Raw genomic sequence first — 242,993 nt, 5'->3', positions numbered from 1 at the left:
TGGGCATATTTTGCATCAGAATAACTGAAAAAAACAAATTCATTATTGTAAAATATGTTGCATTCCCAGTGTTCCGTTTCAAATAAATAAAATGGGTATGCTAAAAAAAATTTAAAAAAGAAGGGGGACTCCCCCCTCAAATCAAGCACTGCATTCAAATTTAATATATGTGTAACATGTTCATGTGCATATTAATACAAATGTATTAACTTACTATTGCTGTCTGTACAATGATAAGTACTAACTACCAGATTCATGGCCATATCTTTCTAACACTATTCATAATAATTTTTATATTTTTGGAATACCTATAATTCATGCAATTTAATCTGTCAATATTCTAATATTGTCCCAGAATTCGAAAGTCACTAATTGATGTATTTAAATAAATACTATGTTGGTCATAACTCATAAGTTGGGATACTAGTAGTTTTCTAATAAATATCTATTAAACCTACTACCTAGCCATCTATGTTGTTTTTACTTTCTTTAAATATCTAATTACACTTGTATTTTAAAAATCTGTCCTAATTCTATTGTAAATCAAAAAGATTTAAGTACTTCAAATCAAAAACATTTTGTTGTTTTTATCACAATTTTTACAATTACTTATGGTAATATTAAATAGTTGAATACTACTTGACTAGTCAACAGTCAAATTTAATTTCAAATTTATGTCATGTAAACTTTTTAATGACTGATGAATCAATGACATTTATCTAGCTACTAATAGTATTTTATCAAGTTTATTATCCTCAGATTGAGGTATAAAAGACTTTTAATTTTAATATAGGTATTTATGAATTAAGACACTTCTCAAAATTTAAATCAATGTATGCTAGCTTGAATTGTTAGTCATTATTACATGTGCGCAACTAGACCTCTAAAACATGGAGTGCTAAAATTGTTATCCCTTAGAAAAATCAAGTAACTTTTTAATTTCATAATCATATTAAATAGATAATAATATATTATACATTTTAAATCAACATAATTTTTCTGAGTTTCAAGGTATTTCACTAAACCAATAATAGTAGGGTATAAAAAAATAAGAGGTGTTAAATACCCTTTTGCACCCCTCAATTGCGCCATTGCATTACAAATTGTTATTACCACTAAAAAATGTAGATAAAAATTTTAATCCTGATTTATTGGTATAAATGGTTAGGTATTAAGACATTGAAAAATATATCTTGTCTTGACTCTTAGTGACACAATACAGTCTCAGTCAACTATAATTATTAGTCAATGATTATAGTTGAATACATTTAAAATAAAATACATAAAAATTATAATTACAAATCCAAGCAAATCTTTAAACTTAATTTAAATTTATATACATATTCCGTTATAGTTAATCAATACCATACACATTATATGTCTTTAACCAGTGTTTGCAAATAAAATTAATTAATTTAGTTCTAATTTTCTTCACTGAGGCCATATTTCATTTTAACTTTTTCTAATTCTGCTTTCTTCTTATCTGTATCTAATTTCTTAAATGCTTTGGTAGACTAAACAATAAAAAACACAGCATATTAATACAATACTTTTACAAATAATACAAATGGAAATTATACCTGATAGTACAAGACCACTAAGTATCGGTTGCACACATTGAATCCAGACAAGTGATCACAGGCATTCTTTGCATCAAATATATCTTCATATACTACAAATGCTGTTCCTCTTGTATCTGGGGTGTTGCCTCTATAAAATAAAAATAATAATTAACTTAAGTTTAGATAAAAATAAAATTTAATGCATCAATTTAACTTTTCAAATTAATTATTAATGCATTGCATTAAAACATTTAAATAACTGCGTTACAATGTTATATAAACAAAAAATAATATAATAAATGAACATTTTGCAATACATAATAACATAATTCATAGATATTTCTATAAATGTGTTTAATAAACATTTATTGGACATCTTATATTTCATTCAATAAAATGACTATTGTAGCCATAATAATAATAATAATAATAAAATTAAAATTATACAAATCTTATGAATTTTGTGTTAAAAGTGGGATGGCAGTCAGCGTACAAAAACCTTAGTAACAGTAGCATAAGTTGAAATTCAGTTTGATTAGGATTTTTATTTAAAATTATTCAGAATTATCTGAGGGAAGCTTCAATACGCTATTTGAACCAAAACTAACTAAAAAGCATCAACATTAAAATTCAAAAATTATTCTAAACGCTCATTTTAAATATATCTTAAAAATAACATAGTAAAAGTGATAATCCACAAGAAATGTCATAAAATTAAACAGATTATAATTTTGCAATTTCAAACAAAATAATTATTTTAATTATAAAATAATAAATATATTATATTAAAATAATTTTTAACTAAACAGTTTTTAAATAATTTAACCTAGGTTATCTTGAAAGCCGTAATAAATGTAGTAGTAACAAATAAAATAATCATTACAAAAGTTTAACAATATTTTTATTAGTCTAAAACTGAAACTATTTTATAGAAATTTTACAATTTATTCTAGATTTATTAAAAATAATAAACAATTAATCTACTTTGCATATTTAATGATGGTAAATAATAAACATTTCTAGTGGGAGAAAGAACTTTTAGGAAGAAGTGGTAGAATCTTATATCGTGTATGGCTGTATATACTACTGCTAAGTATTACAGAACAAAATAATGTTGGATTATTAAAGTTTTTAATTTTCAAGATGATAACTCACTCCTAACAAACCAATCTAAAATTTTTTATTTTAAGAATTAATAAAATTATAGTTATAGTTGACATACACTCTAATTTGACGAATGGCACCATATTTTCCAAATATATCATACATTTCCTCAGCAGTTATCTTATATGGTAAGTTTCTAATGTAAAGAACCCTATTAATTTCTGGAGGTAATCGTACCTGGAAAAAATAATTTAAAGAAATCATTAAACAAGTTATATAATATAATAATAAACAAACAATATTTCAAAGTTTAAAACCATCATCATGTAATTAATTTTACTCACATTGGTTTTCCTTTGCATGCTAGCGAGAGCCATTGTTGTTTATTAATATATGTCACACAAAATCAAAATATAAAATAATTATCTTATATAAAATAAATTATATTTTATAATTTGATAAATAGAAAAAACAGTGTTAATACTTAATACTATTCTCAGATCAATCCTTCAATCACTTCATTACTAATTTGTACCTACTATCACAAAACACGATACATATTATATTAAATTTTCATAATACAAACATAAAGATAAACAAAATATGGATACAGAAAATAGATAAGATATGATTTAAATTGAATATTAACAGTGTAGCCAACAAACAAAAATTTCGCTAAAGCTGCGTTTCCGCCACGATAAAAGAAATTTTTCCGCAAAAAATCAACCTTATCCTTTTCTTTAAAATTGGCCTGAAATTGCCTAATGGCTAAGCAAAAAAAAATGTTGTTTGACTATTTGAGATATTATTCACTTCACTGTCATCGCTAAATTTATATTTATTGTTTATTTTGAGTGCGTTGGGCATAACGATAGTTCCACTGGATATTAAGTAATAACTAATAACAGTACTCATGGTTTCTACTTGACCGTGTCGTTTGTAAAATGTGTTATTAAATTAAAATATACTCTAGTCAAAAATTAAAATATTTTAAAGGTAATGCGTTACCTTAAATACGTAAGTTTAATATTGTTATGTTCATAAACAACAAAAAAGAGGCCTGGTATGAGTAGGTATGAATAATTACCAATAATTGGTTGATTTTACTAGAAAGTATTATTATTTTATAATGGTATAATGGTACATGGTGGTAAATAAACAGTTTTGTAATAATAAATAGATAATTATCAAGGTGTATTGATACATCTTGGTAATTGGTAAATGGTAATAATATACACTTGAAAACAAACTACAAAGGTTGTAATGATAAGATTGTAAGGCATACAATTTACAATCTATTACTCTTAGTTCTTACTTATAATTAATAATATTATAATAATGTGTTCTTATTACTTATTATTATTATAACAATTATAGTTATAAGTATAACATATGATACAGCATAATAAATAAATAACTTTAAATTAGAAAAAAAAAGATGTTAATCATATGTGAATTTTAGTGAAAATCAATTTGGGCACAAGGCCATTGAAACGTATCAACATCATTTTTTTTATTGAATTTATAAAATTTCAGTTAAAAAATTATTAGTTTGACAAAAAAATGTGGAACGCTTCACGATTTTGCGTGTCATCCTTGCGCAGGGGCCATGCTAATCTTCTCTGTATCGTTCCAATTTTAGTATATGTACTGCCGAAGCAAGTACATTTGATTGAGGGCCAAATACTGTATATATATAATTCAATGTTGTACAAACGTGACATGGGAGAGTTGATACTATTTTTTCGAAAAATAACGATTGAACTGTCGAAGAAAATTTAAACACCAATAGATGGAGCTAGTTCTGTAGCCATTTCCATATTTCCGTTTTGCTGTTTGCTTTAGTAATATATTATTATAACATTAAATATTGATTAAATCAATGTATATAATATTAATTATTGTTTATTATATTTTATAGCCTATTGTATTAAATTAATTAGCATTAAATATTAATATTTAAATTCATTAATTTTAATTAATTAAATATAATATTTGAGGCGTAATTGAATAAAAAAAAAAATAAAAACAATAAAATATATTACTGAAATAATTAATTCATCAAAATCAAAACCATAACCTAATTTTTTATTTTTACATAAATCTTTACCCTTTTTTGGCTTTGAGACGAATCGTAAATAATATCCATTACATTAAATAATATTTTATTCTAACAAAAATAGGTGATGATATAGTGATATACCTAATACCATTGTCAATTGATTTATGATTATAAAGACTATTTTATAATCAATTGTTACCTATATGATTTAAATTCTAAAGAAACAAACGTTACTCTAGATATCTATAGATATGACTGTACGATGTACCAAGTACTTAGTAGGTGCCTACTTAATCTTAACGCTTCAATGGTGTAAGCGGAATTCGTTTATGAGGTAATTTTTATATACACGTCATATTTATATATAAAAAAAATGTTTATACAATAAATATTGTACATTAGTAATTTGACAGTATGGGCGCATGCCGCATGGCTTCTACAGTCCTTAACCGTGTAATAAAATGTTATATGGTTGCAATACTAATTATTTTTCGGGATTATTGGTTATTTTAGAACCTCCCCCAAAAAACCCCGAAAAAATAACCCCAACTTGTAAATTAATTTAAATATTGGTGTTATAAATTAAATTGAAAATAACAAAAAAAAAATTATAAAAACTATAGAAATATATTAAGTATATGATATTATATTATATAAATTAATTTAAAAAATTATATATATATAATTTAAAATTAAATTTTGTTAAGTTTAATATTGCAAATATTTACAGAGTATAACCGTGATAAACCGTACTACCAAAAAGAATCCGGACGTAAAGTCCGGAGAACAAAAAGTCCGAAAATATAATTAATAGGTAATTAATTTCTATATACGCCACTGGCCTATAGTGGTATTCAGTGGCGGAGGGATATAGGACAATTTTAGGCAATTATAGCTTCATATCTAATAAAGATAGGTGGTATAATTGTAATATCTCAAAATTATAACTGGCATGACAAATGATAATCAATATTATAATTAATATTATAATTTATAATATTATATTTTTAACCACGGACTTCTTTACTCGGACTTTTTGGTAGTATATAATATAATATATTATTTTTTACATATTAATATTTACTATTTAGATTAATTTACAAATTGGGGTTATTTTTTCCCAGTACCGAGTAAAATTGAATAATTAAATACAGAGCCCAACTTAGGGGGGGGCTAGGGGGGCTGCAGCCCCGGGCCCCGATATTATTTGGGGCCCCGGGCTCCTGTTAATATTTAATTATTAAAGTGGCATTTTGAAATAATTGTATGATATTACTGGTTAGTGGTTACGTAGTTTCGTTAGTCGCGTATCGTAATGGAATTTATGATTATTCTCTAATCGATAAAATAAGCTATTAAGTTTTAAGATAAAGTTGGTCAAAAGCACTTTATATTGTTATGATTACAATTTATCTTAACATAGGTACATTTTGATGGTCAGTTTCGATTATTAGTACAATCGGTACACGGTACACTAGTAGGTATTCCGTCGACGTCGTGATATTAAATTATTAAATTAGTTTTTAGTCGAGTTCGTGAGTTTAGTTTGTTACTAGTGGTGCCAAAAACTATTGCAATTTAAAAATGTCTGATAAAAAAAGGATTTATCTCAGTGGTTATGCAAAACGAAAATTAAAGAAGGAGGCGAAGATGAGTAAGCAAGTTACCTAAATTAACTAATTTTTTTGAAACTATCAACAGTGCAATAGAGTAGAAACTAAAAAAATAATAAAAATGATTTGGTTCTAAATAATAGTTATATTCATGTGAAAACATGAATAATGATAGTAATAGTGTAATGCCTAATACAATAGTGACTTCAAAATCTGATAGTTTAAATTTTTCTGAAAATAATATTAACAGTTGTTCTAATAGAAACTCAAAATCTGATACTAATAATTTTTCTGAAAATAATGTTGACAATGATTCTACAGCAGAAAATGCAGTGATTGCAATGAATTTTAATTCGAATATTCATACTATTGAACTTGATATTGAATTATATCAAGATCCGGGAATGTGGCCATTAGTGTTAAACAACAATTTTATAGAATTATGCTGCTTAAAAGGACCAGAATTTTTTCAGAATATGGATCCCAAAAAATTTCAATCATCCGAAAAAGAATTAAAAATTTTAATCGCTCATTAAATATATCATTATTCGAATTAAAATTACCCAATGGTGAAATACACTTACGTAAATGGCTCATGTTTTCTGAACACACTGGCAACGTTTATTGTTTTGTTTGTAAACTATTTAATAAGTCAAATAATTCAAGTTTTATAATCCTGGTTTTAACAACTGGAAGAAATCTCACGAAAAAGTTAAAGAACACGAAAATAGTGCAATTCATCGTAAATCAATGTTAATTTGGTTAGATCGTGTAAACACTAAAAATCGTATAGACAAAACTATGGCGGAACAAATTTTGAGTGAAAAAAAGTATTGGGTTGAAGTGTTGCGCCGTGTAGTAGCTGTTGTTAAATTTTTGGCTGTTCGTGGGTTAGCATTTGAGGGTAATGACTCGCGGTTGGGTTCTGCGAGTAATGGAAATTTTCTCGGAATTCTCGAAGTCATTTCCGAATTTTGACTTTGTATACAATGTATATATGATGTATATAAGTAAACATTTGTTTGAATTAAAAACTGTACTAAAACTTCTTTATTTTTATATTTATATTTTTAATTGCATCGTTTTATTTATATTAATAGTCATTAAATAATTTTTTGTAGTTTTATTATGGTGTAATTGATTTTTAATCCTATATAAAATAAATTGAATATAACAAATCTATATATAACATAAAGACTGCATTTATAATTTAAGTTGATAATTTAGAATTTAGATAATAATTAATTTTGGGGCCCCATTAGAAAATTTGACCCGGGCCCCAAAATTCCTAAGTTGGGCTCTGATTAAATAAGTACTTTATATTATTTTCAAATTCTTTTGCACTTTTTACAATAAAATACAAAATACTAAATTAATATTGTACAAAGTCATTTAAATAAATAATAATTTACAATTGTTATCAGATATCCGGTATGGTCTAGTGGCTAGGATACCTGGCTCTCACCCAGGAGGCTCGGGTTCGATTCCCGGTACCGGAATAATTTTTTTCTGCCTGTTTTGAATGAAACAGTAAAATAATATTTTCAATATTTTATTTTTTATATACAATCTATTACTAATTTGGTCACTATATCAGTACATAACACCAATCACAATTTTTATACTAAGATATTGTTTTCCATTAAACGGGAACCTTCTTTTGAATTATATTATTATTAGACTGGTCAATAAATTGTTATCTAAAAAGTTATATTGTAAATTGTAATTTTCGTACCTATTTATTATGTTTATGTACTTTGGATTCTTGGCAGTTAGAATTGGGCGATCAACGTTTTAATCCCATTTTCAGTATTAGAAAAATGTAAAATAAAAAGTAATGCATTCTCCTTCAACATATTTACCAATTTACTATACCTTATTTTCATAATGAATGTCGAGTAATCACATTCATGTTTAATTAAAAAATGGAGAGGAATTACCTATATTGCATTATTTGTATTCTAAGAAAAAAATACATTATACTTTATGCTTTTTATGCAAAATAGCCTAGGTAGTTACTAATAAGAAATATAAAATAAATGTTAAATTATTTATTCAATTATAAATTTTAGTTCTATACATTATTTAATTTTGTTTTAATTTTAACAAGACGTGTTCTAAACATGCTGTCAGCTATTATTGTGGTCACTGACGGTTTTGTTTTGAAATTTATATAAATATACATTATGATAAAAAAAAAAAAAAACAAATTAAATAATTCATTATTCTGATCCGATATCAATCTGTTCACTGTTGCAGCTTGACAATAATTGTGTTTGTGATACATAATATTTACAATTATGCTGTAAATTTTTATATAGGTAGATACACTTGTTTTTATTTTGTATGTTTACGTTTCTTCGAGAAACTTCATTGAAGGGAAATAGGCATAAATAGAAATGCTTTTTAAATAAAAAATAAGTAATTTTTATCCATGTCTAAATATATATAATATATATTTACTATTTAGCCATGTTTTTATCTATCTTCAGTGCTTCGGATACATGAACGTCATGAAAACTACTCTATATTTTATAATAGTATTATAGTAATATAATTGGATAATGGATATTGGATACTACTCCTAGCGCTCCAGGTGTTATTTCTTTTTTCATTCATTGACTGCAAGTATCCAGTTCAGTTTCTCAATGTCGTTACCAACTTTCAACCGGTGACTGGTAAAAGCATTATTCAGTATTTACACCTTTTTTAGAAATAAATTAAAGTAATTTATTGTTATTTCTGTATCTTTTATTATTGTTTGGATTCGACCGGTTGATATATCCTTCATTTTTTCGTCATTGGAATTTTTAAGTAATAATTTCAAATTTGTATTATTTCAGATCTGGATTAGTTGCTCGGTACGTTCCGTTTGTATTTTATTATTATTATTTTGTTTTTAATGTATAATTGTTGCGTAGTAGTAAGTTGTTGTGCACACTTCGTTGGTTAATTTATGACTTGTGTACCTACTCATACGATACAATTGCAAAAATGGTGATTGTAATATATTGTCGAGCATTGGTATTTATGATTTATTTTTTCTATTAAACAGTACCTCAAACAAGGCCTATCTTATAACGTTCACGAGCAAACAACCTACCTGCCAACTGCCACAATGTCAGATTCAGTAGGTTGGTGTTTAATTGAAAGCGATCCCGGCGTGTTTACAGAACTAATTCGTGAACTTGGTAAGCAATCTTTATAATATAGTCTCAACTAATGCTGGATATTGAACGCAAATAGATCCATGTTGGTATTATAACAAACCAAATAGTTTATTTAACTCAGATTATTATTATCAATTAAGGTTAAGATATAAATTCAAATACTTATTCAAACCTGAGAGAAATATTATTAGTTAACTTAATTAGTATGATTAAAAAATGTTAGTTTATTACCTGGGTGCCTAAGTAGATATACACATGATTTATGTTCATAAACATGATTTTTAATTTACCTATTAATTTACTTTTATCAATTGAACCCATTACCCTGATTTATAGATTCAATCCTAATAAAATATTTTAATCTTTAGGATGACTTAGGAAAATAAATGCCCAGTACTAGTCTTAATATCTTGTATTACCAGTTGATTTATTTTTGACCATGTTAACTCATTTGCACGCTATTGGCGTTTCTTCTGTTTCAGGTGTGACAGGTGCTCAAGTCGAAGAATTATGGACATTGGACAACAGCTTGTTTGAAACGATCAAGTGAGCTTATTGATTTTTAAAACCCAATGAAAACATGTCAAAAGTTGATACTGTGTATTTTGTTTCATTACTGTTCTTATCATTATTTAGGCCTGTTCATGGTTTAATATTCCTTTTCCGGTGGATAGGAGAAGATCAACCTGATGGGCAAATTGTCAGGGATTCGAGAGTTGAAAAGTTATTCTTTGCTAAGCAGGTTAGTGGATCACCATAATTTTTATTATTTTGGTAAAATCTGGGCTTACTTGTATACATTTATTTTATATTTTTTTATTTACTTATATATTAATGTGATTGTTTTAGGTTATTAATAATGCTTGTGCTACACAAGCTATATTAAGTGTATTATTAAACTGTCGTCATCCAGATATTGAACTTGGAAAAACTTTAAGTCAATTCAAAGAGTTTTCTCAAAAGTTTGACGCTAATATGAAAGGTTTGGCCTTAAGTAATTCACAACAAATTCGTTCTGTGCATAATTCTTTTGGAAGGTAATATAAAAAAATGTTTTGTTTTATAATAAAATATTTATTGATATTTTGTTTTAGAAGCAATTCTATTTTTGAGTTTGAAGATAGTGCTAAGCCAAAATCTAAAGATGATGAGGCTTATCATTTTGTTGCTTTTGTGCCTATTGATGGTCGTCTTTATGAGTTAGATGGATTGCAAGAAGGTCCAATTGATTTAGGGTTAATAAAACCAAATACATATTGGGTTGAAGCTGCTAAACCATTTATTGAAAAAAGGATAAATAAGTAAGAATATTTTTGATTTGATAAAAATCCGTTTATACTTTTTAATGTTTGTTATCATTTTAGATATAAGATAGGAGAAATTCATTTTAATTTAATGGCAGTAGTATCTGATAGGAAATTAATTTTGGAACAACGGCTATTGAGTCTACAAACAGAAGAATTGGTATGATTAAAAATATATTTATCTATTCAATTAACATTAATGTATGTTTTTAAAACCAAACTAGGATGAAGCAACCAAAATCTCTGAAGAAAGTAACATTCGTATGAAAATTGCTGATGAAGAAGATAAAATGAAACGATACAAAATTGAAAATGCTCGGCGTAAACATAATTATTTGCCATTAATTGTGGAAATATTGAAACTCTTAGCCAAAGATGGAAAGTTGGTACCATTGTACGAAAGAGCTAAAGCAAAAACTTTAGAAAAAGAAAAAGAAAAAATTGGCAAAGCTTAGTCAAAATTATGTATTATGATCCCATGATAACCTCACTAGATTAAAACAAAAAATTCTAAAGTGTATTGTTATGATTAAGACTAATTGATATTAAAAAGTGATACACATACTTGTAACTTTTTTTTGATGTATATATTATAAATATCATAATTTTTAATTATGTACCCACTTGTTCTAATATAAATATGTCACCTGACGTTGCCAAAAATCCAAACCATCAGCACCTTTCTTTAAAAGAATTTAACTTGTAAAATAATAATTTTTTTTTTGTTAAATTAAATTTATTTTTCATGAAACCCCTATCATTAATAAAATATTACAAGTTTTAAAAAGTAAACTGTATAATGATTGGAATATAATATAAAAATATTAAAAAAAAACAGTGTTGTTTACTTTTTAAATTTTTTAGTATTATTTCTATCACTTTGCTTCATAATTCTTTTCTTTCCATCAATTTCATTTCTTGCCTGATCCTGAAGTCTAGAAAAGAAATCTTTAGATGATTTCATACTTTTGTCATCCACAGATTTTAACTGAAATCAATCATCAATGTATAAACACGAGATACTAGTAACTATGAATTAGTACTTTATGCTTACTTCTTTAATTTGATGTCCACTACTAGTTAATCGTTTCAGTTCTTGTTGAGCACTATCTTTATTATGCTTAGGTTTAAACCCGTTTTTTTCCATTTCTTTGAGATTAGATTCTTTTGTAATGCGTTTCTTGTGTTGCAAATGCTTTTTCTTTCGACGTTCACGTTTTTTATCTGTACTAGTACGTTCTTCCTTACCAAGGACTGGTGCTTTGAATTTTCCTAAAATTTGTTTATAAAATCAGAAATATTAACACATCTTATGTCAAGAAACTATTTGTTTTCTTTTATGAATTAAATAAAAAGTAATATACAAACTTTGTATTTCTTCTGGTGCTAATAATGAGGCATCAGTTGTAGCAACAGGTGCTACTTCCTCCATTGATATAGCTGGTAAATTATTGACGATTTTCAAATCAGGAATAGCCTAATTGAAAAATCACATATAATTAAATTGTTATATGTTATTAGACATTTGGTTAAAATTTAGAAATATAATTATTGTACAAGATGGTTATAATATGATAAGAGAACAATAATTGTATGATAATTCAACTATTTCTTGAATAACTTAACATCAAGATTTGTCATCATGGTTTCAAATTGTTATGAAGTTTAATAATTAAAAAAAAAAAATGTTACCTGTTTAGGAGTATAATGATAGTTAGTAAGTGCATCTAATTTTCTAAATAATTCTTTTATCATAAAATCAATTTCTTTGTGTTCTTTAGGTTCTTCCTCAGGTTTGTTTTTATTTTCTGGATCGGCTGCTTCTCTTTGTTTGATAAATTCCTAAAGTTATTTAAACTTTATTTAATAAAGAAATACTAAAATAACATAAATAACAAATTGTACTTTTTCATAAATTTGAGATAAGCTTTCTTTACTCTTCTCTTGGTTTAAAACTAACTGTTTTTTAAATTCATGAGGTGCATTTGTTTGTTTTATTTTTCGCTCTACATCATCCCATGCTTTGTCCTTTATTCTTTGTAGAATGATGTCTTCCAATTTTACTGTTGTTTCTTCAGTAATAATTGGTGCTAAATATTAAATTAATACATTATTTAGATTTAACTTTTCCAAGCAACCAACCCAATCAATTTTATTTTAATATTTATTATATTTTACCTGGACGGGTACAGACATCAAATTCAACAGCCTCTTCTAATAGAGAATTTTGAGGACGGTCTTTAGCAGCGACTTCACCCTTCAAGGCCCAAGGTTTGTTATCAGATATGGCTTCTTCTTCCAATTTTGCAATACGTTTATTAATCCGCTCTGATCTCATTTCTAGTGTTGACAAATGTTCGTTATTGTTTTCAATAAGTTCATTTGTCTCTTCTTCATTATCTTCACTTTTTTCATCATCCATTTCAAACCTTACATTTTTTTTTGATTTGGTTGATTTTTTAGTTACATTTGTTTGTTTCTCAAAAAAATCTTGATACATAGGACCAAAATTATCTTCTTCCTGTTAATTCAATAAATATATATTTATTCCAAAACATCCATAATGGATTATAATACATTAAATAAAAATATAAAATTACAGTTTTAGTTTAACTACATAATTTGATATGAAACATAATAATATTTTCAAAATAAAATAAATATGATATTAATTGATTACTTCATTTTCAGATTGTAGGTCTTGAAACATGTCAACATCATCTTCTAAGGGTTTTGATTTTTCTTTGGAAGTTTCCAATTTTTCCTCTGATAATAAAAAGTTTTCCATTTCTGACAATTTGAAAAATTCATCGTCGACTACTGACTTTTTAAATGCTAATAATTAAAAGAATAAATATAGAATTAAAAAGGTATCTCCATAAAGAAAAAAAGAGAATTATTTTTTATTTTTTTATGGTATTTACATATGTTTTTTAATTATAATTAAACTACATATGATGTCAATTAACCGGAATTATTTTATCTTAATAATATATAATGTAGGATTAAGTTATTATATAATACTATTAACACTGCTTTGTAAAATGCTAAGTGTCTTCATAGGAATATGAACTTTACAGTTTATAAAAGTAACAACAATGATATAATGGTTAAAATAATTATAATTCTAAAACGTAAGAAAACAAAATTCAAAAACACTAAAAACAATATTTTTAGTTTATTTATAGTGTTTATAAAACAATGTTGAATAATTTATTTGAATAACATTATCATATTATTAAACATAAATAATTTACTTTATTTTTATATTTACTTTTTTTATTTGTTGAAGGTTCCGTCTCTTCTAAGTCAGAAATATTATCTTCATCTTCATTTTCTATATCATCTTCGTCTTCATCTTCACTTTCTATATCATCTTCATTATTATCATTGTCTTCATCATCAGTCTCCAAATCTTCAGAGTCTTAAGTAAAACACATTATTATTGAACAATGGTAAAATATACAATACCATGATATCATTATTTATATTAAACGTTTAAAACAATAAAAACTACATATTAAATTATGTTTTTTAATTTTTAACTATGAAATAATATACAAGTATTATATTATATTATAATTTATCACTTACTTTCAAATTCATCTGAGTTTAATTCAGCATTATTTTTATTTAATTCTAAAACAAAAAATTAAATACGATGTAATTTTATGAAATTATATATTAAAAAAAAGCTTCATTTCATTAAAATTAAATCAATTTTTTTTTTGAAATTCAATAATATGTACCCTACATAATTTCATTTTTAAATATAAATTTAAGTTTATTTATTGATTACATAATTACAACAATCATTTTAAAGGAATATGGTAATGAAAACAAGAAATATAAAACCAATATTTCTCCAGAAAATAGGGTTTAAAAATAATAATGTTTATGACAACCAATAATCATAATCAATTGTGTTCATATTTAAATATTAAGCACTGGTGAATACTAAATACTTACTGTTTATTTTAGTTTCATCATTTACTGACTTTGTAATTTTTAAATTTTTTTTTGTATGTGTGCCTGCAATAAAAATTTTGGATTAAGTATAGAAATAATAAAATGATACCTTTGAATATAGTTATATTATATTATTATTACTATTTATACTATTGCTATAAAATAACATATTTATGTATTTAGTACATGTAAATATTTATTTATTTATTTTAAATAATTCACAATAAATATTTCACATTAATTTAACCTGGTGTAAAACAAATTTGTACCTAGACATTTTGTACATTTTATTATTAACTTTTCATACTTAATTTAATAAAGAATATTCAATATTTTGATTAAAACCTAAGATTGATTAAAAATATGTGCTTACTATTAGATTCATCAAGGTAAATCAAATCACTTTCTGTAAATCCCTGAATAGTATTTGCCAATAATTTTAAACGTGCCGAGTTTTGTAGTTCCAGTTCTTGCCATATTTGTTCTTCATCAAAATCTTTGACTATTAATTCAGGCAGAGCGTCATCATTAGCATTGTCAGTAATTGTTTCAATACTCTTAGTAGTATCATACAATTGTTTCAACAAATTTGTTGTCTCTTCGGCCACATTGCTTTGCACACTGTAACAAAATATATAATATACGTATAATACTTATAAAATAATGTGATGAATTAAAAATATAAAATAATTAATTAATCAATCTTACTCTAAATAATCTAATGGATTTACAGTTAATTTTTGGAACGTTGCAATAAAATCTACATTTGTCATTTTGAAAGGATAATTTTAAGTATGATCAGTTAAAATATAAACTAAAAATCATAGAAACGACATAGTAATTAATTGTTTCCGTGCTATATTAAAAATATATATATTAATATAGTAGCAATAATCAAAATTAAAAATAACTAATAATTATAAATTAACACAGCAATGAACTCAAACACTCAACCACGTGATTTTAATAACATTGATAATAGTTATCTCTGTATTATCTATGGAAAACGCAGAATATACCAAGGTGTATTGATACCACTGAGATAGATAAGAATATACTGGAGCGCGGACTTGCCTATGCTCGTATGTTACGAAAAACGGGCCGACGTATTTTTCGTTACCCCCACTCCTGTATGGCAAGAAATTGAACTGCCATACCAATAACATTGAAAAACTACACATTTTAACTTGACACAACTCTGGGATAAATGGTCGTATTACGTTAACTTTGGTATCAAAATTTTTGTTTTTATGTGTACTTCAAACTTGTATTTACAAAAAATAAAAATAAAATCTCTGAACATTTTTATTTATTTTTGTAATAACTCAGGTTTTTTGAGTGGGAATCTAGATATTAAAATTAGGATTTTAAATTTTAATTGGATACTAATTTATATTTTATTACAATAGTTATAGAACCTATTAATTGCAATAAACAGCATGATTTTAAATTAAAAAATTAAAAATATATTTATCAAGACCATCTACATTACATTAAAAATATAATAATTAGATAATATATTATTCACCTATGGAATTGAATAGATTTTAATTTACTTTCCTTGTTCCAACTCTTTGTACATCTAAAGGCCGAACATGACAAAACCATTTTTATATGGAAATTAACTTAAAGTCTCAATTACCTTATATAATTAATAAAATGTAAAACATGTTATTAGTAAATACACAAAACAAAAATAGTGAATACTATGCATGAGATAAGTGTAGGTATTAGATTTTCTAATAGTAGTCTAATATTTCTAATAGTTAGCCACAACATCAGAAAACAATGCCTTTATTATGATAATTATTTTTATTTATTTCTATTATATGAAATTTTTTACCACCCTTAAACATTTTTTAAAACTATATACAAATGACATCTATTTTATTTTATGTTATTTTTATTATGATTAATCTCTTATAGATACTTCAAATGTATATTTTATACCTATAATTTAAAATATTTGGTGTATTATTTTATTAAATATTATTATGATATAAAAGTAGTTACAAATTATTATTAAACGAATATTTTATATAATATATATTATAAATACCTATGTCAAAAAAAGTGTTACATAATTAAGTTGATATAAAGGTACATTATAAAATTTAAAAAAAATGTATTTAGTTGGTACGGGGCTTTTTTTTCCAAGATTCATTATGATAAAATTATTAAAATTGTATTTTTAATATTAATTTCATTAAATAATATAAATTATAATATGGTATCGCGTGATGAGTATTATACTATTTATACTACAGCGTGGGCAATTTTGTTTTTAATAAAAATGTTGTTCAGAGTTTTTATTTTTATATTTTGTAAATATAAGTTTGAAGTACACATAAAAACAAAAATTTTGATACCAAAGTTAACGTAATACGATAATTTATCCCAGAGTTATGTCAAGTTAAAATGTGTAGTCTTTCAATGTTATTGGTATGGAAGTTCAATTTCTTGCCATACAGGAGTGGGGGTAACGAAAAATACGTCGGCCCGTTTTTACATCATAGTCCGCGCTCCAGTATATTCTTATCTATCTCAGTGATTGATACCACAGATTTCTATATAGTATTGTTCTATGATAGTATAGATCAGTGGTTCTCAACTACCGGTCCGCGATAAAAACGGTACCGGTTAGTGATGGGCACAACCGAATAATTTAAATAACCGACTAATAGTTATATTTTACTCCAAAAAACCGACTAATAGTTGGTTACACTTACCATTACCAACTAACAAAAAACCACTTAATGACTAACACTATCAAAAAACGACTAATGACTATTAACTATCGAAAAACGACTAATGACTATTAACTATCGAAAAACGACTAACGACTTATGACTAGTGATGGGCATTACCGAATAATTTGTATAACCGACTAATAGTTATATTATTTTACTCCAAAAAACCGACTAACAGTTGGTTACAAATTTACTATTATCATGGCCAACTAACAACAAACTGCTTAATGTCTAACACTAACAAAAAACAATTGATGACTATTAACTATTGAAAAACGACTAACGACTTACAACTTTTAAAAAAACGACTAGGTAACTAACGAAAACCGACTAAATAACTAAAGAAGAAATTTTTCAACTTATGATATTACCACCAAAAATAAATATTTATCTTAAAGCTAATAAATAAATGTATTTAATGGTTCATTAGCATAATTAGATATTTTACAAGAAAAAAATTGTAAGTACTTTTTATAGTAATGAAATTTTATCTTTTATTTAAATAAAACACAAAAATACAATAGCAATATTATGTCTATGCTAATTCTTTTAAATTTTGTTTAAAAAAATTAAAACATCTAAATTTTTTGGATCTAGCCGATTCCTTTTGGCACTCATTATTTCCCCTGCTTTTGAAAAAACTCTTTCTGAGGGAACCGAAGTCGCTGGAATTATAGAGTATTTCACAGCTATTTTAAATAATGAGTCCAGAAGTGACTGATGTTTGATCCAGAAATCTAGTGGAATACTTGACCGTTTTTCCAGAGGAAGACTTATATATTGATTTATAAGTGTTTGCGCGGTTGTGTTTGACGTTAAAGTTGTCCTTTCTTCTTCTACTTCAGTTGCCAAAAATGCCCATAAGTCAGAGCATTGATTTTCTTGGGGTTCATGATTTACTATGGGTGCTGAATGCTCTCTGTTTTCACCTTAAAAAATAATATTAAGGTTAGCATATATATGAAAATAATAGGTAGTAGGCAGTAGCCAGTGGGTTCTCAAATAATCATTATTCATTACCAATTGATGCAGCTAATTCATTATTTATACTCTGTATAGCTTTATTGGCCAACTCTATATTTGTAAAAGCTACTTTCTTAAACCTTGGGTCAAGAACTGTTGAAATTGTAAAACAAGGTGAAACATCACTATCTTCAATCAGATTAAAACGATCTGACATATTTTTTATCAATTTAGTTTTTAATGCTACACCTAATTCTGTCTCCATTATTTTAGAATTAAGAGCAATATTCACACCTACAAAAAAGTTTGTTAATAATTAGACATAGTATAAAAAATTTAATTTATAATAAATTTTAATACCTCTCACTAAAGGTATAACCATGGCAAGTGTAGGGTATTTTTCTCCTGAAAGTTCTGTTGTCATTAAATTAAATGGTGTTAGCAATGGTATAATATCCTCTATAATTCTCCATTCCATTGGTAGGAGCATTGTTGGACCATCCTTTAGCGACATCATGACACAAGTAAGTGGTTCTTTTAATGTTACCAACCTTTCAAGCATTAAGAGGCTACTGTTCCAACGGGTGGACACATCTTGCTTTAATTTCAAATCGGGTAAACTTAGTTGTTTTAACTTGTCTTGTAAACAGCGATGTCCAATTTCACTTTTTTTAAAAAATGTTACTATTGAACGACATTTTTTTAATAAAATGTTTAAATCGTTAACTCCATCCCAACCAATATTGTTATCTTCATCACTTTCATCTGCACCACACTGAATTTTTAGTGCGTTTGTCACCACTAAGTTCAACTTATGTGCAGTACATGGAATATGAGGTATGCCATTCATTTTTTTTATTGCAGCCTTTATGTTAGCACCAGAATCGGTTACAATAGCTACTACTTTATTAATTATTTTCCATTCTTCAAATATTTCAATCAATGTTTCATATAAGTATTGTGCTGTATGATTTTTATTAAGTTTTTCTGTTGTTAGTACAAATGTTTTCAGTACATAATTTGTATTATATACATGAGCAGTAACTGTCAAAAAAGAATCAGCATTTAAAGATGTCCAAATATCTGATGTAATGGCAACATAATTAGATTCATCTAACATTTGTTGCACTTTTACTTTGGTAGATTGATAAATGTCAGGCATTATTTTCCTAGTAAGGGTACGACGACTAGGAATATGCTCCAAATAACGGGAATCTAAAAAACTGACCATTTTTCGAAAACCACTATTTTCCAAGTATGAAATGGGTTGTAAATCTCCTGCTATCATATCCATTATAATAGATATGAAGTCATTTTTTTGTTTTGTGGATGGTTCGTTAAATCTGTTACATTAAATACAAATAATAATTATTATTTTTAGTCTATGGCCTATGCAGTTAAATGGGTATAAGATTTCTTAACGATTTGTGAAATGCCAACTTCATAGGAAAAAATTTACTTTGCATTAAAAAGCATGTTTTAGGGGTTAGCGAATACTCAATATATTAGAGAATATTTGGAAGTACAATAAAATATTAAAATGCATAAAAATATTTTATGGAGAAAATAATTATATTTATGCACCTCCATGTAAGTTGGAATTTTGGTAATTTAATAACAAAATATACAATATTTACAAGTCAAAATATTTTAAATATTATAATTTATACTAGAATGACTAAATAAAATGGTAGTAATGAATAAACTATATTTTATAATATTGTCAAAGAAAAAATTAAATTTTTATTTGATAGTAATAAATGTTAAAATTAAAAAAAAAAAGCGGGCAAGTGAGTACCGCTCTGCTGTACATTAGGTGCCGTATGGATCATTATTATATATTATAGGAGTGTTAAATTTGAATCCAATGATAGTTATCATTGTATACGAAAAACGATTCTGAACGAAGATGATTTGTCAGCCTAGGATATAATTTCTAGTGGTTGGTGAAAATGGTGGTTTATGTTTTAATGGCCTGAATACAACAAAATTTAAGTTCTTTTATAATAATTGTAAGCTAAACTTATGAAAAACCTTGTATTAAATTTTCAACTCTTAGCTACTTATACAAACATTTTTATGAAATATACCTACAAAATAATTTGCAAGTATTCATAGTTTTGACGAATTTTTGTCAATATTTGAACTTCAAATGCTAATAAAAAAAAATTATGCCTATGTATTCTTATAATTTTTTAATCACTATAATAATAACTTATGAGGAACTTTGCATTAAATTTTCAAGTATTTTGATAGGGCCAAAAAGATTTTATCGACACATAAAAAAACAATTTACAGAAAAAAATTGAAAATTTCAGTTATCTATAAATAGCTCAAAAAAAGTCAAAATATTTTGAAAATTAAATCACGTAAAGAAAACGCGAATCTTAATAACTGGTAAAATTTTCAAGTATCTACGACTTATACTTTTTGAATAATAACAAATATCAAAAATCGTTTGAGGCTAAACTGTTATTTAACGCGGTTTTGTAAAAATTTAAATTTCAAACACTCTTAAAAATTTTTTGTCTGAATCCGGTAGAGTTTTTTTTACAGATATTTGAAGAAAAATTTATGGAGAACCTTGTACCAAATTTTCAAAACTTAGTTTTAAAAGAAAAAAAATTTATGATTTTTCAACTTCAAAATTACTTGCAAATTTTCGCGTTTTCAACAAATTTCGTAAAAATTTGAACTAAAAACGCTTATAAAAAAAAATTGTGACTAACGATTTTTAATTTTTTTTAGCTACATTAAAAACAACTCATAAGGAACCTTGTATTAAATTTTCAAAACTTTTTGGTCATCCAAAAAATTTTTTATCGACACTTTAAAAAAAATTTCTCAAAAAAATCGAAAATTTCAGTGGTCTATAAATAACTCAAAATTTTTTGAAAATTTAACTATATACAGATACCACTGACATTAACATTTGGTGAAAATTTCAAGTATTTTCAGTGATTAGTTTTTGAATTACAACCATAAAAAAAATCGATTTGGTCGAAAACTGGTTTTGCGTAAAAATTGCCGTTTTTCCGTCATTTTTTTTTTGTTTTTCTCGATTTTTTTGAAAACTGTAGGAAAATGTTAACTTTTTACCTCTATAATACACCAAGGATATTCACTTTTACATCGGAAATCACCCCCATAGTTTGAAATTGGAGCATTATTTCGACTAGTTATGCTGTACACAGACACAAAAAAAAACAAAAAAAAAAAAAAAACACATCATTGTAAAATCAATACATTCATCACTTCGTTCAGAATCTAAAAAATTAAAAATATAATGTAAACACTAAATATATAAAATGTTGTATAGTTGTACAATATGTACCTGTGCAATGAAGTGCTATAGTCTATAATATTTAAAGAATTAATTTACTCCACCTCTACTGCTGTGAAGTATTAAAACTTGTCCAAAATTGAATATTAATACATTTTGTATATAATTAAACAAGTGCAATAATTAATTTCTTACCGTTTTGATAACAACAACTGCTTGGTTTTTTTGGTAGGTGGCTGTTCTTGGTCCGGTTCTTGATCTGTTTCATTTATAAATTGGAATATATTAGTAAATCTAATTATACAAATATTTATTTTGTAGTCTATAATAAATATTATAAAAAGTAATGAATAATACATTAATTTTTCCAATTAAATATAATTTTTAACTAACTTATATATTATTATTTACACTAGGTGAATTATAGTTTAAGCATACTACTTAGTACTTACCATAATTTAAGGTTTTTGAACTACTTGGCATATCTAAATCTTTTTCTAATTCTGCATTGCGTTTATCAGCATCTAATTTGGATTGATGAACACGCCTCAAATGTTCGTGCAAATTAGATGTCCCATGGCCATGTTTATAATGGGTTGAACAAATTAAGCAAACTGCTTCATTTGGGGTGTTTGGCAATTTTTTAAAGTATTTCCAAACGTCTGACGTATTTTTTCTGGACATGATTGTTAAAACTTTAAAATATTGCGGACCACGATATACTGAGTAGTCACTAGTCAACTAGTGAATACTGACTGAGCGATTAGTGATTACTGATTACCAAAATAAATAAAAATGACCAAATAAAATAAAGACGGACGGAATTAACTCATTATTTTCTATAAATAGTTTGGTAAATATTAATAGGCTCTGATAATCTAACATCGTTCTATTTATGTGTTATTTCAGCTGGATTTTATTTTTGGTAGCCTGGTAGGTAATAACTAGTGTTTATTTTCATAAGATGATTGATTATTTATTTTATTCATTAGAAAAATGAAAAATGATTCATTAGTTGGTTTATTATTCGTTAGTTGGTTTATTATTCGTTAGTTGGTTTATTATTCATTAGTTGGTTTATTATTTTATTATTCGTTAGTTGGTTTTATTCGGTTAATAACCGACTTATTTTCTTATTGTTTACTACCGACTAAGTCGTTAGTCATTAGTTGGTGCTGCCCATCACTAGACTACCGGTCCGTATAATGTAATAATATTATACTTTCAGTACAGTAGTTAAACGAACCAAAACTCAAAATGGTTCGTAGTCCTACTTAAATCTAGATTTTAGATTCTAGGTGGTCCGCGAAACCAAAAAGGTTGAGAACCATCGGTAAGACTTTAGAAGTTTGTGATTGATACACCTTGACCATGGACTAAGAATATATACTAAGTGAATCGCGGAAACCCCCCCCCCCCAAAAAAAAATACCCACGGAAAAAAACCCAAACTAAAAAACACACCCTGGAAAAAAAGCCCAAAAAAATATATTATACATAATATATTTACATTTATTTATAGATACATATTTTAAATAATATACACAATAGTAAAATATAATACTTTATTAAATTATAGGTACATACATACTTTTTAGCAATGGTGGGCATTAACTTATTGAAAAATTATTTTTTTTTAACTTAACTAGTTAGTTATTTTTGTTTAATCAAACTTATTAATATAATATAACTTACCTATTCAGTTATTCAGTTAAATTTTGTATTGTATTAACTTAGCTTTTTATAGTTAATTATCATTATTATACAGTTAAGTTAATTTTAATTTGTTTATGTATAGATATAGCCTACAAGTTATTATTGAATTTTATTATGATTATGAAAATAATTTTTTTAAATTAACAATTTATTATTATTACATTATTTAATTATTCTGACTATGACCTCTCGTATTATAATTATTAGTTATTATTATGTTACCACAAACGAGAATATTTTATATTTTTAATATTTTGTTCCTATGTTCTATTAAATAATTATATGATAAAATTATTTAAAAAATATTATTATTTATTATTAAAAATAAATTATATGATTGTAAATCCATTGTATAATCAAAAATCAACCACAGTTTATAAAATATTTCATAATACATATAAGATTACAATGATAGCACTTTTATTTTCTTGGGCTTTTTTTCCGGGGTGTATTTTTTTGGGGATTTTTTTTCCGTGGCCATTTTTTCCGCCTCCCATACTAAGTATATCTTAGTCCGTGATCTTGGCAGATACCCATTACCCTTAGACCTCTTACTCTTAGATCATTTACTCTTTTACTTAGTAAAAGGTCTATGCAGACACATATTATATAACACGTTTTTTGCCTAGACCTGGTGGTGGTGATACGCCAGTTCTCCTATAAGCAATTTGTATAAATTATAATTAGAAGTTATAAGTGTGTGGCGTTATTCGTGAAAAGAATCGCGATCAAAATATTATTCAAATTACAAGCTTTTTTGTTAAACTTAATATTTTTAGTTGAATGATAAAAATTGTATTGTCCATGTTTATTGTTACCTAATTTTTATCTTACTATTATTTTTCATTGTTGATGATATCTATAGATTGGTAGTAAATACCTAATTATAATATAATATACAACAATTTTATTCTTTGACCCGTGATCATAGAGCGTGAAACTTACAATATTAAATGATAATATATATTATTTGACAATGGTGGGTGTGTGTCTTAATTGATGTGAACATTAAAATATTTTTTTTATAAAAGCATCTCTTTCTAGATCACGTTATTTGTTCTTCCGTCAAATGCTATAGTGCTATATTACTTAATACCTCCCTATAATGATACCATTAGTTCTGGTATTGAAAAAACACTCTTAATAATGTATTTATCGATCTTCGATGGGATATACTTAGTATCTTCTATCTTATACCGGAACTTAAACAAATAATACCTAGTTAATTAGTTAGAATTGCATCTTAATCACGTTGATTCGAGTGTACAGTTAAAAATGCCAACATTTTAAACATCGGGAAGTTTTTTCTAATTTAAGAATTAGCGACATAGTTATATTCTGTGGGTCGTATCCCATTCGGCTCCCATTTTCCTAAACGGCTCTGGTTTTACGAACAGATAAATTTTCAAAGGGCTCCGATTTTTTACATCACAAGTTCATTTTCATTTCATACAGACTTAAACTGTCTCAATTATGAATTTTTTATTAAAATAATATAAAATTTAAGTGTTAAAAAAAAGCATGTATAAGTAGAAATATAAAAAAAAATCATACATAATTAAGCATTTTTTTTAACATAAAAAAATTGAAAAATATATAATTCCTTCTACTCCACGGAAGTAAGTTATTAATAATAATCTTTGACACATGTTTTTTTTTTTTTTTAATCTGGCTACAAAATCGAGTAACTACAAAACAATAAACAGAATACACAGTATTGGGTATAGCTACCGGTCGTTTGCGAAAATGATCAGTCTCCTTCGACTACTCAAGCCTTCAACATCGAGAAGAAAAAAAACAACCAAAAAGGATCGCAGTGAAGAAACTGATCAGCAGAATGAATTGTTACTACGACGGTCAGACCATTCAGACCAGCGACAAGTATTGGCGCCGCAGATGGACAACTAGCTGCCACCACGTCATTTCCACTGACGACGCATTGTGGGTTGCCTACTTCACTAACAGATGGTACCCACCCGGCGAGCACCTCTCAGGGTTAGTAAATCGACTATCGGTACAATCCTAGCTAGACATCCGTGGTCCGACGAACACCCTCGACGTGCCGTCGAAGAGTGTCGCAGTCGTCGTGAAACAGCTAGCATCCGCGGTGCGTCAAACGTCTCTGCAATGAAGCCGATTTTAGAATATAGTTACTACGACGATCAGACCAACGACAAGTACCCGGCGCTACAGACAAATAATGGATTTCTTTTGTAAATATAAGTGGAATATGGCTCATGGCGATACTACTATAAAAAATGCGCCTATGCTAATACCCTTAGGGTGGTGAGAAATTTAGCAGTCCTGAATCACCTGTTATCAATAATTATTGAATGAGGATTATAATGTGGATCGACAAAAGATAATTAAACAACACAATTAGTTATAATAATAATAATTAATAAGTAATATTTCACTATAACTAAAACTTAGGTAATACTTAAAAATAACTGTCACAAGATACATGGATAAAAAAAGGGGGAAAGAGGTTTTTTTTCCCTCCTTTTTTCATCGGTTCGATGGTATTGTGGGAATTGAACTATTATGGTTACTGCGGTCACTATTATAGTAGATAGTCAATATCTACATATAATTTAACAAAATAACAATTAGGTAGACATTTTCATAGTATAATAAGATTCATATTGGGTCTCTTACGTCCCCTGGACGCTCCTTGGGCCTAGGCCGATCCATAATCTTATAATTTTAACCGGCTCAGCAGATAAATCTCTCCAACTCCTTTGAGTTTTGACCACTCCACCACTGAAGATCGCGATCTGAGAATAATACTGACTGGTGACAATCAAGCTTGAAATTACAGAGACAGGATAGATGAAATTAAATTTATTTTATGAACAAATCAACAAACTGAAGATACTTGGGTAGTATATGGTTCATCGTTCATGAGCCGTGACTAGTTATTATTAGTAAATAGGTACTATTAAATTACTAAATAGTAATAAATAGCATTTTTCACTTTTGTCGTAGTATTGTTACACTGTTCAACAATTGCATAACTGCCTATATAGGTATCTATACAACGCAAATACGCAATGTTTGATACCTAATCTATATCGATATTAGGTAGCGTACTTGAGTTGGAATTCCTATCTTCTAAAACACGATCAATTTGTTGTAAAGTCCGATTTTATATAAGCCAAACTGCCAAAGGATGGAGTTTGAATAATCTGAACACAGTTCGATTAACGTCTTTTAAGTGTTTACGTTTATTGAAATTCGACTAAATCCAAAATAAAATAATCAAGAGTACGAAAATGTATTAATGTAGTCGGATTGATTATAAAATAGACTAATTGACATTAGACAAAGACTATTCTATACTGAATCAATCTCAGTACCTAGTAGTAGGTAGAGATGTAGTTTCAAGGTCTGTGATGCGTGTGACTAAATTATGTTGGTCTGGTCTGGTGATCAGCTCTAATAGTGCTTATCCCTACTATGGCTATCGCAAATGACCGTAATGTCCATATATAGTCTGCAGTCAACATCCCACACTTTTATTTATTTTGCGTATGCATCTGTCGGATGTTCCTTCATGCTTATTCAGCGTGGATATACATTCCAGCTTGTATTAAATAACATAATAAAATATAATAAATATTAAATAACCTCGCAGGTCTTGACTTTTGGGTAGTTTGATCTCTTTATATTTTAATATATCTATGATTAATAATAATTATTGATAATTATGTCAGTGTCATATTGTGTTTATTTAAAATTGGCCTTACCGTGTTCATTGGAATCTAGATGGCGCTCAAACGTAACTTGTTTATAAATCTGGTTAGAACTTTTTGTTGCCACTTTATTTTATAATATAACAATTACCTACAGACTATGATTTATAATTTAAATCACGATTTTAGTTTTCTATTATATTCGTGGGCTTGATGCCCTGATACTACCTACATCAACAGACAACAGTGGTACGAGCTTTCACCAATGAATTACATCGTGCTGCATCAAACCGAAGAGGCGAAGAATAGATTTCTTTTATTATTTATTTACATTTGATAAATGATAAGAATTAAGGACTGTGATAGTGCAGAAGTGGTACTACGATAGACAGTACGATTAGTAATGTAGTTCGGTCGAGGTATATTTATTTTCTATGTTCTTACAATAAAAGTCGTCACTTTTATGACTATTCATACACAATTATTTTTTCAATGATCGTTTGCAAGTGACAACTACACTATACTGTGGTTATTAATTTTATTATCATAAATTTATAACGACTGAAGAGTGTAACGTAATTGAAGTTGTTACGTAGGTGCTATTCTCCGTGTCAAATTTGGTATCGTATATTATTATATACAATATGGTCTCGTCTTTGCCGTAATAAAACCTTTGACATTTAACGTGGCTCGTGATATTGCGACTTCTAACTCGAGTTTGTGAAAATTCATTTAAAGTAATTTGTGTTTTGCATTATTATTAGGTAAGATGTTTTCCAGACTTTTAATTTACAGAATTCGTGATGGACGACGATGGTCAACAAAGATCCAAACAGTATTTGACAACAATGTTGGATCACGCTGAAATGCTCATTGAAAACATACGAAAAGAGGCTTTGAAGATGTCTGAGGATCTTGAAAACGTTTATAACAGCGTAGAAGATGTGAGAAATTCTAAATTGTTAGACCACCTGAGTGAAGGTAAGTATATGATTCCCAAGTATACTGTACAATAGATTTTACTATTATATTTAATATATGGTTACAGTTGACAAAGAAGATATTAATCAGTTTGCAAATCGAATTATTGACAGATGTGAAACAGTTAATATCAATGTGCTTACCACCAGGAGTGATAGCCAACAAAATTGTTTAGAAGAAATCAACACAATGATTGACAGAATAGTGAATACATTGAGGGAGGATCCTGATAATGCTAAGGCTATGTGTCAGGCATATATAGCTTCTTGTAGTCCATTAGAAAATGAGCTTGGTTGTAAGGTGTTTGAAACAGCTGTCTTAGGGTGTACGCTTGACGATCAGAAACGCATTATTAAACGTCTACAAGGGCTGTTGGACTATATAACTGAATTTAAAGACAAATAACTTTACAAATTTGTCTGTCATCTGCAATAATTCCATTTGTTTTAACTATTATTAATTGTTCGTTACTAATTTAATCTTAATGTTAATTGATTTTCCTGACAAACATATAGTGATATCAATTGTTTTTCAATATTGCTATATTGTTTCATATATTATTAATTACACATTAAACATTTTTATACTTGAAAAGTTATTATTTAAAGTTTAAACTACTATGGTATGACACAAGAGTTCTTAAAGATATTTTTTTTCTTTTGTCTTATTTTTCCTGATCTCAATTTTATTGTGGTTGAAGAATTTCTGTTGTGGTATGGAACTGCACCAAATGAACCTTGAAAATAAAAAAAAAATTAGTTAATTTGTAATTATATTATATATATATATATACATAAAAGAATTATGCAGTTTATGGTTAATAATCAAAATTAGTTTTAAGTTACTTGTATCTTTTAAATAATAACATATATTTATCATCCAAGTAAAAATAAAAGTATTTATCCGTGTATACTAATTACTTAATATAAGTGATATTTATAAAATTAATAATTTTTATGGGATGTTATTATTATTTTTTTTTTTTAAATATGAAAATTTATAACAAAACGTGAGTTATTACCTATTATTTTCAGTAACAGTATAATATGATAAGTTAATTGTTGATTAAAAAGGTAAAAAACTAAAAATTGAAAATTTACCTATTGTATATGTTTGATGTAATCCATTTCCTGACATATATTCCTGTTCTTCTTTTTGTATTTCCTTCAAACATCGCGTAGCCAAATACCTGAATACATTATTGACATTGACGTCGTCTTTTACTGATGTACATATTAGCTTGCAACCTAACGACCGGGCAAGAATATCAACTTCTTGTCTGTAAAATATTTAAATTGTAATTCGAATTTAATGTGATGCAGTCTAAAATGTATTAATTGTAATCAAACACAATAAATAACTAAAATACTTGTATAGAAATATTATAATTACTACAATGTGCAAATGTTTTAATTCACTACCTATTTAAGGTTAGATAACATGTTTCAAGTATACATTATGCACTGGGGGTTAAACCAATAATAATACTGATACAATAAATTAATATTATGTGAAATTTAAACTATTTAACACAGTAATGTAAATCCTTATTATAAGTAAGTAATTAAGATCTAAATAAATTATATTACTAACGGATTGACTTGGCTGCGTTCTATCAAATCAACCTTATTTTGAACAATAACTGTTGGTATCTTTCCACATTCATCTTCCACCTGTAGTAAATTTAATTGATACATTTTATTTACAAGTTCTAGTGAATTTATAGTTTATAATTTTTATAGACAATAAGTTTTCATTAAAAATTAATTGATGGTAATTTTGCAATATGTTGAAGCTGTGTAACTTACGTAATTGTTGTAGTACTCGTAATTGAGCTTATTGAAGAGAAGAATCAAGATAAATAGTTACTACCAAGACCAACACCTTTTAAAAATCATAAAAAATTAGTAAATTATGAATTAAAAACATGCATAATATACACTCTGATATTATATTGATATTAGTTGTATCTTTTATTTTATAATTATTTATTGTATTTTTAGAATTAAAATTTATAATTGGCATTAATTATATTGTATACCTATATAATATATAGGTATAACACAGTTAAATAATCATAATTTTTAAATGACATTAAAGAGATTTGAATATTTTAGGAGTTAAAATGATAAAACTATTTACATAAATAAGATGTAAATGTCTAGAATGACTAGGGCATGTCCTGAATGGACCCATTGAGCTATTAAAGAAGAAAAGATTTTTATTTATTTCATAGCTAAAGTTACATAGTATCATAAGTAAATTAACTATATAATAAATCATAAATGTAGTAAAATTATTGAATAAATAAATGCACAAATATTATAAAAATACAAACAAAAAAAAATTATACTGAATATTTTTTATTAGATATGTAATAAACAATGTTGTCTAAAGAAAAACAATACCATACACCAAAATTCATAATACTTATTCCATAGTTCGAGCACAACTGAAGCAGAAAGTTTATTTTCATAACAGAATAGATTGCCATTTTAAAAATAAAATTGAGATTTGAACTGGATACTTAAGATGAATTCATGTGGGACAGCTAGCCTTATCTCATTTATGTTTATAGTCAACATTTAATAGGTAGTTAATAGCTAAGTATTATAAATATTAATCTAACCACCGATAAAATATTATTTTAGTTTTATGAAACCTTGATTTTCCATGAGTGAATCGCTTCAAAAGAATCTCTGTCTGTTGTGGAAAATGCCAACACACAAGCTTGAGCTCCTCTGTAATATGCTTTGGTAATGGCATCAAATTCTTCTTGGCCTGCTGTATCCCATAACATTAATCTCACGTCTTCCCCATTGCATCTAAAGTAAAACATATATAATTATAATTTAAGAAAATTAAAAATATTTTTGTATAATAATTGTAATAATTTTGTTAAATAATGATTCATATTCAATAACAATTTAACAAGATATCAAGACATTTTAGCACAACATCAGTATATACTATAATTATAAAGAATACCCATAATTATTAATTATGAATACAATTCTCAATTATAACAGTTACATGCATTAATGTTAAAACAAGCCTGAGGGTAAAGGTGATGCGAGTGAATTTGTTTTTGTTGATTTGAATATTCCATAAATTGAACCAATCTCGTAGTTGGGTTAGGTGGTCTTGAAAGTTGTTTGTAACAGTAGCTATATCGAAGTTAGTTGAAATTTTGGCAATTATCATCTACAGAGGTAGCTAGGGTAGTGTTAATAGATTGGGGTAGGGCTGCTGTATATATTGTAGAATCAGGGAAAGGATGTTGCCTTAAGCGACGCCTGTTTTTATAGGGTCACAAGTTTTGTCTTCACATCTTACTAGAAATGTATGGTTTGATTTGAGAATGAGAAATAACGAAGTAGGTAAGAATAACAGCTTGAACACTAGCCTTTCATGCTAGACCTGATCAAACGCCTGAGCAAAGTCAAGGCAAGGTTAGGGAAACGAAGTTATGATGTAAATATAATATGGCCTACCAGTCATATTTTTCAAAAGAAGTTAGGCCATCACTCGACCTTAAAATGAACTTTGGCGCCACCATAGGCGAGCACAGATTTCTGAGTCAGGTATGGCTAAATTCAATCTAACCACCCACCTCCTCCTACTATCATGGTCATACAAGAAAAATATTATAGACATTTTCAATACAAACTTCAAAGTGAACCTTTAGTTGGTGACTGGAAAATGTAAACAATCATTATTCATTATTTCACACCTACAATTTATATTTGTTAATATTGATTTAAAATGTTAACCAAATGTAATTTAATAAAACAATTCAAATATATAATATTATAATATTAACACGTCTCGATGGGCAACCAATATATCTTTAATTGTGTAAATATCTATGATTTTGATTTATTTTATTATAAATTTTCTATGGCTAAAATGTTGTATTACTTTCTTAAGTATCAAGTATCCACCCATGTATAAAAAAAAAGGCTCAGTTGGGGCTAAAACCCAATCAGTCCTATTCGTACAAACACCTATGGGCACCACTGTTATAATATATCAATATCTAATATTAGGAACTTATGATAGGTCCATTAAATGTATCATGGTTTTATACAAGCCAGAAGTAAGTTATGTAACATAACTAAATTTATAATTAAGTAGCATACTCTATTTGTCTTTCCAAAAAGTCTACTCCAATTGTTTTTTTATAATCTCGAGTAAATGTTCCTCTGCAGTAACGTTGAATCATACTCGATTTTCCGACTGCGCCATTTCCCACGATCACCACCTTAAAGATGAAAACATTATTTTAGTTATTTCAGATATAAATAGTTATAACTGTTATAAGTTATAAGGTAAACCATTATATACATAATGGGCAATACCTACCTTTAACGCTATTTCTAAATCTTCTTCCCTCATCACTCATAGTTGTGTTCGTCCACTCATTAATTTTCTAAAACCAAAATAAAAATAAAAAATTCAGTACCTATGTCTAATAAATACTTAAAAATATTGTGATATGATAAAATAACAAATTTTCCTAATAAAGTTTTTTCAATGTACCCAATGAATATACAATTTTTTTTATACAGCATTTATACTTAATACTTTAGTTATATATTCGTTGATTTATAAATTACCTAAATCAATGTTTTATTTTGGAAAATGTTTTTATACATACTTAGTTTTTACATTCATTAATGTATACATGTATAAGGTATCATGTAGTTACTAGTAATATTATTAAGTACTGATAATTCATAAATATAAAGAGATTTAAAAAAATTGTTATTATATAAAAATTTAAAATGACATAGTACATGGGAACTGGGAAGTCTATTTATTTTATTCTATAACTTATTTTTTAAATTTAAACTAAAATACCGATTACTTTAGTAATTTAAGGCATAAATAAAAGTTATGGTATTTAAATATTAAATATTTATATTGTAAACTACATTCGAGATTTTGCAAATTTCGGTAAACATACAAATATTGTATGGTCGAACTCGATTCTAACCATGTTATTTTTACACAACTAATTTTTTTTCTAGAATTAATTAAACACGCAAATTCCGACACAATGCCGTGTAAATTTTAAATTATTCTATAATTACTGTAATTATTGCGTTACAACCACGTTGTATTGAATAAAATAACGAGTAGGAAATAGGAATCCAAGTCCCAAGTGTATTTACATACCTGTACAGTGTAGATTGGAGAACACATTATATTAGGTAAGAAATAATTCAATTTTTCAAATGAATGTGTATTTCCACTGATTAAATACGTACATGACCTAACAGTATACCGAACTGGCGAAGTTTAAATAATCACAATAATATTTTGTAATTTTGTATTCAACAAAATATGTATCATAATAATAATATTATATAGATACCTACAAATATCCGTACTTAGTTATTATGTAATATATACACAGATTATGGTATAAACACAATATTGACAATTTATTAATATAAGAGATGATGTTCTAAGTTAAGACATTAATTTTTTCAGCAAACGTTTTCATGTAATTCTTTAATATAGGTACATTTAAAACTAATAAAATGTAGTTATTTTACAAAAATTTCAAGATGTAATAAAATAATATTATTTTGATAGTATTTTAAAATTTGGGAAACAAATTAACCAAAGTACAAAATAAGCAATCATCTTAACGTACACACTGTACTCATTGTCTGCCGACCATTATACTTACTAATAAGACAATAAGACTATGAATTATAATGGTAGGAAGTACAAAAAATCCACCGTTGTGCATAATATTATAACGACAGCGATGATGATGATGATAATGATGAAAAGCCCCATTCCAACACTGCTTTTCTTCATCATCGACGCTAAATCGCAAGTCGTTGACCCCCGATTTTCTCATGCCTCATGTATTATGTGTACACAAGTGTAATAATATTATGATATACCTAAGCGAGTGTCTATGTATATAAATATGTATAAATGATGGAGGAAACAACGATTTATGAAAAAAAAAAATCATTGCTGAATAAAATATATATTATCTAGTAGGTATGTACAATGTACATTATTATTCCACTCGTTTTATACGTGAAATACATGCGTTGTTTGACTTATTGTTTCGGTTTGAATCTGAGTTCCATAAATACGGATATATACATAATAAACACTCAGTACTCCCGAACGCATTTATACGACGGTTAACACGCCTAATTAGTAAATTATAATTATAACGAATATTATTACTTCGATGTTAGATATATACAACATACGATAATGAAAATAAATAATAATAGGTTAAGCATTCTTGCTCGGAAGACTTTAAATTGCAGGTAATATAGATATCTGCAATAAAAAATATAGACTACAATGATATGCCAGAGTACCTATATACATATATACAAGTTAAATGGTCAATTTAGAATTATTCATGATATATGTAATAAAAAGTATTTTATAGGCTTCACTCAAAATTTGGATTATTACTATGAAGCATATTAATGAATATTTCGTCTAGAGTAAGATATATTTTTAAACACATGGCAACATCAAACAATTTCAATTTCCTACCTATGATAATAAATTAATAAATATAAGTAAATACAATGAATATATACGATTACAGGAGCGCAACTTAATTTCTGAGTAGATATAACTGGTTTAAACAAGTTTTTATTGAGTTAAAACGATAAATTTAATATATATATAGGTACTTTCTATGTATGTCCGGGTGACAATTTAGAGCGCATAAATAATACATTTATTATAATTGTGGAAACGACCCAATTAACGCTTTTTTTCCGGTCATGCAGGGGGAAGTAAAACTATTGATACATTTATATTATACTAAAATCAAACTTCTATTAAGTACAAGTAAAAATCTCTGAAAACATATACATATAGATACACGTTTTATTTCCATAATTAAAATACGTGATGATAATTAACAATATCGCGTATCTATAATAGATATATTATAATCATTGATTATAATACATAACGACAACAGGATCTTCGAAAGGGGCTTAAAGATTGGTCGCACGATTGTACTAGATTATAAAGCCAAACGTGCAGTATAACGTGTCGATGAAATCAATACTTGTCGCTTTGAAAATGATGAATTTTTAACAGCATGGGTAAGCATTGTTAAGACTTAAGGAGTTGTGTATAAAACTGTAAATGAGTTGATAATGAGTAATGATACCAACAATAAAACGTAAATAAGCTGGTGGTAAACATTAGTTGCATGTTAATTGTACATTTTAGATTTCTTACCGAGTACGATAAACAATAAAAGATTTCGAAACGCTTTAAGATTTTCTTATACAATTTGGTACATATTTGGCCGTTCGTGCAAATATACACAAATCAAAAATAAAATATATATCACTAAAAATATAATTTTAGTAATTTTATATTTATGCATCCAATATATTAAACTTAAATTATCTTATTTCCTTACTATACTCGATTAATTTTTGTAGATATTAGGTACCTAGATAGAATGATAAACCATAAACGGGTAAACCCATATGGACTAGTAAGTATCAACTACAGATCTTTATGACACGTCATGTTTGTGTCCAAGAACTCGTTTCAAAATAGCCTAGTACACAATATTAGAAAAAGAGATTTTGGTTGAGACTTGGAAAGTCAATAATAGCAATAGCTCGTGATAGGTACCTATATATATATATATTATGATAGGACTTACCTATATCGTTTGTACCAATTGTACCTTACCAACTATCTTAATATAAAGACAATACGAGCGCAGTTCATTTCATTGTAAACTTGATACAATAATAATTGTTATGATATAAACAACTATATAGAAGTTTGCGTGTACAAGATACATTGTCTTGTAAACTATTTATATTCATTGATATATTATTTATATAATATATTGTGTACCTACCTATTAAATATTATTGTAAGTACTGTATTCGTCAAGAAAAATAGTGTAAATTCAATGAGAATATGAATTCGTGTACTCGCGCGCCTTTCTAAAATCCTATTTTGTCGATTACAAAAGATTATTTACGTAGGAACCTACTTTTTTGTCTAAACGACACATATTATAAACGTTTGTTAATCGCGATTTGGGGTAAATTTTGCGCTTATGATTCTATAGTATCCTACCAGGTACTAAATTATAATTAGGTATATTGTTATTAATATTATTCTCACCTGTTGCGCTTTTCGGACGGGGCGAAATCCGTCATAATATTGTTGTCGGCGGATATCTGCAAATTGTTTACTTGCGTTCGACTGAAATTATACGAGACTTACTTTTAAATAAATAAGATGACCGCCCGCGATTGGTTTGTTTATTTACTGTCCGTTTTGATCTCGACGACTATCCGAACAGTGCAATAACACGACTTACGATTTTACCGTGTTTTCGACAATTGACGGGAGGAATAATAATAATAATAAAAAAAAATAAAACGTTACCACCTCCTTTTTACAGATTCACACAGGTTTAGCGTGCGTACTGCGGACAGTGGACGAGCCGTTAACGGTATGACGACAACAACAACTAAGAAGTAAGAATTCGAACAACAACTCGGTTAGTGCGCACTGGCGTACAACTGGTATTGCGTATCTACTCTGTCGGTTGTCCGAGAGTCGGTCGGGACACGACGTCAAGACGACGTTGGGTCGGGCGTACAAGCTTGATAGCAGGTTGCCGGTGGCGAGGCGGCGGCAATGGCGATCCGGTTACGGCTCCGGAGGAATGTAAACACTGCTGGAGATCACGGCAAATCAACCTGCTGCAGGTGTGACGTAAACCGGACAATCTCATGGAAGAACCAAAAGACGAAGGCCGGTTGCCACTCTCCGCCGAATTATTCGAAATAGTACCGTCCAGGATTATAATATAATATTATTGTTGTTATTAACCATCGACCATTGATGGTAAAAAAAATCTTTATTAATCGCGGCGGCGCAATGTTGTTATTATCGTATTCTGTGGTCATACCTTCAACCTTGTGTAATAGCGCCACAGCGGCACATTTATATTTTTGTACAAGGTGTCATCAATACTCTTATGTTCAGAATTAATTGTGGATATTATGTATAATATATTAATATATTAATATTATTTACATTATTGTTATTATAAAATCAAACAAAATTAAATAATATTGTCATTTATGATTTTAATGTAAATATGCGTGTACTATATAGTATATACTGCTATGTATATAAAATAATAGTATCGTTTTTATACATTTTACATTTTAGATAATTAATATTTGAAATTATTTTGATAATTGAGTATACCGGCCTATTAAAGACTTCTATAGATATTTTGATTCTCTCAAGTAGTCAAGTGGTTCAAGTATAGAGTCTAATAAAATTATTAACATTTACAAATTACAATAATATGATATTATTTTGCTAAGAGTTAGATAATACAATATAACGTTCTAGTTATAATTTATATTTTTACATACGATGAAATAATGTGTCGAATTGGACTACCTATACCCTCCGTTATATACCTACACCTAATTAACATCCGTAATCAGTTAGTATTCTATATTTCTTTAAAATTATATAGATAAGCAAAACCAGGGACGTACGCAGAAAAAAATGTTGGGGGGTATTTTTGAAAATAAATTATTGAAAAGTAGAACATTTTTTTTCAAATTCTTTTGTACCCATCTCATTAATATATAATGAATATTATTTTATTTTATTTATAAATTCCATTAAAGTATTTTTATTTTATTCAAATTATATTAATTATTTTAATTTGTTAGAATAACATTTTTATTACAAAAACCAAATACTTTGGGGGGTATTTGAATTTTGAACACCCAAGACACCCCCCTGTATACGTCTCTGAGCAAAAAGAAATAATATAGACGAGAGCCGAGAGGTGTTATATTTATTATATCACAATGTAGCAGTTACTTACACTGGGCCTTTAAAAATAACTGTATAGGTAATAAAAATTATGTATACCTACCTAACACATAAATTATATTAAAAATAAAAAATATTATAAAAATACATATTAATATATTATATTCATGAGATTTCAATATTAGTCTATTGTCTATGTATGGTTTTAAAATAGTCATTTTTTTAGTTATAATAAACATAATAATAAATAATAGATAAATAGGTAATACTAATCTAATATGGGGTAATTTTTTTTTTTTAAACATTTATCCATTTTTTAAACTGTCATAGTAAATAATCGGATATTTTAATGCTATATATTGAAATACGTCACATTTTTAATATTTTCTTTTATAGATTTGTACCTATATCATTACTACTTCAAAATTATCAATTACCTATGTGTTATTATACTATTATAAATGTATAAATGTGTAATAAAAATAAAAATATCAAGCATTTTAATATGCATTGTGTATATTGTAATTATGTTGTATATTATACTTTTATACTTATAATAAAGTATACCTTTTTACTAAACGCGTTAAGTAAATAAAGATTTACGTCATATAATTTAACATACCTATCAAAGCATAATAAATCAAGCACTAGTAAATTTGTTTGTTCGTATAATATTATAATATGACGTATCTATAGATTATAATATTTGCCAAACTATCAACGTAGTTATTATCGTAAACAGTCTAAATAGTGACTTAGCAAACTAAGACTTTCATTTTTTTAAACTAATTACTGATTGGGATTTTACTTTTGAAAATATAAGCAAGGTGTATTATAACAGGTATATATAGAATATAATATGATTATCATCATCATCTCATTTATTGTTACATAACATTCATATTTTGTACATTAAATATTTTAGCGGATGCCTGAGATTCGTCTATTTCTTCTAAATAATATGTTGGTATGGCAATAGAAAGTGAAATAATTTTGAACAAGAACATATGTTATCTACACGACTACACAGCTACATTGAATTATATTAAAATTAAAGTAAGCACCTAGGAATATATTGTTAATGTTTTTAACGTGACTATTAAAAATATCCTTACATTTAAACTAAAATTACGATATTAATTAGTACCTACCTAGGTTAATAATACTTTAAAAACATCTATTATGAACTTTCTTAATAATTACTGATCATAAGGAATAAGAATATTATATATTATTTTACGTTGCTTAGATTCGGATGATAAATAATATTACACACGACTAATGATTGTTGTAGTTAATCATGCTAGGTGTAAGGAAAAGGAATATTGTTTGTGTTTAATATTTTATTGATAAAGAGGATTATAGCCACTTGTTGATTACTTTAATGTGCACCTGTGACTTTCTACAATGTCCGGGAGATTATATAACATACTATACAACCTCCTATAGCAAAGTTATTATCAATATTTTTATCATCAAGACTTGGATCTTTAAAATGTAGATTAGTGATTACTTATCGAGTTGTGTGATGTTTATTGTTTTTGTTTCCTAACATTTTAATATTTAGTTTGTTTTTAGTTGAATTATGATTATGTAAGTAATTTTCAATTTATTACTTAACGATTATCTTTTGGCTTGTTACTTTATTGTATATTTGGTTCATGAATTGTCATTATTCTCTACAAACAATAAGTGGTACGTGTATCACAATTATTGCGTAATACTTAGAATACATCAATATTCAATAATTAAGTTTTTGCACGTATTCTTATGATAAATATGCTTTGTTTTATGATGTGTACCGTGAATAATATTTACAAATAGGTATTAATTATCTTGGCTTTCACTTAAGATTTTGTTTATTGAGAAAGTTGTAATAAATCTGAAAAAATTATATAGATACAGTTAGACAAGTTTTGTTTCATATTATATATTTTATATAGCAGGCATATTACGTTCCTATAACTATACATATAAACTATAAATACATAGTTTAGTTAAATGATAAGTTTATGTGTACCAACTTTATTATTTATGTTAGGTAAAATATTCATATTTTCAACATCTACTTAAAATTATTTTTCTTAAAATGCGTTATGCGAACATTAAATTTTCAAAACATAAACAAATTTAACTATGTGACTATTATTAATTATTATATTAATTATATTTGTTATGGATTTTGTCACTAAATAAATTTACATATATTTCAGCTTATGTTACGGCTTATAGGTCTTGGATCAGTTTAAAATTCAATATTTAAACTCCAACCAATTATAATATACACGTTATAATTTATAAATATTATAAGTTATAGAACGTATAGTAGATATAAGTTAATGCTCTAGTATTACAATACAGTATTTAAGTTTGTATCAATTAAGTATATTATCTATTATACATATATAGGTATTAAGATATATGTAAATATCTTTCCATTTAGATGAAATGTTCGCTTTCTATCAATGTGAATAATCCATGTATTATTGATACAATGATATTTATATAGTTAACTTAATAAAATATTAACTTTATAGTTTTAGATATACTTATTGGTCTAAAGAATCTATAGGTACGAATTTGTACCATCACTACTTTAATGATGTATAGTATTTTTTGTAAATTTACATTTTAATTGTCATTTTTGACAATGTCTGTTGGTTCACTCATTGAGACATAATTTTAGGATTTACGGAGTCGTTTTTTAGTTGATGGATCTTCATAATAACATTTAAGTATTTTGCATTTGGCTTAAAATCGTTTTAATTTAGTAATTAGTCATTGAATGTTTATTGTATAAATGTATAATACTATATGTTATTCAATTACTGTTGTGTTGTATTGTTGGAATTTTTATTAGTATAGGTAATACTATAATCATTTATGTTATCTAAGTTATCTTATATATATTACGCGATATTTAGCCATTTAGAGATAGACATAGGTCATTTAGACATAGGTTGTCAAAGTAGTACGTAGTCCCAAAACCATAGTGGCATTATATTTTATTACTATGTGTTTAGGTACAACGGGATGTACAGTTATCGTCTTTATAATATAAAATTACGTGACCCACATAATATATTATGTAGCCGTCAATTGATTGATCACAGCTTCACTACAGACAATACTACAGCGACGATAGGTTTTTCTTTAAATATATATATATAATATGTATATTGTATATTATGTATGTGCAATAAACAAATGTAATGACCTCGCATATCTCGCAAGTTTTGTATGTACTTATTTACTCCAGGAGTGTTGTATGAATATTATGATTTTGATCTTAACAATTTTTATTTATTTCAGTGAAATCATAAGTAAATATCATCTGTACATAATATATTATATAGTTTATTTTATTTTCAATAAAATATCTATCGATAAACAACATTTGAATACGATTACATGTCTAAATAAAATATGTTTGTATACTTTACTAGTATATATTAATATATTATTATTTGTACATCAAGGTCGTATACAGGTGTAGGGGAAAGTTAAAATTCTTCCTAGATGTATTCAGTAGAATACTTTTAATATAGGTAAAATAATAATATAGGTTTGATAACTTTGAGTCGAATTTTTCTTTAATGTTTTTTTTGTAAGTTTGTTGACTGTTATTTTGATTTTTTTTGACTGTACATGACTACAGGAAGGTAGTGTTTGTCATGTACTACGGGGCATTTTTTATAAGTCTTAAATTAATGGACTGTAAGATTTTTATGTGACATGTTTGTGGTTTGGCAGGGCCCTATATGAGTAATATGACCATACTAATCATATGATAAGAGTTTTATTATTGAAACTTTTAATGTTTGATTTTAAAATGAGGCAAAATAAATGAAGATAGGAGTTAAATAGTTGCTCACATTTTTGTATAGTTTGGGCTGAACAGGTTAATTTTGTCTATACGTATTTTTACAATGTTATTGTAATGGAATCATGTTGTTATTTAGTTTAATAAGTGAAGAACATAAGTTCTTTTTATAGGGTAATGTTTACCTCTGTTAATTTTTCTTCGTTGATTTTGATTTTCAACTTTTTTCTATGACTTAATTTTATTTAAATGCAATTAGATATGATTTGATGCAGTATATTATGATGGTTTGAAGTTGAAATGATTTCAAGTAATGCTGTGTCATCAGCTAATGTAGGAGAGTGTTATTATAAATAATTATTTCAGAAGTGTAGACATTATAGATTTAGGGAGAGAGGACTCCTTGGAGAACTCCAGCCTTATATACATTAACAAATATAATAGACGTGTTTACTACTCTTGTGTATGGAATATGTATTTATTAAAGAGAAGAAAATGAAACATTTTATGTTTATAGTTTTATACATAGATACCTACTAGATACCTATTAAAGATTGTCGAAAATACACATTTCGATTTAAACTCTGGTATTTATTTTATGGAACTCCAAATTAAGTTAGGATTTTGTTATTATATTTTTATGGTCATCAAAATTGCAGAGAGCGAAAGCTCTTTTCACTCTCTGACTTTGTGGTGTAATTACGGTCTATTTATTATTATGACTCATATAATATTATCATCTAATCATTATTAATCAGTATACCTATATGGCTAACATATGTCAGCTAGAATTTCAAACGAACATGTTTGCTTAAAGAGAAGAATACATGTAGTTTAATTGTATTGCTATAATGTATTTTGTTAATAATTGTTGACGAATATATGGTGTATAATATAAATAGGTATGTATTTAATTGTTAGACATACTAAATAATTCTTTATTAGTTATACTTTAACGTTATTTAATAGTTTAACTCCGTGTTGCTGGTTTTAGAATTTTAACTGATCATAGTATATAATTATTATAGTCTTGATTTTTCTGAGATACAAAAGCTGAGTATGTATCTAGAAAAACATTTATTTCTACTTTATTTTGAACATACAATGATAGTTTTTAAAGACGGGTTTATCTTAAGATCTTAAAGTAGTTATTGAAAATACTCTCGTCCAACTCTCGTATTGCACAATTTTATAATAATTTAAAAGTATATATCATTAATTATTTATAATATTATAACAATGATAGTTCTTCTCGGTAGGTATCCTAAATAGTATTTCAAGAACTCGTTAACTTGACTAAATATTGTATATATATATCACTATATATGGGTCGGTGTTTGGCTTAGGTATCTATTGTTCGTAATACATGCAAAGATAAAATATGATATATTTATGCAATATATAATATTATGATATATTTATGTTTATTTTTTCGTTGAAATAATAAAAAAAAATGTAAAAACGTAAAAATGTTTATTTATTACAGTACCATCTTAATTTATAGTATACTTACGTCTATATAAATATGTACAATATGAAGTGTGTAGGGGAAATGAGCTCACCCGTTCCTCTTAGGGCTTGTACGGTCACCGCTGTTGACCGTTATAGTTTCAGCCAAAAGTTTTTGCGTCAAGGGTGCGGAGGGGAGAGAACGATCGCGCGCGCGTGCGTTTTGCGATTGCCGCTCGCTTACGCATGGTTGCTGCGGGCGCGCGCTGTTGCACATGTCCCGACGTTCAGTCCTCCGCACATTGTCGATAATCACACTTTGGTGTACGGTACATCGTCAACAAAACGCACTATTCTTGTCCTCCGTCGCGTTTTTTTTGCGTTTACGTTGAGTCGCGTAATATCTTAACACATAGGTAGATTATTATTATTATTTCTTCATGAAAACTTATTTTTAGTGTTTATAAATTCTCCCGTCCACAGGTCCCTACAACAAAAAATGTCAATTATAAATCTTTCATAGTTTTATAGAACACACATATAATTGACATGATATGATATTAATAAAATTAAACAATATCGTGTAATATAATATTTCGTTACTTATTGGTTTTCATTCCGTGTTTATATTGTTGTTAGCCCGCGGTGAATTAAAGTGTCGTTGTACCTCGGAGAAGAAATTCAAAACCCGACGGCTGACTTTGCTGCCGCCTACGTCATAGAGATGAGCAGCGAGACTAAACTGTTGATTGGTAGCGATATGATCGCGTCAAAAGACATACTCAACCCTTTTGTGCACCATCTGGAGCTGACTTCCACCTACGACAAATTTAAAGTAAAGTTATAAAAGTAAAACTGTTTAGATTTTTAAGATAATGTTTTAAATTTAATTGTTCTTTACCGAAATTTTGGGTTGAATATAGTGATGAGCAATGGCCGTACATCTTAGTTACCATATGTACATCATTATGGTAGTTATAATTGCGCATTGTAGTTGTCTCATTTGTCTCAAATTTCATCAAACAAGGAATAACTTATCCAACTATTAGATAAATATTAATTGGCATATTTATATTGTTAATTTAACTATAGTTATTGATTAAGTCTGCATTTATTTTTTTACCAAATATAGGGTTAGTAATAATTAGTTGGTAAGTGATAAAATTATTAATTATTAGTTATTTTTGATCATTATTCGCTATGGGTGGTGAAATAATTTTACCTAAAGCCTATACATGGATATACCTGTAGTAGGTATGTGATTATATATATAATATTGTATATTATATTATTATCTACTGTAATCAAAATACTTAATATATATGTATAAGTATAATATATTGTACATGAGTAATTTAATTGTATAGTGTATCGCGTGTTATTATTTTCCGTACACACGGTTAATAATTGTGGTAATACTAAAACATTATGTGTTCCTCGTACTTGCACTGGTATTTATTTCTTTGTGCTGATTGTTAAATGTATAATATATTACAACAATTTTGATGTATTTCATACTCATAGAATTTATCTAAGTTGGCTGTTTTGTGGTATTTACAAAGTTCTAATCCAGCAGTTCTCAACCTTTTTTTATTCATGTCACCTTTAGCCACTAGAATCAAACACTGTGTTACCCTAACATAAAAATAATAAACAATCTCATAGTTGTATATTTTATTTATTTTTTATTAAAAAAAAAAAATACAGTACAGAGAATAAAACGTTCTAAACGATGATAATAATATGATTTTTTTCGCAAAAATTATAATTTTTAAATTTTTTTTTCCTTTTCCCATTGATATTTCGTGTCACCTCTAAGTTGGTTCCATGTTACCCTTGAGTGACATGTCATTCTGATTGAGAACCACTATTCTAATCGATTAAAACGCTAATGAGCTAAATTCGTAAAATATATTGTTACTCCGTATTTGATCAGAACAATTTCTTTAAAATTATCGATTTTGGAACCTGTTTATTTTGTCTATCCGAATATTTATACATTTAATAATTTTGTAGAAATATTTTGATCGCTAGGAGATTCGAGAATGAAACCACAAGAGAGTCCTTATGTAATAACATTAATTAATAAAACTCAAGTCGATCGAATCAATCATGCTGTATCACAATATATCCCGACGACTACAAACGGGTTCAGCAATCTGTATTGCATTATTTGCATTCATTTTAATTATACCCAGTCATATATAAACTACTGCTTTAGTGATCAGTGATCACTAATCACTTTACTATTGTAATAATTTAATATTGCACTCAAAATTTAAATGCATCGATTGTCGAATCACCGACATAATAGCTAATTTATAGTACCTAGTAGTAATGATTCATCCATTTAGATTTTGATAGCATAATATTTACTACCTGTTTATTATTCTACGAAATTGAATGTGATTACTGATTACTATAGTTTTTTGTCGTATACAATTTTTTTGCGCGTTCATAGTTCATACTATAAGTAAGTAAATAGATATTCATATTTTTTTGATTTTTATATCACATAATTGTATTATTTATTCGAGGTACATTTCCGTCAATAATCATCGAGTATGAAAAACACTACATATTTCATTATCTATTTGTACCGCGGAAGTAAACATCCGTTATTATACAGTTATTATTACGCGAACATATAATAAGGATTCGGTTAAAAAACTTTCTTTTAAGACTCACACACGTTTTTTATTATAATATACCTACTATATCTAAATAGATACCTATAAAATCGGTCGTAGAGTGATATACGTTGACTATTAGATTGTTACGTTAGTAACGTAATGTTACTGCAGGATTTAAAACAAAAAGCGTTGGTTATGTTGTACGTCAAATAAATATTCTATATATTATATGTACATTTCAGCGTAGTTCTGTTGTAATAATATATAATATCAAAATATGCGTACAAACTGCAAACGTCATGAAAATTTTATTAGATGACCGCCAGGATGATTTTTGTTTGGAGGTGCCATAGGTGTAAGTACACTCTGCAGTTTAGCAAACTGCAGGTAGTTTTTGTGTGCGGTTATCATTTCGTGACGTAACACTGATTTCTACGGAAGTGTGTATATATTATCAAATACATCATGTTGTAACTTGTAATGTATATAAGATATTTAAACGTGAAGAGCGATTTGCTCAAGTACTCATTATTTATTCAGAGCGTAGTGTGTGTGCAATTTCGTATCATAAATATATATTGTTTAGTGTTTAGTTAGTACGATTTCTTCAATGAAGCCAAAATGTATCATGGCGTTGTTTTTTATTATTCGATTATACAAGTTCGCCTTGACAATTATATATTTTTGTGAAGTGTGGACGCAAACGAATCAAAAGTTTGGCACGCGCTACAACATGTATAATTATTATGTTTAGATGATAGAGGGCGGAGACCTGGATTGAAAAAAAATTAACGGAAAAGTTTACAAATTATTATTATAACAATAATTATAACGTCATCAAATCTAAACCTAACTTTTTAATTATTATATAATATGTCTATTATCATTATTATTATTAAAAAATTAAACAATCGATCTTGTTAATACTACCTATTCCTTATCAATTTAGGAATAAGTAATACTAATGTTTATTGAATGGTTTAATTTTAAAGAAACTCATTATGTGTCATATATTTTATATATATTATAATAATTAATAAAGTATATGATTAACCATTTATGACTGTATATCCATACAGTATATAATATATGTACTGAGATAATTATAACTCGAGAATTTTGTTTAATAATATAATGCATTCATTTTTTTAATTATTAGATACGGTCTAAAGACTATAGTACTATACGTTAAGTCATATATATTATATATTTACTGTTTTTTTATATACATATTTTTAAAAAAATATAAAATTTTACTTTAAAATGGTATTTTTTTATAAAAAAGTTGTATTACAAAAATGCAGAAATAAATAATCAGTAATATATAAAGTATCCACATTCACAAATGTACAAATTACATTTTTTTCGTATAAATTAAAAGGTATTTTCCCTTGAAATTCTATACTATGCCATCTATTATAATTATAACAATAAGCTTAAGTGATAAAAATAAATAATGATATTTAAAAAAGATATAGAGAAGAGGCCTCCCAATGAAGATACTTCATCGTGAACATTAATTTAAAATAGCGATATTAATAATTTAATCATAATAATATAATAAATAAATAATAATCATAAATAATAGTAATAATAATTAATATCTAATAGACGTAGCTGAAGGTGATATACATTATTATTATTATTTTTAGATTAAAAGGTAAAAACATAATTTATAATTTAACTCAATTTTTCATAAATAAACGCGCTGAATTTACTAAGATAAGGAATAGGTATATTATGTAAATGCTTAAAGTCATTATCAAAACAAAACTACTAACTTTTTTTCGTTTTTGTCATAATTAAAGGGTATTAAAAATATTACATTTATGAATCATATAATTACTATTTGTTTTTTACTTATACTCAACTACTGAATAGCTTTAATTTTTATCAATATAATATTCAACCATCAAAAATATTTAAAAAATGTAATTAAATTTTAGAATAGAATTATCTAACTCAGTTGCACACTCATTGTATACATGAATTCGTTTTTTTATAAAATTTAATACTTTTAAATTTTAATCAATTTGTCATTATATTTAGTACATACTAGACAATACGTAGGTATTAAAAAATGAATTTTCAATTTGTATGTTTTTATTTTTACCTTTTTCAAATACATAAACGCACTTATGAAACGATCTAATATCTTGTAAAACTGAATGTTATAATGTAAGTGTTTGAACAAACACAAATCTCTAGGACTTAGGTGTTTTACCTATTCAACATTTTAAGTTTATTTACACTACAATATTACATATTACATTATATTATAAAGTATACTTAATGGTTTTGTGTCCGTCGCGACTTTAGTTGTCATGGTTATCTATGCCATTATCGATTTTGAATTGAATTGTATTTTTTGGCCTACACTCCCGTAAAAAGTAGATATATTTAATGGGTATCTAATATGCTAGTAGTTTGATATTAAAATATATTGTTTTATTGACGTCTAATCGATTAAATATTTTAATACATCTATATTCTATATTCTCTTTAATATATAACATATATTATATAACAGTTCGTAATTCAAACACCAATTGTTAATAGTTTTAGTAAAATTAGTTAAATGTTCCGAATTATGTTAATATACTATATAAATACAAAGAATTATGTTGATGTTTATGCATAATAATATATTTTTATATTTATATTATTTAAAACTGTTTATAGGAATCAGTATAGCAGTAAAATATTTAAAAACCTAAGTTATTAAATAAGTATTTACATTTCCTTTAAGTTTTTTCACACAATATGATATATATGTATTATGTATAATACCTATATAATCGATAACTATAGACTGGCATATTTATTTTGTGTATGGTACAACGGTTGAAATATATATACATTATACATATATCATATGGTAACGTTTTCTCGCCTACCAGTTCTATAAATATATACGTTACGTATATATGATATATAACACGGACCTATTTATTATTTAAATTATACATATTAAACACAATATTTATACATGGCATAATATATTTACTACAATCGCGAGGAATGTATATTATTATTGTCAAATTTAAAGTTAATCGATCTCAAACACCGCGGTGTATATAGTATAGAAGTAGATGTATAACATTTGTAAATTATTATTGTGGTGTGTAACCATTTCGAACTTACCAACAATAAGACCTTTTGATTTTATTCAAACGAACTTTAGTCTATAAATCGTTCCATGAAACACATATTAAATACACAATACATCACATTACACATCGAAGACGTGGGTTGTGAGCGAATATTGACACGCAGTTGTATATTTTAATTCTTTAGAATGTCAAATATATATTATTATAAAATAAAAATTAATCGGGACGTATCTTGTAAACTTTAAAATCATGTGTTCTTTATGATAAGTACCTAAGTAGCACATTGTATATTATGATTTTAGTAACTCTATTTTCTGTTTGTGATACAATCTAGGTTAGTAAAAGCTTTTTAAATCGTGGTTTGAGATTATCCAACGAATAGTATATCTGATAAACTTGATGCACATGTTATAAAAAATAAAAATTATTATAAATATTATTATGAGTTCAACATTTTTTTTTAAACTCTTAATGAAAAGTATGAAATATATATAATACATATCACATCTCATAAAAGGGTTCTAGTAACACCACTGGTCTGTTCTTACAAATAGTAGATATTTATGTCGATAGCCTGACTAATACATTTTATTACGCAGTGACTAAATTAAGTACATAGAAATTACAAGCATTGTCGTGTTAAAGTTTAGATAATTGACTGAAGTGGTATATTATCCGACACATGTGTACGTAAGATAATAATAAATAATAACAGCGTATTGTTATTATAGTTGCATAATATTCATGTATGATGTGTGTATATATACATATATAATATGTATTCATTCATACAAGTGTATGTATAAAAGTAGATTTATGTAAAATATTGTCACTTATTCAATACCGGACGTCGTTGTCCCGTGTTTTTGAATTGTTAATTAAATAACTATAAATCGTTCGCTATTTTAAAATTGGTAAAAATTAAATAATGTATGTGAATATTGTCGACGAATACGTTAAACTTACTTGTATTTGTGGTTTGTTATTTGTTATAGTTTGTAGTATGTATGGTTATTGGTTATATGGGCAAATGCCAAGTAGTGTTTGAAATTTGGAAGAGGGGGCTGAACTAAGTCAGAGTATCAAGTATCCAAGAGGGCCAAACATATTGAATAGTTTAGTATGCGTAGCACGCTCATAAACATTTAACGAAAAAAAATATAATATGAAATTAAGTATAATATTTTATACAAAATTGATTTTTATTTTGTCCACTAATATTGGTAGCTGTGGCCCGTGGCCCAATAAAAAATTAGACGCGTGTTTGACATACCTGCTTTACGTCATAATAAAATCCCTAAACAATTTTTAAGGAGTTATAGCAATTCTAGAGGAGGTTAAGCCCACCAGCCCCCTTATTTACGCCTATTTGCATGGTATTATTAAATGTATTATGGAACATTATATGTATGTAATATACATAACTATTGTATTATTTATGAACAATCTTCTCAATGTAAATCCAAATAAATGATACGATAATAATACGATTTAAGTAATTAAATAATAAATATTATACTAAAAAAAAAAAAAAAATAAAATGCACCTTAGCTTCATTGTATAATGTACTAGTACTTGATGTACTTATACACAGCATGTCTCATAAGTTTTGAGATCACTATTCTAAAATTAATACTTTTATCGAGATTATTATGAATTCTAGGAAGTAATTAGGTACTATAACCCTTACTACTTAGCCTTATAATCAATAATTTATTTGAATGTACGAATTAATCATTCATACAAAGTTTCAGCCATTTCAGGTGGATGATACTGTGTATCAACTCATTTTCGGCTCTTCGGCAGTGTAATCGTATCTAACTTATGTTCGTTACTGCGGTTATAATTTAAAGATAGAAAAAAATCTCAAACAATGAATTGCGATAAAATGTTGTTTTAAATTAGAAACAAGTGCTGCAGTAATAGCAATAGTAATATATAATCAGTTATGTCTTGTGCTACTGTATTCGGTGACGTATTCAGTTTTTATCCGACAGTAAGTCAGTTTATGACGAGCAGAGAAGTAGATCATTTTGTTTTTTTTTTTTTTTGATTACATGAAATTGTGTCCAAAGAATTTGTGCCCTAGAAAATACTGTTAATGCTAAATTCTATAAAAATGTTTTGGTTCGTCTCTTTAAAAAAATTCCATGTGTTACGCCAGCTCTGTAGAAAGATTGGTTTTTTTCTTGCTGCATGACAACGTTCTAGCACATACCGCGGCGGTTTTTAATACATTTTTGACAAAAAATGGTTCCAGTACTTATTACCCCCCATATTTGTTAAATTTATATCTTCCAGACGTTGAACACAAAATTTACTTAAAACATTTTAGGTTCTAAACGGAGTGGTGAATGTATTGATTCTACAATGATGTGTGTATGTTTTTGTTTTTGTGTCTGTGTACGCCATCACTTGTTGAAATAATGCTTTAATTTAAAACTTCAGGGATGGTTTCTAGTGGCAAATTGAATATCCTTGATCAGTATAAAGGTCAAAAGTAAGAAGTTATTAGTAGTTTAAAAAAAAATCGAGAAAAGTCCCCCAAAAAATTATGGAAAAATAGGAATTTTTACACAAAACCAGTTTTTGAAAAGATTTTTCACTGTCTGTAGCTCAATAAGATAAAATGGATTGACATTTACTGTTCAGCGTTTTCAAATTAAAAATATTTTCCATAATAACTATACTGGCTCACGTTTGGCATTATTATGTATAGTAGTTTATACACTGTATACCATATTATATTACTTAAAATAAAATATGATGTACTTATTTATTTTAAATTTCATAATTTATTGAAGAATGACACTTAGTTATCGTAGTTATTGAGTAGGTTCACACACAGCTTCAGTTATACTTATTTAAGTTATATTAAGATACGTGTCCATGTTTTGTTATTTACTTAATTTATAATTCTGTTAATTTTTTGTTATGTGATTTCTATATTTTTTAAGCTTTACCAAGAATATCAGCAATATAACATACAAATGTTCCTTAATGATGTTACATGTACTTCCGATATAGACCTTGAATATATTATGCAGGATTATAATACATATAATTTATTGACGTTTGAAACCTTAGAGCATATGAGTTGACACAAATCTAGACAGAAATATGACTTACTATTGTATGTACTTACTTATGTATAGGTATTTAGTATATATATGTAATTTAACATTTAAGTATAATTTGTGTTTTTGTTCACCATAATTGGGCTTAAAATTGTTTAATTGCTATACATAAATTGTATTATTTAAAGTATAAATTGTTATAACTGTAGTGTTATTATTTGCGTATAATATGTATAGCCTACTAAATTTATTATTTTTTTATGTGCACATATTTATAAAACTTTAATAATTGTTGATGATGTAAAATTAAAATTATATTATATTATGTTATGTTGTGTCTCGCGTATACTATTCGTATAGGTAATTTACGTATACATTTATTGGTTGTCACATTTATCATTAATATTTAATACTATTTAATAACAGAGCCTTTTGTTTTATTTCAGACTGCATTTTTCACTATAGTTGTTCTACCCGTAAGGATAATGGCAATTTTGGTGTTGCTGTTTATAGCTTGGCTGTTAGCAACCATTGGTTTGGCCGGCGTTAGTCAGACCGAATTATCAGAGAAACCACTTACCGGATGGAGACGGTAAGTTGCACAAAAATAGACTAAATTTATAACTTATGACTTATGACTGTTATCTCTGTATCACTTCTATAATACAAATACATACTATTTATAATTTATATAGTAATTATGTGTAGGTATACAATATTACAATGTCTATATTTTTCAGTTATTACAATAATTTTTTCAAACCTATTTATATACAATATTATGGATTCTGTAAGCACCTTTTAGGTCACAGCCCACAATCGTATAAATACTGTAAACTAAGGTGGACAGCGATTTTTAATTTGAACTGAGACTCGTCTCCTCATTTTTTTTTTTTAGTTCAACATTTTGATTGGCATATACGTCTATATTATTATATCTAACAGTATAGACTATAGATAATACTTATTCACTTTTTATCATATAGCGTCATATTGAGTTGGCGATTTAGAACGTTTATTATATATGTTGACGTATTAGTACTAGTACAGTGACTCGTCAATAATACATTATTGTAATTTTTAGCTAGGTACTAAAAATTTGACATGTTAGGCTATATAATGAGGAATAGCGTTCATTATTATCTAAATGTAACAAGGTTAATACCAGTTACGTGTATTCTAAGTTCTCAACGAATACTATAATAATCGGAGTTTTAAACAATTAATAGTTACAATTGAATTTCTAAATTAATTACATTTTATCAAAGTAATTTAAAATAATAATAACTAGATCTTAATTCTAAATTTTATACTGTTTGAAAAACCTGAAAATTACAGTAAATAAAGGAGGAAATCGATTTTGAATCTAATACCAATAATATGTCAATATAGTAGTAGTACTTATTAGTTATTACTTACCTACCTATTTTCTTGCGTTCATAAATATAATTCCTCGATTGTTAGAATATAATTTACAAATATATATATATATATATGCATTATGCTTAACAATTTTTGTTAACACTAGTTTTAAATAAAAATTATTATATTTTATAATATAACATTACAGACTATCAGTACTGGATTAAATTATTTTTATTGTTGTACTGTGATTTATAGTAATAATTAAGATGTATAATATATGAACTGCACAAATTCCAGTTAACTATAAAGTATAAATGCATAATCGATAGATCATAGATATTAAATTATTTTAATATTAGGTAAATTTTAAAATTTATGTAGAATTTTTTCATTAAAACATTAATAATCAGTTTGTTACGTGGCGTTACATAATCACAATATTTTATAAATATTTAAGGTAACAGTAATAATTTATTCGTTTATTTGAAATAATTTATGATTATTATTATTGATTAGTTATAGATATAATAGGAACTTAAGTTTTTTGCTAAAAATTTACGTCATTTAAATTATTATAAAATAATAATAGAAAGGTGGATATTTAATTGCATGTTAGAAGTATATATATATACATATATTATAAATGCCGATTGTCAGTGCTTAAAAGCTTTCTGCAATACACTATTTTTGTTTTAATTTGTATCGAATATGTCATGTAACCATGTACGTTTATGTCTATACAACGTATATTCGAGATTTGTATGTTGCGATCTAAATATAATATTATTTGATAATGTTTTGTACTTTTCACACATTATAATTGCCGGCAAAAATGTTTAAAAAATGTTGGTATTACCATGGTAAATCTGTAATAACTTAACTAGGTTTTTGAAAATTAAAAATAATTAATTAACCTATAAATCACGTTGAAAATATCTTCTAATAATTTCTGTTGACCATAAAAAAACCTTATCAATTCTAATTATATCTCATCTTAGACTTACAATTTCAAAATGATTGTGTTCTTTAATTTAACTATATTTATATTTGGGTTTAGTTCAAGGCCGATGTTTGCAATAGATACTTACCAGCAATATTAATAATTTTTTTTATAACTAACTACTGTATCTATGTATGTGGTATTTTGTTGTATTAAAAATAAATTTATTCAAACAAATTAAATACATTATATGCCTACTTGAATATTGTACAAAGATATCACGAGTGATATTTTTAACTTTCCTCTCCCATAAGTTTATGTTCCGTCTACGAATCTAAAAACATAAGGGCTGTTAGTTTAGATTAGCGAAGTCCAAACTGTGTACTGCGGTGCATTAGGGGTACCGTGAGCACTTTTTAAAAGCACCGCGGCCTATGGCTTATAATAAGTAATTTAAAATGTATGGAATTTTTTTGTTCTGTCTTTCATGGTATTCACAGTAGGGCACCGCAGCTAAATTTGGTCCAAAAAAGGGTATCGTGGAAAATAAGTTTGGGAACCGCTGGTTTAGATTGAGGGGTGATAAAGTGAACGATTATGTATGGTACCTAATATCTATATATGATAGGTATCTTAATGACTAATAGTAAATACATTAATATTATTGTAGACAGTTATACTTTAATACTATTATATATGTATATTATGCACGCTTCACGTGTATGCGGTATTGGGCTTTTGATTGCATTTTAGCTGCGTCAGAAGTGCGGTGTACGTGATCGTCCGGCTTATGTTCGGGGCGGTTGGCTTCCACCGGGTCAGAACTGTTGGCGAACAGGCCACGCGACAACAGGCTCCCGTGCTGGCTGTCGCGCCGCACTCATCCTTTTACGATGGACTGGCGGCCGTCGTCACTGGCGGCCCAACCATCGTAGCTAAGGAAGAGAACTCGTTCATACCAATCGTAGGAAGTACGCGATGATCCACATCCTCTTTGTATAAGATATCGTCTGCACCGTGTGATATTGCTGTTGTTGTATAATATAGATAATTGTATGATTGGGGATGGGTGACACCCCGCTGCTGATGCTATTTGTTTAAGTATAAAATTTGAAAAACAAATCGTACCTGTATACGATTTGGTGAAGTTGGACGTATTTGAATTGCATCCTCTGGGGTCACCATTGACTATAAAATACTTGTTTAATTTTTTTGTATTTTTGTGTAATAATAAACACAAAAAAAATAGTAGTATTAAAAGTAATAGGGTTATTGCCGAGTAAGCTTAAGTCTACAAAGATGAAGGGATTAAAAACTATATTTTAATAATATAATTTAAATGTATTTTTTTTGTTTTTTTTTTTTTATAAAATTTGAACCAATATTAATTTTTTATTTAAATTTTTTTTTAGTTTAAGAACATATAGCCATGATGATTAATTACGTTCATAGAATGTAAATCATCGAAAAGACTATTAAAATATGACATGATGGGTATTGGATATTTTGTTTTTGTTGGTTATTAGGATACAATTGAAAATTAAAATCAAAACCCCATGAAATAAGTTTTTTATAATAATTTTTGGTTTAGTTATCTATTTTTAAGATTTTTTTGTAGTTTTGAATTTGCGCCCATCTCCAATCATAACGATGTAATATGTTGCGTTTTATTAGTGTAACCGTTGAGCATGTATTTCTGCATCCATCCTGTGTGACTATAAAGTATGAATGTATATAACATATATTTAGTATTTACTTAATCGCCAAACGTAGTCGGCCGTGTCTTGGGTCTAATGAAAGATCCTAGTAGTTTATTAGTAAACTAATAAACTTTTCAACACGATTTTTGACGTGTTACAACAGACGTAAACCAAACATTTTATTAAATATAAAATATGTATACCCATAAGTATGTAAAGTATGTTACACTTTATATAAATTGAACCTTGGAAGTTATTGTTTCAATAATTAAATTATATGCAAGTACGCGAAGTACGAGATAGATTGTACCTATTGAAATTGATATTTATTAGAGACTTCTAAGTATTATCTGTGGGATTAGACTTTTTGGACCCGAGTCACAGAACTCTACAAATTACATTAATGTATGTGTGTGTGTATGTGTATTAATTTTTGATGTATGAACTGTACTATTAATTGTATATATTATATTATATATGCAATATGTATATAGATATAGTGTAGTTATTGCTGTAGTTAGAATTCATAATAGCGCGCTGCACGGCACGTATATTACGTCCAACTGCTTCTGAGGCAGTTGATTATTTTGGAATATCAGCGAGACGGAGTATAATACACTATTATGTTATATAATTAGTGAACATAACAAACCTATAAAACAAATTTGATTAGAATTCACATATAGGTACTATAATATTATAATATTATGCGTCAATAAGCATTGCCAACAATGATGGGACAGGCAAAGTATCAATGTTTACGGCTAAGACCGTTATTGTATAATATTTTACTGAATTTAGAAGTCTGACGAATACATTAATTTGATAGTAAAATATTATAAAAATAAACGTCGTATAATAAGTGTGCAATGTCACTTCAGTGTACATGAAATGCTAGCGATATTCATTATTCACATTGAGATTTGAAATAAAAATGTAGGTGAGCAAACAAAAGTATAGTTATCAAGCATTTTTTTAGAAGTTTAATTTAACTATGTAGTGGCAGTTATATTATTTTTATATAACTTGAAATAAATTAAAAACATGAAAAAGCAGCCGTAAACATTTAACCTTGAAATGCTCATAAAAAGTTTATTTGGCTTTTCGATAGAATTTTTTTTTCATATATAATCTGAAAACTAATAAAGAAGCTTGTATTACATTTTCAAATCTTTGGTATAAAAACAAAAACTTTTATGAATTTTTAACAACAAAATACTTGTAATTTTTATGAATTTTGACAAAATTCTAAATGTTAACGCTTACAAAAAAATATTGCGAGTATAAATTTTCGATGTTTTTTAATTGAGAAATTAACAACGTATGAGGTGCTTCGTATTAATATTTCAAGCATTTCTACCCAGAAAATAATTTTTAATCGAAATTGTGGTATGGGGGTCGGGGGGAGAATTATATAATATTATATACGTATAAAAAAAATGTATAATTGTAGTATTATCAATATTAAATATTAAATTCCATAAAATAAATCATTATACCTGTTTTACTTATGGAAAGGGCGGGGGTTAAACGCCACTCTTCAAGAACCTACGGTTATTTGTTATTGAGTTACATCAAAAAAACCAAATCGATTTTGTCAACAATTGGATTTGCATAGAAATTTTTGTTTTTCCTTAATTTTTTGTTTATTTAATTCGATTATAAAAATAAATACTGATATTTTTGAAGTTAGACCTATTCAAAGTATAAACTAGATCCAATTTGAAATCCTAAACCACCCCATTTTTGAAAATTGAAGCATTTTATCGTCAGTTTATCATATGCTCTAACATAAAAACACGTAAAATTAATACATTCATCGCTCAGAATCTAACAAATTTAAATTCTCGTTGTTTTTTATTTAGTATAAAAAATTAATTGATTTTAAGAAATAATGAATATCATCCAATAAATTAAAAAACAATAATATTTTCAACGAATATTGTACTCATAATATTGGACATTTTATCATTGTTAAAACTATTTATGTTCGTATATGAACATTAAATTTGTATTTTATGATTGATCTAGGAAATATTTTTATTTTTTGGTTCTCCTTTATAAACTACTTACGACATGAGTTTTAAACGTATGTGTATGTTAGATTAAGAATACGAATCTTTTTCCGCCTTAATCGTTCTCACGATATAATATTATATAATACCTACTATACGTTTATGTACGTTATTATGTTATGCTTCTTCACGATTCGTGATTCAATCAAAATAAGATGCATTGAGATAGGAACATACGCGACGTCATTATCTATAAACTATAGGTTTCCAACACGGATTTTGTGAAGGGTGTCATGTCTGGCCGATTGAATAATATAAATATTTTACCTATTGCGTGCAATTGTTTTATGTCTCGCGAGATCGTCATAGAGGCCATTTGTTTTGCCGGCACCACCGCGGATCGCGTGTTATTCGTTTTTTTGTGCTGTAGTTGATACCTACGCATTATCGGTAAATAATTTTTACTTTGATAGTTTGCAACGCCCAAACTGTGTTTAAATTACGCCCAATAACAGCTTGACTCTCTAGCGTGATAGTTTAACGTGAATAAACAGTATTTATCGTTAAAATTGATAATAAACATTTTCACACTAATAATTTTCACAAAAACTATTATGTCTACGTCGATACATTATGCCTAATAATACGGTTAAATTACAACGCCATTACAGCTGTAATTTTTTCCGGTATAAAATATCGAGTAGAGCGTCGTCGTTAATACACTCAACGTAATATAATATTAATAAATTGATAGAAATCAGTTAATGATTTGGATTTAAAATTTGACACAGCGTGATATCAATTATTATTTTATACCGGTTATCGATAACGAAGCGAAAATCTAGCCACTAAAAGATACAATAATAATGTGCATGCATCAGACAATATTAGTACTTATCAATAACGGATCTTGTCTTATATCGATGGCCTATACTTTTTTTCACGGAGGAGAGAAGGATTATTTTCTTTTACTCTATATTTTAAAATTGGCTTAAAAATGTTTTCTATAGAACTTTTATTTATCAATGAAACAAAATAGTAAGTCCTTGAGTGTACAATACTTCTATTAAAACCTTGTTACATGGTTAGAAAATTGTTTTAAAAAATAATTACAAATTTAATTGTATTTTAGATTCTGAGCGGAGCGATCATTGATATATTTTTTTAAATTTTTATTTGTTTGTATTTGTCAACAGCTGAAAGTGTAATAAAAATGTTTACATTAAAGCAACAAATATTTTTTATGAGTTTGACACTTTAGTTATTCATACTCGTAAAATAATGATTCCTCCTCAAATGATATTTTCAAATTTTTTAGACTTACTATTTATAAGTATTTGAAATTTTTGATATTTTGATATTTTTTTTTTGTTGTTGATTAAAATGTTTAGGCTTAATCAAATTTTAAGAAGCTTAACAATTTTTATAAAATATATTACACAGGTTATTCGTATATCAATTAAAAAATATTTATAACCATTTGCAGTAAATACTTAAACGAAATTTGTCTAAATAACAATAATTTATAATTTTTTTTTAATAAAAATCATTTAATTTAATATTTAAAAAACTTTAACTTATGAATTTGATATAAAATTCTTCATAAGTCTTTCTTACATCAACCTAAAAATATCAAAAATATATAATTTGGTACAGATTTTGTTTATAGTTAAATATTTTGATGAAATTGGATATTTAAATGACAAATAACGTTTTTAGTTTATTTGTTGTATTTATGAAAAATATTTTTGTAGGGAATTAAATGTTTTCGTCACATTTTATTAACTATTTAGTATATATGATAAAATTTTCAAAATATTTATATTAATTTTAAGTTAAGTAGGTACCTATATTATAATTATACTACGGACCTATTCTCATCGTCTGTCGGTGCTAGGTATTGTTTTTTGACTTTTAAGGTAATAAATATTAGTAGCATTTTATATAATAGTATTATATAATATAATAGGTAATAAATTATTACAACTTACCGTATTATAAATAGAAAAATAAATAAATTAGTAATATCAATATAAGTTGAATTTCCTAATTTTACGTAGCATAAGTATAATATAGCGTTTGTGTGGTTACTTACTATGAATGGTGTGTCTATTACTTATTACAAGTAAAATTGTTATTGGTAAAATTACGTTATCGGTTCGAAGACAATTATTTTGGTATTGGAAAACCTGCAGAATAATAAAAATTTACATGATTAATGATTATACATAGTAAATTATTATTGTAATAACTTTCTTTCATTTATAAAAACGCTTATCTAGTTATCTGTATGATATATTATTGTTATGTATTTGATTTCCATTGTGTTGGGAATCTGTATATAATTTACATATCAATGAGTCGATAATTTGATATAAATGAAAATCACTTTAAATTATTCTTAAATCTTTCGGGACTTCAAGATACCAATATTTAATATCTATTATAAGTTTCTTTAAATATAAAATGTTAGCAATAATATTAATTTATACGCACATAAAATTATTAGTGAATACGTTTTTTAACTAAGTTTGCACAAAGTCCTCATTCGTAGTAAGCAGGGCCCGGATTTTTGTACAAAAAATTATAGTTAAATAATATATATGTATAATATTTATGTTCACAAAAAAATCAAAAATATGTAAAAAAATTTTTTATGTTACACCCGTTTTTTTTTAGACACGCGATCGCGTCTATTATGCATTGAAAGTTTTATAGAATTACCAAAAGTTCATTTTTGATAATTAGATAATTGTACGAATATATTAAACTTGAGTGAAATTCAAAATATTTTATTTAGTATTTATAAAATTTGCACATTTTATGTAATTATCCAAAAATATATAATTATTATGTCTTTTGATGCAAATATGCAAAAATATGCAAATAAGGAATTTAATAGCAGAGTATAATAATGTATTACCATTGTTTATATAACAAATGTTATTACGAAACGTCAACATATTTAATCAGAATATTATAAGTTAAATGTAGAAGAATATGCATTTGCATAAAAATCCGGGTCTTAGACTAATAAGTAATAAGTAATAAATAATTTTAGTATTTTAATAGTCTAGTGGAACTAATTATTTAATTTTTGCATGAATTAGACATGAAGAAGTAAAAGTACTATATAATACTCATATAATATTTGATCGTTATTTCTTAATCATTATATAAACACCTACATGGTTAAATACTTTAAATGCTCGTATTTTATATCTTGTGTGTTTCAGAACTATTTAAGTATTCTATCTTTTATAATTTATCGCTTTCAAGATTTTCTTTGTAAAAAATAATGATTAGATAAAACGATTATATTATATTATAGTACATATAGACTATATAGTAGATATATCTATAGAGTATAGGTAGTGTTATATGTAATATTAATTATTTGTTTAGCGTGAGTGTGATTTTTGATTGCTTATTATAATTTTAACATTTTTATTTTTTGTTTTATAGTTATTTCCGTCGTTGGATATGTTTTGTGGGCCGTTCCGCGTACTTAGCCGGTGGCATGAACATTGTTATTAAGGGGGTTAAAGCTTCCCGCAGGGAGGCCCCCTTACTAGTCATAGCTCCTCATTCCACGTTCCTTGACTCTTGTATAAGTTACGTGACCGGTTTCCCTTCTATCATTGCGAGGATCGAGGACGGACTTAACCCTTGGGTCGGAAGTACGTGTCAACGCAATATAATTTATAACACATTAAATTATTCGAAAATTATTTGTTAAAGGCAACATTATAATTTATAACTGTAAAAATAAAATAGATGTGAGAAAGATCTAAAATAATTGTTTTCTTAAGTGATAAAGTTGAAAGAGGTTGATATTAAATGTTGTAAACTATATTATTTATACGTTACCTACAAAGTATTTTATGACAAATACGACGACAATGCATGTGCATAATATATTATGTATTGCAGTAGATTTATAGTACCTAGTCATCCGTAATAGATTATTAATATTTGCGTGCGTTTGAGTGTGTGTGTGTATTTTTTTTAGATAATATAATTTCTATATAATAATATAATATTGTGCACTATATAGCTATATCGCATATATCATAGTGTATATACTTTTAAACGCTTTAATACGTGTAGGCACTATAGACACTATTCTTACAAACGTAATGAGATACCTATTTATTACAAAGTCGGGTGAAAATATATCTGCTTATACCAATAATCTATATAATGAAGTTTTACTCATATTATTTTTTACGGTTGTACAGGAGTAATAAACTTCACACAGCCAGTGTACGTTCGGAGAGACGACCCAGAATCGAGACATAACACAATACAGGAGATAATTCGCCGTGTAAAATCTGACCAAGATTGGCCTCAGGTAAAATACTTTACAACGAAATATTATTATATATATTGTATTCACGTATAAAAATATGAAATTAATTTTGTTGATGTACCACATATGTTGTCATATTATAATATGACGTATATAAGCACATTCAACATATCCTCGATGAAATAATAGTCAACTGTCGCAAACGTTTAAAATATTTTTTTTAATTGTTAGCATTTACTTTATTGTTAGATTATTACCTAATTGGAAAACTATTTTAATCTGATTTTTACCGAGTTAATTTTTACCAGTTTAATTTTGAAAATATTAAAACAATATAATATATATATTTAGGTATATTTAGCTAATATTATAACGTCTATGTTACAAATTTATCATTTATATAATGTGTATGATATATAATTATATATTATACAGGGGCTATAGGGACTACGATGCCTGATAATTTTTTTTTCAGAAAAAATTATCATCGTTAAATTTTGACGCATTTGATTTGATCAAATGGTTTTTAACATTAATGGTTTTTAATATCAAATTAATCATGCATGTATTTGCTTTTAAATAAATTATGTTTAGTGTTTAAGTTGATATTATTTGATGAAATGAATGTGTCTGTATATATTATATGTATGATTTAAATATAATTATATGTAATTGTATGTATCCCAACAATGAATGGTTTGAATCGTTTTTCAGATTTTAATATTTCCGGAAGGCACATGTACGAACCGATCGTGTCTGATAACGTTCAAGCCAGGTGCCTTTTATCCAGCAGTGCCCGTTCAACCAGTATTGTTACGGTACCCAAACAAACTGGACACCGTCACCTGGACATGGGACGGTCCTGGAGCGTAAGGGAGACAATATACATAATATAATACATATATATTTTTTATAAGACTATTAAATTACCTTGTACATGACATGCATGTATTTAATATACGGTATCGTATTTAGATTGAAACTCTTATGGTTGACTATGACGCAGCCGACTACGACGGTGGAAGTGGAATTTCTACCGGTGTACGTGCCCAGCGAATACGAAAAACAGAACCCAAAAGCGTTCGCCGAAGGTGTTCGTAACGTTATGGCCAAGTACGTTATCCTATATTATATTATGATGTATTAATATTAAATAACAAACGTTACACCTTTAATTATAAAATAGGGAAAAATGTGGGATGATGGGGGAGGGGTACAACCTTTCAATAATTTTAAATGCTCCACCAAATAAAATATTTCCGAAAGTAATGAAATTATGTATTAACCAAAGTATAATTAAAACGATTATTGCATGAAGTAGACTTAGGTGTCATAAGCCCCTCCTCCACCACCTTAAAATATAAAATTTATTTTTGGAAAATTTGTTACGGTGAAATATACACCCCGGGGATATAATTTTCTTGGGTTAATAGTATCCCCAGTAAAAATTTCTTAAGATATTGATAATTGTTTTCTAAATTATATAATTACTGTCTACTGGTCATACAAATATGTTAAGAGAATAATTATTTCACGAGGATACGAATGATTTAGGGAATTTATACACCCTGTATTTTATTTTGCAAAAAACTTATACTAATATAAATGATAAAATATTGTAATCCTAATCCGAGCGGGTTGAGGAAATATTTTTCATAATTCTTAAGTTCTATTGTTACTTGTTTAAGATATTATTCAGAACTAAACTCAAGCCTCCCTTTCAAAAATTGAAATGCCATTTGCGACTACAGGTATTTTGCTAGTCGTTAAACGGGATGATTGTATTAAATTTTTACAGACTAATGTATTATATTATACCGTTAAGTATTATACAAATTGATTTTTTGGAGTCGTCTCCTCTGATTGTTTTGTTGATATTGTTACAGGGCATTGGCTGTTCCAACTGCAGATTACACGTACGACGACTGTAGAGTAGCCGTAAAAGCCGGTCAACTGGGTCTGCCGATGACCTCGAATTTAATCACCGTCGAAAGACTTAGAAGTCGACTAGGGTGAGAGTATATTATTATATTAGTGCAGATCGATGGTTGCCATAATACAACATAATTGCATATTACAAATAATATTGTAGTAATATATCACTATTATCTATATGACGTTGGCAGGATGTCACACGGACTATTATCATACGATAATTAATCTTGCCGTGGTGCGAAACTATGTAATAATATTATTAGTCATATTGAAAAGTTTCGTCTTAGTTTGCGTAGTACCTATTATGTAATATTAATAATAACAACAATAATAATAATAACGTAATCTGGCTCATCCCATAGCCATAGCTGCTCTGTCATCTTGCTAATAATAAACAATTCTCTTTACATCATCACGGTAGTGTGATGTCACTTGCCAATAGGTATTTGTCATATCCGTTGTATTTCTACAAATTGACACAAATTTACAGATTGACGCGAATTAAGATCGAGGACTCGGCTCTGGTTAAGAACATGCTGTCGTTTCAAAACCGAGAGTCTCAACCGGTAGATTTGGCAGAGTTCGCAAACAGTTTAAACGTCACCGCTGAGGATGGTTCACTGGTCAGCCTCTTTAAAATGCATCTAGAGGTAACATTTGCAACGGTCTGTTATAGACATAATTAACTTATATTTATATACATATATATGTCGCTATCCTGGAGCTAAATCGAATGATTTTTACAGGTTGGTTAGTTCCAAATTTTAACATTTATAATTATATATTAACAATATAATATGTATGAATTTTATGTCTTCAGAATCGTAAAAATATACTAAATTTAATTTTGTAATAAAATTGCTATTATTATTATTGTTATTTTATTTTAATTTGTTTGTATTATATTTATTCATAAGGCTTAGACCGTAAACTATAAATAAACAAATAATGATTTTTCTCATTAATACCTAATATTATAACAATATAAGCTAACTTAAAATCATACTAAAAAAAAAAATTAAATTTAAAAGTGATTAAATGTGGCCATGCACTTGTTTAGTTATATATATAATTTATTTGATCATAATTGCCAAATATTTCGAAACACAATAAAGTTGATAAAAAAATAAGTTGGTTTTAGCAATTTTTAAACTATATTAGTTGTATATCAATGAAGTATAAAGGCACTAACATTTATTGTTTTATTACGTCACTAAATAATGCATTTATATAGAATATAGATAGATATAATACCTACTTGCTAATCATGTTCTTATACACTTGTTATTTCTCATAACTCTATCACTTTTAGTAAAAAGGCAGACTGGCAGAATAAACAATGACAATGTTGAACGACTTGTTTTTAGTTGTATTTTTCTCGCGTTAATATGCCTAATATAAAAAAAACGTATTTACTTTTTTTTAGAATGAACATTTGTCGACCATAGATTTTAAAAAGTACTTGTTGGCCGAATACATTTTGCAAAAAGCCACATCCAAAGACGATTTAATTATATTGGCTTTTAAGGTATTAATTTATGTTTTTGTTACAAAAATATTATTTGTACAATAATACAAATAAAACAAAATAAGAGTGATTTTCAGCATACATTATACATATTAAATTTTATTTATAATTTTTTCCAGTTGTACGGTGAATATTTTGATAAAGAAATGTTCGAGTACGTGTTGAACCTCGTCTACAATCTTCCAAAATCTGAAGCATCTGTCATTTACAACGAAATGACCGATAAGCCGAATGAAATCAAATTATGTAATTATTATTTATTTTTATTAATTTTTAATACTCCATACGTGCTATGATTATATTCCTACGTCAAATTTAAAACAAAAGTATCATATCATCATGTCGTTAAATTACAGCGGACTATTTAAATTATGGGAAAAAGTATCCTGAAAAAATGGAGTCCTTGCAAAATCATAGTAAGAATTCGGCACACAGAACCGTAACAGATTTTTCTAGTTGTGGGCAATCGTTCCATGGCGCAATGGATGATAATAAGAAGTATCAATGACATACGGAACATCCTACAAGTACAATAGTACCTGTTGCAGACTGATATTAAACATTTATTTTTAAGGTTTTATACATACTATTTGTTGAATATATATAATATATAATATTTTGTTACTTAATGTGTATTTATAAGGATTATTTACATTTAAGAACTTCGATGCACGACTATATATGATATAGATTATAGGCCATAGTTCTCGAATCAAACCTACAGAGGTTTTGATTGTACAAAATATAAATATCATCTATGTGCTTGTATACTAATATATAGTCTAAAATTTTGGTACTTATATTATAATATTATTATCTTATTTAGTATATCAGTATTTAGTGCTGTTACCTATGTTATAAAATGTTTTGTGTATTTTTATAATATATTACATATTATTATGATATCAATACAATGTTCGCTACGGTGCTTTTATCGCGGGTTAGTTATTTGTTTTTAAACCATATTGAGAATATATCGCCGAGTTTGCACCGATCGATATTATATGCCTATTATTATACTATTATATTATACTAGCCAGAATACCTGGCTTCGCCCGAGATTTAATATCTGTTTTTATATCCTTTATGATAAACAGTAATAATATTGTTTATATTGTTTATATATATGTATGTATTACGATAATAGTTAATCAAATATTTGTCAAAATGTGTTTATTTTAAAAATATAAGATGTTAATTCAAAATAAAATTTAGATAATTTCATTTTACCACCTTTATATAAAAATGCAATATGAAAAAGGTGGACAAGTGAGTGCCGCTAATATTTTTGTTTTTCTATTGTTTTTTTAGAATATAAAGAAAATACTTAGAAATTCCTATAGGTTCCCAACTGATAACTAAGATGTGCTAGACAGCCCTAAATATAATTAAAGATTAAAGAGTCTTCTACTCCAAAGGTTTTGCCAGGATTGGTTAAAAGAGGGGAAGGTATATATATCCATTTTCTCGTGATATATTTTTTAAATAGTTTAATTGGCAGTGAACTCTCCTGATTTTTTAAAATAGTAAACTCTGTTGAGCCAACATCGGTAACGTTTAGTTAGCTGAAGAAAAAATATATAAAGTTTTAAAAATTTGTAAGTTTAAATTGTTATAAAAATTAAATTGAAATGTATATTATTCAATTTAACCAGGTTATATTATTTAATTAGATCTATATCGACTATGACAATAACTTGAAGCTCATAAACTTGATTAATACTATTATTTTTTAATTATTTATTATAATTATTATATACTTGACATTTTTAAATTCATATGCTCACATTATTATAAATTTTAAATTATTTTGATTCAATTTAAAATGTACTAAGTGTAAACGAAGTTATTACCTACTGACTTAGAAGAGTTTACACGTATTCTTCAGATAATATAGGCAATGAAGTTGATTTGGAAGACAACAATTGCCATGTTAAATAATGATGTATTATAGGTATTGATATATTTTTTAATTATTATTATTATTTTAGATTGTTTCTTATTTATTTAATAGTTAATTTTAAAAATATGATTAAAATTAAATTTTTTATTGTAAATAATAAATCCAGTAAAATATTGGATGAATTGGCAAAAAAAATTGATTTATTATCAACTTAAGTACAATTGTTATCAATAAATGAACTTTTTAGCTATGTTTAATTAATAATTAATAAACTGATTGATTTATTATTCTTAAATTATGTTTTTAATGATCAGCGTAAGCACTTGAGAGAATTCTAGTTCATATACAACAGCTTAAGCCATATTAAACCAACTCAGAATTGGTCACACGAGACTACAACTTAAAAGTCACGCATGAATACCTAATGGGAAAAACAAAACTTCCCATATATTTTTTTGCAATACAAATATAATTATTCATTGTGGAGTAGTATTCTTAGAGATGTGTTAAGAAGAATGTCGAATTTTAAATAATCTGTACGAAGCAATAGGGCCTTATTCAGACATCAAAAAATATTTACTTTCTAAAAAAAAAAAAAGGAATTGTAAAACCTTATATTATAATGGTAAATCGAATGCAAATATCACTGCATATGTATGATAATCTATAAAGAGATACATCCCTTTAAACAATTGTAAGTTAATAATCATGTAAATGATGCTAAAACAATATTAAAAAAAATGATCAGATTGCACGTTAAAAAGTCGAATTCATGTTGGTAAATTTAAAAATTATAAAATTAAGACATTCGTCTTGTTCAAAATCTGAAAAATCGTATATAGCAGTGCTATCTATCTTCAATTTTTATATTATAGCATGGCCGTCGTAGAAATTTTCAAACGGAAAAAGTGGCAACAATAGATGGCGTTATTGTTAGCATCCGACTAATGAATTCAAATGTATTTAAAAACATATTATGATCGAACTCTGACATGATTACGGAAGTTAATTAACTGATTTGGAAGGGCTGGAGTCCAAGTTCTATCTTTTCAAATGATTTATTATTTAAATGGATAGAATATAACTAAAAAATTTAAATGTGTATGTTGGTAAATACAAATAATTATTAGGTTTTCGATACTGCAGTAAGCCACTGTGGCGCGAAATCCTTTCTTCTAATTATACTAAAACGACAAGATGGCAGTCTTCTCGTCATGGTCGCCCGTTCTTTTGGTCTCTATTTTTCGGGGTTTCCGATTAACCCCGCATCTGCGTCGGTCAAGTGCGTTTTGTCGATGTTGAATTTACAATATATTTTTTTAGGTGCAGTGCGTGATTCGTAAGTGTTTATTATTTGATACGTTGATTGAATTACTTTTAACTCTTTAACGGTGGAAATACCCAGGTACGTGTAAATGAACGCAGTCCAAATAAAAATTCAATATTTCACATAAGATTATAAGAATATTAAAGGCAATCTCATTTTCAACATTTAGAATCACTCAAAATGTTTATCCAAAGTCGTAATAAAATTTTTCGAAACTTATAGTGTACAGTATATAGCCATATGTTTTATATCGTTTTCATAAGAATTGGTCTCTTTTACTGGGTTGTTAGATAAAAAATCCACGGAAAAAAAGATAAATTTCACTTACTTTTTTCTCAGTATTTTTAATTACATGCATGTTATCCCTCATTACATACCTAGTAGGAAATTTTTTTTATTGAAATTAATAATTTTTATTGTAAAATTAACATTTTTTTATTGCACGTATATTCTCAATACAAAATAAATAAATATAAATATTACATGTTACATATTTAAATACCAAAACTGGAGAGTGGATATGAATGTATGGAATGGTTCTACTTCTAATGAAATTTCGGATTTCCTTAGTAAAATATCAAAAATTACATTAAATTATTAAAATGAACATAATATTTTGTAGGTAAACACATTTATCTTGATAACAAATTATTCTTAACTTCCTTCGAATAAGAGATGGACCTAGCCGATAAGCTTTAGTTCGATGTCACTTCTAACCTTTTAAACTACACTAAAATAAAATCCACTTTTTCACGTGCCTGGATAAGACCTACGAATTTTGAAGTTCGATATTGTGAGTTTGATAAGTGCATTTTCGCGTAGTGCGTATGTTACATACAAATGCGGTTACGGGGACCACTGGCCAGTGCTGATATCGTAAGTGACTACAAATGTTTTTCACAAATCACGATATTATATTTTTATTTCTTTAGTAGTGCATTATGCTATAAGCTGTGTAAAATATCATATACAATTAAGTCATCTCCATGATTTAAACATAGTTATATTAGTTAGGTATTCATAACTATGTCTTTACTCAGTTAGTAAATAAGATTACAATATCGAGTTAAAATATTGTAAAATACCTATGTAATTATATTTTATAAATACATAATATATTAAACTAAAACACTATACCAATATACTAATGTAAAATGAATTATTATTATAATATTAATATTATATGATTAGTTCATAAGCATGAAATTAAACCAAGTGGCAAATTTGTTCATATATTTTTCAAAGAAATTAATTTTTAGCTTGTCTTTTTAGTTAAAGTTTATTAATAAACAACTTTTTGTTTATTTTTTTGTTATAAAAATTACTTGATAAGATTATTATCATTATTAATGACTTATACATTTTGTATCAATTATGCATTTTAAAGTTAGTGATATATCATGCATGTTTGACACTACACATTTCAATAGTATGTTAATTCTAAAGCTTTCAATTTTGCGAATGAAAATAAATTATGTGAATGTATAGGTAATATTTATTTATTTAAAACTGTGAATTTAAAAATTCTGGGTACCTACACGAGTAATACATATTGTGTAGGTATTCTCTTATTCACTCATTTATATTATGTTCATGTTTTTTACGTATTAACTGTTAACTTTTTATTTATGATATTTGTTTAAAAATTTAAATTTAACAATGAAATAGTATTAAGTTACAGTAAATTTCATGTTAGCTATGGTTAAATATAAAATGAATAGTACTCAGAAGTCGATGATCAAACAACATAAATAACAACCTAAATAAATAAAAATATGACTTCTATAAGTTATAGAAATAGATTTTCTAATTAATTTGAATGTATTTATAATTTAATGCTTGCATTAAATAATATGTTATGAAAAGGTCCGTTAATTTAGTCATCTGTAAAATCAAAAATATTTAATTAAAATTTTCTCAATAATTAGTATCTTGTTTGTAAGTATTATTATTTATGAAGAATAAATTGACGACTTACACATGATTTTTTCCTTTATATTTATACATAAAAATTTAAACTGTTGCTAATTTCTTTGAAATTGTCTGTTTTATAATATCAAAGTTTTTGACTATACTAAAATGTTGTACATAATTCGTAAATATTTGTATGCACAATTAAAACAATTCTGAGCTTATATTTAATTTATTATCATGTATTTACCCAAAGACGTATTCAGAAATTTGGCACCCGGGTGCTAATGTTTTATCAACCCTCCTTCACCACATAAAAAAAATTATTTGACTTTTTTCACATAACTAGCGCGTCGAAGCCTTACTTTTCGACGACCACTCGTTATCGTTATCCTTTTTAGAACAAACGTAAAAAAAAGTATTATCCAATTTATGTTATTTTTCATTTTCTTAACAGAAGATGAGTTATGTAAAAATCGGATGCCGCCGGGGCGTTCGCCCCCTCTAGCCCCCCTAAATACGTCACTGTATTTACCTATACATCATACTCACTAGAAGGTTGGTTTCATAGAAACTTTATGCTTGACTTTATACCATAATATTATGTTGCGTCTAATTTGTGAGTACAACAGTTTTTTCATACTTCAAATATCCCTAAAGATGAAGTCAACATTGATACAAATAATAAATAATACACGTACAAGTACAAATAATGATTCTAGTACAATCATAAATAGGTTTGTTATTAGGTACCGCTCTGCTATGTATTAAGTGTCGATTAGGTCACTTTTATAGATTTGTTAAAATCTAGGTCTATAATAAATCTACAAATATCTTTATAAAATCTTTGTCTTATTTTCAATAAATCACTGGATTTTAAATTCTAAGCTACAGTTCTAGCTAAAAATCTGCACATTAACTTAATGTTACTCGAGTTTATTTTATTGCAGAGTTAGATGAGTTATTTTTATTATTTGTACTATTATTAATTAATTTTTTCACTTTATTTTTAAAAGTATAAAGAGGGGGGAAGAGGGTCACTGTTATATTTTGGATTAGTGAAGAGAAAAATATTTGAATTTTGAATTTTGAATTCTGATATTTTATTTAAATCCTGATTTAAATACTATAGATGAAATAAAAAATTGTGATTTTTCTTTAAATTAGGAAATAGTGAAAAATTTTTAAAAACTATGTAGAATTTTAATAAAATGTAGTAAGATGCAAAATAAGTTTGGATATAATTAATAAAATTAGTTATTTAGATTCGTATAAAAAAAACTTATTTTCGTATGATCAACTTCCGAGTTATAACAATGATCAAATTCATATTGGATACCTAATTTAAAAAAAGAAATTATATTATATTATTTGACAACTACATAACATATATATAAAAAAAAAAATGATACCTATTAGATATTATAACAATTTATATAAATAGTTAGGTTTGTTGAACAGACTGTACTTTATGAAATCCGAATTAACTTGTTTACGTGTGTTTATTATGTATAATATATATAAATGGTATAAATAATACTTATCTATCTGAGCCATGAGGGCTCATTTTATGAATATTTAAAATTGTATATAAATTTACGACTCATTTTTCTCAAACGAGTTTATTATAACACATCAGTCAAACAAATACAACTTTTTATGTTTTGCTAAACCAATTTTCAAAACTTCAATGTTTGTAGTTTAGTTACGTATAAAGTTTTCAAGAAATTAATAAAGTATTTATTGTAAAAAAATGTAGATAAATGTTAAAATATGAAGAAAAAAAATTTTGAGCTTTTGAAAAAAATTGTATGTAGTAGGTGTGTTAATAGACAAGTTTTGATTGTCCGTGAACGTCGCCTAACGTACCGTCGCGCCACCACTAAGAGATTTGAACCGGTACTCGCCGGGAAAACGCGTCTGGCGAATGGTCAGTTAGTGTTGTGACGACGAAGCGAACGTTCGCGAAGTGATCATGCGCAACGGTTGTTACGTGTTTGGGGGTTTTTTTTTTATAGTTAACATCCTACAATTTAAGGGTTAAATATTAATTTGTTAATTTAATTATTGTAATTATTGTTTGTACGCTGTCATTTTATTTGTATGGAATAATTCTAATGAAGTTAAATTTATAATAATTTTTATTTATTCATTAGTGTTAAAAAATATGCTTAAATTTGCCTTGAAGTGCCACTGGATTTTAAAATAAAACACATTTTTTTTTTAAATTTAATAAAAGGTAATTATAATTTTTATAAGCATTAAACAGTTAACTGAAGACAAGTAAAATTTTACACATTATTCTATATTACTTGTTAAACCCAATTAACCATTTTAGTACCCACGTTTATGATTAAATAAGCGATATTTCATACAAAATGTCATGTTATTACTTATTTGAAGTTCTTTTAAAATTTAAGTATCTATATATTATATATTTTTAAAATATTTACTAAGATGATAATTATAAGGAGAATGATAAATAATTATATATTAAGAGATAGGTACCTATTTAACAAACATAAATTTAATCTTTAAGTTATTAACTTAACTATCTTAACTTTTATTTATATTGTAAAATATAAATAAATAAATTGTAAAATTCGATGGTGAAAAAATATATACATTTATTTATTTATTTTTTTATTAGCTTTTATTAACATCAATTCAGGATTTTATTTGGTACAAAATTTAATTTTTGCTTATGAATACTAAAATTATAATTATTTTTTATACTCCATTATGTATTTTATTTTAAAATTCATTTTTTGTATTATTTATACGAAAGAAAATATTATTAGGATCTTTTGATGGTTTGTAACTTCAATGCTCTGTAACCGTACAATGTTTTACTGTATGGCATGCTTTAAATCTCAAAAAAATCATCTGGTATTGAATTGTTCAACTCATGTTTAGGTACTATAGTTTATCAGGATTCAGGGCTTGTCTTAGTTCTGTCAAATCTAAATTTTTGTTAGTACATCCTATGTTGCCAGTGACTAGGTGACTTTTTCCATTTAAACGTCGAGGTACACAATAGTGTCAAAATCATTACAATTAAACGGACTACCGCATTTACATAATAATAGCTAATATTATACATTATAACAATTAAACAGAATTCTTTGCCCACACGGTTTTTGGGGCTCTACTATTAATTCTTATAAATTTGTTTACCCATGTGTGTTATTCAAATGTAGATACAAAAGAATATTGTTCGCGTGGGGAAAATAATAATAATAATAATATCTAATCACGTATGTTCAAGTAGAATTGTTTCCCCGCTGGAGTTAATGTTATGGGCGTAGTGAGTCACGGACGGACTTGAGAAAAATGCAGGCGTTTCTCGTGTCTATGGTGACTGGATTAGCCTGCAGCTGCACAGGTTCGGTGCACGATGGACGAAATTATAGCGATTAAGTCCTCAATTAATATGTTTTCAGAACATTACCGGTTTGAATAATATAAATTTTAATTGGGTATTTTGTCAAAATGCACTTACAAATTACGCGAAAAAGTTATTTATTAACTATTAAACCCGTTTATTCTATTTTTGGTGTTTACTCAAGAAGTAGGTACATTTTTAAAAAACTTATTAGTTGTAAGACGTTGTAATAAAAAAAAATCATTTTAAGTTTGTTTTAAAAAGGAGTCGCAACTCTAGAACTAAAATACTTAAATTTTGCTACGTTTAAGAAATAGTTTATAAGTTATAAATTAGTTATTAATTATAAGTTATAAATTATAACTTAATATTTATATTTCATAGAATTAAAATGCAGTAAAAGACCGCTTTTGGCGAAATCTAAGGGAACAGCATTTTAATTTGTTTTTATGAGGGATTTGAAATAATACTCGTAAATGTTAGATAAAATGCACATTTTTGTTAAAAAAATAAAATGGTAAATTAAAGTCAGCGCCTGATAGTGTTAATATCTCCATAATCGATACAGACTATTATACCGATAATATGCTAAAATTACAACAAGCAAAACTTGGTTCAGAATTTAATTATATTATTGAATTTTTAAAATTAAATTAATAAAAACAAGATAATAAAAAAGCGAAAAGGTATGCTTAATTTGTTGTCAATTTATAATTTGCAGTATTATTAATATATATTATAATACAGTAATTAATAATTTTATATAATAGGTATAAGTTTATAAATTGTCTTTCATTATTGACATTTGTTAATATATCTATTATTTTTATTGATCTAAAACATTTGCAGCTTAGACCATTACTATATGGAATATGGATACTCTTGATATTTATAAATTATAGGTAAAAAATATATTTATTGTTTAACTGTTTATAATTCATATTTAATTAATTGTATACTTGTGTAATGATTTTATAAATACGTAAAATAAAAATTGAATCACTCATAGTTGTATGGGATTTATTTAATTTAACAATAAACGGGAAGTTCCCTAAATTTAAAGAAAAATTATAATTCCCTATTTATTTAATTTTAAAAATTATCTTATTTTTTATTTCTTTAAATGACTAAAATGTTGTTAATGATTACTTGCCTGTATATTTTAACTACCTAAGCTTTTAAATTGTCTGACCTATTTTTAATTTATTGGAATACCTATATTTGTATAATTTTTTTATTTTCATTAGTAATTTGTAGAATTTAAATCATTAATAAAACTAATAATCAGGCTTTCAATATTAGGTACTTATATAAACTATTGTTATGGTCTTGTTAGTTATTGTTATTAATTATTGTAGATCCCTAAAATAGAAAGCCCGATTTTACATTTTTTCTAGAGATGTTGTTAAATTGACATTCTAAAAATCGTCACAACATATAATATCAAATATTTGTCATTTTAAAATATTATAATTAATATTATACATTATAATACATTTATAATATTTTTGTGTTCATTAGTTCTAACATACCTACCTATATTATCTTTGAATATTTTTAACAATTTATAATATCTTATATTTAATATTATTTTTAAGAAGATTTTTCTGAATTTTTAATTTTTAATTACTATATTCTATATTTCCATCTTATTTATTTTTAAAATTAAATTACTGTATTTAATAATAGTTGTTAAAAAGTAAATTTGTTAGTATTCTTCATAGTATTTAATTTTGAAAGATTAATCATTATAATATTATGTATTGTTATACGTTTTTAGCGAATTAAAAATAAAACACATATGTTTTAAATAATAAATAATAATATTAATATAAGTTTAACATATTTAAATATATGCCTAGTTGTTTTAACAATATATTTTAATACAATACTAAAATATGTAGCTAATTATATTAAAAAAGTAAAAACAAAAATATAAATAAATAATAATTATTATTATGAAAACCGTTTATGTTGTATTATTCAACTGTTAAAATAAAGATAAAGTATTTAATTATATTTTATAATTTCATCTGTTTTATGACTCTTAGACCGCCCTATAATAATACCCTAAATATACCCTAACATTAAAAAACAGAAATGAATTATTCTTAGTAACAAGTATATAATTTCTATTAGACATATATTTAATAATACGGTTTGTTAAAATAATTTTTTTTTTTTTTTTATTGCGACTTGTTAGTTGTATATATTTTGATACAGTAATATACATATAATGCGATATTGGAAAATATTATGAAATATTCAAATGCCTGTATGATATCTTTTGGAGGTTTTTAACAAAAATAAAAATATGTGGACTTAAATAAATGAATAATAGTTCTTAATACATACTAAATTAATAACATTTATAGTGTAAATGTATTTTAAATCAAATTCCATAATAATTATGTGTTGTAATAATAAGTCATCATAATAATTTTAGTAACAAATTAATCATTTTTAAGGGTATGGTTAGTTAAAATATCTTTTGTTAAATCACATTTAAGCTTAGTTGATTTTATGTACAATTCTCGATTAAATAGTTTTCTTAACATTTATTTTTATTTCATGAAGTTGGGGACTTGTCGACGGTTATTTTATATTTTTTTATTTCCCGGGAGTCAAGTGGTCCATCCCGTTATAGATATCAAATGTATAGTAATACATATAAAGGTAAGCACTAGGCATGCAATTGTATAATTTATACCGATCCAATCGGAAGGCAGTAACTTGTCGCATTCTACTACTGCACAAACACACACTCGGTTCGGACTGGTTCTGAATACGATTCAACTGTTGACCGGGATAAGATCAACATCCGTTTAATTAATGATGATTATATCCCAGTCAAGTCCTCTTAAACTTCTTTTTGTTTTTCTACGTCAACTTGTTCTTTATTATTTCTTTTACTGTCTTAACGTACAGCTACTGTATTAATGTATTTTATATTTTGGACTTAGGTAATATGTATATTGTATAATGTATTCACTTGCTTTACAATGCCAAACAAATTTATCTTTTATAAACGATACTTATATATTTTTTAATCTTGATACGTAATAAATTACTTATAGTAATTAAAATTGGTTAATTTGTTTGATAACTAATAAAGTGTTATTAATAATTATATCAAAATAATATCTAATAAAGTATTTTTTTTTAAAGTTGTTATAGAATATGAAAAATATTTATTTTATTACGTACATAATATATTAAATATCTTCCATAATTTTTTAAATTGTTTAATGAAGCACAATTTATTGATACATTTAAATTAAATATACAATTTACAATCTATACTAAGTATGGTTGATGAGTAGCTTTTGGGAGATATATTTAATTGTAACATTTTTTTTTTTTATTGAATTGGTCATTTATATACCTAGGGGTATGAGTTAAATTGTTGAACAAATATTTGTTGATGATAATGTACTGTTAATTATATTTTTATTTTGATTGAACTACACGAAATTAAGAATATACGCCATAATAAATATTTTTTTAAATATATATTACTCATGATTACATGAATATTGAATATACAGTGAATACAATTTTAAGTAATATTTAAATACTTGAATTTTATGGGCTCTGTTATACCGATAAATAATCAAATCGAAGATAACATCGCGTGTTTCCGTTTTCCAGTTCGTTAATACATTGTAACACGTTTATATCTCCTACGCTATAGTTGGAGGAGTACAAAGAAATAATATTATGTTCATATAGCTTAATTTTACCCACAGGCTACATATTATTATTATATATTTCTTGGTATGTACCCTACAACTATTCTCATTGTAATTGACATTGGGGGAGAAGATCAACCCCTCCTTATTTAAATAATAAATATTCATTTCTAGACGAAGAAAAATGTTAAATATGTTTAGTATTTACTTTTGATATTGATTGATTACTAGGTTTAAACATTTATAACTGGTATTTGATTTAGTGGTTAAATTATGTTTAATAAATATTTATACATTTAAGGATAAGACGGTTACATAATTGTATACAAATCGTATTTAATTGAAAATCATTTTTTTTCGGATACTCACTAAGTTTTGATTAGTAAGATATTATCTTTACAACTATATATAACAAAGTAAAACTTAAAAGGTGTCATTTGTATGTTGTATAAAAACAATTCCTTATAAAGTCAACTTAAATCATGTATTAAGTTTGAAAACTAATAATAATAAGGTATTTAGATTTATATATTTTGTAATATGGGTACGTTACACATTATACTTAAATAAGGCAAAAGTTAATACATTTTAATAAAACACAATGATTTAAATAAATTAAATCAGAAAAAATTTAAGTTTAAAAAGGAATAGGTACATATTGTTTACAAACTTAAATGATTAATAATTTTTTTTTTTAAATTGATGATTTCCTTACCATACATTATTACATATAGTTAATTGAGATTCATTAATTATTTCTTCATTGATTGATTTTCAAATATATAATATATGTATGGTTCTACTTCATAGATGTGAATTATTTTTTTAGTAAAATATTAGAAATTAAATTTTTAGATTTCTTTTGAAAGGTATTATTTACTTTTTTATATTTTGGAAGTATATAAATAGGAAGGCCATAAAGAAATCAATAGGCAATCTGGTTAGCAAGATTTATGTCTTTGTGAAACAATGGATAAACAACATTTACATGTGGTCGACATTATATATATTTATAACAATATATTGCATAACTTACTATAGTGGTTGTAAATGCGGTGAAATTTAATATTATTTTAACTTGGTATCTGTAATTAGTCCTCCAAGATGACTATTGTGTACATTGAAATTGAAAATTTATTTTTTTTTTATAATTAGTAGCCTAACTAATATTTTATAACTAGAATGTGAAGATTTTTAATTTTTAAAACAATTATTTACATCATTGAGTTGTATTTTCAAAAAAGTTATTGTTTTAATAACAAATCTAAGTTGAAATCAATACCTATTAATTAAGGCTGATTAAATATTATTTAAGTTAATGTATTTCTTCGAAATAAAACCATACTAAGTGTAATTTACGGATAGTTAAACTATTACATTTATGTAGGTATCTATCAACATTATTTGATCATTAAATGTTCTAAAAATGTAAAAAAAAACATACAAGGATAAACTAAATATTAGCAACATGTTATTTTAATTAATATACTAGTGGTACGTAGTAATAGTAGTCAAGTTCAACTAAAAATAACTTATACATATACTATTTAAGGCTATATGTTTTATAATTTATCGAAAAATGTTGTGTTTATCAATTAATGTATTGAATGTTTAAATCTATTGATTTTGTTTCTTGAGCCAGTGGTGTTCATTGAAATATCTTATGTTAGGAGGTTATATTAAAAAATATATACATATAAATTATTTTAATATTTATATACCACGAAAAAAATCAAAGTGCGGATTTAAATACCCCTTTTACAATGTATACGTCACTGATTTGAATTGAAAAATCTAATTCTTTAAGAATATTAAAACACTGAAAATATTTTTATAAGAAACTATATATATAATATATATATATTTTTATGTATATTTAGTTTGTTATTATAAAATTGATGTAAAATATAATAACGTTAGCCATAATTCTTAAGTAAAAATCAATAATTTAATATTTATTTTCAGATATAGTCGAAATGTCGAAATGTAAAAAATGTGGCAGTTGTCCAGAATTCGTTCAACATTTTTGGAGGTAAGACTAATGCATTACAGTTGTAGCTATTATAGATAATACAAATAATTTAAAGAACTGCCAATGACCTGTATAACTATTAGTCTAGATTGTATGAAAAAACCGTGAAATTGAAATTTATTTTTTTCTTATATATTTTTTTTTATGATGAACCATCAATCTCAGTATTCGATACACATTTATCATAATTCAACATAGTTTCCCTAAGGATATTTTTTATATTAGGATATTCGATAATTTAGTGCAGTATGTATTTGATCAATGCAGATGAAAATAAAAAAAACAAGATCGGTACTCATATTACGAGTATATCGTGTAAATAGTAACTGTACTGTCCGAGTAATACCGATATTAGGTTATAAGGCAATCAAACATTGACATAAAAAAAATTAAATATATAGAAATTATTATTATTATTTGTTTACTTTATGAATAATGAACAAACATAGTTAGATAGATCTGATCTAAGACTGTTAATATTTTATTTTATAAAACATGGTAGGTAAAGGTAAAGTAACTCATAAAAATATATTTATCAAATGTTGCTTTTACCCGATGACTAAATGTATTATTAGTGTAATTTTAACTTTAAACTGGTTAAGAGACTTACTTTAATACCTATTCATAGATAATGATTCCAAATAAGTTATTATAAATTTATAATACTAAAATTAATCTATAAAAACTAATCAAAAATAGTAATGTATCAATTAGGTGCAAGTCTGTAAACTTAAGAAATGCATGTTTGAACTAACATATTATTGAGTGTATAGATTGCGTAGAAGTACAATGAATTGTAGGTGATAAATTACTAAGTATTAGGAAAAAAAGTAGATATCTATAGTATAACACTAAGTACTAAACCACACTGTATAAACTAGTTTGGTGTATACCGTACCTATTATAATATATTAAATTGTAAGTCTTCAATTAGTTCTAAAACAATGTGAGTTTTTGTTAACCCCTTTTTTTTAACCAATATGAAAGCTTATACATTTCAAGTAGAACTATATATAAACTAAAATGTATTTAATTAGATGTTTAAATCAATGTTTTTAATAAGAAGTTATACATAATATGCAGCGTTTTATTTTGTAAGACCCGTTATCATTGTATATTTGTTATTTTATTCTTATTAGTAGCAAAAATATGTATATTTGCGTTGCCTAATTTGACCTCATTATAGTCATAACACTTATAATTAATTAGGTAATATACATTTTACATTCAATTATTTGTAATTGTTATTTATTCACAATACTAATTAACAATTATTATACTTTTAGTGAATATTACTGCGATATGTAAAATACATAAATATATGTTGTTATATTTTGTATAAAATATTCGTAAATTCTAATAATATTAATGTCGGTATACATCCACAATATTTGTGACAAGAAAAATTATATTATAATGACATAATTAATATTTAATAACATATTATTTTCTTTTGGTATAGTTTATGTATAATATAAATTTATAATTGTTGAAACGTAAACTTAATATAATGATAAAGCATTTAATACTTGAATACATTGTTCTACGTTAGTTAATTACTTGTGGGATAGTTTGAATAGAAAAATCGATTTTCGAGAAACTTGTCAAGATATGTTGTTCTATACAAATGAATTCATATGTTCATGTCTACGAATACATACGAACAACGTTGGTTTCTGTCGACGCTCTATGGTTGATGTTAATCAGTCATGTTTTGTCGTGGCACCCGGAGACGTTGCTCTTGGCCCTCAGTCGTATGCTATGAGAATACATTATATTCTGCCGCATAATTCTCACTGCAAACACTCATATATCAATGATATTCTTCACTGTTACTCTTTTCTTATTCAGCCTTATTCAAATCTGTATTTATATCTTTAATTTTTTTTTTTTTTTTTAAATTTATGACTAAATCATATAATAATGATTCATTATTAATGAATAACTATTATTCGGTTTATAATGTTTACATCGCTTTTTAAAATGACTTTTTTTTTTTTGAAAAGAGAATAACTATTTATTATTTAAAATTTATTTAAGAGAAAATAAAATTGATTTATTTAGAAAATATTTTTGATTAATAATATTAACATGCAAAAAAAACCAATAGAAAAAAATCATCGGTATATTTTTTATATGGATATTGTTTTTAAAAAAATGTAATAACCTTTTAATAAATTATAGTAGGTATTTATTATATTCTGATGTTTAGTAACAATAAAAAAATAAACAAGTTGCAGTTAATTTGGTAATTAATAAACATATTATATTAGAATATCTTATCTTTGACCACAAAATTAAAACTTGATCATAATTCAAAAGTGCTAAATATATTAGTTACATTTATTGTATTAAAAATGAAACTCATAAAAATTATTTTATAAAATGTTTGCTTTCTTAAAAACGTGATACAATAATGAAGACTATAGTGTAGGTGGTAAGTGAAAGGAATATGATTGCAATGTGAAAGGTTGGTTGATGAACGATGAAAAAATATAATACAGTAATATTCTGCTGGTTGGTATAGGCAAGTAGGATCGAAATATTTTAAACTTGGCTTCTCTACTATGTTTATTAGTAGGTATCTTTAATATTGATTCCTTGCCAATAGGTAATGTTGACAGAAAGTTTTGAATATAAAAGAATATCAAGTATCTATTAAGTAAAATGATATAAACTATTACAGTATAAATAATAAAATAAAATATATGTAGAATACGTTAGCGGTTTTTATTCGTTGATTATTATAGACAAAGCATTTTCGTAATAACATAAATATTATAGTTCCATCTAATGAACAGTGTAATTTTACAAATGACAGCTTTAATCAAAGATTAGGTTTATAATATAATTTTCACATTTTCTAAATTACAAATTAGCCATTAAACTTCCAATATTGTTACATAAATTGTATACAAGAATATATACTTTGATAATATTTATCAAAAACAATTTCAAATCAATTATTTGTATTGTTTGTTATGTATGGCTAAATTATTTAAATATAATTACATTGATTTACAGTTATTTTAGATTTTTACCGAACACGAGGTTACATGTTGTTATACGTTTGTTTTTGAAATACATTTGTTGTTGGGTTATAGTAGAAGTTTAATACATTAATGCTAGGTATTGGAATGTCTATTGATTATATTGGTACAAAGATACATCGGGCGAGTTAAAATTGAAGAATAAATCAAATATTTAGTTGAAGTTTAAGTTAAAAATATATTATTTGGTAATGCATTATACGCCTGTTTTTGAGATTTCTGTATAAAATTAATGTTATTTTGCTTTAGTTGATACAAATGATACAAATAAGGTACCACAATATAAATATTCACAATATTTTAGACTCATGATATTAATCTATTATATAAATTTCTGTAGATGTACTAAGTTCTAGACAGCCAAAAATTAAAGTACATTGCATTGAGTATAAGTGTTTTTTTTAGTATATTATACAAATTAGTTAGTTAAGGCTGGGGCCTCAAGGATGCATTAAGTAGGTACACGCGTTTTGACGGACGTATTTTTGAACGCGTGCACTAGAGCGGGCATACGAGTGTCGATGTGACGTCCGTTAAAATTTTTTTTTAAATTAAATACAGTGAGTTTGAAATCAACATATTGCTCATTAATTATTATTAATATAAACACTATAATTTACTATCATAAACTTATGTAATTGAGTAAAAATTATTTGGTTATTTCATTTAACATATTATCACGTAAGATGTAGGATGAAAAACAGGTTTTAAATTATATTGAGTATTATTAAATTGTGTGTGAGGTAAGAAATGTATTGTTTTTACAACGGATGTATTTTTGTTTTACTGTTAATTCTAAAATGTATAATATACTATATATCTAGTTACAGATACTTTAAACCTAATTACCAATTTAAGATTTTTTTATTAGTTTTTTTAGTTTTCGTTAATGTTAGAAAATACCTAATTAATTAACATTAATTTATTGTACTTAAATAGTTTATATTTGTTATTGGATTAAAATATCATGGAATTTATTATCCAAGTTCAACACTTTTTCATATTAGTACTCAATATGCTTGAAAGAGTTTATTTTATTTTTTGTACATATACCTATTTTCTTTTAATCTAAGCTAAATTTATTAAGCCCACAAATTGACCAACTATTTTACTTATTTAATAAAATAGATACATAAAATGTATATGTTTAATAATTATTAATAATACTATTTGTTATATAATTTTTAGTTTTTTAAACTAAGTAAATGTATGGCTTGAGGCCTGAGGGAGTTTAAAATCACAGTGTTAATTTTCTTAACAATTTATCCGTGTAATCGTTTTAACCAACTTAGAATATATTTTATTTCTTTTAGTAAATTAACAATCTTATTGATACTTATATAGTTATATAATGGGTTTTAAAGCCATCAATTGATTGAATTTTGTTATCCTTAACCGAAGCGATAATGTAAAGAGAATATAACTTTATTAAATGGGGCTTTTAAAACACATTACTTCATGTGTTGCTTACTATAGAACGATTTTATCTTATCAAATCAGATTAGGTTTAATAAAAAGATTTTTTCAATAAATTATGTATGATATTATTATAGTACCTATAGTTATACATTTAAATATTCTTAATACATATTAGATATTTGATATATTTTTCATTAAATTTAACTTTATTTTAATTAAAAAAAGAACATAATGTATAAGATATCCAAAATAATCAAATATATAATATAATACATAGTAGTTATTTATATAAATTAAAAAAGTCTAATTATTAACGTCATAAAAAATTAATGTTTACATAATTTAATAAAACACTGGTTTTGATTTAATTTATAATTTATTTGTTGAGATTCGTTTTGAAGAAATGTGCACACTGTAGTTTGATGCAAGATGTGCATAATACTCTATCTTATTGATAATTAATAAATTATAAATATAAATGTTGACTTAATAAGTTAGTGTTACAATTAGTTACAATTCAGTTCCTTTTAGTTTTTATATTTGATAACATGTGGTGCTTATAACTAGTGATAAATTAAATTATGACATTGAAATTGCTAAGTAAATATATTAGTTTGGAAATAAATAAATTTACATTACTGTAACATAAAACTCGTTGACTGACAGGAATAAAAAACAAAAAATTTATAGATACCTATATGGTATAATTGGTGTATTCTATAGCATCCTTATTCAATACTTTAAACCTTGAGTACTTACGAAACTTCTTAGAAGTTGGATATAGAATATAGATAGTTAGTTAGTTATAGATAATAGTAATTTTTTTATCATACGATGCAAAGTACTATGAAAATGCATATGTTAAATACTATAATAAGCGATGTGGCGCATTATCTCCCAAACAAATCTAAATCAAATTAACATGGAATCTTGGATATAATTTACATTTTTCTCGCAATAGAACAATTTTTCAAAACCATAAAGATATAGAAGGGGGGGGGGAGAGAAGACAATAAAACATTCTGCAATACGTTTTAAATTAACAACCCTTTAATTTTACTCTGGGGATAAATAAAACCCATTATTTGAAGTATTTTAACGATAAGAGTGAAAGTAAATATAAATAAAAAAATATCATGGATTTTAGTGGTTGTTTTGTACAAAATTTATAAAAAAAGAAATAAATGTGCATGTCAAGATTTTTGGGGGAAGATTATAAAGGAAAATCACATTTAGAACTGTTAAAGTTTTTTAAATAGTGTGATTTATTGTAGTCTTTATTATCATAAATATATAAATGTGTATGTCATGAAATCTGATTCAACCAAATTATTAAATGATATATTAAATGGTAAAGATTTAAATATTTGAACTAATTTAGAAATATTAACTAATTTATTACTGATAGGTATGTTTATTATTTTTATATTTTGTCAATTATTACAGGAACAGGTACAGGAAATATTGTATTAAAATAATATTAATGATTAATGATGAATGATAATTATTCACTTTTTAAAATAAATTAAAAAAATATTTAGTACATTTATAGGAATTTAATCGTAGTAAACAAATTTAAAAAATAATAATAAGTAGATGTAAATTTATCAAAATATTATGTTGGTCTATATTGATATGGGTTTATCAGTAAATAGGAAAAATGATTTTTTGATTGATTTAAGCTTAGTAATACAATATTATAGTGATTTTTAAAATATAAATTAGTAAATATAATATCTAACAGTTTAAAGAGTTTAAAAAAGGTATTTTGTTTATTTAGTAAAATGGTAGGTACTATTAGGTAGACCTGTTAAAAAAATAAGGATGCTATCTAGTTAGTGTTAGACAAATATTCAGAGTTTTATTTCAGACCCAGAGGATTAATAATAGTAAATAATAATCTTTATGAAAATGTATAATAAAAAATATTTTATGTTTTAGAAAAAGTCAGAAAGTCTTTAAACATATATTTGATAAATTATTATAAATCTACTTAACTTCTTCATGCAATACAAACCAAAAACATAAAAACAATATTTTAGTTTAAATTTAAAGTTTTTGTTTATTTATACTTCTTTATTAAATGTTTGTTTATGATATTATACGTATAGCTTGTATAATGTAGGTATGGGTGTTATAATATCACAGAATAAATGAACTTATAAAGCATTTAAAACGTATAGATCCCATAGGAACTTTAATTTTGGGTTGAAAACTATTATATATGTATTTTATACACAGAATATAGATATATGAATATTTTAACAATAGATCAGTTTTGTATACTAAATTTAATAAAAGTTTACAAAAAATACTGTAGTAAATAAAAATACATTAAAAATGTATAGGTACTGTTGGATGTTGTATTTGAATTTTCTTGTTTTAACATGACCAGATCAATATAGCAATGCTAAATAATTTGAACAAGCTGATATTTGATTGAATAAATTTCTGTAAGAAAATATAATGACTTGCAAGTGATAAGTTGTATAATGGACATAGGGTGAACACAAAACGAAAGTTAGTGGAGGCCGATTGCGTTGCATGTCTACAGGAATGTTGGGCGGGCTGCTAATGTAGAAAGATATTATGTGATGATAACGCACAGAACGGATGGGAAAATAAACTATATAAAAGGTTAACTAACGCATGAGCTTGAGATAGAAAAAAATAATAGTTTATAGTGCGAAATGAGTCCCTATATATAGCATATGTTATCAAGATAACAGTAGAGAAATGCTTCAAGGAAAGCTTTGATGTATAATAAAACACGCTATTCCATATATTATATATAATTGAGGTAGCATCGAGTCGCGAACAAATTAATAAATATATATGTTTTGACTCATTAAAATTATTTAAAATTTCTGTTAACAGTTTAAAGATAACTTAAAAAAACAATTTAATATTCTATTTATAGTGACAATTACATACGCAATTAGTTTCTTAAAAATATTGTCAACTAAAAAACAAACTACTGTACACATTTAAATTATTAATTTGTCCATAATTTAATGATTTTACCTTTGTATGAGTTTATAATTTTGAATAGTTATACAATTGCAGTACTTATGGGAATAAAAATTTTGAGACACAACCGTAGATACATTACTTTTTTTTTTAAATTCTTTTTTTGTTTTTACTTAATTTAAGATTGTAGAACTTACTTGGAATTATTTGATATTGAACTAATTAACTTATGTGGTTACCAATTAATGGTTTTCTCTAGTATGCAATACCAAAAATTTGAAGCATTTTAACAATGATCAACTTATATTAACTATACGGGTGGTCAAAAAAAAAAAAAAAAACACGTTAACATTGTAAAACAACAAAATTAGTTAATGCCATATATATTTTTCAATTTTTAAATCATTTTTATGAAAATTAAATTTTTAAATTTATTTTTGGGAGTATACAAATGTTTGAAATAATGAAAACACAGGCACAAAGAATAGTTTTTAAAACAATTAACTACGTAGTATACTAATAAATATGGAATTTCAAATTTCAAAAGAATAAAATAACCACCTAGTAAAAAATATTATAAAATTGTGCAAATATATTTTAAGATAATACTGTTTTAACATAAAAATATTTAAGACAAAATACTATGAAAAAAAATGTAAAATATGTTATGACTATAATAAAATAATTACATTATTCTATAAGTAATAATATTACATATAAATAATTATGTAACTAATGATTTATTTTGTTAACCACACATTTAATATTTATTATGCATTAGATTATAATATAATGTTATTTAAGTATCACGATACATTTGTAAATTGAAATACAATTTTTAAAAGAGAATTCTGAAATTTTATTTTGTTGATATCAATAGTTTTTATTACTTGTTATTATTATATAAATACATACATATATATATATATATATATATATATATTATATATTTAATGTTATGTTATGAATGCCTGAAATTACGTGTGTCTTTTAGCTAGCGTATCCAATCGTATAGAGAAAAGAGAATTGTACTCTCGTCTTATTGTTACTCTCAATCTTTGTGTGTGGGAAACAGACGGGAAATAGTACCACAGGAATGTTGAACCCCAAATTATCTGATTTGTGAGGAACAATAAATTAAAATAAATTTTTATTTGAAGTAATAAGAATTATTTAAAAATTGTTACATAAACAATACAAAGAGGGAAATATAATCTCATATAGTTATGTAAATTAAATTAAATTATATTCCGTTAAAAAATATTGATTTAATATACACTATATTATATAGGTACGAAATATTAATATGGTTCATAATTTTTTTTCATTAACTAATGTAGTTTTCATTAATTTAGGTGTTTTTACAATTAATATTGTATTGGTATTTATAATATTATGACTATTTGAATAACGTGGTATTCATAATAATTTAAAATATGTAAAAGGTTGTTTTAAAATTAAATTAATTTGATCCACAAAAATATGGATTTTATTACAAGAATAAAAATAACCTCTCATATCTTAACAAGAATATATGTGTACAACAATATTCGCGGTATAGTATTCCTCGTTGAATACTAAAATAGTATTAGCTGTATTTTTTATAATATCTATGTAATATACTCTCTTGCTGTAAAATAACCAGTCCATGATTCTGAGAATTTAATTGAATCTAATTGTCTTGTATCAATTCCATTGACGTGAGGCAGATTATTATTGTTTATTGTTGTATGTAATATTATTAGAACAATTATTATTATAAATATCATATTTTAATTTAAGTTCTTATTGCATATAGGTAGGTAGTTAATTAGACTACGATGTATAAATTTGATCATAACTGATCTAGAACTACAATTTGGCGATGAATGTATTGGTTCCATAATGATAATAAGTTAAAAAAAAATATTATTTTTATATCTGTCATTACTTTTTGAAAGTTAACACTAAACATGTTTAAAACTTCTTGAAACAGGAGATATTTAAACCCATTTTTAGGAAAGGGCACTACAACTTAAGGTTAAAAACTACTAAATTTTTTTTCCAACGCCATTTTTAATTATGTATATATGTATGTATGTATATTAATTTTTTAAATTTAAATTTAAATTTTATATACATACCTATTAAGACAACAAAGTAAAATATAAATACTATATTAAGTGGCTATCATTTAATTTATTAACAGCTAGTATAATAAATATTAATAATTAATTAACAATTATATTAATGTTCATAAATCATTATTTTAAAGATTATAATAATATTGTATTTATTATATTAAATTAATTTTTATAAAAAGCTACAATAAAATATAGGGATTACTGCCCTTCTTGAAGATATTTCTGATCTCTGGATGTTTCTGATAGTAATTTTAATCTGGAGAAAGGGGATTCAAAGTAGACAATTTCAGTTATTTTTAAAATAATATGTGTAAATTAATGAAAAGGGATAGGAAAAATTAAGTAATTTAGGAACACCAGTTTTTGACGAAATTGATTGATGGTAATGTTTGTGGTACTTTAAAAATATAAATTATAGATATTTGAAATATTGATCAAGTATTTATATTAGTCGTTATTATATTGTATTTTTTTGTCAAAAATTAGTTAAACCTAACTTCACTATCATGTATTATATTATTAACAGTGATGTGTATAAATTAATTAAAAAATATTTATAAAAGTATGCTTTTTGATTTAGATTTGTCTAAAATCTTTCCCATTTTACTAGACTAAGGTTTTAAACATTTATTTTATGATTTCATGTATAAGTAAGTTAGTAAGTAATACATTTTTTCTTATTTTAGCTGATTTTGTGACGTTTATATGGATGTTCTGTGCGATTTTTAGTGCTAAAATAAGGAGGTATTAATTGTCATTAAAGTTATTTATACATTTATTTATAAACTTAATTTTGATAACTTATAAATAAATTAAAATAAAATAAACATTATAATGTTTTTAAAAAATAACGGTTTATTACAATATAATTGAGAACATCTTTATAGAATTATTTAGGTTCTAATTTTAATACTGCTGCAGATTTTGGTTGATAAAATTTAAAAAAAATGTATTTTACCGTACGAATCTTCGGCTGCCGTTATATTATTTGGTCACTGTCAATAGTTCATAATATAACTCAGAATATAACTTGTTTGGCTAGTAGCCATCGCTGTTTGTGTAGCATTAAAAACCCACCGACGCCGCCCCTATGATGGCCAAATCAATAAAATGTTAAAATTTACGACTCTGATGAAAATATTCTTTCATAACCTTTATGTAGGAGACAAGTATATAATATAGTGAATAAATAAATGGGGACACATAACATTTTATGACTAAAACACGTTATGTTAAAAATAATATAACTATTTAAAATAATTTTATTGTTTCATTGTGAGTTATGTACTCTAGATTGGAAGAGAATTTTGATAAAGTAGGAAGGGAGAGAGTGGGCTAAATGTATAGTACACGATTTGTTGTTTGGCTTAAATGCGTTTGAAAATGAAAAAAAAAATTGAAAACTTAGGTTTTATAATTGAAAGACTGACAGTGGGTATTGCTAGACATTCTTGCTGCAGGGAGACATTCTGTTTTATAATACGACCGTCATACGTGATCCGCATATCTAAAGAGAAAAAAAACGACCTTCGGGCGTTGCGCATTGTGTCTCGACATCACTGTCAATATAGGAGAACTGGCGACGACACTTGAAAGCATTGTTTGGAGATAGAGCAAAAATTAGTTTTGTGTCTGCAGAATGGATTGGCCAAATGTGAGACTAAGGTGTTGGACAGATATTCAGATATTGTTAGGTGTATTCCAATTTGTTTATTATCAATTGTTGTTAAAATTATTTTTATTCAATTAAAGTTCTTTATTGATAATAATTAAATTAAATAACATAATTGTATTATATTTAATAGTTATTATTTATTTATTGGTTATTATTTTGTTTTTGTTTCTAAAAGTAAAATATGAAAAATTAATAAACTACATAATTATTTTAATTAGAAAAAAGTTAAGTTTATATAATTCAATAATATTAAACTGAAAATAGTTCAACTTTTAAGTAAAATGAATTGAAAAATGTTCTTATAATAGTTTTTAGATAAATAGTCTTTTGACGATATTCCTTTAAATAAATGTATAAAAATAAGTTAAATATATAGATATAATAATAAAACTATATTTTTTATCTATAAATATTTGAAGTTTTTACTAAGTATTATACATTTTAGTTTAAATAAAAAAATAATTTGGAGTTGATGAAATAAGTTTAATGTAAATGTATAAAATTATTTTAGTAAGAAAATATTTTTATACACATATTTTTTTTAACAAAAAATTTGTTAATATAGATGCATTAAGATAATTTATTTAAAATATCTTTAGGCTCAAAATTGATAATAATTTTACTTATAAATAGTTATTAATTATGTATAAATAGTAAATACAAACGAAATAAGAACAGGTTAAATTATTACGATGAGTAGTTACAGTCTGTAGATGATAAAATACATCAGCTTGAATAATTTGCACGAAATAGTTTAAAGCACTATAAACTAAACCAGCTATTAAAATATATTTTGATAAAAATAACTAATAAATAAAAATATAAACATGCTATAGATTTTCGAAAATTTATTATCTATTTGTATTATAAGAATCTGACAATAAATTAATCGTTATATTTTATACGCAGACACGAAGTAGTCATTTTAGAAATATTCTGTAAAAAATGTTTAGCTGTCGTATGATGTTTTTGTAAATCTGAAATCGAAATAGGTACAGTTTAATAATTAAATAAATAGAAATCTAGCTGTAAGAGGTGCATTAAAACTAGTTTTATTTAATTTATACTCACATACGGTGTCACACGAAGATTTACCATTTAAATTGAGCGAGTGCTGTAAACATCTTACCCACTACATATATGTAATTTCTAATTAACATCATCATTTAAATAATAAATAGTTACTAAATATAGTATTATATATACAAGTTGATTATTCATATCAAGTATGTTACTATACTAATACTATACTAATATAGTTGGTTTTAGTCTTGAATAAAGACACGCATAAAATAGTTTTTAATTGTTAAATAAACGATTTTGCCTATTTGTTTTATATCATATCTAGTCATCATTATTATAGTTTTGAAGATAACATTTTGTGTATTATTAACCTTGTATTCCATTACAGTATTAATGTACATTAAAAAATAAAAATAAAAATGGCACAATAATATAATAGGTATTTAATATAAATATATTTTTTAAGGTTAATATCTTTCTTAAAAATAGTTTAAATACAACATTAAAATTATTTGAAGTGTTAATTGATGTCGATTTTGGCTTAAAAATTATATATAATCGTGATTACTGGTAGAAACATAAATCATAATAGTCGATACTAAAATATGTTTTTGGTCTCGTATGTTTGAATCTGTAATATTAAATTTAACGTATAAATATATTTTTTTAAAGTATATCTGATATTATAATTTAGTGTAAATTTATGCACCGTAATAATAAGTAGGTAAGTGTACAATACGTATTTAGGAAAGTATGTAAATTATTTTTAATTGTTGTACCTGTATGAAAACATAAGACAAATTATATACCTTAACTTCCCGGATAAAACGAGATCGTATCTGTTTTCACTCGTATTTCAAACTGGCATGGCATATTGGAGTACCTACGTTTCGTAATTCTTTTCTCGCCTCCTATTAATTGATGACTATTAAAATTTGCCCTTTGGCCTTCAATAACTTATATCAAATTATTACTTATTTAGCTACAGATAGATATTCTTAAATTAAATATTAAAGAGGTACACTAATAGTAATATAGTAGGTTCATTTAAATAAAAATAGTTAATTCAGTTTAGATAAAATTAAAACAGTATACGATTCTAGTAAAATAAAAATTTCCACAATTTCATATCGTACAGTAGAATATTTGTAAAATTTATTTGATTCTGATCGTATTATTACTATATTATCAATAATATACAATAATTTGTTTATGTACTGTTAAAATGTAATACATAATTTAGTTTTAAATTATAATGTAGCACGAGGATACTTACTAAATAAAAATAAAATATAACAATATTAAGTTATTTCTTACTACTAAATCATAGAACAAATTTAATAGGTACCATAAACACGTGATTTGAAAATACTTGGTATTATAATGACACGGTATATTAATACGTATGAGTGTAATAGCATTAAATATTTAAAGTAACTTCTTTGATTTAAAATTATTGATAATTTTTTTAAAATAAATGTACTTTTAATTAATTTGTAGTTTACAGTATACAAGGTGCATCAGATAGAACTGACTAAAAAAAAAAAAAAAAATGATGATGATGCTAATTAAATGTACAACAAAAATTGTGAAAATTAAATAATTAATAAATAAATTAAGAAATATACTCATTTCAGGAAGTTTCCAAAAATAATATTTTGAAAGAAGTTATAACGCTCCAAAATTTTTAAATTTATATTTATTTATTTTTACTATTAAAAAATAAAAATATTTTTTTTTATATATTGTACGTATAGCGCGAGTGTCTTTTAGTAATAAACAAAAAAAAAAAATAAATAAATAAAAAAAATATTGATAAGAACAAAAGTTATTCTAAAAGTCAGTTCTATCTGTTACACCTTGTATAATATATACGAGTACATATATATATATATATATAAGTTAAGTCCCTTTTATAGACATTTGATCAATTTGAAAATATAATTGTTAATTATATAAATCAAAATATAATCACAAAATGTTTATAAAATGAAAACTTTGATTTTAAGTTGTTGTGCCTAGTCCCTTAATATATAGGTAACTACAGAGAAGGCAAATTTTACTATGTGTAGTATTTCGAAAGTTTAATTTTGTATTAGCGATTTTTTTTAAAATTATGTTTCTTTTTAAAAACCTACATCAATAATATATGATAAAATTAATAATTATCAGTACCAGACTTGCCTCTTGTTTGCTGTTATTATATAAATAATTTTACTAAATTATTGGATTAAATTTATATATTTTTTAAATATCTTAATATTAAAACTGAAATACATTTCATACACTTAAGTATTACAATTTAACCTTGACCTACTTTTAAACATCGGAGTATGGGTGTATTATAAATATTATTGAATTATAAAATTACAATACTCTTAGACGATTTACTTCAATGATCTTAATAGACAAGCATGTAACATAATTTTGTTTCTTTTCGATATGGTCCAACATCATAAATCATATTGATTAGCACATCGTTGTCTCTCAAAAACAATACAATAATAAAGCCGCCTAAAAACTTAAGATGTTCGTCCTGTCATGCTGAACTAACAGTATTAGTCAATATGATGATAATCGATCACATGTCGCCACCAGGTTAAATAATGATTGACCTTTCATTAAACACATGAGCTTATAACAGTTTGAACTCGTTGGTATTTTTTTAACTTGTAAGAAGGGACTGAATACTTTTAATAAACATTATTATACCTATTAACTATAAAATGAATTATGTACTCGTAAACAACCGGTAATAAGTCACTTTTAATATATCCTAAAATATTCATTCCTTAAATTGTTAGGATTATTGCTGTTTAGTAAACACTTAATAAATGTAGGTAATTGAGAGATACCTATTAAATACAAAATAAAATTTGAGACTTACAATTGTTTACTAGAATTATTATTACAAAATATATTAATATCAACCTTATCTATATTATTACATCTATATGGGAACGATTTATAATTAAAGTAGAATTTAAAATAAGATATTAATCAAACAATTCTTTCCAGTATTTGTTTTATTTTTATAAAATCTCTTAGTTGTTGTAAAGTCGTGAAAAGGTAAATTGATCGATATCTGATAATGGTAATCCAATTTGATTGTTAGTAGTTCATGAGTATTGAGAAAATTACGATAATAAGAGCACGGAAGTAGATTAAATTAATATTACCTATCAGTTTTAATGATCATCAAAAGGTTTACAGGCAGAGGAAATTTCTAGTTTAATTAAATTCAGTATATGTACATTATACACACACATAACATTACGTTTGTGCATATAGATAAATTCACAGGAAAATACATTATAGATTATTTCATCATCCTTTATGTGTTATGTCCGTGGGTAATTTAAGGCTTAATAAATAACTAAGATTCGTGTTACAAAAATGTTTAGAAAAAACCATTGTTATTTGTTATATATCTCTGATTATTGAAATTATTGTTATCACTAAGTATGTACATACTATTGATGGAAAGTACTCATTAAAAAAAAAATAAAAGAAAAAATTGGAATTATAGTAAAGTTATGTTATTAGGTATATTTAATATTAATTTTATCAATATAATACCTACGCTTAAGCAATATTGGATATCAGCTTTATATAATGGATCTACAATACATTATTTATTTATTTTTTAAATATTTTATACTCATTTATAATTTTTAGTCCTTAATTTTTAAATCAGTTTATAAAAATATATGTTTTAGCAGTTGTATTATTTTATTTATTGCTTCTATTTGAAGTTCTAAGATTTTGTGTTGATCGGAATATTGTTTTTTTTTGATCTGTATTTAATAATGGTGACATTCGGTTAATGTATATTTTTATTTGAAGTTGAATTATGTATGATAGACATTTCGAAGCTTTTTCTTTTCAGGCCATCAAGTATCCATTCATTTACTTTATGTGGCCAATTCTTAGTTTATTTATTACTGTCTTATATTTCTTATTTTTGTAATTTATGGATCCCTGTATATTGCTCATTAGTCATTATTATTTAATAAAAATTAATACTGTTTTTAATATATATATGTATATTAAAACCAATTACACCGGAAAAAATATTTATTAAATATTAATAATACTATAATTATTATCAATATGTGTTGATAGTCGATAAAAATAATTTAAATTTATCATGCGACAAACAGAAAACTCAAATGCATTTATTTTTTTATCCAAGGTTAAAGTATAGATACTATATTCTTTTATTACTTACCTTTCTTTACACTCATATCAAAGCTTACCGATTAACTTTTATCAAACCCTTAGGATTGCAATTTAAAAGATTCTATATAGTATACATTTTTGATTAATGTTATTCGGAAATATAACCTTCTACAGGAAATGTAGCCATAATTTAAAAGTGCCTATAATATAATGTAGGTCTTTGTTTAAAACCATTTATTTATACATTTATTAAATCATAGAACGACTAAGGGGACGAATTTAAACAATTAATTTTACTTTTTAATAGTGAATTATGTACTATATTTATTTTTTAACAATAAATCATTATTATTTTACTTATTAAAATAAATTATAACTTTAATATACTATACTAAAATGTTTGTATTTTTTTAAATTGGTATTATATGCGTTTGTTTATTTAAGTATTTTTGACACTAGGTTAATTTGGTAGGTACCTACATTAAAAGTATACTGGAGAATCATATAATATTAAAAAGACATTCATTTTCTAATAATATTTTGTCTTATTTGACATCTATACATCTTTATATATCTTTTGCTATTTAGAGGCATATTTTAAATTCCTTCACGAATTGGACACGCCTACGCATGTTTTGAATAAGAAAATGAGTAATTTGATATATTGTGTAATACAATTTTTCTAATGCTGTACAGTATATTCTAAACAGAGTGAGGAAGCTATTAGTTATACAACGTATAATTAAACATTTTATTTTATCTGAAATTATACTGGAACAAAATTATTTTAAAATTTAGTTTAGGAATAGTATCAATAACTTGATACATTTTAAATATTTTTTTTTGAAATTGATTTTTTCAGGTTTTATAAATTATATACATCTTTGATATTTATACTTATAAATAATAATAAAAGATCCAATATTTAAAACAAAAACTATAATAATAATAATAATAATAATAATATGTGTTTATTGTGCAGGGAAAATAATAATTAAGAGGTACTTATTTCTAAATTTATGCTAATTTTGTGGTGTTCTATACTTTTGTTTTACATACTTAGTTACAATATAAAATTAAAATAACATAAATCAGTTAAGTAATAATAATAATATGAATAATTAATTAGAATTAATAGTATAAAATAATTATAGATTACATTATATAACAAAATAATAAAATTGAAAATAATAAAAACGAATTATAAGAATATAACAAATAGATAACGGGTGTATTACTATTCCTAAAATAAATGATATTCACACTTGAAATTTGAAATCCTAAAGTTATTATAAAATTTTATAATAGAAAAATAATATTTGTTAAATTTAGGGCTGATGATAGAAGATAAGTTTAGGAAAATAATGAGATAAATAAAACAAAGCGCGATTTAAAATTTGCATATAATTTGAATAAATCACTTGAATATTCCAAGGTAGTACGTATACATACCACTCTTAAATGTTTGACTCTTGTCATTACACTTGCAAATAAATCTGAATACAGTAGTTTTCTATACTTCGAGTTTATACGGTATTAAAAAGTTTATCGTTTTTAAAACGTACTGTGTATGTATATTACACTTGTATTTATATATTTTATACAAGTTGTCGTTGCAATTAACATTATTATATTATATTTAATATTTATCATCTATAATATACTGTTACTATTTACCCTTTCAACAAAATTATGCTAATTTTAGATATAATTAAATTTATAAACTTTATATGTAAAATTTTCGAGTATGTATCTATTATTTATTAGACTTAAAGTTTTCATGCATGCCGTGCATTTATAATAATTATGTAATGTTATTGACATTTTTGAAAAAAAAATAATTCGCTTCCATTTGCATTTGAGTGAGTTAAAGAAAGTTTTATACTTAGCCATTTGCAGTTTCTAGTATCACAAATAAAATATGAGAATTGACGTTAAAACTGATTTAAGTTTTGAAAACTTTTGAAGGAACGTTTAATATGAAGTGCCTGTCAGGAATAATGTGTTTAAACGAGCGTTTGTTTTGAATAATGACTATTGAGAGATTTCAATAATACAAACAGTTTTTTTTTTTTTTACTATCTTAGCAATGATTTTTGTGATCTCTAACAATTATAAGAACGTAGATTTTTACACATAGTAGAATAGATGTGGTCATCTAAACATGGAAAAAATGTATTCAATTAAATATTATTCATTATAATAAAGAATATTTATAAAATTGAAAATATACATATTATAATTATAACTATTAAAATATTAAAACAGTTGTTGATTAAAAAATCGAGTAACTTGTTAAGGCTTAGTAGGTTTCGAGTGTACCTTATCATTGAATAGAATACTGAAATGGACATTTCAAATTATACGAAAAACAATATTTCAAGCGAAGATGACATTTTAATCTCTATTTCTAAGAATATTTCATAAGATATTTATACGTATTGCTATAGGTAGGTAAATAATTAGGGTTATAATTGGGGATTGGAGTTTAAATTCATTTAAAATTATTATTTTTTGTTCAGTATTTAAATTTTTTATTATTTTAATTGCAAATATTGAAATGTTTATGTAATACAATATGTTACAAGAAATTCTTGTTATTTTTATTGAAAAAAAAACAAAAAAAAAAAATAGTTTTTATTAAAAACATGTAATTTTTGAAATTAAATTTTAAAATGTTGATCACCCGGAGTTGGTAGTTAAATCCCTGAACTTAATGAAACAACAATGAGAAATTATTAAATAATTAGGTTCCTGCAGTTTCTTTAGTCTATGTAGAGTACAATTACTGAATGATTTCTTTTATTTCTTTGCTTTTTTTTGTAAAGCCGTATGTACTCTTATATCTCATATTATAATACATGCCAGTACATTTTATTATTTGTTTCTTGTTACTATTGTTCTAAAATATTGACGGATTAAATGTCTAATACTGACTGAAAAAAAACAACTTTTTTTGGAATTTAAGTTTTGCACTAAGTCTAATTTATTATTATCATTTTTTTCATAGGTACGTTTATTACATTACCCAAATGGAATGATATATTTTAATGTAAATACTGATGTTGCTTATCGCTTAGGACATCAGGGTAATCGGGTGGTTTAATGGTTTTGATATTCGTCTAGATTTTCTGTGGGTAGGAATTAACGTTAAATCATTTTGCGCATATACAATAATAACATCATTTTTTGGATATATAATGTACTCGAGAGGGAGTAAATGGATATATCATGTGATCACGTACAGATGGACAGGAGACATTACTGAGGTGTTGTGAAATGATACAAAACGTGGTATAGATTTGTTGTACATCATAGATAGAAATTTATAAATACTTTAGGTAATATAGTAAGATTTAGATATTAGTAAAAATAGTTATTAATGTAGATCAGGCCAATGAAACGAATGTGCCGAGACCTCATAATTATAGTTGTATTGTAATAATCAAATGGTGCCGTCACGACTAATACTGAGAGATTTGCGCCTGTCGTATACTAGGAGTGTATCTTTAAGTATGGTTAGGTTATACAAATAGTAATCGTAACACAAATAAGTTAATTATTTTATTTTTATTCCAATTCAATAAAAAAATTGCTTGCGACTATACGATTTACGATTTATTGTAATTATTTAACGTTTTTATTGTTTAAACTGAAAAGTTTGAGTCCATGAAGTTCTTCTTAAACTGAATGTTACATTATTGTAATTTCATGTAGGTAACTATTTCATTGATGGCATAAATGTAAAGAAGACAAACGTATATCATACCTTACTAAAGTCAAAACAGTGCTGATCTAATTAATTTTGCAGAAGAGCATTAGGTTAGAGACGGTTGTAGGATTCGTGCGTATTATTTAATAGAAATGATACCACACAATATTGTTTATTAGACCTGTACATTAGGTTGCGCGACTTGTATATTTAAGGAGATGCCCGCGTGTTTTGATTTAAATGAGAGAATATTATTACCCTTTTTGGTTTTTGAACTATTAGACTTGTATATTCTTTTATTATTAATATTATGTTAAATAAATTACTAAGGATCTTTTATTTTTATTAATTTATTAATCTTCATTAATTGGCTTAATATTAGCTTAATATATTGTATAGTATAATGTATGGTATGATTATTATTATAGTACAATGTATGACTTGGTGTGGCCATATTTTGTTACAATAAATTTATTCATAAAGATTTAGCTTTAAAATTGTGATTTATTGTGTTTTGATTGTAACTTTGTAACCATGTATGACTATCCAATTTTTATGCCCAGAAAATAAATTTAAAGTTATAAATGGATTTTAATTAATTTGTTGTTATTCAAATACTTATAATGCGGCATAAAAGAGAACACGGAGTCTGGTCGTGTTAATTAATAAGTTATAAAATAATAATTTAAAAAAACAGTGAATTTAGTTGACCTATATTAATTGGTATAATCTGTTTACTAATGGCGTACTAAATGATTTTTACTGTATAGTGTATAATAATAATAATAATCCTATGGAAACTTAATTTTTTCAATAATTATTAGTTTAAATATTTTAATATAGATCTTAATTAATCTGATAAAATGTGGATAAAATAATATTTTATTACTTAACTTAGTTGTTTATGCAACAGGATATAAATGTGCATATCAGCGTATTATAATTATTGTTGACTCAGATTCCTTCTAAATTTTGTTTTTTAATCACAGGGATGAGGTACAAATCTCAATTTGTTAGCATTTTGTATAAAAAATAATTTATTTTTTTATTAAATATTTATAAGTTTTTCGTTTTATTCCTTCATTGAATATAATGATAAATTATTAAAATTAATCAAATAATAATAAATAATAATTTATGTTTGTATATTTTAGTGTAATATTACATTTTGAAATTTTATTTTTATTTTTTCTTATTTAAATATCGTTCATCATTTTTTTTTTTTTATTTCACTGTCAATCGACCGTGGCGCAGACTCCCGGGTGGCAATTGAACAACACGCGCCCTCGGCAGCACGTGTACATTATATTAAATTGTTAGTGCATCCCCAGTCCTTACGTAGATCGGTCATACGTTGTGTTAGCGTTTCCCGTTCGGATATTTTTTTTTCATTTGGATTTATAATCGAATCGTATACTTTTGGGTGAGTTGATATATTAATATTATTCTAATAATAAAATGTTTGTTATATTTTTTAATTATATTTATAATGCAAAATTATGTATCTATTTATTTTAATTTTTGACTTTTTAAATAATCTGACTCACAATGTGAATAAAATTGTATTAGTTTTAAATACTATTTTTTTCGAATACTTACGAGATTGTATGCCTGTTTATTTTATACTATTGGGTATTTAATTGCATAAGCATTAGTAATTGATTATTCTTTTGAAAATAATTATTTAATCATTAAATAAGTAGTTAAATGTTAGTAGAGACTGGGGATTTGTATTCTTCGTAGTTTTGTGTTTTGTTGTGTATTATAGAAAATAGAATTTGATTTTGTTAAAATTTATTAAACTTATCTAGTCATCTATAAGCATAATGTATTGTATTCATTAAAGTTGATTTATTTTACTAGTTAATAATGATTATTTAAAATATAAAATAACATTGACATTTTATAAAATAGTAATATTCAATTATGATATTTAATATATATTTTTTAATTACTTAAATACAAAAATAAAAAAGTAAATTAAAATTATTAATAACATTTTTTATTACGTATGATAATTAATATTCATCATTTATCATGTATGAATGTCACTAAGTAGTTAAAAATTACTAAAAATTGTTATATTTTATAGGTAATTAAATTTCAAGAAAATTAAATATCACTATTTAATTTTTATGATTTAAAAAGTACATTTTATGATAGGTACTTATTATAGTATCATATACTTTTGAATTTTATTTTGTAAGATATCTCATTAAATTATGCGTTTTTGGCTAATATCCTAAAACCTGAAATCTCTTTAAAAATACACATTTTCTTTATATTGTATTCCAGAGACACTTATATAAAAGTAAATAAATTGAGGTGATTTATAGATATTAGGTTCTTTTTTTGCTCTCGTTTAAGTCTTAATCTTTTGAAATGTTCTGGCACGAAAATTGCATTGTAGATTTGTCTTAAGCGGTTTTTCCTCACAATACACCCATAGAATATAATTTCCCCTAGCACCCAATGTCTTGCTATTACCTAATGTATTTCTATTGTATGCAATTTCGGATTGGTCTGATGAGTAACGAAGACAATTTCAGCAAACCATATAAAGAATGGGCCTATTAGATTTTTTATGTCTGATATAATTATGTAGATTAATACTTTTTTTAATAGGCTCGTTTAGATTCTAGGTGTTATTTCATAGACTTCGTCAGTAATCAGTACAAAGTGCCAATAAATATTTTATACCATACATTCATTATTTTGAGTAGTTAAATCGAACACATTTTGAATAGATATCTCTAGTATTTCAATAAACTGTGATCTAAATGATATTAAAATTAGATGACACTAATTGGATGACACATTTTGTGATATTTTGGATTTAATAAGTAAATAGTATTTAAAAGTACATAAATAATTTTTGTTGATTGTAATAAATTATACTATTATATTATCATACTTATTATTTAGTGACATTTTGAAAAATAGCTCATAAAATCCATTTTATTTTATCTTTGATAATATATTATACAATTTGCAATTTTTTATAGTTAAAATATATCCGAAAATTAATTGATACAATGGATTTGCCCTAATAGTATAAGTAATTGAAAGGTAAATAATTTTGTTTCAAATCTAACTTGCTTTAAAAAACATTTTTAGTAAAAAATATTGATGTTTTACATTTTAAGAACATTGTGTACTTAAAATTGAATATTTTAATTTTAGACTTATTACATTTACTTGAGAAATACGAATCAAAAAATGTATTTATGTTATATTAAGAATATATAACTAAATAGAACTAAACTATTTTGTGTACAGGCATATAATGTATAATATATTATAATAGGGTTTATCTACATATTTATGCAGGTATATATACAATATACATACAATTGTATTATGTATTATTTCAATAATGATATAAATTAATAATGGTATTTTTTATAATTATGTTTTATACACGCATTTAATTAAAGATGGTTATAAAAGGCTAAGATTCTTTCATTAAATCATTTGTACATTCGTGCTCATTCAATTTTTGATAAGTACCGAGACACTTTTTGACAAAGTATTTGAAGGATAATTACACAGAACTAAATAATTTTTTGACAATATTTGAAATGAATTTCAATTAAAAATTAAAAAAATAATTTATTTAAAAATAAAGTATGCTCATTAAGTAACGCTATTGAAACTGTTTAAACTTGATTGATTAACTGCATCTAAAAACTATACATTTTAAATAAAGCTCATCAAAAAAGATACGCTGTTATATAATTAAAAAAAAAAATGTTTAAGTATAATTTTAACTTAATAAAAACATATTAAATTAAAAGAGAAATAACGTTAAAAATACTCTAGATATTAGAAATTATCAAAAACAAAGAATATTTGTAAACAAATACACACATATATATATATATATATATAATATGTTGAGTTAATCAGTATTAATTTCGGTCAATAATGATAACATATAAACAATATAATTCATTATATTGGCAATTTTATATTATTTTGTGTAAAATCACAATAAAGTTCTACAATATTCAATTAACTAATTAAATTAGTTTAAACTAATATTTAAACTGTATACTGTTACAATAGCTGAATATTTTTGTAATACAGTTTTTGAAATGTACTTGGCTAATGTAAAAATAACTCATATTTTATTTACTATTATTGATTGTAAATATATAATTAAAATAAATAAATTTAAATTGAATTAATGTTAAAATGATTATCATTTTTGGTGTAGTCAAATTTTAGTTAATTAAAACAGAGATTTTCTTAATAATTTATTTAATTTTTGGAGCTATAGGTTTGGATGTAAAATACTTAAATGATATGTATTTTTATTTTTTACATAACTTCAAGTTAATACAAAACAAAATGTTTCTCTTTTTTATCATTAAAATTTTCACTCTAAAATAGTTCATAATTTTGAAAATTTTTATAAATAGAAATTGAATTTCATATGAATATGAACAATTAGTTATAAGTTTATGAGTTATGAGTATTTAAACTTTAAAGCTTGGTTAAACAAAGAAGCAGACCAATATTCTATAAGTATCTCTGAATAGTTCCTCTGTACTCATCAACACTTTAAATTATATTGTAAACCTTATGTATTATAGGCATGGACAATAAATAATAGAACTTCGTGTTTGTGTAAATATAATTTTTGAAATAATGTATATTTTCTATTAATAAAATTGCCCTGTCTATAAGACTATGTAATGAAATAATACATTTTGATGATTTTGTCAGTATATTTCTTTAGATAAGTATTGGAATGTGCTTTTATAATTATACATGTACAAGTCATGTAATGTTGCATTTAGGTATTAGGTGTATACGATAATAATATAATCTCGATTCCGGATGTGTGCATATTATATTATTATGGGGTTTTGGTTTATGTTTATGTTGAAAAACAGATGTTGTTCTATTTTGGAATGTTATTTTATTCACCAGTAAACGTCCAGACTCCAGGGCATGTATAAGTTACCGTAAATGATTATTATTAACTATTATTCTACTGTAGGGTTACTTTGGGAAATTGTATGTTCTCATTATTAACAGTATTTGACTCGTATATACATAGTTGAATGGCGTGTGCCGTGTGGACATTAACTGTATTCTTTTTAAATATTTCTTGTGCTAATACATGGGTTGAATTTTATTACGAGAATTCACTATAAGTAGGTGCTTACTACTTACTATAATTATTACAAAATAAAAATATAATATACCTAGTAATAATTAAAAACTATAATGGAGTTGTATAAATATAAATAATTGTTACGTTACGTGGTAGTTTATTAAGTAATACTAGAACCATTTTATTTACCGTATTTTTTATATAATAAATAATAATTACAATCTAAAATATCGTGTTCATAATTATGTTAAGAAATGTATTGTTTTAATCATTTGAATTGTAAATATATTTACGCGCAAAAGTAGAAGCTATTGATGTAAAACTAACGAAATTAATAAAAAAATATACCTTTCAAATCGATTATAAATAACTTCTATTACCTCTGTTTATTTTTCGTCTACATTATTTGTATTTAAAAACAGAACAGACGCGTTCTCCCATTCATTATATGTCCACAAGTCGATCAATCAAGTTTTCTTTGGACCTTTTTTGAATACAAAATCTATTCCCCTATAGTTTGTTTTTTGCACCCTTCTTGCAAAACCTTTTAACCGGCCAGTCTGGCGCCGGAACTACCCTCAGAGAAAAGAATTCTGGCAAATGTTGAAAATCGAAAAAGCTCACTAAATCGATAATACATTGAACTAAACTATTTTGTGATATCACTTTTAAAATTATTATTTATTATCATATGTTAATATTTTACATATTATAAATAAATAACGTTTTTAAACATGACTTTTATAAGCCTTAATATTGAATGCAATAGGTTAAATAGTAAATTCGAAACTTCACGAAAGATTTATTTTTTTTTTTTAGTAGTAGGTATAAGGTATTCTCATTAATATTTAAACGTTTAGGACAAAACATTTAATTTGCCTAGTTGTTAAATTTTATAATTAATTCACGTATTAAGTCATGATGTTGGTTTTGAATGTTGAATGATGATTAAAGAACATATCATGAGCTTTTATAAAATATTAAAATTTATAAACTAATTCTATAGTCTTATTATTTATATTGCGTAGATTATGTAGTACAACATTTTCTATGCGTAATATTTAATTTAATTAATACATTTTCTTTAAAAATTATTGTGTTGATATAACATTACTAATATTTATATAAACAAATAATTTAACTATGATAATTTTTTTTAAGATTATGCTTAACACATTTTTTGTTTTATTATATTTTCAACTATACACTGAATTAATTTTATTGTTGTTACGTGATTTCCATACGGATTCTAAGTAAACTTTTATTAACAGAGTTTTTGCAAACTTTGATTCTTGTATATACCTATATTATATTATCTTTTATTGGATTATTTTTATTTAAATTCATCGTACAAACTTACCAGTATATAGTTGCAGTACATATGAGTTAATTAAAATTTAAGATAATATATCATTAAAAAAGGCTTTGCTTACTTACATTTAACAAATGAAGAATATTAAAAGGTTAGATACAAAATATACATATCTTATTTTTGATAATTAAAAAAAAACTATATTTTCTATAAAGAGGAAGTAAAATTCTTTTAATGTTATGACGTAATATTTTGTAAATTTATAAGTGTTATTTATCATATGTATAATGTCTATTAGATGATCTATAAACCTTTTAAGATATAATATGAAATGTACATTATGAATACATAATGTTGTTTCTCAGAATGCTACATAAATGGAGATTAATTGTTACTGATCTATTGGACCGTAAACGATTATGTGTCAGACCTATTTCGACTATTCCTTTTATATTGTTAGCGTTGAAGATATATTTTTTTAAAGTAAAACATGATCTCCTTATATTATATAATATAATGATTATAGACACGACTATGTCATGGGTGTTTGTACCGGAAACCGTGACAGGACATTGTCAAAAAGCAATTACGGGACAGATGATTTAGGTTCAAAAAAAAAAAAAAAACAATTATAAACGATTATCGTATCGAATTTAAAAAAATAATAAGATAAAATGGTTTATATAAAACATAATGAGGAACAAAAAATTCTATAAAATCATCAATTAAAATAAAGGCACGTACATTCGTAAACAGCCCTTAAATATTTTTATGTTGACTCATTTTATTATTATTTTTAAAATCAAATCACAGATCATTTTTTATCTCATTAAAAAATAATAAATAAAAGAAATATACTTCGTAATTATTTTAAGTAGGCAATATCATCGTTTGAAATAGAATTTAATTAAATCATATAACTTGTTAAATATAAAAAAAATTGAAAGTTATTATGGTTTTCTTTTTCAAACAGTATAGGTAGAAAATCGTATTAAATGAGCCATTTAAGTGCCATTCATTATATTATAATATTAAAAAAAATATATCATATTCTAAAAACATTTTTGAGCAGTCGTTTCACAAATTTATATATTTTTATTTTAAGAAAAATAAAAATAATTCCTTAAGTTTTAAGTCTTAGAATATTAAGTTTTTGGAAATAATAAAGTTTAAGTTAATATATATATTATTAACATTAACTAACATAAATAATAATAATAAACATAAATTTAAGAAAAATATTTCATATGTAATTAATTACTTATGCCTACTTACTATTATACGTATTATAATACTCACTGGTGTAATATATAGTAACTTGAGTTTAAGTTCAATATTAATCTTATTATTACAACCTTTATATTTAAAATAATCTTTTCCATGATGTTTTTAAATTTTACTGTGGTGTTCTAACAAAGTAAAGAATTCATTGTTTTTAAATTTATTGTAATTCATATAAGAATATATATGTTTTTATATCAATGTTATTATAATATTACAATATTGTGTTAAATATTAAAACTTAAAACTAACCGTTTTAGAGTTGTATTGGGAAAACTACAATAAACAATTGGATGCTGGGTTGGATTTTTGTATAATTTTTATTGAATAGATTTAGTTTTATTAGGTATGAAATAATAAACATTTTCAAGTTCTTTTCGGATAATATAATTTTGCATTGCTGGGGAACAGTTTTTAAATCCAATTTCCAAGATGTCCTGGGACGCTGTGTTATTAGGACAGGCAAAAGGAAAAACTCACCATTTGTTTCTGTGATAAATTAACGAATAAATTAAGTTATTACATCAGTAGAACAGTTTACACTGTAGATTGTAGTTGACCGGTTTTCCGCAGTTTGTGTTGATTTATAGCTACCTACCAAAATCGTGTTGTAAAGTGCTTCAATTCTTATTAATCCTATTTGGTGAATTTTAAAAATAAAAACAAAGGATCTTAGATTTTTAATTTATAAAATATATATTTAGTTATACTCTTATTTACTTTGATATCAGATAATATACAAGATATATATCTTAATAAGTATTTATTCTTAAATTATTTATATTTTACAGTTTTTACCAATTATTCAAAAGTTTTAAATAATTGACTTATGACGTTTTTGCAATCATCGATTCATTTAAAGTATTGATATTAATAAATCATAGAAATTGACTTTGTATTTTTATTTTTAATAATTAGATATACAATTTAAAAAATATATTATTCCATTAGAGTATTGAAAATAATTGATTACAACATTAAATTTCTGATTCAATATGCCATGTTATCGTATTTGAGAAAGTTAATTATGATTGCATTTATTGTTTTCAAGCCACGTTAATTAATTTTAATATAGTTTTGAATATCTGGTTCTTTGCTTGATTGTTATGTATTTGTGTAATTATATCACTAAAGCTTGGGGAAAAAATCAATCATATTTATTCTAGCATATTTCATTTTATTTAAATGTGTTTTGAAATTAATTAATTTAATGTTATAATTTATAATTCAATTATAAATTCAAAAAATAAAAGTACATAATTATATAATGTTATTTTAAATTAGAATTATTCATAATTATAACGTACAGACAGGTTATTGGTAATATTATATTGTTTACGAATATTTTAGATTTAATTATTTTAAATAACTTAAATTCGTTCATAAAAAAATGTATTTAATAATTTATAATTTATTAGACATAAATTATCTAGATACTTGTAAGTATAGGTACACTATAGGTACTTACTATCATAGTAATTTTTAAAGACAAAAATAAGTTTGAATAAATTATAATTTTCAACAGTATTGTATAGTTTTCTACGATTTCTAATAATACTAAATAATACTTTAATTATAGCTATGTTAAACAAGTGAATATTATTTGGGAATTGTATTGTTCTTTAATATTTTCCAAAGCGAATAGTTTAAATAGGTACTTATTGTTATAGTTTCAATGGTTAAACTTTTAGTTTTAAAGGATAGGTCCACGTTTATAATAGCATTCATCTGTATTTTGTCTTCTACCCAATATAGTGTTTCCAGGGACCAGGGTTGTCTAAAAAGGTTCACAGTTTCCTAGTTTAGGCAAAGTAAGAGTGTCTGCCGTCTGAGAATGTTTGAAAAGTTTTCTAGATGCCCGTCGGATACTCAGCAAAAATGATGATGGAGAAAATCCATTTGCTTTTCAGACCCAAGCCTTTTAGTCCACGTGCATGACATTTTAAACATATTAGAAGTGGAAATAGGAGAGATATAGAATATAGATACTTTTTACTCAAAATGTTCTTACAGATCATGTAAGATTCTAGGTACACTGCCCAGAGATTTCATTGAAATAATTTACTTGAATTCCGTATTTTTAAAATTAAAGTGTACCTATAAAATTACAAAACATATTGGAATTATTTGAATTTATACAACTGAATTATAACTTTTCCAAGAAAATTAAGTTATTAATAGCTTATAAAATCGAAAAATATTAACTAGGTACCTAATGGAATAATAAACTTAAGTAAATTTAATCTTTAAATTTTCAATATTTTTATAGTAGTATGTTTTTGTTTCAGGTACGTAATCAATAATCATACAATATTATATTCAATAATAATACTCATAAGAAGAAAAATTGTACGTATTTCTGCTGTTACCGGGTTTTTATGATTTTTATAAAGTATTCAAGTAAACAATAAACGTAAAATAGTTATTGTATAGTTATAATATTATTGTACAGTAATAACGTAATTTGTAGTTTTTTTTAACCTAGAGTATGTACAGTAGTATTATACCTAAAATATTAATCCGTATACTATTTATATATAAGTATTTAACATTGTGTATGTCAACAGCGACTATAGAGCATCTTCATGATTTATATGGTGTTTAAAAAGTTGAATACAAAACTACATTACACACGCTTTCTTGTGTTATTAGGCTTGTATGTAATATGTTAGTAAATGTGGTCGTTATTAGTCTTTATGTACTTGCTTGTACCTATTGCTTGTAAACCGGTATATGCTGCGTTTCATTACATAATAGTATAAGGTGTGAATGTGTGATCCGGAACCGTGGTAGATTAAATGTACAATGAAATTCAGTAACATTTGAAAGATAAAATGTTAGATATTATTTGGTGAATATTTTCTATAATGTTATATGCATGCATCATATTATATATTTAAAAGCTTTTAAACATATTATCGTGATAGTGTATGTGTCAAATTAATTAATATCTATAATTTGTAGATATTATGAACGCTACTTTTTTTTTAAATATTATTTTTGATTAAAATCTGTATTGGACATTGGTATGTGGATAAAATAAGTTGTATAATTTGGTAACTGACTGGAGTAAATCATCTTTTATAGTAAATAATTATGTTATAAGTTATAACTTATAACATATCGTATTAAATACTTTAATTTAGAGTTTATTAGTAAAAGGTTAAACAATGTGTAGTATTTTAATTATTTGTACCAATTAGGCATTAATATACTTTTGTTTGAATGATAAAGAAGTTATATTATAAACTACTTAGAATTATATCAAACTAAATTAAATGTTTGTCACACAAGTGTATAATTTTCCCAAGCTATAAGTAAGTATATTATACAAAGCTGATTTAATTATAGTTTATTTGTTATGTTGCGTAGTTACTAACTAAACTAATATTATTATTAAGAAGTTTAAAACAAAGATTTAAATCAACATATTTTGACATATTGATGTATAATATTATATCTTATAGTAAGAAAAAAAATTGCTTAAAATATTCTGATAATTTGCCAAAAAACTTTAAACAAAACTGTTTTATAGGTATATATTTAAATACAAATTTTGTTTATTGAAAACGATATTATCATATAATTATTAATTAATAATATTTATATTTTTTTAATGCGTATTAAAGTCATGACTGGGGTTTTGAACTAAGTGTTGTCTTGGTATTAGTTGTTTAAAATTATAAAATATATATAAATAAACACAAATGCAAAAATATAAAATTATTTACATTTAACGTTAAATTTGTTCATTAAAACGTGGAATGAATTAAAAAAAAAAAAATGAATAAAATATTTCGACATTTATTCATTTAACATGGTGATGGGTATCCGGAATTTCAATAAATTAAAAATTATTATAGTCATTCGACAATGATGAAAGAAAAACTACTTTCAATTCTATTGGTCTAATGTCAAACCGTCGTTATTATTTCCATTTTGTTTTCCTCGTCGACCGTAAATTTCAAATTAAAAGTCTCCGCTGTAACAGGATATCGCTGTCCAATTGCGTGGAATCTAAAATAATTATTATAATTTACGAGAACCGGTGAGAGGAGGGTAAATAAAATGGTACATTCGGCAGCATTCCGACTGGGTGGTCCACACCTTCAACGACTATGCCCGGTCGACCAATAATAATAATCGTCACCAGACATTTATGTCCACCCGGTAATGCACCCGGTACACTAATCTAAATTATTGTCCGGTATTGATCGTAAAGACCTCAGTATAACGATATTCTACCGACACATAAAAAATAACCAGACGCCTGTACATCGGTTAAATGTTATTAATTCACTAAATGGCTGTCCGCGCGACAGTAAATTTATTAATACAAGATAAGAAGAGAAAACAATGTTACTCAGTACTAATTTTTTTTGTCATTTTAACTTAAAAGTTATTAAGTAGGTACTATATACTAATTTTCAGTATTAAGCGTAATAAAAATATCGTTAGTTTCTTATTTAGTAGGCAATTGCTCTAACATTAAAAAAGCGAATTTCTGTCTTATACGCGTCTTGTTATTTCAATAATAATAATTGTAATTAGTCTTAATATTTTAATAAAATCAAACAATAAAATAAATATTAGTTTTGTTTTAAAAAGTGATTTTATCTTGAGTTAATTTGATTCTACAAATCCGCGTTATTTTATTGGTATACACTCATTACATATTATTTTTATCGTAAAAACTATAATAACATAATTTAATTTAAATTATTATTATTCATGTATTATTATGTATTATTATTATTATTATAGTATTATTTAAAGATTTCTACAATTCACTTTTTTAGTTCTCATAAATTAGTTATTTAATTTTATTGTGTGTACTACCGAAGTAATTTCTAACGAAAACTAATCAATCCACCATTATACGAGTTAGATTATATGTAAGATAATTACATCTTTAAAACCGTTATACATAATATGAAATTATAACATAGTTTTAAAATATATGTATATATTATATTGTATGATGTATATCCGTAGAGTCGTATCTCGTATATCTGTAACTTGTACTATCTCCTATAACTTATGCGTTGACAAGTGACGAACATGACATTCAAATTCGTGATAATAATCGCTGGAATACCCGATTTACTCAACCCATAGATAATTTATCTAAACTTTTTGTTTAAAGTCAGCGTTACCGTATAAGCGGCGTATATTAGTATATTATACTCTACTTATATAACAAAGCCGTATGCAGATCGCATTTAGTATTTATTATTCTTTGACATTATTGATTGAATATTAGTTATATATGTTTAGTATTTTAAGCACATCATGATATTAGTCTATTACACATTTGAATAAATCTGATTTTCAAAAATAATAAAATTAAAGATAATAATTTACAATTATTTAGATGTATGCCAAAAAATACAATACATTTAGAATCTTAAATATATTTGAATATCTTTTATAGATGTTTTATTCTTTGTTTTTCGTAGCAGAGTTTAATTATAAATTTTGTTTGTAAAACAATTTTTTTTTTTTGGTTTCTGAGCAAAGTAATTATATAGCAATATGAATTTTATTTATTTTTTTTAAAATTAAGGGGCAATAAAAAAGCTGAATAAGCTTTATTATGCAGAACTTCTATTGAATAAATTATATGAAACTCTATAAGAGATATTTCTTTTTAAATTTCCTAGTAACTATCGATAAAATAATAAAAACTGCAAAGAAGATCAATGAAATACATACAAGCCAACACTCATTTTTAAATAAATAACTTTTTAAATATAATTATATCTACTATCAGCACATTTTTTTTTTTATGTAAAATTATAATTTCGCTTTTCAATTTTTCATTCCTATAAAGTTTCTAATCTTTAGGATTATATTTTAAAAATAGAAAAAGAAAGAATAAAAATAATTCTATTGATTAATTCTATTTTATATTGTTTGATTTGATTATTTTATGAAAAAATTAATTCATATTATTTTAACATTTTAATGTTATACTTATTTTAAAGATTAGTAAAATATTTTTTATTTTGAATTAATCAGGGCTTTGAAGGAAATTGGTGAAACTTATTTTTTTTTTAAAGAAAAAAATCCTCATGTTTTAATTAAATTTATTTATAAACCATAGTATTTTATATCATTATTATCATACACCGGAATCCCTACAAAAGTTTGTTTACGGTTCCAGTATACCACTATAAATACTTAATGGTCACTGTTTCTCATTTAAAGGGATGACGTATACCAACGGTCTCGTGTGATGAACTGACTATAAGATCGATAATTTTGATGAGTAGATAAAGGAGGTAAACAAAAGTTTTTTCAATATCATTGTAACATAGAAGTGACAAATATCATTATATTTATGAAATATATTTTACTTTGTTTTATGTTGAATGATTCGTAAAAAAGATGTGAAGATCGTAAATATTTACCGAGTTTTATAGTTTAAAATAAAAACATATTATTTGTGAACAATGTGTATAACATTAATGAGCTGAAGCATCATCTTTTGCGGTTTTTCTTCAAGTTGGTGGGGAATTTAATAAACTTTGGTACTACAAAGAGGACGAGTGAGATTACAAGGGGGTGTGCGTAAAAGATAGAGAGAAAAACAGAGGGTAAGAGAGCGATGATTCAACATTGTGAGAACGGAAACATGGAGGGAAGATCTAAACCATTTTCTATTCCCTCCCCCTACCAATTAAACTCATAAAAATTAATTACATCAGACCCTCACATAGTAAAATATAAGCTTTATCACACTATCTCAGATATTTACAGATGAGTATATAAGGATTGATTACCTAAATTTGTTTAAAGGAGGAGCGTGATGCCAAATAGAGCATTTAAATCAATTATTTATAAGTTATAAATTATAACTATTACATATTATACAGGAATAATAATTTTATTATCTAAAATTATAATAACTTAATATTATGAGTTACAATTCAATCATAGTAAGGAAAACATAATTATTTTTAAATAAATATAAGTTCTTACGTATTTCTCTTGACTAATACGGAGTTATTTTATTGATCCTAAAAAAAAAACTGTAAATGTATTTGCAGGTATTTATTTATTTATAAAAACAGACTGCCGGCTAAAATTCAACAACTATTAGTTGTATACAAGTTGTTTTACTACATGGCCAATAAATAATTTTATATAAAAAATAATTATTTAATAATATAAACAAGAAAGTAAATACTATGAATAATTTGATGAAATCACGGAGTATAAAATAGAATTGTTAAAACAAAAGGAAGAAAGATTGGTATACCAACCTAGACAATTAATAATTGTCATAAAGCAGTGATAGGTTCAATAAGTTCATAAGTGGTTGATCGGGAAGGAATTGAAATAATTTTAGTTGAATGGTTATCCAAGATGGAATATTAGGTATGAGATAATGTCGGTTTTAATTCAAATTTATTATGTTGAAACAACTGTAATCTATAATACTTATAATTATAAAACTATGAAAACTGTACCTATAGTTCTTACTTTTTTTGGTATTTCTGATGTAGACACTGTTCATATTGAATTAAATCTTTTTAATTTTGTTAATATTTTGCTTCTTCATAAGTCGATTTCAAATATTTTGTTTAGTAGTTCTTACACTTTTTTTAATTAAATTATTAATTTGATAATTTATAAATCATGATATTATTATATACATTTTTTATTTTACTGTATACTATGTTTGCTTTACGAAAATAAGTACACTTTTTTGGGGGATATTATCTTAAATTTAAACCAACATTTGTCGGTGGCACGTCTTAAACAATTTTCCAAGAAGTGGATTGGAGTTTATAACTTGAAACTAAGGAGTTAATTATGATTAATAGTCAAAATATATAGTCTGCTACTTAACCTTGTATGCATGTATGGAAATATAAAAAAATAATTATTTTGTGGCATGTATACCGAGAATGATTTCCATCGAATCTATTAAACAATGTATACATACTGTATTTGATGGGATGAAAAAAAGACCCGGGGTGTTTGAATTTATCATGGCAGTATTTTACGAAACGTCATTTGTCCCCATCTACAGGAATATAAACTACATACTGTTCTAACATAACGTTAATCATTTGTGAAGTTTCTCAAGACAAAGAGTAGGGTTTTTTTCCTTTTTTATGAAGTGATATGAAAGACTGTTGATTTTTTCCATTTAAAATATTAAGACATATAATATTATGTGGCTGTGATATTTTATGAGTACAGAAAGTTTTCTATACTAAGTATTTAAATTGTTCTATATTAACTCAAGTTACTAAAGACTTGTGCAGTAATTTAATCAATATATTATGGTGTTAAAATTATTTGACTGTGTTTTTAAAATTTGTAAGTTATAGAAAATATTATAAGTCTTATAACCTACTTATCAATTGTTTATAGTATTTTCTAAAATAAAATAAAAATAAAATAAAATTTTATGATTTATTGGAGTAAAATAATATAAGTATTAGTTACATTAGTAACTATTTTATATTTACAAATAAGTTATAAATAATAAATTATATAAACATAGTATACAAATAAACCAAATATCTAATTGAAATAAATGCTGATCCACCTGTCTCCAAGCTTAATTGTTTTTGTTGTATCTAATTGTTTAATATTTACCATTCATTGATTTTGAATTTATCAAATTCGTTACAGTTACCTACTCAATGATAATTTAATACTAGAACTTTACCTATTACATAACTGAGCGAGTTCCCTGTTTTTTCTATGAAGTTTTATATGCCCGAATATTATATATACTATATTACAGGGGTGGCCAAACCGCTTCTCGCGAGCCACATGCGGCTCGCGTCTTATCGTAACATTTTTACTGACAAATTTTTTTAATATGAATTTACGTATTATAATATAATAATATGATCTTTTTTTTCATTTTGGCTCTTCCATATTTGTTAATACGTTTGGTATTACATTTGAATCAATTTGACCTTTTTTTTTAACTTAATCGTATTATACTTATACATTTTAAATTATGTATTAGTTGAGAATATACCCGTAGTTGTATTTATTTGTTTATTACAATATTTTATTGATGTAGGTATGTATTTATCTTAAGTTATTAGCCGATGTTAACAAAATGTTTTCGTTTTTTCATGTTTAGGGAAAGCGTTAAAAAATCATTTATAAACAAATTGTAAAAGGTTTTTCAATCTTTAGGTACTGATATGAATATATTATAACTTTAAAGTTTAAATCATTAATAATTAATACATTTTTATTCATTATATTTACTAAATATTATTAAATATTAAAATTTATCTACATATGTTTTATCTATAAAATATTATTTTTTAAAGTATAATTGTTATGACGTATTGATCTTGACTTAATTTACAACTCAAGAGCAATATGTAGCTAGCAAAAAGTTCAAGACGCTTAATATAATATACAAATTATATTTTAGACATTTATTCTTTCAGTCCACTATCATTTGATTATCATACATATTGCAGATTTATTTGAAAATTACTTGGTAATAATATATTTCAATGTACTCGAATTGTGGACACGGCTTGAAGCGTTGACAAAACGCAATAGCACTGTTAGCTGAGGGAGATTATTAATTCTATCATGAGTTGGTACGCCGCGGGTGGTGCACGTATAGTACCTACAGAACAAAATGAAAGGATGTTACCAGCTGCGAAATGCCACCGTTGAATATTTCAAGTGGAACGGCACCAAAATAACAACATATTTGTATCAATTGTCATTCGTAATTTTCTCGTAAAAATCTGAATATTTTAAATACCAAAGTAAAAATATTTTCAATCTAAAAATGAAATATTCTTTATACAATAGCATTTGTTGACTAATTTAAAAATAGAAAATTGTAACAGAATTTGAAATAATTTATTGTGATATATCTATGCGTAAGAATAAAAATAATAAATATATATACATAAAAACTACACAATAATCAAAAAAATGAACATTGATACAATCATAGAAAGATTAATAATAATTGATATGAACTTAAACTCACCTTTTATTTTAGAAGTCCCGATAAGTACATTATATTATAATATATTATAACTCATTTTTTTTATTATGATTAGATTTTGATTATAATGGGTTTTTAAATTTGTTGTGATAAAACTTAAAAAAAATATTTATTATAAATACTTTCCATTTTTAACTTTATATTAGCATAAAGAATATAATTTGAAAAGAAGGTTGAAAAATTTTTTTAAGATTGATATTTTTTCATAAATATTGAAAACAGAACAAGTTTAAACAAGTATAGTGTTATACTTTATTAAATGTATGTTTTAAATTACGTTTATGTAGGTACTGAATAAAATAAGAATTCAATTGTTTTTCTTTTATTTCATGTTAGATTTATCAAATTATCAATTATTACTGTGAAATTTTCTAAAACATTAAACCTATAAATTAAAATATGTAACTAATATCCATTTATCTAATTGCTAAAAGAGTGATATTACTATTTTAAAGTAGATATCTACTTTTGGTCTTTGGAGGGTTTTGTCGCTAGACACTGGACAGCTTCCCTTCTCATACTAATATCATCTTGTAAATTACAAATTTTAAATGGTTAAGTTATTTATTCAAAATTTAAAAGTTTTTTTTAAGATAGAAAACACAAAATGCACCATTTTAAAACCAATTTTAAAATAGTCTTTACCTTAAGGTATTTTTTTGTATAGTTGAATTATCTTAAATTTAATTTTAGAACTTTTTACACTTTGAATATTACTAATAATTATTAATATTACATACTGTAATATGATGAAAATATATCTTTCCATACATTTTAAAATATAAACTTATATAAGCTTTTGAATTTATTAGTTTAGATATAGATTAATAAAATAGGTGTAGTTTATATACACATTAATGCAAACGTTTTAATTATATACTTATATATTTAATTACGTGTCAAGTATCACTTTCTAAGCATTAATCGTTGAAATCACATTTGATCCTTCTCACTCAAATTAGTCACGTTATTCTGATTTCATTGTCTAAGTGAGTAAGTTTGTAAACTATTGACGCTGTTTGTGTAATTTACAACATACGGGTTTGCTTTTAGATAAGTGACTTATCATACCACATAATCGTATGTGGGATTGATATAAACATTTCTGATTGCAAAAATTGTTTTTTTTTTATGTATATTTAGATAACTTTTGAATTAAATTGAAATAATTAAAAAATTAGTAGGTATAGGTATAATGGGCGAACGTAAGTTCCTACACGATAAAATAAGGTACATATGTAAGTTCCTACACAGTAAAAAGCAGGTACACGTGTAAGTTCTTACACTAAGTATATTATAAGTTATCAATCTAATATCAGTTATATCATATTATAATACTGCCATACATTTTAACCCTTTATTCTATATAATAAATAATTCTTTATAATATTTAATAATTGTAGTATAATAATGATTCATCATTTATTGTTAAAAAAAAAATATAAGTAGTGCATTCTATATAATATTTAATAATTTAAAAAATAATAATTGTAATATAATAATAATTCATCATTTATTGTAAAAAATATAAAGTAGTGCATTCTATATACAATATTTAATAATTAACCTAATAAATATTATCAATTTAATAATTTCAATAAAATAAAGCAAAAAAAAAAATAAAAAAAATATATTATATTTTATGAGGTTTATTTCTAAAGCTTATAGCTTTAACGTAGTCATATTGATTAATTTGTTTAGTTGAATATTCTTTTATTTTTTGATTTATAAAATTTTTTTTTTCGGCATGTTTTTGACTTATTTTAATTACTAAATTACTCTCAGTTGTTCTTATTTTTATGTTTGTATTAACTTGAAATAATTTGAGAATTTCGATAATTTTAAAAATATGCATAGGGTATGTTTCAAAATATTTAAAACTGTTCTTGACTATTAAAAACGTTACAGAGTACTTATTCTGATATAAATAAAAATCCGATTAAAATATTGAGTTAAAATAAATTTGAACACTATAAATAGTATATATTAAAAGAGAAAGAAATTTAAAAATTTAAATTAAAGTTTTTAGCCTACAGTTTGGAGAATAATAATATGGGAAGTATAATATTTTTTTTTGATATGAAAATTGTATTTTCTATTTTAAGTATTGAACGAAATATTGTAAACTTTAAAAAGGGCTGATAAGTGGGTGCGTTTTTTTTTATTCTTATTTAATATATTAAATATCGGGTTTACTTTAATATTACTTTTACATAAATGTAAAATTTGAATAGCTACTACGTATTTGGCCTAAAAACGTTTGGTGTTTACATAATCAAATAGGTATATCATTTTTTTAACAGTTAAAACCTTGTTAAAATCAATAAATAGCTTCGTTAGTTATGCCGGTCGGGTGCATGCGATATAGATAATATGATATAAGATTCTAATGTAAATATCATCGTAATAGGAGCAAAAAGTACTATCTAATTTTCACTGTGCAAGTAGTTGTAGTAAAGCATCAATTTCAAGAGCAGAATGCGGCCATTATATCCATTATTTAATTTGACATTCTGCGTGTAAATAATTTCGCCATACGTACAAGGTGACTTTTTATTATCGCCAATCGCTTATTGTTTTGAAATTAAAAATATATTAATATTTTTGAAAATATATTTTTAGTTTAATATTCATTCCGAAGTATAATATTATTTTGTGTATTTATATATTATGTAAAAAGCAAATTTTAGATGAGTAATTAATGAAGAATGAGTTATAATTATTTAAAGTTTTGTTTAATTAAGTAGTGAACTAACGTTTTTCGGAGTACCCTGTGTCACTTTACTTCGCCAATCTAAATTTTAAATTGTATCTCATCATTTAAGAAAGAAAAAACTTAAGACATTTTCACTTTATGCTAGGTATTTTTAATTATGTAAAAAAAAGAAATTTTAAAAACGTTAAAAATTTTGGAAATAATGTATAGTTCATGCTAAAAGAATCACCGGTGTTTATTTATTTATATTTTTTACAAACACATTCCTCTGTCCTTTGTCCATATGATCGTATTGGTTTTAAACGCATTACATAAAGAAAAAATATACTTTATATACCTAAATATGAGTTTACAGAAAAACCATTAAAAACCAATAAACCTTGGTGAAAAATAGTATACTGCAACCACCACCTCTGCAGCTGATATGTATAGCTAATTCGCGGCAATGAATCTTCTATTGCTGCTGTTACGGACATAAATAGAGTCATTTTCAAATCATTGGGGTCCCATTTTATCTTTAAATTACGTATGATTTTATTTAAATTCGGATTTATAGAATCTTTAATTAGTTATACTATACTAGGTACTACAGAGAATAAATCATATTTTTAAAATACATATTTAATTTTTATATTGTATTTTAAGAGCCCGTCGTTACCGTTAACTCATTTTATATTTATAAGAACTTCTTTTAATTTGTATATTAATTTATCTTCAAGAAGATGATATTTTTGGAAATTTGAATAAATTTATCTGGATGTTTTAGTTAATAAAATCCATGTTCTTTGGTTAATAGTTTATAATGATAGGTTTAAATATATTGAAAAGAGCTTACTCGTTTCAGAAATATGGCCAACAAAATTGAAAAGAAGCTATTTTAGCCCAATTATCTTATATTATAAAACGTTGTGTAGTTCGCGACATGCACAGCTAGGTATAGAGAGCTTATATAATAAACGGTTGTAGCAAAGGAATAGTATAGTTCACACAGCTTCCTTAGCTATCGGTTAATCAGGAAAAAAGGTGCAAATATATGAGATCATACATAATATCTAATACATTAAGTCAACAACTTATCACTATGAAAATCTTTACAAATTATAAAAGAGTAATATAGATGACTCTAATTTCCACCATAATATATTCTAAATTTATTACCAAGAATTTATCTTTAATTTTTCAGTATATTAAGTTAAATACCCAACTATAAACATTTGATTTAAATAAGTAGGCACATTACATAAAAATAATAAAAAAAATAACTTGCTCAATAATTAATAGTATCTAATTAAAGAAAGTTATTATTTTTGAAAAATAAAAGTTCGTATTGTCACGAAACATCCTATAAGAAATATAGCAATTTGAAAATGGTGGTCTTAAAGTATCTATTAATATACTTAAATATTCCTGAAACAAAATTTGAGTAAATATAAAAATAATTAATACAAAAAAAGTGAGCTTAGTAATTCGTCATTATTTGGTCTGTTGACAACGATAAAATTAACTTGAACAACGACAATTATGTGTTTATCTACGAGGAACTGACTGCTTTAGGGTTGGGGGCTGCAGTAGCTAAAAATATTTTTGACAGCGGTTGGTACTAGCGGTGACATAAATAATAATATTATTCACAGTCGTTCGTTATGTTATTGTAGTATGGGACGTAAGTTATATTTTGTTTTTTTTTTTTATTGTTTTTGGGTAAGATCTGACTTCAGTACATCACTACTTATACATAAAAAACGTGTACTCATGATAGTTTAGAATGGTTGCGTGAGATTGTATTAAATTAGGATTCTTAAATAGTGGATACAAGAAATACACGGTTTCTGGGCATATATAATAAAATATATTAAATTCTTTTCTCTTGATTTACCGATTGTGTTTTCAAATTAGTATGAACCATCTGCATAATATTAGTATCCTTCTATCTATTATTATATTTATTCATTTTTTTTTTTTTTTTTTAATGAACTTTAACTGTAAGGAAATCTCGGTTGATGGTCGTCAATTAATAGTCATAGTGGTTTCAATACGGGATGATTATTTTTAAAAACACAATAACAATTAATAATCCTACATTCAATAATTGTTCAATTTGTACCTAGTAACTACTGAAGACGAATGTTTTAATCTATAATTAAAACAACTTTAAGTCATTAAATTTGTAAAGTTTAAAAATAATGTAATTTTTTTATAAAATATTATACTCAAGTTTCTTTAAATTTTAAATAAATATTTTCTTTTTGTTCGTTTATTTGTCTATTTTAGTATAAAATAATTTTAATTATCAATTAGTGATATTTTTTATAAATAAAAACTGTATAATATTATTAATTATAATACTAAAATATATTTGTTTTTTTAAATTCTTCTAATTTAAAAATATAAATTTCAATATTTTTCAATAAATCAAAAAACAATAGTATTGTTTTATTATCATAAAGTTACATTAATTAAATCTAACTATTTAATGTATACCGAAATTGACATACCATTCTATGGAAAAAGTTTTAATTTTTATCTTATAGGAAAGTATTTTGACTAAAATAATTTTTATTATATTTAAAACTAAGACCAAATATTTTAGCATTGTACAGAAAATGTAAATTAAAAATAAATGTTCTGGCATTGTTTTTGTGCTTGCATTAAATCATTCTTTAAATTTAATACAAGTCGATCTGAAAATAAAGCCCCTAAAAACTTTGTTAATTTCTTGGTATAAACTACCGGGTTCTTGACATTTATGCATGGAAGTCCTACAGGGAAAGTTCTCTATACTTTATTATACCTTACTATATTGCTCTATACATGTCCATAGTAAGTAGGGGTTAGCAATTCTTTATAAACAATTTTCAAGACAGTTCAATTTTATAATATTAAAATGAAAACCATTAAACGTACACTTTTTTTTGTATTGTCGTGTTAAACTATTATATTTTGGATCCTGAGCACAGCGATAAATGCATTAATTTTGCAACGAAGTACTTTTAAAATAAATTAAATTGTATTTGTATTACTTGTAACTTTTTGAAAATACTTCAATTTCCAACTTTGGGTTTTTGCTTGAAAATTGAATCTAGTTGGTAGTTTTTGAGGTAATTAAAAGTAAAAAACTTCCTACTTTTCTAATAATCAAGAAAAATTAAAATTTACGCCACTACGCTGTTCGCGATATAATTGATTTTACTTTTAAGTTTTAATTTCAAAAATATGAATCATATATAAACTTAAAACATTCTTAAACTGCAACTATTATGTTTTTGAGAAATGTCGTAGATAACATTATATTTTTATTTGAAACGTTTGAAATTTAATACAAGAATCTTCATAAGTTATCTTTATATTCAAAAATATTGAATACAGTTTTTTTTATAAGTATCTGAAATTTGATAAAATTAGATACTTTTTAAAAAAACAGTGATTTTTCCTTTATAAAGATTTTAGTAATTGATTATAATGTTTTTTTCTTTCAAAAAATATAAGTCGTATGGACTTAAATAATGAATTTTTTTACTATTTAATGTTTATTATTATTTTATTTGCTCATGCTATTTATTCCATAAACCTATTTACACCGTTCAACGGATCGTCGATACTGACTTATAAGTTATAACAAAACTGTGTGATATAATATTATAATGTTTATTATGTTATTACTTATTACTAATAGAAAAAAAATTACCTATATTTTAAATAAATTATAAATAACCTTGGACACAAAGGACACTATCTCCGTTTAGAATAATTTTTCGTATGCAATGATTTGTCATTGAATTTCTACCTATAATACACTTAATATAGTGCTCTTTTCAATGACAAAACCTATTATAAAGTAAAGAGACTTCCGTTTTTTTTTTTTGGCTTATAATGTACCTACTTAGGATTTTTAATATGGCTATCATGGTTAAATGTTATGTACAAATTATCAAAATAAAATTATTTTACCTTTAGAAGTACATAAAAAAAATCATTATTATTATTATTTTTTTTTTTTTTGATTTGTGTAAAATAAGTTTAAAATTATAAGTCTTCTTTACCTAAATTATTTATGACTTATCAAATTATAATAGGAAATAACTAGTATCTCTGTATTATTATCATACCTCAGTTATCACTACAATTTAGTATCTAATATTTAACCTAACCTATATTGTAATTATAGTAATTATTTTATAATTAAAAAATAAAAATATGTTTAAACTATAGTGATCCATAATACGTTTAAAATAAATTAAATGTTAATCCTCAAATACTAAAGGTATCCCATGAACTAAATTACTTGTTAAAATAATCCAATTGTTTGAATTTGCGTCAAATAACAAAAGATTTAATCTGAAAATGTTGTAATTGAAAATGTGAAAGCCTTCCACCCACTAACATAATTCATTATCCTAATTAAACTTTGAAACACATTCAAATATTATACAAGCAATCGTCAAAAATTATATGGAAATCAATTTAAATAAAATGTTGTTTCAATTTAAAATTATATAATAGCAGGTTCAAATAATTGATAAGCATTTACAAATTGTTTTGACATAATATTATTATGTAAAAGAAAACTTTTTTTTTAAAAATGCATGTTGTTTTTTAGTACAAAAAAAACCTTTTTGAATCTTTGAATACCAAACAATATAATGTAAAGCGTTACAAATTTTTTTAAGAATCTCCGTTTCAAAATATCACTCATAATAATATTTTACCTAAACAATAAAAACTTTATAATAATAATAATAATAATAATAATAAGTTGAAATAATTAAAATAATTATTTTTAAATATTTAACAATATGATATGAATAAAATAGATTTCAATATGAGCTGAAAATAAGTATATTATTTTTTAACGGTTTATTGTCGAATTGTAATTAAAATAATTTCCTATGATTGTTACCAAATACAATATGAGACATTTATGTTTGATTATTGTTTTTATAATAATGCTATCTAAACTACATATTAGAATATTGGATAACCTGTGTCGTTTACATAGTAAACTTTTGTTATAGGTAACATATTATATTTTTAAATATATTGACTGTATCTCAGCTTGTTATATTGGTAAGTTTTGAATAACAGGTTTGCATCTTTGTTGTCGAGGATATTTTTTATTGTGCATAATATGTTTGTATCATGAGCTGTGACATATTATGTGACGCAGGTGCCACAGCCTTCGGTTGGTATTACGCGCAATTTCTCGCTAAGTTTTTCTCCAACGAGGGTGGGAAAAGCTTTTATGATATTCGATTGTATATGTTGTGACCAATTTTCTAAAAGCATCTTTGTACTAAGTTTGACGGCACGCAACGTGTTCAGGACATTGAAATAATATAATTAAACGCATGGAAAATGCGAAATTATCTTTAGCTTGTTCTCAATGTTTTATATATTAATTTTTTAAATCTGTGGACCTACAATAATAGGTACATTATATTATTATAATATATCATGACGATACAGAGCAAAAAAAAAATATTTTTAAACGTTAGTTTTTATTTTAAATTATTTATCTACCTAAATGTTTTGATTCAAAATATATTAAATATATTGTATCACAATAGTAAAATAAATAATCAAGTCATATCAAACTAAGAAAATATTTTATGTTCTAGATAGTTTTTAAAATTATTTGACCAAAAACTTTTTTGGTGTAGTCTTTAATTTCAAAACCTGTTAAATTTAGTATAGAAAGTATTTTAAGATATAATACTACCTATACAGTTAGTACTATTCATTATTCACATTGAATTCACTGTACTCTACGAGATATGTAGTTTATTACACATTTTCACTATTGTATATTATGTTTATTAAATCATAAATGTAATTAATTTACGTTAAGCAAAATCGGTTAAACGATATATATATATATTATGATTTTCATTTACTTATAAAGAAATCGTTATCTTTCAACATGCTATGGTGAACAATTTTGATATTTACTTTGGGTATTTATCTTGTTATCAATTTCTGTCACCCACCTGGAATTATTCAGTTACATATATAATATATTACTTTACATCCCTGTTTTGTGTAATGGTTGTGGTCACTATTAATTCATAGATATTAGGTAGGTAGCAGGATTGAAGGCATTCAACCAGCAACTCTAATTTTTACTGAAATATAGAGCCTCTACACAGTGAAAATTTTACAAAACGATTTTTTTCTTGTATATTATATAACTTTTAAAGTAATCATTAATAATTACTTTTAAATAAGTATAAAACTATATTATCAATTATCTACTTTTACTATCATAAAAAATATTCTAGGTACTAACACGATAATATTTATGGTTAAAACTTAAAATATTTATAGTTTTTCACTACAAATTATAGTACTCAAATAAAATAATTAACAAGAATTGAATTTTAATTTTAAAAATAATAAGTCTTAAATCGTTCTTTGTTTGACTTTTTTTATTTTTGCCATCGCTGATTTGAGATCTCGCCAATAACCTCTATTATTTCTTCTACAAGCGTTTCAAAGAAAAACCAAGTACTTATTTTAAGGTATTATATTTTTATTATATTTAGTGGATTATAGTAATTTTTCAGTTCCTTATATACTTTATTATTATACCTTATATGTCTTTAAATAAAAATAATGAAAATACCTGTTTTGTATGTGAATCTTTTGCAAATTTTTTTACGATGGGAATTCTAAGGACTATATTGTTCAAATTGCTCAAAGTATAGGTCGGATACGTAAAAGAGCTTTAGTAATTTGCCTTAATGTCTTTGATTAAAAAGTCTGTATTTCATGCTGAGCATGCTAAACTTGGACATAAATCCACATTGGGTTGAGTAGAAGTCTTTAGATATTCAATTTGCTATACTACGTACTTTGTAATAAATAAGTAACATACCTATCTATATGATTTTTAATAAATACATAAAATGTCTATTTCTTTTGTTTTGTGTTTATCGTGCCGATGTACACTGTCAATATCAGTGAAATGTAACTTCTAGATAAGTAATAATAATTGTATTAAAATCAATTATAATAATACATTTATTATTTTACATAATGAAACTGTAAAATGGACATTATTGATTTTCAAAAATTAATTTACTTACTTATACATAGGTTTATATTATTCACTGACTCACAGCATATTTTTTCGTTTCTGCTTACAATAAATTTGATTTAAATTTATCAATAATAATAATATTATTAAAATATAATTTGTGCAGAACATAGATTTAGTTGTGTATAGGGCTGGGCAGTATCTTAGATACTAGTATTTAAGATACGTATCTGAGATACAATTGTATCTTGTATCCTTGTATCCTGTATTGTGTATTTAAATACTTTTTTTGACTTGTATCTTTTTATGATTAGTTTATAAATACTATATGAGAATTATATTAGATATATTTTAGGTTGTACATTATAAAATGTCTTTAATTAATTTTATATGGTGCTTAGTAAATAATAATAGTTAGTTTTTTTTGCAATATTTCTATTGAATAACCACATAATTTATAAATAATTATTCTATAATTTTTTGATAAAAATGTGTATATTTATGAAATAATTTCCAGCAATGCAAACAAATACAAATTATTTTTAAAAGAATATACCTATTGTCGGGCCTTAAAAAGAATTAAAATAACCTGCACTGAATACGAATTGTGTATAAATTATATTACTTTTAATGCGTCAAAATAAAATAAAAATTATGTAGAACCATATTAATCCAAATGGATTTTACCCGTTCGTTTTGAGTAAAATATTATTATAGATCTTAAATGTATTAAAACGTGCATTTCCATAATTATTTTAATGGAAGCATTCGGAGTATGTCTTATGAGATGCTTATAAATTATAATATATATATATATATTTGCATTTTATTTTATAAGAACTCTAAATGTAATACTAATTTTTCTTTTAACAACATTTATATCAGTTCTTAGGTATACAATCATCTTTATACACACATGCATATTACTAATAGTGTAATGGGATTTTTTAGTTATTAATGTTAAGTCAATATTGTTCAGAAGTTTATCAGTATTTCATGTATTTATTGATGCATCTTCATATTAATGACTACATGTTTTTGTTAGGAACTTAGTTACATGATAACATTTCTAACAGCAAAACAACATGTATAGTGATCAGTTCTAATGTATATATTATTATCATGGGTGTAATAGTTAGGATGAAAATTACTTAAACCAGACTTCACTTTACGGAGAATATTAAAGATGATTTATGATATGTATATTTTAGATTCTGAATATACAGAAATAGATAATATACACGTGTATATTTCAAGTTCTATATGAATTTAAAAATTAAATCCATTTATTGAAAGAATAATGTTGAATCAAATTTTTATGTTAAAATTGTTAACACAGAATGATAGAATTATATTATTTCGAAATTTATTATAAATAATATTTTACATTATCTCAATTATAGCTACCTCTTATAATTTTATTATTATCATTATAAAAATATTAGTACATTTTAGTATTAAAATAATAAAAGATACAATTGTATTTGAAATAAAATTACCTAAGTATTACAAGTTATTATATAACTTTAATTTAAATTCAATCGAAATTCTAAATAATTATACAGAATGCTTATTAAAATGAAATTAAAATAAAACTAATTGAATGACAACATTTAAAGATTTGTATTATGTTATCTCTTTAATAAAATTATTTTGGTTTTTAATTTACGACAATGATTTTCATATTTATATTGGCATGATATAGGAACAAATAATATTAGTAAAATATTTTAAGACTATTATATAAATTTTATTATTCTATAATTAAAATACTAATTTATGGAAATATATATATATATACCTATATAATATGAACAGTGACGTATAAATTAAATTTGCTTTATTTGCGATTATTTTAGATTTCCAAGTATACCTATTACCTATATTTTATTATATATGTTACTCTAATTAGCATATGAATTACTTCAACAATAATAAATATGTATTTTAAATTTAAATGACTACAACTTTGACATATTTTTTTCATTCATACATATAATAGTATCGGTGTAATATTTAAGACCATTGGTGTTTTTTCTCACGCGTTATACCGACATATGGCCAATGGCCATCAATCTCGTTTATTCGTTAATTTGTTTTTGGTGAACACGACTGTAGTAGTACTTTGATATATAATATTACGTGTACGCACTGTAATATGTTACACCTTTTCACATTACACCGAATGATATCCGAGAAATTCCGGTATAGCCTCTTCTAAGCGATGATGGATGCAATATATACACTACATATATAATATATATATATAGCGCAAAAAAAAACGTGACTAGTGAAACTTCAGTCCGAGTTATAAGAAAATATTTATATAACGAATATAAATTTAATTTTACTACTTTTGTACTTGTTCATTGTATAAGACTATGTGTGGTTTATGTTGGTAAGGAAAAATTAATGAACTTCAATTCAATGTAAAAACGAGGTCCAAGGTCAACTATGTCATACAATATTATTATGTACATAATGTAAATAAAGAAATCTGGAATGGAATTTTGTGGCTATATATTATTTTTTTCATAAATTACTTATACACTTCCATATTCAAATACACATAAATTTCGACCAACTAAGTTATATACTGAATACAATTTTTAGTATACTTATTGTAATTTCACATGGTATATTATCTACGGACCAAAAAAAAAAAAAAAACCATAATATAATATAGTTCATATTACGTCTGATGAAGTGCACTAAAATTATATTATTTACGTATGGTATATGTATATTAAAGAAAAATATATAATAATTAGTTAGTCACTTATGTGTTATTGTTTTTTAAACATAATAATACACGTAGACTCTTTTATAGAAACTTGTATACTTTTTTATTTATATAGTTACTATCGTATATTCGCATGTGTGGATTTTTAATCGAGTTACAAGTAATTAATAATTGGATAAATTATTTGAAAAATTTATATCTGTAGACACTTGTGTAATGTCTTAGATTCCCCATGTTAGTGTACACACATTTAAAATTAAATATTCATGGGTTATCTTTATTGGCCCTATCTATATAATAATAATATAATATACAATAATTATTATAATTTTAAATTTTTTATTTTATATTTTTTATATTTTGATGAAGATAAAAAAAATAAACAAAATACTGAAGTTTTTATGTGTTCAATTTCGTTTTCCTACTTTGTTTTCAGCCCAATCACTACAAAACAAATACTAATTTTAATAAAGAAAAATATTTGCTTTCATATGATTTACTAGACAGGATGAAATAGATAGATATATAAACATACACACGCACATACAATATTGCTTATAGGGTCTTCGTTCTCGTTAACATTAAGTTATTTTCAACTGCTTGTACCTACAAAGAGGTCCCTTACATAACTTTATTTTATATGATACTCAAAAGGTTTAAACATATATTGTTTGTGTTATTATGGTTACTGCGAAACCATGTGCAAACAAACGGAAAATTCATTTTGTGGTAACCCAACCAAAGTTTACATAAAATACGTATTGTTGACCGTAGGAGATGTACGATTTCTATTCATCTTTTTTATTTACTCTATCTGCAATTTAAATAGATAAGTAATAATAATTTAAAACGAATGAAAAATAGTTTATGTAATATTTCTATTTAAAAAAATAATCTATAATAGATGTGTGGCTTTTGTATCCAATAACTTATTTTATAGAATATATATTATAGAACATTAACTATTTCCATTTTATTCCAATATATATACACTAAAAATATAGTATAATACGACTGCTATTGTTACATATTGACTATATAGCAACTGATATTACTATTTTATGTATAAAATCACATTTTTCTAAAAATTTGTTTATACAATAGATTAAGCACTTACTTACTAATATAGTATTGTATAATACGTAAAATTATCAAATTTATGAAATAAGAAAAAGTATAATTTAAAATATCAATAATAATTAAGATAATTAACTTTTTGTTATTTTAACTATAAAATTAATAGTTTACGAACTATTAATGAAGAATATTACAATTAAAATAAATCACTGAAATCCAATAAAAATATTTTGGTAATATTTCTAGTTTTCTTGTCATTTTTTTTTTTTTTTTTATTACATTCTGATACTTATTTTTTTTTATAAGAAAATACCTAACGATTTCAATAGGCAATAATTCCTGTAATACTTTTTACCGTTATAGCTGTTGAACCGTTCTTTGATTTTCATCACCGAGCGATAACACTATAATATAGAGTCGAATGCTTAAGCACAATGGTCAACAATGCGTTCCCAATATTCTTCCCCACTAAACAGTAAATCACCAATGGATCGATCCATAGAGTTGAACCGGCTAGCGTCAGGCTGACTACTTACTGTATGAATTACCAATGTTTTACAGCAGTAGACGTGCTTGTTTAATACGCGTAAACTTACCTCATGAATCGAGAGAAATATGTTGATATCCACCGCTGTAGGATACGTGTTGCGTATAAAAATGGGCATTTGTCACGTATCACGCGATAACGTACCGGGTCCGAGAGGCTAATAAATAAACACTTCATGGCCGTGGGAAATCTCAATGGACCACGTACTACGTGATTTTCTTCATTTTACACACATATTATATACGTATATAAACTGCAAAATAAACTTCAATCTTCGATAACAGTTCGTGCAAAAGAAAAAACTAATTTTTTCATTTCTATTATTATCTGTATATCTACACAACCGTTGTTTATTCTTATAGCAGTAGTAAGATTTAAAATATTGATAAACAAGAAAAAGATCGGAGATACACAAAATCATTTTTAAGTAACTCAATGGTATTTATTTTAAAGACAGAATATTTTTCGATATGAATTACTAAAAGAAATATTTATTTGAAACGTTTGATTTTATTTTTGTTAAATTTACGTATATTGCAATGAGAATTCGATTAGATTATTAGAATACAATAATAATACATACAGTTTCGTTTTTTTTCTCAAAAAAAAACACATAAATAAAATTAGTAGACTTTAACGTTGCTGTATTTTTAGATTTATATTTTTCTATTCGTCTACCAGTGTATGGAAATACTTATCAAGTTTAAATGTATAAGTTACTTTACATAATATGGTAAATATGCAATTAAATTTACCTCCACCATAACGGTTATTGTATGCATTATGTCTTAAACAAGTTATTGCACTTTTAATTTATATTTAATATAAAGGTAGTAATTAAGTAAGGTAAAGTAAACAGATTGATCAAACCAACTCTGGATTAATAATTTTACATATTTATAATTAATATACAAAACAATATTTATAAAGATCGCGTAGCTCATGTGAGTTTTCATTACATTAATTTTGACAACTATATAATAATAAGTAAATTAAAAATTGATTGAACGACAGTAAATACCTACAGTACACATAAAATATAATATAAATATATGATATTCTGATGTATTTAAATTATTCGTTGAGTAAAAATAATAATTTTATATTTAGTGTTTAATTATGCATAAAATATATTATTATACGATGGATTTAAGTTTTTCGCAAGAAAAAATCAATTAGCAATAACGATAATAATCAATAACATTATTATTGTAGTAGATTATGAATTGTAATAAAAACGCCTGGTAATAATAACGTTCTGTTTACACACATGCTCGTGCGTATTTGACTTATACCAGTCGACTACATCGGTCGCCTTATAAATAAAATACGACCTACCATGAAATCCTCGAAATGATAATATTACGTATTAACGTGTTATACCTATTAGTCTATTTAAATTTTGACATTTTTTCTACTATAGTATATTATTTTATAATTCAAATTGTTGACGATGTATTATAATAATCCGTGTGTATACAAATATTTTATTTAAACATTTTTTTATACTGCAAACACGGGTTTTAGTATATTATTATTATTGTTATTCGTTGGGTTTAGATGGTGAGTGTGATAAAAAAAAAAGGAGTGTCAACCCGTGTAATAGTGTTTTGCCCGGCCACCGACGATATTTATGATCGGGAACTATGGCGATTAACATCAACCCTCGTGTAAGTGTCAACGTCTTTGACATTATTGTCCTACTTCAGTACACTTTTTATGGTTATTTAATTTCCTTATAAACGTCCGATTTCTCGCAGTTGAGGTATATAATAATAATCTCCGATTCGTTTATATTTTTTTTCACCTAGCTCTTTCTTTTCTTTTTTCCTCGCTCTTTCTATCGCGTCGTTAATGTCTGAATGGGAGACGGTGCTGACAATTTATCTGGCGGTAACGTATTAAAACAGATTTACACAAATCGAAATACTTTTATGTATGCTGTAAAAAAGAAACACGATGCAATGGCCAATGACTGCGAGATATTTATTTTTAAATATTTAACATAGACTTTCAAATAACCTTAAATTTATTAAACTAACTTTGGTTGGAGTCAAATTAGTGTTCATTGCTATTTATTTTTAAAATAACTGACTTCTATGAACGTTTGACGATTTTTAAAGTGACGCGATCATCGTATATTATATAATAAAAAATAAATATTTAATTAGTTCACTGAAATATTTTACTTTTATTCATAACAACATATTGATAATTATCTTACAATTTTCTTTCATCCTGGAATTCTTCAATACCTAAGCATGCTTTTATAATCTATAATGTAGGGTAGATACATTATTCAAAGTCTTCATAAAAGTTTTGGCATTTAATATTATTAATATTTTTAAATGATAATACTTTAGTCTCTACTCTTTGAGGTACCTACACCTATTCAAACTACGAAATGATTTAAATTTAAAATATTATTAAAATCTGTGAGAATTCATAATCTAGAAACTACCTACTAAATAAACAAACCAGAATTATGTCAATCAAATATTACGATGATGGTAAGTACCTACATCCATTTTGTAAAACTATTCGGTGAACGTTTTCGAAATTACGGACGTGCATTGACTATATGACAACAGAAACTCTTGAACTTTCGAAGTCCGCGAACGTGTCAAAGTGGAGTCCTAGCATATAATATGCCGTTGGGAATTTCTCTACAAATCTTCAAGCAATGTGCTTAGGATCCATTAGAATGTGAATTTGAAGAGGTTAAAGTGTACTGTGTAGAGTAAGAATAGTACGCCGGCATATACAATTATTTACTCAAGGGTGTGACAATTTTATAAGAAACTAAAATCAAAAGATTTTCTTCATTTGCTTTATTATGTATTCATGTACAATATTTTTCTTTTATATCAAAACTAAAAAAATAATGATGTATGTATATATATATATATATATATATATATATTAGAATTAGTTTTTTCATTTAATCAATACTTTTAAGTGTAATATTATATTGTTATGATTGACTTAATTTGCTACTATTGTTATTTATTTTAGATATAGTTAAGTTAGAATCTATAAAATTAAAAAAAAAAATTGTAAATTATAATATTATTTTATGTTTATTCAATTGAAAGCATTGATGTAACGATATAGTTGACGAATAACGAATAATATGAATACTTTTCATTAAAGTCAATAAGTAGACCAAAATATAAAATAAACATATCAATTTAATTCAATCTGATAAAATTAAATTTTTCACTTCGACAAAAAAAATAAAATTGACTTTTAATTCAAAGTACCTAAATTTACTGTGATTCTATTATACTTTTAATCCTTATCAATTATCATCGATCAGAAGATTTAAGTATACTTAAGTATTGCAGCATCAAGTTATAATAGTTTTTTGAATTTTAACAAAATTTTTGGAAAAGTGAAGTTTAAGTAGATTTTAATTAAGCGCTTAAATTATAAAAATGGCCATGTCCACTGTTCACAAACACATTACCTACATATATCTGAGCATTAACAAAATTGTAAAAATCTTCTAACAATAGAAAAAAAAAGTTGTAGTTTAATAGGGTTGTTATTATATCGTATATTATTACATTATCATAAGACAATCATATAATGTGGATAATGTTATTATGGTACAATATAAAAAATAAAAAAATGTTGATCCATTAAAAAATGCAACGTAATCCAAAGTATTTTTTTGTGAATATCACATTCTAAGTCGTTAAACTCAGGTGTAAATATATTAATATAATAAAATACATAATAATAGATACAACTATGCTCATTGTAATCATATATTGTGCAATAGCAACTTATAAAATAACTACGTTTGATTTATTAAAAATAAAACTTGCATAATATAACAGTAAATGATTATATAATATCGATATAAAACCGAATGCGATTTACAAGAGAAAAACTACATACAAACTATATCGCCAATACACACAAATAGTTTCGTCATAACTCAAAAAACGTTATTCTTGAGTTAGCTTTATGAATAATTCGTAGAATATGAACACTTATAAGTGTAATTGAACATTTTAAAATTATTCTCCTGAAAAATGATATACTTTGGGTTATGTCACTATTATTGAGAAATTATAATATACGTATATTGTATAGTGTATACACAAAATAAATTAAGAAACTATCTCGTGTTTATTCCGTGTAGCTTTGAATTTTATTGAGTTTTTTTGATATTTTTGGATTTCGTAGTTGATAAAAAGTATACTTATGAATCGGTATCATTTTTTAGTAGGCCCGTCTGAAATAGGTCATAAAACAGTTTCTTTAATTAGATAAGATTACATGTAATAGTTACTAAATACACTATTACTCTGTTGTAATGATGTTGCCCTAACCATTCAAAAATGAAAAGTAATGCCATTCAACATAATTAACACAAAACTATTATATACATATCATATTGGAACTGATATCTTATCTTAAACGTACTGATCAGGTTATAGACTTAAGATTAATATATACTCTGACACTACTTTTTGGTGTCTGAATATTGACTTTATACCAGGCAAAGCCCTGCGAATACTTAATTTTATGTGGTAGCATGGTCAGTCATGTCTGGTAAATTTATTTTATAGCCGTATATTACTCGTTAATCTAATCAATAATTGAAAGATCAAAACAGCTCAGGATAAATTATAAATTGAACGTATACAGAATTGCTTTCTTAGAATAAATGTTCAATATATGAATATAAAACATGAACCACGTAACTACCAACCCGTTTTGTTCACACTTAGAATATCAATATTAAAGAATATTAGTGATAATTTTGGTGTTACATTTTTAAATAATAGTTTTTAGATCCATTGATGCACCACTATCTGGAATATATATGAATATAACTAAAAACAAAAGCTGTACCTTGTATGGTGTTACCTATTCAATTTAAATAAAAGATAATAAACATAGATACAATATACTTAACATATTACATATATATTATGTACATAAAATTCTGATTCGTATTTCACTTTACTAATACAATTTTTTTTTTCAGGTAAGTGTCGATGAAATATAAATACCTACTACATATTCCTCTTGATATCGATTAGTTTATCAAATCGTGGTACGTACCTATTATCTTTAGTATCTTAGTGTACCTTATTAGTTCATGGACAAATTATGCATTTTTACAGATTTTCGTAATCATTATTTTAAAACTAAATTTGCTAAGAAAGTTTTTTTTTAATGTTATTTAACTAAGCATATGGTGCTGGTAGAATATTACTATTTTATCGATCAATTTATTATTCGTGAATAGGAGTTGGGTGTATAAAACTATGATTATAACTTGCTTCATGATTTGCTCTTTAAATAAAAAAAACCCGTTCAAATCCGTTTGGTAGTTATTAAGATTATGCGGGAAATAAAAAGTACACTTTTTTGATATATTAAATTATTAATTCATATTCATTCATTAAATGAATAAATAATAATCATTGTACCTAACTATAAACAAAATTGAATTATTTATTTAATAATAATAATTCAAACTGTAAATACATATAGGTATATACATTTTAAAACTTAAACCATAGAATATCGGATATTTTTTAGGTAATAAGTTATAGATTATTTTACGTCATTTTATGTTTTCATGTATAATAATTAAAATTATAACTAAATTAAATTATTGTACTTATAGATAATTATATTATAATAAAATCAATAATAATTAAATTTAAAATATTATGGTTGGAATATAAAAACAATATTTTTTTGATATACACTCTACTTGTTGGATAATTTAATTCATTTTAGCCCAATTATTTTTAATATATTAAAACTGTATTGTATTAATAATATAGTTTAATAAGGTATCAGATTTTGTTATGATCACATAAATTATTAACATATTTCTACCAATATTAGTTTTTACATCCGTAAACACTCTATCAAAGTGCAGATTAAAATATATCCAAAATGTACGCAAACGGTTGGGTTAGGTTCTACCATATTTTTATAATATACTATGAAACCACCGCATCGGTGTCGATAATTATTATTATTGTACTGGATGCGACCGTACGTATAATGATCTTTTTGCTGTAAAGTGGACAATCGGTGCGTGATCCCGTATAATCGCAGAATAATAGTCTAATGCTTTTTCGTGTACTATTCTGTTCGGTATCGTTGTACATATAATATTAATAATATCATTTATATAATATAATATATATAACGATATAATAAAATAACATTAGTAACTATATACGGTATACATGTATCTGGGTGCACAACTAAACATCGCGTAGCGTCAATCCGAATACGGAGCCGCGTTTTCAAGAAAAAAATAAGACCAACACGCAAGTACTATCGTCGTTATTATTATCATTATCATTATTGTTATTATGATTATCATGACGTGATTGATGACCGAGCCGTCGCCAATGTAAAAACCGTTGTGGACTCTGACTACGCATATTATAATATATTTGATTATTATAACTTGGTATGTCTACTTGCCTATAGTTATATAGTGTGACTTGTTTAACGATTACTGGTTATCGCATACTCATTGCTCATTTCTAAAAGTCTGGAATTTTTTTGAAACTTTTATTTTGTATGACTTAATGGCGACTAAAATATTTTCACATTTATTTTTGTGGTAATATATACAGAGGTAAATGTATCCACTTCATAGTCAGTAGGCTTTTTAAATGATATTCTTTTAAATTTAAATGATTAGGTAAATGTAGAAGTACTAACTTTTAGTGCAATTACCTGATGGAATTTCAACTTCAAATAATTAAATACATGAATAGTATATAATATCATATTCTAAATTTCTATGAACATATTTTTCTTTTGAGTTTAAATTATGAAATTAAAAATATTAGTCATCGTTTATAATCAAAAGCTTATTGTGATTATCGGCGAGACTATTTTAAATATTATTAAGGCAAACAAATGAGAGAACAGTAAAAAACTCTTAGAATTGCTCATGTCTATAATTTTTCCAAAACGAAATAATGATCGTTACTAAACAGTAACAGTAACAGTAACAGTAATCATCCTGTATATTATACACCTACATTATAAAAATGTGCATATGTCCATCACGTATTATACATTTATACGTTATTATTGTATAGATATCAGTATAATACCGCCATATTATGTACATAATATCATTGGTGCTCAAAAGGTTACACGCCGACGGACTGATGCGTCGGACTGTGTTGTATATTATGATGATGATGAACAGATTCTCGACTACTTTTCGATTTCCTTTAGTGATTATCGACGTCGTTTAAATTAGTATTATTATTATTACGACATAATATAGTATAGGTATTATACAACTAGGTATGCGTGCAAGAATGAATTGTGTGAACCCCGTTTCAAGTCGCAATCAAGAATATTATTATTATACAAAATATACAACTGTGGCTGGAGAATAAGAAATAAGTATACTTATATTTTATTCTATTTTTTCTTACATCTATCACACTTGGAAATACGTGTGAAACTATTTATTATTGGTGATTTCTACAGACTGCAGCATATTATTGCAGGCTCCCCAATCTCTATTTTCTATTTATTTGTGGAGTTCGGATATGACGTGTACAGATTTGATATTATGAAGTTAGTTTACAATAATCTTAGGTACTTTGTAGATATTTATGTGGAACTCATAAAATTACTTAGACATGTATCAATGGTTTTATTTGCTGTTCCTTCTATAGCTTTCTACATACAGATAGAACCTAATAAACCTATGCAAATTAACGCAATAATTAAATCAAATATTATTGTTTGATTTTCATTACATCAAAAATATCAATAATTATTTAATGTTTTTAAAATAATTGTGTTTTTGGGAGAGGACTCGAATGGCCTACTCGAAGATGACACGCGAAGAGTGTTATTAGTTATTGAATATTAAAAAGAAATATCATTCTGTTCTTTGTATATTTGTGTTTTAAGCAATACTTGTTGGTGATTACTTTCCATCGATGTCGTCGTATTTTAATAAACGCATACAACGTACTTACTTGATGCTTATTGAACAGCCCGAATATAATTAATTTTTTTTTAATATATAACTGAACTTTTAAAATATATATATATGTAACTCGATTTAAGTATCTGAGTAAACAAAGATAGGAGACTCGTAAACCGTAATTTATTAAAAACTTCGAATGATATAATAACGCTCGTCATTACCACAAGTTAAAAATAATAGGTACACAAATAAAACTTAATATTTTCTTTTAAACAACATATTATAACTGAAGATTAATTTTGTGATATATTATTACAACAATATGTTCATGATATTTGTTTGAAAAAGTTCTACAACATTTAACTGAATTATTTAGAATGTCAACAATGTTTTGTTTTTGAAACAATGATTGAAACTTAATACTTGATTTTTTTATTTCTGATTTTTTCCATTTTAAATGTATTATTATCGATTGAATATTGTTACGTAAGTTAAAAAAAATATATTCATGATTAATTTGAGTTAAATAATCTATACTTGTTTAATTTATGTTATTTGAATTTGATAAATTGAGCCACACTCCCGGTAAATGATATAAATAATAAAAAATATTTTTTGCATTTTGTTCTTCAACATCGCATATTGAAGCTCATTTTTCAATATTTCCGTGCTTATTATCAAAAATAAGATGTTTATATTTTCGTTACGTTGTTTATAGTTTTGTATATTTAAAATAACTTTTAAATTTAATAACTTTTGTGCCCAAAATTGTTGGATAATATAGCAAGTATAACGCAATATATTATGTTACAAAGAAAATTTACGTCTACACGAAATGTTTGAATGAATATTAAATAACTTGTTAAACTATACATTATTATCAAAGTAAGTGATAGTGTTTAATATTTTGCCAAACATTTCAAAATAACGATGATCATTCAAAATTAAATTAAATTACCAAGCCCACGCTCTTCATTTACACTGTACTATCACTTATACTAACCTCTATATACGCTTAAAATTATTGAGGAATTTATAATTGTACAAAGTAGGCGCTTAGCGGGATATTTTATGAGATCAGTGACTTGACCTGGAAGCAATGATGGCGAGAGTGGCAAGACCCAAGGCAATTCTTTGAAATTGAAAAAAGCGTAGGTATTTAGCTTCTGTAGATGAGTGTATAAAAAATTTGTTGCTGAGTTCAAGTTTATTATATATTAATCAATTGTATTTTTATTTTTTATGAAATGAAAGATACGAAAATGATGTGAAAACGATTGATCAATAGTACTCACATTTTAACATTATAGGTTAATCATTAAATTTAAAAACTTTTTTCAGTAATTATTAACACATGAGATAAAAACAATATTTTATTTTAAATGTATAAAATGACAATTTAATCCATACTGCAGATGACACTTGTCATTGGTATTCTTAAATCTTGAAAACTATTTCACGTTGATTGAACTGTTTTTATGAACGCTGGCATTTGATTCACAAAACGGCCCCTTTAATTTAAATACACCCAGGTGCGCGTGCTATATGTAAGAGGGGAGCAAATCACTAGCACGGAGAAAACAGAATTCTGCTGTCCCATGACATTTACCATTTACGCCCTTTTCGCGTTCCGGGTGGAAAGATAAAATGGCTTATAATATATTTGTCAACAATTTTGAACAATTCTCTTTCATAATAAATAGCTTTCTCTTTGTTTTGGTATGGTTTCATGATGAAAAATGATTTAAGTTTTTGTAGTTGGAAATATAAATTTCAGTTTATTTTAAAGAGTTAAGATTTTTTTTTTTTAAATTGGTCGATAAAAAATAATCAAATCAAAAACAAGTTCGGACCACCCCGTGATAATATAATATAATGTTTGTGAACTCTGTTTACGTAAAAAAAAAATAGTATAAATCATTGCTGTAGTCTGATCTCGATCGCGTGGTCACACAGCATTATAGTTTATATACACATACAAATATTATTTTATCTTCCCGTTCCTCAATCTAAATTATAAATTAAACATATTTTTCAATTTTCAAATATTTTGTCAATATTTAAAACATCGCGGCATAGGTACACAGATTAATAAGTACTCTTATATGATACAAGTATTCACTTAAAATATTGCAATATCACATAGGAGTAAAGGACACCCAAGTTGCATTTGATATTAAGAAAAAAAACGTGACCTAGCTAGTAATTGTTCTTACATCTTGATTAATAACTCATGTGAATGTGAACGTCGGCAATCCTAAATATAAAGCATTGTACTTATCGAGTTCTATTATAATGGGTAGTTTTGAATCATACTATCTCTGCGTGAGTTCAGAATTATGTTTTAAATAATAAAAATCATTTCATTTGAAAAAAATTATACTTTGAAATTAAAAGACTAAAAAACATACATATATGTATATATTATATAATAATAATAATAGTAATAATGATACTGACAAAAAAAATTACCTAGAAAATACTATTAAACAATATATTTATTATATTTATAATTTAACAAAACTTAAAGCATTATTTTTCTTGATATACTAAATTATTATTACTTATACCAGCTATACTGTAGATTTCAAGTAAAAATCGAAAACTTTTAAAAAAGAAAATTAAAACTTTTTAATATCGTAAATAATTCATTATTAAACATTTAGTATGAAGAGATTGTATAACAGACTCAATGTGCAAGAAAAGTTTAAGCGTTATATTTACAATTTTGTATATATTATTATTTGTTGAGCTGTACATATGACTCGTATGAGTTATGCATTTAAATCAAATCTCTTTTTATAAAAAATAAAATATTTAGACACACTGTAGTAGTAAATAATAAATAATGATGATGTGTGATGACTGTGATTAAGCTATGTCTTCATACAGTTCTTAGTTTTATGTTTTTAACTGTCATCGTGTAAATAAGTAATTATTTTAATTTGTCTTTGAATGTCTAAGTCCAAGAAATGCGTATTAATTGTAAATTAATTTTTCTGCTGTACTTATAAAAAAAATAAAAAATGTATACATTAGTTAAATCATATAAAGATTTCAAAGTAATTACATATTTTTATTAGCTCGAGGAAAAAGATGTATATTGTATAGTGTATATATTAATTTAAGAATAAGAAAATTAATTAATGGTGTGTATATTCAAATGGCAAAGCACAGTTTGAAATGATTATTTTCTTTAGCGTCCCGTGGTGAAGGATCGCCCATTTTAGTCCATTTCCTCCCTCTAGTAAAAAAAGAAAAAACTGAGCTAAGGCGGGCTTAAGTTTGGTGTCTTATATTTTATTTTAATTAAACAAACTCACCATTGAAGATGTCGGGAGGATATTATTTATTTTCAAGTCATAACGAAATGTGAAAATTATGCCAATTTTTATTTCTTTTTGTCTCAAGAGTCCATTAACAACATTTTTCTCGATGACAATGTTTTTAGTTTGAATTTAAAAACGATTTCTCTCCTTCCACCAAAAAAAATATATATCACATGTGAGGAATTATTTTAGTAAGATATTTTCTATGTATCTCTATATATATAATATATTCGCGTTACAGACGTTTCTTTTTGTTTCCTGTGCAAGACGCGTCCACCTGCACCGTTATTAAAGTGCCTAACCTACCGGAACACGCTTACAACCTACAACCCCCGAAACAGGTGTTTCTCACAATCATTGCCTTATGCTTGATATATTTTCTCATGACAATTATAATGAATAAAGTAACCTAACCTTTTTTAACAAAAAACTAAAAACACTAAAATATTGTCTACTACAGCTATAAATGTTGTATCCAATAAATTCTATATTTTGATGTTTACGATTGTAAGATAAAATAACTTATATCTATTATACTTAATGCAAAATCCAGAGTATTTTATTTCTTTAGAAAAATCTAACTAAGAAGTACAGTTTTCTTAACCTTTTCACCGTTGATATACCGTATTTACACAATCTAAAACTCATACGCAGTACTCATTATTTGTGGTTCTAGTGACTATTTTTCATTTGCAGCATAAAGTTTAATACTATAGATTATAAATTATAGTCATTAATTATTATTACTCAATTCATTTTTATTTTAGTGTAACACTTAACAATATTCTAACAATTTCACTCATAATTAATGAAACAAATTAAATAAAAGAAATTGTATAACAACAATAAAAACCATAATATATAATATATTATACTAACAGAAGTATTATAATATTGTGTTGTCATTGTCAATATTTTAATGTGAATGTACAAATCATTTTAAGTTAACTAATGTCAGCCTGTCCAACTGCTTATAAAATTGCGAAGATATAAATTATAAGATAGCTAGTCATCTCCTGTAATTGTCTTAGTCTGGTTTATATAGACGTAAAAACTTACTTAAATGATTCAGGTTTATACAAAAAGAATCGAACTTACCTACTAAAGTCAAATTTATTGGCATAAAATATTTCAGACACAGTCGATTATTGATAGTATCAACTATCAATAATTGATATCAATCATTGGTGTCAACCAATAAGAGAAAAAAAAAACTATAAACACTTTTTTTGTTTTGTAGATTAAATAAATAGTAATGAACCGATGCATAAATCTGATTATTATAATGAATTAACGTAACGGTTAATTAATTTACGTATAAACCGTATACCTAAATTACATATATTATTCAGTTTGTACCTCAACTGAAATCTAACCATTATAATATAAAAGGTACCTTATAAACTAAATATACCTACATATAGTATTCAAATTATACTTGTTTCATGTTCCTCTGTATATTACGTGTAGATATATAATATATATGTTGTTTAATAACGTATTATTTCTATCTTGTTAAATTGCTAAGAGTGTACAATGTACAAATACTGCAGCACACAAACAAAATGATAAATTAAATGTATAATTGGAATATAATGAGTGTACAGTGAACACCGCAAAATACATATGTATATTCATTATTCATTTAATTTCTATAGAGTTATGTTATATATACAAGTACAATAATTTAATTAATTATTAATGATAATTATAAAAGTGAGAATTCAAGTGGATGATACAATAATAAAATATAAGTTTTAAGTCAAGCTAACTCTTAATAGAGAGTTGGTAAAATATATGAAAATATTAAATAGCTCATTAAAAATAAAAACAAAATTCTATATGGTTTTTAATTTTTCAAACATACCTATCTTCGAATTAAATAGATGAACTATAACATATTTGAGTTTTATTTTAATATTTTATTTTGATATTTTATGTTAATTATACTTAATAATAATTTGTTCAATTATTGTAGCTTTTAGAATAGTATTTTGATTGCTTTATTAATTATTGACAGTTAAATTCATAACTGTAATCAGAATATAATATGAGGAATAATGGTTAGGTAAATAATACATTTTAATAATAATATATATTTCCTGTAACAATATTGATATAAACGTAACAAATCATTAGATAATAATTTATAAATGCACATTACAAAGAATTTCATGAAAAAAAATTATCTAAATATTTGTCCACATTAACTTATTATTGTTATTTTAATTAATATTATATTTATTTTACAAAAAATTTTAAACTCTGCACTAGGTATCTACTTTAGTTTTAAATTTATATTTTAAATTGTATTTCTTTTGTAATTCTGACAAAAAAACTCATCTCGTATAATGTATAAACATATATTTATATATCAAATTTGGGACCGAGTGACAAATAAGGACTTTCAAATAAGAAATATATAAATAACTTAGTTTAGTAGAAATGTTTATAATAAAGTTAAAAGAAATTGTCTCATTTTTAAGGTATATCAGATATTATTATTAATACATTTTTTTTTCAAGAATTTATAAGTTATACAATGTTCTTATGTAAATATTTCCGAGTGAAAAACACAGCTATGCAAATTATTATTATTTTAATGCTCAGTACCACAGTCTATATACTATTGTTTAGGGATATATTATACATACCATAATATTATTTGTTATTCATAAATTTATAGAAATTCTATAAATATAGTTTTATACATGTTTCTTGAATAATAAAAGATTATATCTGGTAAAATCAAATAAAATTAATAAATTATTAAAACAAATTAATAATTAGGTTTTTAATGTATAAATAAAATTAATATGTCGACTTATTTATATACACGTATGTTGGTAATCATAAAATATCTTTACATTTTGTATAAAAAATAACAACAATAATAATAATTTAAATCAACGTTCAAAACTTGTTCACGTATATTATAATATGGATCAATATGCGAGGTACATAAACCATATACCTACTGCAGACTGGCACTTGCATTTATAATGAGACGTTTCCAGATTACTAGTTATATACTTATATACACTACTACATAGCATACATATTATAATGTATTTTAAATATTTTCGTTTAAATTTACACATTTGTCTAACACTATATAAGTACAAGTACCTATACAATTCTAGTAATATCGATATTTTTTTTGATTTTCAAAATGTTTGAAATATTTAATTGTATCTTCGAAATATTATTATAATATTAGTCTTGAATAATTTAACAAAATCTCGAACAAGTGAAGTGTTGAAAATTCATTTAAAAAAAAGATTGTTTATTTTTTTATTTTTTACTAAAAAGTTTTTTCCAAAACCTTAAAAAAATTATCTATATAAAAATCGTTAAATATTTTTCTGAAAAAGATATTTTATTGAAATAGTAAAGTATTTCTTGTGAACGATTTTTATTATTTTTATTGATATATTTTACCATCGGTTGAGCCATGAAGCGTCGTTATAAGAAATACACCAAATTTTTATACAATCTATACACAAAAATGGCTCTATGTACCTAAATTGTTTCGTGTACATAGCTTGAAATCCCACCTTTGCCATTTTGCAGTACAAATTATTCAAATTCACCACTGAACAATATGATTTCGCTTCTATTAATGCTACCACGCGACGTTCGCACTGTAAAAAACATTTGAAGTATATCCAGTTCGTTAAGCGCGTCGTCCGTATACTCATACACATACGTATATACATGTAGTTATCATTTCCTTTGTATCCAGACCTTGCCAAATACTTTCGAGTCTTTTTTAGGGAACCAGATGGTGAGCTTAACAAAAATAGTAGATGGTGAGCGCGTAAATCAAATACAATAATTGTGTTTTATTTTAGTAAAGTACGAGGTAATTTTTAAGTTTATTAAGTTCATATAATTACATATTTTATTTTTGAATCACTATCTTAGATGTTTTGAAAACAATCAGCAAATATCTGTGTACAGATTTCCTATAGTTGAATTTTGAACACGGTGAAAATAAACCACCTCCAAATACTTTAAAATTAAAATGGGTATTTAAATTTTATTGATACGTCCGGTGTGAAACGAAGCACTTTATTTGTGCAAATAGGTATGACGAAAGTTAAATTTGAAATTGAAAATGTTAAAAATTAAAAAGCTGATATGTTTACTCAACCATGTTTTGACTTATACGACTGCTATTTCTTTTATCGACAATTATAGAAATGCTATACCGTCATACCGATGTTCTTTTTTCTTATAGATGTATCGATAACAAATTATTATTTATTTTCAATTTTAGGATAAAAAAATATCATCTGCTCATATGTTGCCTTTTTGGCGATGTAAACATTATTCGCACAGAGAAATCAATTTTTTTTTTATATAATATTATAGTCAACCGTATTGGAAATGTTCTCGGTGTATTTTTATGATTAAAATATTAGATCATATCATTTACAGGTATGAAATATGCTGTTTTAATTACTAAAAAATGTGTTTTTAAAAATCATACAAGATTCTCTGTTTATATTTATTTTGAATGAAGATTTATTGAAAAATTTATTATGGTAATAACTAACACTTTTTTATTGTATAAAATATAGAGATGAATGTAACTGTTTTATGTTTTTCTAGAAATTGATATAACGAGTACTAATAACTTTATGTATTATATTTGAACAAATTTTTCATACAATATGTTTTTGAATTCGAAAATTAAAGACATTATTTTTTTTAATATAATTTTGGTTTAATACAATATTAAAATGTAAATTAAATTATTTAACTATAAAGTACAAATTACTGATAATGAAAACAGTGAACATTTTTAAACTTTTTTTCAAAACTTGCGGTTTTAATAATTGTGTTATTGTTATTATATTTTAGTAACTGTTTTTTTTTTGTATTTATATTTGAAAAGTTAAAAAGTGATGTATATTAAATTTGTATTCAAAAATAAACCGTTTAGAGTTGCAATCACGTTGCAGCAAATACAAATTAACCATTTTCAGTATTGGCTTTTACTATGTGAAACTACTATCTATATAATATAAATTAATAGATTCACCTAAAATATACACCTATGAATGATAAGGTGGGTTAGGCAAATATCAACAAAAATTTTTATCAAGTCAGAACTTTGAGTTTCTCTATTTTTCTTCGTATTTGTTAACTTTCATTGGAAATACCACTTATTCTTAATACTTTTATCGGTTACGGTAAAATATACTGTTGCTCTAAAAATGACAAATACAGAAGAATCAACATTTTTCCGTCACCCATTTTACTCTTCTTTAACAGTTTCTATGTATTAGATATATATATATATTTATATATTATAAATTGTATAAAACATCTGGTTAAGACATTTTTGTTTATTTATAAATAATATTGAGGTTAACCTAATAATAAAGCATAATATAGGTAGTCATAAATGTATGTAAACAAAATATTAAGTTATTAAACGTTCGCATAATTATTAAAAAAAAAAAAAAACAAAATTATTTATGTTTTTATTATTATTGTATAATATTATAAATATTATCGATGTATCAATGAATATCATAATTAATGAAATGTATTCACTTTTTTTTTGTTTACCTACCTAATTCTTTAAGTTAACATTAAATTTATGGGCTTCAATGAATTAAATACTACCGTTTCTAAATAATTCATGTATGTATACCTACATCTAAAACGATTAAATAATATTATTTTAGTTAGTAGAAACGTTTCATAGATTAAAATAATTTGTATTTCGAATCAGATACATAGACAATAGTCGTTGTACTAGCGATAATATAATAGTATATTATATGCACTAAACTACTACCCACTGGTTGAGCACGACAGTTACGCTGTAACTACTTGTCACATAAATTGATATGATGGTCATCTAGTTGTAAACACTAGTTTTGAAAGACGATAATATTATAAACTGTTGAGCTGTTGATTTGATTTGCATATTATTAGTATATTAGTATTATATTGAAACTGAAATCACATTTTTATTAAATACTGTAAAAAAAAAAAACTAAAATATTGAATAATATATAAATGGTCAATTTGTCAAATAATTTTATTATTTAATAAAATGTGAAACTAATTATACATGCATAATATTATATCTATCTACTGTATGACTTATTAGATATTAGATTATACTTTAAACTGATTATTGCTTTTAAAATGTGCTATTTTTATTAACAATAGTTCTATTTGAAATCCAATATACCTACTAGTTTATTAATGCGTGTATTATAGCTCTATCGTCATAGAACATACAATATTATGTACTAAAGTCTAAAATGTTGTACTTACTTTTAAGTTTTAAGAATTGAATATCACATTACACGTAGTACTCTAGTCTCATATGATTTAATGTACCTGGTGTGTAGATATTATATCGTATACCAATAAGTTATTACACCTTTTTTATTTCCATAAATCGATTTCGATGTGTGATATTTCCTCAGGGTTTTTCGTTTGATATTAAAAATGATTCCTCTTTTAAGGATCGTATATATTTATCAATTTACATAACAGTATACGATTTTACTTTAAACCATTTTGTACACAAAGAATAATGATATACATTTCAGTTACCCGTAGCAATTTAAAATAATGAAGTGTATTATTATAATAGTACTATGCTCATAATATAAAATATAATACGTTTTATGTTTATGTATATATATATATATATAAACACTTTATACTATTATATTCAAGTCATAAGATGCTACACTAGTTGTATTATGATACAAAATAGACAACTATAGTTAGGTATTTCTAAATATTTGCTACCTATTATATGTACATACATAATTAACTTGCACTATGTTTTACATTCAGGAGAAATATACTATAAACAGATATTAAATACTCATTTTTGCATTTTGATTTGATAGTTAGAGTATAAAAAAATTAATTTATATTCTATCAAAATGCATATTAGATTGAGAACCAAAAAATTGGAGTGTTAGACATTTCTTTTTATAAACATATATAAAAAATATGTAGTCATGTAATTATTCGAAAATAATAATAACATAATAATAATTATGCTTACATTTAAAATATGACATCACAAATCTTTTTGGACACTATTTGACTTAATTAGATGTATCACATAATAATAATAATAATAATAATAATAATAATATTAATATTTTATTCGTATGAATATATATTGTGTAAACGTTCGGCGATTTGTCAGTGACTTTACCACTATACACTCAGGCACGAGCGTAATCACGCGTCCTCGTCACGTCCACAACAATTTGCTAACCAGTTGTCTCGAGAAAAATAGTAATACTGATGAACATGAAACAAATATTCATCGAGTGTAGGAAGTTTTTTTTATATACACTTATGCGATTGAAGATAGACCACTTTATTGACGCGTGTCAAAGATAAAGCGCGTAAAATGAGTATAAGTAGTTGATTTTCGTTTTAAAATGTTATTTTGCTCTTTACCAATATAGTAGTTGATTTATAATAAGCATATTGTAGTATAACATATAACCGATATCTTGCTTTATCATTACATAGAAATGTGCATTGCACCAATGTTGTTATGGCATTAATAGATAACCAGTTACTATGGTTGTTCTACGGTATTGAGTGTTTCGATTTTATGATGTATGTCATAATTAAGATAAACGAATACTCACATCATGCAAAATTGATTGACTGGAAGATGTAATAAAAAATCGCCCACTAAAATATCAAATTTTTTTTCAACGTTTATATCCAACTACCTTTAATTAAAAGAATAATGAATAGGGAGTTCTGATAGTTAAAAAATGAAACTTGAATAATTGTGCAAAAGAAAAGAAAACAAGTCAAATAAAAATTAAATAATTTAAAAAATTATTATTCATTTATATAAAAAATATAAATTCATTATATTTATACTAATTTAGTAATATTCAGTAATTCAGTAACTTAATTATTTTATTATAAATAAACCTTTTTTCTTGATAAGACAGATAACAAAATTAATTAATTAAATAAGTAAAACAAATTACATTTTCAGATTACTTCACTTAATATAGTTACTACATATTTATCCTAATGGTGACATTTGTTTTAAAAAAATACCCTGTAAATTGGTATGGCGAATAGCGATGTTTATAATATTAAAGTACTTATATTCTTGACTGCTTTCGTATTGAAGTCCAATAGGGTTAATTAGTATTTTAATTTTAATTTACTTGACTCGAGTAGAACATCACATAGGTAGACTATAATATGTAGCTGGAATGATAGAATAATTTAAACTTAATAATGAATGAAGAAAAATGTGAAATCTAGAGAAAATAATTAATTAACCAGCATGTTTAAGTGTAAAAATATATTTTATTGAGTAATAAATAAATAATAGGTACGCATTATTAACTCTCTCCGGAAAATGAAATGTATACATTTCATAATGTATTTCATGATTATACTTATATAAATTATGTAGTTTACTCGCATATTGACGTAGACCAATTATCCTGTTGGAAACGGCCATGAAATTTGTCTGTTTTATATATTTTTTGTTAAATATTATATACCTATTATTTATAGGTATATCATTTCAATACCATAATATTAAGGTCTACAATTTTTCTCTTATGGCTATAATATTTCTCAACAATTGGGCCGTACTTATATTTCTAAAACATTAAAAATTAAAATTAATATTTTTTTCTATTTTGTTTACTTACCATCTGTCGTGTTATAATGATAAACCTCTCTCTCTCTCTATATATATATATATATAAATTAAAAACCAACTTTCTACAACATTGTAATAATTTTAATAATATACAGGTACATATAACGATAAAAGAATATGTAAGTGGGTACCGCTCTGTCATATATTAGTGTCGATTGTGTCATAGCCAAAATGTATATCGTAAATAGAAAATCATACTATACAAGTTTGGTGAAAATTTCAAGTATTTAGGGTTATTTGTTTTTAAGTTGCGTAAAAAAAAAAAAAAATAAATGCCAAAAATTAGATTTACGTAAAAAATAAAAATAAAAATGGTAGTCTTTCCTTTATTTTTTTTGGTTTTTGCAATTATAAGAATAAGTACTTACCTACTAGGATTTTTAAGTTACCTCTTTAAAGTACACATTTGACCCAATTGAATATCCTAAAATAGCCCCATTTATGAATATCAAAGCATTTTATCAACAACTTTCGTGTGCTCTAACATTCACACAAAAAAAAATACATGATTGTAAAATCAAAACGTTCATCGCTCCTTTCAGAATTTAAAATTAACATTATATGTTTATTCAACTATATCTATGAAAATGTAATGTTTTATTTATCAAATACTCATGAACGTAGCTAGAATTTCATTCTGAAAGGGGGAAAATTAAAACTTGATTTTTTTTTTTTAAGTATTTACTTATATTATTATTTTCAAATTATATCAATGACAATTGTCTAGAATCTTCGCAAAATCAAACTATTATACTAATCCCTAAAGTGATTTTATTGTAAAATTTACACGTTTTGTATAAAGAAATAGAATTAAATTTAAGTAGAAGGGGGCAACTGCCCCTGTGCCCACCCTCGCTACACCCTTGCAAATACTAATACATCACTATCATTATATTATAACGATTCTTTTTTTCAATTTCTCATTATGTTTTATGTGTATGGTTGCAAATTAGCCCTATTAGATTTATAAGATTTAGAATAATCTGTACGCGTACAGCTATAATATATTCGGAGGGGATGAGAGTGAGTAATAAAAAGGATAAGGTACTTATATAATATACATGAAGACCAATTTAAAAAATATGCCTTAACCCTCTGATTATTTTTATGGTTATAGATAGCGATACTTACAAGTTACAATACATATAACTTATGTGTGCTTGAGTTCTGCTTGAAATGGCGTGACTTTGTTACATGAATATTTTTATCCACTTGACCGTGACAAGCATAATATTATGTGTTTTTGAATAATATTTTTTTTTTTTTTGCTGCTTCGTGCAGAAGTATATAATTTATAAGCATAAAAGTTGTCTTGGAAATAACTTTTAATGTTTATATATAATTTTTATTTTTCATACACTTATACACACATATGTACCTTATTTAGACGGCTTATACCTAAGTACTTGATATGTAATGTGTCCATTTAAAATCGTTTTTATACACAATTTTCTATTAATCTAGTACCTATACATAATTTTTAACAACGATGAGCTTGGAGTAATGGAGTTAGAATAGAAGAAAGAATTATGTGAACTGTAAATTATATAGATAGGTACAGAACACTCGAAGGCATAATATCGAATTTTTAAGAATACTTAAGATAACTTTTCAAACCTGAATAATTATGAGCATTTGCCGATTAAAATTACACGTGTGATGGTTAATCTATAATAATATGATATTAATATAATTAATATAATGGAATTTTTAAAAATTAAACCATTTTATTTTATTTTTATACCCACACGGTAGGCATAAACAAATACCTATACAATATTATTATTCATTAAAATGTTTAGAACTCCAAACATTTATACCACTTTGTTATTATAAAACTTTTTAGTGTAATCCTATTATGAGATACAATTTAATTTTGCACGAATATTGTAGTCCATCTAAAATACTTCTTGTTACAGACTTATTATAGTATATTATTATCACAACAAGGTCCCCTAGATAATTACCAGTAGACAGGGGACGAACTCAATATAATGAATATTATACTTAACATAATTAGTATTATTTAAATTTTGAGATAAATAGAGACTAACGTATTTAGGAGGATAATTAGTTTAGATTTCTGGGTGATTGTCACAGATAGTATTTTTAAAGAGGCTGACTTTGTTTATCTGTTCAATAAACATATCACGTTTATAATATTGTTATAACTAGATTTAGAATACCTACCTAATATATTAGAGCCAAAGCTGAAAAAAAATCAAAATCATAGATTGTAGAGCGCGAATCGATTTATATGTGATTGACATATTATAAAACTTAGGCATATATTACATTATTAACAATAATACTGAGAACTTATATATAATTAGTTATGTATAAATAGAACATTACCCATATTTTATTTGGTTGGTTTAAAATAGAACCAGCAATAGAATGGTCTCAGCTTGTAAATTTCCACTGTGAAATTAATTTTTTTCAAAAATCGGTCTTTGTGGCGCCTAAGCGCCTTATTATCCAGCCAACATCATCATAATACCATTTACAGCATAATAACGATTAACAGCTTATAGCAACTATATTTTGTATGTGCTCTCACGAACATATTATTTATAAATTAAATTCTAAATAAAGGTCGTATGAAACAACATTTATTATTTATATACTAAGTATTATAACTTAAGATCTGCGAAGGCGATGGACGCTATCGCTGTTTTGAATACTTGCAAGTAAAGTGGCAATCGTAATATTTTCTGTTGATTAGTTTAAAGAAAACGATCATTCGTGTCGTTTGTTTGCTCAGTATCTGGAAAATTATTTTATCATATTAGTTAAAAATGCGCTTATTACATTGTATATTGTAGTGATGTATAATGTAGTAATATTATAGTATAACAAAATTCCAATCATAAATCTTGACTAATAATTTTAATTAAATTACAATTTTTTTGCAATCATTCATAAAAATTTTTGTCATTTTGTAGTAGCGCCAACGAATATTTGTAATATTTTTGGTTGTTGTAAGAATGTGACGTGTACCGATCACTATTTTATGTCCAATTTTTTATTAAACCATTTTTACGCTCGAATGGTATGCACTGTATACATCAATGATAATAAAACTAAATATACAATATATTTCGTATATATCATTGTATAATATTTCCTTCTATATTAGACAATGTAAATAATTCCTTGGTAGTGATTATGATTATAAGTTATAATAATTATTGCTAATTAATTACAGAAATGTTGAAATAACCGATACATATTACATTCTGCTATTTTCTCAACTATTTTAGTAATTGGCTAACAACTAAGGGTATTTTAGACATTCTCTGGGAAACGAAGTTATTTCCTGAGTTATAATCATTGTCGGTAACATACAAGTATACAAATATAATCGGAGATCTCACAAACACTGATTAAGCCGGATCCACGCGACGATAGTGAAACGCAATAGTTGCAATTGACAGTCACGACAACTAATATTAAGAGAGTTAAAAGAATCTGTCACCGAGGGAAAAATATGATTGTAGCTGTCATGATTTAATTATAAAGCTAACTTTTATTTAGCATAAAATATATGATTAAAAATATTTATTATTTTTATTTTTTTATTATTGAAATAGGTGATGTATTATATATTATACGCTACATCGTACTCTTCATGTATATCTCCTATTTAAAATTATGTAGGGCATGTAGGTACTGGGATATTTTATTGCAGCCAAAAAATAGAATAATTGGTTACAGTGTGAATTTGGAACATGGACACATATCGTGTCTATATTTACGTGACATCTATAATCACCGTCTATGCGCGTAAAAATGTTGTAAAAGATATATAAAAAATCTTGTCATCTATGTACCCTATACCGTGGTTAATGGATAGTAATTATATGATACATCACTGACAGCAGGTGAACGTTATGGTATTTATGAATTATTTTCAATCAGTCTATGTACTATTTAATTTTAAATTATAGGGTTGAATTCATAATGATTGCCTGAATAATTTAACCATATACTTAACCAAATTTGTCTGCATGTATTTAAAATCGTAGTATCTAATATATTATTGTACTTCGTTCTTAAAATAATATTAAAACGTTTAATATAGATATGTTACTTAGGAATTCATAATATTATTATAGTTTTTTTTTAAACTCGTAATATAGATAATATATGTCAAAAACGAGAACCCGTACACGTGTATTATCGTGTAGGTACGTTCGATTCCGCAGTTAGTATATATTAAGCTCGATACACACCTACATATTATTATACACCGCACAGGGTTACAAGAATGTATATGCATGTAATGTGAATACATATAATTACTGTAATTGTCTATTGTTAGGTGAACATAGTCAACAACCTACACAGGTATAGAAAATATTACTATTCGGTGAGCCCTTGTAAAGCTCATTATACAGATTAACGTTCAGTGGCAGTGTATATACCTATATAATAAATACATTATTATTGTAGACTTGTCGGGGTACATACTTTCAAAACGTATGGTATGTTTAGGTAAAGCTGCTGTTTTATCCGAAACAATAGCCGCTGTAGCTTTCTGAGTACGGCTATTCGACAGACGTGTATTTATACACAAAGCCTGCCAAAGTCTATACGTACCTATATATACTACATAGTATATGCGATATATACATAATGGTTACCAATTTATCGATTTTGAATCTACGTTCGTTGAAAATTTATTGTTGTAAAACCATGATGTGATTATACTGCATTATATACACTGTATATAATATATATATATATGTAGGTATATATGAAACTGATAAACTCCCAAAAAATCACCGATGCTGGATGCTGTAACATTACGAATAATTATTGTATATAATAATATATAATAATTATGTTTAAATGTTTGATTACACATACCTACCTACTTATTAATGTTTAAGTTAAAAACAAAAACTATTACCGTTCTAGTACATTTTATATATTACTTTTTATATAATTTTAGATACATTACAGTTATCAAATTGAATTAAAACCAATACTATATGTATTTATATAAAATAATAATACTATAATATATATATGTATATATGATATTTTTAAAGCTAATACTACTTGAACTTTTGTATTCGATTAGATCAATTTATTTCTAGAACCTTAATTTACAAGTTTTATAGTATTTTAAAACTATTACTTATATAGAATAATAATTATTTTTCAAAAATATTCAATAAGAAAATTATAACCTATTGATTTTATAATTAATTTCAAATAAAGGTATGGATTTAAAAATATTTTTAAAATTGTATACACATAAAAATAATACATTTTTAACAATTAACATAGTATTCATAAAATTAATTTTTGAAAACCGAATACAATATATATTAAATAATATAAAAATCAATGGTATTTCAATAAATTAACATAAATGTACTTGGACTGTACGTATATTAAATAATAATACTATAACATATATATTATATGACACTAAAACTTTAAATAAAGTCAAAAAAGGTTGACTAATATTGTAATGCGAATATAAGTATTTTTAACATTAAGCCTAGGGATTATTTTGGTAGGTTTTGAAAATCGAAAACACAAGGTTCCACAAGTAAAATGTTTACAAAATAAAGTTCATAATACTTTTAACTACTATGAAAAATTAACTTAAATTTTCAAAATCTTTTATAATATTATACTGAATTATGATTTGAAGTTTATATTTTAATTTAATACGAATTTGCTTGACAAATGACAACTAGGAATTACAAAAAAAAAATTTGTGTATTTTTCTTTTTAAAATTATTAGTGGATCAAATTTTATTTATAACTAGTTATTTTCTAAAGTTTATTTTAGGTACCTAAGAAGTAATCACAATTACTAATGCATTTTAGTTGATTTATAAAACGTAGAATGTATATTCGTATTAATTTAATTGATTTATTATTTCATATATAATTAGTAACTATTTCTTCAATTATATTTTCGAAAATAATGCCATTTTCTATTAATTTAATAATTATATATCAATAAAAAGAAAATATTAAAACTTTTAAGATGGTATCTAAATTATTTACATGATAATATTTTATTATATAACTCTCTATCTACTCTATTATTTAGTCGACTAACATGTCAGTCTACTCTCAGGTATTATTTTAATCTAGGTTAAATACAAGGATATAGTTTTAACTTTATTAATCGCATCGATAAATCGTAGTTAATGTTTAGTAAAGTCAAACGAATATGTAAATTATATTAAATTAAATAACTAAAAAATACATTTTTAAATTATATTATATAAAAATTATAAACCAATATAGGTAAACAGATATTTAAAAATGCGAAAATCTTTGAATAGTTTTTAGAACAATTTCATACATATTTTTCCATATTAACATTCACTTCCTGCTACTATGAAACTATGTATTTATTTGAAAATTAAATGTTCAGTATAATACTATTAAAATAATATGTCATTGCTATACATTGAAAATGAAATAAAATAAAATGACTAGGTACTCAAAAATACGTATACCGAAGAACTTGATTTATTTAATTTTAAAATTTGTACAAAATGTATAGCATCAAATTTTTGTTTAGTGTTTGTACATGTATTATATATCTAGTATTGGTATTATTCATAGATTGAAAAATATATTATTATGGTTTCATACTACGAACAATCACAAAACACCTTTTTAATATATTAATCAATCTTCTTTTGTATTTAACGTTGGCGTGAAAATAAAATAAAAAACCACAACTGTATCAATTACCATTGTTTTACAATTCTTTTTGGGTACCAGCCTTGCAGGAAACTTAAAGAAATTAATAATGATTAGTACATGGTGTAAAATTACCCTTTGCTATTGTTTATGAACATTTTCCTCGACTCGCAGCTGAATTAATACAAGTGTACGCATTATGCATGCTCTTGTAATTAAAATTTAAATCTGTTTTACGAATCTAAAGCCATCATCATGAGACTTTTCAAATATATTATAACATATCGTTATAAAAATAGCTGGCAAGGTTTATGGGTTTCCATTCAAAAATTGTACCAAAATTGATTTATTTCATAAGATATCGGAAATTGTTTTTTTTTTATTATTTTTTTTTTACAGTATATTAACATTATGTTTGTCAATATATATATTGAAATTGAACACAATAATTTGAGTTTTTGTGATCCGGTGGTTGAATAGTTTGGCCAAGTCACGGTGGTTTTCATTTAATTTAGTCATATATATATTATATATATATATTATGGTTTCCTTGTATCGAAACATGAGGAGAACAAAATAAAAATAAAAATAAATATAAACAATAAACTTTAATACGGCAAGCTAAACCGATCGATATATCAAACTTTACAGTGCCGTAAACAGCCCCCCAGGTCCAAAACTGTTTATTGCGGTGACCGGAGCTGAGAATTGTACGAGACCTTATATTATTACAACATGCGTACTCTTGGTCGTTCATAACATAATAAATCTAAGAAACCTTATTTATTATCGTAACTTGTAATTGAAATAATATGACTAGCTTTTAAGGTCCTCGTCCACATAACGATAGTGCTTGTATTTTCACCAAACAACCCCCGTAGTGGAAAAATGTAATCCCTAATTTAACCTCGGTAAAATTGAAATCTTAATTGAGAAAGAAAGATGACTAAGGCAATGGTGAAGATTTCACATTTTAAAGGCGTATCTAAGAAATAGATGTCTGGACAAAGTTTTCCATAACATTCTTGTTATTTTCCCAAGTACCTATCTCATTTCATTTTTTTTTCTTTAATTACGACAATAACGCAGTTATTCAATATATGATTTTAGGAATTTTTAAATATTAGGCTCATTAAATGAGCTTGGAAGATAAGAAGGATCTAGATTCTGTAATATGTCTATTTTATATTTTGTTTTTATAAAATTATTTTTAAGAACCATTTTTATTTAAGATATGAGAATCTACTAGCTGAATTTTGAATTAGGCGTATCAACAATTTCAAAAAAAAAAAAACATCCACTTAATAATTTACAGTAGCAATTGGGGGGGTCCTTATTTTAAAAACAATAGTGTATACTACCACAGGGCACTGTTATGGTCTTAAAATATATTTAAAAATTCCGAAAATCAGAATTTGAATACAATTTTAAAACACATTTATATAGTATTTACACGCATGTATTGAACATTCCAAACTACAGTTTGTTTTCATAATATATAAACATACTCAATAAAATCTATATATAAGACACCCGGATTTTAAAGTGTCATAATAATATCAAATGCAACCTCTGATTTGATACACGATAATATATTTAGTAATACACTCGAAATAGTTTTAAGTACCAATACTCTGCATATTTAGATAGATTAACCATTTCACGTCAGTTGTATGCCTGTATATATAAAATCATTTATTCTTAGGGTTACTATTATTGGGTCATTATAGTTTCATAATACTTAGATTCTTCTTAATTATAGAGATATTTATGATATTTTATTGCCCGAAAATGTAATAACGATACTTAGTTAATATTTTTTATTACTACTACAAATTTAATATTACACATAATGAGTCGTTAGTCGTTTACATACGTTACCTATAAGATTTAATTATTTGAATTTTGTAGTAAGTATGTTAACTATGTTTATAATAAATATGATAATATGAAAATAATGCAGGTTTTTCGGGTTATTATTTTAACTAATTTTAGTTGAATGGGCAATGTTGACATACACATAGTAATTATTAATTGATTACCACTGATTATTGTATTATATATAATTATACGATTTGGAAATTTAATAATAAGTTAAATGTACTACACAGGTAATATAAATTTTATTACCATTGTTTTCCTTAATTTTTAAATAATAAATATGAAAAAAATTGTTAAAAATTAGCAGTTATAAACGTAAAAAATCATACTTTATTTAAAATCATAATAGTATTATAGTATAATTATTATTTATTTATAAATAATTAGGTACTAGTAATATTTTATGATAGTTACGTCTAATTTCCAGTTAAAATACAATTTTTATACATATATATTCCTAAAAAGTATAGTTTATTTTACCAAAATATAACTATAATATTTTTTCATTATTATTTTTATTTTTTTTTTGGTAAATATTTTGTTTTTTTTTTGTAAATCAGTTCAAAATTATAGGTTTTGTCAAAACCGATTTAATCTGTTATTCTTTTTACTAAAACATTAATTTTTATAATTTATGTATGTTATATTATATTATTATTACCATGCTGAGTATTAGCTATGTCAAAATACATTTAACATCTTATAATTATTATATTAAAAAATTAAGTTATTACTTGTTAGCTATAAACTTATTATTACCTTAGATATGCATATTTATATACTATAAAATTTCTTGTTGTAGGTAGTATACGTATGAATAATTAATAACTATTTTTTGTTGATCGAACAAATAATTTAAAAATATTTATAAAGTACAATGTGCTATAAATATATATTTAAACATACATAATATAGTAATTTATGTATGCAAATTATTTTAGTTTTGTCAAACCTAGAGTCTTAAAAAGAGATAAGTAACAAGTATTATTTTGAGTAGTTTATCCCTTTAGCTATCAAACTAGTCATATTCAGATAGGTACCTGAAAACAGAAAAACAGTGTAACATTGTAAAGATGATAAGTGTAGTTTTTGCTACAGGTTCTTTGAAATTGTAGACACTAGATAGGTACTTTTATTCATATACTTAAATAACCTTTATTGGCATGAAGAGTATGCAGACATTGTCGATGACTATATTTAGTGAAATTATGAGGGTGCCTAATAGAAGTAATAGAAGTAGTAGTCACTAGTCAGTACTCAGTAGTCACATTTATAAACTTATAAGTCTAAAGATAGGTATGTAAGATAAATTTAGCTTATAATATTTTATAACACACACACACACACACACACACACACACACACACACACACACACACACACACACACACACACACACACACACACACATATTATATATATATATCTTTATTAATTTATTAATTTATATATCAAACGCTAATAGTTATTATTTTATTGCATACAATAATAAATATATCTAAAATATTTTTAATATTATTATTACACGTTGGCATTAACACTTAATATACATATTGGCCACTATCATATTAAGGTAAATTCAACAAATCAAATTTTGAATAATGGTTTATGTATTATTTTGAACAAAACATTTTATCATTGAAACAGTTGCATAAAATGCTCAAACCATTAGGTATCGTAAAGGGAAATAAAATAATTTGAGGTCGATTTTATTAAAACATGTTAATGACTTGGTTAGGATAGAGAAGAAACATTGTTCTGAACACAGTTAAATGTGTTTGTTCTCTCCTTTGTACACAACATAATATTATAACTAAGTCATCTAAAATGAAAAGAAGGGTTCACTGTAGAGAATAAGTCGACATTTTATACCACAAACTATCCCATGCTCACACATTATGTCGATGTAAATGAACAAGTTAGTTATATTAATAAATCGTAGTTAATGTTTGGTAAATTCAAACAAATATGCAAATTATTTAAGATCAATAATTAAAATTTAAAATATGAATACAATTTATTTTACCAAAAAATACTATTAATTGATATTCTAAAAGTCCTAAAGTATAGGATTTACTCCTGAGACTATTCTGTAAGCACGTTTTATATCCATGTGATTTAACAAATTCACTTTTGTCGAAATTTCATCATTTTTCTACTATTGTTTTTACCTATACCTTTTTATATTATATTAATTTACTGCAGTGGGTACAATGCATATGATTTCTGAATTGTATTGTATGAAATTATTACAATATCAGTTATATATATTTATACATAATTTAATAATATATTCAGTCGTGCAGATATAAAGGTATAAAACTAAAATTATTAAAAACCTAATCTATATTATATTAGCTGTATAATTTGATTTGGCCTAGAAAAAATAAACTAACATTTAATTCAGCATTTTATTAGTGTATATCTTTGTATTCTGGTTTTAGCGTAGGTATTTCAGCTTAGGTACAGCAAACCAACATCAGTAGGATTACTTTGTATTTAACCTTGCTTTGCTTTATGAACTAATTTTACCGAGATTCGATCATTGCGGATTAGATACCCATGTATTACTTAGAATATTTTCGAACATAATTAAAACTACTCTTAAAACTTTCCTAATATATTCAAAAACATTTTTTGAAACTTTTGTTGTCTTGTGGTAATCTAGTCTTTTATTTAAATAAAAAAATATTCGATTTTCGTGAGTCATAACAAAATTCATGAGTGAGCCATCTTATACCATCTTGTATTAAGTATAATCGTATCCCAATTCTTCAGCTTTAAAATATTAAGTACCTATACTCGTAAATAATATTAATATTATGTAGTTGTAGTATAAATATTGGTATTGGTCTTTGAATATAATATATGTATAATATATATTAGAATAATATGATACTATTAGAAAATATAGTATAATATATTGTATTGTTTATCATTTTTTAACAAAGTACATCTTTGATGATTTAATTTTAATAGAAGGGAATTGTTTGTATAATTATTATTATTATTAACACTGAAGTTGTATAAATCCTTGCATGTCGTTGTACAAAACGTTAATTATATCACACAGAATATTATAATGCAGCAGACGCATTTTAGGTGGAACATCTTTTCGTAATGGGATATTTGTCACGTCTCCGACGAAAATCTCCAATGTAAAATAGCCGTGATGCACGAGCCGTCTTCGTTGTCACCTGAATCTCACGTCGTCTCCGTAATTGAAATGACATTACGACTTGTTAAGACGGAATTCCAATTATGCCGAGTCAGTTAATTTGGCCGAATTATGAACGGCGGACGGTCGATTTTGTGTTATAGCGTCGAATTATTACCGGAACGTCTCGCCCGAGAAATTCCGCGTGGAACGTGCCGGGCACGGCAGCGTTGTTATTACACGGTGTCATCGTCCACTGTTTAACAATATAATATTAAACTGTGTAATATCGTACATACAGCGTAGAACCTTTTGATATTTTGAGAAACCCTGCGCCAACGTTCTAAAAAAAAATACCCTTCTCACAGCCACCCCGAAACACATCTCACCATCCCTCGGAGCACGACACACGGTCTTATATAATAGGTATATAAGAGTACGCGATAAACATGGAAGGTATCTATAGCCTATAGCTATATAATATTATTACGGTATATATATGTATTATGGAGAACGTCGATTATTATATTATATTATATTATAAAACGATTTGGTAGGTATTTTATCAGTGAAAATGGTCTCCATACCTATCAGATATTAAATGTAATTAAAAAAAAAATCAACGAAAATTCTAACGATTCCTTTCATTTAAATGTTTCATATCCAAACAACCACATTCCTCGTACTCAAATTTTTATTTATTTAAAACCTAAAAATATTGGTACAACATGATTTTAAATTAAATTCACACTTTCTGTTTACACTAATTCTCGTTGCTAATACATATTATCTGTCTTGAATTTTAAATCGGTTTTCCTTTTTGTACTCTTAGTTTTTGATCTAACTATATGTATTTTTAATTTGTATTGATAATTTGAATAATATTACTATCAACAAACGTGTATTTCTATTACCTAATTTATGTAATTGGACCAGACCCATTTAAATCTTAAACAAATATCTATAGGTTTAATATACCTGTGCGGTGCGGTGCGTTCGCGTGGTTTTTTTTTTTTTTACTACACACTGCAAGTTAGACCGCATGTTGTTGTTGTTATTGTTGTTGCTGTACGAAATCCGTCGTCGCCGGTAAAAAAGATGAAAAACGTAATAAAATAAAAAGGAGAGAAAAGAAAAAATACCTGAATATTCTCTCATTTAGCCCCGAGGAGTCTCGCGCACCACTACTACATAATATAATATAACGTTATAATATTATTATAACACACACGCGACCCACACGCACACGCGTTCGGGTACCTACACGCGTATATTATATAAAACGGACCGTCTAATTTTACTGCAGTCGAACCACACAACCTATATAATAACACGACATAGGTAGTCGTAAGGAAAAAGGATACGACGATCGCAGGCCGACTAGCCGCCGGTGTTTCTCCCACCCCTCTACCGACGCCACTTCGTCGGCAAACCGTGTGCGGCTCGAGACCGGCCGTGGAAGAGGCGGGTGGTGCGGCGACGGTGATTGCGAGGCAATCGTCGTCGTCGGCCGCGACGTCGACCGTGCTCGGTGGTGGCGAGGCGGACCAGTGTCCGAGACCGACCGGTAGCCTGCAGAGCACTGCAACGGGTTGTCTCGCCGTCGATTCGTCTTCGCCGTTTCTGGCGCGTATAGTGCGCGCGCTCGTTCTTGTGCACCATAGACCGTTCGCACGTTTATTGCCAAAAATCGTTTTATCCGATTGCCGTTGAACTGTGAATTCTTGGCCTTGTCGTTTAATTTTCCGCCCGCGATGGGTGTCTCGGTTTACCGCGAAGTGACAATGACTACTACCACCGCCGCCGCGACGGTCGCGTCGTCATCGTCCGTCACCGCCACCGCTAACAAAACACCGTCGTCGAACGTGTTGATGTGCCGCCAATGGTGGAAAGTGTGTTGGATGTACGGAGATCAGGAAAAGTATTACCGACAGCTGTATGGAGCGACGAAAAAGCAGTCTGCTTCGTCTTCGACTTTTGGCGTCAACGGCGGTGGCGGTGGCGGCAGAGCAACGGTTATGGAACTCCAGCAAATGTCCACCGTCTCTTTTATGCCGCCTCCACCCCGACTCGATGATAGGTTAGTTTCCGTCGTCTAGTTATTTATGTACTTATATAGATGATAATTTCGTCAGGTTTTTAACTAAATCTTTTATGTGAATGGTTAACTATTACTGCATAGGAAATACATAAGCACACTGTGTAACATGGTAATATTATAAAATGTCGTTTAAGTGAATCTTAGTTTGGTGCTAATATTAAATTTTCTACAAATAATGAAGAATTTATTTTAAGTATTTTTATAAAATAAAAAGAATGTTATCAAGATCCTCCCCCTCACATCTAATAATTTAATATTGTAATACGTAGATATATACCTACTTGAAAACAGGAAACTGTCTTAATTGATTATGGATAACATACTTTCAACGCGAGAAAATTCTTTGCACAGATATATTATATTATATGTACCTAAACCTATGTATCTTATATTTTTAATCAGTTTTTGCATCCTGGCGAATTTTTCAATACCGCCTATACCGGTTATTGAAAAGTTAATAATCACTATATAGACTTGATTTCAACTCGGTTGTTTTCTTTCAAAATTAAAAATGCACTAGTTTATTTTTTTCTCATTTTCTTTCCTTAAGATAAACCTATGCAATCTGTAAATATTGAGTTTTACAATAACCATGTATATTATAATAATATATTACATGAAAAAACTAATTCGTAGGTACTAGGTACTATGTATAATATCCATATCCTATAATTGTAATCATAAAGCTAAAACTGCATATATCTATAGAAATACGGTTTATTATAATTTTTAATTAATGTACATTATATTTCGAGTTGTAGCTTGTAAATATTTTATTGATATTACCTAACTGCCGACAAAAAATATTTATAATATTTTTAATTTGAATGTGTATTTTATTGACGTCCGAAATTCAACCAGATTCTTAATCGTTTTATATATATAATTATACGCCCACTCCATCAGATCAAATATAAGTAGTATCATTGGTATTACTGAATAGATTACGGATGCAAATAAACAAAACTCAGGTTTCCGATTTTGCCACCGCGTAAACTTGATTATCTGATAGCTATAGAAACACATTTCGATAAAACATTATTATAATATTATACCTTATGAGAAACTAAATAAAACATAATAATTTATATTATATTTTTAAATGTTCATATTATATTATAAGTCAACATATTTTATTAGATTCATTCTCATTCGATTTATCTATGTATCATAATAAAAATATCGTATATTATTATTATTATTATTATAGTTCATATTTGAAATTTAATTTATAGTTTCATTGTGCGTCGATGCTTACAATATAGCTGAAGAATGCAAAAAGTTATTTTTTTAATAAAAAATGTATTCGTATAAATGTCCAGCGGCTATATACACAATAAGTTTGTTGGCTAATCTTCGTGATGGCGATGGCGTCTCAAATTTTAAACGGTCTTTTTTCGTTTATTTTCACTGTTTGGCCGCTTGAGGCATTTATATTTTCTTTTAAATATAATTTCTCTTCTTTATTTTGTTCTCATTACTCTTTTAAAGATATTAAATGTTGAGTATCATTGGAATATTGATAAATCTATTTTAATCAAAATAATGAAATACACTTAAAAATATTTACTTTTATCCTAAATTATTTTTATTTCTATAAATGTACGATTTATATTATTATGTCTACTTAAAATGTGTATTGATCTAAATGGTATTTATGAAAATCATTAATATTACATTTTGCTATTTAATATGCAACCACGAAATTAAGTTTTAAACTTTGGTTTCATTTAAAATAACTAAACTTTACGTTAAAATTAAATTTTAAAAATATCTGATAATAGTGAAATATATACTTTAGTAAAATATAATCCTTGGTATTTTAATTTAAATATTAATCAAATAATTATTTTTACATTTATATTTCAACTAAAATCAGGTTATCACTATACTTACATTCAATATTCTATTTTGTTAAAATAATAGAGATTTCCTTTTCAAATAACTTACATACAGAAAATATTTAGCAAATAAAATGTAGTTTTATTCAGTAGAAAATTGTCTGCTTTAATAATAAGTAACAATATTACAGTAGGCTACCAATTAGCAAGATAAAAATATTGGAATACTGGGTATGCATATTAATATTTATTTAAAAGTTACATTTGTTGATTGACAATGTGTAGAAAATTTTAAAAAGATGAAAAATTATTTTTGTCATCTGACAGATAAAAACGTTGTCACAAAAAAAAAATAATAATGTAGAATAGGATAGGTTACTGAAACAGTGTGAACGAAAAAGTAAAAAACGAGATTCAGATGGTATCTTAAAATATATGGCTCTTTAAAATGTTAAAAAATATATCTCAAACATATGAGATACATCTTATATTTAATAATATATGTAAACTTGTAAAAATGTTGGAAGGTCACGTTCGTGGTATGAAATATTTTGATAGATAGTATACTTAACCTAAATAGTGTCGGTAGTTCGCGTACAGTCAAATAAGCTTTTTACTATGAATGTATCCAATCATAAATCCTTACATTGTCTTACAATATTAATTAGCTAGTTATATTTCAAGTTGTAATTCAAATTTATAACAGAGTAGTTTACCATTGTAAAGGAAAACCATTGAGAGACAAACTAATTTATAAGTTTCGAATCAAAATCTTTAAAACTATAAAATGTATTTTATGCTTATCAAAACTTCAATGTTAAAAAATACACTTAATAGTTTAATACCCATTTGTACATGGTAGACACTCAGAAAATTCCATCTCATTAATGCTTAATATTTTTTTTCCTAGTCATATATAATATATATAACACATCATTTATACAACGATCTAGATTATGGGATTTACGATTTTCTTCGTAATTTAAAATGTAAATATATCTTATAAATTTCGATTTAAAAACATATTCTAGAAACAACTATAAATAACTAGTAAAAAAGAATTTTTTTCTTTGATTCTTATTTAGGACATACTATTCATACAATTGATATTACTATAAATACGTAGTATTAATTTATAATACATCTAAGTACATATATAAATAAAAAATTATAAAATGTATATGGTTATACAAGTGTTTATTGAAAAGCTAAGCATTGCGATTTGTTTTTATTAAACTTGTTCATCAGCAATTTACGACTATGAATAATAAATTAACGACCCATAAAATTTGAAGAAAATTCCAATAGCATGCTATATATTCCTATTTTATATTATGTGTACCTATGTCACATGAAAGGAACACTCATCGGATCGATTTATCGTCATGAATTTTGTGAACCAACTTGTATAAAATAATAGGGTAACGAATAATCGTTTTATGTGCTATAAATATTGTCAAATAAGCTGCCAACGGGTATTATGATTTTCGTATAATAGTTTCACCGACCGATTAAGCATTACGGCAGTGACGAAAAAAAAGACAATTGAACTTTAATTTAAAAAAAATTTATATTTCATATTTTATTTAATGCTTCATTTCACATAATAGGTTTTATTAAATTTAAGAAACGTTCAGGACAGTCCAAATAGAGCTTATAAGGCTTTTTAGTTATATTTACAACTTACGCAATCTTCAATTAGACTTAATTTTTTTTGAAATATTGAGAAGTACTTTATTTAAAACATTTTATTAACACTTTAATATTTGATAACACCTAATATAAAGGATTTTATTATTTAAAAATGTTCATATTATATTGATTTAAATTACATATATAAATGTATATAATTATATTACTCCATTAGTAGTTGTTTAATAGATATAAAGTTTATTATTAAAACTTCCAAATCACTTAAAATGAAATGTGTATAGGTATTATCAACTATAAATATTTACTTTTTTTTAATTCTTTAATTCATGTCGATTTGTTGAGAGTTTGTTTTGAAGATTGTAATAACGTTAATACTATCCTTTCTGTAAATGGACTCAAGTGTCCTAAAGTACTGACCGCAATAAACCTTATGACTATCCACCCATGCCAATTCCTGGTTTCCAAATCCGTTACGCATAAGCCCGAGATAGGCCGATTAAGCGTTGGAATGTCGGTAGAAATTCCGATTTTCTTGTAAATTTACCGGCATATTGTACAATGCCGGTACACGAATGGTCCATTTACACGTTATATACCTGAACCAAAACCACACTGCTCTGACCCGCTACGGTGTAAACTACACTACTGAATACCTGTATGGTTGTACAGGAGTGGAGAGGTAAATGAAAGAAATCCCATGTTTAAACGTTGTTACTCGAGCTCGATTTAAACGAAACGCAATTTCGAAACCCTTGCGATTGCACCGAAACGATATAGTCAATTGTTTGGCTGAAAAAGGTTTTCAATTTGTTATACTATATTCAATGATGAAAATTAAATATGGTAAAGAAAATCCCATCAACACATTAACTCTGACAAAAAAAGGGAATTGGAATTTGCATGTTTTCTCGAAAGTTAATTTAACGAAACTCGGCAGTCTAAATTAGCTTTCTATTGACATATACTGATACATATATGTTCACTGAATAAGAACCACCCAATTTTCAATACTTATCAAAAAGTTTTATAAAAATAATACATTGGAATAATAATTTTCAATTTAAATAACATTATAAAAATGTTCATACTATAAATTTATATTTGTATTATCTAAATTAATGGTAATTGAGTTTTATTAAACACCACAATTAATACCATTAAATTGGTTAAAATTTGAAATTTTAATGATTGAAGTACAAATTCAACTACCAAACCAAGTATCAAGCATCATATTAGTATAATATAATATCATTAACTAGATTTATTGAATATATAGAGAGTAATTTAAAATCAGAAATAAATATTTCTATTTTGTATCATTTTATTTTATCATACTTACCTTATCTAAGATATATGATACCTTGTATTATCATTTATTCTGATATTCTCTCAAAAAATGTTTAACTAATTTAATAAAATTATAGTAACGCTATTTACAAAGTTAATCATTAAATTATTTTGTACAAATTTTTAACGCTGTTTATATTACCTCCATTGTAGTTGGTTAATGTTTAATCATCTTATAGAGAGTAAATTAAAAAGTATTGAAATAGTACCTTCTAAAAAATATAGTTCAATTCACTGCTATATGCTAAGAACCTAGTACAAATCGTACTTAAACATTTTAAATTCACTTATGTATGTCACTATACTATCAATATTTGTATCAATGCCAAAAAAGGACGCATGCTTATAATTCTTGTTCGAAACAAGCTACAGTGACAAATTAACGTAGCAAAACGCGTATTTCAATACTTTTTACATAAATATATTTTATATAAAATGTTCAATTATTTTATTATTCATTTGCTTCGTATATACTAATTAAAAGTGTTCATACCTACTGGCTATCTATACTGCTTACCAAAATAATTAATCTTGAATTGAATAAACACGTTATACCTTTAATATACATATATGCATAGAAAAATATATTCGATATTCTGAATATATATAATAAATGTACCTACAAACTCGTATAAGTGTATTGTACGCAAAAGGGCACTTAAAAAAGAAAAAAAGCTGTATCGCAAAAGGTTACGTGCCGGGGACGAGGAAAACTTCAATGGCGTCCATCCCTCCTCTGCAGCATCTAGCTGTTACTCGATGATGATGAAATCTTCTACTTTTTTTTTCCTGAGCCGACTTGATCCTTTTTATCCTTCACCCCTCGGCGTGCACATAATACCCGTTTCGGTTTAATCGCTTCAATATCGCATCGAGAGCTCTTTACGAAATTTCACGTCTTGCGAAACCACGTAAAAAAAAAATCCACCCTAAACTCTAGTTTGGTAACGACCTCGACGATTGAAGTGCATTGCCCATCTCATGGGTGTGTAAACGCACACAACATGGTTTTATTAACGTCAACAAGCCTTACCCTCCTTATTGGATCACATCAAGTTTTTACTATCCATCACTTTTGCACCACAAGTTAATTTATTCGCTTATCAAATATTTTAAAAATCAACATAATAACAATAATGTAAAATCATATTAATAGTGTGTTGTATGTAATTATTTATTAACACTGGTTAGGCTGAAATTATTTCATATCGAATTTGAAAAAAATAATACCATTTATTTTTTAAATATATAAAAAATGAATTATCGTATGAAATTTTCATTACAATCCAAGCATATAAATGATAAGCATTTTTTGACAAATAATTTATCTTTATTAACTTTACTACAAGCTTTATTTAATTCGAACAAAACTAAAATTTCGTCTCATAGAAGTGTATTATACAAAACATTATATAATGAAAATTCAACATTACACTGATATGTATACATCACTAATTTGGATAAATTGAGAATGAGATATAAATAGGATTTATGCGCTTTATTTCTATACCACGAGATTTTACAAACACAGTTTTTGTTCTTGTTTTGAAGATATATAAGTTTTCTTTATTTGTATGAAGTCTTAGTTTTGTGCACTTGCCGAATAAATTATTTGTACTTAAACAAATATTTGAATTTTTTTTTATTTACTACAGTATAAGTTTACTAATATAACGTGTGCGTAGTATATTATTGTATTCGTACCTGTGAGACTTTAGAATTTTAATTTTAATTCTATAAAAAAAAAAAAAAATGCCATACGTATGAGAACTAGGTAGAGATTATTTTTCCTTTATATATTTTTTCACCGTTAAAAAATTAGCCGCTTACATACTTGTTATTAACGTAGCCATATTATACCTATCATCCATAATATTTATCCATTCCTTCGGTCTCCTTCCTCAAAGCACACAAACGCACGCTTGTGCACACTGTATGAACCTGACGTCCTAACAATAATAAGTCATCGTATAGGAATCCCGTGCATGTCAATTTACAGGCTGTCAATTATACAAACAGTGGCCATACATTTTTCCCATAAAGTCGTTTATTACCTACGGTTCATCATTTACGGTTAGTTGGTCAATATCCTCCAGAATATTGTGAGAACAAAATAACCCATCGACTTCGGTACAGCAAATTACTATACTATTATCATTGTTTCTGAACGAATAAAGATCGAATAACACTAAATTGTAGCGAAATACTGCACTTTTTTGAGTTTAGAAAATAAAATTCTTTCAAAATACATGGACAACCGTTGTCGATATTTTTGTATGTGGAATGATTGTTGAAGCATAATAAAACCGTACAAATATAAACTTTTTCAAAAAATACTTAGGTATTGTTTATTAAACTAATAAAACATTATCCGGTGTGAAATTTCATTGTGTTATTAATACATAGTAATAATAATCTTATGTTTTATTTTATTGCACCAAAAAATTATTATTATAATTTTGATTTTCTTTCACCATACCACTTCGTTTAAGCTGTTAACCGGTCAATTAACCCTTAAATCATTCGGACCGTGACTGAACAATAATATCGACTTCGGTTTTTTTTCCACAATTGCTTCTCCGATACCAATAATATAAATTTAAATTAAATATCCTCTTTAGCTCGTTTATTTCTAATTTCTCTAACTTATCGTTAAATTTCCCGCGCACCGTATGCGTGACGTGTAAATTAAAATTCACAAGAAATAGTACTTTTACCGTATTCGACAACCGGTTCACAGTGGTGACCACCAGGTTTTTGATGTGTTGTTACACAGAGTGCATGGAGACACAGACAGCACTAACGAACGATAAAATCTCAGAAAGTAAGAATAAAAAATATTAAGATTCCCATTTGAAGATAACTATTTGCATACTCATCGTCAGCAAACACCCAACTAATAAGAAATAAATATAAATCATTGAATACGATATATTAATACCCAATAATAAACATTGAATTAATAAATGTCCTTTTTATTGTGTAATTTGTGTTAAAACGCAGTTCTAAAAAAACAGTATTTTTCAAAAGATTAGGACCTTAATTATTAACCTGCAAACTATCGGTGGAGATAATACTTTTTTAAATGATTTTTTTTTTTTAATTATACAGAGACGACAATGTGTATTGTGTATAGGTATATGAAACCCGTACGATAAAAATATCTATCCATTATCAATTGATATTTGATGATTTCGTAATTAATTAATTCAAATCTATTTTAATTATTATTTATATTTTATCTACATATTATAGTAATATACCATTATTTATAATTCCAGAAGAAATATAGCATTAAATATAAACTGTTGTATATGACATGCTTATTCTTAAGATGTTTATAACGTATTTTTCAAAGTAGAGCTTACGTTTTTCAACTGAATGTACCAACCAATATAATGTATTATATTATAATTTCAATAGAATATTTTTCATTATGTGACCTATATTTCAATTATAATTTGACTTAGATGAGTTAAATAAATATTATACAAAATAATGTATAATATTAATTCAATAATACTAAAACATTTTATTATTATTATTTATTTGAGACATGTCAGTTTATTATTTTTTTTAATCCTGAATTAAATTTACATATAATAAAATTTATAGTCGTTGAAGAAATCATAATCGATAAACATATAATTAACACCAATAGAAAAATGACATGAAAGTAAACACATACAAATCATTTTGAATAGCTATTCCGTTTATTTTAAATAACATAATATACTTGGTATTATGTGTTATGGAAGATTCTAGTGTGAGTGAAAATTACTTTTGAGTATCATTGTCGTCAAAATACTTACAGCAGTCTATAGATAGGATTGAATATTATATACTAAGGTTCTTTATTGTAATCAAACATAATGTAGGTACCATTAGTGAATCGAATGATATAGGTTGTATCTTTCATGAGTAGTAACATTGATTATACCTACAAAGTACTAAATTATAAATAATATAATAAATGAATAATCAATGGTAGTAATAATTATGTTAGCGAAAATAGATACAATTATACGCCTATTGTATAAATTATGATTAAAAACCTATCGAACAACGTTTCAGATTGTGATCATAATGCGATATTTAACTTTATGCAACACGACAGGCCGTTTTAACGGTTGTTCAGTTTTTATCGCCAATGCTCTTAGGACAATCTAATTAGCTATGGAAATCTTCGTTTGCACTATCGCATTATGGTGATGTCGTGAAGTAAACAAAAGAAAGATCGAAACTCGTAAAAAGACTATAAACGCACGTTTGTTTGAACGTATAAAAGTGGTGACTGACGAGTGCCATACATACAACCAAACCTGGTAGGTAAACACCTTAAAGTGTGCTTCAAGTATTGTGACTAAAAAATTGAGAGAGAGAGAGAGAGAGAGAAAGAGAGAGAGGAAACTACATATTATAATATAATAAATACCGAGAAATTATCAATTAAGTCTTATTTTACTGCTGTCATCAAGTTTCACTAAATACAAAACCTTTCAAATAATGCACAAAATTATAATCATTAATATTATATATTTATATTTTACCTATTATTATTATATACATAAATTAGTTCACTGAAATTGAATCAAACAAACGCAAAATTAGGTTAATTTTTTAAATTAAAATCCATACCATACTGCATATTTATGTTGTATACGTATTTTTAAGATACAAAAATCTTGGATATGATATGGATGCAAATATCAGTTGTAGCTATATTATGAGAAGTCGTGAAAAGTTCTAAATAACAAATGTGAACGCTTTAAATAAACGCAAGTACACCGTGTACTGCAGAAATTATAGGGGTGTATGATTTATATATTATTAAAAACCCTCGACTTAGACCGATATAATATTTAACTACTATCTAAGTATCTGTAAAGTTAGTGTTTATTTGCGCATGTCATTCGTAGAGTATACTCAATATTCAATCGTCGATGCCACTCGATATAAAAAAGAAAATCATCTACACCATGTATAACCGAATCGGAAAACATAATACATACGCTTAATAATCGACCGCCGCCGCCGGGTTCACGTGACAATGATCCGCGTGTCACCTTCATCGCCGTCGTAGTCGCCACACAGGGTACGTGACTTCCGAAGCCACAAGAACGCGTGCTCGTATCCTCGTATCACACGTATATAAAGTATAGCCATGAATTTGGTCCACGTCGGAGGTATATTAAATTATACTAGTATTTTTTTTTTTTTAGTAGTAGGCCATAATATCTCTATACGTGATTGTATTCCCCCTTCTAACCACAAGTGTACATTCGTCGTCGTTCTCACATAATAAAAATATACTTACTATATATACACGATCCACAATTATTGTTGATGTTATTTTACGATACATTATTATTATTATTTGGTATCTCTCTCTTTCATATATATATATATATATATACACATATACATATTTTTCTTTTGAATGGTACCGGCTAGGTATTACGTGTGTGCGACTGCTGTACGTGCAAGCCGAGGAAAACAACACCGATATACACTGATTATTATCTTTTAATTTTATCCGTCATGAACGAACCGTGACGGCACAGCTACGGCGCTGACAGATGGAATCCAACATCCGCCGGTGTACCCAATCGGGGGGTTTGTGCGATTTGACGATGGCTTAAGCCGTACTACGGTGATTTGTGAATCTACGGGAAAAATAACAAAATATTCTTTATACGCGTAGACGTCATCTATATAATTTCTCGCGTGTAATTTGATATGGCCGTCAAAAAAAGATTAACTTCCGCGCACATCTATAACTATACGTAGATATCTATACAATAATATCATGCCCGGTGCAGTCAAGAAGGACATATTATTATTATGATTATCATCATTATTATTACTACGAAATATAATATCATAGCACTATAACAGCTCAAGATTTGGAAGGTTAGGAAAAAACTGATATACGATTTCATAAAATGATAGATTCCAAAATATGTGAAAATAAAATAAAAGACAAAAAATTGATATTCGTGTATATTTTTGTTTTTGTTTTTTTAATTCCGAAATTAAGATTAAATCGTATATGAAGTTTTTTTTGTATCTAAATCTTATGACCACGTATAAAACCATTAAATATGGTAAATATATCATATTAAAATATAATTTGACAATCGTATATAGTTTTTTAATAATATTATAGATAATTATACGTATTATATTACAATGTGTGTGTACAACGTACGTATATTAATAAAAGAAATATTGTAATCCTACAAATTCAGAATTTTTTGTTCTGTACGTCAAAAATTTAACTATCAATTAAGTCGCTATACGTATGTAACAGGTATTTCTAGATGAATTTCACCTGTGACTGTTTATAAAAAATAAAACACGATATCTATGTATATATATATAAATTTATCTGCACGTATACACTCTACGTAGTGTATTTCTGTATTATTTATAAAAATGGCTTCGTGTGTTGTTAGCTTTGAGAATTTGTGAAATGTTACTCTTTTGATACATTGCGAATTACATATTATATAATGTAGGTATAACTTTGGTCACGATATTCTTGGTGACTTTGTCACTTTGAACACACAGAATAACATTAAAATGTTAATACATTAATAGGAATTCAGTGCAAAAGCTCAAAAAATCGAAGTGGAACGTATATTATATAATATATAGTGGTTTCGACTAGAACATTTTTTTACGTTATATTATTCTAGAAAAAACTAATCAAAAAACGTATTGGATTTATTGCTTGCTGTTTTCTCCTCGAATTCTTTTTTACAGTTACAATAAATGTACACAAAAAGTACGTAGTAATACGTTTAAATATTATATATCATCGAGAGACAGTACAACAACTGCAGTGTAATCCTTCGAAGAGTTTATTTTTATTTCCATTATCCAAATAGTTAAAAAATGTTAATTCTTCGGCCAGGGCAAATGGTTATTGAGTGAAAATCACCGTTATCAAATAGACGTCGGCTGGACCGAGTAGGCATGTCCTATATATATGTATATGTATTATTTATTACATTGGGACTCTGGTCGGTATATATGGTAATAACCATGTTTAAAAGAATTTTTTTTCCTTCGTATAATTACTTCAACAGTCTCAAAAACGTAGCTGGCCCCATAATACGTGTGTATACGTATATGTATGTGTGTGTATTCATGTACAAAGCGTTGTTGATCTACAATAGCGTTTTTATATTAAAAGAAAAATCAACACGATATAATATTCATATAATATATACCTATGGTCAGCTGCTGTAACAAGGCGTGTCACAGAAACTGCTGCTGGTCCGCCGTACTCTCGACAGTTGTCTTTCCCGCGGTTATAGAATATAGGAACGATGCTCTCGTGTTTCATAATAATAATTATAATTACAGAGAGGATAGACGAAGAAGAGAATGAGAGAGATAAAGAGAGATATAGTCCCGTCATGTAGACATATATATTCGTTCACAGTGATTCTGCGATTCCTTCGAGGTAATTTGCATTATAACACCATTTCGCATACACACAACTGCAACAGTACAGTGTTATGTGCACAGAGAGATTTTTCTTTTTTGATGTATTATATGCGTGTGCACATATGCCCCTTCGTTGCAGTGTCCATGAATTATTAATGATCTTCTCGACCCCGGTCGTCTGGTCGTTAGAGAGTAGATATATACCATCGACGCGTGCAACAGATTTCGCCGTTCCACGATAGGATGATAGGTACCTTTAATGTGTATGTATAATATTTTATTAATATAGTCGCGAGACCACGACCATTCGACGGCCGGTCGCGCAATTTGTCTAGACTGCTTCGTCGACGACACACTATTATATTACATTATATACTATACTCGCATCACGCATATACATCGTACACATGGCATATAATATATGATATCGAATATATGCATATTATACATATACGGAACCGATAGAATTTGATCGGAGATTGTGCAAGGCATTAAAAACGGATCGTTCTCTATAAAGAAGCTGCGTGCGGTAGTGACATTATAATACTGCATTATGTATTATATTATTAAATAAATAAATTCATACATGGTTATAGGAATTTGAAACACTTACATCAGCTATATTTTAGGAAGGGTTATGGAGTAAAATATAAAATAGCAATAAATTGACTTCAGTACAACTGGAATGTTCAAAACAAATTTGTGTTATTTTATTAATGTAGTATACCTTATTATAATCCGCTAAATGATGGACTAGCGTTTACGAAACTACAATAACCACTTGTATTCATACCAAAGCTAAAATGCACAGTATTTACTAATTGTACTTGGAAATTGAAATACGCGTGTCGTCAAAAATGTCCGTCAGATTGCTATTGCTGTGAGCGCTGAATCTGCATTAGTTGTCCACTTAAAACAATTTTCAAAGTACTTGTAATTGGTGCGTCATTGGGACCCGCTGAACTAGTTAGATATACCTATATTTTAGTGGCGTTGCACATAAAGGTAATCATTATATTGTAGAATGTAGATGGTTGGAAAGAGTGCCGTCTCATTTTATTTGTGATTATTACAGGTCACGTAGTATACGGAATGATTTTTTTTAACGGAATGTATTCGTTTTCGCGGTCAATTTTGACTATTTTTTTTTTTTTTGTACAATCCGTGAAATGTACTTCAACTATAAACCATTTTTAATGTTTATATTTTTAAAGGTTTAGTCTAATTTATAGTATAGAATAGAAAATTTGGAGTTAAACAATTGTAGATTAAAAATTAAGTGCATTACATTAAATTATGATATGTATTTATTTCTAATAGTGATAAATAAATTGAAATTAACTGAAATCTATCATAATAAATGTTTCTAAAATTTTTATCAATCAAATTGTCTACTGGATACTATAATAATAGTAAAACTGCACTGTAGTTTGTAGACGAGAAAGTTAAGTTTTTGATCGCATCCGTTTTGACGTTATAAAATATAAAACAATAATAATAAAAACTAACAATGAGCTACTAGTTCCTATAAATGTCCATTAACACGTATTAATATTTTAAGTTCTTCGTTAAAATATCCATGACATGCAGTAGTATAATATTACTACATACACACACACACAAAGTAATATTAAGTTTAAAATTTCAGTTGACCAATAATGATTTAAAAAAAAAAACAAATAATTTAATAGATATAAACAGTTTTTAATTCTTAGCCTAATTACTATATATGTCTATATCAGACATTAATCAATTCTAAGATTGATTATACTTGTAAACATTAACTATAAACTTTTTTTTAACTATATGCTGGCGTACAGATGATAAGTTGAATATATTTTGTTTTGTTTTTTTTTTATCTAACGATCAAAATATAATATATGATAAAATCACGATACCTAATAATTAAACAAACACTAACAATTAACAAAATGCAAAACTGTTCTCTGTTTATACATTATTTTTGATAATTTTTATCATATTATCAAATATTTGAAATAGAAACATTGGTGATTTGAATTTTCAAAACCGGTTGTTCTAAATAAAATTATACATAAATACGTGATTATTTCAACAGCCCACGGTCAGAATAACTTTATAAATTTTATATAAATAAAAAAATACAACAAATTATACATAAATGTACACGTATGAATTTGTACCAATAATTCCAAAAGAATGAGTGTAAACTCATTTGTTATTACAACACTAACCACATATGTATATATATTAATTTTCATGAAAAACATAACACCAATCGTTACAAAATATAATGTCTGCTCACACATTATAATACATTTTTATACCCTCGAAGTATGTATGCAATTTTACACATAGACCGACAAAATTGTATACAGATCTTTACATTCGAACACAACCATACAACTACTCGTAATTATGGTTATTGGTACACTCACACTATACATAATATAATATATGACTATGATACGTGCCTCTGTGGTCATTTTTCTGGAATTCACAAGATTGCAGGTACACTCGTTAGAACAAGTTGACGAATAACGCGGGGAGGGGACGCCGGGGGCACACTAAAAGCAAGATTTCTAGTCTGTAAAATTATCAATTGGCCATTATTGTATTATTATAACGGTATTATATTGTATAAGTATATAACCAATCAGTGTTTGATTTTTGACCAGTACATGACTTCCGTGGCTTATGAGATTTTTTTAACAAAAATAGATTGTTATTACTTATTAATAAAGTTTTTTATGCTATAATATGGCAGCGTGCGTATAGTAATGGTATAACATTATGTTTTATCCAAACCGTGCTCAAAAAAAAATATTAGAACGATGATATAAAAGTAAAGATATATATAATAACGTTATCGAGAGTAGAAAATACCGTTCAAGTTTTATTTATCATAAAATGAAAAAAATAAGACATTTTAAAGAGACTTAATGACGAAATACAATTATTTCCTTATTAAGATAAAATGAAAAAAATCTTGTTACCCTGGCTTTTTATATACATTTACAATATTAAGTATCGTTTTTATTTTTTATCTTCAAGTAATTTTTGAAGTTGAACAAACATTAACAGAGAAAAGATTTTATCTACTATTAAATAAAATAAATATAATATAATACACTTTTTTCCTGCGAAAAGAGTTTTCCCGGAGTTTTCAATCAATATCTCAAACGTATTGTACCTATACTTCTCAAATTTCACAAATGCATTTATTCTATATAAATTTTAAGAAATGCTGAGATTGTATTGATTTAAAATATTATTTATAAAAAAAATAACCACTATTAAGCTACTACATATATTAATTACACAAGATAATATGATTGAATATATTTTTACAGAAATTAATAGATTTTTAAATAAAAAGTATCATTTTAAAAAATCAGAAAAATTATATCAAGCATACATCTAGCTTTATATGATTTGATGTTTCACTAGTCACAGTACGCATTCATTGCCTGGAAGATTTATTTTTTATCAAACAAAAACTATTCGGTAAATCTAAAACAATGTCATTTGACATATTATCTATGTATCTATCATATTATGTTATTAACTACATTTAAACTCGATTGTATGACGTTATTATAATAACTTTACGTATGATTAATCTAAAAGAGATGTTTTCATTTTCAAATAACTCGAATAATTGTCCTTATCATTTTCCCTTCCATCATCATCGTTATTTTAGAACATACAAATCTTCTACGTAACTTCGATCATCTCAAAATACCACTAAATGCATATAGGTATACAAAATGTAGTCGGGTGATTATAATATGATAAAACTTTGTCGAGAATCCTATTTATATATATATATATATAAATATATTATTAATTCGGTCCGCAATAGGCGTGCATAGAATACGATGGAATCTTCTCTTAGATTTTTTTTCATGTACCTGTACGACGTATGCATTAGATAGGTTACCCACCCAAATTGAGATCCAATAACGTGTCATGAAGTTCGGCGTTATAGGAGCCCGCAAACAAGTTCAATCAATCAATCTTATTCTCCTTCCACCCCACTGCCACGTCATCGTAGTCGCCGTCCCCACGTTGTATATATATATATATACCCCTTTTACGATCAGAAATGCTTATCAAACCTCCGATTTTTTTTCGGATGTCAGTCTGCTACCGAGATTATCCGGTCGGGATCACAATGGCGCACGTCCAAGAAAGCCCCCGCGGTGGCTATATACATGATGTCTGGACAATCATTAGTCATGATTTTTTTCTTCTTTTATATATACAAAGTCCATTAGTTCGACGGGAATTCGATTTTAAACGGATATAACCATATGCCGCGGATATAATATTTTATATATATACACTATGCACACTTCTTTTGGCGTGCGTATAATGCATATATGTGTACGTGTGTTGTGGTGTGAGGAGGATTAGGAGGGTGGAGAGTTTATTCAATACACGATCGTAAAATACGAATATTTTATATTTAAATAATTGAACACGTCATACGCGTTGCAATCAGACTTGTTGGTAAAACTTATGATGAGGTCGGTTTTGCAAAAGTCATACCCGTGGTATACCGATGAATAGAATTTTAAACGGATCTATAAAATATATAAAATTATTTTATTGTAATATTTTATAAAGCTGTAATTAAATTTATTATTTCCGGGTAAACATCTAGCGCGATATTTTACTCACGGGCAACTTTTTTTTCATTATGCTCATTGCTCATGAATAATGAAAAAAGAAAAAATCATTATGCTAATTACTGTGGTAATCAGGTACCTACACCAGTATTGCGTTACGATTATGTTCTCGAGTTTATTTATTTTTATTATTTTAAAACCATCGTGAACTTGAATACCTATATACATGTATTATACATAAGTACACCGGCGAGATATACGCGTCTCATATATTATATGCTAGTATAAATTATATACCTATATATAAAATATACATATATATGTATTTCGACTACAAATCAATAGGTATTAGATACGTATATATTATTAGCTTCTGCGACTTCGTCTGGTGAGACATACCAATATGCTTTCTGATCCCGGATTTCTCTGAGTATTGTACAATACGTCCTATATACCTATATACCTGTACATATTGTGTACGTATGTAAGTATTCACGTGAAACGCCGTAGCCTTTTGAAAGTCAATGTACACAACAAGCTGTAGGTATATGACGAACCGATATTTTCCTCTCGTTTAACACCTTCGACATGACAGTTAACAATGTGTGTAGGTTTTTTAGGACGAGGATAAAGAAAACGGGCACTCGCACACACACACACATATGTATTTATGCGCGCGTTCGGTTAACCTCGGCAATTTACACCTACTACACATACGTACGTATTTATATCGGGCATGGTATACGCTATAATATTAAATTATATTATATTGCGTATAGGTACCTATATTATAAAAACCAGTTGTCCAGTCTACCGACGGCTGTGTATAGCTATATTCTGTAGGTGCGCAGCCGTGTCTCATATATTTATATATACATTGCACCTATACAGATATACGAGAACATAATGTACAGATACGTATTATAGCCGTATATTCGTTAGGTATATAGATTGTCAATCTCTAGTGAAGAGGACGTAAACATAAAATAAAATAAAAATAATATTTCGGTTGTATATATATATAGTATATATAGACATATAGTACACGCAATATATGCATTGTGACGACGAATATTGTTCGAATTGTCAGTCAGATTGAAAATTAACGCACAAAACCGATTGCATTTAAAATACGATACATGTATTTTATAGTTACGAATCGGACTATCAGACTAAAGACTGCGTTTGAGTCTGGTACATTACCTGTTTATTAGCCGTGAGTCGAAGTAAGGCTGCGCCCTTTGATCATTTTTATCTCTCGTAAATTATCTTGACATCTTTATAGTGTATAAATTTAATTACCTACCATTCGCAACACAAACGCGATGCGTAAATTATAAAAATGTACGTACACGCAGTACTGTAATATCGGTTCTATTATATCTATGTACTAATAAATACTCAGTGTGGTACTATTTTAAAAAACGTATAAAAAGCGTATTTATAATATAAAATATTTAAGGAGGACGTAATGTATTTAGTCTTTACGGTTATTGTTTCAACTATATATTATTATATACGTTATGTTAACAATTCTTTAGTTGTAATAATAAGTGAACAGTAACAGCACAGATAGTATGATTTGTTATAATACTCTCTCAAGACGTTTTGCCAAAATAATGGAGATTACTGCTTTACGTAGTAAACGCTAAACTGTGACTTTAGTGGAACATTCTGAATTCGTAGTCACCAACCCTATAATAATAATTCAAACCCCAAAATTATCATTTGTACCTAAGTACAAGTTACGAGGACTTTTGGGTCACCTTGAAATGATATGTCTTGGTAATAATTATCACGATTACCCACTACGAATATAATATACTACCCTGCAGAGAACTATTTCAGTAAAACAAAATTACACTACGACATCTATTATAGTTTTAACGTTCCAGTACTAAACCGTACTTTAACTTGTACCACTATAAAATTTACTATAATATAATACTAATATGTTTTATAGAAAATAAGTAAAAAAACCTTGTGGTTATTTTTAAAAGTTACTATAATAAATACTAACCATTTGAACAACAGGTATAGGTACCCGTGTTCCGAAGAACTATCAAAAACAGTCAACCACTGCAATACCAAAACAATCTAAAAAAAAGAACTGGTATTTTGGTTATTTAAAACCAATATTGTCGTGTTTTCCGACCACATAAAATTCATGTAATTAACCTAATAAATAGAATGCTAGGTATACATATTTTTTTGTAGTTATTATAGTTATTACAAGGAATTATACATAGTTACATTTTTTATTACTAATATTATTATATGCTCGGATGGATAATTATAATACAACATTTTACTGCACTGCATATTATTTCTAATAAGTAATAATTACTCAGTGAACAATAGTGAGAAAACTGGACAGTGGTAGTAAAAAAAAAAAACACAATTCGTTAAACCACACCTACAACGTGGCAGAGCTTTTCTGTCTAGTCATTTTTTGTAATTTTTCTTTATACATGTCGTCAGACAACAGACTTTTTTCTAGATTCTATATAGTATATTATATTATATACTTGGAAAGTAGTTTGTAAACTGAATTAATTCCCTGATTTTATAAATGACACAAATTCCCACAGTTAAATGAATGAAAGTATTCAATTTTAGTAAATTGAATTTTAATTTTTTCAAAACCATGATTTGTAAACTAGATTATTGAAGTAAAATATCAATATATTTTTTACATAAAATAAAAATAAAATAACAATATATTATATTATATATAATTGTTTCATATTAGAAATTAGAATATGTTATTACTTAGTTGTACGAAATTCACCGTAAATAAAACAAAAATAATGCTTATGCTATATATATAATATAATACATTAGTACTTTAGTACCTGTGGGAACATATTTACATATCTAATGTAAGTTATATATAGTATCAAAAATAAACATAAATTTCATTTACCGATCGAAATTGTCACATTAATTGCCCATTACATGACTGCAATCGTTTTATTCTATAACGACCTCATTTCATCCAGAATATATTATTTATCCAAACTCGGTATGGAAGTGTTATTATGCTACTTGATATCTTCATTTCGTTATTATTTAATTATTCATTGTTTAATTACGTATTGTGTACGATTAATAAGCTGCCTACGAATAATAATAATTGTTCACACGTTTATTCGCCTACAGTTATCATTTCAGTTAAATTATCAACTAATAGGTAATAATTAAATAGTACAGATTCACAGTTTTACAACATTCACGACATTCTATGTGTGCAAGTTTTACTTCCGGATCTATAGAATGGACAAAAGATACTACCTGCTATAACTATATCTCTCTCTCTCGAGAGAGTGAGATGTGGCATTATAATACATCGGGAATTACGATGATGTGAGAATTCGTGCCTATCTCGTTTAGAGTAGCATTTACTTTAAACCTAAAAAATTAATCACGACATTAAATAATTTTAATATTAACTTTTTTATGTTCTTAAACGAGTTACATTATACTGTATTTTGATTGTGCCTGGAGAGGAAGCAAGTATTGTTTTCTCCTACGTAGAATATTGGCACTTCATCCAGTTCTCATCTCGTTTAATATAATACCACCGTTATACAAATAATTGTACACACAGAAGTTCGAAGACGTATGTTATTACTTATTGTTGTTACAAATTACAACCATACAATGACGTTCAAATGAATGATGTCGCGGCACGTATCTATATAAGTACGCGCTCATCCGAACGTGTATCGTAAATTCATTTGATCCATTACAGTCGCGTAGCAGTCTCACAATCAAACACTTCTCCGGTATCGTGTATGATCGTGTTATTACATATTATATAGACGGTACCTACTACCTACCTATAATATTTTATTTATACGCGCAAGGCGGGTTTTCGTGAATTATTACAGCAAACGTCACACGCGTACCTATACTATATATGTAATATGTAATATACGTTATAGGCACATATTAATATATACGTATATCCTATCGTCGTACCTTGCAACGTTCGTAGCTGTAAAATACATACGCGTATATAATAATATAATACAAGCCAACAACAACAACAATAATAATAATAATAATAATGTAATGACTAATGACGATGATGATAATGATGATGGTGATAATAATAATAATAATAATAATAATTGGTACTTCGAAGTGAAAACCCATAAGTCTGTGATGTGATGCCAACCACGGCGATTACGACGAAGAGCCTCGGGATTTTTCACCGTGCTCCAAATATTATATACTCTTCCCCTAACACACACATATTTACCAACCCACCACCCGAGTGACCGTAGACAAAAAAATGTCGATTATCTGAAGACTATCATCGTTCAAGCGGCGTGTGCTGCACAGCAATTGAAATGTCAAACGAATATTACACGCCGTCGCCGTGTGGAGTTTATCATGCCTATTATAAACCCTGGAGAGATAGCTATATACTGTTGCTGCTGCTGCTGCTTGGGTCTTATATATTATATTGTGTAGGTATACGTGTCTATAATAATATTATACTATATTAGTATATTATAATAATAATATATGTCCGGGAGGCCACACCAGTGATTTATACTGCGCTAGAGCCTTTAGCGCGCGTACAATGGACCGCCGGACAATTAGCATAAATAATTATAGCATGTGTGTGTATAATATAGACTTGCGGCGGCTACTTTTTTATCCGGTTTTATTATTTTTAACCCCTCCCCCTCCCCACGAATGGCAGCCGCCCCAATGATGAATACGTCCACCGCAATCCGTAGCCCGCGCGCCTTCACACAGGACCTTATATGTTATTATCATTACCATCATGACTATTCTCGAAAATGAAACACATTCGCCTAACTGATCGCAACATTCAGATACTACTTTTTGCCGCCTTCCTAATATATAGATATGTATTATAATACTACTAGCTATATGAACTCGACTTCACCCGTGAAAAAAATGAACAGATATTAAATACGGCGATACTCAGATGTATCTCGGTTTTATTGGACATCAGTTCATAGGAAAATGTGTACCTCGCTTTGTGAACTAATTCGAAGGAGAAAGATGATAGTCCACCTGTAGCCGATATATTTGTTTCAAACGTAGTTTAAACTACTCTTTAAACTTTTCTGATATCTCTAAAAACAATCATTGAAACTTTCGTTAAAATCAGTCAAGCAGCTTTTGATTCTATAAACTACAAACATAAGGATATTGTCTTTTGTTGTACGATTATATAACAAACAATAAATTAAGTATGATTTTCTTTTATTTCAAATAAAAGTCCTATAACAGATAGCAGTTTGACTAGTTTATATTCTATACTAATTTATTTATATCTATAATTAATAGTGATATTAAAATTTCATGAACAAAAACAAAATTTATACCTATTGTGGCTATTGCAGTAAAAATGAAATATAAATCACGAAAAGTTATATTGTAATAAATATATAATAATATAAAACACATGTGTTATAATATTAATATGTATGGGCGAGATCACCGTGTGTCCGTATAAAGGTTCGATATGTCTAAGGCTCAACATTTTTAATTTGAGTGGCAAGTATCGTTTAAATTCGGATGCAAAGCACATTTCAAATTATTCACACTAATTCATGCTAATTTCATGCTAAATATTTAACTAAAAATCGTTTTAAATTCTATAACTAATTTTTCTTTCACTAACGCTCGTGTCTTTTATTGTTTTTAAGTTGTGTACATCGAATTTTTTATTAGACTTTTTGATTTCTGCTATTGCCTTATCGGTGTACCGTTTTATAAAAACTAAAAATATTAATTTTTATCAGACTGACATACTGTTTCAGTAAACAATCAACGATCGATGCGTGTTAAAAATAATTATTACATTATATTACGTTTTATTTTAAACTCATACGATACTGCAATTTACATATACCTAATATAACACATTATTTTATCGATCACGATACCGAGTACAATAATTAATATAATAATAACATATTTTTTCTAACACATTTCTCGGCATCAAGTATTTTATAAATAGCTTTAAGAAACGTTTTTTAAACCGTAATTTTATTTGCCAATTAAATGTTTTGTAAATTATATTTATACATTAAAACGAGTTTTCTCCGCACGAGACAGCTTCGTATAATTTTATTTTATGCGTATAAACAGTAAAATCTTTATTTATGAACACGCTTTTATAATGGACAATTTTTAACTCTATGCTTTAAATAGTTATAGGTAGTGATATTTTATTATTATTAACTTATCAATATCATAAACACTGTTTTTATCACTAGATAAATCGTGTAGTAAATTATAAAACCGTATAACGTATGGTATTAAATTATGTACCGTAATATTTGAGTTTTTGTATTATTATTTTGAGTTCATATCGAACATAGGTAGAACGATTCATTTAAAGTAACGATTAAATATTTGAAATATTACCGAACACTGGATTTCACAGATTCGAAAAGAAATGAAAAAAAAAATTACATTTTTTCTGACTACCAATATTTTTCCGTCAAAAATATCAATATTACATACTTTACATTATTGCGTACAGTATTCATATAGAGGCCCGTCGCAAATAATACGAAAGGTTTTTCTGTATGAAAAAAAATTATATATAAAAATTCTGTATTCCATAATATTTTATACAGCCTCAGCCTACAGCGCATAGATGCATATATATATATATATAACATAATAATATGTGTGTACGAACTGCGGTCATAGGTAATCTTTTTAATACTCTAATTTAACATCAAAAATACACTCTCTGTGTTTGTGTGTGTGTACGTGCGTGCGTATGTGGATATGTATAATATTCAATAAATATTACTGCTTCGTATCCCGATCAAATATTAATATATAATATATATATATATAATGTATATATTTATACATAATATCAAAACGTAAAACCATATATTGCTGGGCAACGGATCTCACGAAATTGTATATCTACCAAAGGGTGTATAATATTATCCGCCGGGTTAATATTCAAGACGTGAGTGATGACTGCAACGACGACTTTGATTATTATAATCGTAATATTGTGATTATGATGATGATGATGATGATGATGATGATGGTGATGGCGATGATGATGATTATTATTATAATAATGTAATAAATTGGGATAACCGTCAGTGTCGCCAACTCTGCTGCGAAAATGACGTACCTATTACATTATAATATAATCCTAATTCATAAATAAACGTTCCATATATCATTTTTTTTTTTTTATTGCATATACCTAAATATTATACCTGCTACCGTATCGTATATATTTTATGTCTCGCCTCATAAACAAAATGATTGTCCATTCACTCTGGTGAACCATGATTGGAGAAATACTTGATTGTTTTTTTTATAATCTTCTGCTTGCTTTAAAAAAATACTTATATTGTCTTTATTATCAAATGTAATATTACATAGGTGTCGGAAAAATGTAGTTTGTATATCACTAGATACAGTTTGAGACTCAAATGTTTGGTATCTAAAAATTGAAATGTATAGCATGGCTCTGCACTGTAGAAATAGTGATAATATCATTATGTATATAATAAGCATAGTTTAAAATAGAACTCAGTACTGTTTTACGTTTCACAAACATTTAGGTATATATTATATTACTCTACATTTTAACGTTTTTATTTTATATTTTAACTTTAGGTATAAAAGTCTTGAAATATTTATTTATTTTTGGAATTTCACGTTGTTTTTCAGACAAGTTTGCCGGAACTGCAACTGTCCGCGAGACGACCACAGCAGTGGCGGCAACCACAACAGCGACCACTACCGACAACAGTTAAAGGTCGCCGAAACGGCCTCGTGCGGAGGAAGTGGTGCCTCGGCGATAATGTCGTCGTCGGTGGCGGCGGCAGCGGTGACCGGCGTCAAGCGGGGCACGCCCCCGCCACCATTGCCGCCTTTGCCAACGGGCCCACCGGGTTACGATCAAGCGATCGGTGGTTACGAGAAACTGCTGGCCGCCACAGTAGCCGTGGGTGCGTCAGCCACGTCCACAGCGTCAGTGGCCACAGCCACCGGTCGCAAAGACCCGTCGGCGATCGCTGCGCACCATCACCACCACCACCATCCGCACCACTCGCATGCGGCGGTGACGGCCACGGCGGGTGGAGGCGATCCGCAACAGCGACACTCACACTCCGACGACGATTCCGGGTGTGCGCTGGAAGAGTACACGTGGGTGCCCGCCGGACTCAGACCAGATCAGGTTAGTACCTATATATGTTTTATTATATCATTATAAAACACCTAATTATTATTAATAATATCAAAAGAAAAAATCGGATTCGGCTCTTTTATACCCGTCAAGATGCCCACAATATAATATAATATATTACGCTACCTATATAGTTATTATGCACATTCTTTCGGACTTGACGCGCAAAACCTGTTTTTTGTTTTGTTTTTGTGATCTCTTTCGTAAATCGGTTTTAATTCATATTACGTATACCTAATAGTGAGTTTTGATATTTTCGAATAGACGGCACAGCAAAATCGAAAACGATATACGAGTTTAACTTTAATGAGTCATATTTCCCGACCCTGTCAAGACGTCTTTTAGACGTAAATATAGCGGTAAGTATCAAAAGTCGGACACGAAGTCATTTTCGTTACGTTTCGATCAATAGTATTCAAATAATAATTATTTGTTCACACCTATTTTATATGTCAAAAGCTGTACTTTGTTACAATCCGAAGTACCTTTACATACTATTTCTGTGTATTATATAGTAATTCAGGCTACTTAGTGTTTGGTCGCAATTGTTTTGTCTATCGTTGGCTATACGAGCGAAAAATAAATAAAACAAATGATTACAACGCGAACGACGAAAAATCCATTAAACGACTAAATTTTGCGTCCGTTGATAATATTATTCATGGCATGTATTATATACACCAACTGTATAGGAACTATACCTACGCGTACGACATCAAAATATATCACATTGCGCGTATATTACTGCATGTCCAATGGCATCGCCGTTTAACAATACTTCAAACAAATTTCGTTGCCGCCGCGACTGTCAACTGCACAACTTTTCCGTCAGATGGAATAATAATAATACAATCCAACCCACGACGCGTGCGCGCGTGTTTATATATATTATAGCCGCTGTGTATAATGCGCCGGATTGCGTATATAGTCCTTTGATCTGTACCGTCAGCCGAACCGCATTTTCTAGTCTCTGTTTGCCAAAATAACCGTGCAAAATGTTTTGTTCCGTCGTTTTGGTGTACGCGGTTAATTATCGTGTACACGCCAACGCATCCGAATATAAATGATGATGAAACGGATTTTGTGGTGGTTAGATGGTGATTCGCCAGCATGCTCATCCCCTTTTTTTCTTCAATAATTGCAATTGTTATTCAAAATCTGATATTTGGAAATTTTAAATTTAGGTATTTAAAGATCCACACGTCTTAAAGTTCTTGTTGTTTTTTTTGTACCACTTAAGAAGTATCTTATGGAATTTCAAATATTTATTTTTCAAATGATAACCCTCTTTTCCACTCCTATTCTTCCTATTGTAAATCATTTAGTGAATAATTTTTCTGAAAACGTTGATGTATCTGATTCAAAATTCGAATGTGTAGTTTTCAAGTTATTTAACTTTTTGTGTTAGGTAAAAATGGTCTATGATCATGCATTCGGAAGAAATTGTGATAGGTAACTTAAAAGGTTATAAACAATAAACATATCCGGCAGAATAAATATGCCGTCGGAGTAATATTTTTGGCGCATTAGACTTTCAAAACAAAAACTCATAACAATAATAATTAAGCACATAAATGTGTTTCAAACAGAATAATTGAAACTCAATGTTTTGATGACTTAATAAACAACAACTGTTTTAATTTAATTAATACTTACCTCTTAGTGCTATTCTTTAGTATACTTCCCTCTTACCCCACAGTACTATTATTTTACATTATGTTACTTGTTAATTATATTATAAATACTGCAGGATAGCATTATAACTTATAAGTTAGTATTTAATTCAAGTTGTAAGAAGAATACGAATGATCTATATACAATCACGTGATTCAATAATAATGTAAATTTTGTTAACTGTTATACCATACTGTTAATTTTGAAAATATAATATATAATATTCCTGCTTTGAACAAAAAAGGGAAACATTTTATGAAATCTTATTGTAAAATATTCATAAAAACTAATTATAATATTGACGACGCATTTTGCATTAATTTTAAATAAGCTTTTATCAAAACATTAAACTACACGTAGATATAAGTATACATATTATTCAGTAATCTACTGATTTTTAATTGTTTTCTAAACAAACTGCAATGTCGTAGTATAATGTATATTTATTATTATTGATTATTTTATCATAAATCACTTAATAGCTTAGAAAATACAAGTAAATTAAAATCTTTTTTTTAATTTTTAGACATAATTAATAATCTTATAACTATAAAAAAATATAAAGTAGCGTATGTTTTTAGACGTTGAGTAAAATGAATTTAAAAATATTGTTTATTACGTAAAAGATCTAAAACGAATACAAATCTTTCCATGTGTTATACATTTTCATTATATACAAGGTTAAAATTCCATATCGAAATCATGTTAGCCATAAGATCCTACCAAATGCACACATTTTCCGCTTCTGTACAGTCAGACAGCCAACAATATAATGATAACGGGTATTATCGGGTCGTAGCAGTTAATTACCCTTTTTATAATCACTTTTCGCGGTCAAACCGCCCGTTTGAGCATCGCTGCGGCCGGTATCTTAATAAAATCTTGAGCACTCGTCGGGGGGGTAGCGAAATACCGACAACGATAGTTCGCCCTGCTCTTAAAGGAATTATATAAAATACAAGACCTATTTACTTTAATGGACGACAATGTCCTCTCCGGGACATTCCGCCCGACAACGGCGGCGGCAGGGAAACCGTCGCGTTACGTGATACGTCATTAGGCACGACAAATAACGGTCGTACAGTCGTCGAGGTTTGTTGTGTTTCCTCCAAAAACACACACAAACTCACATACACCCACACATATACACACACGTCGTAGATGCTCTATTATATGGTCCACAGCAGCGGCGGATCTATAGATCTTCGCGCGTTTCAGCGAAACCCGCAACGACTGTGAGAGAGGAAAGAAAAAACGTATTATGTACAAGCCACCTCACCCTGGCAAACGTATTTATCCGTCTCTCTCTCTCTCACACTCACACGCACACACACACTCTTTTTTTTCCTTTTTATTTCGGTCCGTTTGTTGCGAGACGCGAGCGGCTCTCTGGGGACACCGCTCTACCGCAGCTTTCTCGCGGTCTAACGGACAAAGAGCATGTCGTCCCGAGTTCATTTGCAATACGGAGGAAGGGAACATGGAACATAAACTTTACCAGAAAAATATTCGTTTTTTGCTAGCGTAATGAAGTCGTCACGGAATACAAAACTGTCCTACGGTGGTGCGCAGAGAACTATAATAGTATACATTTGTATTATGCAATACTATATTTATAGTAGATCATAATACAGTGAATTCTCTTTGTAGCGATTTTGTTTTACAACAAATCTCTCTATATTATGTTAATATTACTCAATAATGGTTGGTTTGCTTTATAACCCAAATTTACATTAGATCATTCTTTATAACGAATTAGTTACTCTCATTAACAAAACAATATTTTACATTTATTAACACAAAAACTAATGTGATTTATGTGTTTTTAATAAATAATATTACAATATTACACGTATTATCATAGATGTAGTACATTAACATTAAATCAGTGAATGTGGCAAGTAAAAAAAAAACTTTGTGCGTAGATCAAAAAATGGATTTAATACGTGTGACAGAAAAAGTTGAAAATAAGAATGATTTCGAGAGACGTTTTAGATTAAGCTCGTCGGTCGTAGCTACTGTATAAAATCGAAAAAAGTTTTTGTAAAACAATAAGGATACTAACATTAAAGACTGTGACCGGACAAATTTCATTCATTTTTGAATACTTCACAAAAACTCTATAATGAAAGAAATCTCGTGGTTCCTTAACATTCGTTTTCACTGTATATTATACTTCCATATTATTACCTACGCAGCAGTATAGGTAAGTACGTAATTGAGCGTATAATATCATATTATATAACATAACGAGCTAGGATAAAACAAGCCGACGGACCGGCATAAATCTCGATATAATTTCAAACTAAAACGGTTAAGGTCGGTGCTTTCCGGTGGTACTTTTGAGCGTTTGCAGCGGACTAAATTAGCTATTATTGTAGCCAGTCAACCCAAGTTCAATCATATTGTACAGCATATCTTATAACATTCACTATTAAGCAACATCGTTATTATTCTTAAAAAATGCACCTGGTGTTTAAAACACGTCAATAACCACGCTGTTGAGTGTCGTATATGTACATACTATTTAGTTACTCGGATATCCATTCTCGTTCTGTTACACACTATATATATGTGTGACCCGTTATAATAACACAAAACGATTGATATATTATTTTTCCGTTCTTTGTTTTTTTATTATTATTATTATTATTATTTTTTTTTTTTTGATATCTCCGACCACCCGGTCTAAATCGTCGCAGTGTTATGTGTAGCCGAAGGGGAAATGCGTTGTTAACCGACCAATTAGTGGTTGGCTCCGACCGGCGCGGCGGTGAGCACACACAACGCATTCCTCCGTCAGAGCGACTACGGTATACTTATATAAACCATATAATATTATATATTATTCTATTGAATGTTCCTCAAAATAAAATCCCGATGGAATGAGGTAAAAAATTTAGTTTGCTTACCTATATATATATATGTATGTATATGTGTGTGTGTATATATATTTATTACTTGCGTGTTTTCGATTAACGTTTCGAATCGTTAAAATCTCATAAATCAATTTCAAACCTATAGTAACCGTTTGATTAGTTTTTAAATACACGTAGTTTCTGATCGATAGATCTTTTTTTTTTTTTAATTGAGACCTGCGACTTCTATACTGTTTGTGGCGATACCATAGCTATTTTGTGTTACGTATTGCCTTATAAGTAGGTATGCATTAACATTGTAATTTTTTTAATATTAAAATAGTTGCATATACGTAGGTACTTAATCATACCCATTGGCCATTATTAATTATTATTATCTTTTATATAATAATAGTACGTCCAAATATTATACTTAACTTCACAACAGTAAAACGTTTACATTTTAAATATTGTTAAACAACAATCATATACGCTATACAGATATGCAAATTTCATTGAAGCGTTTGAAAGGTACCTCTATATAATATATTGAAAAGTTTCGTTTGAAAATGTAAATAGTTTCAAACGCTTGAGATAAATATTTTCGTAAGGAAAGCGCTGCTGCTGGTTATTCGCTTTATGACTGCATTGTAAAAAGTCAAGGTATGCTAATGAGTTTTGTCGAAAGACACCTACTAAAGAATAGTTCGCTTAAGCTACCCGGTAAAAATATTCGCGGTGCATTGTTATACTATCTAGACAACGCCGATGATCAAACGGCTGATTTTACCGTCTTTGTCAAAATAACAAATAAAAAAAATACTTGTGTCTGTAAAATATAGGTACATCTACCGTACTGTTTGAATTAAAATAAAACTATTTATATTCAAATTAATACTCTCCAGAATGTGATTATACTCGTATAATGCATTTGAATGATAGACGTATAGTGCTTTGTAATTGCTGAATTATGTTTTGTACAGACAACGAAAAATTGATGTACCTATACAATTAACGACAAAGTTTCCTCATCGTCTTATTTTAATTGTGAACACATAATGACATGTATACATATGCTTAAACTATACTGTATTATATATGATACCATTATAAGTATATATATTTAACAACTATTAATTATTAGTAATTCACATAAAAACAGTTATGCTGTCTGTTAAAAAAACTACGAGAACACAACGTTGAATCGTTGTACTATACACCTTCCTTTTCACTATTAATAACTCCTTACTTATACAATAACCATATCTTTTCAAGTTTTGTATTCACGACGAGGAAAATAACCGAGTTTAAGGTAAAAACCTAACCTATCCAACGAAGATTCAACAAAATTATACTCCATTTCTCTTCACGTCCTTTATTGTATAAACGCTCGCCATCGCATATGTAAATGTTTTTGTTGGTCTTTCATATGGGGTTTTTTCACGTATCTTTATACAACTATTTGATACCAAACGGAAAGGAAAGAAGGGAAAAAAACATTTTTCTTTCTTTGTGGCGGTCGCTGTGTTGTTTGTGAGACTATAATATGTCTATATATATATATACATACATATATATATATTATACGTAAGTATATATTATATAAATATATACGATGGCACACAGTATTTGTCCATATACATACGATGCATTATTACGCCACGGATAAGAGGGGAGGGATGGTTGGACAGTGTACGTGTATGTGTGAGTGAACTGGGTGAAGGATGCTCGCATCGTAGCTGCAGGTTCTTGTCTGTGGTTTTCCTTAAGCCTTAGCCCAGTGTCTATGTATATATAGTCGTCTTTTTACTGCGTCCGTAATGAAAAAAAAATAATAAAATAAAATCTCTGCTGGCTCTCGAGAAACGTTCTTTACAATTCGCGGTTTCATCTCAGCATCCCTTCTTAGCTCTATTTTTTATACACACACACACACACACACACACACATATATATATATATATAAGAGTACGTCATTTTTATTATGTGTAGACGTTATGTCTATATATGTACATCTCGTCTGCGATAAACACAACATATAAACTAGAAATATTCAAAAGGATAAAAACATATTCGTATTTTCGTCGCATCGTCATAGTCGTCGTTGAGACAAATCGTATCAAATATGTAAGACAGGTCAGCGGTTCTTCTTCAATTCAATGACTACTTAAGACACAATTTCCAAACTGCGACTAGTCGTTTGTCACAACTATTATAAGACTGTTCCATAACAAGGCAGTCATCGCGGATAGAAGCTGAGATCGCAGCTTGAAAATATCAAATAACTAAGGGTCCACACTTAACCTAACCCTAACCTTACAACTAATTTGTAAGAGACCGGTAAAGTGGATAGTGTAGACTGGCTCTAATGGATTTCAGTATATATATCTACTATATTATGTTGTACTGTCGTAATTTTTAAGTTCAAGTTGAAAAAAAAATATCAATAATTAATAATGTACAAAAAAGCTTGCTTCTATAAGAGACTTCCGCTGTGCGTTGACACAATACACATAATTCTAAAAGTAACTTGATAAAAGGTGTACAAAAGTGCCAAATTTTCGTCATAATGGCTTTGACGAAAACTGAAAAAATCCTCCAACAATATTAATTTATAATTTTTGGGTGTGTCATTTCAACGGTGACTTTTTTCTAAAAAATGATTGAATTTTAAATCGAATATTACGCAAGTACTTTTAATTATGAACAAAAAATGAAAACAGTAACGTAAAAATTAATATAGGTTTATTTATTTTGTTTTGTACTATAAAATATATAAATTTGTTTTTAAAATATTTTAGCGCATTAACAATGTTTAAAACTAACATTTTAATAATTCGACGAAATATACTTTAATAAAACAATGCGTTAACGTCTGAATATTGCAGTTTGATTACGAGTTTAATTAAAAATCAAGAGCATTTGTTACATACAAATGTGTTTTCCAAATTAATTTTTGTTATCGTCATGCATATCCGTTCATCATGACGTCAAATATGAAATAATAACACTATTTCATAATATTACCCTAACATTTTTTTTAACTTAAATGAATCTAACATATTATACATTCCTAACGCTACCTATTATATTCATGATACACTATCGGTTGCTCGTTGCAGAATTCTTTAGGGCGGGAAAATAAAAATACAAAATCACTTTTACACGGTAATAATATTATAAAAAATAAAATATAAGAATTGCACTCGAACAGCAAACGTTAAACGTAAATGTATACACATTATCGTGGGTGTTAATCGCAGTTTCATTATTATATACATTATACTTACACCATGTTAGTATATAATACTATAGTGTTAAGTTACTGATTAGGTAAGGTTAAGTTTCATAATAATAATCACGTCCTGTATATTTTCTACAGGTATTGGGATTTGTTGTAGTAGCATTTAACATATCATTATTATTATTATATAGGTAGGTAGGTATATGGTCGTATCATATCGTAATATAATTTTTTACCACTAATAAAGAAATTTAGACATTATTAAATATAGATAGTCTATGATCACTATAACTGTTTTTCGTGGGTATTGAATATTGATATTATGGGCCAATAGTTATTAGATGCTCTGTGCACTTCGTTGCCCGTACTTAAATCGCTATAACTTCAGAGACTTAGTTATTAAGTAAAACTTTTCAAATATTTTAAGCTATTCAAATATTAAATTCTTATTTTTAATAATATAGTATCTTAGCATCAGTATGGTTATCATTTATAAATTACAAGCTGTCCGTAGAAAATGCATCCATGTTAAATTTGGTTGTCTAATGCTATCATTTAACATTAGGTTTGTGGATAAATAATATTTTTGATTTTCTAATTTGATTTGCAGATTATATTTCCAATTTAAGTGTATTATTAACTTTTTATAGCTACCCCGCCCTGTGTTATCTGTGCAAATGGTTTTGACCATTTAAAAGCAACATTAAAAAAAAAAGTTATTATTGTATTGGCTCTGGTGGCCGAAATTAGGCTAAATATTTTTTTTAAATTTTCATCGATTTTCTAATATTTCTTTGTAAACTATATTATTAATTTTTATGATCAGGAGCATTATAGATGTATAAATTGTTTTTTGAGCTTATATGAGAACAAGCAACATCGCAGTTATTTTCGTAAACTTTATTGCACATTAAAATTAAGCCTCTTACGTGGTTAAAACTTTGTTCAATCTATTATTTATATTTATCGTTCAAAGATTACACGACGTTCTTTTTATACCTTTATGTGGGTATTTACGAATTAGTTCCAAAATTAATAACTTGATTTTTAATTAACTTATAGTAACAGAAATTTCTGGTAAATTGTTAATTTTTTTTTAATATATTTTTATAATCATTATTCAAAAACTAACTAAAAAAACATTTAAATTTTACAATATTGACAATTTTTCTAACTGTAATTAACTCAACTTCACCAGGGAAAAAACGTTTACATTTTTTGTATTAAATTGAAATGTTATTTACTAGACAGATGGCGCCATTGATAAATTCATATTTTATTGCTCAATATTTCGTGGGCGTAATTGGGGCAATAAAAATATGATGGAACCTTACTGTTCCATTTAAAAAACCATAATACTATGATGGTTCCCAAGATCGTTGAAATCTAGGATTCACACATGTGTTATTTAAGATATATTCATGTCAAAATTTCAAAGTGCCTAATTTCAGTACCACGCTATCGGGTCCAATTATGAATCTAAAGCATCTAGGGAATTAATCAAACATTCACACACAAAGAAGATTTAAATATAAAAAAATACAAAATATTCGAAGACTTGTCGACATGTGTATACATGTGTAAGACACGAGTGCGTGTTTTTGTCTTCACCTTTCACGTTTAAAAATTTTACCCGTAAACGAGATCTGACTTGCATTCGACATATCCGGATGATGGTAATAATAATAATAACAACGCGTACACGATATCGTCATATATACGTCCTAATATTATGTTATAATAATATATTTTATATATATATATAGACTGCTACAAGTCTGCTACGACTTATCCGGTGTTGCTATACCTTTTTTACAGCATCAACGGTTCATCGGCGTCTGAACCACGCACGCTACCCAGCGGGCTAACCCTCTCCCCATTACTACAACATTTACACGACTTCTCTATATTATACATTAACATTAATCATGCGCAGTAATTATCGTTTGGATATATGTATGTGTAGAAATAATATATAATATAATATAATATTATATTATATTATGTATATAGGAAAACGTGTTGGGATCTGCAGTGTGGTTCCTTAAACTACTCTAGTGCATATTATTATATTATTCCTACGTATACGCCCATGCGGGAGATGTATCGCTCTCCCCTCGCGGGCGTTTGATTATAACGTATTTTAAAATAATATGTACACCTGGTATAATATTTTTGTAATATATAAAAAGAAAAAAGGTTTATTCTCTATTTTTCCTTCAATGTTACGAGCACTCGCCGGCCAGTTTAAATCTGTGTCTACTGTTTGGATAGGTATGCGCTATGTTACTTCTGCAGTATACCTACCTACTAATTGTGTTAGAGACGCATTAAATCATACACTCGTCAAACTCTACAAACTGTTAACTTTAGACTTTAGTCCAAACAATGCAACTGTGTTACAACTTACTTTCAACAGACTTATTAAATAAGACACTCGAAACAGCCCGCGAAGATTTCGATCCTGGATGAACGTTCGAGATATTTTTGAAAATTGTAGAAAATAAAAATAAAATTTCTAAAAAACCGTTCTCGTATCTTTGGCAGTTTTTAAGACATTTCCGAGATGATTTCTTTCCACATCACTTTTAGATGGAAAATAATAATATAATATGTATATTATTATATATCATTATTAAACCATTTACATGTACCTATTATAATATATCACATGTACACTTCAATATATAATATACATATACTTATTATATATAAGTTTAACACGGTGAAGTGAATTTATTTACCTACACGCTATACATTACATTATGCGTGTTTTCGACGGACTCGTGTCAATTCCCAGGGCGATTTATCATTTCCCCCTCCCCCGTCCAAAACCAAACCCCATTACCACCATCAATTCGCACCAATATCTATAGGTTTGCACGCAATCGCGATTCTGCACGTCAGTTTTCCAGTCATGTCGTCCTTTATCGCCGTCTGTACAAATATACAGGGTGATTTACTAAACATGCTCATCTCCTTTTTTCTTCAATAAGCAGTTAATCAAAATTTGATTTCTGGAATTTTTTAGTATATTTTAAGATAATGTTTTTAAACTATTAAGATTTTTTTGTATTACCTAAGGAGTGTCCTGTAGAGATAAGAATTTATAATTTGAAATGAAAACTTCCCTTTTCTTCCGTATATCATGTAGCGTATAATTTTTCTAAAAATGTTGACGTATTAAATAAAAATTCTAACGAGTAGTTTTTGAGTTATTTAACTTTAGAGTGCTAAAGAATATTACTATATTATGTTCATAATAATGGTTTTCGAAGATGAGGAATGAGAATGTTATGGTAACTTAAAAATAATCCAAGTATAATAAAATAATATTAGATTACATCTGTTTTATATTTTTTCAAAACCATTTTTAAATACTTTTTGTTCTTAACTTAAACATTTTATCGTTTAAATTACATGGAAATTATCAAAAATAAGAGTTATTATCACTGCGAAATTCCATAAATAGTAAAAAAAAAAAAATTTCATTAATTTCAAAATAATATGGTGGTCATTTTTAAGTGTATTTTAAAATTTTAAAAATCAGAATTTGACTAAATTTATTTTTAAAGGAAGAATATTGGGGATGAGCATGAAGTAAATCACCCTGTACATTATATATATAAATATATATATATATATACTTACATATATAAACCACAGTGACATCGAGGTCCTGTATATATTATATACACAGTATAATATATTATTATTGCGCAGCGAATATCATTTGTCGCACGTCCGATCGGCAGGACTCCATGCGCACAGCGTTAATATATAGCACGCGCCTGCCGATACATACAACTATAGGTATGCCGACGCCCGGACAAACGTCCATAAATTACCGTCCGAGTAATTACGACGTCCCATTGTTATTAACAAACGCGTCGTCTACCACGAGCGACACATTATTATATAATACATTATACATTATAGGTATTATATATTATTATTATTGTACAAACGCACTCCACCGCCTCATAGATATAGGCAATGTAGCTAGGACAGGTAGGTATATCCTTATTCCGTGTCCGTCGAAACAGATTAGTTTGAATCGCACTGTCGCGTCGACAATTATTATTGTTTACCAGTATTTATATCATATTATTGTAACGCCGTGTCTTACGTAAATCCAGCGAGTCCTTTGATTTCTATTCAAATGATGTTGTTACGCCACCATAAGATACGTCCCATGCGGCGAAATACAAACTTTGATTTCGTCAAATACGGCGTAGTACCGTACAGTCTTATCTAGCGCGGTAACTAATTAAAAGACTAGGGAAACAAAATAATGTATTTATTAACATCGAAACCATAATCTAATTATTTGTGTTGTAATAAGTTTTAAAATTAATTTGTTGGTTTAAAAAAAATCATAGGTTCCATTACAGTTCAATAATATGAAGTACATATAATATTATACCGCTATTCCTATCTATGGAAACGTACGCAGTCGCTTTTTTCTTACCGCACTGCGCAATCAATGACCATAATATTTAACTAGAATATAATACTATACTATATGTATTTAATCGACATTAAGATACACCTGATACTGTGTGTTGCATGTAATATAATGATGTCTCATAAATAAGTAACGCGTTTTCAAATGTATTTACTTTTAGATTGAACCACACAATAAACCGTGTATATACCGGTTGGTTAATTAATTCCAATATTAATGTAGAGGTATAAACCTTGATATTATAGGATCAAATTAATATTATAATTATAATTAAAAACGTCAAATGACGCGCAAGATGTAAATCGTTTACTATAGTGACGTGTGGTGTGTATAATAGTTATGCACATCCCTCCGAATTGATACAATTTCTCAGAGCGGACGAGAAAATTACGTATGCTAGACATTCTTACATCCTTATGTGCGCAGGTGGAAATTAGAAAACTTCTACTGCGATAAACATAATATACAATATATTACATAATCTTATATAATAATGTATACGCGTTATTAGGATTTTGTTTTTTATTTTTATCTCAACCATTTCGGGTTCGTATCGTCTCTCAGACAATTCATAAACGTGAGCGGAATAATATTGTCGTCTTTATTATTACAATTTTGTTTTTCTTTCCAAGTATATTATATTAAAATTTACTTATATTAAGCAAGTATTACCTGAATATCTTTTTATGTATAAATCAATGTGCATAAAACCAAACTATATTGTCACAGTGATGATTAATGATAATCGTATTCAAAACGATCACTGTTTAATAACAACGCTCGCACGTCGTTCGTTCAAATTAATAAAACATCCTAAACAAATCACGCCCACCTGTTGATCGAATCGGAAACCGTATACAACGATAGCTCTGGAGGCTAGTAATGAAATCCCGATAAACCTTTGCATAATATACACTCTTGAGTTAATCATAAATTTATTAGTGTGAATTAATCGAGTTAAATGTGTTTATATATGTATATTATAATGTTGGCGAGAATTTTTACAGTTAATTGGACATCTCTGAAGGCTGTTATTTTTAGACAATAATTTATAACATATACTTGGCTCTAGGTATATAAAGTACGCGTTCTTCGAGATCAATAATTCGATTTAAACCCACCGATTCTTAATGTACTTGAACAATTATTGTAACGATGGAATTTTATTGCAACCTATATAGTATATACTTTATAATATAATATACATGTGGGTTAGGCCCACTACGTCGTACTCGGTTTACGCAATGCGAATGAAATGTTTAATCATAAATTATTGTTGTGCATTTTTGAAACGTGCTCCTGAAAATACATTCGTCCTTTCGCGGTCCCGAATAATTCAACACATTTTTATGATTTCATTGCATTAATAATAATTCATTTAGTTATGCGTAAATGTACAAGTATATAAAATAAATATTAATATATATATATTATATTTGTTTTCAAATATATTTAGGATATTTAATTAATGCGCATTTGGATTCCGAATACCAAAAAGTGCCCGAAATTTAATTAAACGCCCCTTACAAAAGTGTAGAGTAGAGTAAAAATTTAGACCAAATATAATATTTTGCAACCCATTTGTGATTGGTTAAGAATGTAAGCGTCAAACATTTCGGAGCATTTTTTTTTCATTTTACTCTTACTTAGTACATTTAAAAATATACATTTGTCAACAACCCAAAAGTAAATAGGGAAACTAAATAAATAAACGTGCTGTACATATGCATATGCATACGTTGTTATCTGAGGTACTCGTCCGTTAAAAAAAAAATTCTATCTCGTTTTTTTATTTCAGTCATATTTATTGTTGACGAAAAATATGATAAACAATGACAAACATTACTTGTTGTAAAATTGAAAATCAATGTTTTTATATATCGTCGTGGGCACACACAATAAATTGCGGACATTTTACCTTTTTCGTAATACAATTGTGGACGATGATGACCCAAAAAATGATTTCATTTTTTTACACCGAAACAATACGATTAACGATAATTTTGAATACGACTTTATAAAAAGTATACTTGCTATTAAATCATAAAAATCAATAATATTATAATGATCGCGTTTAATAATTTTTAAAATTGAATTGAATTACAAATAAAATAAAAATATAATATATTAATTATAAGTGTAAATTCATTAAACCATGGGTAAAAAAAATAGATCTACAATAAACAATAGAACAGGTATGAAAATATATTTAGTGAAATCCGTTTACTCACCGCGATGTTCTCAATAAACACCAAGTATATTAATATATTACAATGTAGGGTATTCAATGTTTTTCTTTTTTATCATTTTTGTTCTTTTTATAATAATAATAAAATATATAGTCTTAATAATCCTGAATGTTTGAAAAGTCTAATTAATTTAATTTTCTGTTTGATTTGCAAAACGCTAATGATTTGTTTTATTTTCATCTGTTCTTCTAGGTGCACTTATTCTTTTCGGGCGTACCCGAAGACAAAGTGCCATACCTGAACTCGGCGGGTGAGCGGTACCGGGTAAGGCAGCTCCTACAGCAGTTGCCTCCACACGATAATGAGGTGCGGTATTGTCGAGGACTATCGGATGAAGAACGCAAAGAGCTGAGACTATTCAGCGCGCAGAGGAAACGTGACGCTCTGGGACGTGGCGTGGCCAAGCAGCTGGTCGCTGATGTACCTTGTGCGAATGTAAGTCGAACACGATACATTATGTATATTTTATTTATAGAGCAATTGGTATTTAATAACTGCAACTGCGATAATTTTCTAAGTAAACATTTATTTTATATAAAAACAAAAAGATAATAGCAGATTAAGAAAAGTGAAAATCTTTGAAACTAGACACTTACAATGTAGGAAAAGTTAAACGCATAAAAATAAACAAGTTAGAAAAGCTAACTCTTCTGCAGCAGACATGCTATATTCCCAGTTTCTAAACTTATTTTAGTATAACGCAACAAACTTTAATTCTACGTACAATTTAAAAAGAATTTAGATAATCGCTTTACATTTTAATAACTATGTTTTAATATTTCCTATTATAGATCTATGTCAAGCACTTATATTTTGATATTCTATAACATCACTGGTAGTATGAAGTTACTTTGAATAAACCGTTATTATATTATTTATTTATTTTCAACTTAAGTATTAAAATATTTATATTAATAAGACCTAGTTAAATGTATTTCTAATTTATTGTTAAAAATACTAATAGTAATAATAAAATGAAAAAAAAAATAATAACAATCTTAACTTTGGAAGTGGTAACTAACAGGCGGACACAACAGCCAACAGGGATATAAAGTGATCTAAATTTATGCTTTGAAACCTAAAACCAAACATTTTTTTTTCTTAATCTATTTAAAATATTAGTATAACCGTGGAGATAAACTGGTAACCTGGTATACATCATAACATATATTAATTTTATATTACATATTATTATAGTACTATAATATAGGTGTATAAGAAATATATTATTTTCATTTTTCTAGGCGTATAGTTTCCGCAACTCGTTTGTAAAACGATCGTTTTGTATGTAGGTATATACTATGTATGTATGTAACGCACGTGCTAACAGATTTTTAAACTCAAGTAATATAATATATCACTGAGGTGGTTGCCGCAATTGTAGTGATAGGACACATGATATAAACGAAAAACTTGTTAAAATATAAAACTGCATACCTATCCATTTTGCTGCACACGGTGAGTATATCATATTATATAGGTACAAAGGTACACTGCACACTACACCGGTGTACGTCATATATGGTTATATCAACTCGTATTATAATATTAAAACTATGTATATGATACCAATACTCTGTGTAATGAATAGGCAATATTATTTTGAGTTACCTAACTGCTATGTAATATTACCGCTACATATATATTATTTAACTAAAAAATGATAACCTAATTAGGTACCTTTTACTAATGGCGATTCCGATTGAAGCTAATTTTTAAATGTTTGTTTTATTCACCGATAAATAGCAATCTTTGTGTACAAAAGTTATAACAAAACGTATCACTTTAACTTTTTTATAGACAAATATTTTTAAATTACAATACAATACGGTTAGTATAAATTATCATTAAAATAAGTCGTTAGTAAACAATTTTAAAATGAAAATTATTCAAATACATAGAAAACAAGTTGACTTAAGTACCTAGTCTGATAAAATATTATATTAACTCATTGTAAACAATCCTTAAAAGTTATTATAATAATATGAAGTTTTTATAAATAAAACATTTATCACAAAAATAATATTGTTATCGTCTATTATTTTAGAGACTACTTTTCAACAACTCATAACTAACTTCTTACAATAATTCATTTACGTATCTATGGCTACACTATTTTAACATACGGGGTCTCAAAATTATTGTACACTGCACTCGCGCTCATGTGATTTTATACAATGCTCTCTCCTCCTGGAATTTTATGATGGATACCTACTATTGATTAATATTTTATACACCGTATAAAAAACAAAGTAATAATAATCGTACTGTTAAAAATATAATTTATGTATAGCCAGTTTATAGCATCTATTATAAAAAAATTATGATCTTGTAAATAATGAATTTTAAATATTTTTAAGAATCCTATCTTCTCATAACATTATAAGAGATAGGAATAAAATATCATATTAAAAACAAACACCCATTAAATAATTTTCCACCCTAGAAAACTTAACACTGCACTGATTTTATAAAATAAATAACATTTTCGTTCCTTTTTGTAGTAGGTACCTAAGACATTTATACGAAAATTATTAAAACAATTTAATATAATTACAATGATAATAATACTACTATTAAGCAACATCGAATAAAAATAGGTAATGAGTAAAATATAAGACGTGGAAAATATTTTGAAAATTAAATTATATAAAAAAAATTTCCATTCTAAATAACTGGAGAAGAATTCAAGTATCTACAACTTATACTTTTTTAATACTAACAAGTATTTAAATTCGTTTGAGTATTAGTCGTTATCGTTACACGATTTCGTAAAAATTTAAAATTCAAACATTTATAATATTTTTTCCTATAATGACGTTCAAGTTTTCTTTATAGTTATTCGAAGAAAAACTTATAGAAAACTTTTGACATATTTCGTAAAAAAATTAACTTTAAATGCTTATAAAAAAAAATTTGTGATTAACGTTTTTTGATTTTTTTTCTTTAACTTCAATAAGAACAACTTATAAGAAACCTTGTATTAAATTTTTTTGGACATCCAATATTTTATCGACATTTCAAAAAAAATACTTAAAATAATCGAAAATTTCAATTGTCTATATAATAGCTCAAAAATGGTAGAATATTATGAATATTTAACTGTGTATAGATAACGCTAATATAAACATTTGGTAAAAATTCCAAGTATTTACATTGATTCGTTTTTAGTTACAACAATATCAAAAATCGATTTTGTCGAAAACTGGTCTTGTGAAAAAAAATTCCCGTTTTCCGCATTTTTTTATGGGTTTTCTCAACGATTTTGAAAACTGTTTAAAGTCTCTTACCTTTGACTTCTATATTGCGCCAAATATATTCAATTTGCTACCGAAAACCACCCCTAAAGTTTAAATTGAAGCATTATTTGTACAAGTTATCGTATATACAAACACAAAAAAAACACACACCAATGTAAAACTAATACATTCATCACTCTATTCAGAACCTAAAAGATATAATGTAACCTCTAAAATATTAAATGTGTATTAATGATTCAATATATTATTTTTATTATAGGCCATCCACGTAAATTATGAGATATATTACATTATACTTGTTTTTAATATTACTATTAACAGTTTAATCATTTTTTGTTGTAGGTATATTTCAATTTCTTGGATGTGGGTTAGATGTGTTACTCGTATTAACATTTTTCTAAAAAATACATTTTAAAAATGTTCAATTAATAATATGTACATACTACAAATGTTTTGAATTGTTATAAACAATCATTTACAATAAATTAAATAACTCATATAAATTATATTAAATTTATCTTTTTTATAAAATATACCAATAACATATATCTTACCAACATTTTATAGTAGCTAAAAGTGTTATTGACTATTGTTAAAATAGTAGGATGATTCTTCATTTGAATCAATGTTGCACAAGTAGTCATAAGTAACATTAAAAGCTGTAAAATATAAAATATGTTTATTTCATTCATTTAACTATGATTATAATACAATATTATTTTAGTATCTTTAATCGCCCTAATACACATCATATCATCTTGAATACACTTACCGATACAACTAGATTCAAATTTATATTGAAAAAGCCAAATGCCGTTATTTCATCCATTCCAGAAACAGATATTTGATTCATAAACAATTTGATCTTATATTGATATTAGAAATTTAAAATAATTATTAAAATCGAACACTAATAATGTAATAAATTATAATATGATTTAAAATTTCAGTAGTCTTTACCAATATGAATGTAGTCAAGGGCTTAATTTATTTCAGTTATTCTTTAAAAAAGCATACATTTATTGTATCAATTTTAATGTAATTTTAAACGGTGCACGGCCGTACGGTAGAGTTGTAGCAGTTAGTATAAAACACAGGTAAAATGTAGAAATGTTTCAATAAAAATGAAAAGAAATTTAACCAAGAAAATTTTTTAGATAATATATTAAAACTGTAGGAAATATAAATCATAAAAATAATAACCTTTAATTAAAAATTAGGAAAATATTTATACTGTAAAATAAAAGATACAAAAATTAATGTTTAAGAATCTAACAGTTAATTTTGTAAGATTATGAGGTTTCCTAAAGTCTAACAAGTCAAACATAAATGTAAAAAAGTAGAGGTAAGTCAAAAGTACTTCTTTAAATTACGTTTTTACGTATAATTGTAAATAAATATTACTGTAAAATTATAAATTCTTATTTCCTACACGTTTAAAATTGAATAAACAAAAAACATATTTACACAAATATATTTTACTTGTGTTTTTACTTCAGTCGGTAACTTTGAAATCTGGGTTAGTCGTAAATATGATATAATTTTTTTTTTCTGAAAACATTTAAAATATATTAATACACTTGAAATATAAATATAATAAATATATTATATTTTATATTCATACACACAATATAATTTTTTTATAGGTGGTATTGTGCAGTGGGAAAAAACACTATTTAATTTAAATTAATAATTATTAATGATTACATAATAAATAGCCCATATATATATTTGAAACTTATAAATGTAATAAATAAAAATTATTTGAGTTTATTAGTTCTTTAGCTAAAATTGTTAACACATAATTAGAAAGATACTTAATGTTTTGTTACTATTTAAAAATTATATATATTTAATTTTATCACCAATCTCTTTATTTTTTTCAAAGCTCAAGATGATAATTGCGAATTTAGTCGAAGCTTATATATTTATTACACACCACTGTTAAATGGTGCAGTGACATAGTATCCTACCAATATTATCATCTAACTTTTTGGACGTGTACAAAAACATGTGATGAGGTGGTTCAAAAGTGTAACTTCTTACAAATAATTGTAAGTGAAAATTTAAGTACATAGATGGAACTATAGGCTTTAATTATTTTTTGAAGGTTGAAAATGTTTAATTATTTTTATGAAAATGTAGAAAAATCTTTCGCGTATTTTTACGTTATGTATCTGATAAATTTTTGGAGGATAGAAAATTAGGTTTATCTACTATTGGCGTCCATGGACCAGGGTGTATATTGTTTATTAACATTTAGTTTCTAATAATATTATTTTATTTTACTTTTTCATTTATCCACGATGCAGCAACGATGATGGACATCATAAACAATATGAGTTGAATATTAAAAATGTGTACTGGAGTATGAGTTATTATAAGCTCAGTAATACTAGCTTTTGAATTAAATTCATGATTTATCATTAAATAAAGTAAATATATCATATCAATAAAACTGAATACAAAATAGCCTAAGAGCAATGGACCATAACTTAAACTGAATGTTTTTAATAATTGAGATAGTTCAGCGTGTAACAACCTAATTTTTTCCATCAAGATAACTATTTCAAAAGTTGATAAATTATTGGGAATGGAGTTTAATATAATAGGTAGGCCTTTCCAATAGTCATTTAATATTTGATATCTATAATCAAAGTTAATAAGATAAAAACACGTTGAAATAACAACTATAAAATCTAAAATGTACGGTACACCAAATATATGTATTATTACAGTTAAAATTGAATATGGTGGAAGTACATACAAACGATATACTTCAAACCCAAGAAAATATATGAATAATGAGGTTAAAATTTTGACCCAAAACTGTTTACTCGATAAGTGATGATTAACCGCTGGTGGAAGTTGTATTTTTTGTTTTTCGTCATATTTTATGATACCATTTATCATTCTAAATAAAAAAAAAAGTAAAAAAATAATAGAAGTGAATTTTTAAAATATTGCAAATCGTATGTGTTGTTATCTTACTCAATTATCCTTTTTTCTGATACTCTTGCTAAAATTAATACAGTCCAAAATTTTAATAGGCGGAATTGTCTTATATAATAAATCCCATTTGTATGAATAGAATAGGTACATATTATCAAAACAAACATCCGCATGAATTCGAGAAAAAAATAATAAAGTGATGAATCTAAATTTCGTGTTAATAAACCATCAGAATTCATCGTATATGAAATGTTCATTAAACCCATAAGCTTGCTTAAAACCAAAATATACTTCAAAATAGATTTAAACATTGTGGTCATTTCGCGAGCTGGTGCGTTTGACGTTTACGTATTCTAATGGAACACTAATTTATTTAGTACGTTTCTTACCGAAATGTTAAAATTAAAATAATAATAAGGGTGTTGTTGACAATATTTGGCACAGTCAAAAACTTGATAAAATTATTATTTATTCAAACACTATTTTACATCCATCGACGTAATTTTGAAAAGTAAACATTAATATTGTACTATTTATTTTCTAAATGTTTGTGGATTTTATGTTTGTGTATTTTAAATTTAAATAAATAAATTTGTACATTTTTTTTTATATTTCCCCACGCAATACTTAGGTGTTATATTTATGGGATATCACCAAAAATGCTGAATAATAGTAACAATTCGAAACATATGGTTTTAAATTACACCTTTTATTATAATTTTAAACTTAGTAGATAAAATGAATGCTTGAAATATTATTTTCATGAAAATACTTAACATAGATAGATACATCATTATATTAAATCATTCTTGAAGATCTCTCAAAAGTCACGTTCTTTTAGTTGAGTTACTATTTTTATCCATAGACAATATTCTCGTATAGTTTTTTTGCAATATAAATTTTTTAATTTCAAATTCTATTTTTACTATGCATAGGCATAAAGTAAGTGTTCAAAAGAACCTAATTCTATAACTAGGTATAGTGTTCTTTTGTCTATTTCGTATATACATATATAATACAAACAAGATTATCCATTTAACTTAAGATACTTATTATATCAAAAACTATTAACGGTTGTTTTTTATTACAATTTAAAAATATGTAAAAGAAATATTTTCAAAAACACTAGTATTTCCTGGAATAATGAATGTCTATATACGTTAAATGAATTATGTTTTTTTTCCGTATTCTATGAAACTTTTTCACGGTCGTAGTTCCTCGTGCTGCACCTATAGTAAGGTTATCTGGTAAATACTGTTTTCTAAATAGTATATACTCGTATAATATTATATAATATATAAAAATAAGTCTACGCTTACGCGCACGTTATTTAATCCACTAACCAATTCGATTGATACAATTTTCGATTTTTCTATTCACGTCAGCCGTTAAGTTGACGAGGGTTCTCGAATAGCAGTTTTATTTCTTTAAAACGTATATATTAACATCGGTATTATTATATTATATTATATCATTTATATCCACTTGCTCTGATTCGAAATTTAGAACATCACGTCTGCCATACATTTACACGTTTCGTATATTATGATGACGTGTGGATGTAAAACGACGAAGGCGATTGTTATTTTTGTTTCGTCAGGAAAAAAAAATCGCCAAATTGCGTTTCATTTTATTATTTACTTTCGAAATCCGTGTACTCTCCTTAGGTACCCATGTTTTGGAAAAAAAATAATAAAGCTGTTGTGTACACTGCATGCGTTGCACTACGGAATATTTCATCGCACAATACGGCAGTGGTATATATAACAATGTTTCGTGGATCAAATTAATAATAATAAATATCATTATTATTGTTATTGGCTTAATTTGGACAAAATTAAAATTTTAAAACGCACATTCGTGGTCAATCTCGACATACATTATAGTATTATATTTATTCACCTAACTCACCCGTGAACGGCACTCGAGCTGAGTTAAATGCTGTGTGTATATAATAATGACTGCTGCAGGATATACTCGTATAATGACGAACGAAACAAATGTATTCCATTTGTTTCACTCTCCTGACATTCGTGTACAAACAAAAAAAAAATAAAAATAAAAATCAACTAGAAAAAAACCCGAGTTCTCTCGTTAGAGAGTAATTTTTACACTACGAGTCGACGATTTATCGTGTAGATGGAAAAACGAACGACAGAAACCCGAAAACCGACGCCCTTGGCCGCCATACGCACTCGACTTTGGGTTGTTGCTCGATAACCGAGGCACAGAGTCGTGCGTACTATATACTCGTATATAATTGCTAAACAAACTCGGTAATTTCGACAGTTTTCGCTACACAAGTGGAATACGGCGGGGTGTCTGATAGATGGGTTGTTATCTTTCAACAGCACTTGGCGTCAATGGATTTATTGCTGTATTTATATATATTATAATAATATGTATAGGCGTTTTAAAGGGTGCATGCACAACACACACATATTTCTTTCTATCTCTGTCTCTGTCTCTCTCTCCCTTGTAAAATCGCTCCAGTCGCCGCCGTTTAACGACAAGTCACATGTGCGGTGCGCGCTGAGGAACAATAATTATATCCCGCGGTCGCTATAGTTTAAAGTGTTTTTAACGCGAGATTTATGACAGTGGTATTGTCAGGGAGAAAGAGAAGCTAAGCCAACCAGCCCTTTATCGTTATTATTGTTTAACTGCTGATAAAGCCAGTTATAATAATATACTTTATATACTTTAGTTCTTTAAAAATATTCCCAAGCACCTTCAACCTCCCCAAAAAATGTCCTTGAAGCTTGAAGAATATTATTGTTTATTATAGTTTGTAACATTTAAACGACTTGATTTAAATGATTTGATTTGATTTTTTCATGAATTATTTTTTCCTTTGGCCTATATTTCTAGATTCGATGATTTTCATGTTTAACTCAGACCGTTAATCTCATAAATCAAATTGTTTTATTTTTTGAAATGTTTACATTAAATAAAAAGTTACCCATTTCGGATTTGTTTTCACAATAAACCAAGTTTGATCATTTATTAGTTGTATTTAAACTTTAAAGTGTATCTAAAGATACTATCTATTATTATTTGTTACATAGTTAATAATATTTATGATTAAGGAAACAAAAATATTTAAAACCTTCATAATAATAGTATGTGTATCTTCTATCTATATCAACTTCAATTAAATCATAACTAGGCTTTATTAAAAAAAAACAAATGCTTTAATTTTTTAAAATTGTCCTTAAATCTGACTTAATCATCGCCTATATTTATACAAATAATTTCGCGTTTCGATTTCCTAGCGATAAGTGATAGCAGCGGCCACTGCGGTATTATTTCAACGGATTTTCTGACTGTATCATACTTTTGTGCGATTTGAGTTCTGCGGCTTTTTCACAAAAACGGTCGCGTGTAATACGCGATGGATTTTTATCTCGTCTTACAAACGCGTTCGATTGCCAAAAAAAGATAATTCCACCCCACAAGAACCCGGAATCCTTTTTCGGCCAAGCCAAGCTTTTATAGATCAGACTCGGCATCACTTACACGGTGATTTTTGTCATTATTATTGTTGTTCAATGTTCTTATCAGACATAAGTTTCGTCATCAGCAATATCTTATTCGTATACGTTTACAACAGTAACACTATTATTATTATTCATTATTGTAGCTACGTCGTTTTTGTATTTATTTTCGTAGAGAAAACACGCTACGAGCTATTCCCCATGGACTGTTGATTTTCGCGCTCTAATTTGTTTGATTTTAATACTCGGTCTTATACGAAACGAACCACACACACGTAAAACATGCACGTAATAATATATATGTTTGTTTAACATAAACATTATTCGTTCCGTCAGTCTTTTGTTGCTTTTAAACCCCCCGCAAAACCGGGGAGTGTTGTGCGTAAACACATTGGTGTTTTGGTGGAGACGGCAGTGGTTGTTCGCGGAAAACATATTATATTAAATTCGGTGAACACGGTAAAATATAATATTACTGACACTATACAACACCATCATATAGAGATTTATGTTTCATGAAGGGTTTTTTTTTTTTTAACGACGCTAATCAGACACGCGAATTGAATACGAAATCGATAGTCGAAACGAATTCAGATCGTCTCATTGTATTGCATTGACGTTGGTCGTTGTTGATTTTTCATAATTTATTTCTGCACAGAACATTTTTTTACATTTTTGTATTGACATGGCAATTCCACTTTTTTCCACCCAAATTAGGTTTAACATTATTATACGGTTATATAATAATATAGGTAATATATCATTTTATACCAATTACCTATGTACCTAACCTATAAGATAGTACACTCGTTGTCATTTTTACTTAGAAATATGTTCCATCATTCGAACAACTTCTTGATTACGCTCTGGGCAATTTAACATAACACACATATTATGAGATGTGTAATTTCGATTCGAAACCTGTTTGAAAATATTTTTTTCTCTTAAGTGTGCATCATAATTAATTCGACCCTGTAACTATTTCATACATTCTGTAATCGACAATCAATACCAGTAGTACATTTTCGATTCATAGTTTATAGGTACTTTGGTACTTATATATCATTATTCAACCCATTATATGATTGAATTCCTGAGGTTTCGCTAAACCGGCTGAACCATATAACCTATAAATGTAGTGAAAAAAAATCCACTAATCAATCGTATTTGTTTTAATTAAAGTTTTTATATCTTTTAAAAATGAATATAATATAGGTATTTATCTATAAACATTGATTGGTATGAGATTTTATTTATCTCACTCAAAATTTAATAGTTATTTTGCTATAATTTTGAAACATTAAAAAAAATATAATTATTCAGTAGCTATACTCTGTTCTCTAGCCTTAACCTAACAGTGGTCGGTAACCGGTAGCTCATGGACCAGCCTGCACAACTATTCCACTCTACCTGCCAAAATAACAATTAAATTCATTTTTATAAAATAATTGAATTGTATTTTATTTTATTTACTGCTTCTCGGCTTACTGATAAGATAAAGTACGTTCTAATAAAACTATGTTCTTTATATTCGGTTTATACCGATCACGCTAAATAGATTTTATGATATAGACTACATTTTCATAAATTAAGTATACAATTTAATTGGTCTCGACAAATTTTGGGCTGGTAAAACTTCTAAAACTAAGTAGAGCAGTACTAAGCTGAGTTATTCCCTACCGGCATTGAACATTGTAGTTATGTTGATAAATGATATGTATATATGTTAATTATTAACTATTCTCTTAAGGATGTGTCATAACTAACTTATATACCTACCACAATAACACCAGCCATAAACTTTTTTATACGGAAAAATAATACAAAACACATGCAATAATTTTGTAGAGTGCAATTAAAGTTAAAATAAAACGTTGATTAACATCGAACCATTCAAACCACTTAAAAAATAGGAGCGTATTAAATAGCTGATATATCAAAAAATGAGTAAATTAATTATGCACTAAAATAAATATATTTTGAATTAGGTTAACATATATTATGTCTATAACACTAAAAACAGATAACCTAGTCTTTTATTTCATGAAATTCCATTAATTTTATTATATTTATAATTATATATTATTGGCTATATAATTTGGTTGTTAATGACATCCAGCGTCGCCGTTAGTTTTTATTATTTGTTATCTATTTCCTTGTCGTCCGTTTCACAAATTGATTTTTTTCCATTAAAAAAACCACTTTTATTATAGGGCTGTACGTTTTGATGCTGTGTACAATTTATGTCAAATTTCAAAGTAGGTAGTCATTAAAGTAATAAAATAAACACTTTTATGGCTTTAACCACAACTTTACGTCAATATTGAAATATATTTAGTACTTAATACATATATGTTTATAACGAAATTGTATAATGTATTATATTTTTCATAGTCTGATATTTTGGGAAAATAACACAAGTAATGTTATTTTTCATAAAATATATTATGCGTTGAATATTAAAACTAATGGTCGTCATTATAATATTTCGTAGTGATAAGTTGCGTCTGTTTGCTTCCCCTCTATAATTTTGACACTCGTTATCTTTTATTCTCCTTCGTTTTAGTGATTTTCGTCGCATATTTATGTCAATTATATAACATTCAATCTAGATATGATTTTTGCCTCCGTTGGTTGAAAAACAAATTTTCCATTGTAAAATATAATAATGATTTTTAATATCCACATATACAACTAAATGAAGTAATATTACGTATCTAATTTACAAATACAGAGTTTTGATGTTAAAACAACTCTCGTTATTATCTATGCACAAATTTCTTGCTATTGTACCTTTTTAATTTTATATTTACATGATTCATGTAACAATGACTTCACCTCGTTACTGAAATGACATTACAGTGATGTCTGTAAATAATAACAATAATAATCGCAGTGTGATTAAATTAATACGTTTTATTGTACGAATAAATATTATGTTAACGTGTTCATGTTACACAGTACATACTATACTCGTACGTATAGGATCATTTTACGGTCAATAGGGTATAAAAGGGATTTTTGACTTTGATCAGAGTTCATGTATCCTGCATCGGGTCCACCCGCCGACTGCTGGCGTTTGCAATAATAGCACTCCCATTTTATTGTAATTCATTTGAATTATCAACAACTACAACAGTTACTGTACAAGGTTTTAATTATTAACGTTATTGAAATTTGAAGCGTGAAACGTATTTAAAAAATTCAATGTTTATCCAGTGTCAATAATATGTACCTATTAATTGTATATGTTTGATACATCTATACCTGCGCGTTGTCACTTCAATACTTTTCAAAATGTCACCGTTTTACCACGCTCGATCCGCTGAACGCAATCAAAACAAAACTAAAATATCGTCACCTGATCCCCGTTGCAATAACGTAAATTCTAAAGCTAACTAAATTACCTATATACATTAAGAATATATAATATTTCATTTTACAATTCAGCTCTAAGTGAAGCTGACGGAACAATGCAAACGATGAACCATATTGTTAAAAATGTGTACTATATACTTTTTCCTTTAAACCATAAAAACTCTACACTCCTTATAGAATGATACATGATATGGTGGTTGACTAATATTAAAGATAATTTTTCATTTTTAAAATATTATATTTTTTTGTATTATTTATGTAACCTCCATCTTTACTATTTCTTAAAACTGCTTTGATTTTTGAAATTAATAAATGGCTACCATATCTATAACATTAAATTAAAATAAATTATAATATCGTACCCACTGAACAGCTTAGATACACAGCATATTAAAATCTAATAATTGAGAGGGTTTTTCTGAATCAGTTTTTTATCGTTTTTTATTTGCATTGTTTTTCTTCGATTTTAAAATGTAAAGTCTAAATATGTCATATTTGCTAAGAAAGACAGTTGACTTGTTATAACCTATATTTACATTCAAGCGGCTTATCTGCAGATCTCGGCACTCAATAAAAGCTCGACACGTTGACCGTTAGGTATCCTAAAAATAAATAATAGAACATAATGAAGAAAGTCTCTGAAAGACATGAAATATTTAAATTTATATGATATTATATAGTATAAAATTGTGAAAACTTTGAGATACACTGTATTGATGATATGCTTAATATATAATCTGATAATATCACAGTTACATAATTGATGCAGCTATTTTTTTTTATACTCTGCAATTATTTAAATTAAACCATTTTCGTTTTTACACAGTGTCAAGAGACCCTGCAGCCTGGCGATATGGCGGTAACGGCGAGCAGAGTTGGGTCGGGTGCGGCTTGGCATCCAGCGTGTTTCACGTGCCGTGTGTGCAAAGAGATACTCGTCGACCTCATATATTTCTACAAAGACGACCACGTGTACTGTGGTAGACATCACGCGGAAACGCTCAAACCCAGGTGTTCAGCTTGTGATGAGGTATAGTATACAATATTTCAATATTCTACACGCAACCATCCGTTTTACACCTTGATCCACGTGCAGTGATGCAGACGTGATGTTATATAGGTTACCACAATTTTTTTTCTCACTCATATTATGTTAGGTTTTGCCTGTTTTTTCCACCGATCAAAAATTGCACCTACCCACCACATCGTTTTGATCCTCCCCTATTCGCGTTTTATATTACAAGAGGCCTGTAATGCGCTGTAGTATTACGACGATGTTATTGTTAACATCCTAGTACATCAAGACAAATATTACTATTTAAAAAAAGTAAAAGAAAATATTATACAAAATAAATTTAAAAATGGATACGCTATTTTTCCAAAATATTATCTTCTTTCTAATAAATTATTATTCTAAAATGTCATTAAAATGCAGTAATAGCCGATCTGCGTCAACCTTTTTCAACGAATTTTCTATATCATTCTGTCATCACACAATAACTAACAACAACGATGACATGAGAATATGGGACAATATGTAAAATACGAGCATATCGCGTATATTGAATTTGTATTTAAATTTCGTTTAAGTTGGCCAAAATAAACTCATAAAAACCGCCGGTCTTCTTAACAAAACTTTTTTCAACGCTAGAGCTATAAAACATAATATTATATTATACTTTTCAAAATATACCTTACCCATCATTATACAATATTATGTTATAAGTCTGCACACTGATCTTTATATTATATAAAGGTATAATATTATACAATGTGATCCATTTAAGCGCCGACACTCACTCCTTTGAAATGTTCCAAAATTTTTTTTTAATTTTTTTTTTTTTTTACAGAACTGACGTCATTTTAAAAAGTATTTTTGAAAAAAAATCATATTTTTTACAATTTTTTTTTAATGACAATATATATTTTTAATTTTATATTCCTAAATAGAATATTTTTTGAAGTAATTTGAAGTATAAAATTTAAATTTCTTATGATTTACTGTATAGTTTTAAATTATAAGTTTTTTTAATTTAGATGAATGGAATAGTGTTACGTGGATATTTAGCAAATTGTGGCTTACTACTTTTTAATAAAGTTAAAATTTATGGAAATAATGAGTGCAGATATTTAAATGAATTATCTTAAATATATCTTGTATACTTATTACATACTTATATATATATGTATTATATGATATATACACAGATAATCTTGGCTGACGAATGTACGGAAGCAGAAGGTCGTGCTTGGCACATGAAACATTTCGCTTGCTTGGAGTGCGACAAACAGCTTGGGGGCCAGAGGTACATCATGAGAGACGGCCGACCTTACTGTTTACAATGTTTCGACGGTCTATTTGCCGAATACTGTGACTCTTGCGGCGATCCCATAAGCGTAGACCACGGTGAGTTATTTTTTATTAAGCAAATTATATTATAAGTACCTATACGATTTTTAAACAAAAAACGATGGTAGGTAAAAATTAAGGATGCAAAAAGGGAGAGCTAAATCCTACCCTTGACCTTATCTTAAATATTTTTTTTTATTTTGGAAATTAAGGATTAATACGTATATACTACATCGGTCAATAAATCATTATTTTAAAACAAATGCTTAAATAATTTTCGTATGTAAATGCTATTATACAGTGAATATTTAATCTCTCAAAATCCTATGAGGTTAAGTATATAATAATTTAATTTAATACTCGTGAGCAATTTGATTTTCCCAGATAACTTTTTTAAAATTTATATTGTGTTTTCACATTACATATTATACGTATTGTATTAAAATCAGAACATCGATCGTTATTTTCAACCATGCGTATATTTATAGTCACCGCTAAAATACGAGTACCTATACTAAATAGTGTAATGATAACAATGCAATCACAATATCGGTACATATATGTATTTCCAACTCGACGACTATAATATTATTATATGTGCAGTTTCCCCAATGAGTTCCACGTACGTGTTGTATCGTAATAATGTAATTATTAATTATTGTCGAAACTCACGTGGAAACGTGCACTAACGCCACAATAACACTACAACTTTTGAGTTTTGACTGTGAAAGTTTCGGGCAATGCTCTGTGAATCAGAACCATTTTAATATCATAAATACAGTTCACCTTTGCACCTGAATACCTAACACTCATTAGTACTGTACGATATATTGTGTATTCATTTTCACAGGTATACAGCACATGTGTAATACACTGTGTATATGACCTAAAACTCTCCTACACACGATAATTTTGAAATCAAAAGTAACAATATTTGTATCATGTGTCATAAATCATAATATTTATTTATTTATACAAACAAACGGGTTATATAAAACCCTTTAGCAAGGTAAAAAATAAGAGAGTATAGATATTACAAACTTGAACTAAGGCTCGGCTTATTTTTTTTTTAGGTCGATCGTATTGTATGCCGTAAACATGGCTATGTATGAATAAAACTGCAATTTTTTTAATGAGCGGCATGCTAATATTATTATACGTTTTGACATTTTACAAATTTAAGAACATATTAAATTTAATGTTTATTAATAGATAATTTACTATATGAAACACGCATTTTAATTAATCTTGACAGCTACTTCTTATAACATTTATATCAAATGCTATTACGTTAGTATATACTTGAAAGCTAAAACAAACTTTTAAAAATTTTAATTTTAAAAGCTAAAATGACTAAATAAAAATGTTCAAAAGTTATGGGTTTACAGGATTTACCTAACCTAACCTAACCTACAGGATTTTTTAATTTTATTTAATTCAGTGAAACAGTATTTATTATAGATAGCTTTTGATAAAATATTTTTATACATAATTACATAATTATTTTTATACATTTACAAAGGTAAACGTGGATTTATGGGTATATTTAATCATGTGTAAAAAAAAAAAATAACAAATAACAAACAAACTGTGGGCCACGTTACACTTTACTTGTGAAAACAATAATATTTAGCGACATTATATCATCTCGAATAGTGTAGTGATATAATAAATAGTATAATATATCTAGTACTATCTACATATATTTTACATAAGTCGATACGAATTTGTTTCCATTAAATAGCGTTTAAAATAATCTACTCTCCATATTCTTGTGTATACATTACTTACTGTCACGACGTGTGTATAGATACTTTTTTAAAGACTAATTCAAATACCTATTTTTTATATACACATAACATGTATTATATATATACACTTTTACCGCGTTGAGACTCGAGAGGCTGTTGCCTGTTTATACACATGCCGCCCGTATTGTAAGTTAAACTATATATGCTGCTATTGTGTAAATAACGAGTCTCCTGCACGCTATATATTTACACGCTTTAATACGTCAGATACTCCGGAACAATACCTTATACGTATTATACACTTATAATAATACATTATACAGTATACATATTAATATTATATTATATTAAATTATGTAGGTTAGATTATACACGATAGCGCCTCAGTGCATAGGCTACACAAGCTACACAACAGTCGTGAAAAACTTAGCGATAATATTATTATTAGTATGGTTACAACGGTTATCATAGGTGATTATTATAACTGCCGCATCTTTGACGACAGTTACGTGAGACATTATAATAATAAGTTTTCCGTACTTTAGAGTCCTGGGTGACCATTTTAACGTTCAAAAGTTAGTTTCGAAAATCGTTGATTTTTCTCGTTTTAAAACTTTTTTTATAAATTTAAGATAATATATTATTATAACATAAGTACTACTGTAGTACGTGTCTATACATACGAGCAGTTCCACACTCCTAGAGTTTTATTTATTGGCCTTATTTTTTATACTGTCAAATTATTATGTTTATGGCCAGTACCTAGTATACTTTTCAGTCCATCTTCTTGTCATAGCAGACAACTGTTTATAGAATATTAATGCGCATAGTTGTACAGATAAAAAATATAAATACGTTTTTAATTCTTATCTCTAAAAAAAACTGTTTGTTCGATATTTTAACCAGCTTCGACATTTTCGGAAATGTATTTTTACTTAAGATTAAAAAAATTAAAACCCTAGTTGACTATTTAAATTGATAACCTGCAGTGGCAACAAGGAAATATTACATATACGAATATACCTACATGCGGCTATGCCTACATTATATTTTATAGAAATAAAATTATTTCAATAAATCCTAATATTTTTTATAAACAACGAGAAAATCATTTCTCGATATCAAAGGAATCACCCTGTATATTCTGGTACTCGGTGGATTAAAAAGAAAGAACATATCAAGTTATCTGGGAAATACAGACGTCGAATTATTCTAAGCAACGCGGGTTTGTTTGAGAAAACTCGTTTTGTATTATTATATTATATTATTAAGAATACACCGTGCGTATACGAGATATCCGTATTTTAACGACGACGCATAAAACATTAAAATATTATTATTATTATAGTAATATATCATATATACACATAGCGTAGTGAAACCTTTTAAAGAGGACACCCGTGAGACCGAAAACAAAATCGTTCTTCCCGCGTTAGAGTACGTTATTACATATATTATTTATACAAGTAGCGATACGGGTGTATAAATACTATATGGTAAAGCTACGTTTTATTATTATCGCGTACGTTTATAGGACGATTCATTTAACTTGCTATATAACAATGTTCTCAGTCAATATTTTTTATAAATAAGAAATAAAAAATGTTTTTATGTAACAGTTTAACACATATTATATTATAATTCCATTCCAAATATTCTTATTGTATAAATTTTGAGCAGAATCCCTGTAAATGCCGATGCTTCAATTGAATTAGACATCGACGAGACGAGAAATATAGCGCACAACAAATTAGTATGAAATTAAAATCACGTACGCGTTTTTTCTACAAAATATATACCTATTTAGAGTGTATAAAATAAAGTGATAAGGGTCAAAACAGATCGCTCTATACCAAAAGCCGAATTATGACTATTAGGACCATACGAACACAAAGCAGCCGAGTCTTTTCATAATGAAAGTTTCATCCCTATAATATATTAACATGTTCTAAGTTATAACTACCATGTTTTACACACACAATGTATTAGTGTTATAACTATTATAACTAATACACAATGCAAATATCTACAGTGAAAATCATTACTTATAATTATATATAAATATATATATATTATATATTATATTTACACCTTGAATAATTCATTATTGTGGCTTTATTATAATATAATGAATCTATCTACTATAGAATTATCGTTAAACGTTCCAATATTCATTGCGGCAAGTCAAACACACATAGCATTATACATATTGCTTATAGTATACATTTTTATAATATAATACATCAGCTAGGAGACTCGAGATTTCGATATTATCAGATGCCATACCTAAAAGATTTTATAGATGAATAAATATGCGAGATGTTATTACTATCGTCCTATACATTATGTATATGGGGTGATCCATTTAACGAAAGACATTTATTATTTTTTCTTTTAAACGTGTTTGAAAATATTATATTTCTTACTATTTTAAATCGTGATTTTTTTTTTTTTTTGATATTTTACTCTTTTTACTGACAAAATAAAATTTTAATTTCATATTCCTAAAGAAACTATTATTCGAATTACTTCGAACTATAAAAATAAAAAATAAAATTTCGTACTAGTATTTTATACCTAAGTTATAAGAATTTAAAGTCTTGATGAGTGAACAATCACTTTACGGAGTACCCCTATATAACTTCACTCAAATAAACTTTAAACTTTAAACACTTAAAACTCATATACAATTCGTTCAAAATTATTTATATGTACCAAATTTCTCCAAAATATATTATACTGTTTTTGATATTTTAAAAATGCACATTGTCATAAAAAATAGTAAAAAATTAAATAATAAATGCCTTACGTTAAAAGGTACACCCGGTATATAGCTCTACCTATATTGTATACTTGTAACTCTTAAGTATATGTGAATATATAATAATATATGGAGTATAGGTATTGTCTGTAAGGTAATATTTAGATTTCTCATAAATTAATTTTTCGATGCGGAACGTTCTTGCCCGTTCGACAATTGCGCTGCACACTGTGGATATTATATTATAATACGCGTAATGCGAATACTATCATACACATCGTAGGTATAATATTTCCAGAACAACTATTTAGTAGTGCACATCGCAGTAGCTGATAACGCTATATACCTTATAGGTACCTACATTACTATTATTATAATACCCGTCGCAGCAATATACGATACTCGTATACCAGTTACTATTATAATATATTATAATGTGTATTTAATATGATATTATGCGTACTCGGGTAGGTACTATACGCCTATATACCTACAAAGCTATATAGGTATTCAATCCGTATCAACGGTTTGTATCTTCGATTTTATTATAATATATTATTATTATTATCGTCCTGCATGTAATTTAATGAACTACACATACGTACGCTACGTGTGCGCGTAAGTGTATGGGTCGGGCCGACTGCGTTTACAAAGGTTTATAATAAAGTCAACGCCGGAAAACTGGAAATCGACACGTGCCATCTACACCAAATTATATGTATACTCGTATATTGTGTATCATACTTGAAAATATGTTCTCTAGCCACCTTTTCGCCCTTAGATATTATTTTCAAAATTATTATTTCACCAAAAATGATTGCGTAGTTATAATTGTTATATAGTGAGAACTTGTTTACTACTAGGTAAGTACTCAAATTGTTCCTTACTGCTAAATAACGATTTTTTAATTATGCACAGCTGGGTCTGATTCACATTCAGCTATTCGTTTATTATTGTATTTTCTCTAAAATCATAGTAGTTGCATATTTATTCATTGTTTAAATGTGCAAACAAAAACAATTTTATTTGGGAGGTCATGTTGCGACTGGTGAAGTACATGCCGTGCGAAATACTCGCATGTGAATAAAGATGAAAGTATAAAATTATCTTTTCAAATTTAATCAAATATAATCAATATTGCAATAATATTATATATAATAACGAGACCATAATAAATCGTAACAGACATTCGTCATAATAATGTTTTAACGATCAGTCATAATTCTTACCGTAGGACACGCGCATCATAACTGCATCGACAACGTAACTGCACAATACCATAAATCAATTAATCCACTTTTGAGTTTGAAAATTTAATAACCCAAACAACGCACTACCGCAAACGCAGTTAAATGTCAATTGTTATTAAGTCTTTTCGAGTGGAAACAACATCATACGATATATATATACAATATACATATATGTATATATGTATGTATATATATATTATATGTATATGTATAATACAGTAATTATTATTATTGTGTATTATATCAGTAGGAGGTAGGTACTTTGTACTCAAATTTAACGGTTCATTACCGCCGCTTTTGCAGCTCATGGTCCAGTCATTACAACGTTAATATATTATTATACGGCTACTTCAACTATATAATGTGCCTACTGAAAATATTATCGATCCATCGAACATATTCGTGACTATTTTTTTTCACTATTCGAATACGATGAACTCGATTTATAAGCGCGTCCGCTAGATAATTCATAATATACGTATTATAAGTACAAATCAAAAACAGTTTTAAGAAAATCGAAACGATAATGACTTTTTCATAGTATAATATAATATACTAATTGATGGTCTTCTAGTTTTTGATGCACGTTTGATAAAATTATAATTATATAGCAAAATGAGAATCATTTAACGTGAAAACCAATCAAGAGTATAGAAAAAATCCTAATCCGAACGCAAAAAATTATTTAATGATAATAACTTCACTTTAATTTAGACATAAATATACATCTAATTAGTTATATATATGTGAACTCTTGCTAAATTAAATATTCCGTTAAAGAATTGTGTTTAAGTTATAATAATCAACAATAACACTAAGAATAATTGAACTGAAAATATTATGTGAATTTAAGTAAATAATCAGTTGATAATATACTATAAGCTGATTTCTTTAATAACATCATATTCACCCAATCTTGCATAGTTGCATTTCTTTAAATTCAAATAAATTTTAATGTAGTGTAGATGATATTGTAATATAAAGACTTGCTATTCTTAAATATCAAGTTATTTTTTTGAATTTTACGAGTTTCCTGATGGACCAGTTTTTCAAAATAATTTATTACTTGTTAAGTAGATGATTTTATGAACATTTTATACAGGTATTAGGTACATATATACCTTTTAAAATCGAAATTTTAACATGTAGTTTTTTTTTGAGTTATTCAACTTTCTGTTTAGTCTATTGTATATTTATGTACAATATAATAATACATGAGTATGGATATAGAACCTGCCTAGCTATATGAATATAATATGTTTTATACATAATGTAAAAAAAAAATAAACTATAGACTAACTTTGGTTTACTGATTGGTGATTAACATCTATTTTATGTTTTAATGTATAAGTGTATAACCGACAACCGTGTAGTTGTATATAACTTAAAACCATACCTATTTATGTTCTATTCAAATTTTCAATCGACTATTATCTATGGTAAACAAAGCAGAATAACTTAGAAACTATACGTGTTTGAATTTTGAATTAACCATATAAAAAATGTCAAAAAGTTCGTCTGTTTGACAAGAAAAAAAATGTATCACCAGTCACCACGTCCGTCCTATACGTAATTATTCCACAACATATTAAAGTACTTAAAAATATGAAATTTAAGTGAACTAGTTGATATACTCAAAAGTTATAAAAAATTGGATTCCAACAAATAAACTATTAATTTTAACGAGAAAAGGGAATGATCGTAGATAAAAAAATCATCCTGTATAATATGAAAATCATGCAGTAAATACTCATACAACAGAAATAACGCAATAAATATAAGTAGTACGTTTTTATGTTTTTAATGGAAACAAACAAAATAAATAAATTGTTTATTCCTCTCTTGCTAACTGCAGCATTAGTGCATTACCACATCATTCTGTTCCTGCTCTCGAATCGACCGTTTAGTTTTTTTTCATTATTTTCTGAACACTCGCTGCAGTCAATTAGAGAACTTTTCGTTGCAAGCGTTCTCATAAACTTAACATTTGTTGCGCGACCAATGTTATTTTTCAATCTAATAACATGTCGTTTATCTCGCTCTGTGCTCACAAAGGGGTTTAACGAGACTATTTCGATTTTATGACCCCCGTAAAGAGCAAACCACATCACTGCCGAACCCGTTTCGCATAGCAGCAGGTTAGATAGAAAGAAAAAAAACAAAAAAAACGGAGCTCTGGCCGCGTAGATCAACATTTCATTTTCGTGCATATTATAATAATAATATTATACAATATTATAATATACCTACCGAACCAGACTGGCAATGCGAACGGCAATAAACGCGACCTCCATTGATGTTATTATAGTATTAATCGCGCTTGTATTGTCGGGATTTTCGTAGAGTCTTTTACTCTTATACGCGTTTTATACACCGCATTGTACATATTATTATTATGATCGCAATAAAACGTTATATGCTATATACAGCCGTTCGTGCACTTTTTGAACGAGGGGTTCTCAAAATTCAAATATTGCGGATCCCCAAATACATTATTTTTTTTACAAACGGAGATGGATATTTTGTGGCCTAAAAAATAGATTAAAAATCCGCGCTTCAGTTATATAGCTAGAGTCGTGTTTAGGAGAGTTGGGTGAGTGGTAGTTTTTTCCATCGGACACAAGGGAACTTGAGCACTGGAACACCTCAATATGATAGACGTTTAAAAATTTAAATATTTAATTTAATTTTAAATTTTAAAATAATAAAAAACTGTGTGCCTCTACTATCTAATATATAATAATTATTAAATATCAGTCGCTATCTTAAATCTGTGTGATTGATGGCGTATTACATATTAATTGATTTATGGCTATCGTGTGTACTATCTAGGTAGCCTATCGTTATAAAAGTACTTATTTACTTCTATTATGGTGACATTATTCTGAATTATTTACTAGTTTTAGTCACACTTACACATATACAACATATTACGGTAATATAACATACATTTTAATCATTTTATTATGTGCGTATATTACATATAGTATTATTATTATCATCATATACATTTAATAATGACTGCCATTGCAGCGTACAGCATAACAATAATCGCGATCCATACGTTTTATTGTATTAACCAATAATATTTTTTTTTCATCTTTTTATTTTTATCTCTTCGATGGGAGATTAAAAACGTTCATTATGTATATATTATCGTTTATTCTTTCATCGTTGCATGATTTCCTTTTTTTATGACGACTTATGAGCGTCATCAAACAAACCGGTATCGATGTCTTTGAATATCTACACGTTTTAAATTTCGAAACAGTTTTTACTTTTTCTGACTTTTTCTTTCATATGCTGCAGTGAAATTAATATTATGATAAAATATTACCTATATAATATATTTTAACCACAAATCATGCAATTTGGAGTCATAACGCTTCGCAATACTTACCATATACAATCAGTAGCATACCAGCTGAATAATTTATATGAGGCGATGGGTTTTTTATTTATTTTTTTTTTTAGTGATGGTGTATTCATAGATAATTTATTATTTTTATGTAAATTGTTAATCTGTTGCTACTGGTATTTTCTAAAAATATATTGATAAAGATATCATGTCATATTATGCAAACTATATGGTATGGTTTATTAAATATAGCTTAAAGGTCTATATTAAAGATATTGAAGCTGAAATCCAAGCATTCATGAACAATTTGCAAAATAATTGTATTATTAGGACATTAGGTTCTTAAAAAATATAGTTAAACTTGTCATTAAAAAAATGACTATTGACTTTGTACATCAAAAGATCTCTGCAGTAGAGAGGAACTTTCATACTATATAGTATATATAGCTCGATCACGTTATCTTAACATTTTTTTTCAATTATCATTCGTTTTTAAGATATATATTTATATTTTGATACTGTATTAATATATCATGTATATAAAATATAACTAAGTCGGTGTATTATTACGCAGAGTAATTTACTGTATTTTTCTATATTTCTTGTTTTACGAACTCAAAAATGTGATAAATATGAAAGTGGTGAAACACCTTACAGGTACCTATATTATATTTGCAAAAAGCAGAGTAGAATGCGGAGTATATAAAAATTATATTTTTTATTTTAAATATATAGCTTTCATATTCTTATAGCATCTTCATTTTAAACAGATCAACGATTATAACCATATATATATTATATATATAAATAATAAGTACGGAATATAATAATGATAATAATAATTGTAGACACAAAAATATATATTTATGGTGATTTAGAGTGACTGCACATCGAACACAAATAATCGATTAAACGAAATCAAATATTATAATGACAATACGCGTTAATTTAATTACGAAGAATGATATATATGAACAGACTTTTAAAATGTCGCATTATGGACCCATTATATTAATATTTATTATTGGAGTGTTATTGTGAGATATATTTTATATTTCGCTGAAAATTGCAAAACGATACTGAAAATATAAACTCATATAATAAATTCATCAATCTAGTCGAGGGGTGTCGGGATACGATACAAACTACACAGGTCGATCTGGGTTCGGTTGAAAAGTTGAATGATGCCTATATTTTTATAATATTTTAATGGTCACAATATAGTAAGCATATACAACAATATTTATACTTCGATTTTAAATTGTTTTTTAAAAAAAAAATTCACCAATAAAATCAATTGAACTGCGGTGAACAAATCAATGAAATGTCAATTTTAATATTCTTAATGTACAAAACATAATTATTAAATATCAAAAAATTAAATGCCATGGTGCAACGTTTTGCACGATATGCAATATGTATATTTTTTTAGAGTTAGAGAAAATACCATAATATTTTTATTGTAAACTTTTATAAATGAAAAAAAAAAAGTATAACCAGTACCCTCCTATAAAAAATGAAATACCTAGCGTTAAGTGAAAGTGTAACTCTGAAATGTATTAATATGCTTAATTTTTATTAATGTACTTATCAATTAGACTTTGAACGCAGACAATACGTAGTCATTATATTGCAGATATCTCATGTACTACCACATCATCACAAATTCATTTTTTAACTTTTTAGTACATGATTATATGTGCAAAATTAGTTACTAAAAAAAAAACCATAAACATCACCATTTGATACAATTAAGTGACTTATGAGATTTTTATAAGGTGATCAAGTCCGAATAATTTCCCACTAAAAAGTACCTACCAAAGTGCATGCATTTGACTTAACAGATAAATATGCGAGGAGTTAGAATAAAATATTTAAATAATATATTGATTATTTAAATTTCTGCCATTCACGAAATCCTTTTGTATATTATACAAACATAAGTATCATTAATATCGACCAAAATCATACGAAAAAGTCACCGAATATCACCTCCTATCATCCTTATCAACATCCTACGCAGTTTTATGTAGGTAAAAACTCTCGGAGTACTACCTGGGGCAATGGTGACTATAGAAGGAGTCATAAGACGTTTGTTGTTTATTTTAATATGATAACATAATTATTATAAATTATTATAAGTTATAACCAGATATAGGTACCTACTAATATATATTATGTCTTACAAGCACTTATTTTGTATCATATAATAAATTATAATTTTGCCACTTTTATGTACAGGACAAATGAGTCACGAAGGACAACATTGGCACGCCACCGAACAGTGTTTCTGTTGCCACACATGCAGATCTTCGCTGTTGGGCAGACCGTTCTTGCCACGCCGTGGAGCTATTTTCTGTTCAATCGCCTGCAGTAAAGGTGAACCTCCGACGATGACGACATCGCAAAGGCCCGAATCAGAAATGGCCGATGTCGCTGCTGCCGTCGGGCAAACAGAGCAGACAACGCCCGCGCAAACGCTGCAACTACAACCGGTCGCTACCGCGCCCGACTCGCCGGCCAGCGCCGGAAGACGGACCGCATCGACCAACGGATTCGCGTAGGTTTCTCTTGTATTTTAATACGATTTTATCGTCCTCCTCCGCGATAGTATTATTAGTCTAAGGTTTGGATTTGTTTTTAGCATTCATTTATTTCCTTCTCGTTGACGGTATAATATAATATGTTAAGTAAGCAAGATTTTCGTTCCACAACGCTGTGAATAAAAATTCCTAACTTTTCAATGCAAATATTATTATACATTTTAATGTAATATTTTATCTTTATTACAAAACAGTTGTTTAAGTCTTTAAAGGGATTTTACAACATTGTTCACTCTTACTATACATTGCCTCATCAAAATTTTTTCAGTATATATATTACCTACTTGATCCTTTCTAGCATATTTATTCGCATACTTTTTCGGTTCATAAAAAATGATTATTTTAAGAGAATATTATACGATTTTTAGTACATACAAATCCAATTCCGAATTGTTATTATACCTAGTTTACTTTTATTTTTCCATAGCGACGCCCTAGACAGTGAGCCTATGTGATTTCGTACTACTTCCTTAGGTTACAATATAATGTGCCTATCTATATATGGTATTAAGTGTACGCAATCAGAATAAAAGCATTTGTGATAAATAGTAAATTTCAAAAAGACCAATTTAATTTCAGCTCTGAAATCAACCAAACGTTTTCTTCGAAAACTATAGTTCTATACAATATGTTGCGATATATACGTATATATCATATTCTATCACGTCTCCTGCCGCTACAACAATCGAAGTATAAAAACGTGAGACAAGTCATTCACTCACTTTTCCTTGTGATGGGTTGACCTCCCCCCACTGGTAGAAAAATATTGATAAAAACGATAGTGCTTTTATAAAAACCATACGAAAAACTTTAACTTTACATTGACATGTGTGACCATCTAAGAACCCACTCACAGCCCGCTCAAAATCATAAACAGATTAAAAGATAATAATTTATCTGAATCAAATGATGGCCGTACACATGGTACAGTCTAACCGCCACCACCGGACCACGTGGTAATTAGTTTTTATTTTTGTCGTCTTGTACACACCGACACTCAAATAAATGAAAAATTCCAAGACAGTTTTGACATGTGTGTGCTCGAAAGATGGAAAGGAAAAATGAAAACGTCACTTCGATAACATCCAGGGCTCACTCGTCATAGCTTTCACCATCTAATCGCAACTGACCCGTCCGCAAATTTGAAACACATTTAATCAGAAAACTATCAGAAAAGTTTTGCACCCACTCGTCACACTCATTTCGTATAATAGAACCTACGCATTCTTCGAAGTGACAGAACTTTGTGTTATAAATTAGAATTAAAAATCGAAAAATATAAAATATTTTGCAATAATATAATATACGACACAACGTACAATGGTTTAAAAATTGACACCTATAGCTACCATAAAGTGGATTTTTAATTGAACTTAGTGGTAAAAGGAGCATTAATTATCTTAAATATAACTTAAATAGACAAATTAGTTTGCATAATGCCTTCTTTCACATCCAATAATATTCTTAAAAACTTTCTTCCTTTTTATCATAAATATTACCAATTTATATGCAAATAAACCTTATGGATAATATGATGGGTGGTAAAAGCTAAAAGGTATGTTAGGTACATCGTTACATCAAACACGTGTCTAACTTTTTAATTATTCAACGATGGAGTTATTTAAAACAATCAACGTAATGGTGCCTAACTAGTAACAGTGTGAATTGTTTTTTTTAATAAGACTGCAATAAATGCCTACAAAAGAATACTTGAAGCAATTGAAAATAGGTTCCTATAAGGTTATAAGTAAATAGGATTACGAATATTATAGTGTAAGTCAAAGAAAATAAACCGCGGAATACAATTCTTTTATAAATGTTTTTGCTATACCATTATTTTGACTAGTCGTAATGCCCATGCGTAAAACCACATTAATCTCTGTGATGTTCGCAGGTCACCTTCGCCGTCACAACAATCGGCGTGCCGATCGCCGTTGATGGGTCGCAGAGCGTTGCAGAATGCCAACAACAGCAACACGTCGTCACCGTCACCCACACGTCACATGCAGCAGCGGTCCGCGGGAGATGGAGTAATAGCGCCGCACGCCAGCCGACCGAACGCCGTGGCCGCACGTCCGTCTGACTTGGACGTGAGACAGCGGCGCCGGCGCAACGACATAGCCGTGGTCGAGTCCAGGCGCGTGCTGACCGTGGTGGACAGGGACAACGGCGACGACGGCGACGTGGCCACCGACGACGACGGCAACGGCGGCAGACCACGCGGCCACGGGTTCTCGGCCACGTCATCGTCCGTCATCGCGGTCGACCGAACGGACGGCGGCCGGCTGGACGACACGCTTTACGAGCTGCAACGGCTGCTGAGTAACGGAAAACTTCCGCAAAAGTTCCTGGAAAAGCTCATCTCGGACGACGAGATAACCGACCGACTTCTGAACGAGTTCGAAAAACTCACGACTGCGGCTGCAGCCTCCGCCGCAGAACCATTGCCGCCGTCCTCTTCGTCTTCGAGCCGGCGGCCCGTGGACGACCGGCGACTGGCCATCGCCACTCCGCCGTCCACCTCCACTGTTGCGGCCACAAACGCGCCGCCGCAGTCGCGTCGCGCTTCGTCTTCGTCGTCCACGCCCGAGACGGTGGCCACCGGCGGCAGGAGGTCCGTCCGCTTCGACGGCACAGCTCTGTCGTCGACCGACCCTCCGGCTTCCGGGCGGACCAGACGCCGGCGTCGGGAAGGCCGGAACAACCGGAGTCGGAGCCGGAGCCGGAACAGCAGACCGGTTCCGCCGCCCCTGCCGCCGCCGACCGGTAACGACGACGACGACGACTCGTCGGCCGAACACGGTTGCTGTTCCACGTGCTCATCGAGTTCGGGCAGCGAGCTCGACGACCTGTCGGTGTACCGGTTACCGGCCCGCCGGCCGTACGGCCCGGGAGCAGGCGCCGCGGCCAGGATCTCGTACGTGCCCAACGACGCCATAGCGTACGCCAAGCAGCAGGCCACGGCCCACCGGTCGCCCGGCAGGAGAACAGCGGCCGCCGGCCAGTCGCCACAGCACCTACAGCAACAGCAACAGCAATCGGTGGACGACAAGAACTGTGTCATACAATAGTGAAATGTAATAATAAATTATGCTAATGTGGTATTTGACCGTTGCTGGGGAATACTAGTTGTTGTTCGAATACCGTTTGAACAGTTTTACTAAAATACTATTCAATATACCGAAATACCGAATAGTAATACCACCATATACACTATAATATAATTATGGATTGATGCCGTTGACTGCTGTAGCGTTTATATTATAGTTGTGTCTTTAGAGCATAAATGAATTCCTGTGTCAAAAAGTTGAAAATACTGTTGGTTATCCCCCTTGACCAATAGTTTGTATACCTAGGTATCCGGTCCGAAATTCACTTGACAATATCACTAGCGTACTCCACAACTATTTAATATAAATACTCAAATACGACGTTTGCAGTATTTATCTTACTGTAGTACATGTTTAATTTGTACCCAATGAGTTAACTTAATGAGATTTTTTTTTTTTGGGGGGGGGGGATAGAATGTGGAAAAAATACACTAGCACCTTCTCGGTAAAATATCTGGGACTAGTTCTCCCTTGCCCCCTTGATTACGCCTTTACACGTGTGTCTTCCACGATAAGTGTCATGTATATATTAAATATTATATTATGTATATATTATAAACAAAATGTTGTTATAAACGTTTATATTATTATGTTTTATAGACGTATTGTGTACTCCACTATTGTATAATATTGATAATATTTAAGAATTGTAGGTACTTGCCTAATTTTTTTGTTCAAACAAATTTGTGAATAATAAAATAAATTATTTATGTTTGAAAAACCAATAAACGAAATTGTGTTTTTTTAACCTGTCTATTTTTTGATTTCAACAACATCAATAAAATCATGTTTAAATGATATTCTTGAACCAAAATCGATAAAAATCATCGTTCGTGAAAAACACACGATGAATACCACTCCATTGCGGTAAAATCGTACCCACACTCGCGTTAGTTCAATCCAAATACAAATTTTGATGATCAAAAATTGTGCATAATTAAAAATTTGAAAACGGCGTTAAAGAACAACAATGTAAAATCGTGATTTTATTTTAATGGACCGTAATATGTGTGTGCGAGACAAATCCTCTGTTTTATTTTGTTTACAGTGTCAAGCGTGATTAAAATAAATGCAAGCACTTTAATAGTATAATATTATACTCGTAGATATTATGCTCACAAAAATAATATAGATACAAAAGCACTCCACTCATTAATGAATAGTCGTAGTATTTACACAATTTTAGGTACATCTATTTATAATAGGTCATGTATTATATATATGTATCATAATATATGTACATCACCAGATATCATATGGCTATAATTTTGTTATGAAACTAAATAAATGAATTGCAATTATGCATTCATATTCAATAGAATAAAAAAATTACACGATTAATGGAAATCGTATTTTTTCTTCAGGGGATTATAGAACGCAAAATAAAGTAATATTGTTATTTGTTTTGGAAAAAAAATGAAATTCGTCTTTAATAGATATATAGTTTTTTTTTTTTAATGTCATAGTAAAATAAAATTGCATGCCATTTCCATGAAATACATTATACAAGATCAGTTTAAAAATTGGCATGACGCTTCTTCTTCCGTAAAAAAACGTAAAATGAAAAATATACAGATTGCAAACTACAGGTGGTAACGACCCTCATCTATAGAAAAATTAACTTTTTGAGAATTTATTTTTTTTAAATAAAAAGGTTATCATTCCTGTGAAAATTCAAATCTAGTTTTGAAATTCATAATCACTTTTTTTAATTTTAAAAACAAAATCACTTAAATCGACAAAAAATACGTATTTCCAACCCTATTTCATTGAAAATTAAATTTTTCACAACTTTTTTGTTATAAATTAATGTTCATCGTACCAATTTACATGCAATAAGCTTAGTTGTAAATTCGTACGAAAAACTTTTCCTTGTAAAATAATATTATAAAATGAAAAGTACATAGATACCATCAGCAACAGATATTAACAGCCTCCATTGATGGTAAAAATAAAAATTTTCGAAATTTTTTTATTACATAAAAGAAAATTATCAATTTTTGATAAGTCAGTATAATAAAATATTTTGGGGAAGGAATTCACCACAAAATGCTTATGGTTATGATACAGTATAATATGTGCACATACCGATGACCTTATGTATAATAATATCTCACTGCGAAATTAACATTGTCTACTAGCTGCAGTTCTGCGAGAAAATCGACTGTAAGTACACATTAAAATGTTTGTAATTCAATTCATAACTACAAGTATACGCCTAAATTATATCTATAACTTGTAATAATAATACTAATTTTGTTAACAGAAATAAATTTCAATTTCATTTTTTCAGCAACAGTACAGTATTGTATCTTAACTAAACTAAATTACAATATGTAATAATTTAATTATAAATAAACAATATGATATAACTATAATATCAGTATACAAAGACTATATTATTATATTATTATATGTCTATTATATGATACAAATAATATAATATTCAGTATACCTCGAATATATAATTACTATTGTACTAGGATTCTAGTACACGACATTTTAAATTTATTTAATAATCAGTGATTCAGGCGTGCACTGCCCTACTAACTAATAACTACCTATATATAAGTATGTAACTATAATAATATATATGGCCAATGGCCATAACGATTATTGGTGATTTAATTACATAACTCCGCAATCGTACGCCTACAACAGCTAAGGTTTTTTTATTATAGCTTGGAGTTGTTGTTTCGGGCATTCTATATCCCAATCTAAAACTTATACATACCTATTATAATGTTATTTAAATTTTAGTCCATATCTATAATACAGCAATTAAAAATATATAGGAATGCACATATTGATATTCTGTTTTTTGATTATAACCAATACAACTAATCCTACTTATCTAATCGATTAATCGATTATAAATAATATAATAATAATTATGAAAACCCGATTCTACAAAAAAATATCTGTTTTTCTTATAACGTTTTGAAAAGTGACGTCAGTGATGGATGTAGTATTCGAAAAAAGTGAAGGATTTATGCGGAATGTCTGTTCAAATTTCTAAGTCAGACTTTTTCTAATACTTCAATCACAAAATATAAATCATCTCAATAATTTATTTAGAATAAATAAACGGGAAATTCTCATTTTAAAGAAAAAAGTCTATAGCTATAGAACTTCTTCATGATACATAAATAAGATTAAAATCTATTAAGTGTTTGAAAATAATATTAAAGTATTTATAAGTACCTACCAACACTTAAAAGTTCCAAAAATCAGAATATAGATAAAACGAGGTTGAGAATACTTGGTGAATTATATCATGCACCGTTTGCTGGCTTGTTGTACAGGAAATTTCGTTTGTCGAACTAAACGGAGATTACAAACGTTATAAATAATATCTAACGAAATAATTCGCACTAGACTGCTTCAAAATTAAATAATATCTGAAATGTCACGAAAAATAATAATATGGCGAAACGACCTCACTCACGACGACGAGTGTGCAACAGCAGTCCCCACGTTACACGGTGACAACGACAGTTTTTTTATTATTATTATCGTCGAAATACCCGCGTCTGTCATGTTTTGCTTCTTTTTTCGCCCCGTGACAAGGGTTCAGACACACATCATATTATTTATCGCACTAGGCTCCGGCTCATTAATATTAATTCGAGTGTCCACGAGACAGTTAAACTACGACGCGTGTCAGGAATATGAAAATATCAGTCAATCTTCGAATAAAAAATACTACCTATACATAAACTGATACTTGTAGCGATTTGGTGAAAATAATTTTGTCAAATAGTAACACTTGAAGTCATACGCTATTTTAAGATAAATTTTTCTTTATTCTACATTACTGGTGAATAAAATAAATTGTCGAACGTGTTTTATTTAAAACAACGGTATTAACGAGATAGAAATGACAATGTCGATAAGATTTACAATCAAATCAAATCAAATTTAGTTACAAAATAATTGAATTAAATGTATGTTATAATGTTATAAAAAACAAAATAGTACTTTGGGTTCTAAAAATAAAAAATAAATATTGAAAATTTTTATAAATATCATAATATGTTTAGGTGGTATACAAATGCCGGAAAATATTATATAATTTAATTAACAAAATATCAAAACCACATTGCAGTGTAGTAGGTTGCTACTAAAGTTTTGACAACCTCAATCAATGATCAGCATAAATAAGCGTATTTATTGTTCAATTCGGTTTCACGTGTATAGGTACCTACATAATCATCTCACTAAGACGTATCGACAAATTCTAGGTGACATATATTATAGTAACCGTCTTTACACTTCGTCTATATCCGGTAGTTGTAAGTGGATGAAGTACTAGCTGACTTAAGGCTCTCATATTACTATAATAATATAGCGAATACCGACATTATATTATTTAGATTAGTACTCATCACATAGAACATGCCAACATGGATAACCGATAAGTACATATTCACAACACCGAATAAGTTAGTATAAGACGTCAATAACTATTACGTCAATTGTTAGCTATACACACAACCCATTAATATGGAAACCATGTCGAGGACTATGTAAAAAATAACTATTAAATAATTTCATTTGGTACAAAGATTTAAATTGTTCTAACGAACCAAACAAAAATAAATAAGATAGACCAGTATTTTAAAAAGACAATCATCAAATAATTAGAAAATCAATTTTTTTTTATACATAAAATATTGCTCGTATCTACATGTGCAGACGTATAGAGTAATATATATATCATATAATGACATTGTTTACAAGCCGAAAAAAAAATGTGTGACTCCGAAGTTGAGAACCTCTGAAGTAAACTATACATAACTGACTAATAACTGTTATAAAGGTATAATAGCCAATAGGTACTTAATACTTATTATTGTTATCAATTTTTTAAAGTGCTCTTTAAAAGGCTGCCTAATATTTTTGCGTGCCCTAAAAATGGAAAATTAAGTTAGTAGTAAATTCAATAGCAAGCTGACGTTCAACAAGCAGGACAAAAGTCGTGGAACCTAACCTAAACTGGATGATGAAATTATGGTCATCACATTTGATCATATCTGTAAAATTTTGATTATAAAAACTCACTCCTTCACCAAGTTAAATAAAGTTTAACATAATGTATTTTTTTCAAAAAAACGGTTTTTCGTGGCCTTTCACGTTAAATTCGGAGGTATTCCTTAATATTGTTGTTCTAAATGATAGTGCGACGTTCCCTCAAGTTGCACAGAGGGTTTGAAATATGATGGCACTTACTTTACACTGTTGAAAATACGTAAAACTATTTGTTGGGAAAAAAAATGTCTACAAGTGGCTGTGGGCCCAATAGGAAAAATAAGTTTACATTTTTTACGTTTTTATGCTTAAACATTCATTGGTCATCGCATTAGATCATATCTGTAAAATTTTTAATGTAAAAACTTACTCCTTCACCAAGTATTCTACATAATGCAATTTTTTTAAAAAACGGTATTTCGTGGCCTTTCACATTAAATTCGGAGAAATTCCATATTATTATTGTTCTTAATGATAAAGCAACGTTTCCTTAAGTTGCACAAAGGGTTTAAAATATGATGGCACTTACTTTACACTGTTAAAAATACCTACATAAAACTAGTTTTTTTAGAAAAAAAACTGTCTACAAGTGGCTTGGGGCCCAATAAGAATTATAAATTTTACAATTTTTACATTTTTATGCATATACATTCATTGGTCATTGCATTAGTTCATATATGTAAAATTATGAATTTAAAAACTTACTCCTTCACCAAGCATTCCACATAATTTAATTTTTTAAAAAAACGGTTTTTTGTGGCCTTTCACGTTAAATTTGGAGATATTCCACATTATTATTGTTCTAAACGATACTGCGACGTTCTTTTAAGTTGTATAGTGTGTTTGAAAAGCGATGGGTTATTATTATTTAGGTGTTACAATAAATTTATTATTCTTAATATTTTATTACATTATTATTATTTACATTTAAATATTTTTTATTAATAATTATTTAGTATTATTACTGCGATTGTTAATTATTGAAAAAATTATTATTATTCGATTTTAGTTTAAGTAATACTTTTAATGACTTGTAATTTTAACCTTTGCAAGTACTTAAGTTGTATAAATATTTACATATCCATTTCATCCATTTTTCTTATGTTATTTTTCTAAAATATAAATAATTTTATTTAAATTATATTATATTATTATATAATAATATATACGTATGAATTTATCGAGAATTATGATTTTGATATTTTTTACGTATTGTTGATGATCACAAATGTAGTTAAAAACCTCTTTAAGCGGAGCCGACGCAACACGACATATCCGTCGTCGAGTCCAGGTTTGCGCTCGTCGTGTTGGACAGGAATAACGACGGCGAGCGCAACGGGTTTACTGTCTCGTCGTCCGCTGTCGACAAACGGTTAACCAGACGGACAGCGATCGCAGTCGGATGACATATATGATATGATGCACGAACTGCAATGAAAAAATGTCACAGATTTCTAAAAAAAAAACTCATCACGAGCTTAACGGATTCGAAAAACTCACCAACTCTGCGGCTGCTCTCGAAAGAAACCGCATCGCTTCTTCGCCGTTCACGCCACGTGTGGCCAGAAATCCGTCCGCTTAATCGTCGGCTAATAGGCTTTACAGAGGCCCAAATAACGTTTTTAGCGGAAATTCCGGATCGACCGAAGTAGCCGCCGCGATCGGAACTGCAGCGACCCGATCGTGTTAGAGCCCGATATGACCAGCTCCTAGATGTAGGTACTGTTTACTCAGCCAACCGTCCCGTAAAGGCGTATTTACATAATATTAAATCGTATAGCCGAATTCGACCACATATTGTTCACATAATACGAAACGCGTATTCAATTCCATTGTTAAACGTAACCGAAAGTTAAGTGCCGTGGCGGTCGTATAAAACGTTTGATAATACTTATCCTAATAACGGTTTTACAATATCGAACGTCAACGCTTTTAAACTCTCCTAAAAAACTTAATTTTTAAAACTTACCTATCCAATCATGCTTGTTTTATGCGCACGTGATTCCAAAATCCATTACGTTTCATATACCTAGTGACATTAAACTTGGCCGTACCGTTCAGTTACAATT

At 26.7% G+C, this 242,993-nt stretch overlaps 7 protein-coding genes, 2 non-coding genes and 1 pseudogene across 19 annotated transcripts; 5 read left to right on the top strand and 5 right to left on the bottom strand.

Moving 5' to 3' along the window:
* Positions 1-1,123: 1,123 nt before the first annotated feature.
* LOC114130194 (splicing factor 3B subunit 6) lies at positions 1,124-3,214 on the bottom strand. The gene is made up of 4 exons (XM_027995107.2): positions 3,011-3,214; positions 2,785-2,903; positions 1,581-1,710; positions 1,124-1,514 (listed from the first exon to the last, which is right to left on the bottom strand). Exons 1-4 carry the CDS (start codon positions 3,041-3,043, stop codon positions 1,422-1,424), a joined length of 375 nt encoding a protein of 124 aa, XP_027850908.1. The 5' UTR covers positions 3,044-3,214; the 3' UTR covers positions 1,124-1,421.
* Positions 3,215-4,225: 1,011 nt separating this feature from the next.
* Positions 4,226-4,332, bottom strand: LOC114130211 (U6 spliceosomal RNA). Its single transcript, XR_003592904.1, has one exon. It is a non-coding gene; the product is annotated as a U6 spliceosomal RNA (small nuclear RNA).
* A 3,436-nt stretch (positions 4,333-7,768) lies between these two features.
* Positions 7,769-7,840, top strand: Trnae-cuc (transfer RNA glutamic acid (anticodon CUC)). Its single transcript has one exon. It is a non-coding gene; the product is annotated as a tRNA-Glu (tRNA).
* Positions 7,841-8,976: 1,136 nt separating this feature from the next.
* On the top strand, positions 8,977-11,325 carry LOC114130193 (ubiquitin carboxyl-terminal hydrolase isozyme L5). 2 transcript variants are annotated; one of them, XM_027995106.2, is made up of 8 exons: positions 8,977-9,202; positions 9,397-9,532; positions 9,994-10,057; positions 10,148-10,253; positions 10,361-10,548; positions 10,609-10,812; positions 10,876-10,975; positions 11,040-11,325. In XM_027995106.2, the coding sequence occupies exons 2-8, from the start codon at positions 9,460-9,462 to the stop codon at positions 11,268-11,270; spliced, it is 966 nt and encodes a 321-aa protein (XP_027850907.1). In that variant the 5' UTR covers positions 8,977-9,202; positions 9,397-9,459; the 3' UTR covers positions 11,271-11,325. The 2 variants fall into 2 exon arrangements, with proteins under 2 accessions (XP_027850907.1, XP_027850906.1); XM_027995105.2 differs by having other exon boundaries at positions 8,978-9,202; positions 10,606-10,812.
* On the bottom strand, positions 11,195-15,736 carry LOC114130192 (U3 small nucleolar ribonucleoprotein protein MPP10). The gene is made up of 12 exons (XM_027995103.2): positions 15,493-15,736; positions 15,158-15,405; positions 14,785-14,847; positions 14,410-14,454; positions 14,090-14,239; positions 13,496-13,650; positions 12,994-13,336; positions 12,721-12,905; positions 12,508-12,657; positions 12,184-12,292; positions 11,870-12,087; positions 11,195-11,803 (listed from the first exon to the last, which is right to left on the bottom strand). Exons 1-12 carry the CDS (start codon positions 15,555-15,557, stop codon positions 11,660-11,662), a joined length of 1,875 nt encoding a protein of 624 aa, XP_027850904.2. The 5' UTR covers positions 15,558-15,736; the 3' UTR covers positions 11,195-11,659.
* A 2,358-nt stretch (positions 15,737-18,094) lies between these two features.
* Positions 18,095-19,614, bottom strand: LOC126549031 (E3 SUMO-protein ligase ZBED1-like; annotated as a pseudogene).
* A 7,874-nt stretch (positions 19,615-27,488) lies between these two features.
* LOC114130188 (BAG family molecular chaperone regulator 2) lies at positions 27,489-28,963 on the top strand. Of its 3 annotated transcripts, none has more exons than XM_050209444.1 (3): positions 27,489-27,906; positions 27,971-28,171; positions 28,239-28,963. In XM_050209444.1, exons 2-3 carry the CDS (start codon positions 27,994-27,996, stop codon positions 28,574-28,576), a joined length of 516 nt encoding a protein of 171 aa, XP_050065401.1. In that variant the 5' UTR covers positions 27,489-27,906; positions 27,971-27,993; the 3' UTR covers positions 28,577-28,963. The 3 variants fall into 3 exon arrangements, with proteins under 3 accessions (XP_050065401.1, XP_027850901.1, XP_027850900.1); XM_027995100.2 differs by having other exon boundaries at positions 27,490-27,906; positions 27,986-28,171; XM_027995099.2 differs by having other exon boundaries at positions 27,494-27,927; positions 27,986-28,171.
* LOC114130187 (ras-related protein Rab-23) lies at positions 28,696-37,195 on the bottom strand. The gene is made up of 7 exons (XM_027995098.2): positions 36,338-37,195; positions 32,537-32,603; positions 32,314-32,435; positions 30,834-30,996; positions 29,765-29,844; positions 29,272-29,450; positions 28,696-28,907 (listed from the first exon to the last, which is right to left on the bottom strand). The coding sequence occupies exons 2-7, from the start codon at positions 32,567-32,569 to the stop codon at positions 28,789-28,791; spliced, it is 696 nt and encodes a 231-aa protein (XP_027850899.1). The 5' UTR covers positions 32,570-32,603; positions 36,338-37,195; the 3' UTR covers positions 28,696-28,788.
* Positions 37,196-38,734: 1,539 nt separating this feature from the next.
* Positions 38,735-67,126, top strand: LOC114130183 (lysophosphatidylcholine acyltransferase). 6 transcript variants are annotated; one of them, XM_027995090.2, is made up of 13 exons: positions 38,735-38,867; positions 38,952-39,082; positions 43,938-44,133; positions 52,568-52,713; positions 55,180-55,397; positions 62,383-62,495; positions 63,168-63,322; positions 63,429-63,566; positions 64,340-64,465; positions 64,879-65,038; positions 65,815-65,916; positions 66,036-66,162; positions 66,273-67,126. In XM_027995090.2, the coding sequence occupies exons 3-13, from the start codon at positions 44,023-44,025 to the stop codon at positions 66,422-66,424; spliced, it is 1,548 nt and encodes a 515-aa protein (XP_027850891.1). In that variant the 5' UTR covers positions 38,735-38,867; positions 38,952-39,082; positions 43,938-44,022; the 3' UTR covers positions 66,425-67,126. The 6 variants fall into 6 exon arrangements, with proteins under 6 accessions (XP_027850891.1, XP_027850894.1, XP_027850890.1 ...); XM_027995093.2 differs by lacking the exons at positions 38,735-38,867; positions 38,952-39,082; positions 55,180-55,397 and adding exons at positions 39,509-39,619; positions 61,607-61,821; XM_027995089.2 differs by lacking the exons at positions 38,735-38,867; positions 38,952-39,082 and adding an exon at positions 39,509-39,619.
* Positions 67,127-73,006: 5,880 nt separating this feature from the next.
* LOC114130175 (protein prickle-like) lies at positions 73,007-236,641 on the top strand. 3 transcript variants are annotated; one of them, XM_050198868.1, is made up of 8 exons: positions 73,007-73,296; positions 80,100-80,166; positions 190,611-191,121; positions 205,816-206,058; positions 219,537-219,740; positions 220,919-221,117; positions 232,422-232,740; positions 234,678-236,641. In XM_050198868.1, the coding sequence occupies exons 2-8, from the start codon at positions 80,111-80,113 to the stop codon at positions 235,852-235,854; spliced, it is 2,709 nt and encodes a 902-aa protein (XP_050054825.1). In that variant the 5' UTR covers positions 73,007-73,296; positions 80,100-80,110; the 3' UTR covers positions 235,855-236,641. The 3 variants fall into 3 exon arrangements, with proteins under 3 accessions (XP_050054825.1, XP_050054826.1, XP_027850881.2); XM_050198869.1 differs by lacking the exons at positions 73,007-73,296; positions 80,100-80,166 and adding an exon at positions 101,495-101,743; XM_027995080.2 differs by lacking the exons at positions 73,007-73,296; positions 80,100-80,166 and adding an exon at positions 165,401-165,970.
* The last annotated feature ends 6,352 nt before the right edge of the window (positions 236,642-242,993 follow it).

The sequence above is a fragment of the Aphis gossypii genome, chromosome 1, assembly GCF_020184175.1.
Source record: "Aphis gossypii isolate Hap1 chromosome 1, ASM2018417v2, whole genome shotgun sequence".
Taxonomy (NCBI): Eukaryota; Metazoa; Arthropoda; class Insecta; order Hemiptera; family Aphididae; genus Aphis; species Aphis gossypii.
Note: the sequence above shows the minus strand (reverse complement) of the source record. Positions and strands in the feature narration are given on the sequence as shown.

Bases quoted from the DNA above. Each gene is read 5' to 3' on its own strand.
- LOC114130194 (XM_027995107.2), bottom strand. From the start codon at position 3,043: ATGGCTCTCGCTAGCATGCAAAGGAAAACCAAT. The intron at 1,711-2,784 runs GTATGTCAACTA...TTTATTTTATAG, and splicing joins GCCATTCGTCAAATTAGAGT to AGGCAACACCCCAGATACAA. The intron at 1,515-1,580 runs GTATAATTTCCA...TTTATTGTTTAG, and splicing joins TAGTGGTCTTGTACTATCAG to TCTACCAAAGCATTTAAGAA.
- LOC114130193 (XM_027995105.2), top strand. From the start codon at position 9,460: ATGTCAGATTCAGTAGGTTGGTGTTTAATTGAAAGCGATCCCGGCGTG. The intron at 10,058-10,147 runs GTGAGCTTATTG...ATCATTATTTAG, and splicing joins AGCTTGTTTGAAACGATCAA to GCCTGTTCATGGTTTAATAT. The intron at 10,254-10,360 runs GTTAGTGGATCA...TGATTGTTTTAG, and splicing joins AGTTATTCTTTGCTAAGCAG to GTTATTAATAATGCTTGTGC.
- LOC114130192 (XM_027995103.2), bottom strand. From the start codon at position 15,557: ATGACAAATGTAGATTTTATTGCAACGTTCCAAAAATTAACTGTAAAT. The intron at 14,240-14,409 runs GTAAGTGATAAA...GTTTTACTTAAG, and splicing joins AAACTCAGATGAATTTGAAA to ACTCTGAAGATTTGGAGACT. The intron at 12,293-12,507 runs GTAACATTTTTT...TTTTTCAATTAG, and splicing joins ATCATTATACTCCTAAACAG to GCTATTCCTGATTTGAAAAT.
- LOC114130188 (XM_050209444.1), top strand. From the start codon at position 27,994: ATGGACGACGATGGTCAACAAAGATCCAAACAGTATTTGACAACAATG. The intron at 28,172-28,238 runs GTAAGTATATGA...ATATGGTTACAG, and splicing joins GTTAGACCACCTGAGTGAAG to TTGACAAAGAAGATATTAAT.
- LOC114130187 (XM_027995098.2), bottom strand. From the start codon at position 32,569: ATGAGGGAAGAAGATTTAGAAATAGCGTTAAAG. The intron at 30,997-32,313 runs GTATGCTACTTA...GTTTTACTTTAG, and splicing joins TTTTTGGAAAGACAAATAGA to ATGCAATGGGGAAGACGTGA. The intron at 28,908-29,271 runs GTAAATTTTCAA...TTTATTTTCAAG, and splicing joins ACATCAAACATATACAATAG to GTTCATTTGGTGCAGTTCCA.
- LOC114130183 (XM_027995090.2), top strand. From the start codon at position 44,023: ATGAGCAGCGAGACTAAACTGTTGATTGGTAGCGATATGATCGCGTCA. The intron at 55,398-62,382 runs GTACGCGATGAT...ACGGTTGTACAG, and splicing joins GTTCATACCAATCGTAGGAA to GAGTAATAAACTTCACACAG. The intron at 63,567-64,339 runs GTACGTTATCCT...ATATTGTTACAG, and splicing joins GTTCGTAACGTTATGGCCAA to GGCATTGGCTGTTCCAACTG.
- LOC114130175 (XM_027995080.2), top strand. From the start codon at position 165,645: ATGGGTGTCTCGGTTTACCGCGAAGTGACAATGACTACTACCACCGCC. The intron at 165,971-190,610 runs GTTAGTTTCCGT...GTTGTTTTTCAG, and splicing joins CCACCCCGACTCGATGATAG to ACAAGTTTGCCGGAACTGCA. The intron at 191,122-205,815 runs GTTAGTACCTAT...CTGTTCTTCTAG, and splicing joins CCGGACTCAGACCAGATCAG to GTGCACTTATTCTTTTCGGG.